Here is a 288358-nt window from a genome sequence, read left to right as displayed (position 1 = left end):
TCTTTATCAAATGGTCTCAACATGAGCTCAAACAATTAGAAACCTCTCTCCTGTTTAGCAATGCATTTTTGTTTGACTATTTCAGTGGTACTGGAAGGAGATGTGCGTGTTTATACCTTTCAGCTGTTACACCAACCCCACCATAATACATTTCTTTGTCAAACAATTTGAACTGATATTAGGAAGGAAATTTGGGGGTATCAGCCCTTTTTACCAGGACCAGTCCTTAAAATCAAAAGCAAAAAGTCTCGTATTCCTTTGTCTTGCTTGTCTCTCAGTCTGACAAATTATCTGTTGTTGTTTTTCCCAAGGGCTATCAGAAATTCTTTTTAGTTTGCATACAAGGACCCTTCTCAAAAAGCAGTGATGCTAGTTTCCTGGCCACCAGATCTGACATTTGCCAATAGACATCGGTTTTCCACACTATATTTTAAAGAAATTATTATATCATTACCCATGATTTATTTCACTCAAAGGGGCCTCCCAGGTATTGTTAAGTGAAACTTGCCTGAGCCAACTTTTAAAAGTCATAACACCCTTCTAGTATTTACTCAGGGACATTTCATCTATTCTTTCCCTGAAACAAGATCACATTGCTTTCCTTTCGTGCTTAATAGCCCAACACAAATCACTAACCAGTGTTAAGGCTAACAAGCCCAGCAAAGGCCATGCATTCAACAGCCAGACTCAGCCAAGGTACATCTGCCACAGCAAAAAGAAAAAAAGGGCGGGGGGGGGGGGGGGGGGTGGTTCAGAATTGAAAACATCTGCTGGTCCCAACCAGATCATACTTTGAAATGAATGATGCAAACCACTTCATCAACTATAGGCACTAGAGATGATATTTATAGGTACATTATCACTTCTGTATGGCTTAATTAAATGTCTTGATTCCACTGAACAGGTGCCTAGACCCGGGATACCAATGATGTATCATATCCCTAGATACTTAAGCACTGCTAACATTCAAACAAAAGGTAAAACATTCTTTTTCAATGATGCCGAAAAGGAAACAGCTGGTAACTGGTTAGTGGGTAAGAAAAGAAAATAGAAGATTATTACGTATTGATGGATTGCTTACAAACACATGAGGGCTTTCTCCTTTTTTCAGTTTTACAATACACAGATCTGCTGCTTTGGGTGTAATTGATGATACTTTGGACAAGTTAACAGCCTGCTTGTGTTGTCGGCTTTTGCTTTGATGCACCTCTCAACTGACTCATTGATTTCTGGACTCAAGTGCAGGCAGCAACACGCTAGGAAAATACCAAGGTTGGTAGCGTTAGATAAATTAGTCGATGACTCTCTATTGCGGCCACCAGGACTCTGAACAAAACTGCATCAGTACAAGTTTGGGTTTCTGATTTCAGTTTGTTTCTTCAACCAGTCTCCCAGCAGAAGCACATAAATATTCGAGGCGTGACAGCTCTTTGTACAGACCCTACAACTGCAGGACGCTCGGTATCCATTGCTCCAGACGCCAAACGACAGGACGCCCCGACCCCACACATGTGCGCACACACCCGCCTGTCTCCAAACTCCTAAATACCCTGGGCTTTCTGCTGTCTTGAAGCTTGTCCACAGTACCCACTGGAAGTATTCCATTCTCCCAGAGTTCTCCTCTCTTGTCCATGCCCCTTCAGCTCAAAAAATACCTAAATACCAGTAAGATGCCTCAGGGAAAACAGTTCAATATAACCTTTGTTGAATTAAGGATTAATAAGTGTTCTCATCCTGGCCATTGGTAAAGGTAAGAGCAATTTAATGATCCAATTAAAGTAATTAACAGTAAAGTCTCGGTGACTAATAGACTTAATCTTTTTAGGGGTAATTGTACTCAAAGAAGGAAAAATATCCCCACCCGTTGTCTCTCCCCGCACCGTCCCTCATACACAGGAGTCGTGAACTCAAGACTCCATTTACAAGAGATTGAGGACCCCGCACAGGTACACTGGAAACCTCTGAGGACTCTCTGACAAAGAAAAATAAAAAACCATAGCAATCTTGTCCCTCCTGTGTCATGAGAAAACCGAAGGCAGACCGGTGACATTATTTTCCCATTCTTAAAGAACAAGGCAAAGTCAAAACTAAGGGAGAAGAAATGTCAGGTTGTTCTTAAAAATCCTGGGTCTTTCTCACTTTCCTTGAGACAAGCTAACCAGAATCCCAGGACAACACACCTTTTCTTGCAAATGTCCTGAGGTTCGATTTTATTAGGTGGCTGAAGAAAAATATCATTTTATTCAAGTTTTATTAAACGCAGTCCCTCCTCCCATAAAAATTATAATAAAGTTCAAAGCCCAAGGATATAGCAAATAATATTGCCCATGGGAACCAGAACATAAAGTTTCGAAGGGGGAAAAAAAAAAGGTTTGACTTTGATTTTATAAAAAGCAATGGTCAGGGCTTTCCCCTTGTGAAACTGCATTGCTGTCTTCAGTACTACTTGACAAATAGAGAAAACATTAGGGCTTTCAAGATGATTTGAATTATCTTTTTTCTTTTCCTCCTTGGAGGGTCTCGGTACGATCGTTAAGATGCACGATTTCGTTGCAAATAAAGAAAGCCAGTATGTTCTCCAAGTGACTTCCCATCTGTCCCTTAGCATAGGCGTTTTGCCTGGATGTCACTAACAGTCAGTGAGTGCAAAGAGAGACTGTAGTCAAATGAAACCACGACCAGAAGTATGGACCCCCGTATTGTTTCTCTTGTAGGTGTCATTCATTCTGGTGTCCTTTATCCTGCACTCTTGGGTAAGCAGCCATCTAAAGAGTAAAGCCCTAGGGCACAAGAACAGAAGGCAGATTATGCTACTCTCCCTGAGAAACTTGCTCCAGAAAGAAGTATCACAGCTCCCTCTTGGAGCTGGTCCATGATACAAACCCATTCATACTTAATGGAAGCCCTAGGACTCGACCCTTTGAGGAAAAAAAAAAAATCCAACTTAAAGTTTAGTGCTATCCTTGAAAACGCTTTTGTAAAATTACTTCATTTAATCATTTATCCCTCTAAATTTGGCAATTTTGTCTTATAACTGGGAGACTTCTCTCAATCATCCATTGCACATGGAAATTACGGTTCACCGGCTAATTAAAATGTGACCTACCAGAGCTTTAGCATAGACAGTGAGTAAATGTCTATGTTAACACATTAGAATTGGCTCCTTGTTATTGTTTTCCATGAATAGATGTGTACACCTGTGTGTGGAAGAGAAAATTTTCATTTCTCTTTGTTTTTTATCATATTGTAAAAAGCCACAAAAAAGAAGACATGGAATCAATTTCTCATTTTCCTATGTATACCCTAAGCCATCAAGTCCTATGTTTTAAGATGATTTAAAATATAATATGTCTATTTCCTGCACATGGGTGGCTCAGCTGGTTAAGCATCCAACTCTTGATTTCGGCTCAGGTCATGGTCTCACAGTCGTGGATCGAGCCCCACGTCCGGCTCTGCACTGACAGCACACAGCCTGCTTGGGATTTTCTGTCTCCTTCTCTCTCTGCCTGTCCCCTGCTTATGCTCACTTTCTCTCTCTCTCTCAATCTCTCTCTCTCTCTCAAAACAAATAAACATTTTTAAATAAATAAATAAGACGTTTTAAAATATATCTCACGTCAAGTTAGAAATACCAAAAAGTATCAATAATTATATGATAAGCACGAAAGTATCCACCACCCAGCCTGAGAAATAAGGCAGTGTCAGCAGAGCTGAAGCCCCAAGGATCCTCTTGCGAAGCACAGACACAGATAGTGAGTGAACATCTACGCAACACATTAGAATTGTCTCCTTGTTATTATTTTCCATGAATACATGTGCCCAGAAGTTAACCACCATCCTAAATTTGGTATTTATTATTCCAATGTATTTCTTTCACTTTTCATATCCATGTTATTCAGGTGTTTCTCTGAACTACATGCATGTGCGAAACTAGAGTGTATCATGCTGAGTCCGAGAAAGACAAGCATCATTGTGATTTCACTCATATGTGGAATTTAAGAAACAAAACAGACGAGCATAGGAGAAGGGAAGGAAAAAACAAGGTAAAAAGAGAGAGGGAGGCAACCCGTAGAGGTTCTTAAATACAGAGAACAAAGTGAGGGGTGCCTGAAGGGAGGCAGGTGGGGATGGGCTAGATGGGTGATGGGTTCTAAGGAGGGCACTTGTGGGGATGAGCACTGGCTGTTATACCGAAGTGATGAATCACTGGGTTCTACTCCCGAAACCAATACTACACTGTATGTTAACTTGAATTTAAATGAACCAATTAAAGAAACAGAACAAAATCCAAACTACATGTATGTGGCCTGTCTTTACCTTCATGCGGCAGTGTGCCATATGTTTTTCTCCTCCTTGTCTTCGGATGCTCCATGCTATATGGTAAGCTCTATCCTGGTATCTTCTTGCCATGGAATAATACATAATAGCGAAAGACAAAGAAGTATAAATGATTCGTACATTTGTTATTCCTCTGCAGGCTCATCCTCACTGCCTTATTTTAGCCTCTCTGCACTTCGTGCTTGGATCATTATCGCAGTCTTCCCCTGGCCTTCCTGCTTCTGATAACTCCCAACACCAAAAAATGTTCATTATCCCACCAGACATGCACCTTGAAGCATCCAGATGCTACTCTTCAGGGGATCCCTGTTCTCTACCACATCGGGTCCAAGCTCCCTTGTCTAACTTTTAAAACGGCCATATCCTTCAGACCACTGTGGGCAGTTCTCACACACACAGATGGTTTCCTGCCTCACCTGTCTGCAACCCTTTTTCCCAGAAGGCTCTGGCCACAGGTACAAGCTCAGCCCATAGAAGGTCTGGCCAGAAGTGCCAGGGAGCTGTTACTACTCCAGGGCAATAGGAGGGAGAGAAGCTAGTGGATAAACACCTGTCTTTCTTACCCAACAAGGAAGTGATTCAGAGATATGTCCTGCATATGGCAGAACGGTGCCCCAGTGGTCCACAGTGACCCATTCACTAACCTACCCTTTATTGGCTCTCCTCCCTTCCAACCTCACCCAACCACTCTCCACAGTGCCTGCTGGGTTCACCTCCCACATAAGTTACTGGCACTGGAGCCCTTGCCATAGAGTCTGCGTTTTAGACAAGTGCTATAAGAATTGGCTCTAGATGGTGACCTGTAGGATGAGATTCTGGAATGGGATCATTTGCCAGTCAATGGCGAGAAGATCTTATTGCTGATGGTAAGTGGGTAGTGATCATGTTGGCCAGCTGCTGCCTCACAATTATTAAAATGTTCATCTGTGTGGATTGGAGTCAGGCCATAGGGAAAGCACTGGCTTACGCGTTTTCTCTAATACTGGAAAGATGTGAGAGCAGTAATAATTATAAAGAGTTGGGTAGCTTCTGTTAAACGTTCTGGAAGCCTCAAAAAAATACAATTACATGCTGGGACAGCCAGCCATCAATGCAGGGCAAGCTGTTGGAGCCAGAGAGCCTATGGGCTTTGGAGAGGCCTACATACCCTGCAGCCAACAAGCAAACTGTGCTGAAAATCAGGTCCGAGCTTTGATCTTAATAGTGGCAGAGTTACAAAGGAGCCTGAACTCACAGTTCAAATGTCTCCTATGTAAAACCTAGAGCCCAAAAAAGATAGCAGAAAGATCCTGAGACATGGGACAGGGAATTTTGGGTGGTTGATACCTTTAGAAACGTTGAATTTCCTAAGTCCTATGAACCGTCAGTCTCTTTCCCTGGCTAGTAAAGAACAGCATCCTGTGTCCCAAAAACTGTCATCTAAGAAAGATGTCATGCAAGATGATGTTTGGCCACTCAAGATGCTTCCCAGGCCCCTAATTGTTTCTAGACCAATAACTAGGGTCACTTCTCAGCATAGCCCAAGCAGGAGAAGTAATGGGAGGAAATGGATTATCACCAAAATAGTTGAAGAATATGGCTTCTCTTGCAGTAACCAGAAATAACTGTCTGGAAATAGATGTTGATGACCTAGGACTCAGGGGGTGGAAGTATATAGCCAAACTACAAGCGTGGCTAGGAAAGAATTTACCACTAAAGGGACACTCTCCCACATCTTAAGATTTAACATCTTGATGGATACTTGGAACATGTCCTAATACATTGCTGGAATGTCCCTTTGAAGCTTAAAAAAGATGAATGCCTATAGTAAATCAGGTGGATATGCCAACCTGTCTTGGCAAAGTACCAAGAAAGAGCTCCAAAGGCCTGGTTTTAGCATCAGCTTAAACCTGACACCCTGAGTATTGGGGCATTATCCTTCAAAATGTGGTATATACACTAATATTATTATATAATATATATTAGTAAATGGTGTTATGTCCCTGGTAGCTGGAAGACTGTCGTGGAACCAAAGCTTTTGCTTACAATATTAGGAAATTAAAACTGAGAAATGTATAAAATATTTCTTGATTCGTCAAAACTAAACCCATCCTGCGGCTCCTGGGTGGTTCAATCGGTTAAGCGTCCGACTCTTGATTTTGGCTCAGGTCATGAAATCGTGGTTCACAAGTTTGAGCTCGGGCTCTGTGCTGCTTGCATTCTCTCTCCCCTGCTCGCTCTCTCTCTCTCTCTCTCTCAAAATAAATAAGTAAACTTAAAAAAAAATTAAACCCATTCTATGTTAGCGTAAACAATGTATTTTATCAATAATAACTGTATTCCCCCAAAGAAATTTTAGTGAAAAGAGTGGAAGTACTTTACATTTTATAAATTCTTTTGGTGTCTTGCATTATTAAAGACCTCTGGGTTCTCATACCTACTTCTGCTTTTACATCTCTGTTATGACATGTTGTTTTGGTTGAAGTAGTTTTAAAAACAGAGCCTCACACAGATGTGTAGTTGGAAAAGGAGTATTTTTTAAGGTTTTTTTTTTTAATTTATTTTTGAGAGAGAGAGACAAACAGAGCATGAGCGAGGGAGCGGCAGAGAGAGAGAGGGAGACACAGAATCCGAAAGAGGCTCCAGGCTCTGAGCTGTCAGCACAGACCTCCACCTGGGGCTCGAACTCATAAACCTCGAAATCATGACCTGAGCTGAAGTCAGTAGCTTAACCAACTGAGCCCCCCAGGTACCCTGAAATAGGAGTATTTTAGTGGCCTTTTCACATCATTGTGCAAATACGTCTTCAACACTACACCAAAGCTCAGTAAGTAGCAGTTTCTTAAAATTAGTTGCAATGTGATTATCTGAAACTATATCAACAAACTCTTTGTACTTCGCTTCATTAAAATTCATCAGTCTACCTTTCACTATGAATGGACGTTTCACCCAATGTATAATTTGTCACCACCAAGCATTGGTCATTTGGAAAACATTAGTTCACTAAATACTGCAGATCTCCCAAATATTCACATATTTTCATTATGCAACATCAAAAATCACATTTGTTAATATCACTTCCAACCTCATCAGGAAAGTCTTTATTTATTGAAAAACAATTAGGATCATAGTAACACATACTTGTCTTCCAAAGATTCAAAGTTTTGCATGAGGCTCAAGTTTTTACCAGCCAGAAAGTACTGTCAGTTGGTTACCTTATCATTGACAGGCTGGCTTCATTTATCATCAAAAAAGTACCCGTCTAATCTTTGACAAAGCAGGAAAGAACATCCAATGGAAAAAAGACAGTCTCTTTAACAAATGGTGCTGGGAGAACTGGACAGCCACACGCAGAAGATTGAAACTAGACCTCTTTCTCACACCATTCACAAAAATAAACTCAAAATGGATGAAGGACCTGAATGTGAGACAGGAAACCATCAAAACCCTAGAGGAGAAAGCAGGAGAAAACCTCTCCCACCTCAGCTGCAGAAATTTCTTACCTGACACATTCCCAAAGGCAAGGGAATTAAAAGCAAAAATGAACTATTGGGACCTCATGAAGATAAAAAGCTTCTGCACTGTAAAGGAAACAACCAACAAAACTAAAAGGCAAGCGACAGAATGGGAAAAGATATTTGCAAATGACATATCAGACAAAGGGCTAGTATCCAAAATCTATATAAAGAACTCACCAAACTCCACATGTGAAAAACAAATAATCCAGTGAAGAAATGGGCAGAAAATATGAATAGACACTTCTCTAAAGAAGACATCCAGTTGGCCAACAGGCACATGAAAAGATGCTCGACGTCACTCCTCATCAGGGAAATACAAATTGAAACCACACTGAGATATCACCTCACACCCGTCAGAGTGGCCAAAATGAACAAATCAGGAGACCATAGATGCTGGTGAGGATGTGGAGAAACGGGAACCCTCTTGCACTGTTGGTGGGAATGCAAACTGGTGCAGCCACTCTGGGAAACAGTGTGGAGGTTCCTCAAAAAATTAAAAATAGATCTACCCTATGACCCAGCAATAGCACTGCTAGGAATTTACCCAGGGGATACAGGACTGCTGATGCATAGGGGCACTTGTACCTCAATGTTTATAGCGGCACTCTCAACAATAGCCAAATTATGGAAAGAGCCTCAATGTCCATCAACTGATGAATGGATAAAGAAATTGTGGTTTATATACACAATGGAACACTATGTGGCAATGAGAAAGAATGAAATATGGCCCTTTGTAGCAATGGAGATGGAACTGGAGAGGGTCATGCTAAGTGAAATAAGTCATACAGAGAAAGACAGATACCATATGTTTTCACTCTTACGTGGATCCTGAGAAACTTAGCAGAAGACCATGGAGGAGGGGAAGTAAACAAAAAAAAAAAGTTACAGAGAGGAAAGGAGGCAAACCATAAGAGACTCTTAAAAACTGAGAATAAACTGAAGGTTGATGGGGGGGTGGGAAGGAGGGGAAAGTGGGTGACAGGCATTGAGGAGGGCACTGTTGGGATGAGCGCTGGGTGTTGTATGGAAACCAATGTGACAATAAATTTCATATTAAAAAAAATAGCCAAGATATGGAACCAAAAAAAAAAAAAAAAGTACCCGTCCAAAACCCAAACATAAATACCTATAGTTTGTCTGCACCTCATGAAAAAAGCAACTAGTTCAGTTTGCAACTCAGTCATGGAAGGGTTTCTCCTCAAGATGGTCATCAGGCTTCGGTGGGCAGCAGAATGCTTTGTGGGAACTTTTCACTTCATCACATAGTACATCAAAAAGACATGTTCTGGCTGCCTTGGTTTATGCCCAGGCACCAGTAGTTTTCCACCCCTGCTTTTGTCCCATCAGCACAAATGTCAACACAGTAAAAAAAAGACAAACAATGTCTTAGGATTATTATGAAAATAGCTTTGACCTCATGAGCCCCTGAAAGGGTCTTAGGGGACCTCTAAGGGTTCACAGACCACAGTTTGAAAACTGCTTCTCTATTAAAATGAAACAAGTAAAAAGAAGGAGAAAAGATTCCATGGCAGTGATTCCAGAGTGGAAAGATGTAAGAGAAGGGTTTTCAGAACCGTAATCACAAAACACTAGACTGGGGTCACATTTGGGTCCACTGCTGGCCACAATTATCAGCTGAGTAACCTTGGGATGTAAGCTCTCTCCTCTTCAGTGGAGACAACCATACCTTCTCTACGGGTGGCAAAAATATACCATATGACAGGGGCACCTGGGTGGCTCAGTTGGTTAGGCGTCCAACTCTTGATATCGGCTCAGGTCATAATCTCATGGTTGTGAGATCGAGACCTGCATCAGGTTCTGCACTTAACATGCAGCCTGCCTGGGAGTCTCCCTCGTGCGCTCTCTCTCTGGCCCACCCCCACTTGCGCACTCTCTCTCTCTCTCTCTCTCTCTCTGAAAATAAATAAATATATACTAATGTGTGTGTGTGCGTGTGTTTGTGTGTGTGTGAGACAGCCCTGTTGATAGCAGGAGAAAGAGATTTACAGTATACTTCAAAATGTCAAAGGGTATCAGGCGACAAAATTGAGATTCCAAGAACTCAGTTCATGGCTGTTTCCTTCCATCCAAGAAAAGGAGAATGATTTCAAATTCTCACACAGCCCTATACTTAGAAGTACTCAAATGCCTTTTAAGGTTGTCCGAGTTTGGCCATTACTATCAGAGAAGACTGGCTAAAAGTGGTGTCACAGGAAAAAAAAGGGAAAAAAAAAAAAGCTCAATTTATTTTGGCCACATGCCGCACAATAACCACATTGTTGGTGCCATTGCCAATCACAGCAAGCCGCTTTCTGCCCCATAACACAGTCCCTGATTTTAACTTTTTCACAGACCCTTCTAATTTATCAGTAATATAATTACTTTGTTTCAGGATCCAGTAAAAGATCTCTAAAAAGGATTCTTAGATTTCTTTTAGGCCAAATAAAGAATACAAATGTCGGAATTTAAATACATGTTAAATGGAAATAGTGAAAACAAACAAATATTTTTCATTTTCCTATCACTTTTTTAAATGTTTATTTACTTTTGAGAGAGAGAGCAAGCAGGGGAGGGACAGAGAGAGATGAAGACATAGAATGAGCCTAGGTGGCTCAGTCAGTTGGACGGCCCACTTTGGCTCAGGTCATCTCGAGGTTCGTGAGTTTGAGCCCCACATCAGGCTCTGTGCTGACAGCTCAGAGCCTGGAGCCTGTTTCAGATCCTGTGTCTCCATCTCTCTCTGTCCCTCCCCTGGTCATGTTCTGTCTCTCTCTCTCTCTCAAAAATAAATATTGATAATAATAATAAAGAAAAAAGTAAAAGAAAAAACACTTAAGGCGTATTTTGCCAAACACTCTCAGCACATACAAGTTTTTTCAGGAATACTGTTCTTCAATGGAACATAGTCTTATGAACAATGTTCCAGAAAATCCATGTACTGTAAATTGAATACTTGATGCCTATTCAAGCTTCTCACCTTCCCTTAGAGCCTGCTGAGAAGACACCAGTAGGGCTCTTTCTCTGGGCTTTGAACTTGGACTGGGAAGTTCAAGCTGGAAAACCAACAAGACAACTCAGGAAAACCTAGAAGCTGCACTGCTCAGAACATCAGCACCATCCTGAGGTTTGCAACATTCTCCCTGAGCACAGCCACCTCCCGCCAAGTCCAAGGTCTCAATTGGAGGCCTCATAAATTGAAAACAGAGAAATGGTTCCCTCTTCTCTCTAATCCTCAAAGCCTGTCCCCTGGGAAGTCTCTGGGGCTGAAGAGAGAAGCCCCACTGGATATACGTGAATTTAGTGTTTCTTAGGAACCAAGATTACATGTTTCAGTAGTGTCCAGGCAAGCTGATGCCCTGCTGGGAAAGAAAATCGAAATAATTTTTTCTCCATGATCCATGACAGTCTCTCTCCTCTGAACATCCCATTCTTTATAGAAAAGGAGACAGAAGTAAGAAGAGGACGGAGAATGAAATGAAGACGGAAGTGAGAACGACTAGGAAAACAGATGGGGGAGAAAGGGGAGAGATGTGAAGTGCTATCAAAGACAAGGAAGGTGTAGGAAGCATGGAGGGCTGCCTGCCAGTGTTCATGTCTCTCCTTTCCCTGGTTGTCCAGGGATCTATTCTCATCCCCATCTCCTCTGTGATTCGAAAGAGGGTCAGCTGTCCCAGCTGAGGAGTCAGTCATAGTGGTACCGTTTCCCTTGTCGATAACAAAATTTCAAGGTGAGCCTGTGACCCATTTCCGCTCGGGGAGGCACCAGAAGAGGTCTCTGCCACGGAGCTCCTGCAAAATGTGTCTCGACAGGAGATGGCCCCTTTTCTGCCTCTGGCTATCATCACATCTGGAGCTGATGCTCGCAGCTGCCACCGCCATTCTCCAACCACAAGGGAAACTCACTTTAGAAAGCAGCCCCCCCCCCCCCCCCACTGGCAGGGACAGGAATGGAGAGATGGAAGGACACTGGGTTCTAAAATTAGTCATCTTTTCCTGTGGCGATAAACAACTCCAATGTGTTAGCGGCTTAAAAGCAACACATATTTATCTCCCTTTGTCATATGAGGGCTGTGGGACTTCTGGTCACCCCCAAGTGTCTTCTTGTTCCAGACCCAGGCTAAGGAGTAGCTGCTATTGAGACCTGCTGTTCTGGCACGAAGCGGGAACCTGCAAAGGAAACGGTAGTCAGGCTACTTCTTGACGGTTTCTGCGTGGGTGTGCCACGCCTGTTCTCTCACCACTGGCCAGAGCACGTTATGGGCTGAGCCCAAAGTCAGGAAGAAGCGGTGTGGTCACAGGGGGGTGGGGGGGGGAAGGGGGTGTGGAGCATCTTCTACCCACAGGAGTGGAGGGCGAGTCACGTGAACATGGGCAGGGACGTTTAATCCTGTTACAGGGAATGGATATTTGGGAACAAAAACCCAAATCAGCCAAAATCCTTGGTGACATTATTGAGTCACTAATGAAAAGGCTCCCGGGACCCTATTTTCTGGATTCCCACTACTGTGAGATAATATACTCCACTATGGCTTGAGTCTGAATTTTCTAGAACTTCTCCATTTTAGGAAAGGGCATCTTGACCGGTATAGAGACAATTCCCAATGATTTTCTCCAATTCACAAGGCCATCCCTGTAGGCACTGACTGTCCTTCCTAAACAGATTAACACTCTTCTCTCCAACTGTGAAAAGTAGGACACAGCTTCCTATAATATCAGAATAGCTCTGAGCCTAGATGGTCAAGGACAAATACTACCAAGAGTTTCAAAGAGTATGACAAAGGTTTGCCTGAGTTTCTATAGGTTTTGTTCTCATTTTTGTTATATACATGTATGCAAAACAACGAGTCTGAAAAAGAAAGGAACTCAAACCGATACTATTTTTCTTTACCAGTACAATCAGATAGATCGTACAAGAAGAAAAAGAAAATGTTGTGTCTTCACATCCTAAACTTATTCTTTTATTTCAGTTCCAATGTGCTCCAATATGGTCGGTCTGCCAGACCAAAAAAATTAATAATTAAAAAAAAATATATATATATATAGTACTATACATATTTGTACATATATATACACATCAAAGATGATAAGCTTTAGGGTCTATTTCATTGATAAAATATAACCTATAATAGGGAGTTTAGGAACAGACGCAGACCCAAATGAGTCCCATAAGCCTCTGCTACAACCTAGGATGACCTTGTAAGAACTTTTACTGAACTCAGTGAAAGAAAAAAAATTAATGAAAACTTTCAAACTGTACAAGAGAACAGAATTGAGGGAGTCACAACAATCATCTTTTGTTTTGTTTTATTATTTTTTTTCCTTTCCTTTCCTTTTCCTCTGTAACCACAGAGGTGACTAGACAATCCACCACCCTCCTGAAGCAATATCCAAACAGAAAATTTTCCAATACATATCCTAAAATCACAGAGCATGTAACTCCACATTAGCTCCAGGAAAGCAGCATCTTTGCTTAGGATATGGAAATTTGGAAGCTCATTGCTATAATCTGTGGTTATGATTTTCAGCTCCCCCAGTGATGCCGGGAATCAAACCACAGACTCCTAGCGCTAGGAGCCTTTATTGTAATCCAATAAAACCTTAACAACCAGTCTTCTTTTTTATGATAAATTAAGGGCCTCATTTGCTTTGAAGCAGCCCCTCTGCCCTAGAGTTTACCTCCTTGTGGAAACAGTCCTAGAGAAACACTGAATTCAGATGGGGTGAAGATGGGGAGGGAAAAAGCCCATAGTCCCCTACCTTGGTTTCATGGATTCAGAAACTTCAAAACAAACAGAAAGTTCTCTGTTTCAAAACAACCAATCTTTGAGGATGAGCCTCTGCTTGAGAGCTCTGACAACATTTTACAAACCAGGACCTCTGAACTTTGCACCTTGGTCACAGAATGTCACCTTGAACTCAGAAATGTGACACCTGGGGCTGAGGCCATGTGTGGTATCACCCACTTTATGCTTGCTAATTTGAAATTTTACTCATAATCTCAAATTCTGCCCAAACTGCCAGTATGTGTGTGTATGTATGTGTGTGTGTGTGTGTGTGTGTGTGTGTGTGTGTGTGTATATATATATATATATATATATATTTTTTTTTTTTTTTTTTTTTTTTTTTTTTTTTTGCTATGCCACCTTTGTGAACTCGTTTGTTAGGGAACAACTTCCAAATTCAAAACAAACTTAAAGCAAAGGCCATATTTATCTCTCGGCCATAATTCCTTGCTAAGATCCCAAGGCTGCATGATATCAAACTGCCTCAATGCCTACATGTGTGTTTTTCAAGGATTGCAGAGGCTGGCCCAGTAGGGAAAATTTCAAACCTAACAGTGGCCCTAAAATTAAACATCCATTTCCAGAGTGTTCATTGTAATATGCCTAATGATATGGAAATGAAGGCCAAAGGACATGGAAGGAAGAGCCAGAAAAATGGGGCATCCTGGCTAGCACGGAACTCAATCTTCTATGTTTAAATATCAGGAAAGGCCAGTGAGAAAGCCAGCTGTTGGGATACATTGAAAATAAAGACTACAGCCCCCAAATGGAGATGCTTATGCTAAGTCCCATATCACCAAACAGAGACTCCATTGCTGTTTTGGTTCACCCAGATGGGATCTTAAACCAGCCCATCAGGAAACACCCAATCACCAGTAGTTAGGTCATCTGTCTGGGCGACCCCTGCCATCACCCTAAAGGAAAGTAATTTTGCAACAACATTTTTCTTTGCCTAGTATAATTTCCTTGTTCCCGCTCCCTTCTGCCTATAAAAGTCTCATTCTGTACAACACCTCAGAGCTTCTATCTGCTAGATCGGATGCTGTCTAATTTGAATTAATTTTTCCACAGATTAACTCTTAAAAATTTTTCATATGCCTCAGTTTATCTTCTAACAGAACCAATCCAATCCATACTGCCCTTATTTGTAGGCAGAAATTATATGTGTGTATATATATATTTAAAAACCCAGAAACTCTTGTATGTGTGTGTAGATTTTCCATGCCTAATTTATTCTCAGTTTCATCGTGATTTTCAAGAAATGGGAAAAGGAGAAATGAGGGGAAAAAATGGATTTACCCAAGCTGTAAAATTTTAGATACAAAATGCTTAAAAAATTACTGGTTTAAAGGAGGTTTATATTGGTTTGTATTTTTTTCTTTCCCAGTATTCCCCCCACACACCCTGCCCCCAAATCCCAAAGATAATAATGACATTGTGCATTCCGAGGGGATAGCATTTGAAGGTAGTTGATGACTTCAGCCAAAGATTTCCCCCTCTCCAAAGGAAATAATGGGTTTTGTAATTCCAGATGTTCGTTTTACACGCTTCAGCAGTCATATGATTTCTCAGTGAGTAGTAAGTTGGCCATTAATACTGATTCTTTGGCAAATTGGAGGTGTTAATGTATTAACCCAGAGCACCATATTTTCACTTTTAAGATGTATTTACAATTAACAGCTTTTCATGCTCTCCCTGGAGTTCTAATTTAATTAGCAGTTGACACATCAAGAGCTCATTTCATTTAAATAGGAATTCCATTTGGAAATAGCAAATTTTCTTGGTTTTATCAACCCATCAATATTTGCTCAACTGAGACACCATCTGATTCCAGTATAATCTGTCCTAGCCATTTTTTTGAACGCTTGTTAATGTTGTTGATATGGATAATAAATTATGGTCATCTCATCTTGTCGCCCTTCCCACATCTGATCCTGGTCCTGCCTTCTCTTTCAGAAATGTAATTTATCAGTGCCATACATTCATGTAGCTTAACAAGCCAATAATGCTATAGAATTTATTTTAAAAATTAACAGTCTTCATCTCCTACACACCCTACTCCCCTTCCCCAGAAGTGACTACCCTCCATTCTCTTAGAGGATTCTTTTGGCATTTCCATTCCAATCTCTAAGTAACAAATACTACCGTTTCTTCATTGTTCAGGTTTAGAATAGCACCTGTAGACTTCCTGTCATGGAACTTGAAGATCTAACTCTCATAGCACCCCCGCTAAACCTTCTCTCCACACACTCTTACCCTCTCTGCAGTCTCCAAGTGTAATTATAGCAAATGTGTTAGAGTAATTCTTACTACTGTCATTGTTACAATGCAAATATTATTAGAAACTGAGCCATGCCATATAGTTTGGACACATCCTCTTTCCTGTGCAACTTTTGCTTATCATGGAGCTGATACTTATTTCGTTTGACTTGTTTTTGTTTTTATTGCTGGTGCCTATTTCTCTTTCTATCCATCACCATTTCATACCCAAGTTCTCAATCATAAGTAATTCTTACCCCATAACATTTGGGGTGTTCTATCATGTTGAGCTGCTTAGAGATGCTCCCCCCAGGATCCTTTGTTTTCCGGTTGCAACTGAGACTAGTTGCCCTCTTAGGCTCAATGCTTTGTTCTCACCTTTGGATCTTCCTTCATCATATTCCTGGGGATTCCTTTGACCCCCCCCCCCCCGTTTTGCATGTGACCTGTCCTCTTCTATATTGTTTTACTCTTTCGTTTTGTTGGAGTACATTCTCCAGTAGCTCCAGTGGATACATATTATTTATTGCACTGAGTTTCAGCCTTGATTTACCTATCTTACTTTAAACTTTAAGAGCAGGAATTTTATTCTGACACATTAAGTAGCTTCTTTAATGTTGAAAGAAAGAAAGAAAGAAAGAAAGAAAGAAAGAAAGAAAGAAAGAAAGATGTTCTAGGTCAATCCACGGCAGTAGATTTAGGAATGGCTGAAAGAGTAAATCCAATCTATTGTAGCCAGTCCACACAACTCCAATGTGAAAAGCAAGTTCTAAATAGGAATCTGTGGGGTGCCTGGATGGCTTAGTCAGTTAAGTTTCCAACTCCTTTTTTTTTAAATGTTTATTTATTTTTGAGAGAGAGAGACATAGCATGAGTGAGGGAGGGGCAGAGAAAGAGAGGGAGACACAGAATCCAAAACAGGCTCCAGGCTCTAAGCTGTCAGCAGAGAACCCGATGGGCTCGAACTTGGGAACAGCGAGATCATGACCTAGCTAAAGTCAGACGCTCAACCAATTGAGCCACCCAGGCACCCCAAGCTTCCAACTCTTGATTTAGACTCAGGTCATGATCTCACGGTTCGGTTCATGAGTTTGAACCTGCACTGACAGCGCAGATCATGTTTGGAATTCTCTCTCCCCCTCTCTCTGCCCCTCCCCTGCTCATGTGCACATGCTCTCTCTCTGTCTCTCTCTCTCTCTCTCAAAAATAAATAAATAAACCTTAATAAATAAATAGGAGTCTTTGATATTGATGGAATAATGTTCACAAGCAACAACAAAAACCCAGACCCATTGTGTTTTACTTTCCATCATAGCTAATTAATTGTCTTACTGAAGATGCAGAAACAGCCAGAAGAGCAGATTTTGTTTTGGAAAGTTGTGCCTGAACATCCATTCTTAATCATAAAACCATGAAACATGATCCAGAAAATAAATGGAAAGAAAAGAACCCACAACTGTTGTTCTCACTGAGTAGCTTCTTTGACGAGACCAGTTATGAATGCAACCACAGGTATCAAAAAATGTGATTATAAATCACTCATTATTAAACAAACGCAATGACGCTTCAAGTCAAGCCATATCTCTTGTATGGATACAGTGTCTTATATAAAAGAAGTCTTAGGATCGATGTTAAACTTGACCACTAACACTAGAGTTAAAACAAGCGTCTTATGGGGGCACCTGGATGGCTCAGTTGGCTGAGCATCCGACTCTTGATTTTGGTTCAGGTCATGATCCCAGTGTGTAGTAGGATTGAGCCCCATGTCTGGCTCCATGGTCACTGTACTTAGGATTCTCTCTCTCCCTCTGCCCCTCTCCCCCGATTTCTCTCTCTCTCTCTCAAAATATGTATATATATTTTCTATGCTTATATATCATTTCTGATTATGAAAAATCATATTGGTATAATTTTTCCTATACATCAGTGCAGATGTTCATTCGATCTAATTTATAAAGTTATGCAAACCCAAAATAAATACTCTCAGATTTTTCTTTAGAACCAGACTTTATAAGCTGATTATTAAGGTTATTGAGAAACGCAAATATGCAAGAATAATAAAGAATGCCATGAAAAAGGAAAGTGATGAGGTAGTGAGGGCAGAAAGTTAGCCCCACCAATATTAAAACATATCACGAAGGCTCTAGAATTGAAACAGTATAGTTATGGTACATAAATTGTCAGAGAACAATGGAACATATTAAAAAATCCAAAAATGGACCCAATCACAGATGCAGAATTAATACACAATAAAAGCAGCATATCACATCACTGGGTAAAAGACAGACTTTTTAATAAGTTATATTGGTCTAACTAGTTAGCATATGGAAAAAATAAAGTGGATTCCTCCCTCACATCATACTCTAGAATCAATTCCAGATGAATAAGATACTTACATGTAAAAATTTAGATCTGTAATCCGAGGACTGAATTCCTCTACAACCTGAAAGTGAGGGATTCCTAACTATGACTCAAGTTTAAAAGCAGTAAAGAATTAGATACATAAACATGATAACATAAAAATTTAGATAAAACTTTTGCGTGACAAAAGATTACCAAAGTAAACAAAAAGAAAAATGACCAATTAGAAAAACAGCCTCATTTTTATCATAAAGTTTAAAAATCTCTAACATGTGAAGAATTTCTAGATACAGAGAAGTAAACCGCTAACTGCCCAATAGAAAAACGGGTAAGACTAATGAAAAGAAAGTTCACAGAAAGAGAAATGCAAAGATCTCTTAACCATCATGAGAGAAACACAAACCCAAGCTAAATGGAGCCATCTTTTCTCATGTTTTTTTTTTCAAAAGCTAAAAGTTTGAGAACACACTCTAGGGACAAGTTACGAGGATAAACACGGTCTCTATGTTGCTCGAGAGGATGGAAAATGAGGGGGAGGTGGCAATTTGGCAACATATAACAAAATTTTATATACATGTATCATGTCACCCATGGATCCCACCTCTTGGATTCTATCACAAAGCTACATTTAAACAGTCCAAACGGTATATGCACCAAGCTGTATACTCCAATACTTTGTAGCAGTGGGAGCATCAAAACACAAGTAACAGTCCATAGGTCCATTAGAAGTCTGGCTGACTAACCTATTAGACATCCACACAATGGAGAACTATTCATTTCCAAAAAGGGAGGAGGAATCTCTCTCTATTATACTATGGCATGACCCTGAGAATATATGTTATAATACATACACTATGAAATAAAAAAAAGTGAGATGAAGATTCACTATTGTGGTATTTTTATGGTACCACCATTCATCAAAGAGAGGTAGAATAGAAATATATGTAAGTATCTGCTTATATTTTAAAACAAAGTAAAATAATAAGCTTCAATATTTTTTAAAACCTATACATAGTGACAGAGAAGGAAGAGGAAGGAATTAGGGGGATGGACCGAGGAGAGAAGTTAGCCTTGCCTGAGACCACTTCATCCTGGATATTTGAAACTATGTAGATGTTTTATATAATCATAAAACCTCACTATTGTTTGTTTTTAATTCAGTGTCAAAAATTAAAATTAAGTGAATGGTCCTAAATATGTATTTATAATTGGTGACACAGCCATATAGAGTGGAACTAAATAATCCTTTGCAATTTTCAAACACAATAATATGTCTGCACATTCCTGAACGGTGCAGAAAAAAACAGATACTCAAATATGCTAAGAACAAAGAAAACTACCTCCCAAAAGTCATATACTCTTTTCTATAATCATATGGTCAGCAGTTTTGGTATTGTTACTCTCAGACTGTTGGGAGTACATTAAGGCATAAAGAGTTGAGTATTTACGTGATACTCTAATTCTGTAATTCCTACTGTTATTGAGACTTGGAATTCCTGGAATAGGAGAAAGAAGATAGAGATGTGATATCAAAGTAGGTTAAGTAAGAACCTTAAGTGGTCCTGCATTTGAATGAAAACTATCAAGAAAATACAGCATTTTTTTACCTTTATAAACTTGTCAATAGACTTGTCAGTATCATCCCAGTAGCAGTGATGACCCTTACAGACTAGACTGTGGTGTCCAAATGTTTTTTTCCACTAGTAAGAACCAGCGTTTCTCAAAGAAACAGCTGTTTACAGATGAAATAAGAAACGGAGAGACGAGGCTGGGGTCCTACCATCCGACACAGACCCTACCAAAGACTAGAAAAGTCTTAGAAAAGAAGTGAGGAGCCAATCGGAATACGCTCCCATTGGTTAACGTGGGATAATTTGGACATTACTGGACTAAAGGAGTATGTTTCACGTATATATGCATGTATGTTTATATGTAGGCATGCATAGTCTATGATACCAAAATGACCTCCCCCAAAAGAATCACACAAAAGGATCGCTGTTGGAGGATGCTTACCAGCTCATTATTTTTAAAAACTAGTAGATACAGAGGGGAAAGCATGTGTCTTGATTTTCTTATACAAACTGTACCATTTGGGAGAAAAGTCATAAATAAGGAGGCGTTTCTCGTTATTGAAGTTACTAGCTAATACATGAAAAAAGTTGTTAAAATGACACCATAACAGTTTGAGAAAGCTTAATTAATGGATCTAGGTTGCTAAAGAAAGCTTCTGCAGACATCACAAAAAGAGAGAAGACAGGCCTCCTTATGGAAGAAACTCAACCATCTGCAAACCTTCTTTGCCCTGCCCACAATTACCTGTCAGATTTATCTTCTCAAGCCTCCAAGTATACCTGCCAGTTTCTTTTTTTTTAATTTTTAATGTTTATTTTTGAGAGAGAGATAAAGTGTGAGTGGGGGAGGGGCACAGAGAGAGGAAGACAGACTCAGGAGCAGGCTCCAGGCTCTGAGTTGTCAGCACAGAGCCCGATGTGGGGCTCGAACCCACGAACTGTGAGATCATGACCTGAGCCGCAGTTGGATGCTAAACCAACTGAGCCACCCAGGTGCCCCGATACCTGCCAGTTTCTAGGACACTCAGAGGGCAGAGCCACATGGGATGTAGTGAGCAAAATCCAGACTCTGGACAAATAACCCAGTTTATTCAGTGAATAGATTGCAACAGGTGAGAGACAGCAAGTGAAAATGAGAAAGAGAGATGATCTATAAAAGTTATATGTAATATGTGAAATTATTTGGATCGCCATTCAAATAAATAATATTTTTTAAAAATTAAAAATATGCACAAACAAGGGTACCTGCATGGCCCAGTCAGTTGAGCATCCGACTCTTGATTTTGGCTCAGGTCATGATCCCAGGATTGTGGGATTGAGCCCCACGTCAGGCTCTGTGCTGACAGCGTGGAGCCTGCTTGGGATTCTCTCTCTCTCTCTGTCTCTCTCTCTCTCTCTCTCTCTCTCTCTCCCTGTGCCCCTCTCCCTTGCTCTCTCTCTCTCTCTCTCTCTAAAAGAAAAAAGGAAAAAAATTGTTCCTGTGTTAAAATTCTGTGATTCTAAAAACACATCTTCTAAAAAACATGCACATAAACACACACATAACTTTTATGAGACACTTGGAAAGTTGAACACATTTTTATGAATATTTTATAATACGAAGGTATTTATGATAGTAAGAAACTGTTGTATTATTTGCAAGCACCCTAATGGCATTGTGATTTTATTTCCTTAAGAGTTCTTACCGTTTACAGATGCATATGGAAATATTATGGATAAAATGACATCTAGGATTACTTTCAAAACAGCATGAGCGAGGGGAATCTGTGGGAATATAGATAAAACAAGTGTGGCCATCATCGTTTACTGTTGAAGCTGGGAAATGAATCCTGGGCAGATCCCTACACTGGTCTGTTCCTTTTACATATGTTTAGAATGACCCATAATTAGAAATGGGGAGGGAGGAGGTTTGCATATAAAACAATTGGACAGCATCCAACACATAGGAAGCATTCAATTAGTTGTGAGTAATTAGCTGCTAAAATTATCTTGTTACTTTATAGCTTAGACTTCACAAGGTTAGTTTTCTCAGAGATGTTTATTTTCTTTTTAAGTAATATATACATATACGTGGATATATATCATTACTATTATTTTTTTAAGGTTGTTTATTTATTTTGAGAGATAAAGTGCACACACGAGCAAGGGTGGGGCAGAGAGAGAGGGAGAGAAAGAGAATCCCAAGCAGGCTCCACGCTGTCAGCACAGAGCCCAATGCAGGGCTCAGTCCCACAAACTGTGAGATCATGACCTGAGCTGAAATCAAGAGTCAGAGGCTTGCCCACTGAAAAAAAGGCTTCCCTTTGTGAAAATACATTTTAGAATTTATGTACCGAAACATTCCATATTTTTAGAAATACTACAATGAAAAGTGACTGACCAATTTCATTATTTCTTTAGAGTAAACTAACTCTATATTTCTTTTAATGCTTATTTATTTTGAGAGAGAGAGCAAGAGCATGAGCGGGGTCAGGGAAGAGAGAGAAAAAGAAAGAGAATCCCAAGCAGGCCCCGTGTTGTCAGAGCAGAGCTCAACACGGGGCACCATCTCATTAACCTTGAGATCATGACATGACCCCAGATCAAGAGTCAGATGGTCAACCTACTGAGCCACCCCAGGCACCCCTAACTCCATATATTTAAAATTCACAAGTCGGGGCGCCTGGGTGGCTCAGTCGGTTAAGCATCTGACTTCAACTCAGGTCATGATCTCACAGCTTGTGAATTCAAGCCCCGAGTGAGGCTTTGTACTGACAGCTCAGACTCTGAAGCCTACTTCAGATTCTGTGTCTGTGTCTCTCTCTCTCTCTCTCTCTGTCCCTCCCCAGCTCGGGCTCTGTCTGTCTGTCTCTCTCTCAAAAATAAATAAACATTTAAAAAAACATTTTTTTTTTAGTCACACCATAAGAAATAGAAATGCTATCATTTGTTGTTCAATGATGTAACCACTTCTTGATCTAGCTTTCGTTTGTCCAAATTCAGCCAAAAATAAACAAGGTCAGACCCATGCAGAGGCGTAATGTCTCGTTTCCCTTTTACGTTCCCAACGCGCCCCTTCCGATGCTTGTTTTCCCACTGTCCAGGGTGATAATCTGTCTCTCGATCACCTAACAGCCTCCTCCTACCTTCAGACCAGACACTATCAAAACCGACAAAATTTACGTGTCTTTTACTTCGGGATTCGCTATACCTTGATTCACACTAAACACACCAAAAATCGTGCTTTCGTCTGGTATTTACCTTAAAAAATTTTTTTCTACTCTTGCAGCAGAATAAATCAAAGTGCTTCTCTCCTTTTAAGAAGGGGCGATTGGCGATCAGGAAAGATCTACTGAAGCCTGGCACCCTCTGCCGCAGGTAGCACAAAGCTCATCTCGAAGTCAACATACAGAACGATGGTAAGTGTGGAAAGGTACCAGCGGAGCTGACGTTCTAGGCGAGAAAGACAGACATACGCAAACACTCACCTGCGGAATGACAGTGCGTGACTTCATCTTGAACAAGCCCAATGCCTTACTCGTCAGGAACGCATCTTCCTGCGGCAGTGTTCACACACTATCAGCACCGTCACCTCTCCAGGTTCCTACTGCAGAGATGTCCCCACATTCAGTATTTGAAGACCATTTTAGTCAAAGACAGTGAGATCGGTACGTGCCACAGAAACACTCTTGGAATTAAACGTAAACGCTTGGAATTAAACGTAAACCTCGGAAACCATCCAGTCACAGCTAAGGACTTGGCCCTATATTAATCCGAACCTGCAATTTCTATTTTCAGACTTCTTGGGTTTCTTTTCTGCCAAAAAGCTAAAATGAAGGAGTAATATAATGGGGGGGGGGGCAGGGTGAAGAGTAGGGAGACATTTTCTCGAACAATGCTCAAATGAAAATTGTGAATCAAGTTTCGAAAACTTTTGTATGTCCTAAAGAAACTGAGAGGTGACATCCCGTTTCAGACTGCTTCTAATCTTCAATCCCTTTATCCCAAATATTCAAATTTCATTAAAAAGAACAATTCCAAAATCCCAGATTCTCCAATTAATGTGTGCTTTAAATTATTAGATAATAGGAACCTTGAATATAGACTCTTTTCTCATTAAATTTTCTCAGCTTTTGTACTCCCTTTCACAGTGTGTAATTTGAATTTATAATTTCTATGGAAAAGTTAATATTCTACTGAGATAAAAACTCATCTAATTTTTGCAGGCAAGGACATTAAGGCAAGCACTTACATTCCGTCGAAAAGAAATAAAGCTCTTACAATAGTCATTAGAGGAACACAGTGAAAAACCAGCTGCATGAAACTAAATCCCACCTACTCTAGAAAGATTAAGGACAACCGGAGTTTGGTATAGGAATCACAAGGGAACAAGGTCAGGCCAAATTTATGACAGCGATCATTTTTAAGGGAATTCTTGAAATCTTCTGGTTGTATTAGAACAGTATTGCTTGTCTGGTCTTCTTTGTCCAGGATGGAAATCCACTGACCCCGTGGTCTAGGGATCTTTATACTGACACGACACTCTTCCCTGTACCTGTCTCCACCCCACACCAATATGCAGTGTTTCTAGGCTTCCAACCCAGCCAGATTCTGTATCATCCCAGCCTCTCAGTTATTCAAGAGAAGTGAGAAACTCTGAATTCCTATTGTCTCACTGCCCCACACAGCAGCCTAGCTTCCTTCTCTCTCCCAGAAAACGATCATGCGTGGGCAGTTTGAGGACAGAGGTCTCCTGCATCTGGAGGAATGTCACTCACATTTCCTTGGTGGCAGCTCCCCACCATTCAGGGTTCCTAGGTCAGTCAATAGTGGGCATGATGCCACATGACTTTTTCAAACTGTCTCTAGAAGCTGTGCCTGCTAATTCCCTGCTGAGGTTTCTACTGGCAGGGGCTTACTCCAAAGCCCCTGCCCTGTTCAACGCCCTGCGAAAATTCCACGGTATTCTATCGCCCTTCGACCTGCACTTACTGTTCCTTGAGGTAAAAGTACATTTCCATGACCCTCCTGTTGAACTCTCATACTTCTTCATGAGGTCCTCACAGAGAGCTGCAACATGAGGGTCGTCACCAGGAGTGACGTCGTCAATATGGCGGCACAGGTGGTTGCCAACTCAGTCCCACTCACAAGAAGACGGACGTGCAACTGTCCACAGATGTGACACCGCTGTGAAAATCCCAGAGCCAGAGCGTGAGGCTGAAGCACTGCCCCCGGACCACAGAGACAGAGAGGACCATGTTATAAGCGTAAGAGGAGTATGCTTATACTCCATACCTCTCCCTTAGGCTAGCCAAGCATTGCCCTGGCAAGGATTCCCCGGAGCCTGCCATTTCTCCAGTGGGAAAAAGAGAAAGGAAGGTGGATACCCAGCTCCCCCAGGATTTCAGGATGCCACCCAGGAGGCTCCCTCAGGTCCAACCTCATGGGGATCACTGGGGGAATCTGCAGAGCCCGACCACTAAGGATCAGATAAAGACAGAGAAGGGGGCACGGGGCTCACGGCAACCAGTGCTCAGATCCTGGCAGATTGTCCTCCTGCTTGCAGCAGCACCTGAGAAGTTTTTTAATTACTACTAACTTGAGTGGGAAGTGTTCATACCACCCCAAGCCATTTATAGAGTCAACAATCCCTACTGAAATACCGAAGGCATTTTTCACATAAACAGAAAAAAACGATCCTAAAATTCGTATGGAACCACAAAAGACCCCAAGTAGCCAAAGCAATCCTGTGAGAGAAGAACAAAGCTGGAGGCATCCCACTTCCTGATTTCAAGCTATACTATATAAAAACAAAAAAACATCAAAACAGTATGGTATTGGCATCAAAACAGACACGTAGACCAATGGAACAAACAGACAGCCCAGAAATAAATCCCTGCATGTGTGGTCAATTAATGTGGGATGAAGGAGCCAAGAATATACATCGGCAAATGAATAAACTCTTCAATAAATGATGTTGGGAAGGGGCGCCTGGGTGGCTCGGTCAATTAAGCATCCGACTTTGGCTCAGGTCATGATCTCACGGTTCGTGGGTTCGAGCCCCGCATCGGGCTCTGTGCTGATGGCTCAAAGCCTGGAGTCTGCTTCCGATTCTGTATCTCCCTCTCTCTCTGCCCCTCCCCCACTCGTGCTCTGTCTCTCTCCACATCTCAAAAATGAATAAACATTAAAGAAAATGTTTTAAATAAATAAATTTAAAAAATGATGTTGGGAAAACTGGACAGCCACATGCAAAAGAGTGAAACGAGATCCCTAGCTTACACCATACATAAAATCAACTCAAAATAGATTAAAGACTTAACCTTAAGACTTCTAGAAAAAAAAAATGGGAGGTAAGCTCCTAACATTGGTCTTGGCATTGATTTTTTGGATTTGACAACATAAGCCGAGGAAACAAAAACAAAAATTTACAAACGGGACGATATCAAACTGAAAATTTCTCCACACAAAAGAAACAATCAACAAGAGACAGGCAACCTCGGGAATGTGAGAAGATATTTGCAAAGCATATATGTGATAAGGGGTTAGTGTCTAAAATATAGAAGGAACGCATACAACTCAGTAGCAAAAACTAAAAATAAGAAAAGATACAATTTAAAAATGGACAAACAACCTGAATAGACATTTTTTTCCAAAGAAGATCTACAAATGGCCAACAGGCGTGTGAAAAATTGCTCATCATCACTAACGATCAGGGATAGAAAAATCAAAACCACAATGAGATATCACTCCAAACCTATTGGCATTATCTATTATCAAATTACTAACAAGAGGTAAAAAGTGTTGGTGAGGATGTTGAGAAAAGAAATCCTCGTGCACAGCTGGTGGAAACGTAAGTTGGTGCAGCCAGTTTGGAAAACAGAATGGAGGTTTCTCAAAAAATTAAAAATAGGGCCACCAGATGATCAGGCAATTTCACTTCTGGGTATTTATCTGCAGGAAGTGAAAACAGTACTTGAAAAGGTATCTGCTGTTCACCGCAGCATTATTTACAATAGCCACAGCATGGAAACCACCTTAGTGACTGTCAGTGGGTGAACGGATAAAGAAATCATGCCACATGCACACATACGCACACACACCCGCACACGCACACGTATGCATGCTGGAATAGTATTCAGCCACGAAAAAGAGGGAGATCCGGCCATTTGCAACAACATGGATGAAGCTTGAGGGCATTATGCTACGTAAAACAGGCCAGATAGAAAGTCAAATACTGTATGCTCTCACTTATATGTGCAGTCTAAAAAAACTGAACTCAGAGAAACAGAAGAGATTGGTGGCTGCCAGGGGTGGGAGGGGAGGGAAATGGGTGACAGTCATCAAAGGGCACGAACTTGCAGTTAGAGAGGAAGACGTCCTGGGGATGCAATGTATGCCCTGTGACCATAGTTAGCAACACTGTGTTGCATACTGAAAGGTGCTAGAAGAGTAGATCTTAGAAGATTTCATGATAAGTAAAAAATGATGATTATGTGAGGTGAGGGCCGCATCAACTAACCTCGCTGTGGTAATCATTTCACAATCTAAACATTCATCAGACCATCACAGTACACACCTTAAACTTACACAATATTATATTCAAGTTACATATCAATAAATCTGGGGTGGGGAGCCTGGGTGGCTCACCAGTTGAGTCTCTGCCTTCGGCTCAGGTCATGATCTCGAGGTTCATGGGTTCGAGCCCCATGTCAGGCTCTGTGCTGACGGCTCAGAGCCTGGAGCCTGCTTCTGATTCTGTGTCTTCCTCTCTCTGCCCCTCCCCCACTCATGCTTTGTCTCCCTCTTCCTCTCAAAAATAAACGTTAAAAAACGTTTTTAATAAATCTGGACAAATAAACATTTATCCCTTCCGCCTCTCAGGATGAACGCCGCATTCTAGCCCCTTGCTATTTGAAGTGTGCTCAGAGGACCAGCCACACTGACATCAGTTGGGGTGGGGCGGGGGAGAGTAATTAGAAATGCAGAATCCCATTCTCAACCCCAGCCCAGCCAAATCAGAATATCTGCATTTTATCAAGATCCTCAGGTGACTTGTATGCACACAAAGTTTAAGAAACACTGGTCAAGGTGCTTCAGCAAGTGAATTTTTGTTTCTACGTACCCTACTCGCTCACCTGTGAGACAAAGGAGTATATGTCTCTCTTTGGAAATAGCCCTTGCTTTTATCTAGTAAATTGCCCAAGAGAAATGCACAATAAAGGATTTTTAACATCCCTGAGTTACACGTAAATGAAGTATCCCTTGGCATTAATAAACAGCTTTCCAAGCAAACATGGAAAGCAATGGCATTTGATGTCAGCTGATTTAACTTGCAAGTCACATCATATTTACGCAAATAATGACAAATAGCCTTCCTGTCTTTTCCATCACAACTAACTTCGTGTCATAACATGATTTCTGTCCCAATCTCCTGAAAAATCTCATAACGGCCCTTTTGTAAAACCGTTCCTAGCAAGAGAAAGAAAAATCCAAAATTGACTTTCAGGTGCACCTGGGTGGCTCAGTCGGTTAACCATCTGACTTCAGCTCAGGTCATGATCTCACGGTTCATGGGTTCGAGCCCCATGTCGGGCTCTGTCCCGACATCTCAGAGCCTGGAGCCTGCTTCGGATTCTGTGACTCCCCTCTCTCTCTGCCCCTCTCTCGCCCGCATTGTCTCTCTCTCTCTGACTCTCTCTCTCTCTCTCAAAAATAATACATAAATAAATAAATACATAAATATTAAAACAAAAATGACTTTTAAAATCTGCTTTGGGAACCATTTGTAGCTTTGCAATAGTTGTTCAATAAAAGCCAGAAAAATCTGTAAAGTTGATCCTACCCCAGTATCTCCCACTACAATCATCTATGATAAGAATAAACCAGCCTATAAACACCCCACCTTCTCCTCAACCAGGCATCTTTAGGGAATGGGCCTGAAAAGCTGTAAGTGTAATAAGGACCGTGTGTGATTCTTAGCAACAAGGAATCTTGAGAAACTTGGCAAGCTATTCTGACACTTTAGAGAGTGTCAGGATGCACTTTGGTTAAAAAGGGCAGGTTTTTGGATCCTAGCCTAAGATCCTGATTCAGGGAATTGGTGGAGGAGCAAAGGACCTCATATTAAACAAATCGTCCAGGTGATGCTAGTAAAATGTTCCAGGATGCACCCCGTGAGGGCACTGCACGGGGACACTACACGACTGCAGATCTGGCCCCATCCCGGGCCCTGGGACCAAAGCTGTTTCCAGGCCATTGTACCAGATCACATTTCCGATGGTTACGGTTCAGACCTTTACAGCCCAATTTAACACAAAATGTGTTCTTGCCTCAATGACGTTGCCAACTAGTTCCCTGTAATTTTCCTATCAACAATTGAACTCCCTACCAGTACTTTAATTCCTCGGCGGTTAAGGTTCCTGTCCTCAAAGCCCAAATTACCCTTGATAGGTAATGGAAAAATTCTTCATGCTCTGTCTAATGCCAGCTTCTGGAGCAGATCTTTTCTGTCTACCTGCCCCCTGTCCCAGGGATCCCTGTCAATTTCAGGGGTCTTTTCTTTGTCTAACGGATCCGCAGTTTTCATAATTAATTTTTAGCCATGAAACCCTTCCTTTCAGGACAAATCTTAGAACTCCAACAAAATGCTAATAAAACAAAGCTTCTGTGACAGATGGTGGGGAGAAAGGGAAGTGAAGGCAGAACCCAACTAGCCAGCGTTCCCACTGTCCAACACACACACACACACACACACACACACACACGCGCGTGTGTGCATTCACTCATACAACACATTCATTCATTTGAATACACAAAGCCATTCACTCACCCTCCTGTGTACACCTCTGATTATTCACATTTGCACATTCACATGCAGACCCCCCTTCATACACATGTACCCACAGGCACACATCCCATTCACCACATTTTATATACACACACAGACAGGCAAGACTCTTGACCGTGAGGCAGCTCTACAAAACCAAGTGGCTCGTTGTAAGACACTCTGAAAATCTCTACCCTTGGTCATGGGTTCCATTTTTTTGGCGACAGCATTGGGGACTGCCTTCCTAGGCTTCAATCTCTAGCCTTAACTCTACCTTCAAGAGTCCCAGATTGCCTCTTCATAAAAAAGAATTATTACAAGTAGCTCCCCTTTAAACATCTCCAACACTAACTTCATCTACGGGTTTGGTTAAAATTCCTGTCCAGACATTTTTTCATCAGTCTATTCGTGCACTTATCAAGCTTGCGTTTCTATGTTCCCTGAAAAAATTAATTAACAAATGAACATTAGAAGTCATTAGATGCCACCAAAATACCCAAGTATTTCATGTTTTAGTACTATGGTCAATGATACTGTTTTTAAATTTATAATTTTTCAATGCTAGTATATTGAAATATAATTGATTTTTGCATATTGGCTTCAGGTTCTGCAAACTTGCTAAGCTTATTACTTTCAGTAACTTATTGGAGAGTCACTGGAGATTTCTAAATACTCAATCATGTTATCTTCAAATATTAACACCTTTTTCTCATTTCTTCCTTTCATTTCATTCTTTCCTTTCATTTTTCTTCATTTCTTCCACCAAAACACCTAAGTATTTCATGGTTTAGTACTATGGTCAATGATACTGTTTTGTTTTGTTTTTTTTGAAATTTATTGTCAAATTGGTTTCCATACAACACCCCGCGCTCATCTCAAAAGGTGCCCTCCTCAATACCCATCACCCACCCTCCCCTCCCTAATGATACTGTTTTTAAATTTATAATTTTTCAATGCTAGTATATTGGAATATAATTGATTTTTGCAGACAGCTTCGTGTTCTGCAAACTTGCTAAGCTTATTACTTTCAGTAACTTGTTGGAGAGTCACTGGAGTTTTCTAAATAGGCAATCATGTGATCTTCAAATGTTAACACATTTTTTTCCTTCCTTCCTTCCTTCCTTCCTTCCTTCCTTCCTTCCTTCCTTTGAAACAAATGAATAAAATACATGCCTTTTATTTCTTGGGCTTGCATAATCACACTGGCCACAATCTCTAGTAGAACGTGTAGTAGGAGCAGTGATGGTAGACCTCCTGACCTTGTCCCCAGTCTTAGTGGGAAAGCTGTCGCTCTTCATTCAGTATGATGTGGACTGGAGGTCTTTTTGTAGATGCTCATTATTAGGTTAAAGAAGCCCCCATTTTTTCCCTAATTTATGGGAGTTTTTGTCATTGAATCATTGCCGAATGTTACCAAAAAAGATCATTTTTTTTCTTCTTTAGTCTGTTGATATGGTAAATTTCACTGGTCAACTTTTGAAGAGAGTTTAAATCTTAGTTTGGTTCTCAAAGCCTTTGCTACGTGGCCTTGGGTCTATGTCACAAACGTGCTGCTCAGAAGTAAGCCTTGGACTTCAGCGCATTCAGACCACAAACTGGGGGGCCCTCTGCTCCAAGTGTCTTCTCTCTGGGGTGCCCCCACAATCTCACACACTCACAGGCCTCTTTTCCAGGTTGCTGTGGCCAGAAACACAGGGCTTCCCTCTGAGTTGTAGCTGCACTAGGAGTATCATGCTTCTGTGTGACTGAGGCTTGACCTCAAAGCAAGACAAAAGGGAAGAAGAAAGAACATGAAGACTCTCCACATGATTAAGATTACAGGGGCACCTTTCTTTTAGTCCCTTTGAGTAGATATAGACAGGATCGCTCCTGGAATTTCCACCTCCCCCGCCACTGCAGGGCAGTTTGGGGCCATAACAGGAAAGAATAAAAACTAGAAAACACAATTCCTATGGATCAGCTCTCCGGTGTTTCACTTGATTCCACAACCTCTTTGTTTTTGCTTACTTTGAAGTGACTTCAAGTACTTGGTTGTTATTTTAACCCAAATATTTTCAAATGTAACCGGCAGGGGAGACAGGTTTACATTATTCCATTTTGGACAGAACCAGAAGCCAGAAGAATCTATATACAAAACTTAGTAAACATAGTCATGCATGAAGTACCAGGTAATTATCTGCCTTAATCAACGCATTTCTAGAGCTAAATAATGATGACCCTGGACCACAATATTTTTAAATACTTTTAACGTGATGGGTATTAGATATAAGTTTCAGAAGACAATACAAGAACTTACTAGAAGATATTTCCAGCACGATTTTGGTAATGCTCAAACATCTCAAACAATTTTTCATAAGGTTTCTGGGGTGGGGGACAACATAAAATGGACTATGCCTTGAGTCCTCTCTTATATCCGAATTTCACAATTTGTGTGTGTTTTGAAGGAAACCAAATCCATCTACATCTAATCCGTTAAACTTCTGTCAACCCAATTTTGCTTTTTAGAGCCATTTGATATTTCAGACCTTGGCGGAGGGTTTTTTTCCCCCCTGTAAAAACAGGAAGTGGTCATCTGCCAAATGTAAACTAACTTGAAAATCTTAAAAGGGTCATGTCAAGTTCATAACTTCAAATGCAAAAGTTCATGGGTACATTCTCAACTTGGCAACACTTGTTTATTTGCTTTCTTCAGTCCTAAAGATCACCTGGCATGAAATGTGTTCACAGAAACGAGAATTCTTCCATTTTGAAGATATTCCTACATATCATTTTTCATAAAAGAAAGGGATCAGGGACTAGGCACTGAGTATAAAGCATAGGAAATTCTGTTAAATGTAAAAAGTGGAATAATTTGAGCAAAATAAATCATATAATATTGGATTATAACACAACATTTAAAATAAATAACCATGAGTCCATACCGATATAAATTAAGTTGTTGAATAGGTAACTAACAAGTAAATAGGGGATAATAGACCAATCTCCCATGCAGAAGAATTACAAATATTTTATGTGAATATTTTCCCCTCAAGGAGATGGAGTATAACCCTCCACCCCATAAATATGAAATATACATAGGGACTTCTTCTTTCCAAAAAGAATAGGATAAAAAGTAGGGGGGGTGAGGAAGGAAGAGTAAGTTTACAATGGAAAAACATGACAAACACCGCCTCAGCCAGGTGACCAAGTTGAGCAGAAATAATGATAATTCAGTGCCTGGGTGGCTCAGTTGGTTAAGCATCTGAATTCAGCTCAGGTCATGATCTCACGATTTCATGAGTTCAAGCCCCACATCAGTCTCCATACTGACAATGCAGAGCTTGCTTAAGATTCTCCCTCTCTCTCTCTCTCTCTCTCTCTGCCTTCCCCCACTCATGCTGTCTCTGTCTCTCTCAAAAAGATAACTCTTTAAAAAAAAGAGTGATAGAAATAGTGATAAGTCATGTTGAGAGCATATACCCTCGATATGATGTGATGAGAATGACCCTTTACCTCTGTGGTCCTCCTCTCCAAAACAATGCAATATAGTAGATGCTACAATACGCCTCCCTCGCAATATTCCTCAAAACTGTCAATGACATCAAAAACAAGGAAAGCCTAAAAACTGTCACAGTCGAAAGGAGCCCAAGGAGACAGGCCAACTAAATGTAATGCGATGTCCTGGGGGGATTCTAAAAAGGACTATACATTAAAATGAGAGAAATCTGAAAAACGTATGGGTTTTAGTGAGTAATAATGTATGAGTACTGGCTCACTAGTTGTGGTAAATGTACCATACTAATGTAAGCTGTTACTAATAGGGGAAACTGGATATGGGGGATGTGGGAACCCTCTGGACTATCTTCATAATTTTTTTCTTTAATTTTTAAAAATTTATTTATTTTGAGAGAGAGAGCACGCATGTGTAAGTGTGTGAGCAGGGGAGGGGCAGAGAGAGAGGGAGAGAGAATCCCAAGGAGGCTCCACACAGTCAGCACAGAGCCCGACGCGGGGCTTGAACTCACGAACCATGACATTGTGACCTGAACTGAAATCAAGAGTTGGATGCTTCACTGACTGAACTACCCAGGTTCCCCCAAACCCTATTCTAAAATAAAAAGTTACTTCAAAAAAAAAAAACATTCAAGGCTGAGTCCTCTTCTCTAACCACCTACTCCTCATCCAAAGTAAGAAATGTGTCAACCCATTTTGAACAGTTAAAAAGCAAACTGAAAACAACACTTCCAAAACATCCCTTTTAATCAGTATAAAATTGGCATATGGAAGGCTGATTGATTGTGATACAAACATGTGTTTTGTTTATTCTGTATTTCTCCCTACAAGAAAATAGTCCAACTTTAGTGTTCCCTCGTCTGGATAGAATTTGTGTCGCAGGGGAAAAATGCGAAGATGTCTGAAGATGACATCACTTCCTGGCTTACGTTTTCAAAATTCTGAGTCTGGGTATATTATAGTAGGCAATCCTCACACAGGGGGAGAGAAGTGAAAGGGTCTTTGGAGAAGATGGGGTATAGGAGTAGAAAGAGGTAAAAGCATGGTTCCCCAAATTCAGGTAGAAGCCAGAGACCTTCTCAATGCCCATTTCACAAAGTATATGAAATCATATTGTACAAAAATATTAACAGTAAGTTCAATGCAACATTTAACAGATAACAGAAGAAAAAAAAAAAAAAAGACTGGCATCTGACACTCTAAGATCAACAAAAGATAACTAATGCTCCCAGAAACTTATCAAGGGGATTTAAACACAGGATTATGATCTGAGCAGATCTATGTCAGCTATCTAAGAAAGAAAAAAAAAAAAAGAATACAGAGACCTCAGCATCCTATGAATATTAGGGACTCTAAACCTGTTTCCTCTTAGCTTCCTGGAAAATTGCCAGGCCTCAGCAGACAAAATGAATGGCCGGACCCAAAACACTAGAGACCCAGCTCTTGGCAAAGATGTGGATGCCCAATCTAACAAGAAGCTGCCATATCCCCCTGCCTATCCTCCACTCCCACAAGGGCCCATGTCCAGGTTAGCCCCCCAAATAATCTGTACTGCCTAAAGCCAGTACAGATCATTCAACCTCCAAGGAACCCCACTTTTACTTGAGATTCAATTTCCTGCTAAACCAGCCGAGCTAGAAACTGGACAAACTTCTTCAAAATTTGAAAATCACATGTACTTCAGGAACTGAGCATAATGAAGCTGTTACCTAAAGAATATCAACGCCCACTCTCTGAGGGGAGGAAGAAAAAGTTGCTCATAAATATCGTACCAGGCAGAAGAAAGAGAAAGGGTCCTTGAAAGATGCTCTCAGCACATACAAATAATAATAAATGTTCCTAATAAAAATAACATTTATTGAATCATTAAATGGGTGTTGGTTATATCCCAGAAGTATGCCAGTATCTTGCATACATGATCTCAATTTTTTCTACTGGACAGAAGGAGGGAGGTATGATTGGTCTGTCCGTTGTGGGAAATGAGTCTCCAAGAGGAAAAGGAGTTTGCCCAGGATGACGACTGGCAGAACTAGACCCAACCCACAGCTACAGAGATGGGGCACATTCTAAGCCTGCCCTCTCTTGAATATCAAGCTTCAGAGTTCCCTTCAACTTTCCCCATGTCTGCCATTTCATCCTGGGATTGTCTTTCCTTACAAGATTTGCCAACCTGGGCAAGCTTATCTTTGTATCGGTTTTATCTCTCTTGGATGAAAGCGAAACTTAGGCCACAAGAAATTCGCTTTCATTTTAAAAATCAGAATTAGGGGCGCCTGGGTGGTTCAGTTGGTTAAATGTCCAATTCTTGATTTTGGCTCAGGTCATGATCTAGTGGTTTGTGGGATCGAGCCTAGCATCGGACTCTGTGCTGATAGCATGGAGCCTGCTTGGGATTCTCTCTCTCCTACTCTCTCTGCCCCTCTCCCCTGCTCATTCTAAATCAATCAGTCAATCAGTCAATCAATCAACAAACATTTTTTTTTTAAAAATCAGAATCAGTTCATGGAAAAATTAAATCGCTACACAAACTATTCCACACACCACAAGTGTTCACCCATAAGTGACCACTGAGCCACCCAGAAGATACGCCTTTGTGCATCTTCAGGCTACATCTCTTTCCTTGGCTATAGAACATTTGGTTTGGGCTTCAGAACCCATGAATACCAAGCTGCTATTACAGACATCAGACATTTTGGGTCAGACCAAATAGCACAGAAACTTTCGTGTGCCACAGATACCTATACACCCAAGCCAGGGGAGAAACAACCACTGTCCGCATTTATCCCCTAAACAGCCCCTAAGGAGAGGACACACAACATCAACACCTTCTTCTACCGAAATGCAGGCTCTACCAATACACAAGCACCCCATAAACTGAAAAGTTTTTTAATGTAAAATATCTCTTTTAAAAATGATCATATAAATGAAGCTTCTTAGAGATGACGACCTTACATAAGTGACATTATTAGAACCACTGCAGATGTTTAGTGAAAGTGTTTTTTTTTTCTACTTCTTCCTGTTGATTTTTCTTTTTATCCTTCGCTGCCAAGAAAGTTTACTCCATTTTTTTTCATTATTTTCCTTGTGTAAAGTGGAACTTTTTCATCCAAATTTCACTGCTCAGGCCCATATGTCTCTTCTTTCTTCTTTTTTCTATTTTTTTTTAAGATACCACATAACAAAAATGTTTCTCTTATATTAATTTTGTTACTCGGGCAAAGTAAACCATCACTCCTCGGTATGTCATATAAAAGCCAGAAGAGTAGTGACTCACTCATGCAGAGATTTTATTTAAAACATTTGCTCTGTGGTCAGAGTAGATTAAAGACAGATCAGGTTGCCCTCGCTGTGCTGGGTTAGTGAGAGTGAGAGATGTTGCCACTTGGTAGATAAACCACATACAGCTCCTATGACAATAACTTCCCTTGGTCCCTGTCTCCCCTCCCATGAGATTCGAACACCTGCATTCTGCAGATCCAGGTTTTCTGACCTAGAGAATGGGAAGGGTACTTTGGAGGGTCAGACATTTTCATTTGGTGACCAGAACTAAGATGGCTGGCAGAAGAAAGCTTGGGTGTCCCTAAGAGATCCATGCGACATGCAGAAAGGAAAGGAGCAAACTGGTAGAGATGAAAAGGGAAAATAAAAAGGAAGAGAGAAACCAAGGGAGAGCATTATGACAAGTTTCCATTGTTCTTTTCTCGTGCCAGAGAGAGTCTGGAATTTTAAATGATTGCAAATTGAGCGGCTCATGGGTAATCGATTTGGTCTCCACCAGTAGGGGTCAGAAACCCCATGACATGCAAATAATATTTATACAATTGAAACAAGGAACAGATGAAGTCCATGGAAGAGAATGAATCTCTGCTTTTTGATTTTTATAGAAAAGCACAAATTCCAACATCTGAGACAGACTCACTGAAAAAAATGGCACATGGAGGAAGCTTACGTGTAGATGAATACCCGTAACTGTCAGTGCTTGCCAGTCTATGTGATGTTTAGTGAACATCTACTTCCTAAATTAACTCATAAAGATCAAATAGTTAACTGACTTCCTGTGTGTTCGAGGATCTGTTTTTGAATTTACACTCGCGCCAGAAGCACCTCTCTTCTTCCAACCTTCCGCTCTTTTTAACTCTTCCTTCAAAAAAACCTCAAAGCAAATCACTGATTTATTGAAGGCAGAAACTGTCAATGAGATCACAGAATCCGCAGGTCCCAAGAAGTCCCAGTGGTCATTGAGTCGGACCTCTGACTCAGGGCAGGAATCTTTTCCCTAATACCTGTTCACATATTTATGTTCACCAAAAAAAGCATGCGTGTGTGTTTCCATTGATAAGGGAACCACTGTTTCCTGGAGCACTCAGTTCCACTGTTCATGTATCCAGGCATTAAATACATAGTTTTCAAACAAGGGTTTGGAATAAAGTAATGAACAGGAAAATCCCAAGATAGTAATAACAGCAATTCGAGGCATTTAGTTAGAATAATATAAGAATGACTTCTTGGTTCCTAAAGATTGGATGATCAAGGATGACCTCTCCTAGGAGAAAACATTGGGGTTCAGAGGGAAGCGTGTTCTAAGCAGAAGGACCAGATCAAATGAGGGTCTAAGGGGGTAATCGGCATGGCCTAGCAAAAGAAGAAGGGAAATAAATAATGTACCAGGAAATTAGGGGGGCCAGATCAAGGGTGCTGGAAGACATAATTGGAACAGTGGACAGAGTCCATTCAATGTTGGACTTTGCAGGCCATGACAAGGATTGTGGGTTCTATTCTAAGCGCAATGTGAAGCTGGTGTTTAAATTTGTAAATTAAGCAATTTTAAACACGGGACTTTAAAACATTGCCCATGTATAGGGGCACCTGGTGGTTCAGTCCATTAAAGAGCCAACTCTTAATTCGGCTCAGGTTGTGATCTCGTGGGTTCATGATTTTGAGCCCTGTGTCACTGTGAGTGCAGGACCTGCTTGGGATTCTCTCCCCCACCCCATGTCCCTCCTTGCTCACACTCTATCTCTCTCATTCATAGATAAACAAATAAATAAACAAACAAACAAACAAATAAATAAATAAATTTTATTTTAAAAAGTTTTTCTGATGTTTTTATTTATTTTTGAGAGACAGAGAGAGACAGAGTGTGAGCAGGGGAGGGGCAGAGAGAGAGACACAGAATCTGAAGCAGACTCCAGGCTCTGAGCTGTCAGCACAAAAAAAAAAAAAAAAAAAAAAAAAAAAGCCTGGGGTGCCCGGGTGGCTCAGTCAGCTGAGCGTCTGACTTTGGCTCAGGTCATGATCTCACGGTTCGTGAGTTCGAGTCCCGCGTCGGGCTCTATGCTGACAGCTCAGAGCCTGGAGCCTGCTTCAGATTCTGTGTCTCCCTCTCTCTCTGCCCCTCCCCTGCTCACGTTCTGTCTCTCCCTCTCTCTCAAAAATAAATAAACATTAATTTTTTTTTTAAAAAAGCCTTAAAAAATAAAAAAAAAAAACACTGTGCTCATGTACAGAGAATGGAATCCACAGCAGCAAAAGCAGAAGCAAGGCAACCAACTGCAAGACTATTGTGGTCAATCAGAAAGATTTTGCTAGCTCAGATTGTGCTGGTAATCCTGGAGGTAGTAAAAAGCATATCGATTGGAGTATATTGCGGGGTTGGGGTAAATACAGCTAGCTAGATTGTGTGGCTCAGGGTTGGGGGGAGTAAGAGAAAGAAGAATCACGTACAACCTCAAGATACTTGATGTGAACAACTGAGCAGGTGGTAGTACAATTTACTGATATGTGAGGGGGAAAAACAACAACAACAACAACAACTGAGGGCTGACCAGGTTTGCAGGCAGCATAGGTAACCCAAGAAGTGTGCTTGGACCACACATTCAGGTCAAAATTCCGGAGTCCTCAGAAGAAGTCAGATTTTTGAGGCAACTGCATTTTGTAAGACAACTGAATTATCAGTCGGCTACTCCTAATATCAAAATAGAATGTTCTCCCCTGTAACTACTGCCTCTTGGTCTTTATTCTGTCTTGAGGTTGGGGTTCAAGGAGAGCTAACTGCTTGCATGATAACCTTCCAAATACTTGAAAGAACAAACAGCGCTATCCCCTACACGTCTGGTCTATGCCAAGTACTTGCGTATGATTTCTTATTTGGACATTACAGGATGTATCAGGACACGTATTCATGCCTCAACTTTAAAGAAAAGGAAACCGGAGCACAGAGAGTACCTCACTCAAGGTCACAGAGTTACAAAGTAGAAGAACTGAGCATCGATTCAGGTCTGTGTCATTCCAAAGCTCATTATTACACTCTACCTCCCAGCCCCAGATAAATAAACACTAGTGCCCTCAAGTGTTCCTCACTTCCAGAACATTTTACCATTCTGAAAGTCCTCTGGTAGCTTCCGACTTCAGCAAGATGTCTCATTAAATTTTGGTCCTTCCAATGAACACATTTGATCTGACCGAGGAGGAGTCAGATCCCTTCTTTGAATGATGCTGGACATTGCATTAGAGCGAACCACATCACACTGTTGGCCCACGTAAAATCTGTGGTCAACTACTGTCTAGCCAGGGCGCCCACATCCTATACTTGTGCTGTAATTTTTTTTTTGCCTAAATTAAAAATGTCGAGATAGTTGAAACCTGAGTCTTTTAACGAGCATATTAGTTTATTCCTTCCACTTTTGTTGCACATACATGTAGGTCTGAGAAGTGAGCCTTTTGTCTGTGTCCCGTTTGCTGATTGAAGTGACATCTAAACTACAGAATCAAAAGTTTTAATATCATACAAATAATAGCTAAGATTTCTTGCTTTGGAAATTACTCCCAGTCTCGGTTTCCCCATCCGGAAGATGGAAATCACAATAGTAAAAAGGAGTAAAGGACACATTGCCTGCGAAAGTCTTAGCTGTGAGGTCATAATTATCTATTGCTCAAAATCTTGGAAGAGCATCTTATTTTAAGATGATGTTCACCCTTTGATATTAAGCCACTCTCTGATCTAACCACGGGACATTGTGTTGAGAAAGTATACAGAAACCAACATTAAGATACTAAAATCAGTTTTTCCATTAAAAAAAAAAAAAAACAAGAAGCAAAAGGACTTCAATGTATCATGGAGAGTTGCGAGTGCCACATACTTGCCTACTGGTAGTCTGGAGTAAGTCACCACTAACGCACCTCCAGTCTACCCTCAGCAAGAAAAAGAGTTATCTTAGGAGCCCACGGGGAGATGATCCTGAGGAAGAAGAGCAACCACAGAAAGGCTCTAAAACTCCCTGACTCCACCCATCCCCACAGCTCCTACTTCTTATTGGCGCCCTGGACACAGCCTATCCTTCTGTCTTAGCTAGAATTCCCCAGAAGCAGATCATGAGATGAAGACTCAAGTGCAAGCTGTTTCTTTGGGAGATGGTAGGAAACAGCAGGAAAATGGAGACGTGAGCCAGAGAAAGAAAAGAAAGAAAGGGTTATTAAATTAGTTACCACTGAGTGTGAACAGCCTGGTCCCTGTTGGGGAACTCTGGGGTCCAGTGTTGCATTTGTGCCTCAGAGCCACGTCACCTCAGTTAGTTCGTTGTATCACTAACTCCCACCAGTCTCTGGATGAGCGTTGCCGGGGCAGGAGATTATATCCCAAGCAACTTCCAGAACGCACCAGAGAAAGCTGCTAGACCCTTGGAAGGAAACTGTAATACAATACACGGTGAGGCCTAGAGGGATATAGATGAACCATAACCTATTGAAGGTTTCTCAAGGTCCCCAAGCTCTTTAATAATGTAGATGACCAGATGCATGTTTCCCTGACAGGATGCATGGCCAACAAGAAGCAGCTAACACGAAAAAGGTAAACTCTGAACCACACAACAGCAAAAAACAAACAAAAGAAACAGAACAAGCATAGGATTTGAACAGACTTTCCTCTGAAGAAGATAAGCACACGAAAAGATGCTCAACATCTGGGGCGCCTGGGTGGCTCCATCGGTTAAGTGGACCAACTTTTGGACATGAGCTCGTGGTGAGTGAGGGCGACCCCACATCAGGCTCCACGTCTGCAGACAGTGAAGAGCCTGCTTGGGATTCTGTCTTCCTCTTTCTCTCTCGCAAAAATAAATACACTCAAAAAAAAAAAAAAAGATGCTCAACATCTTAAGTTATTTGGAACATGCAAATCAAAGGTGAGCTACCAAGATGCCACTTCATGCCCAGTAGGATGGTTATCACCCCCCCCAAAAAAATGGTGGGAGACAATAACAAGTGTTGGTGAGGATGTGGAAAAATTGGTAGCCCTCATGCATTGCTGGTTGGGATGTAAAAAGTCAACCACTGCTGTAAACAGAAGTTTCTCAAAAAGTGAACACAGAGTTACCATATGATCCAGCACTTTTCACTCATAGGTACAGGTAGACCCAAAAGAGCTGAAACCAGGGATTCCCACATACTTGTCTACCGATGGTAGAAACAACCCAAGTGTCAGCAAATGATGAGATTTCACAAATGTGGTGTATATATTCAATGAAACATTACTTTGCTCCAAAAAAAGAAGGAAGTTCTGACACCCGCTACAGCATGGATAAATCTTGAAAACATTATGCTAAGAGAAATATACCAGACACAAAAGGACAAATATTGTATTCGTGCCTCTTACATGAGGTACCTAGAATAGGAAAATTCATAGAGGCAAAAAAACAGAACACAAGTTACCAGAGCGTGGGGGAGGAGGGAATGGGGAGTTATTGTTTAAAGGGTACAGAGTTTCTATCTGGGATGACAAAAATATCCTGGACACGGACAGTAGTGATGGTTACCAGATATTGTGAATGCACTTAAACCAACTGAATTTATACTTAGGAATGATTAAAATGGTAAATTTTGTCATATACATCTTACCATAATAAAAATGGTTAAAACAAGCCATTTTTTTTAATTAAAAGTTAAAGAATAATTTTAGGGGCACCTGGGTGGCTTAGTCAGTTAAGCATCCGACTTTGGCTCAGCTCATGATCTGGCAGTTCGTGAGTTTGAGCCCCACGTCAGGCTCTGTACCCACAGCTCGGAGCCTGGAGCCTGCTTCGGATTCTGTGTCTCCCTCTCTCTCTCTGCCCCTCCCCTGCTCATGCTCTGTCCCTCTCTGTCTCTCAATAATAAATAAATGTTTTAAAAAACTTTTATAAAGAATAATTTTTAATTGTTTTAACACTATTCATTTATTTATTTATTTATTTATTTATTGAGCGCGCGCGCGCGCGCACACACACACACACACACACACACACACACACACACACACACACACGAGCAAGTGGGGGAGGGGCAGAGAGAAAGGGAGACAGTATCCCAAGCAGGCTCAGTGCTATCAGAGCCTGACACGGGGCTCAAAATCCCAAACTATGAGATCATGACCCAGGCTGAAATCAAGAGTCAGATGCTCAACCGAGCCACCCAGGCACCCCAAAGAATAAACCAACAAACACAGCCCATTACACCTAGGTGCCCACACGAAAGGCCATGTTATCTGAACACCAGAAGCTTCAATGAATAAAAGCATGAGTTTGCAAAACATAGCATTTCAAATGCATGAACATGTAAATTTTAATAAACCAACAACTCCTATATCTATAAGCCAGATTTCTCCTTCATTGTTATTATGAACCTGATAATAATACAGCCATATTCTCTCAACGTTCTGTCACTATTACATCACTGGATTATTCTTGCTCAAAATCAGCATGGACTCAAGTCCAGAGTAGCTACTGACCTTTATTTCTTGCTAAACTATTTTTAACATGAATCTTCCCAAATTTTATCTACTATTCAACTTTCTATTTGGCCTCATCCCTCTCTCTTATCCTTTTTTTTAATGTTTATTTATTTTTGAGAGAGTGAGTGAGGGGAGCAGGGGGGACAGAGGATTCGAAGCAGGCTCCTTGCTGAGAGTGCAGAGCCCAATGCAGGGCTCAAACTCACAAACCGTGAGATTCACAAACTGTGAGATCATGAACCAGGAGATCATGACCTAAGCCAAAGTCAGACACTTAACTGACTGAGCCACCCAGGCACCCCTCTTACCCTTTAATAAAACTGTGTAAGTAGATCTTGTCCATTTTTTCTTTAGTTGAATATATCTTGCAATGAGCATAGGCTTTTTCCACAAAGATGTTTCAATGGCAAAGTGTGTCCTTTACTCTTTGTTCCCAGTAGCATAAGCTTCTACTTGCCAACCCTTCTTTCTTTTTTCTTTTTTTTAGTGTTAATTTATTTATTTTGGAAGAGACACAGAACAAGAGAGAGACAACGAGAATGTGAGTGGGAGAGGAGCAGAGAGAAAGAGAATCCCATGGGGCTCGATCTCACAAACCAAACTGTGAGATCATGACCTGAGCCAAAATGAAGAATCGGATGCTTAACCGACCGAGCCACCAAAGCACCCCTACATGCTAACTCTTCTGACGTGGGCCTGAGTGCTCCTGCCAAGAGGCACAGACACTTTCATTGATTGCAAACAGAAATAAACCTATATTTGAAAGCCATCCTGTATTTGGAAAACACTAGCTATGGGATAGCTATTCATATTAACAAATGCTTTTATGCTTACAAAAAGATGTTATCTAGGAAACAAAGTGGATCTATAAATGCTTATTTGAAAAGATACAGCGAGTGACAAAGATGAGAAAGCCCCCATGCCTTGATCTGCCTGCCTTCTTATAAATACAGCACCTCTGTTATAGAGACAATACAGATTTATGCTAAAAATTCAAGCGGTATATAGAGGTGTATGGTGAAAAGTAATCTTCCCTTCCATCTCTCAGACTCTCATTTTCAGTCCCCAGAGATAATCACAAATTGTAGTTCCTGTGTATATCATTTCAGACATTTCATACACATAGAGAAAGATATGCGTTAGTCATATTTTTCATGCACCATAAATGCTGATTTGAAAAGGTTCTGAGTGTGGGAAAAAATTATATGAGTACGTATACTATAATCCCATTTGTATAAAACATGATGTACATCTGCAAATGCATATTTTATATTGATATGTAAAATGCCTGAAAGGAGATATATAAAATTCACATGTTGGAATCCCAAGGTGATGGTGTTAAAGAGGTGGGGCCTTTGGGAGGTGGTTAGATCATGAGGCGGAGCCCCTATGAATGGGATTGGCATCCTGATAAAAGAGACCCCAGAGAGCTTCCCTGCCCCTTCCACCCTGTGAGGACACAGCACGAAGTCTGTGACTGGGAAGAGGGCTCTCACCAGCCCCGTCCATGCTGGCATCTCAGACGCCCAGCCTCCAGAACTGTCAGCAATCAGTTTCTGTTGTTTATAAGCCACTTGGCCTGTGGTATATTGTGAGAGCAGCTCTAACGAACTAAAATACGGGGTTAGGAGTCAAACACACAGGCCAGAAGGGGTTTTCCAGGGAGCAGGGCAAAAGAAGAAAGCGTAATAACCAGAATGCACCAGAACAAGTATCATGGGCCACAAGATGCACTAACTTCAAATTAGTTCGCCCCATATTTTCTCTTTGTTCATCCCAGCAAGGCAGCTTGAGCCATTTGGGTCCCTCTTACCAGCAGGTATTTCCTGCCTGGCTCTTCCTTTTCTGGAATCCTTGATGAGATTATGCTAGAAATCCTTCATCTGGTGGGAACAGAGACAGAAGGCTGTGTGATTAAGCCCAGAGAAGGGAAATTCACCCAAACTGAACAAAAGTCTAGTTTTCTTAGTCCACTAAGTGGATGGACTTGGCCACAGCTAGTCACACGGCAGGACCTCGGGGGGACTGAGTGTGAATGTGTTAGGAATATTAGACGCAAGGCAGCATCTCCCAGCCTTGGCAAGGATGCCAGTGCCCCCAAAGTGGCACAGAAGTAGCAGAGGACAAGCTCTGAGGGGACCAAAAAGGCTGAGGTATATTGGGGGTTAACCAGTATTGACTGATGGTGGAAAAAAACTGTCCGCTTCGCTTCCCCAGGTCAACTGGATGCTGTGACCTTAGGATCTTCGTGCAACCCCAGTGAATTGAGTGATGGGGGTAGGAGAAGGAAGAAGAGAGCAGGAAAGACAGAGGGGGCATCTCCATAATCACCGAGATATAATTTTCCTTAGGCAAGGAGAAGGAAGAGGTCCAGAGTCATAGTTAACTTAGTTTAAGGAAAATATTTCAATATGAAATATCATGTACACTTGGATTTTTTTTTCATACTGGACTAATGCAAAGTGATTAAGTACTAAAGACTAGAGAAAAGAAAAGGTACAAATATAGTAAAACCTTCGGTTGTGAGCATAATGCGTTCTAGAAGCACGCCTGTAATCCAAAGCACTTGTATATCAACGTGAAGTTCAAGAACCACTGGCTCAGTTGTGATCATGTGACGTTCGGCATCACATACTACTCATACTGCAAGACGTGGCTCGTCTATCAAGTTAAACTTTATTAGAAATGTTCGCTCGTCCTGTGGGACACTCGCAGAACAAGTTACTCACAATCCAAGGTTTTACTATATATGAAAAGCTTGAAAAAGAGAGAATTTTAAAATATATGAAACACTTCTGTTCATATTATCATTGGGTAGTGATGATATTACTTTCCAGAGTGCCAGTCCTTTTAATATGTATGTTACTACAACATACATATTGCTTTAGCTTGTCATTCATTGGTATTAAAATAAATTTAATTCATTTGAATTAAAATATTCCCTTCTTTAAATTATAACTTAGTAAACAAACCTTAATCTTATCTAAGGTTTTATCTAAATTGCTGTAAGTAATTTTATCTCGATAATTTTATCTCTAATTATCAATTTTACCACCCAACTTGAATTAACCTTAGAAATTCCCTGTTCTCAAATCTTGCCCAGTACAAGTTTCCCCTCCTCAAACCCCGTTAAACAAATGATCAGTTTTCAAACACTAATTGTGCAAGCCAAGACACATTTTTTTCATGGATATAGCGATTCTCATTAACAAGTGCCCTGTTCATTGCACGAGCTGTATAAAAAGGTCAACAATATAGACCCCATGTAGGAAATTTAGAATTAAATTAGAAATGCATGATTAGCAGGAATGACTTAAGAAGAAAAACAGAATGAATGATGGCAGAAAGAGAAAAGAAGCAGCTAAGAGACCCAGGATTCTTCGAATCCAGTTTGGAAGTAAAGAATGATAAGGCAAATAGCCATCTGAATCTTTTGGGGCTAGGAAGGATTTTTGTAAGAAGCATTTGGAGATGAGGTGCAAAGCTCTGTTACACACTCGTGCATGGTGATCCTAACTCAACATATACCCTCTTTCCTTGGAAGTGGCTTCAGCCATGCTGGGTGCCTAAATCTGAACTTCCTGCCTAAATGTCAGAAATCTAGGATCAAACCTGTGTGATGGTCAATGTCACATGTCAGTGTGACTAGGCTAGGGGACCCAGGTGCTTAGTCAACCACAAACCTAGATGTCGCTGGGAAGGTGTGTTTTAGATGGACTTGACCTGTAAATCAGAGGAGTCTGAGTAAAGCCATTTACCCTCCATAAGGTTGATGATGGGCCTCATCCAATCAGTTAGAGATCTTAAGGGAAAAGATTGAGATTCTAGAAGGGGAAGGAATTCTGCCTCCAGACTTCCTTTGGACTAAAGACTATTGTATCAACTGTTCCCTGGGTCTCCAGCTTGGTAACCTACAGATTTTGAACTTGCCAGCCCCCAATCTCTTAAGATAAAAATCTCTTCGTACCTATCTATTGATTGACACTATTAACTCTTTTCCTCTGGAGAATCCTGACTAATACAAACTGCTTCAGAGTTGAGCAGTACTATAGCATTGAATAGCATTTTCTTCCTTATCACTTATCAAAGACAGCCACCCCGGGATAACTTGAATTCCCTTTGTCTTAGACTGCCTCTTGCCAATGGTGGCTATGTCCAATCTGTGTAGTTTTAAGTATCTGAACACTGCCTAATTGATGCTAGACACAGAGGCAATTTCCCAAAGCTCAAATGTGCAGATGAATGTCATTAGACACTGAAGGCTCACAGTATACTATGGAAAGGCCCCTCCCAAGTAAAGATTTCCGAGTTTAGGACCAAGGTAGCAGAGACGGGCTAACATCTTCCAAAACCCTTTTTGTACTGAGTGATGGGAGGTAGCTACAGTTATAAAATATTACATTAAGAAAGGCTTGTCTCTTTCTTGCATTAATCTTGTCCATCTATTTCATTTTTAGAGACAGTGTTGCATTCAGCCAACTATCATGCAATCAATTAAATCCCCAAAGATTATATGAGCAGGATTGCACTTTGACTGCTTCATTTCAATTACCCAGGGCCCTAAATGTCCGTGACTAATGAGAAAGGGGATCTTGTTACCAAAGTTCCTATCTCAAGGAAATGAAAATGATTACTGGCTTGCATGCCTGTGGGTATTGCCCTCTAGTAAAGCCAAGAATTTCAACTCCAAGTGGTCAAGTTATTCTGTATGCTTCAAAGTTATGGTTTCTACATGGGATAAAAAAAAAAAATAGAGGACAATCCATCCAAGATTACAATTGCTAATCCCTAAATAAACAGTTCAAATAGATGCTATGGTGCCGACTCAAAACAGTGAATGCATCGAAGGGTATCTTGGGCTTTAGGTTGGAATATGGAAGAAGGATATGGCTGATCTCAACGAATGAATGTAATCAATGCAATCAACAAAACACAGAGACGTGACCATAAATAGACCATGGATGATCAGGAATGAAATATGCCAGTTTGATTTAAATAGGAAGACATGGAAGAAAAGAATAAAAGGTAAAAATGTAGGGTCTCAAATGCCCAACTTAGGGTCACAGGTTTTATTTTGTGGGAGTAGTAGAACAATTAAAGTTTGTGATCAGTTCATTGCCGTGTGTATGGTCAACTGGGAGTTTTGTTGCCAGTTCTTACTTCCTCCTTATAATAAAGTTATGTGTCCACATCCCTTTCCACATAACTGTGTGGTGCCTCCTAGCAGAGAAGGCAATATATTCCTGTCTGCCACTTTTACTTTGGGCTTGGCCATGTGAGTTGACTTGACCAATGAAATATTAACTACTCTGACACCTACAGAGATGTGAAATGTACCCGCCAGCATGGGTTTGTTTGCATGTCTTTCCATAGCCATGAGAAGAACATATACAAGGTAGCAGCTGATCCCAAATAATGAGCTATGTGGACAGGACCTGAATTCAACACCTGTGTAAAGTCAAGTATAAGCAATCCTAGCTGAGCCCAGCAAAAGCACCCCTGCCTCACAGACCTGTGAGTACAAAACACACGTCTGTCATTGTAAGCCCCAGTGGCTTAGGGCTATTTGTTACACAGCATTACAAGAGCAGCTACTGTCTAATAAAAGTGAAAAATGCAATTCTGTAAAAGTCAGTACATAATGAGGACAATGAATAAACTGAAAACAAGAAGACAACTTAGAGAATTATTACAGACCCTCCAGAGATATTTTTGCTCCTCTGACAGAATAATCTATGATGTTAAGGATGCAGCTGTTCCAAATGCCTGGCTTCTAGGGTGACAGGAAGCAGAGCAAATCCCCGATCTAATCCATACTGTGCACATGGTACGAGCAAGAAATAAATCTTTACTCTTACAAGAAACTAAGATTTAGGTCCTGCTTGTTTTCTCGGCACAACTGAGACAATCCCAATACAGGAAAGAAGTTCCAGGATTAATTCAGCAGCTTCCCAATGTCATGGACTTTTGTTCTTTCCCTCTTCCCATTTTTCCCCTGTCTGCAGACAGGGAGATCTCCTTTTAAATTTTTTTTTAATGTTTATTCACTTTTGGGAGAGAGAAAGAGAATGAGCAGAAGAGGGGCAGACAGAGGAGGGGAGACACAGAAAGGGAAGCAGGCTCCAGGCTCTGAGCTGCCAGCACAGAGCCCGACACGGAGCTCGAGCTCACAAACCGTGAGATCATGACCTGAACCGAAGTCAGTCACTTAACCAACTGAGCTGCCCAGGCGCCCCTACAGTATCTCCTTTTAAAGTTTCAAGGTGCCTAGAGCAGGTCAACGCCAGGATCGAGTCATATTCCCACGTCTGGGCTGTAAGAGAAGGCAGAAAAGCAAGAATATTGGTTTTCTCAATACCTGTGGTGGGAGACTGGTCCTGCCAGCCATGAAGAAGGTAGGGGGAAGGGCTCTGTCCTCCAACCACAGGAGGAGATACCACCTGCATTTCGGATCTCATCCTATTCTTTACAGGGCACTCACTCTCTGTCAGCTTCTTTTCATAGTCTATGGCTGTTATCTCCTCCCATTGTACCCATGACGAGCTTTGGACTCAGGGAAGCTGACCGAGGATCGCAAAGCAAAAGCCACATGCCTAAGTCAACCGAGAGTAGGTTACAGAACACAGGTCTGAACCCACTCAGGCCCGCCTGTCTGCATCTGACCGCCTTTATCCAAACACCCTTCATGTCAAGGTTTCTGCCTCCCCCCCTCCATTTTCTTCAGTACTTCCAGACAGCCACTGATTGTGCTGCGTGATGTCTCTGTACTACAAAAGAGGCGTAGGACACAGACACAACAACAAAGTCCCTCCCTGGGGGTCTGAACTAGCCAAAAAAAAAAAGGCAGATGATGATTTTTTTTTTTTGAGTGCCAAAGTCGGTTCCAGTGAAGCGAGCGCCTGCTGTCCCATGACTTCTAACAGTAAGTGATGCTCAGATTCTGTTGGGCTCCTGAGTAAGCATGCCAGGTCTGTTTGTAATTTTGCAGCTCGCAGCAGGCTCGTCAGAGGCTTTCCATTCATTTTCCCTGACGCTCGCTTCTCTGGCCTTTTGAAGGCTTTGCTGCTCTGAGAGCCAAGAGTCCCGGCCCCAGATTCCCAGAGGCTGGCTGCCCTCTCCGCTGCACAGCCCATCTCCCCGTCTCTCCCTTCGCTTTCTCCAGAGAAAGGGAGATCTCGCGAGGACTCGCGAGGCCGCAAGCAGAAACACACGGGGAGGTTGGGCAGTAAACCTCCTCGGTTGCTCATCCCCCCGAACATTATTTTCCCCTTAATCACCAGCATCCTGGGCTCCCGCTCTCGGGACAGCGGTCTGTCTCGATCTCTCTGGGAGAGGCAACAGGGCAGCTGTGGTAGAACATGATGCCGTGTTCATGGCATTGCACTCTCTCCTCAGATTCCCACGTGGATGTGCTCCCTCCTGGGTGGCCTGCCCTGCAGAGTGAAGTCGTCCCTCTTCCCAGAAAGGCGAGCTGCGCTTCCCAGCCTGTGGCCTCTTGAGGAGGTGAAACGCGTCCCCTTTGCGGCAGAAATCCTCTTCTACTTTCCCACTCTGGAGGCTGGTTCTCAGAGAGGAGAGACCAGGATTCTTCCCCGCCCTGGGAATGCTGTTGCCGTTACTGTCAGGTCAACGGACGGCTCACCCCTATGCCTTCTTCCCTCTCAGCCGGCCGAGTTCTGAAAAGAGAGAGTCAGAGATCTCCAACAGAAGGAGGCAGCAAGGGCTTCATGCCTGTGCGGTGGCCGGAATTCTAAGACTGAGCTTCGGTGACCCTCACTCTTGTATAAAACCCCTCCGCTGCTGTGGACAGAACTCAGGAACATGATGAGATACCATAGTTATGTCAGGTTATATGGCCAGAAGGAGATTCTCCTGGTGGGCCTAGACTGATGGCTGTGGAAAGGGCAGAACTTTTTCTCTTGCGGATGGCGGAAGAGAAGTCAGAGAAGTTCGAAGCTCAAGGAGGATTCTGTGAGAAATCCTCCTACTAACCTTGAGGGGGTAAGCTGCGATGTTTGTTGTAAAGGGACCAGGAGAAAGCCCATGCCACAGAGCTGCAAGAGACCTCTAGGAGCTGAGAAAGGCCCCAGGCTGACAGCCAGCAAGGAAATGGGGACCCCCGTGCGAGAGCGGCAAGGGGGTGGATTCTGCCAACCTGAATGAGTCTGGCAGTGGATTCTCCCCCAGTCTCCAGATAAGAGCCCAAGCCAGCCTTGCATTCGATCTTGTGAGATTCTGAGCACAGAACCCAGTCAGGCCCACCCAACCTTCCAACCTACAGAACTGTAAGCTGATAGATGGGTGTCATTTCATACCGTAAGGCTGTAGTCGAAGAAAACTAATACTGCCTGTTCTACCCATTTCGTACAAATTGTGCCTTTCCGTGAGCACCAGATTGCAATTTCGTGAGTCTGAGCTCTAGAATGTGTAGCTTTTGTTCATCGTGTTATCTCTAGTATCCGTTATGCGTCACAGGTACGAAGTAAATATTTGTTGACTGAATAAGGCTATGCTTAAGAACAGTCTTTCGAGGAAGATTGCCTAACAGCATCATGATCTTGAGTGAGTCTTTTAAGCTCTCCCAGGCTTAGTAGATACCTCATTTATAAAAAGGGGTTAAGAATGATATCTGCCCTATCTTGTTCGACTACTACTGCTACTTTCTCCTTTTAGAAATCCTCTGGTTCATTTGACACCTACTACATTTGGATCACCCCCCCCCCCCACCTCCCAAGCCATTTCTTCTCCGTCTCTTTTTGGGCATCTTCCTCCTCCATCTATTCCGTAAATACTTGAGTTCTTTAGGGGTTGGCTCAAATGCCTTATAGCATCTCCTTCTTTTCCTTCTTATAAGATTACTGCATAAATTTCCATGGCTCCAAACACCATACACTATCACTTTTATCAAGATTTCATCCGTGGGGGTGCCTGGGTGGCTCAGTCGGTCAAGCAACCGACTCTCGATTTTGGGAGGTGTCACTGAAAATTCCCCTTCTGTCATTCACATTGAATCCAACATGGAAGTTTGTCAATCGTACTCCCGAAGAATGTTCCTCATCTGTTCCCTTCTCTCCACCTCCACTGCTGTTATCATCCGAATCACCATATTGTGCTTGAACTACAACAACAGCATGTAAACTGTGTCCCACCTTCACTCTTGTTTCTCTAAAATCCACTCGCCATGTTGGGTCCATGTGATCTTTACAAAAGCAAATCTGAACGTGTCACTGCGCAAATTAAAATTTCTAAAGCTCTACTGCCTTTAAGATAAATCGTTACTAAAATTCATAATTAAGACATATTATAGAATATGTTTATTGCATTAACAATCATCAGTGATTTTTCTTTACTTTCCACATAAAAATAGTTACAGAAACCACACAACCCATGCCCTTGTGTTTGGAAGTGACTCTATAAACATAGCTGAAAAAGGAGCTTCACTTTTCTACCTAGAAATCCTGTAGCTCTGGCCAGTGACCAGATGAAAGATTGAGAGAGAGACAGAGAGAGAGAGAAGGAGAAAATGAGAGGGGAAAAGGGAGAGAGAGAAATGTCTGACATCTTAAAAGTCTGTCATCTTAATAGTTCCCTATGAGGCCAGCAGAACTTCCCACAGTTGGGTTTCATGAATTTCTCTTGGTTCCTTACAATTAATTTCCTTTTGGCTAACATGGGCTTGTTTTTCTTGTAACCAAATAGCCCCTAAACAGAAATAAAAGTAGCCTTTTGCCTTTCCTTGTCTACACAATCCGCTACTTGCATACAAATTTTCATTTGCAAAATCATCATATTTGAAAGGCACTAGATTGCCCAAGTCAAGGGATTCATTTACTGAATTCTTCACAAGCAAGCAGTCCCTTGCCAAGGGAAACAAAAATTTCCCAGATCAATGATATATATTTTTAACTTTTTATTTGGAAATAACTCCAAATGCACAGATCAATTGTAAAACTAAAAATAATAATACAAAATGCCCTTACGTCGGTTACTCAGATTCATCTTTTTAACATGTTACCCCCATTGGCTTTACCTTTGGTTCTATTTACGGGTGTATCTTGCTATCTAGCTATAGCTCATTTTTTCCTGGACCATTTGATGGTAAATTAAATAGATCATGGCCTTGACCCATAAATAATTCAACGTGTATTCTCTAAGAATGAGAATATTCTGATACATAACCATAGTACAGTTGTCAACTTAGTCAAATTTAATATCAGCAAATGTTTTCATCTAATCTACCACTTGTATTCCACTCTTGGGATTTGACTTACCAGTGTTACATACAGCATTGCCTCCTTCGCCCCCCTCCACTACAGGACCCAGTCTAGGGTCAGGCATTGCATTTACTTATGTCTCTAACTTCTAATCTGAAACATTTCTATAGCCATATGTCTATCTTGCACGATACTGACATTTTGGAAAAATACAGTCCCTCTTTTGTTTAACAGAAAGTTCCTCTTTTGGAATTTGTCTGATACTTCCTCATGATTTGACTATGGCTCTGCCTTCTCAGATGAATGCTGCATAGGTCATATGATGTCCTTCTGGAAATGTCACCCCTGGACTTATACACAATGTCCATCCGTTCTCCATGAGTGATGGTTACTTTGAGCACCAGTCAAGGTACGAAGTGTGAGCTTATTCCTCACTGAATAATTACTGGGTTTTTGATCTCCGCAACAAAGAGATAAGTAATCTGTGGAGAGACACTTCAAGTCCATACAAATATTCTGTTCCTCATCAACATTTTTTCCTACATTTAGATCCACTATAGTGCACGATGGATGCAAAATGAGGTTGCCAAGCCCAATGCCCCACTCTCCCCCCATTTACCAGTTGGCCCTTGTCACTCAACTATTAGCAAGGGCCCTCCCTTTTATTTATGTATGTATGTATTTATTTATTTATGGTATGAACTCATAATTTCCTATCTTTTCAATGCTTTATGACTCATTATTGTACTTGATTATTTGATGTTCACATTGTCCTAGATTGGGCCAGTGGTAGCCCTGCAAGCTGAATCTTGTGTTCTTAGGACAGGGCCCTATATATACAGGGCTTTCCTATTCTATGTTTCGGGATCATCTTGTACCTAGCCTGCCCCAGACTTAGGATCAGCCATTTCTCCCGATTATATTTTAAGTGTGAACTATCGTAAACTGAATTTTCTTAAAACGAGGCACATTTACGTCTGCCCATTCTTTGTTATCAGAAACTTTCAGGCATATGTAAGAGCAAACTAAAGATGTTCCAATGGAAAATTCTCATGGTTCATTTCTCCTCATTTCCTTGGTTGTGAAGATAGACTGCAATATGGGTTGAATTCTAATTATTGGAAATCGATGTATTATTATCCTAATCTTCTAGAGCCAATGCTTGGCCGACTTCCTCAGATTTTATTGTGAGTTACAATGCTGGTGATCAACTAATCCAATAAATTGCTCAGTTCTTCCAGTTCACTAAGACCAAATATGATTGCTCTTTAAAAAATGTTGGAATCCGTCTCTTCATCTACAAGTATAATGATTTTGACTAATTTTACACAAAAATATTGCCATGTGTGGGCTCCATAAATCTGTCTTATTTTGTTACTTGCTACTCTCCCCAGCTGCTTTGAATTTAGCAGAAAATTGCCAAATCAAAAACTAAGCTGTCATGTGTGCTAATACCCTCTTCGTGGGCATTTTGAGTTTTTGTCATTGTATATCTTACGCGTAGAAATAGATTGTTTTCGAATGTAGTAAACACATCTGATCCTATGCTTGAGAAACAATTACTGCTACTTTTAAAAACAGAACTGAGAATTCCGGGGCAAGAGATGGTAAAACTTGAGCTTTCTCTTACGAGAGTCTAAGTGACAAGTGCTAGCATCCCATCTAATTACATTTGTTACAGTACTCATCTTTAGGAACGAAATGTTAATGAGACTCAAAACACTGAAATGACAAAGAATGGATTCTTTTTCTGGCCTTTATATTCACGCTGGATGGAACTCTCCAGTTCTTTGAATGATAGGCAGTTAGGTTGTCGTGGTAGTATCTGTGGTATTGTCACATACCTTCAACAGGATGTAATATAACTAAGAAACGTGGAATGGAATGCCAATAGCTAAACGTTTAAGTTGGTCAAAAGTTAAAAATAATTAAAATTAAAATTAAAATCAGTTGGTCAAGGTTGGCTCACAGGCACCTATGACATAGTCCAGACTACTGCTTATTTTAGTCAATTTCAAGATTTGGAAGAAATGAAATAGTTTGTTCTTTAAGTTTACTTATTCATTTTTGAGAAAGAGAGAGCGAGCTGGAGCTGGGGAGGGGCAGAGAGAGAGGGAGCACAGAATCTGAAGCAGGCTCCAGGCTCCGAGCACAGAGCCCGACACGGGGCTCGAACCCACGAATCATGAAATCATGACCTGAGCCGAAGCTGGACACTCAACCGACTGAGCCACCCAGGCGACCTGGGGGAGAGTTTGTTTTTTTTAATAACAGCTTTTTTGTAATATAATTCACATACCGTAAAGGTCACCTCTTCAGGGTGTATAATTCAGTGTTTTTTGTATATTCACAAAGGTGCGCATTGATCACCACTAATTGCAGGACATTTTCCTCACCCCAGGAAGAAACCCCGGAGTCACTAACAGTCACTCATCTTTCCTCCCTCCCCTCCACCCCAGCCACTACGAATCTACCTTCTCTCTGTGTCTATGTGCCTATTCTGGACAATTCATATAAATGCAATTATAGAATATGTGATGTCTTGTGTCTGGATCCTTTCACTCAGCACAATGTTTTCAAGGTTCCCTGATGTCATAGCATGTATCAACGTTTCGTTTTTTTAATGGCCAAATAATATTCTAGTGTTAATCTACATTATAAACACCTATTTATCTATATCTATACATTGTTGATAGATACTCGTTTTCACATTCAGGCTACAATGAATATTCATGTTCAAGTTTTTGCGCAGATAAATGTCCAAATGTTTTCAATTCTGTCAGGTATGTGGCTAGGTGTGGAATTGCCAAATCCTACGCTAACTCCATGTCTAACTTTTAAAGGAACTGCCAAACCGTTTATTTACCAAAGCAGCTGTACCAGCTTACATTCCCACCACCAAGGTGTAAGAACCCAATTTCTCTCTGTACTCACCAATACTTTTTATTGTCTGTTTTTTTTTTCTTTATAGGTATCCTAGTAAATGTGAAATGGTATCTCGCTGTGGTTCTGATTTACGTTTCCTTAATGACTAATGATGTTGAGGATCTTTTCATGTGTTTATTGACCTTCCCTATATCTTATTTATTATCCATTCAAATCCTTTGCCTGCTAAATTGAGTTATTTGTCTTTTTTTTTAATTGAGTTGTTTTAAGAGTTTTTAATGTATTTTTATGCAAGTCCTTTATCAGATATATGAGTTGCAAATATTTTCTCTCCATCTGCGGACTGTCTTTTCACTGATGTCCTTTGCAGCACAAAAGCTTTTAATTTTGATGAAGTCAAATTAATCTTATTACTTCTGCCTTGGGTGTCCTAAGAAACCATGATCTAATCCAAGGTCACAAAGATTTATTCCTCTGTTTTCTTCTAAGAGTAGTATAGTTGTAGCTCTCTTGTATTTAGGTTTTGATGCATTTTGAGTTCATTTTTGCAGTATGAGATAGGGATCTAACTTCATTCTATTACATTCAGTTGTCTCAGCCCCATTTATTCAAGAGACTATTCTTTTATCATTAAATCATCAAAGCACCTTTGTGATAAGCTAGAGTCTTGACTGCATTTGTCTCCCACAAAGCTGTAAAAGACCTTTAAAATTCCCTTTAGGGGTGCCTGTGTGGCACAGTCAGTCAAGTGTCCAGCTCTTGACTTTGGCTCAGGTCATGATCTCACAGTTTATGAGTTCAACCTCCGTGTTGGGCTCTGCATTGACAACCTGCTTGAGATTCTGTCTCTCTCTCTCTCTCTCTCTGTCTCTCTCTCTCTCTGCCCCTCCCTCTGCTTGCACGCACTGTATAAATAAATACACATTTAAAAAAAATAAGATTCCCTTTAGATCCACAGTAACAAGGCCCCGGGTTTCAGAGAATAACAACCATGTACTTTTCCATTAACAAAAATGGATCTTCTTTATTGAATGTCTTCAACAGACCATCAGTGTATATAAGACCTTATCTCAGTCATTGCTACTCTTTGACCACTGAAGACCATGAAAAAAACTTGTCCAATCATAGAATGTATATTTCCACACTTACCCAAGGTTCCAGAAACACAAGAAATACCTTTATTATTGAACCATTTGATATGATTTGCAAAAAGCAGAGAGCCATCATGGAAAAACACGATAAAAAAATTTCAAATCTGTAATCAAATGTCCACAAATGTGGACAACACACTGAGAAGTCCTACCTTCTACCTTAACCAATACTTCACCTGAAAGGGTCAGGTAGGATTGCAGCTAACTTCCTTCCAGAAAGCCCACTGCAGAAGGTGGTTCCAAAAGGTAAATCTGAGTCTGAATAAATCATTCCATTTCTTTATCGATCCAAGTGATTTCCTAACCTATTCCTCATCTATCCCGTGTTAAGCCTACACGAGCAATGTCCCTTCCAATTCTTTCTTTGAAAGAGAGCATCATATCTCTAGCAAATCACTTTTGTAGCACGAAAACAGCCAGCAGCGGGTCCTGCCTCCTGGTATTCGTTCTCTTGTGTAATCTCCCCACGCCCCCATTGTGGGTGGGCTGATCTCAGTGCTTTCATGCCAACTGACAAAAGTGATGGGACGTCGCTTCTAAAATTAGGTTATAAAAGACTGTGACTGCCATTTTGCTGGCATTCTCTCACTCTTTCTCACTTGCTCATTTTGATAAATCCATGCTATGAGATTTTTGGAAAGGCCAAGTGGTAAGGAACGGAGACCCTTAGTCCTACAGCCTGCCAAAAACTGAATTCTGCCAACAGCATGGCGACCGACCTTGGAAGCAGATACTGCCCCACTTAAGCCTTAAGGTGACTGCAGCCTGGACAGATACTTTGATTGAAGCCTTGTGAAAATCCGGGAGCTACAGGACCCAGCTAAACCATTCTCAGATTCCACATAAACTGTGAGATAAAATAGCTCCTTGTTTTTAAGCCGGTAATCTTTGGGTGATTTGTTACATAGCAGTAGATAACTAAAACCCAGAATAGTTTGGTTTTCTGTCGTCTTATATTGTGCTATAGTTTCTCAAAAAACTGAAAGTGATGTCAAAGAAATAGTGCTTATATCCTGGGTTTTCAAATCCATTCTCGTAGCTGTTATCTTTCCAATTATATGGAAAGAGAGTGCTCCTGTATTCAGCTGATACAGTATTCAATTGATGCAGTACCCATTTCTAGACCATTCCAGCCCCACCCACTACTCCACAGTCTCACTACATCATCTCAAAGTTCATTATCTTAATAATTGTATCTTTTTACTCACCAACTCCTTCAACGTCCACCAACACCAAGCTTTTTAAAAACCACAGCAAAGCCCTCTTCAATAAAGGAATCTCCTACTTCAATGCCCACCCCATTCCAGCATCCTGCTTTGTATCTTTATATCTGCTGTTACTGGTGATAGGAAATCGGGCAAGTTCAGGTGAACCCTCAAGGCTTCCACCTCTTCGTTTCTTAAATGGGAATCATCGTACGTAGAATGGTCAGAAAATTGGTGAAATTAGGTGAAGATGCTGGCGGTGCTTATCATTCAGTGATACCAGTTTTCATTTCCTGATAGCCTTTCCTTATCCATTTATTCAACAGTTTCTTATTGAATATTTATATGGTCCTGGTTTTGAACCACATCCTGGTGATACAAAGATGAATGAGTCTTCAAGGTACTCGCAGTCTGCCAGGGGAGATAGTATTTATCACACACTTACTGTAATTATTGGTCAGTCCATGATAAATGCTCATACTCTGGGAACACAGAAAGGGGGGGACTTCATTATCCTGACAACTCATCTTCGGTAATTCATGCCTCTTACTTACATCTGCCTCCTTCTTTCCTCTTTGCTACCGTCTGCAAAATTCTAAGACATCCTCCAGCCCTCACCCTCCAACTTCTGGTCAGAGGTTTTCTTTCCACTCTTCTCTGACCATCACCCCCTAATATAAGCAGCTATTATATTGACGATCATACTAATATCTTGGTCTCACAATTCCCAGGAACTTTTCAAATCATCCTGATTTTAGGGCTTCTGACTTTCAGAACTTGGAGGCAATAAATTTGTATTGTTCTCTGTCACTAATCGGGCAGCAAATTGGTTACAACAGTCATAGGAAACTCACAGAGTACTCCCTCAAGAACTGTCCACACCACTATCTTCCAGGCTGATAACTAAGATTGAATCTCAACATAACACTTCTGGAGGCATGCTGGGTCTTATAAAGGTAGAGACAGACCATGAACTTAAAAACGTACGGACCTAAGAACTGGTAGAAGCTGGTGGGGGGGGGGGGGGGAGGGGCTCTCCCATGATGTGATTTTGAGGGTGCTTGATCAGGGGTCTGGAGTGTGAGACTGGATAAGCAAGGTGTCACTGAGTTAGGGATCTTTTATCTAATGGTAGTTAACATCTCAGCAAGAATCCAGGAAATTGGACAAACTTGTTACTGCCATGGCTCTCAGAAGCCTGAAAAAAACCAAAACCAAAACCAAAAACAAACCACCGATGGTCCACTCTTAGCAATGCAGAAACGCCTGGTTGTCCCTGGCAGGTGGTAAAGGAATAAATAAAGAAGCAAAGGAGCAGTGTGGACATGCTGGAATGGACAAATTCTGTGATTCCAGAAGACCCACCGGAGGAACACATTCCATGGGTGGCCCGGAGAACAGCGACATCTTTCACCAAGGCCATCAGGAATGCACTGATGAGAAGACACCAGCCTCACTAAAAAGTTCAGAGGTGGCTCCCCCTGCAGGCCAGTGGTGTCAGGAAAAGAGGTGGTCACAGAGTCAGGCTCTACAGCACCCATGGGGAGGGGGAGGCTGTGTAGACAACTGTGTCAGTCACATTCCGCAGCAAGACTGAGGGTCCTCTACTTCACTATTCTTAAGCAATTCATCACTTCAGTAAAATCTCTGTAACACGTTCCACAGCCACTGGGAGGCTCAGAAACGTTTGTGAAACAAAATGCTGGAACCACAAATAAAATTTTAAATGGTCTCTTTAAATAGAAAATAACATATCTGGAAAGATTTCATGTAACTACATACTTTAATCAGCCTTTTCTTTGCTAGGCATTATGTGTTTAAGTAGCAAACGACAGACAGATACTTTAATTAATCTTTGGCAGTCAAACATTTTGCTCTGTAGCCAGGGTGTAATCAATACGTGCAAATTTCTTGGCAGTTACAGAGCACGTGATCATAACACACTGGGGTGATATTTCATATCTCCTCAAGAGGATGACTCCCTACAACATTCTCCTCCCCACAAGAGGTGCACATGATGGACGCTTCATCTTGTCCAGGGGCATCAGGGCATGATGGAAAAGAATGGGTTTTGGAGTCCACGCTACATGATCGGAATGTCAACTCTGCTGCATCCCGGTTTTCCTGCCCTGGACACATTTAACTTCTCTCCCCTCAGATCACTCGTCTATAAATAGGAAATAAACATAGGTGTCTCATCGGCAATATATGAGATGATATCAACTGACAGTGGTCAACAAGTGCTGGCTCTGTTCCAACCCCCATCCTTCCTCCTAGGATTTTCTTCCCTTGTCCATTTCCACACCCTCAGTGCTCCAGGCTTACAGTGAGGGACCGTGAGGACATAGCCCGGCATTGATCTAAAAGACCCACAGCCACCCCACCCCACCCACTCCCATCTTTCTTAACTCATTTCCATTCACTTTGGTCAAAAAAACCTGCAGAACAAGACAAAACAAAACAACACCACCAAAAACAAGACAAACCAAAGCCACAAACAAACCAAAAACCTGACCTCTCTACTCTCTTCCCTAAAGTTTCATTTTTAATATTTTTTATTTGTTTATTTTGGAGAAAGAGAGAGTGGGGGAGGGGCAGAGGGGGAGAGAGAGAGAATCCCAAGCAGGCTCCATGCTCAACAGGGTCCCATGACCCTGGGATCACGACCTGAATCGAAATCAAGAGTCAGATGCTCAACCGACTGAGCCACCCAGGCGCCCCCTAGAGTTTTATTTTTTAAGTGACAGAGGAACATTCTGTGGTACCTCTGAAAAGGGAACCAAGATCACCTTTGGGGGCAGAAAAGGAAAAATCCTCAGAGATCACCTATCAAACTCATAAATTTGTATTTCTGAAATTTTTACACTATTCAAAGGGTAGCTGATATGGCTTTATTCCTACTTTGCCAATGGTACTTCCACTGGCATCTGCCTTGGCCTCCTGTTTTCAATCTGTAATTTGATTTCTTCGCATCCTTGCCACTCCCTACTCACAGCAGTAAATAACAGAGAAAAAAAATCCATTTACAAGAGTTTACTTCTGCCTTGTCCAGGCAATAACAAGCAACCTCAGGAGCAAGTAGGGGCAGCAGAATGGAATTCTGGTCCAGAAGATGCCCCTACAAGTCCAGTCGTCCACACAAGTCTGCGGCAAGCCCACTCACATAACCCTCCACCCAGAGAACTCTCTAGAAGCTCTGCATCTAGTCTCTGTTGGTAACATCTGCCTTAAGTTGTGAAAAACAATTATATAGGAGTAGGAGAACAGAGTTATTGGGGAAGTTGGTAGGTAGTTCAAGGCATCTTCTTGGTCAAGGAATAGCTTGTGAGGATCTACAATAGGTAGTGTTCCCTGCCCAGGCACCTCTAGATATTGCCCATATCTGCAGACTTTTTTTTTTTTTTCAAAGAGAGAGTGTTCCAGTGGCATCTAGTATCAGAGGCCAGGGATTCTACTAAACATCCTACAATGCACAGGACAACCTCCATTAAAAAAAAAAAAAAAAAATCTGGTCCCAGATGTCAATACTACTCTGGTCACTCCATAATTTAGAATTTAGCCATGAATACATTTATCTGAAAAAGAAACAAACAAAAACAAAAAACAAACAAACAAAAACTATAATGTGGTTTCGAAAAAGGAATGACATGACTTTTATCCTAGAATAAAACTTCTGACATTGGAATGAGGAGAAAAAAGCCCTTGAAACACAATGAAAGAACTTGCTTTAATATCAGATGCATTTTAAACAAGTCACTAAAACTAAGTCAAAAGATAGCATAACAGTTCCCTGAATGTGCCTACCATGCCCTTGTGACTATGGCCTCATGGGCTCATGGACACCACTCTAGGAACACAGAACTAGATTTATTTAATCCTTAACTTCCTTTGAGCCCTGGCAACAGATGATGAGCTGTAGGGGCCAAGTCCTGCTCACAGAAAGGCCGTGGGTGTTGTGCACAGTTATCCCAGAGCACAGATTGGCTTTGTGGTCTCTTGTGTGGCATTTGGCTAGCTTAACTAGATTAGAGATGGAAACACAGCTAGATTTCAAGGCAGGTGGATGATAGACAATGTGCTGTAACATCTTTCGAATGTGTAGTTATGTACTTATAGGTAACCTCTTAGGGGACATGGGTTAATGTATCATCGTTTGCCGTCCATAGCTTCCGATGCACTTCTGCATATAGTTGGTCCTCAGTACCATCGGTTTAGTATTTGATAAACCATCTCAGACCAAGGTGATAGATCCTCGTATCTCTGGAACATGGAAACAGACACCGAAAAGCAACTTATCTAAGGAGCACTTAACTGTCTGCTAAGTGCTAATCTGACGCCAGAAATACACTGATGAACAAAACGAATGACTTGTCTGCCACTTTCGAGCCTATTTTCTCCTCTCTGAGTTTATGGCGGCCGTTTCTTTCTGGATGGGGCTGACATCCATTTCCATTACAGGAATAAAGTTTAACATCTTAACTCCTTTCTTCTTCCACAAAGCTCTCCATCACTACCATACCTCCCAGGTCAGAACAAGAGTTTATAAATGTGTGCCTGGTTAGGCGGGGGAGGGGAAACTGTGGAAGAGGGATTAAAAGGAATGGTGTTCTTTTTCAGGAGAAGAAATTCTGTCCAACAGTCTCCTTTCATGAAGGGGGGGGAGAGGGTTGGCGAGGGTAGAGGGGGAGGCACCGAACAGAAGTAGAAATACTAACCTGGACCTTCTGTTGGAAGAAAGATTCCAGCAGCTCTGAGGCAATGAAAAAATAAAAAAATAAAAATAAATAAAATTTTAAAAAAAGCTATGACCCCCTCTGCCAGCCTGTAAGTCTGTTTCCACTTGGGGATTAATTAGCATCAACATTTTACCAGCCAATATGTCAAAAAAAATATCAACAGCATGCTCTGCTTTTTCTTGTGCAACAAACCCTTCATGATTACAGACCTATGTACAGTATGCCCTGTATCTTTCAGTACAGTTGGAAATATTAACTAAAGGCATATTCTTGATGACTTTTGCATTTCAGTGTCATTGTATTATTTTCAATAAATGGTATTTATTAAGGGTATATCTAAACGTGATTTGCTATTTCCGTAAAACACTTTCCACACGCATTCGCAAAGCAGACGATTTTATCAGATTTGTTACATCCCCCGTGCCGAGGCTCGGTGACTCTTCAGGAGATGACTGGGTCAGCAGATGTGACCAGAAATTCATAAAAGTTCTACTTTTATTAAACCTGCCTCGCTGACACAGCCCACCTCTGTTCTGGTCCCTTCCGCAGGACTTCGGAGGCTGGTTCGAATGTCCCGTGTTCTCAGCTATGATTTTGGTCTTTCCACCAAAAGCAGTTTTATTTCCTGACAGGCACCACTGTTTATGGAAGCCAATGATATTGGGGAAAATATTCCAAACGCACAGGTTATGTGGTTGGAGGGAGGAAAACAGGCATTAATGGAAAAGGGACCGAAAGCAAGTTCTCTTCCGATTGCTATTTTGGAACTTCTGGTTTTCCTGTGGAACTCCTGGTCAGTGGTGATTGCAAAATGAAAAAGAGCAACCCGAGTATCAGACATGCAAATCACCAGGAGTCTATGCAGAAGATACATACATGCAGACTTTGAAGTCGGAGGGAATGGGTAATGTTCAGGAGTGGGTAAGGTTGCACAGTCTGAGAGCAATGCAGCGGGCTTTCTGTACTTCTCTGTCTCACGTCGGGCTCCCTGTATCTCCAACCAGACTCCTCAGAAAGGTTCCACAGCTGTGCCCTTAGGACACCGGGCATGTTCTGACATGTACAAGGTTAGCTTAAGCACTCTGTAGCAGCCAGCGCCACCTAGCTTCCACATTTCCTCAAGTCGACGATTTTCCAGACGGTTAAAAAGTCTTGCCGAGGGGCTGGGTATCAGTCTCACAGCCTTCTGAATGATGGAAGTCAGGACGGGAGAGGAGCTGCCAAATTGCTCTGAATAGTTCTCAGGTGGGAAGACATGTTCTCCAAATCTGTGGAACTTTATGTGGGATTTACACAGTTTCTCAGTGCCTTGACTGGTCAGAGCCTGCCTTTCATCTGACAAATCGCCACGTGCCAAGCCATCAGGTAACATGCACGGAGACCTGACTTCTGGATTTTAACCACTAAGTCCTGAATTAGGGAGGATTTCTAACAAGAGAGTCTTTGCGAGGCTCACACCCAGGGACTACTGCCTTATAACCAGAGAACAAAAATTGATTGCTAGCAATGAAAAAAGTTAGGAAGTCCGGGAAAAACGGCAGGAGGTGATTTGCTGTATCTCAGCCTTCTCAACCTTTATGATGTCAACCTTACCTTTTTACATACTTTTTTTTTTTTAAGTTCATTCATTCATTCATTCATTTTTAGTAATCTCTACACCCAGCACGGGGCTCAAACTCAAGACCCTGAGATTAAGACTGATTAAGACTGCTCTTCTGACTGAGCCAGCCAGCCACCCCCTGATTCTCACCTTTTTAAAAAGAAGACAAAGATCTCACCCAGGACATTATACTCTTCTGCTTTCATGATAGCTAATTATAATTATCATGTGAGAAACACAGGACACAGAATCAAAGCCCACGCTGGATCTCTACTGTTGAGATCAATTGTGTGGGAGCATGATTTGATACCCGTGAGAGTTCACGGGTGTTTTATTTTTTTTCTTATGTTTTAAAGTTTATTTATTTTTGAGACAGAGAGAGAGAGAGAGAGCGAGCACATGCAAGCAGGGGAGGGGCAGAGGGAGAAGGAGAGAGAGAATCCTAAGTAGGCTGTCAGTGCAGAGACCGAAGCAGGGTTCAAACTCATGGTCATGACCTGAGCTGAAACCAAGAGCAGAACGTTTAACCAGCTGAGCCACCCAGGTGCCCCATGGGTGTTTTAAATATGTAATGAATATGTAATGAATCAACACAGAGAGAAAAAGAGCAAGCAGAAGAATATCCCACTTGGATTTCTTGGAAGGCATTTCTTCTTGTTTTGTTTTGGAGGTCAGGATAATATGATCACCAGCCATTAATTCAATGAGGGAATTTTCCAGATAGTATCAATGATGATGATGAAGATTATGAAGCTAATGATGAGGAAGAAGAAATGGCAAAGTGTTCGATACTCACAGGGAGACTTTCACAGAACAGATTCCCCGCCTCTTCTTGTAGACTTAGACTTTTTTAAGGTAACATCAAAAATTACTACAGTTCCCAGTGGTAGCAATGAAGGAAGGCAGAAGGGTCTCGTTCTGCCTAGAAGCCTAAAAGCTCCTTCCGTTCCAACAAGAAAGCAGCTTAAACCTGTCCAAATTCTTGTATGTTACCTCGGCAGGTAAAATTCTATCGTTCTATGGACTGGGTGATTACTCCCCCCAATAGGCTTTCATTAAGAACAGAAATCTCATTTCAAAGAAAAGATAACTGGGGTCTAGCAACTATCTCAAGTTCCAAGACAGTCATGCTTTACTAACTATTCTTAACAAAAGAAGCAAAGCGAAAAGTCCAATATAAAGCCTCCATTACTGTTTCTTTGAATTGAGTTTGTAGTCTTTGGAATCCCCAAAGTAAGCCACACAAAGATCTCAGATGTTGGTGCACTTTTTGATTTTCCTCACATGAGGAAGGGCGATGGGTTTCACACCAGCATTTGCTGATGGTGAAATACAACGAAAACATTTATTTCAAATAATGCAGACCACATTCTAACTGCCATGTAATGTAACCACGCCCTATTTCTTAATATTTAAATTCAGCATAGTTAGTCACAGGACCAGTTATGCTATGATGTGAACCTTTTGAGTCCTGCCTGAGAAAGTCTGCTAAGGTACTTACTGCTCAGGAGAGAGACCCAACCAAAGTCACATTTAGAATTAAACATCTTAGAAGGTCAAACTTCTTGAAGGTTACAAACGATTGGGCTTTTCAAACGAACATCTATTCTTGCGTATAAATCATTAGCAAAGGGAAATTTTGGCTTTTCATCTGTAGCGGGTTGAATGGTGACCTTTCGCCCAAGAGATATGTCCACCCAGTGAGGGTGTCCTTATTTGGAAAAAGGGTTTTTGCCAATGTAATTAAGCTAAGGATCTTGAGATGCCATCATCCGGGATTAGGGCAGGTCCGAAATGCCATGACGATGGCTTTACAAGAGGAGAGAAGACACGGGCACAGAGAATAAAGCCATGAGAAGACATATCAGTTATGCTGCAACAAGCCACGGACCAACCACCTGGAGCCAGCAAGGAAGGACCGGGACAAGCAAGGAAGGACTCTCTCCAGAGGCGTCAGAGAGAGCGTGGCCCTGCCAACACCTCCATTTCAGATTTCTGGCCTCCAGAACTGGGACAGAATCCAGTTCTTTTGTTTCAGCTCCTGGATTTGTGGCAATTTGTTACAGCAGCCTGGAAAACTAGCACGCTCTCTAATGCCACACAAAAAAGAATCAGTTAAGAGGAACAAATGTTTAAAGAGCAAACCCTTCTCCTTCTCTACTGCTCACTTCCTTCTATCCGTCCTCTACCTTCACCAGCATGGACGCTGCAGTGAGAAAATTTAGAGGTTTTGGAATATTTAAGTATGAGAAGTATAAGAATCAAAGAAATTACAGAAAGTGCTATTAATTTGCTTATTTTGAGAGAGATGGAGAAAGAGCGAGAAAGCAGGAGAGGGGTAGAGAGAGAGAGGGAGACAGAGCATCCCAAGCAGGTTTCACACTCAGTGCAGAGCCCAACGCGGGGCTCCAATTCCACGACGCTGGGATCATGACCTGAAACCAAGAGTCAGATGCTTAACTGACTGAGCCACCCAGGCACCCCCAGCATGCCCTTTCTACCTAAGAAATCCCACTAGGCTTCCAGATGCAAGACAAGTGTCGCCACCTTTTCCACTCCCTACCTCAACCCCCCTACATACACACAAGATCACTCTCTATTATGGCCTTCTACAGCATTTCTTACTTGCCTCTATTACAACACAGATTACGATGCTTTGCGGTTTGCGGTTTATAGAGCTATCTCCCCCACCAGACCGTGATGTTTGTAAGCACAATGATAATGACCTATTTATTCCCAACCTCACTACGTATGGTCTCCAATCCTTCAGTGGCCTAGCCTGGACTTCCTTACAGCATTATGGTTGGGTTCCAAGTTCTAAGATACAGAAGCTGCCAGTTTTCCAAAGGCCTAGACTCTGAAGTCCCAGAATATTCTATTAGTCAAAGCAAGTCATAAAGCATCCTCAACTCAAGAAGTAAGGAAATGGACCCCACCTCTTGATCTAAGGAATACAAGCATCCACAGAGATGGGAAGAATTGTTGGTGGCCATAAGTGGAGACTACTTACTCTACCTGAGTTCTAATCCTGCCTGTTTCTTACTAGTATTATGACCTTGGCCACAGACACAGAACCTCTGTGATTCAACATCCAGGTCTTTAATACTAGGATAACACTGTTTACTTATAAAACTGTTAGAAAGAGTAAAAGAGATGTTGCAATTCACTTAGTGTGGTTCTTTGCACATAGTAACCTTCTGACTAATGATATCTACTTTCCTCTTCCGATAAAAGGGGGACACATGAGAAAACAGGAAGTTACTATGTGGCTCAAAGGAGGAAATGCAAAGGGAGACCTTCTTGGAAAAAAAAAAAAAGAAAGAAAGGCAAAAGGATGATAAATACAATCTTTATCAACTTCAATTCTGCCAAGGGTTAATCTTATTACGTAACACCCAGCAACCATAATTGAAATAACCAAAACTCTAAAAGAAATATTGTGGGTGTTGAACAGCTTAGTGTACTCCCATCTAGGAAACCTCATAGTTCAGCTTCAGGGTATATACTATAGCTTTGCAGGGTTTATGAAAATGTATAGCTTTATAAAATAATTTTTTATTTCTAATTATTAAAGCAATATACACATGGAGAACTTTTTCAGTACTATAAGTAGTAGAAAGAAAATAATCATCTATAATGCTATCGCAAAAGATGACTGGTGTAAATAGCTCAACATACTTCCTTGCAGTTCTTCTGTTACTAAAACACGCAAGTAGGTCTTGTGTCATGGGTATAAAATCTGTGCAGTAACACAGGGCCCCACGCTAAGAGAAATCCTGTTTTTGGTTTAATTCTCTGCTGTCACCGTCTTAAAATTCTTAATTTTTGTACAAGAGGCCTTGAAATTTCTTTTTGCTCAGAGCCCTACAATTACGTAGTCACCCCTGCTTACATGTGTATATGTGTATGTGTACCTGTGTATACATAGATGGATGTAGCTACGTATATATATACACGTATGTGAATACTTCTGGCATATTTACAATTACATTTATATCAGATTTTAATGTAACACATTGTTATAAGTATGTTCTCCCACATTATTAAGCCTATTTTGTAAACATTATCTTAATGGGTGCATATATTTCACCCATGGACCTCTCATATTGCAATTAACTGTCCATTCCTATTAAGTTTTCAGGTTATTTTCATGTCTACTTATTCAACTTATTTTGCAGCATATATCTTTGTCCATACATTTTTCCTAAATCTTGTGTGTATTCCCATATGAGGGATCCTGAAAAATGGAGATACTGGATCAGAGTAGAAATACTTTAGATGTTAAAATACATTTTCAAACTGATTTATTCTTAGCAAAACCATTCAGATGGATAGTCCAAAGGGCAGTGAGAGTGCCTTAGGTATATTTCATAAAAGACCAGTAATGAAGACAATCCATTTATACAGGAAGACGCACAGTGCTTAAGAGACTGGGGTTTGAATTCATTTTTAATATTATCCCTGCGGTTGATTGGCGATAGCTATGTGATTTTGCACCACCTCTGTATGCCCTCAATTTCCTTACGTAAGTCACTGAGACTAGTCATAGCCACTGTACGGAGATGCAGTGAAGGTAAGTGTACATCATTCAGCAAGTGGGAGTCCAATACCTCCTCTGGGTCAGGAGTTCTGTCAGGCCCGTGGGATGCAGCAGTGAACAGAGCAGACCAGTCCTTGCCTCCTGGAGTTCACAGTTGGGCAGGGAAGGTAACCATGAAGCAGGAAATGGTATAAAGTGTAATGGGCATTATGAGAAGGAAAGGAGAGGAGAGGAGAGGAGAGGAGAGGAGAGGAGAGGAGAGGAGAGGAGAGGAAAAGGAAAAGGAAAAGGAAAAGGAAAAGGAAAAGGAAAAGGAAAAGGAAAAGGAAAAGGAAAAGGAAAAGGAAAAGGAAAAGGAAAAGGAAAAGGAAAAGGAAAAGGAAAAGGAAAGGAAGCAAGAAAGAAAGCTTTTTAAGGGTATATAGTAGTGTCCAGGATTGGTATGGCTTTAAGATCTGAAAAATGAAGGCGTAGGGGACCCAAGGGAAAGCTGAACAAGAAGGAATGTTGAAGACAGAGGAGAACATATGGGGCAAAGGTCCAGAAATATCTGTCAAGTTCAAACAAACCAAAAGAAGTCACATATGGCTGGGGTGACCAGAAGTCCAAGGTTACCTAGACAGCCCATGTTTATATCAACTGTTTTGACATAATAATTAATAGTGTTCCCACATCATCTCAAAAATGTCCTGGTTTAGAAGATAAATAATGCCATCAAGCTACAGCAAAAAAAAAAAAAAAAAAAAAAAAGAACAGGAGCAGGGAGAGTGGTAAGAAATTAGGTAAGGGTAGACTCTGGAGGATCTATATCATGTAAAGAAGTTTCATCTTTATCTTAAGGACTTAAGAGGCATTAAAGGATTTCATCAAGACAATTACATCATCTGATTTGCATCAGAATGAGAGATTTTTGCTGAGCTGAAGATTGGCACTCACAGAATTTAGGGACACTTTACAATGTCTAAAAATGACAAGGAATGGCTACCTGGATTTGCGGAGAAATTCTCAGAAATCAGCAATGAAAAACAAATAAGAAATTCGATAGGCAAAGATTTGAACAAGCATTCCCTGGAATAAGAAACCCAAACAGGTAACAAGTACATATGGAGAGACACTTGCCCTCAAAAGTTCATTATCAGGAGGATGCAAATAAGAACAACGAGATGCCACCTTACACTCATCAGGTAAACATAGAAAGTACAATGACACTGTTGCTGGAGATTCCTCATTCACACATGCAACAAATATTTGCTAAGAGCCCATCAAATGCCAAGCACTATGATAGACACTGGGAACACAGCAAGGAAAACAAACAAACACACAAAAAAACCCAAACAGGCAAAACCTCTGTCACAGAGGGCAAGCAATAAACCAAACAAATAAGGGTATGTGATGGCATGTTCGCTGGCAATAAGTCACCATCAGATGAAAAAGGAATGAGAATGTTGGGAGAGAGGGGTCGTGATTTTAAATATGGTGCTCAGAGAAGCCTCAGGAAGGGGGATGGCACCTGACTAAGGACGTAAAAAGAGTAAAGGAGAAACCTCTCCAGGTACCTGGAGGCAAATATCGCAGGTCGAGGAAACAACAAAAGCAACGATCCTGCTAAGGAGGTAGTGGGGTGCACTCAAGAAAAAATAAATCTGTGGAAGTTGGCTGGGGATGGCATAATGTAACGGAATAGTCTGGCTGCCTTTGCCTAAGAAGTTTATGGGATCAGGTACAGAAGAAAGATGGGGAACAGTGTAATTATATAAATATATCATTTTTAAAAAGATGGGAGAAAGATAAATTATGTAATTTATAACTATAATATAAGTAACACAAAAGGAATCTTCCTAACAACTCAGGTCTGTAGAGTTGATGTCAAGCAACAACACAAAGGGTAAAACCAGAGCCAAGGTTATCTAGGGTACTGGGAAATGAAGTGTGGAAACTACTAAGCCAAGAGAGAGCACACAGAGAGAAATTAGTCACACTCAAAGGACTAGAGGTCACACTGAGACCAAAGGACAGGTGTAACAGAGTTCCCGTAGGAGTCATCCAGAGGGTAAGTGATGAGAGCCAGAGACGAACTCCGACTCTCTAAGCTGGGACAACACTGGGTGACATGGCCCAAGATATAAGCCTTGCAAGTAGTGACAGAGAGTCATTGTAATGAGGAGTCATCAGAATTAACCAGCAGTGGGGTGCGTGGGTGGCTCAGTCAGTTAAGCATCCGACTCGACTTCAGCTCAGGTCATGATCTCATGGTTCGTGAGTTTGAACCCCGTGTCGGGCTCTGTGCTGACAGCGCGGAGCCTGCTTGGGATTCTCTGTCTCCCTCTCTGCCCCTCCCCTGCTGGCACATGTGTGCTCTCTCTCTCTCAAAATAAATAAATGAACTTAAAAAAAAGAATTAACCAGCAGCAATGGACTGGTTAGCCACAAGCAGCTGACATTAAACTTGGCCAGGATAATAGCACATTTATTCCAGATACTTAACACTGTGCAGAATATATGTAAGAACTCAGCAATCAGGAATGTTGTTATTATTATCATCACTGTTATAAATCATCACAGTATTCTTAAGGACTAAAAGAAATACAGACAGCTCTATGTAGAAGGGTCTTAAGGTCTTAGAAAGCAACTAGATATTATCTTACAAAAGTGATACCATCTGACTGCTGTTTCCAAATGCTAGTTTATGTTCAAATCTATAGTGTTTGAAAGAATAGAGAAAACAAGATGTCAGACACATCACTGATTATATATGTTTTTCATCTTCACTGATTTAAATTTATTTTTTAATGTTTATTTTTGAGAGAGAGAGACAGAGAGAGAGCAAAAGGAGGGAGGGGCAGAGAGAGAAGGAGACAGAGGATCCAAAGTAAGCCTCGCGATGGCAACAGAAAGCCTGATGTGGGGCTCGAACTCACAAATTGTGAAATCATGCCCTGAGCTGAAGTCGGACACTTAACCGACTGAGCCACCCAGGCGCCCCCATCTTCACTGATTTATACAGCAGATGCTTCTTTATCCTTAACTATGTATTTGTTGCTGATGTTTTTTAATGAGACGATTTCAGAAAAGAAAATATGACCAAAAGGAGAGAGAGAGAGAGAGAGACAATGCATATGGAAAAGGGGGGAGAGAAGAATGATGAAGGACACCTCAGATGGAAGACAGCTACCCAGCCCGTGTAAGACCATCACATAGATGCCCGGGGCCACCTAGACACCTAATATAAATTAAAAGGGATTCGCTTTCCATTCTTCCCCATTTAAACCACTTCTACCTTATTTCACACAAAGCAAACTAGTCAGATAAACTGAAAAACCACCAAAAAGGCCTTTATTCAGCGCAACTTTCTATCACAACATAATATATAACACACACGACACCTAACACAACATAACACCATTGGGCACATGTATTGCCAAATATCTGAAATTTTCTTAAATGCTTAAACTTTTGGTAGAGGCATTCAGAACTCCAGTTTTTCTCCTTGAATTGGATCCTATTCTTCTGAAAGTTCTTGGGGATGAAAAGCATAAATAGCCTCTAAACTTCCTTAAATCACAGCATATCTTTCTCTTTGCTGAACCAGTGGATCCCATGGCCTACCCCTGGAGGAGACAGGAGAGGTGGAACCAAAATGTTTATTTTTTTAAGTCTATTTATTTATTTTGAGAGAGAGGGAGTGCAAGCGGGGAAGGGGTGGGGGGGGGATGGGGGGAACAGAACCCCAAGAAGGCTCTGCTTGTCAGGGCACAGCCCAACACAGGGCTCAAAAACTCACGAACCATGAGATCATGACTTGAGCTGACATTAAGAGTCAGACACTTGACCGACTGAGCCACCCAGGGGCCCCGGGAACCAAAATATTTAAAATGCATTCTCTGGATCCACCTTAAGGAGTGTTTAATACAAGCTAAAAAAGGTATAGTCCAGGAGCAGGGGGGAGGGAAATTCAGCCACGGATATAGTGCAGGCCAGGGAGAGCATCCACAAGTGACAAAGGATTTGGTGCGGCCGCCAAAACAAGGAGGCTGGGAGGCTGGGAGGCTGGGTGTGATCCAGTTACTAACTCTCCACCTTGGGAAACGACAGGGTCTTATGAGTAAGCCCTGCCCAAGGTAATGAAAGTTTAGACATATATTTACACAATACTCATTGAAGTTGAGTGTTTTTTCATCTTGTTTTCTAGTCTCCTGGCTAAACAGGAAGTTTTCTGCAGGATGCTCCGATATCCTCTGTTCAGAGTAACAACTTAGCACTTTGCTTTCCTTTTCTCCCACGACACACTTAATGTTTTCCGCTCTGGGTCCTGGATTCAGTCACAGATTTCCTGCAGGAAGCTGAGGCTCCTTAACTCTTTGCAAGGATCAGTCATACCCCCCTTGTGTAAAAATAATCACCAAGACTTTTTTGTAGATAGATTCCACTCACTGACGTGCCCCAGGGAAGGTCAGAGCTGGTGAGTTAACCTTGCAAAATATGACTGGCCATCTATGTCGATCCCCACAGCATTCCCTGAATATCAGGTCCTTAAAATAATTCCTGATCTTAGTGAAAAGGATAAATGATTCACTGGGGTTAGCTATGAAAGGAAGCTCTTCCTCCAGGCCTTATCTTGGCACCTGGAAATAATTAGAAGGGCTAAACGCTGTTGTCATCTAAAGAGGATGATGAAAATAAAATTAGTATTAGCTCCAATATGCAGCTAGCCATATTGCATTAATAGCCATCGTGATTACACCAACAGCTGTGAATCTCCTTTTGAACCAATCTCTTATTCATCTGGTCATGTTTAATTTCAGTTCTGCCTGTCTGGTTCAGTACTGCATGGTGACTGAGAGTGTGGCCTTGGAGTTGGGCCCTGGGTCTGGCTCCCAGCTCCAACACTTATTTGGGTAAAGTGGAGGAAACCTGTCTGTCCGGGGGGGGGGGGGGGGGGGGGGGAACCAGAGCACTTCTCTTTTTCTTCATCTTTAAAATGGGAATCATAATCGCATTTGGTTGAACCATAAAATTACTCATTTGTTTTAGGTGAAAGCCTACCCAAAAATTTTTTTGGAAAGGGTTAAGTAGTTAACACATGTAAAACGCCCAGCACACGGCGAAGGCCTGTTAAATCTAATAAAGCAATCCTATTTTTATTATTGTCATTGAGCATCATTAGTCGTTTCAGTCTATCATTGCTGGGTATTTATAACATGGAGACCACTTAATAACATGGTAGAGCCTGAGATTGTAGGGCACGGTGTTTGTTCACTGCCATATCTGACCGCAGAACAATGCCGGGCGTGTGCTCGATAAATATTTGCTGTATGAATGAGTACATTAATAACATAAAGATAACTGTAATGAGATAGGGCTTACCACTAGCTTGAAAAATCTGGAGCTATTTTCTCCAATGTCTTGCCAGTGAAATGAGTTATTTGCTGAAAAGGCAGCTTTTTCTAATTGGCCCAGGCAGGTGGGCGCATTTTCAAGATGGCAGGACAGATCTGCTTCTAAAAGCCTTAATCCCTAGAGATTTCACATCTCCTCAGAAATGTCAGTAGCCATCCAAGTGAAGCAGCAGCTGAAGCTATGGAGAGGGCGGGGAAGGCCTCTGCTTTAAATCACAGGAACCAGCAAGAACGGCCACCACGGTACTTCTTATAAAACCAACGATAGCTCTGCCTATTCAGGGGCAAGAATGGTTCACCTTATTTTGACACTTTCCTTCTCAACTTGTCTTCTTCCTGGTTTCTTTCCCTAAACAAAGAGAGGACAGGCAAGTCCTAAGATAGAGACGATATTTTTCTTGATAATTATAGAAAAAAGATCTCAGGCCTGACCCTTAAACAATCACATAAAAGCACTGACGCAAGGCCATCAGAACAGTGGCACCTGCTAGAAGAAATTGGCTTTGGTGGGAAATTTCACTGGGAATTTGAATCTACGACTGGAGAGAGACTGATACTTTTTTGATTATTTTAGAGAGAGAATGCGCAAGAGCCAGGGAGAAGGACAAACGGAGAGAGAGAGAATCTGAAGCAGGCTCCATGCTCAGTCCAGAGCCCAATTCGGGGCTCAATCCCACAATTCTGGGATTATGACCTGAGCTGAAATCAAAATTCAGACACTCAACCGACCGAGCCACCCAGTCACCCTGAGACTGATCATTTTACTAAACAAAATTAACGGAGTGATCGCGAATTTTCATTTGCTGATCACAGGGTTTTCATAGAAGGGTGTGAACGTCATGCAACGCCTACTGAAAAGTAAGGATAGTACAGACAGGCAAAGAACATAAGGCACAAGAGACACACTGCCTGGGTTCCAGTCCTGGATCCACCACTTACTGGCTGCGAGGCATTGGGAGAGTCACGTCCCCTCTCTGTGCAGAATTTGCTCCATTTATTAAGTGAGGTAATACACAGGGAGCACTCTGCCCAAGGCCTGGAATGGGGAACTCTTCAAAAACGTCATCGTTTGCCGTTAATATGGTGTTTAGTGAGACAGCATCTGCTTCAAAGGAGATGCTGTCGGAAAGATAAGGTCATGAAAACCCTTTCTTCTTTTTGCTTTGTTCCAATTTACATCATTTCCCTTAAAAGAGTGTCAGTCCTGAAGTATTTACGTTTTTATTCAGCTAAAGACAAGTTCAACAGTGTAGAAATGAGACAGTGGTCATACCCACTCACGCACGCGCGCACGTAAAAATAAAAGGGCAACAATAAGACGTGTTTACGATGTCCACTGGAAATCTTGAAACTTTGTTTCATCTCTAGATCATCTTCCTGTTTCAATAAAGATTCTCATGAGAGCCTTGAAAAACTAGAGTCCGGCAGACTTGGGTGTGAGCTGTCTGTTCACTTGTGTCGGGAGGATGTTGTTTATGTTTTAGATCCTGTTTTCTTCCTGGTCAAAGTGCCGTAGGCTACCAGGTGCTACTTCTGCTGTTATTGCCCCCTCCTTGGGGCTCGGGCTGCTGGAGGCAGCTTCCTGCAGCCCCCCATGTGAGTCTGGCTGCTAAAGGCAGGCGAGAGCCTGTCAAAGGTTATCTCCCACCCAGGTCGTGGCTTCAAAGGGTCATCACGATCCTGTACAGGCATTTATATGATGTGCCACAGACCACATGGGGGAGGCAGAGCTGTTGCTGGAGGGGAGTTGAGAAGGAAAAAATAAGGCCAAGAACACAAAGATGGGCGGGGCGGGGAGGTGGGCAGTGGAGATGCTGAAGGAAAAAAGAACCCCAACAGCCACACGCCGGAGGCAACAGGTAAAGTACAACCGCTTACCCTCCCGGGAAAGGCAATGAATGCATGTCACACTACCCATGACTTCTAGATTGCTTTGCACAATCTGATGCTCATGCTGCTCCCAGAAACAACTTCGATTTTGCTATCCAGAGAGAATGACTCTTTGGATCCTCCTTCAAAGAAAGAAGCATTGTTCCCTCCTCAGATAACTGGTCTCCAGAACTGAGACACCATGGACCAATTTTACTCCTAAAGGCAATACATGAGCTGATCAGAAAGCAAGGATGCTCCATTAGGCCCTTAAACTTACAGTTTTGGCTCTGCTGTGCCTTAGAACCAAAGGCAAGACCGACCTTTGCTCAATTCTGCCTGCCAGACTGGGGAGGGTAGCAGGTAGAGAGAGGCTTACAGAGATACAAAAAATGATCCCACGAAAGCAGGCAGACAGTTCAATGACTGCCAGCAAACAAGCCAGCATGCCTGTAGAAGCCACTTACTTAAGGAAATGAATTACTCAGGTTGTATCCTCTGAGTTATCCAGTTATTGACGGGAAAAGCAAAGACTTGACTTAGGAAGAAGGAAAATATCACTCGCTACACTTCCTCTGAGTCTCAGCTATTTCCCTTGACTACCCGTGGCTTCTTTCCAGACACAGGCTCAAGCAACAGTCCTGTAATTCCAAAACAAGCCCATTCAACCCACCCAAAGGCAAATCACCAATGGTAACCATAACAGCAAACTCCAGAGCGTGATCAGTAATTTTTCCACTTGCTGGTAAATTAGGGACGAAAATGGGGCAGAAGAGAGGTGCTGGTAGGTGAGGGGTTGTGATTTCTTAGAACAATCATTGGGATTCATTTTTACAGATTTCAGGAAAACAGAGATTTGAAAATACACAAAACTGCTTTTCCTTTCAATCTTTTTTTCTCGATTCGGGTAAAAATCTTTCCTAAGCCCTAGGGATAATCACTTTCCAGTAGTGGGATAAAACTAAGCAGTTTCTAGACCACACGGGAATTCGGAACTCTTCCCACTGAATTAGAAACGAGAAGTGTCTAGGGGAAGCCATGTGTCCTACAAGGAGATTTTAGAGTCTCAAAAATAAGCGAGAAAACTTAATTTTAAAAAATAAGTCTCACTACTTTTAAAATAGTAATCAAAAAAGAAAAAAATTATCACCATTTCCACTCAAGCTGGCTATAGCACTTGAAGGATACTGAAGTGTTACTCCAAAATATGTTTCCTCCAAGCCTATGACAATGTCGAACATGCCACATTTAGGGATTTGTCCAGTTGACTTAGGACCTGAGCTTACTGAGTGCCTGATATTTCTAGGCACTACAGAGTCGCTGCATAGACACAGTGCCTGACCGATAGTAGTTCAAATTGTTCCGTAATGAACAATTGTTTAAAGAAAAAGAGTCCTTGGGGCGCCTGGGTGGCTCAGTCGGTTAAGCGTCCGACTTCAGCTCAGGTCACGATCTCGCGGTCTGTGAGTTCGAGCCCCGTGTCAGGCTCTGGGCTGACGGCTCGGAGCCTGGAGCCTGCTTCCAATTCTGTGTCTCCCTCTCTCTCTGCCCCTCCCCCGTTCATGCTCTGTCTCTCTCTGTCTCAAAAATAAATAAACGTTAAAAAAAATTTTTTTGGGGGGCGCCTGGGTGGCGCAGTCGGTTAAGCGTCCGACTTCAGCCAGGTCACGATCTCGCGGTCCGTGAGTTCAAGCCCCGCGTCGGGCTCTGGGCTGATGGCTCAGAGCCTGGAGCCTGTTTCCGATTCTGTGTCTCCCTCTCTCTCTGCCCTTTGCCCGTTCATGCTCTGTCTCTCTCTGTCCCAAAAATAAATAAACATTGAAAAAAAAAATTTTTTTTTAAATAAATAAATAAAATAAAATAAAAAAATTTTTTAAAAAGAAAAAAAAGAGTCCTAAAACACTTTCAGCACCAAAACAAACAATAATAGTAACAGATTATAAACCACAAAATAAAATAAAAAATCCACAAATCCATACTGATAAATAAATAAATAAATAGGAAGAAAGAAAGAAAGAAGAAAGAAAGAAAGAAAGAAAGAAAGAAAGAAAGAAAGAAAAGTTTTTTTCTATTAACAGAATTCACACTGATACATATAGAGGAATAAAGGAATTTTAAAATTCACCACTTTAAAATGGTTATTTGGTAACCACCATAGTAATCATTGTCACAGATATGGATTACCAATGGATGTTAAAACTACTGTGTAAAGGTTTGATAAGAGAAAAAAGAATACTTACATAGATTCAATGTACCCTCCCATTACATACTTATTGAATATAAAGGGCGACATTAATTCTAAAAGTGGAGACAATCTAACAGATAGCACCTTAACCAAAAGGATCAAAATTAACATCACCAATAATGGGAAAAATAAACACCAAGTGTCTCCTGTTAGGCTGCACTGAGAAAGATAGAACATGACACCTGGAGTACTCATGGCAAAAATGTGTAACACGAATCTACTAATAATGCAACTTCAGATAAACCCAAATTGAAGCGTGGTCTACCAAATAAAAGGCTTCATATTTATCAAAAATGTAGAGGTTGTGAACAATAAAAAAAGACAAAAGAAATGTTTTAGAGTGAAGGAGAATCAAGAAACGTAACAACTAAATACAAGACATCATCATGGATAGGATACCAAGCTAGAAAAAAAATTGTACTTTTTCTTTTACAGTAAAAAACATTGTGGGCAAATGATAAAATTTAATCAGATCTATCAACCACATTAGGGGCCCAAAATTTTTTTCCCTAGAAGGTCAGATAGTAAATACCTTCAGCTCTGCAGACCACATTGGCTCTGACACAACTATTCAATTCTACTGTATTGGGAAGAAAGCAGCCATAGACAAATGATAAGCAAATGGATGTGGCTGTGTCCCAATAAAGCTTTATTTACAAACATAGACAGCGGGCCACATTTGCCAACTGCTGGACTATATAATAGCATTAGATCAATGTTAATTTCATAATTATCAAAATTTTAATAATTTTGATGATTATTCTGTAGTTCTACAAGAGAATCTTTGTTTTAGGGAACGTACACTGAATTACATTGAAGTAAAACACATCACACTTGCTTGTGACTTACTCCCAAAAAGATAAGAGAAAGAAAGGGAAGAAGAGTCGTAAATGTGGCAAAATATTAATATTTGGGGAAGCTGATAAAGGATACATGGGAACTCCTTGTACTATTTTAGCAAATTCTAACTCTGAAATAATTTCCAAATTAACAATTACAAGGAAAAATGGGAACAAACATCCAGGAGACAGGGTAACTGCTTGGGACATACCTCCATCACTGGCACCATAACCCCATCATGGCTCTGCCACCAGCCACACAGAAGCTGCTCAGTTAATGTCTGATAACAAATTAATTAGTATTGAGTAATTAATAAATTAATACTAATTAATTAATTAAAATTCAGTAATTAATAAATTAATACTAATTAATTAATTAATTAGAATTCACTGGAGGAATGACACATAGGACAACTAGATTTTAAAAAGTTGAGAAACAGGAGGGGTGCCTGTGTGGCTCAGTCAGTTGAGCATCCGACTTTGGCTCAGGTCATGATCTCACACTTCATGAGTTTGAGCCCCGAGCTGGGCTCTGTGCCGACAGCTCAGAGCCTGGAGCCTGCTTCGGATTCTGTGTCTCCTTCTCTCTCTGCCCCGCCCCCCCCCCCTCAAAACTGAATACACATTTTGAAAATTATTAAAAAAGAAGTTGAGAAAAGAAATGAAGGAGGAAGGGCAGCCTATGTGGGAAAATGCCATGTACACACAGAGAGAGGGGTAGAGTGTGACAGAGAGTACAGAACAAGACAAAAATAACAGCTGGGACAGATCATTGGGACAAAATTTCTCCGGGACTGACTTCCACAGACCCACCTGAACTAAACTGATACTCACTTTCTTACCAGCCATGATTTTAAATGAGGCCCCTCGGGCACAATATTCATAAATGTTCCTCCTACCCTGTATCGCGAGCAAGATGCGTTAACTCGGAAGGGAAACTGCTTCTACGCTTCCTTTCTTCTCAGCTCTCACATTGTTAGGGTTGTCTGGGCATTTCGGAATCCACAGGAATACTCTGCATAACACACAGAGCTGCCAAACATTGCAACCAAAGCTTTTCCAGATATATGTCTAAATTAGTGGGATAAGAATTATAAGGTTGTGGAAATAAAATCTGTACATCTAGGATCGTTTCCAAGGCGATATTTGGAACCACGCTAAAAATCTGGATAATCATTCCAATATTAAATACATGTGAAAAATATCTAATAGGTTCACTTACGGTATGATGAAGTCATGAGGAAATACGATACCCAAAACATGGATGGCTGACCTCAGCAAAGGATCATTTCTTGCTCACAAGTGCCATGCCGAATTTTCTCTGAGAAGTCCCGGCCACCGCTCCTTCCATGTTGGGTGCAACCATTTTGGCTCCCAGGGCCCCTAGAGCATGGGAGGAGAGAACTGAATGGTCACAGAAACTTTTCTGGCCAGGCATGAAAGGAACAGAGATCACCTCTGCTCACATCCCATTCCCTAAAACCGGTCAATGGCTCCAACTTAAATACACATGGGGCTCGGAATTGGAAGCAGGGCAGCACTGATATTCTGTGAGCACAAAACTCCTCTGCCACCAATTCCCTTGTGGCTTTTGTTGCATAAAAACCCATCACCTTCTGTCAAGATTGCCATTTAATAGGCAATGGAACACATCAAGTTTACTCCATGACAGAGTGACTGAACCACAGTTTGAGAAGTGACTTCCCTGTTCCTGCCCTAAAGCAAACCCTACAAATGTCACGTGCACTTTGGTGTTAAACGTCTAGCCTTTCAGAAGGCACGAGTAGAATTTCTCTGTGACTGAACTGGCTGCAGAAGTGATTCTGTCGTTTTCGGTGTGACAGGTGGTAGAAAGGCACTGGGGACTTGGGTGGCTTCTTATTTCTATTGTAACTGAGTTTGGAAAACTACTCAGCAGCAAGTAAGCAGATCACCACTGTCACCATCATAATAATGCAAGAAAAAAACATCTCAGGGAGAAAGAAATTAATAAATTTCTGACATTCCAAGGTGTGAAAGGAAGCAACGTGACGTCTGAAAGCCGGAAAAAACAGTTTCTTGGCCCATGTTTCTCACACACACCAAGGTCACCTCGAGAGTTACCAACAGTCAAAAATGGATGAAATTAACAGTCTATTTGAAATGATACCTTCTACCTGAAAACCACAAACAAGCAAGTTGAGACCTGAACGTTTTCTCTCCCGTGTGAAAGTCCTCAGAAAGACTTCATTATACGAAGATGGTTACTCACCAGAGCAAACGCTAGAATTAGAGAATAATTCCCAAACGTATTGCCCACCATATGTCATGGAAACCATAAGAGGCAAAGCCTGAGAATGTTTACTCCAAGATGCAAAAATGATGGAAAGTCATTACTCAAAAAAACTAGATTAATGGAGAAGAAAATCCTTACCACAACTAACGTCACAGGGAAGCAAAGGAAGTAAAACAAGGTTTGCCTTGAAACTCCAACGCTCCTGTGGCATAAAAACTACATCTCTGAGGAAGATTGTAGTTTTAAGATGTTAAACAGTTACCAATAAAAGTCCTTCTTATGACTTAAAGAGTCAAAAAAAAATGGACTTCCTTGCATTAGCAAAGAATATGCCACCATTGGGCTTTTTTTTTTTTTAATTAAACTTCATCTTCACAGGCAGGTCCTCTCTCTCTCTCTCTCTCTCTCTCTCTCTCTCTGTCTCTGTCTCACACACACACAAGCACACACCCTCATTGGAATAATATCTTACGTCACTGCTGAGTTATCAACTGAAATAATTTTAATATATACTTAGTGTGGTGAATGGGAAAGGTGGTGATATGAATCAACCAAAATGGAGAGATACTGAGGGAAAAAAAAGAAGAAAACAGAAAACGGTGGAAAGTTCCAACACACCTACTTGTTGTATCCTGCTTCTGCCATTCCTTAATGCTGTGATCAGAAATAAATTACATTACTGGGGCGCCTACGTGGCTCAGTTGGTTGAACACCCGACTTCGGCCCAGGTCATGATCTCGCAGTTCATGAGTTCGAGCCCTGCGTCGGGCTCTGTGCTGATAGCTCAGAGCCTGAAGCCTCCTTCGGATTCTGTGTCCCTCTCTCACTCTGCCCCTCCCTCACTCATGCACGCGTGCTCTCTCTCTCTCTCTCTATCTCAAGGATAAATAAAACATCAAAAAAAATTTTTTTGTTTAATTACATTACTTCACCAAGCCTCTGGCTGATCTTCTACAACACCGGAAAGAGAGCGTGGAGTCTGCAAGATACACGGACGGACTAAATGACAGGACACCTGTAAAACGATACAGGGCCAGCCACAGATTTTCTCACTCTTCTTCCATCGAGGCTGTATCGTCAATATCACTGCGAAAACCTTCTAACCACCCACATGTGTGTTAAACAACCAACCGAAATGGAGTAACGACAAGCATATGTAGAACTGAATTCTCACTAGCTGATAAAGACGTAAAGACAGACAGAGAAACAAGATGACAAGAAGATGGCGTTGGCACCTAGCAAGATAGACTGATCTGTAGCTGCTCAACAGGATATTCGGTACTGCTCCAACCCACCCTTTCCCCTCACTTTACCTTCAGCTCATAAAGTAGAAACCAGCTGAACAGTATTTGCTTGTGTGTGGTTTCAAATGACCCTTAGAAACTATCACAAATGTAGTCACTTAACGGACTCCTGACGTTGGCGAGTGATTCAACTCTTCTGAGTCTTACTTTCTTCATAGATAGAGTGGTGATGGTTATTGTAAACATGGACCATAGTGCAGTACCTAGCAGAATTTCCTTTGATTCTACCTGTTTCCTCACCTCATACATCCAATCCAAGAGTGAGTCTGAGGCCAGTACCTTCAACACATGCCAAAGCCCTCCATTTCTTCCCACCCACCCTCACTTTGGCTTTTTAGGCCTGGCCTTACAATCTGATAGTCACATAGTACATTAGTCAGGGTTCTCCAGAGAAACAGAACCAATAGGATGTGTGTGGGAATATACACAAATGGAGAGAGAGAGAAAGATTTATTTTAAGGAACTGGCTCATATGATGAGGAGCCTGCCAAGACCAAAGTCTGAGGGGTCCAGCAGGATGAAGACCCAAGAAAAAGCTGATGTTGTAGCTCCGGCCCACAGACAGTCTGGAGGCAGAATTTCCTCTTCCTGGGAGTACATTGCCTTTTCTTCTGTCTTCAAGCCTTCAATCGATTAGATCAGGTCCACCCCCATAATGGGAGCTAGCATGCTTTACTGTCAGTTGGCTTAAAGTCTACTGATGCTCAAATAATATCTGATTGTTATTTTTATTAATAATTAATTTTCATCCTTTATCATGACGATGATTTACAGTCTAGTCTTTTACAACCAAATCCACACTCTCTCTTTTCTCTGGATTCCCTTTTAATAAGAGATACTAAATTTATCCTTAATCCCACTGTCATGATGACTTTGTGAAATCTCAATCTATTATAGGAGGAGCAGAAGAAGGATTATTAAGGAATTAGAAACAAGACTTATCTTGCAAAGCGTAATATTCCACATATTATCTTATCTCATTGTGGATATAAAGAACAGAGCCCTAAAATAGAGTATGCCTACACACACAGAATGAGTTAGAAATGACTCAATAACCCTGTGTCATTCAGGCTGAAATAACCATGTCAGTTGTAGATATTCTGGTAAGTAAAGCAAAGATGGGTTCCTGTTTCTTGGATTACCTCGTTAATTGGCTTTATTCCTTCCATCGTTTGTGCACGCAGACACTGAAGAGCGCTCTGAAATTTATATTTGGCAGAGAAAATGAGCCTCCTTGGAAATTCACTTTCTTTAGAAAGATATAAAAGTTCTAACTTCACTGTTCACTGGGGAAATGGGAGACATGAAGGTAGATACTGGGAAGTGAAATGAAGTAAAGCCCTGAATGGACTACCATTTTCATAGTCTATTCTGTTTATATCATATTCGGTTAAAGCTCTGAACCTGCTAATAAATACTACTTTGTGGCAGAGGAATGATAGTCTTTTTTTTTTTTAATGATCAAGTCTTTTCATTAGCACAAAGGTAACCCTAGAAGGGAGAAACTGGTAGAAAATTCTCAGAGACGTTTCTTCTAGCAAGAGTTCTGGGGGACTTCTTCCCAAGAACCTCCTCAGCATCTCAGTGTCCTTCTTTTTCTCTGTTTAGCCTGAAACCTTCACAGAAGCACACACATTCACCCATTTCTGTTTTTAACCTATGAGGACAGTTTCATCTTGTCATAAAATTATTCTTTCCAAAATGTATAATTTGATGAAGACACAGGGACAATATTACCTATTTCTTTTTCAGAAAAAGATGTTAAGCCAGAAAACAGACTGGCCATTCCTTAGCACCCATAACACATCTTGAGAGCCACTTCCTTGTGGGGCATTTATTAATTGGAAGCAAGGCCAGCGAAAGAGAACTTCTCCACCTGGCCATTCTCTTCTTTAGAGAAGCCAGAACAACTCAGTATCCAGTTCATTTTGGAGATGAAAACGAGAAAGGAAATACAACCTTTCCATACTTTTGACGAGCCCACTGCTGAGCCCCAAACCCCTAAGCCCACTTTATCTCCTTGAACGGTGCTGTGAAATAGGTATTATTATTTACAAACTCGGGCAAGTACTTTAACCTTCTCCAAGTCTCAGCCATATGAGACAGAGGAGAAGATTAATATTGTTCTGTCTAGCTCCAAAACCTGCACAGGAGCAAGCTTTACATCCAGTGACAAAAAAAAAAAAAAAAAGCCATCCAGTAGAAAACACACACACAAAAACAGAAACCATACTGAAAAGACAGGTGCAGCTACTTAAAAAAAAAAAATGTTTTTCGTGTGTGTGGAAACAGATAAACAAAAGACATCCTAAGACTCAAGACAAACTAGGAAGATACTGGTATATCTAAGAGAAAAAATTAATATCTAATGGAAAAATGATTCTTATGACTCAATTAGGAAAACCTAACAATCTCATGGGGAAAAGTGGAAAATGATAAAAATTAATCCATTAAAGACAAGATATAAATAACTAATAAACACATGTAAGGTTACTCAAGCTACCCAATAACAAAGATGGTCAGAGTGACAAAGATTAGAATGAACAAAAACTCTATTGGCAGGAGTTTGAGGAAATGGAAATTCTCATATACTGCTCGAGATATTCGAAGTGGGTCCAGTCTTCTGGGGGATGGTATGTTAATGTAAAGCAAAACTTTTCTTTTTTTTTTAACATTTTTTAAGTTTATGTATTTACTTTGAGAGAGAGAGAAAGCATATGCACAAGCAGGGGAGGGGCAGAGAGAGAAGGGAGAGAGACTCCATGCAGAGCCCAACACGGGGCTCCATCCCACGAACCATGAGATCATGACCTGAACCAAAATCAAGAGTCAGACGCTTTCCTGACTGAGCCACCCAGGCGCCCCGACGTAGAGCAAAACTTTAAATGTGTATGATTTTTGAGTCAGTAATTTCACATGTAGAATTTAATCTGAAGAAAAATGATTTTAAAAATTCACTTAAATAAAAGTATTAAAAAAATAAGTTGCAGTAGTATTGATAAGAGTCCCCAAAAAGTTCATCAAAAAGCAACTGGTTGATTGGATGTAAATAAAAAAAAAAAAAAAAAGCTGCATCTTAAACTCACCAAGTTGTGCACATTAAATATGTATAGCTTTCTGTATGTCAATCATTCATCAATAAAGTGGTTTAGAAAAGAAAATAGAGCAGGGCACCTGGTTGGCTCAGTCAGTTAAGCGTCCGACTTCGGCTCAGGTCATGATCTCACTGTTTGTGAGTTTGAGCCCCGCGTCGGGCTCTGTGCTGACAGCTCAGAGCCTGGAACCTGTTTTGGACTCTGTGTCTCCCTCTCTCTGTGCCCCACCCCCACCGATGCTCTGTCTCTCTCTGTCTCAAAAATAAATAAACACACAAAAAAAATTTTTAAATAGAAAAAAAAAGCAATTGGTTGAATTGCAATAGCCCTGAAATGGATGTCAGCACTGAAAAGAATGTGCTGTGCTCATCCATTTTTCAATTTCATCTTTGTATCTTTGCATTCTCTTTGAATTGTCTATATACATATATATATACTCACTCTTTGAATTGTCTCCCTCTCTCCCTCCCTCTCTCTCTCTCTCTCTCTCTCTCTATATATATATATATACTCACTTCAAACTCAGGGTTAACAAACTATAATTTTCAAGCCCTTTAATACACCTGGCGCTTTACAATTTACAAAGCGCTTTCCCATATTTTATTCCACAGTAAAAACTAGGTCTCCTATCCAATGAAACTATAGTTTCACATGGTTTCATGCCAAAGGCACTCGTTTCTCTTCAGCTGCGAATTTCTTTTAATTACTTCAAAAACAGGAAGTAGACAGCCTGCTCAAATTCACCCAGATGTTTGAGCTCAGCAGCCGTGATCCAAAGGAGAGAAAAATGTGCTCTTCTCTCTTCTTTTATTTCACTCCCCTTGAGCATCTTCAAGACCCTCCGAATGGACACCTGCCTCTTCCGGGCAACGGCTCGGCTTGTGCCCCGGGAGATGAGAGGTACCCGTGACGAGCGGTCCTGTTTGCAGGACCCAGGCAGCTGAACTTGTCCGTGTCTTCCCCGGGCTCTGCGGGGTTGGCCTTTCATGTGAGCAGGAAGGAAATGGCTGACAACTTTCTCGTCTTTATGGAAGGCGGACTTTATTTCCAGCTCTCAGGTCAAAAGGTGGCGGAAAGAAAACAAAACCACCAAGAGATAAAGGCTAAAAATAATGTCCCGTAGGGTGAATCAACACAGTTTGGGACCCTGAAGACAGCAACAAGGCAAGGATGTGCGTAGGGCTAAATCTGCGTCATCCTTAACAGGTGGTCGTGACCAGAATCGAAATGCCTGGACAGGAGAGGAAGAGGCTCTACAAACAGGTGTGCAGGGGGGGAGGCGTGGGGTGGGAAGAGGAAAAAGCCATCTAAACAGGCCTGGGCTTGGAGCCCAGACACTTTCCCAGCAGTCTACCTCTGGGAGAGCCCAAGGGTTGGGCATGGGCTGGGAAGGAGCTAAATTTGATTTGGGGTTTTGTGGTTTGTGTGATGCACTTTGAGTTTAAAATAGAAATCGATGTGTTTATGCAGTTGGGCTTTCTTTCTCCTTGATTTTAATTGTCACTTTAGAAGAAGTAAATCTATGATTCACAGACTAATGCCAAAAAAAAAAAGGAGTTCTCATTTGGCAATTTCCTATTTTATAGGAAGCAACGGGAGAACGGGTTTAAGAAATCACACTAAAGACATCCGTAATGGACTTTTGATGCTGATGAGTATAAAGATGATTTAGTTTATTTATACGCACTTGCGCTAACAACATTCCAGTTTGGACATACAACCATCTGGAAGATCAATATGCTAATTATTATTAACCATATTTTACAGGTTAGCACAATGAGGTCAGATAAGTTAAAGGATTATATGAGTTTTTGTAGATTGAGTTAAAATAATCACACGCACACAGGGGCGCCTGTGTTAAGCATCCGACTTCGGTTCAGGTCATGATCTCACGGTTCGTGAATTGCAGCCCCGCATCGGGCTCCGTGCTGACAGCTCGGAGCCTGGAGCCTGCTTCGGATCCTGTGTCTCCCTCTCTCTCTGCCCCTCTCCCGTTTGTGCTCTGTCTCTCTCTGTCTCACAAAAATGAATAAATGTTTCAAAAAAAATTTAAACAACAATCACATGCACACACACACACAGAGGCCAGTCAGAATCACTGTATCTGTAACTGTACCATTGTGCACAACTCCACGTGAGGAGGTCGGTATTAGACCTAAGGAGCACAATGCCAAAAATAATACTCAATACAGGAAGTATGAGAAAGAATCTAGCCCACCTGATTTTAGTAACAGCTAATCCCACAGAGATCTGAGCAGCATTACCTACTAGTCCTTTCCAACTATCTGCTGGGTATCTCTACAAGGATGTCCCACAGACGCTAGACATCATGCCTACCTGTGCAAGATGGGACTGGTCATCTCTCTTTCTCCCCCTTCCCCCTTTCTCCTCCTTCCTTCCCTTTCTCTGTTAACATCACCCTTTTCCCGGACTCTTGGAAACAAATAAGTTTCCAACTTCTCTACCTCCCTTGCCGTCTACTTTCAACCAACCGTCTTGCTTCATCTGTTGAAATGACTCTCACCTGTGCCTCTTTTATATCCTGTATGAGTCTAGTATTCTTCCCATCCCAACAAATGCAATAATTGCTTCCCTCTTCCCACTATTTCCAGGTCTATTCCAGCTCCCGTCTGTCTTGCTCACAATCCCAGCCACTTTCCTTAGATGTGACTCCACCACCACCCTGCTCAACATCCTTTACTCACCATAAAATGAAATAAAAACTCATAAGCCATAACAAATAACACTGAAAGACCATTTTCCTCTGAATACACTCTCTTAGTGTCTGTCATGTAAATTCCTACATCTCCCTTCTCTGTCTACAGAAATAACAAGCATCCTTCAATGGCCAGTTCAGATGTGCCCTACTGAATGAAACCTCCAATTTTCTGGGCCATTGGGCATCTCATTCTTCCCCTCTGTCCCCACTAGATTTGGCACCTCTGATGCACCATCTATCACACTTGGTCTTTTAATAACAGTGCTCTGTATGTTTCCTAATAAGTTGTAAACTCCTTCAATGGATGTCAAATCCTATTCATCTTTTTTTTTTTTTTGAGAGAGAGCAAGAGCAGGCAGGCGGGGGAGGGGGGGGCAGAAAGAGAGAAAGAGAGAGAGAGATATCCTAAGCAGGCTCCACACTGCCAGCACGGGGCCCGATGCGGAGCTCGAACCCATGAACCACAAGATCATGACCTGAACCAAAGTCGGATGCTTAACCGACTGAGCCACTCAGGCGCCCCCTATTCATCTGTATATCCTGGAGAGGGCTGGACATAATCCTGTGCTCATACAGAATACTTAGTAAGTATCAGTTGTAATGGATTTGGATTATCTGAAGCTTGCGTCATAACTTGTGCGTTATTAAAGTATGCATTAATGCCACCTCACCGTTCATAATTTCCAAGGTAACAACAATGAAAGTGGCAGCATTTAGTATATGCTAAGGATAGTGGACACACGTTCTAGCTCACAATGACCCTGTGAGATTTGTCCTATTCACATTTCATGTATGGGAAACTGAGGATTAATGACCTCTTCAAAGCCACATAGATGGGAAGCCAAGAAGAGAGACTTGGAACTATCTTACTCCAGAGTGTGGTCCTAACAAGCTATAACCATAACAGATATTACTGGTGGGTTTTCACATCTACCCTGGACAGTACAACCAGTTTTCCCTGAAGAGGGAATAATTTTTCACCAAGACATTGATATCCTCTTTCGCAGCCTCCCCTTGAGAACAGCTGGATTACACCAGGACAAGTATAAACCATGGCTCGGGCTCAGGCTGTGGGCTGAAACAAAAACAGAATCTACAGCACAAACCCAGAACGGGGATCACCAGAGAGAAGCCAAGGCAGGGGCAGACTGGGGAGTTGGCAGGAATGAAATCTAATGGGCACTGAAGCCGAGAACTTGACTTAGAACCGACAGGAACAGGCACAAAGTCTGGAGAGACCAGCTGTAGGCTCAGAAACAAAACAAAAGCCCAGCCAGCGAGGGGTCCCGGACACCAACAAGAAGAATGGGCAAGGAGTCAAGTTCAAGCAAGCCCAAGGCCAGAGCGCCAGTATGTGCCAGCCTTTGCTTTCCCTCTTGATGTGGTAGATGTTTCTGAGAAGGCAGGATGCGATTCTGAATGTTATCGGACTTGGGACTTTTAGGTAGAGATAAGTGGAAGATCCTGCCTGGAGATGAGAGTGGTGGGAGGGGAGGGGGTTCAGAAACTTCTGATCATTATTCCCACATTCCCAAAAGTACATGGCACAATGCAAAGTGCAGAGTAAATACTCCCTTAACAGTTGCCAATTACCCAATAGATCACAGCGAATTTGTTTGTTGTTCTCTTATGAGCAAAAACAAACCAAGGCTATTCATGTTCCTCTTCTCAAACTAGCACAACAAATCCAAAAGGACTCAAAAGAAACCAACTCCTTTGCACAGAGGTGCAGAGCTGAGCCCCAGGGGAGGAAGAGTACTCCGCTGCCTAAGCCTGGAAGTGCCATCGCTCTTTGAGAGACGAAGCGTAGAGCCTTGCCTATTTTAGGAGCAACACAAGAATTCTCCAAGATGTTATGATTTCAAGTAGCAGTAGAGAAGCTAGCACGAGTACAATCAAAACTAGATGACTTCCAGAAAGCTCTACTCCGCTCCATAAAAATACTCCAAAAACACATTTGCTCGCCCAGATAAGTAAATTCATCATATGTCATCATCAAATTTCCCAGAAAAGTCCAAGTTCTCTGTTATGAGTGTCAAAATTCAAAGCCAATTGTTCACTCCTATCAGGGCCGTTTCTGAAACCTGAAATTCCCCAACGAGTTAGACCTGACAAGATACAATCTGCCCTCAGAGATTTCAGGGCAGTGAGGTTTATCATCAGCGATTTCCCCCTGTACCCTTTTCTCTCCAATACCCTGAAATGAGCTCACTCTATTTCGAAGGGTAGCCAGTAACCCAAGGCATCAGGGAAAAGCCTATTTTTCATTATTTTTGAAACACCTCATATTTATTTTAGGGTATTTTACGACAGAGAAGGCTTAGATCCTTAAATGAAATATCTCCCAGCATGGATCACTCTAGAATAATATGACCTATAATACTTTCCACCTGGAGTAAATATTTCCTTCCTGCCAAACAAGAATAAAACATTAAAACCCATGGACAAAATTAATGTTTCTTAACTACAACTTTGTAGTTAGCAGGTTTTCTATTTATCACTGATGTTGTGATCACATTATTCTCCATAATAGAATTTGTTTAGAGCTTGTTCTTTTCATGATTTCAGGAGTAAAACCAACCTCTTTTGTGGCCGCTCAAATGATACACACATGTTTTAACCAGATATTAGCCAAGCATCAGCCACTGAACGAGAGGGCAACACAGTATTTGAATTCCAAAAACAATACCCACACCTTTGGTTATAAAGACCAGGCACTAAGCTTTGCCATAAACTAGTGCCATAATGATAAGTTTGCATAGCTGTGTCTCTTAATCTGTTAAAATTTATAAAGAAATAAATGGTGGGTATAAGAGAAGGTTCTCAGTAAAGTCTAAAATACAGGCTAAAAATTATTTGGGGGATGCCTGGGTACCTCAATCAATTAACCACCGACTCTTGATTTCAGCTCAAGTAACGAATGATCTCATGGTTCCTGAGATCTAGCCCCACGTCAGGCTCTGAGCTCACCGTGCTAAGCCTGCTTAGGATTCTTTCTCTCCCTCTCTCTCTCTGCCCCCCTCTCTCTCTCTCTGTCGCTCTCAAAATAAATAAATAAAGATTTTTTTTAATGATTTTTTCCCTTGCCCTCACGGAAAGGAGGGGGGAAAGAGGAAAATGTTACTAGACTCTAACTGTCCCATTGGAATAAATACAAATGTCCCCTGATTGGACCCACACATACCCCCTCAACACTGCAGCACACCCACTTCCTGTCAAGCTAAGCCAAAGGAGTACCATGGGTCTACTTAGGCAACTGTGCACCCCAAAAATGTATTTGCCAGTCCTAACTCTGCTGGCCAGCCAACCAATCTTAGACACTCCTAGAATACCATTTCTTCCCTCTCTGCCGGGGCAGAAAAGAAAACTGACGACAAACACCTGACATCCGCAACATGGCGCTTACCAGACAGCACCGTCAGAAACACCTAAATATCCCATTCGTAGAATGACTGCACATACGGAGCATGGGATGGGAAGCTGACGTCTGAAGCCAAGCGTGGTTCGGCGCACCTGGGTGGCTCAGTCAGTTAAGCATCCAGCTCTTGATTTTGGCTCAGGTCACGATCTCGCCGTTCAAGGGTTCAAGCCCCGCATCAGGAACCATGCAGACAGCGCAGAGCCTTCCTGGGATTCTCTCTCTCCCTCTCTCTCTCTCTCTCTCTCTCTCTCTCTCTCTGCCCCTCCCTCATGGGCTCTCACTCTCTCAAAATAAATAAACTTTTAAAAAAATTTTAAAAATACAGCAAAAAGAGGTTCTATGTATACAGACATGCAAAGAGTTTCAAGAGAAACACCTGACATGCTTCAAACAAGTTTTATTTCATGTATCAGGAGGGTTCTGTTTATAGAAAGCCCAGATCACAAAAGAGCACAGAGAAGAGCCTCTAGAAGGATGAGAAAATCAGGCTGGACTGCTGGGATAGAGGGTAGCCACCAATAACGGCTTTAGGTTTATCTGTAAGTTTTCACTGGGAGGAAGCACTGATGTACTTTTTACCGAGATGCCCTCTGCTCCCCTTCCTTCTGCCAACAAGGTGTTTCTGCCTAGATCCAATAGCCATGCTTAATTGCAAACAGGGTAGCTTCTGGGGATGACACCACCAAACACTCCTGTGGACCATGTGGGACATACCACACGTGTCCATCTTCTTGGGCGATTTCTCTTAGCACTTAGGTCTGGCTTTGTTGTTGTTGTTGTTTTAATTTTTTTAATGTTTTTATTTATTTTTGAGACAGAGAGAGACAGAGCATGAGCAGGGGAGGGGTAGAGAGAGAGGGAGACACAGACTCCAACAGGCTCCAGGCTCCGAGCTGTCGGCACAGAGCCTGACGCGGGGCTCGAACTCACGGACTGTGAAATCGTGACCCGAGCTGAAGTCGGATGCCCAACCGACTGAGCCACAGGCACCCCTGTTGTTGTTAAGTTTACTTATTTATTCTGAAAGAAAGAGGGAGAGAGCATAAGTTGGGAAAGAATGGAGAGAGAGAGAGGATCCCAGGCAGGCTTCCCAAGCACGGTCTGGGCTCTCAGCTCTTCTCAGCCCCAAAGCGGGGCCCAAACTCACGAACCGTGAGATCATGACCTGAGCCGAAATCAAGAGTCAGCCACTCAACCAACTGAGCCACCCAGGCACCCCAGGTCTGGCTTTTTAAAAGCCATCTTAACCTGCAAAGCCCAATGGCTGTTGGTTTTACCGTTTTAACCAACTTTGGTGAGAATCGTCCATTTCAATCATTTTGTTACTCCTCTTACTATTTTGTTGCTCAAAGACCCTCTGGGACCCCTCTGCTCTTTGAAGCTTCCTCTGCTGGTCCTCTGCACAACATCTTCCTCCCTCTCTCTCCCTCTCTTTGAATTAACAGATCTTTTTTTTTTTTTTTTTTTTTTTTGTCGATCTCCCAGGCACGTAGTATGCTGCTGCGCATAAACCCGTATTAAAAACAACAACAAACATCTACGCCTTTCCCTTTCCTCTAGTTGACCAGGCTCCTCCATAGTAGAGTGACAACATCAATAATTGATAATGATGCTCCACGTAAACTAATAATGCAGACCACGCTAATAAAACACTGTAAGTCTAGAACCCTGCTAATGACCACACAGTGGTCACAAAATTAATGTTCTGCCTGAGCTCTTCATCCAAAAACATCCCACAGCGCTTTACGGTTTTCAGATATCAAGAAGCCTTTGCCCTCTTCACAACCCATATGCTGGCTGCTCCCAGATTGCACAAGTGGCCAAGATAGGAAGTGTGTGCCTCAAACTGGAAAATTACAAATATGCGAACCGGCTTTTGAAATTCCCCTTTGCACTGGACTGGAGCCAGGACACCAAGTCTTACACTTCCATCCATGCATGAATGATGTTTGGGGATTTTTCTAATCCAAGACCCACAGGACTTTTTCCTGATGCCTTCCGGGGGACAGAGCACTGAGTGAAAGCATATCTTGCCGCTGTTTGACTTCTATATCTTTTTTAATTTATTTAACTGCGCCATAATGGCTCACCCCACGTGCTATTGTATTGCATCCCGTTAAGAAATCGGATGAAAGATTTGAGGCCGTCACTGTTTTCTAAGTAAGGATGTACATTAGAAGCCTGAAACAGTAAGGATCGACAGGTCTGAAATTGCACATTATTCAAGGACAGGTAGGAGCATTAAGTACCCCCCAAATCTGACAGTTCACCCTACATGAGCTTATCAATATGAAAACAGCTGGTCAATTCTAACGGGCTCTGCAAATATAAGACATCATTTTCAAGGCTATCATAAAAGGTCTAACAAGGACTTTGACCTAAGCATATTGTATAGCACTGAATGGAGTTTTGGCAGGGCACATGGTATTTTTTTAATTATTACTCATTGTTACTAATACAAATAATTTATGTAACAGCTGTTCACGGGGCAAACACTAATGTTTGAAATGGACTTACCAGGAAGAATTTCCAATTTTCTCAGCCTGTTCCTCTTCCCCTCCCCTTGGGCATCCCCCCCGCCCCCGACCATTTCCACCGCGAAGCCACACAGGATGACTCATGCTAGATCACGTGTCTGTCCCACTTTGTGTGTGTGCAAAGCAGCATGTGTAGACATCACGCTCTTCTTTAAGGGATTTGCACCAAAAAGACGGTAAGGAAGGAGCAAAGCTGAATGTCAGAGTTGACTTCCAATCAGGATATCCCACCTGGAAGCAAGCCAGCTTCCGCTCCTTTGAATTAAGCAAGAAAGACATGACCTTTCTTACGAGTCAACGTACAAGCCCTTCGGCACGGCCGCCGTGGGCTTCTGCCCTGAACATGACGAACTCATTCGGTAACAAGTGAATTCCTGAAAAAGACCTGCATTTGGCAATAAAGTCTTAATATTCAAGGTGGCAGAATTAAACTGCTTAGTCACTCTCCTTTAAAATTTCACTTTAAAACGCAAATAAAAATTCGCTTTTAAATATTTCTTTAATGATCACTCTCGGGAACGGTGAGAACCTGGACAGGGTCACACGCTACGAATGAGAGAATGTATTGGTAACACTTTTCTAAAAAGCAGCTTGGCCTGATTTGACAATACATGTTAAACACTCGCATGCTATTTAAGATGTTCTTAACCTTTAACATAGAAATCCTGTTTCCAGGAATTTATCCTAAGTAAGGATTTGTAATGCCACAGAGATCAGGCTATATAGAAACAACTTTTATAAAATACTTAATAGAAAGGAAAAATTGAAAAACAGCTTACAGACCCAAGAATAATGGCCAGTGATATTAATTAGAACATATTCATACACTCACATGCTCTGATCTTCTTAAACAATGGGACCATTTAGGCATGCCCGGGTGGCTCAGTCAGTTGAGCGACCGACTTTGACTCAGGTCATGATCTTGCAGTTCATGGGTTCAAGCCCCACATCGGGTTCTATGCTTACAGCTCGGCGGAGCCTGGAGCCTGCTTCAGATTCTGTGTCTCTCTCCCTCTCTGCCCCTCCCCCCACTCATGCTCTGTCTCACTCTCTCCGTCTCTCTCTCTCAAAAATAAACAAACAAGCAAAAAGAACAGGAATGTTTAAGAAGAATAAAAGCAAAAAAAAACCCATTTTTATAAGTTTATATATTTTGTAAATTTCATGTATCATGTGAGTTTACATAATGTGTGGATTGGATGTGGACAGGAAAGAAAGAAATCAGTGTGTGCACATATACCCACAGACTCACACACAAAGTCTATACCCCAAAAGGTTAAAAATAGAGATTATCTCTGAATGCGGGGGTCGTAGGTGCTTTTTATTTTCTTCTTCTTGCTTATCGACATTTGATACATGAAAATCTCATTTTTGCAATGATTTTTTAAAATTATGTTAAAAATTCGCAACCCAGGGAAACAGGGAAGTTTTTGTTGGGGTTTGGTTTGACTGTTGATGCCACTGATTTTGTTTCCCTTTGTTTCTGGTTCTTGTTTATTATTTGTTTGTTTCCTTGTGGTTTTACAGGTCAGGCTTTTTTTTTTCTTTTTAAATGTTTATTTATTTTTGAGACAGAGAGAGACAGAGCATGAGCCGGGGAGGGTCAGAGAGAGAGGGAGACACAGAATCCAAAGCAGGTTCCAGGCTCTGAGCTGTCAGCACAGAGCCCGATGCGGGGCTCGAACTCACGATCATGAGATCATGACCTGAGCTGAAGTCAGATGCTAAACCGACTGAGCCACCCAGGTGCCCCCGGGTCAGGCTTTTAAGATACGTGTAACTTCATAGAGAAAAGGGACTTAACCTGAACAGATTTCCAAATTACCCTGATTTACATATCTTCCCACTGACCTGATAAAGCTGCATTGGGGGAGGGATACGACCTCAGGTTGAAAGGTCAGAATAGCACAGATGAGGTCTACACTCTGGGCAAGGATGAAGGGTGTTGAATGGACCACTGTGAAGGCAAGGAAAGTTTCGGCCTGATGGTGGGCCCCACACGTCCCTCAGTTTCCATAACTGAACTTCCTTACGCCATTGGTATGAGATCATTATTCTGCCATTCCCACAGGGTCCTGGGGGTGATTCTGTGAACACACACACACACAACCTTTTCATTTTCCAAAACAGCACAAAACATCACGCCAACAACGAGCACATAGTCTCCAGCTACCATCACTTTATGCTACCAGATACCCATCTTTCTACTCAAAAAACTCATTCTCGCAACGGGAAGGATGAACTGTTCCAACTGGTCGTTTTCTTCCTTTACATCATTTTTTCCTTTTAGGCTATGTCCAAAATAGGAAGGTAAATACATGTTTTAAATCACCGGTGGCAGTGTCTTAAATTATGTCGTTTCTTAAAGAAGGAGGAGGAGGGGGAGGAGGGGGAAGGAGGGGGAGGAGGAAGGGAAGGAAACAGAAGAGGAAAGGAAAGGAAAAACAAAGACAAGAAAAAGAACAGCAACAGTTATCTTTCTGGTTCCTTTTTCACAAAGTGCCACCTGTGGAAGTAACTTCTTGCCGTGGGACACGTGGCTAACACACGCCTGGCAGTTCTGGGGGGAGCTGAACAGGCACATCTCTGGTTAAATAAGTGCTGTCCGATTTTGATTTATTCGTTTGGCAAGAACGTGCTCCCGTGTCAAAGGCAGAGCTAAAAATCCCCTTTGCACAGAGGTAGGGAGTGTATCACTGCATATTTAAAATTAAAGGCCCAACGTAAGAAGGGAGGCTGTTATTTACAGCTTACCAAGAATGAGTGGAAGAACATTTATTCAAAGTATAACGTACAGGGGCACCTGGGTGGCTCAGTCGGCTGAGCACCTGACTCTTGGTTTCGGCTCAGGTCATGATCTCACTGTCATGAGTTCGAGCCTCGGGTTGGGCCCTACGCTGACAGCATGGAGCCTTTTTGGGAGTCTCTCGCGTGCTCTCTCTCTGCTCCTTCCCCATTTGCACCCATGTGCTCTCTCTCTCTCTCTCAATATAAATAAATAAACATGCAAAAAAAGTGTAACTTTATATTTTCCCGTATGTTTTCCATATACATATTTTGTAGACTTCCGTTCCGTGTGCTTAAATAATCACAAGTGATGTAAAATCTACTATATAGGATGTTTCACAGACGTTTCATTTGCAGGTCTATGAAACCAAAAGAAACACCGTGGGGTTCTTGTTCAGAGTGTACCTCTGGCTCAAGGGTAGGCTGACAAATGGAGAAAGACCTTAGGCAAACCAGAGGCATTGGACCCCCAACCCGCCTCCCTGCCAGACCACCACACTCCTCCAGGCTTTGCAGAGACAGACAAACGCACAGAAAGCCAGTATGTTTCTCAAGGCCCATCCTCAATAAGAACAGAGTCCGCTGAGAATTCTCCCCAAACCACAGCAAGTCAAGGTCAGGGGCATGGAAGGGTAAAATAAATTAACTTATATTTAGAACGTAAATGAATATGACTTTTAAATACAACCGTTAAAGTCCACAGATTAAAAACTCAGAAGATGTTTTAAGGGCCTTTTCGACTGAGCCCTAAACTTTTTGAGATGGATGCTGGCAGCCACGTGCCATTGGGCACGGTGCACCTTGATCACACCCCCTTTTGCGTTTGTAAGGCCGGTCCCTGGAAACCTCGAGAGCTTCCGGGGAGGCGGGGAGGCGGGGGGGGGGTGGAATCTGAAACTGGCCCCCAGCACGGAGGGGCAGAGAGGCAGGCCACCCCAGACGGGCAGGTGGCCGGTTTAAGAAGCAAGGGAACTTATGGGGCAACCGGGTGGCTCAGAAGGGTTGAGCGTCTGACTTCGGCTCAGGTCAGGATGTCACCGCCCGGGGGTCCGAGACCCCTCGGGCTCTGTGCTGACAGCTCAGAGCCCAGAGCCCGCTTTGGATTCTGTCTCCCTCTCTCTCTCTGCCCCTCCCCCGCTCACGCTCTGTCTCTCTCTTTCTCAAAAATAAATAAATATTTTTTAAAAAGCAGCAGCAGCAAGGGAACTTACTCCTAAGCCTTGTAAGGCTTGTCCTGGGTGCCGCCAGAATCTTCAGCATTTACACAGAGGCCTTCAAGGGGTCCCCACTCACACACACATTGCTCGCCGGCTGCGTCCTTGAGAATGGCTCCCACGTGGCGCGGGGTCGGCACGGGCACGTACGTGGTGCATTTCAAGGAGGGGGAGGGGTGAAGAGCCTGCCCCGGGGCCAGCTCCCGGGTCACCCCGAGGTCACGTCCTCTGCAACACACGCCTGTATGATTGCCTGAAGTTAGGGTGTTGAGACCAGCTTTTGTTCCCCGGGGGGCGCACCAGAGTTGTTGTCAAATACTTTTTGAAAATAACTAGGTACAGAAGGAAATGTCCCGTCGCGTCTCCGTAATGGTCTCGGGGGTAAGAGCGCAGTTAGGTTGGTGGCCTTCTTGTTTCCAGTTTTGTGCTGTTCATCCTTCTCATGGAGAATCCTCTGGTTGAAAACTACAAAGAATTTCTGGATTTTCAAGCTGCTTTACCGGAGGACGTTTTGATTTGTTTTGTTTGTATGTTTGTATTTTTCATTTAAAATGTTCACTCAGTGTGGTTCTCAAATGTATGATAAGTCACACACAACGTGCCTGTAAGCCTGTGGGGGCGGCCTCGTCAATTAAAAACTGTAAGCGTGGGAGGGCGCCTGGGTGGCTCGCTGGGTTAAGCCTCGGACCCTTGGTTTGGGCTCAGGTCATGATCTCACGGTTCGTGGGTTCAAGCCCGGTGTTGGGCTCTGTGCTGCCAGTGTGGAGCCTGCTCGGGATTCTCTCTTTCTCCCTCTCAATCTGCCCCTCCCCTGCACAGTCTCTGTCTCTCTCTCTCTCTCAAAGTAAATAAATAAACTTTACATGTTGTTTTTTTTTTTAAAGGGGATCTTGCCTCCTATAATGAGAAGAGAGGACTACATTACACCATATTGAGGGAGACCAGGTGGAACGTATTCTGTGAAATTACGTTATTTTTCCTTACAAAGACTTAAAGACTCAGGAACATCTGGTCCCAGACAACCTCATATCTTTTTACTATAGACAACGTCACTCATCCCGACAAACACTTGTTCCTGTAGACAGGGATCGCACTGGATGAAGTGGGAGACACACAAATGCATGTGATTGTGCACTTAAGCTGTGTTGCCCTAGACTCAACCCTGGTGAAGCCTGTTCCGGGTTTGAGACATGTGAACAGCATGTCCTTCCTTTGTGGTTGCAAAACAACCTCTCTCCTCTCCACCCCTTCTGTTAGCCTGTTGAATGCATGGGTTAAAACGGTACGATTCTGTCCTGCTTGGGATTCTCTCTTTCTCCCTCCCTCTCTGCCCCTCCCCTGTGCAGTCTCTGTCTCGCTAAATAAATAAATAAATAAATAAACAAACAAACCCACTGAGTCATTTCAAGAACTGCCAGGTAACTTCAGGTAACGTAGGAGTTCCCAAAAGCAGCAGGGAGAATAAGGTGGTCTCCCTACCCGAGCGCAGCAGAAAGTACACGGGGCTTGGAATCAGGACCTGGGTTGAAATCCCAGCTCTCCCACTCAATCCATGATGTTAACCAAGGGATTAACATCGTCAAATCTCAACTTTCTCAACAATAACAATGGGAGAACAGAAAACCCAGCTCTCGCAGTACTCACGCGAAGGGACATGGCGTATCATCAGTACTCATCAAGAAGGAATTACTGAGCCTTGCCATGCGCCACTGATCCTTACAATAATTTTAAAACTACAGACTTGATCGAATTCTTACCATAGGCCAGGCTCCCAGTTAAGTGGGTGACGTACATTCTCTTACTGGATCTTTGACAGGACTTCTCTCCCCCTCTCCTTGTGTTACAGGTAAAAGTTACACCTGGAGATTACAACACCTGACCCAGGTTAACAGCTGCAGAGTCAGGAATTCGGCCAACAGTATCCGGGTTTTCCTGGTATCCTAAAATCCACTGCATTTTGTAAGTCTTTCTACCGAGCAGAGCCTAATAATTAGTAAGTGATTCATAAGTCCTTACCACTTCTTCTGAAGAGAGTCTGTTTCCCTACTTAAAAAAATTAAATCCTATGGACACTCTACCCTATTGTTATTCTCTCCTGAAATACAGGAAAATCTTAATAGGGGAAGATTAAGATCTGCTGGAAAGTACAGTGAACAAGTGCCAGGCTTTAGCTCTCTGTGTGTGCAAATCGTAAGAAATACTTAGAAAGCTGATGTCTCCTGTATTCAGTTAGGAATATATCCCAGGAAGCTTAGTGCCCCCCCCCCCCTAGTCTCACTATATTTGTCCTAGAAATGCCAGTGCTTGTAGATGGCTCAAATCCCAGGTACTTCAATTATTTCTTTTTCATTGGCCTTCTTCATACCAGTGGGGCAGATATAAAATTGTGGCTTCAGCGTTTAAGGGGAATCCGGCGTATTTTGCTGCCCCCATGTGGCCATCTTAAAATTCCCCTCTTGAAGAGCCCCATACCCTGGGTTAAAATTTTCCAAGTAAAATTCCTCCCTTCAGAGGACTAAGTGTGCATTCTTTGTACCATTGTCATCGATGTAAAAAAAAAAAAAAATGTATATGAACTAACGCACTGATTTTAGCTAAGCTACGACAGATACGGTGACGATGGACTTCTCAATGGCGTTCGAAAGGAATCTCCTGATGGAAACGTCCAGTATGTCAAACAAATTATTTCTTTTTTCCAGAGTTTAGTATTGGAGCCAGGTCATTCACCATATTATCAACATAAATAGAACGTTATATTGAAAGGGACGGGAGGAGGAATTATAAAGTTAATCATGTTGTTTATCTGCTTTTTACAAAAATGTTAAACAAGTTTAGTGTTTAAAAAATTTTTATTTATTTTTGAAGGAGAGAGAGACGGAGCACAAGCAGGGGAGGGGTGGAGAAATGGAGGGAGACACAGAATCGGAAGCAGGCTCCAGGCTCTCAGCTGTCAGCATAGAGCCCGATGCCGGGCTTGAACTCAAGAGCCGTGAGATCATGACCTGAGCCGAAGTCAGATGCCTAACCGACTGAGCCTCCCAGGCGCCCCAACAATTTTAGTATTTTAAATTGAGAGAGCAGCGATGAGTCGATTTGAGATAGTTTGCTCACCGGTGCTGTGGAACTGGTCCAGAACACAACCATACTGAGAGGTTGTTGGGAAAGGAAAGAGTAGAAAAGTGAAACTTGACAAAATAAGTGAACTGAACAAAATATACCTGGAAATTTTAAGAGAAATTTTTTTTTTATTGACTAGCTTAAAATCTGGTTAGTTCATTTGAATATTTACCAGCCTCTTCTCTAAAACTTTAATGCTTACTGATATTCACACCATGCCTGGAATATACCCTAACAAAAATAAGGTGTGTTTTCCCCCAGAAACACCAAACACTTTAAAAAACAAACATTTTAAGACCTACAGTTGTGTGCTATGGAATATCAATGGTCAAACATTGAAAATGATTTTTTGGCTCTTTGGTTCATCTCTTTTTTGTCGAAATTTATTCTCCACCACTCCCACTTACATTTTCACTTACACTGAAAGTGAGTAAACTCTTTAATTTGGGGGATAAATTGCCTTTGAATCAGAACGAATATTTTAAGGTATATATTGAATATAAGCCCCATATATAGTGCATAAAGAAAGCTTGTTTCACTTTATGGAAAAGTTAACACACATATTTGGGTGTTGATTAAAGTCATTTTGTTATCTGGTCTGGATGTGAGGTTAAGCACATTACTAAAATTCATAATAAATATTGTACTCTATGAAAATGGCATTTCTTTTGGTGTTTTTGGTTTTCTTTTGGGGGGGGTGCTTTTACTGCTATGGATCCTCTATGAAAAGGGTACTTACATACATGCACAATTTTGCAGTTCATCTTGTGAAGTCCACAGCCCCTCTGAAGCCATCCATGGGTCCCAAATCCCCCCTGATGGCTTGATCTGGCCATATCCAGAGCTGTCCGTTCAGCACCAAGGAGGCCCCTGATGTTGGAAAAAACACAAGCCCACCCAGCCTGAGGAAGAGAGTAGATTTCAGTTACTGTTAAGTAGTGTTAGGCATGTACAAAGCTGAGTATCTGGAAGGTGATTCACTGGATGGTATATTTGAATTTCATTCAGCAGTTTTTGGTGTGAAGGCAGTGATACTACCCTATTCACCGGCCCTTGAAAACATGTGTGTAGATTTTATTATTTAGATATTATTGCTGGTGATATTGCTGGTGTTCCAATACAAACTCAATTTTTTTTTATTTTTTAATGTTTCCTTATTTTTGAGAGACAGAGAGGCAGAGCATAGGCGGGGGGAGGAACAGAGAGAGAGGGAGACACAGAATGTGAAGCAGGCTCCAGGCTCTAAGCTGTCAGCACAGAGCCCGATGCAGGGCTCGAACCCACGAACCATGAGATCATGACCTGAGCCAAAGTTGGACGCTTAACCGACTGAGCCACCCAGGCACCCCAGACTCCCTTTTTTAAGACTGTACTACGCCCTCAGGAGATTATTGAAGTCAAGATACCTTACCAAAGGTAGTTTTACAATTTGAAACGGATGCCGTTCCCTGAGGACAATACACTGAGATGGCTGTCCCATCTCCTAGAAGCTTGATAATTCCTTCCCTCAAAAGATCTAATTCTTTGGGGGAGTGGGGGTAGAAATTTGCTGCTGAATTTGCTGAATTACTGCCAAAGGTTAGGGTTATCAACAACCAGATTATGAAGAAAAAAAAAGGAAAAATAAAAGGCTGACCACTGACTGTTGAAATGCATTGGAAAGAATTGAATCAAAGCTTTTGCGCATTCATTGTTGGCAAATCAGTTACTTCTAAGCCTGCTAGAAGCCATCCCATGAAACATTCTTTCCCATTCAAATTCCTGCTCACACCCAAAGGACGACGCAGGGCTTCCCTGTGTTGACTCCTCTAAGGAAAGTGGAAATTGGGATTACTGGTCCGTGTGTACTATACGTCTTAAAATATTTCCGTCTGCTTCCAGAGTTTCCATAAGGGCATGCCAGAAAGTGTTTTACAGATTAACAAGAGGGGGAAAGGAGAGTTTCAGTGAACCTTTTCCCAACCACATCTTCCCACCTCTCTCCTTGCCTGCCACCCCCCCACACACCTGGTCACTGTGTGGTATGCCTTTGGCTCCGACCGAGCTCCCTAACACATGCAAAAGATATTAACTTTACATTTTCCGTAACTTGACCCTGACCACAGAGACATTCATTCACTAAATGTCAAACTATATAGGACATGGAGGACTTTTCCCTCGTTCATCAGGATGGGATTGTGTGTTTAAGGAGGCTGAGCCCCACCCCCACCCAGATTTTCTAATCTGATGTTTAAACAAGTTGCCATTTCACGGCCATCACTGCAACAGTTTAAAGGAGCTAGAAGGTTATTTTTCGAGTGGCATTTCTGAATGGAGGTAGAATTGGTTTTTGCCATGGCTCTTAAAGAATTCATTTCTTCTTCTTTCTTGAATTGGGGAATCAAAGCAGTTCGCATGCTCTAACTACAGCCACTGGTTACAAGAAGCGGGCCTGGTTTTTCACATTCCACCCAAATGGCATGGACAGGGTTGCCTGCTAACAAACCCCAAGTTCCAAAGCACAAAGCCACCTTGCAAGGCGGTGGTCCCCATCTAAGACATTTCTCATGAGGTTCCTGAAAGCGAAGAACAGATTATCTGAGGTCTCTTCCTCCCAAGCACCTTGTGTGCACCATGCACGTGTGGGTGTGGAATCACCCAACCCTTCCAGCTGGGAAATAGACACGTCTGCCATTGTTTCAAGCCCAAGATCGCGGGTTCTGGTTCCTGGCCCCTCATTCCCCTCCTTTGCTTCATTGGATCCACCAATCCATTTCGCCGCAAGGCTCAGTCCCAGCCTGCCAACCGTGAGAGCGTAACGACCACGTGAGCAGCTTCTGTTGCCCCTGGCACACCTCTGCAGATCTTCACACTGGGGAGCTGGGTTGCCGCCCTGCCGCCATGACAGCTGAGTTACTAGGCGACCTCTCCCTGCCCATCAGCCCCACCGTCTCCTTCACTGTAATCCCTAAATGAGATGCAGAGCACATAGACGAGTTCAATTCACCTGGGCTGCCTGTTACGGCTCTCCATCTCTGAGAGAGGGACTCAACAGTCTTTCTGTTCCCCTCCCCTCAGCCCCCACCAGGACCCAGCTCTCTATTGTGCCCACACTGTAGAAAACAAAGCACCACCTTAAAGCCCGCCCAGCTGCTCAAGTCCTGATGGTCTTCCCCCAGACCCACTGGGAAAACACCTGCCCTCATTCCACCCTTTGCAGCTGGACTAGCTGGGCCAGGCCTGGGCCTTCCGGAATACCACGTGCAGCTCTTTGCTCTGCCTTCCCTGGACCACACAGGGTACCAAAGGTCCTGGGGTCCACAACTCCTCAAATTGGCCCACTTACAACATTTATTTCCTTGGCAGATGAGAAAACAGAAAAATTGTTCTCAGGGTCAAGGAAGTTAGAAAATGTTTTCTTGGGTTTTTTTTTTAATGTTTTCTTTAACATTTATTTATTGTTGTGAGAGAGAGAGATTGAGAGAGAGAGAAACAGACAGAATCTGAAGCAGGCTCCAGGCTCTGAGCTGTCAGCACAGAGCCCAGTACGGGACTCGAACTCACGAACCGTGAGATCATGACCTGAGCCGAAGTCAGATGCTCAACCGATTGAGCCACCCAGGCATTTTCTTTGTTTTAATGCAAATCTAAAAGATATTCAATAGGGCCCAGCCCCTTCTGTAAAGACCTGAAAGGTCTAGCACAAATTTAGGTGAGTTACTGAACTTCTGAATCTCTGTTTGGGGTTCAAAACCTCAGGAGCTTCTCAGGTGAAATCTGAAACTGGCCGGGAAGACAGAGGCTGGCTACTTCAGATGGGCAGGTGGCAGGTTCAAGAAGCAAAAAGACTTACTTCCAAGGCTTAAATCGGTTGCCTCCAGAAGAGCAGATCTCCAAACCTGTTGCCAGAATCCTAGAGGTTTATATGCAGACTTTTTAGGAGGTTCTGACGCACATATCATCTTTCTCTCAGGCTGTGTCCTTGAAAATGTCTCCCACTGCGGGCACAGGATCAGCGAGACAGAACGCACATTCCAAGGACAGGAAGGGTTGAAGAGACTCCAATGCCAGGGGCCGGCTCCTGGGTCAACCAGGTATCCTGTCCTCTTGGTGCTCCTCTCACTGCCACTTCTCCAACTGTAAAATGGGAGCACCCAGAGTGCACACCTCTTGACATTTCATAAAGATCGAATGACAGGTCACGGCATTACCATTCTCATTTCAGAGGTGTATCCCCTTAAAGCAAAGTGTCAAGCTCTCTTATCAATAATTTTAATACATAAATATCACACAGGACTGCCATATATTGAGCACTTACTGCACACAATCCCCACCTGGCCTGGTACTGTGTCAACCGAAATGCATGCATGTGGGAAGCGAATCATCGTTCACCATGGTTCTGTGAGTTGAGGCCACCATATGCAAAGTGAGGGCTGTATGCCAGGCATCGTGGTAGATTCTTCATTTCTTTTGCTTACAATGTCCGCTCCACCCTGCCATACCATTCGTATCGTTTTCACTTTTTGAGGTAGGAAACTGGGCCTTAGAATGAGCCGAGATTCAAACCCAGATCTGAATAGCCTCAAAGACCACATGCTTTCCACTGACATATGCGTGGTACTTTCTCTAAGAATTAAATAGTATAACAAAGTATATATGTTTTTAGGGTCTCAAACCACACAGATTACTTTCTTAAGTATTTGATAAATTGCAAAGACATTTTTGCTTAAAATTATTTTTATGTTTTCAGTATTTATATCCCAGCAGTCTATAACATTTTATTATCTGTTGCCTAATCTTCGTAAAAAAAAAAAAAAAGAAAGAGGAAGGAAGGAAGGAAGGATGGAAGGAAGGAAGGAAGGAAGGAAGGAAGGAAGGAAGGAAGGAAGAAAGAAAGAAAGAAATCTACAAGTACTGAGCTGCTCTTTTTTGATGTATCTTATTTCAATCTTAATAAACACCCTGAAATTTTCCTTCAATATACATTGGATTTGCCATTTCAAAAGTGGTTATGTCACTGTTTTAACCTCATAAAGCAGGGTTTGCAGAAGTAAAACGTGTTGCTTTGATCACTGTATGAGTATGTAAGCAAAGCTTTTAATCTGATACACAAACTGAAAAATACGGGCATTTGTTTGTGACATGGAGATTTGGCTCTGATGTATAGTCCTGAGCATTCGGTCAACAACAGCCGACCGAATCTTATTGTGATGGATTGGGGTGAGTAGTCTAGAACACCTTCATACTTGAAGTTGTCTGCTCATGTTTCCTTTACATACACTTTTGTTGAATCTTATTGGTGGAAAAAGGGTTTGAGCAGAGGACCGTATTAAGAAAACTTCATCAACTGATAGTGATGTAGCAGACATTGCGTAAGTGCTCTACTGTGACATTCCACGGAATCCTCAGTGACTCTCTAAAGTAGGTACTGTTATTATCTCCATTTGAAGAAGGAATCAGTTGAGGGACAGAGAGTGGAAGGCATATGTCCGGGGTCACACAGCTAGTAAGTGGCCGAGCCAGGGCTTTAAACAGCCTGTGTGGCCCTGGGCTGGTGCCATCTTCCTTGTTTCCATACCCACTCAAGCCCCATCTCTGGCTCACTTCCGCTATTTAAAAATATTTCCTCACCCATTTTCTTAGCACTCTCAAATCATAGTTCAACGCGCGTTATCCCGTCAAAAGGATGCCATGAATCATAGGTATTTTTGCACACAAACAATTTTCAGATAAGCTAAAGTAAAAGTCACTGGCTCCTTAATTTCTCAAGAAATTGCTTACATAAATGAACAGAATTCGTGTTCTTTGTTCTTGGCAGGCATTACCACTTGCCCTAGGTTTGTGGCTTGAAACACACCCAATCTATTCTTCCTTATGAGCTATAGTTTAGGGAATTGGAGGCTTTGGCATATCAGCATTTATGTTTATCTCCAGCCGTGACTCATTTGGTTCCAGTGAACGAGTCCCAAAAGCCAACCAGCTCACGGAGTGCACAGCCCATCCAAAGATCACTATCTGACTAGTGAGACCAATTTAGCCACTTTATGGTGGAAGCTGTGAATTGTTCAGAAGTCTTCTAAAGCACACAATGTCACTGGCTTGACTTTCCTGGCTGACAAATTGGAGAAGCCAAGAGACATGGCATGCTCTCGATAAACAGTTCTGCAGCTGTTGAAAAGGTCAAGTGGTTTAGCAAGTTCTTGTCTAAGAACAGCTCTTTGCCTCTCGGTCCGTGGGGTCACTCCGGATCAGGGGAAAGCTGATTGCTCTTAGCTGAGTTGAGCATTCTTAGGCAAGTAGCATTAAGCTCTGAGTCTGCCTCTTGCCCTTTCTCGAGGGACAGAGAGCCACCATTTGCCAAGGAAGTTTCTGACTGGACCAGCAGACCAGCAGTGCAAGGAAACCAAAGATGAGGTGCATCATGGCCCAGATAAGACCAGGAAGTTGGGGAATTTGGAAACAGTGGAAGCGCTAGGCCGTTCTCTAAGCTTTACAGTTGCTACCCACTAAAGCTCCTTCTCTAGAAAGGCTACACAATGTTTGGCATCCCCAAAGCAGCATTCCATTTACAATCTATAAAACACTTCTATCTCTAACTGATGTAAAGGTGTTCAAGCATGAGGGTCATTTTTTCCCTTCATGAGACTAGTTTTCAGTAATTCTGCATTGGACCCATCATCAGAATACCTATACATTTACATATACCTGAACACATATAATCCTCCATCCACTGTAGACTTTCCATTTCTAAAGCTGATGATCACTTCCAGAGGCATCTTGTTTGTCTGGAGTCCATGTTTCAACATGGTGTCCATGTCGAAAGAATTACAACATTTGCGGCCTGACCACGGAAACTCCAAAATCAGGTGAGATGGATAGACGGCTATCTCTCCAACTGTAATGTGAAGGTGAGTCCCCTGGAGCAGGGCTGTCCTCCAGGCTCTTCTCCGCATTGCTAGCTAGCTCCTGGGCGGTGGCACCGATGCCATAGCATTGAGGAGCAGGGACATAGAAGGCGAACTCGAGGGTAGAGCAGAGCTTCTCCAAACCAGTGTAGCTCCATCACCCCTGAAAAGGGCTTTCAGAGCTAATGCCTATTGAGTGATGGATGCTGAATGGCAGCTCTAGCTTCATTCAGACTTACTTACATGGTCATAAATGGTTAGGGTGCCCACTAGACTAACCAGAAATTCTGCTAGTGTCCATTATAGCCATTGCATAATCATTGCACCAAGACTACAAGGGGAAAAGAAAGCAATCTTTTGCTTCTTAAAGGCAGACACCAGGGCACCTGGGTGGCCCAGTCGGTTGGGCGTCCAACTCTTGATTTCAGCTCAGCTCATGATCCCAGGGTCATGGGATTGAGCCCGATGTTGGGCTCTGTGCTGAGTGTGGAGCCTGCTTAAGATTCTGTCTTTCCCTCTCTCCCCGGCCCTCTCCTCTGATCACATGCTGTCTCTCTAAAATAAAAAAATAATTTTAAAAACAGATTTTTAAAAAGTATGCTCTGTACTTTTCCTCCAAGTGCTTCCTCCTGATAATTTTCTTTCCTCTGTGGCTATTCCTGAAAGACACTCCTTATGCTCCAATTTACTTAAGAAATATATCACCAAAGCGCCATTGTGTGGACTGGTCCCCACACTGAAAATTCCTAATTTGGGTCATTGCCAGAGAGTCTGATCTCTTATGACTGAAGCTGGGGAAGAGTGGGTGCCACGGTAACAAAATGAGACAGCCGTGTTGAGACAAGTAAGTGAAACCATTGCTGATGTTCAACCCTGGTGGAAATGTTTAAGGCCCTTTAGCTTTTTAAAACTTCTCCAAGACAATAAGACTCATGCATAAATATGTAAGAATAAGAACATGTATCAAAGCAATCAAAAAGTAAATAATCATAATTTCCACCTATGGGGACGCAGCTAAATATATATGTGTGTATATACATACATACATATATATATATATGTATGTATGTATATACACACATGTTCACATATATGTATATATACAATACATACATATATATGTATTGGAATATTAGGCAGCCATCAAAAATGGTGATACCATCTACATTAATTGACATAAGATGCCTGTGGTATAATCTGGAAAGCAAGACAGATGATAATAGCATAATCCCATTAAGATGGTGTATGTGTGTGTGTGTGTGTGTGTGTGTGTGAGAGAGAGAGAGAGAGAGAGAGAGAGAGAGAGAGAGAGTATAGGACAATATACTTTAAAGAACTTATTAACAATAAGAGCACTTGGGTGGCCCAGTTGGTTAGGTTAAGTGCCTGGCTCTTGATTTAGGCTCAGGTCATGATCTCACGAATCTTGGGGTCGAACTCCAAGTCAGGCTCTATGCTGATGGTGTGGAGCCTGCTTGGGATTCTCTCTCTCTCCCTCTTTCTCTGCCCCTCCCCCTCTCGTGCATGTGCTCTCTCTCTCTCTCTCAAAATAAATAAATAAACTTAAAAAAAATAAGGAAGATATGAACTATTCACTCGGAATTGGGGATAATGTTTATTTTCCTGCATGTATTCTCTAAGTTTTCTCCTAATGCATTATTTTTAAAATAAAAATCAAAGCCATTTCCACCTGAGGAGAAAACAGCTACTCAGCAAGTATTCATGAGCCCTGACATCTGGGGTGGCAGGGACATACTAACAGTTTCATGGGTCATCAAGTATCAATGTTCTTTTTTTTTTTTTAATTTTTTTTTTTTAACGTTCATTTATTTTTGAGACAGAGAGAGACACAGCATGAACGGGGGAGGGGCAGACAGAGGGAAACACAGAATCGGAAGCAGGCTCCAGGCTCTGAGCCATCAGCCCAGAGCCCGACGCGGGGCTCGAACTCATGGACCGCGAGATTGTGACCTGAGCCGAAGTCGGACGCTTAACCGACTGAGCCACCCAGGCGCCCCAAGTATCAATGTTCTTGACACTTGTCTTATTTTCATTCCGACTATGGCTTCAGACTTTCAGGCAGGGATGGCTACTTCAGCCTCTACGGGACAACGTCATTGACCAAAGTGCTTGCCTTGACAAAACTGTGGATAATAAATGAATGGAAAACTAATTCCATCATGAACGTTAGTACATTTCTTGTACTGCCTCTGGACCTCCAATTTAGGAAACAAGGAATGAGATCCATTTTTAAAGGTCACGAGTATATTCTAACTGTATGGGACTGGCCAAGCATGTAGCTAGTCTTCAAAATGCCCCACCATGAAACACAGTCCCAGTATTCTGCCTGGGGCTTTTGGAGGACTAATTTGGGGGAAATCTAATTTGGATGACTAATTTGAGGGGCTGTGAAGAGCCCACGGTAGACACATAGACAGGCTGCCTGAAGGAGAGATGCCTGATCAAGCCCAGTCCAGCCACCCCTGCCCGGCACCAGACAAGTGTGTGAGGACACCCCCAGTGGCTCTTGCTTCAGCTGCCCAACTACAAATGCATGACAGATGACAAGCAAGAACCACCCAGCTGAGCCCAGCCAACCCACAGGCCTGGGAGAAGTAGTAATAAGCTGTTATCTTCATCTACTAAGTTTCAGGGTTTGTTATGTCACAGCAGATCGTCAAATGACCAAGGCAAAACCAAAGAAGCTTTTGTTACTAACCCAATCATTTTCTCCACTTTCCAGTTTAATTCAGTTTCCTACAAAATCTTGAGTAAACAGGAGCTCAGTTGGATGGGGGCAACTTAGTGTTGGTCAACATGAGAAGCATGCAGAAAAAGCAGGCATTATACCCATCGAAAGGAACAAAACTTTAAGATCTGATATTTCAATGTATGCAAATAAGGAATGACTACAGAGGACCGTATAAAATACTTTCATACATGATGCCTGAGAATACGGTGTTTGATGCCTTCCTCCTCCACGCACCCCCACCCCTTATTAAGATAAAATTCCCAATGTCAAGGAAGCCCTATCATTGAAGAAAGATGAACGATTCAATCTGAATACAGTAGACAGGCAGGACTTCCAGATCAGTATAATAGAGTCTCAGCATTGGAAAATACTTAAGCAACATACGCAGAAGTAGGGTGAGTCCTCCACTTCAGACTCTCAACTCTGAGATGATATCTGTCCAAGGTGAAATACTAGGGGATTTAAAAGGAGTCTACTGACTCAGCAACACAACGTGTTTGGGCAATAAGCAAGACAGAGGTGCACCTCTGGGTATAACTGGTGATCCACTCGAAATGGTAACATTAAGATCTAGCCATTCCTGTCTAAATTGGATTAATGTGGATGCTCATCAAATAGTTTTAGGCACTCAGCTTATAGGAGAAGCCTGAGAACGCTGCAGACCCAACCATATATACCCGAAATGACATTTTCTTTCTATCCCAGGACGTCCGCATCACAGCATGCCTGATGATGTAAAGCAAATTTCCTAGTATTATGCACGCTACAAGGAGGACTAGGAAAAATTCAAATGATTAGTTGGCCTAAGACTTCAGGGTCAGAAATCTGTAGAGACATAAAGTCAGGGCCTTGCTTCTTTTCATTTAAGCCATTTGGACCCATCCTTCCCACAGCCATCAAATTGTAATAATGTAATATTTGGCCTTCACTTCTAACCTAGGAATACTGACTATAAGAAGATTGAGTCTGAAGTTCGCTACCATGGAAATGGCTTTGTAATGAAGCTTCAGGACTACGACGCTGTTGTCTTGGTATGCTTTGCTCCGTTATGTTTTGGAAGTAGGGCGATAGGAATGGGAGAAGAAAGACAGAATGAATCATTCAAGCCAGTTTTTTTCTTTTTTCCACCTGCAGGGCTTCTATACGTAAAAGTGGCATATCCCTGGAACAAAGAATTTCCATGCACAACTCAATTAATATACAGACTCGCTGCACCTTTTAAAATGTCTTTTATTGGTTGTACATTTTCTTATGAGATCAGCACACCATTTCTTTCAAGGACACCTTGCTCCTGAATACGTATGCTATTTGTCCTAGCTATGAAAGTCATAGCAAGCACTTTGGCAAAAAAGAGGTGGATGGGTGTCTGTTGCCATTATTACTGTCTTCTCTCTCTTCAAATTGTTGTTCGAGTCAGTTCATAGATCGGCACAACATTGAACACAACACACACAGTGTGAAGTTTTACATACACACGCACAAGCATCCGGAGACCAGTTAGAGTCTACGGCTTGTTCCTTCCTCCTCAGCAGCAGTATGAAACTGAAGAATATCCTGAGATAGGAAATCAAAGTGTAAGCTCCTCACCAACAGAGGAGTCCAAGTTTGACTTAATGTCCCAATTTCATTTTCCTTTTGAGGTCACCATACGAACCATGTAACAACCACTTAGTTCAACATCTCAGCCATTTCCTTGGTCAAAAACAGATTCAGTGAACTATTCTGTATCACACCAGAACTTTACTCTTCCTTTACTGTGCTCTTGGATCAGGAAAGAGATGGGAAATAATAGTTATTCTTTTTATAAGATACCATGATTGGAAATCTCACCATAGAGTGACCTATAAAAGGCAAAATTACCTCCACCTTTGGCAATTATTAGAATTCCTTGTAGAGTGACTGACAGAGGCCAGTCATCCAGGCTGTTACGTATGAACCACCAATGGTATTTGCATGAAAAGATGGATTTCCCAAGAATAAGGATCCAAGAACAGGTGGCTTCTCCAAATGTTAAAACAAACACGCTGTCTTTAAAGCCACCTTCAGTATATTTCTGGTAACTCTGTCCAATCTTAACCTACATCAATACCAATGCTTTCATCTACCCCAAGTCCTGCACGGTAGCTATTTCCTTGGCTTCAGGAATTCTGAGATAACATCACCATTTACGATAAGCAGTAGTTCAAAAGAAAACAACAACAATAATGCACACGATCTGGAGAACAGGAAAACAAGGCTAAAGTAAAAATGCATGGTGGCCACCAAAGCCAATATGGCAAAGTCAACAAAAGGCATGCTTCCCCATAAAACAGGTATTTTTAAATACAATCCTAGAGCCTGACTGAAATTATCAATTGATATTCATAATTTTTCTTTCCTGGACAACGGTGAGAAATGCTTTCGCCTTGAGAGAGCAGCCCTGTACATTTCCTTATAGGAAAACAGATGAAGTACACCCTCCCCAACTCCTTTCCCTCTGCAGCTCACAAGCAAAACGTTCCCAAGGCCAGAGCATCAATTTCCCAATCACCTCAAAGGCATGGAAACATTCTACCACATCCTTCAGAGGCCTTTACTTTATGAACTTCTAATGAATTCCATACTCTCCAGTCCAGTCTGCCTCATTCATAAAGAGAAGATATTGCCATCCATAAAGAGGAGATGATTTCCACCAGGGAAAGCTAGCAGCATGTTCTACAGAGCAGGAAAGATGAGGGAGTCAGTCAATGACGGAATCCACAAAATGGTAGTCATTCTGCTATTTCACACTTTCCAGAGACACAGTGTTGGAGATGGGGTTTTGAAGGATAGGGGTGCACAACCTCTCCAATCTCCTTGCATCATATTTCAGGTATTAGGAAGAGTTTGCAGGGCCTAACGAACATATGGAATTACTTCCTTCTTAGCATCAAGGGATTGTAGAGACCAGACATGTTTCCACTTGCCCAACAGCTGTCTTTACAATCAACACGGCTTACAAACAAATGTGGGGTACAACACAGGAAAACAATCCATCACATATACAAATAAAAAAGGTCTATCATAAAATTCACACCATGTAAGGGAAAAAAGTGTGTGTGTGTGTGTGTGTGTGTGTGTGTGTGTGTGTGTGTTTCCTTACAAAGACCAGATTAATAACTGGAAGCAGCATTTTCAGCAATGAAACTGATGCACAAAGGAATCTGGGGAAACCCACCTACTTTACTAAAATTCTTATAAAGTTCAATTCCATACAGAAGTTACATCCTGCACTCCATCAGGCTTTTCACAAAATATATAGAAAAATGTTCGTGTGTTTAAACAAAGACTTTGAACTACATCCTTAACACCTTTTTCAGCTTTAAGTGACTTAATGTGATGATTCTGTACAGCAGAAAATATGTTGCAATGGCGGACGTTAATTACGTCATGAAGGCATTTTCTTTTTCCTTTAAAAATACCCGTTATTTTACTAAAACATCATTTTGGCCCCTATAGAAAATCACTCCACTCAAAAAATAAATTTGAAACTAAAGAATAAACCAAACACGGGGAAAATATGACAGATAAATTGTCTGAATTTTCTTAATTGAACCTCCTCCGGTGGCTTTTTATGCAGAGATTGGCCAAGGGCTCCACAAATTGTTGCCAAATGTAGCTTTATGACACATACAGAGTTCTAAAATGGGTGCTGGAACCCCCCAGCTGTTCAATTGGGTTTAGCGGCTAAAGCACCGTTATCAGAATTCACCACAGACTCTGTGTGTGTGGAAGCCACCTGATATGTTTCAATGGATGCCTAAGGATCCCCTTGTGTTCAGTTCAGGACAGATAACACCACCTGTTTTCAGCTTCCAAAGGCTGTACCAGTTTCCCCTGACCGATCTTCACCTGGAACACACAGCGAGGGTAACCGTTGGCTTGACTCTCAGATGGGACGCTGCTCTGTGCCAAAATCATACAAAGAACTTTAATTTTTTCTAAATGTCAATAACCAAAATGACAACTCCTGTTCCTGAAAACATAGAAATGTAGATATTCCACTGCCCATCAAGAGCCCCCTCTTGCCCCTCCTTGCCACTGAGATCAGATTATTTGCAACCGCTTCTGAAAAATAAGCAATTCAAGAGTCTATATGCGTGGCCATCCCATATCGATGTTTGCATTTTCTTTCAAATGATTCATGCTCAGAAATTTAAAGAAATGTCCCTCTCTTTTTGCCCTTCTACCTCCAAGCCCTGTTGGCATACGGAATACAGCAGAAGCCAGGGCTGCACAGACAGCATTGGCTACAAAATTTCCCGGGTTCTGTGGCTGCTTCTGGTCTCCAAGTAGTGACTTCATCCATAGTCCCCAAGCCTTTAATAGCCACAGAGACTTAAGGGGAATGATAGTTAAGTGAAGGGGGAATGATACCAGTAGCCAAATATTCTCATTGGAGGTTGATGGGGCTTTCAGATGGCCATCACACTCTTCTCTCTTCCCCTTCCCTTCCTGACCAGAGACCCCCACGGGCACCACTCTACACAGTCTGGAAACCACTTGGTGCCCTCGACACCTCCCTCCACGAGTACTGAACACAAGCAAGGAAGACAATTTGAGATGGGCAGAAAATAAAACTACTTTCCCACACCAGTCCCTTCTTCTGAAAACTCAAACTAGCTTTGAGCGTTATGTTTTAAAACTATAAATTCTCCTCTTCTGATGAAGACCTGTGGTGTCTTTCTAAGAATATTCACCATCCTCTGTCTCATGGAAAAAGTATGTTCATCAGATAGCCTTTGGTGTCCACCCTCCTTAAAACCATCAGCCACCAGAACTAAAGATGAAGGGGCTCAGCTTTGTGTTTGCATTTCTTTACTCAGAGTCTAGCTCATGGGTGGGTTGCATGCTTTCAAAATAATACCACTCATCATTTATCTTTTTTTCTGGGTGTCATCAGGTTAAATGAGCGACTCTGTAGCGTCAAGAACACTAGGGAAACAAGAGAACATTTTCTGAGATCCAAGCCAATGCCACTCTCTGAATCTTCTTCTAGTTCAGTATTTTTAAGGAACAAAAATTAATGTTTGCCTTTTTGACAGGTTTTTCCCATAGGAGATCACGTCCATAGGAATACTGAAAATAAGTTAAGCGATATACCTGTCTGCCATTTTCTTTTTTCAGCGTGCTCCTCCTCGGGGACCCTGGTTAAGCACTGCTCTCTGCATGTATCTTTTCTCCCCGCCCCCAAACATAATTTCACATCACTGTTCAGCCTTAAAGCCCAAAGTCTGAGGACAGTCTCCTAAGGCAGGGACCTGACTTGCTTTGTTGAACTAGCTTGCAGACTCCAATACGAATGAACGTTAGTAGTGACCAAATGATGCTACCTGCTCATTTCTGGCCACAACAGAATATTCCTTAAGAGGAACAGATACCCAACCCAGCAATCCTTTTTTACAGGGTGAATGGAAAGTTCGCTGTAAGGTCTTACGTTCAGAAGGAGGGTTTTGCTACAAGTCCTCTCAGACATCGCTTACATTCAAGATTCGGGAACAACAGAATCCAGGTAGGCAAACCAAAGCAAAACTGTTGGTTCTGAGTTCTGCCACATGAAAATGGTTGGATCGGTTCCTTTCCACAGAAGCATTCAGTCAGCCCAGGTCCTGTGTGCGTGGGCGGTGGAAAAACAAGCAAATGCGATCAAGGAAACCAGGAAAGACAAGGCGGCCCGGTCGAAGCCACAAACTCTGGGGACTATTTAGGAAGTTCCGTTTCCTACATTAAGCCACAAGTGCATGCCTCAACTTTCCCGGGCTTTCCCTGAAATCAGTCTCCAGGTCCTAAGAGCATTAACCTCATTCCTCGAAAGAGACCCTGAGTCCCAGAAAGACGTGGACCCTGGGAAACCCTGTATGTGTCAGGAGGAACAGCCCCCAGAGGAATCTTTCCATGCTGACAACTCTTGAGACAGAAACACAATGCACATCTCCAAAAATCTCACTCTAAACTCCCAAGAATAGAGGGCTCAGAGTCCTAGTTCAAATGACAATACAAATGATGTCAAGATGCTGACAGTCCCTGGGAACTGGATTGGATATTTTTTAATTCTATTAACACATGTTTGTGTCAGAGGTGGTATTTTTTTCTTAAAAAAAAAAAAATCCCTACCACAAAGTCCTTGACTTTCCTTTGTGTTTCTACTTAGGGCCCAGTCCCCTTCACGTCAGATAGGAAAAGAGCTTTTGGAGAAATTTTGCTTGAAAAGGGAGTTTGAGGCAGGAGCTAAAAAGATAAACCCCAACTTAGGCGCTGATTCCAAATGACTCCATTAGAAAACTTGAGGTGGGGAAATTATATTTGCATAGCTGTCAACAGTGACTCTCTAAACCCCAGCAAAACGACACAGCTTCTTTGCAGATACCAGGAACAGGTGGTGAGTGATATGTCTGGTGGCAAGGTGCTTTCCCCAGAAGGATGGTTTCATTTTGAAGGCTCTGGAATTCAGGTTTTGTTTCCCAGGGCGAAGAGAAAACTTTCTGTCAGGTAAATTGCCAGATCAAATACTTAAATATGCTCTTTAAGAGTTTCCAAGCAGCCTTCTACGTATAATTTATGTTTGCCTGATGATGCAGCAGGAAGAAAACTGTTTCTGAATAACCAAGCAACTGCAGCTTTAGGTCAGCTGTGTTGGACTATTCTGGAAGAGGAAAGTGGAGTTGGGCACATTTCATTGTGTAGCGTTCCTACAGCAAAGAAGGGACAAGGGTTGACCAAAGACAAAGGAAAGGACAGTTGTGCTGGTCCCATGGGGAAGGCAAAGCTTTCACTAGAGACTAGGGGGCCCAGGAACTCAACAAGGGACCCAAGATAATCACATCAGAAAGGAGGCATTTTGCATAAGCCCCTTAGAATAGAAATTCAGTGAGGATTAAAGAAAGGAGTAAGATAAAGCAGCCTTGTCTTTCCAAGTCCAAGGACAGTACCCAAGGGGTGGGCCCAAGTCTCCTGTCACAGTGAGAGCCTAGAGCTCTGTGTCTACCTGAGAACATGAATTTTGACCCCATACTTATCTTTCTTCCTTTCTCAAATGATGGCCAAATAGAACAGGGGGATAACCTGGAAGATTTTAAGACGTCTATCTGCCTTCTACTTCTGACGTAACTATGGCCTCCCAAATTTTCAAATCTTAATGCAGTTCAGGAAAAAGGAAAACCCAAGGATTAGTGTCTGGCTTCATGATCCTCCCTGCACAAGCATCACGTCCCAGAGAGAAATAAAATGCAAAGCTAAGAGACAAGAATGCCGTTGATGTCTGAGAGAAGAATGCTTTTTATTGCCAAGTTGAAGTACGTTATGCCGGCTATTGTATGGAAACGGAAAAAGCAGGTGCTCAATTTCATCTGAGGAAAACTGTCCCATTGGCCTCCAGGGCAAGGAATACTTACCTAAGAAAATTAAGAGGCAATTTCCATGGGACTGAACAGTCTCCACTCTTCCCAAATTCGTTTCTATGTCCATCTTCCTGATCTGCCTCAACAGCTGAGCTGAATACTAACTAAATGGAAAAGCTCTATACACATATTCAATCAATTGGAGTTTTGCATTCGATGCTCTAGGACTGGTATTGGCAAACCATAACCTGTGGGCCAAATCCAGCCCATTGCCTGGTTCTGTAAATAAAGTTTAGTTGGGACACAGAACCACGCTCATTCATTTGTGTGTTATTTATGGATGCTTCCATACTGCAACCCCAGACCTGAGTAGTTGTAACAGACTAATGCAACCCAAAGCCAAAAATATTTCCTATCTGGCCCTTTACAGAAAAACTTTGCCAGTCTTGGTCTAGAACGTCACAGTCCACATTCTGCAGAGCAGAGGTTATTGATCCTGCGGGGTCTATAAACTGCACTCCACTCCCCTCCCCTCAACAAAACATGTTTGCAAAACTACGTGTTCCATGTACCATGTGCGTTTTCCTAGGGAAAAGGTCCTAGCTTTCAACAGATTCCTAAAGAAATCCAGAGTACCCCAATTAAAGCCAAAGAAAACCAAAGAGCATCTTTAGCTGCCAGCATATTAACAGTGCTAAAACACACACACATGCGTGCACACACACACACACCCCTAGACAAGAGGAACACAGACCTTCTACAATAAAATCTCTCTTTTTTTCTATTCTAATAGGGTTGGTTTGATAGCTTCCACCTCCCAGATTTTACTCTGGCATTTTTCCACCTGAATATGTAAATTTTCAGGGGTCCAATTAACAACTGCATCTTCTATTTGCTCATTCAATAAAAAATGGAAGGTTGCTTTTAAGCCAGCAAATCTCCCTCTAAGTCATAGAGAGGCATTAAGAAGACAAAATCCCCAGCACGATAGAGATTTAATTCATTTTACTTGATCTGACCAACTCCAATGAATTTTATGAATCTATGAATCTTCCCTTCAAGGCCACAGGCAGTCACATCACCAAAACAAGCATTTTTGGGGGGGGGGGGGGGAATCAGGAACTGGGCGTCCATTGCACTTTTAAGCCAAAGATTAAGCATTTTGTTAGACGATTTTGGGAGAAACAGAGTAGTTTCTCTGAGCAGAGCTAATGAAGCCTCTTGGTCAAGAAAAGCATTTTTAGTGTTAAAAACTATGAAAACATTAGCCCTTCTCTGTCACTTTTGTGACTACCTTCCAAAGACACTAAATCAAATGCACTTGGAGAAGCCAGGGGTCGCGTTAGTCTCAGGGCTGGCTTCCTCAAATGCTGAGGCTAATGAGTATTTCATGTCCTAGACTTGGACGTCTGACATTTCAGGACTAACAAAGAGCACAGGAGGGTAGGACCACAATTAAAAAGCTAATCAACCAAAGGTAACCATAAACAATAATAATGCTGATGCACAATGAGTGGAGTAATATAGAGGGTCGAGTGACCTGTGTGTATGTACAGGAGACCTTCCAACTTATATCAACTTAAATATGGTTTACACATCTCTCTCTTTATTTTAAAATTAGTTTAGAACTTATAACATGGTTCACACACACACACACACACACACACACACACACACACATACACACACAGTCTAGAATTCAGACGCGTAAGTCTAGCAAGCCATTCTACTTGAGCACATAAGATATCTAATCACCATGTTGTACATCATTTCTATGGGGACAACGTATTCCAAGTTCCAAGTCAGTATTCCAGGAACACGCCCTCTCTGATGTGGCGTGTGAAATATGCCAATTCCCAGGCCCCGCCCTGGACCAATGAAATCCCAAACTTGGCACAGGCAGTGTTCACCAGCTCCCAGTTGATTCCAGTGTGCATCAGGTTGAGAACCATTGACAAACTTCTTCTCTGTCTCAGTACGATTGTTTTGCAAGTTTGGGCCCTGGGTTCACAAACTGGAGAGGCGAATGCATGAGAACACACTCGGTTAAGAATATTTCTAAGTAGAAACCGCACTGAACAACAGGTATGAGTTGTCTGACTCAGACCAGAACGAGGTTTTGCCTTACATAACTCCGCCAAAAGCTGTGACGGAGGGACCTCTGAGTTTTCTACTACTTGCTTTTTTCATTAAACAGATGAAGAAAAGAAGGAATACAGTTGTGATGTTTTTTTCTCTTGGTCTCAACAAGGGAAACCGCCCAATTTAGTAAGGTAGGTGAGAAAGAGAATGGCCATAATCACTGGGATAATACACTTTTCCCGGCTGGAAGAAGATGAGGAACAGAGGTAGCTTTAAAGAAGATGAAACTACATTTGACCAAACAGGTATCTCTTGGAACTAGGGATACAAAGAAGTGTACGGGAGGGCCATACTCACTCTGGGCAACTGCTCTGAGCCAGACAAAAGACAAGAACAAGGGGAAAATGCAGACACAGAAAAACTAACGACTGCATTTCAAAATCTAAAAGGGAAAGAAGAGAAGATTTTCAGGAGGAATAATCTCCATATCTGTGAACTTGAGGCAAAGAAAGAAAGAGAGGGAGTTCTCTTCTTCCTTTCTCATCAAAATTCTCCATCGTTGTCCTTCAAGAATAGCCTCGTGTAAACCCAACGTCCAAAAGCCACGTTTGCTGGTTATTATCGGTTTACAGCTTCCCTGCATCAATTCACTCACTTTTCATCAAGGAACCTAGAGAACCTAGGGCCATATTTAGTCTTAAGAAAGAGCTTTCACTGCTTTGTCCACCTGCCGGGAACCCATAATGGCACTAGCCTCCTACGGAGGCTCCTACCCCGTGCTGCTCTGTGCTACTGAAGTGAAATGTGGCCTCAACCACTGGCAATCGGGCCGTCTATTCCTAGGAACTAATTCAACCTGCCCCATTATCTCCTATCCTGTCAAAGAACTTTTATTTTCTTGTATTGCAGCCCTCCCGTCAATAGTAAGGCTTCTTTATTGAACAAGGGGGAAGAAGAGAAGAAAGCAAAAAGCGCATCTTAACACAAAGGCAAACCTTGGGGCTTACGCATTGTAAGGAGGGACAGAAGCACACGAAGGCACCAATTCTCAGTGTGGTTTGACATGACATCTCCTCTCAGAACTGACATATATCCTCCTCGCTAAGTAGAGATGTCCACAGAAGCCACTTGGCGGAGCTTGGGACTTATCAAATATACACAGGCACACATGTAGAAGGGTAGATAGGTGATAAAAAACTGCATCAGGAATCACATTCCATTAATACCACAAAGGCCAAGAGAACCCAACTCGTGACTCTGAGATGCGACAAAAGTGATTTTATGTTTCCCAAAGTTGGGGAAAGGGTATGACTGGGATACCTCACCACTTCACCTGAAATATGTGGTTACTACCCAGGAGTTGAGCAGAAATCTAAGGACGTGGCAAGCAGCCACAACAGCTGAACAGGTGTTTTACAAAGAAGAGCTCCTCACTGTTATTGTTATAATACTCTTAAAGATGCATATTAAATAGTTTCCTCTGGACCACAGACACGACTGAACTTAAAAATAAAAGCCCTATAAATATTGCCAACCCAACCTTGCCTCTTGTATCTCCCTCCTTGCATAAAATGGAATCTTTTCAACCAAGCACTTAAACATAAATATTAAAATAATAAGTGGGACAGACTACAGATCTACTTACAATTTCATCACTACGGTAGCACCTTTTGACCAGGGCCAATGCATTCGTTTTATGAAGAACAAGAGAAGTCTGAGAAGCTTAAGGACTCATATGACACATCATTAAATATTTAATCACCTTTTTAAGTCCTAAGCCTTTGCCATATTTCATCCATCTCGACAGTTCACTCTATACTATAGATTCCAAGGCCCCCTTTGGAGGGGAAAAAAAGGAAAAGAAAAGAACAGAAAATGGGGGAAAACAACCTTCTGAGAGGCAGGATTAAATTATCTCAAGGATAAGTTTCTATTGGTGCTTTAGTGAACCTGCTTCACCCTGTAAACCCACCAATCCACAGGAGGGCCAACCAATTGAGTCCACGGTATTTAGTCTCCAAGAATCAATTTTACAAAAGATGCCACGTCTGTTGCTTTGGATTCGTGTAGGGTGAAAAATGGATGTTGCTGCAAGAGAAAAGAGGAACACATGGTATTAATATTCAGCACTGACAATACATGAGATTAGCAACTTAACAGATGTGTTTGGTAAACAGATTAAAGTACCCCTATTAGGATTAAACTGGACTCTTCCAACCTCTTCCCAAGTCAAGTATACGCCTAGTGATGAGGACATTCTAAAGATAACTTTTATGAAAAGCCTCCCATTTTGATATGTTTCTGCTCCAGAGTATTTATCAAGTATATGCCTAGTGATGAGGACATTTTAAAGATAACTTTTATTGTAAGCCTCCCATTTTGATATGTTTCTGCTACAGAGTATTTATTACTTGGAAAATATATGTAATTAGGCTATATAAACCCCACCTATGGTAAAAGACAAGGATTGGCAAAGACAGCCCGGACTCTGATTTACAAATAACCCTGTCCCCTACAAAGTAATTTTAGACTGACACAGTGGTAAAATAATGAGAAATTTCATAGATTTATGCACACTGATTTCTCAAGAATTGGATAGCAGAAGGAGAAACCAATTTTTGTAGCATAGTAAATGGGCAAAGCATTGCTTTCCCTTAACCCTAGAGAGCTGGTTTGAACTGAAACAGTTAACAAAGCCACTCCCTAAGCCACATCGACAGCCACGAGTTGTACTTATGTCTCTCTTAATGAAGAGTTGATCCATCTGGAAAATAATGCAAACTGCCAAACTCTAGGTATGTGCAGAGAAATTCAACTTGGAGATTAAAGATTGAAAAGAAAAAAAAGAAAAAAAAAGTCTCTATTCATGCAGCTCAGATTAAGCAAACTTCACAAAAATGCCATAGCAGGGGCGCCTGGGTGGCTCAGTCGGTTAAGCGTCTGACTTCGGCTCAGGTCATGATCTCACGGTCCGTGGGTTCGAGCCCCACGTCGGGCTCTGTGCTGACAGCTCAGAGCCTGGAGCCTGTTTCGGATTCTGTGTCTCCCTCTTTCTCTGACCCTCCCCTGTTCATGCTCTCTCTCTCTGTCTCAAAAAATAAATAAATGTTAAAAAAAATTTTTAAAAAAAGCCATAGTGAGCGCAGGCATAGTGGGTCCAAGAGGCCACACAGTGGAACAATTCTGAAGAAAATGAAGCCATTTTCTCTGCACCAGCATGACCCTCCCCCAAAGGCACAATTTTGTTACAGTAAGTTCCCAGGTGTCACACTGGAACCTCACACCTCTAATATAAAGGAGATACATCAACTCACGAACCATAGTTCTAACAGTGGGAAACAGAATCCAACAAACAATCCAAAAAGGATGATTCCTTTGGGTAGAACCTAGTGCCAGTGTCATCTTCCACCTGTCAGGTACACCTTCCCTTCCGTCATGGCCACCTCTCTCATTGTCTGGTGGTATTATTTTCAGTGCCTAGTTGAGCCGCTAAATAGGAGTGTTTCTGCACGCAGACATGTAGACGACTTGCTTCGTTTCTCCCTGACTTTGGGGATGTTAGTTTATCACCTTCATGTTGCCCCAGCGGTAGGTTTTCTCACTGTATGTGTTTTAAACCTGACGGCACAGGGCTAGATGAGCCAGCTGTGTGGGGAACTGAATGCCCACCCATTGAAGGTTTAGGAAGCCATGCAAATGGGAAGAGAACAAAGGAATGAAACCCAAAAGAAGGTAGGTGGTCGCTGGTCAGTATCGTGACTCAAAACATGGAAAAGAGGCTTTCTGCTTTTGCGCATCTAGAAGATACAGGTTGGGTGTTGGCTCAGAGCCTTACCCCCACCATATTAACCAAAGTTCTAGATGCCGGGTCCTGCGTCCTGAGCTCCTTACCCAAATACATAGCACAGTTACTTCCGATTACTAACCACTTATGCAGCACACTTACCAAGGGCTTTACCATCATGCTTATTAGCTTTCCCACATCCTCTGACATTTCGAGATCTCTTAGTGTACTTAAAAGTTTTTACTGTCAAAACAGGACATGTCAAACCTCAGATTGTGTCCATGACTACTGCCGATGCCTGCCAGCCCTATCTTGCCTCTGGTTCTGCTCTGGCGGTTAGCTCAGTGAGGGTAGCCTTAGTCTGTGAATGAATCGAATGACCTAAACCGACGTCTTTAAGAAAAAGAGTCCTCAGGCATCTTTTAGCATTCCCGGGCTGGGAAAATGCTGTGAGAGTCAGAGGACAGGGGGAGGGGAGGACAGGCCGGCATGTCAAAATGGAAAGTGTGACTTGCCTTCTTGTGTGGGTTTTGAGGCTGTAAAAGGTTGGGAGAGAAGCCAGTCCCTTCTATAAGCAATAGACTAGGAATAGCAAGGCCAGCAACTCGGAGATGAGCAAATGAGGCATCATGGATTCCTCTCCCCAGGCTGCGTTTTTCTAACAAGGAGCCAGCTACAGCAAGGGAGGACATTGCCAATGGTTGTGCCTGGAGAAAACATGGAGATCCGAGAACATACTGCCAGGAGCACCGGGGTGAGCCGCAGTCACCAATGGTCACCATATCTTCTACACAACACCTCGTCCCTCATGACTATCATTTCCTATGGGTTCAATCATCCTTGCTCAGCACTTTGATTCAATCTAGAACTTCCCAGGATATTCAAAGAACGTAATCACCTCCCTGGGCAATCATCTGCATCACCTGATTATCATTTCTGGTGGTTATCATCTGGGATTGGGGGGTCAACAATCAATGTTCCAGGGGCCAAATGTAGCCCACTGCCTATTCGTGAAGTAAAGGTGTATGGGAACACGGCCACACCATCTGTTTACATATTGGATAGAGCTGCTCTCACACTAAAACAACGGAGTTGAATAGCAGCCCACAAAGCCGGAAACATTTCCTATCTAACCCTTTACAGAGCAAGCTGGCTGGTCCCCACTCTAGAGGAACAAACCCTACTGAGTCATGTCCCTCAGTGGGAGTTTGAGAGAACAAGGAGATGATGGTGAAGCACGTACACCCTCCATCCCAGTTAGGGGAAAAACATGTGAGATTTCTATAAGGGGTACATGTCTGGGTTGGTGCCTTAATTATACTGTCCTTCACCTGCAAAAAGGATTTTTTTCCCCTTTCTTCACCAACTCCTACAATGTAAACAATAGTCTCTCAGCATGTGTTTTCCCAATGCTAAAGTCAAAGAGTTCGGACTCAGATTTTCCACTTAAAAACCTCAATTCCACAGGAAAGCAGGGAGCAGTTATAGCCTTAAAAGGCAAATCCATTTCCAGTCACAAAGGCAAATGCCATAAAAAGAACTGGGGGTGGGGGGGGGAGCACATGACCTTATAACATTAATACGTAGACCATAAAAGACCACAGCATTAGAACATAATGGAAAGGTGGAATTCAACATCACTCGCTCATGTATACGAAGCTAGAACTCAGCATTTTTTTTCCCAAATGTGTTTCACTGAAACCTCTGATAAGAGGCCCCTCGGAAGGGAAAAAAATGTTCTGCATTTTAAACAGGCAGAAATATATAGAAAGTGCTCTTCTCCTTCTGAAAATAGGGACAAACAAGACAACTTTAAAATAGGAGTACAGGCTTCATAAGACACCCCAGAAATCACCCCATGTCCATTGCACTTTATGTGAAATTAATTTTAAAATGCTCTGGAGGTTGCATAAGTATATCCAAAAAGGGTAGCCAGGACTGAAAAGGCCCCCGACTGGCTATTAAAAATATAGCCAGAGAGGAAATGTCCAGCCCAAACAGGTGGTATGCTAAGTTTTCTCAAGCAATTACGCATCCTCTTTCCTCCCTCCACTGTGGGTCACAGTTGAATACAGCCAACAGAATGCTAAGTCCCAGGGGATGCCTTTTTTATAGGGGACAATTGCTGCCCCGAGGAGACCACCTTTTCTATTCTGGAACTCTCCCCAGGGTTCTTTTATGGTCCCTCAATCGGAGAATGGTTCAGACTGAAATCAAATTTTAACCAACAGAGCTGAAAATCCATGTGATTGGCTGTAACCATCACCTATTGTGTGGATTGGCTTTCTGTAAGTCTTTCTGGCTTGACATCTCCAAGCTATACTTTCTCTTTCCTTTTTTCCAACTTTACTGGAATAGAATTGGCTTATAGCATCGTGTGAGTTTAAGTACACAATGTGGCAATTTGGTACATATTTATATATTATGAAATAATCACCACGATAATACTATCCATCACCTCACACAGTTAGCATTCTTTTTTTGTGTGATGAGAACCTTTAAGATCTAGTCTCCTAGCAACTTTCAAGTATGCAACACAGTATCATTAACTATGCTATTAACTATTAACGGTGCTATGCACATTCCATCCATGTTGCCACAAACAGCAGAATTTTTTTTAAGGCTGAATAATATTCCATTGCATGTGTATGTGTGTGTAACAAGTGTTCTTTTCTTTTTTTAATGTTTATTTGAGAGAGAGAGAGAGAGAGAGAGAGATTGAGAGAGAGCGAGCATGCAGGCGCATACACAAGTGGGTGAGGGGCAGAGACAGGAAGACACAGAATCTGAAGCAGGTGCCAGGCTCCGAGCTGTCAGCACAGAGCCCGTGGCGGGCTGGAACCCACCAACCACGAGATCATGACCTGAGCTGAAGTCGGATGCCCAACCGACTGAGCCACCTAGGCGCCCCTCGTGTGTTCTTTATCCATTCATGCACTGATGGGCATTTACATTGTTTCTATGCCTTTTGCTACTGTAAATAATGCTGCAGTGAACATGCGGATCCAGATGCTTCCTCAAGATAGTGATTCCGTTGCCTGAGACATTACACCCAGAAGTGAGATGTCTCGATCATACGATATTTCTATTTCTCTTTTTTTGAGGAACGCCCACACTGCTCTCCATACTGGCTGTATTAATCTGCATTCCCAGCAGCAGTATACCAGGGTTCTCTTTTCTCTACCACCTCACCAACACTTGTTGTTTCTTATCTTTTTGGTAACAGTCATTCTAACAGGTGTAGTTTGGATTGGCATTTCCCCGGTGACCAGTGATGACGAGCATCTCTTCGTGTACTTGTTGGCAAAAACCTCGTGGGACTACTTCAAACCAAAACCTTCTGCGCAGCAAAAGAAACAGCCAATGGAAGGAAATGGCAACCCACACAATGGGAGAAAATATTTGCAAACCACATACCTGATAAGTGGATAATATTCAAAATATATCTTAAAAACTCATACCACTCAATCGCAAAAAAAAAAAAAAAAAAAAAAAATCTGATTTTTTTTTTTAAATGGGCAAAGGACCTGAGAAGACATTTTTCCAAAGAAGATATACAAATGGCAGGTGGGCCTGGGTGGCTCAGTCGGCGAAGCGTCCGACTTCGGCTCAGGTCACGATCTTACGGTTTGTGAGTCCGAGCCCCGCGTCGGGCTCTGTGCTGACAGCTCAGCGCCTGGAGCCTCCTCCAGATTCTGTGTCTCCCTCTCTCTCTGCACCCTCACCCCCCGCTTGCACTCTGTGTGTGTGTCTCCCTCTCAGAAATAAAATAAAAATTAAAAAGAAAAAGAAATGATGTCAATGTTTGCTCTTATTTCTACCAAACAAAACTTCCTTCCCCCGCTAAAATTAAAACCTTGATACTTGAAATAAATCTAGGGAATGGTTAATGCAAATTAGCAAATAGTCAGAATTTAATCATTCCCCCCCCAAGTGTGTTTGAACATACAATGAGATAAACGTTCCCAAGTTTAGGTGTTCACCATCTATGCTAAAGAACCATGTGTAATTAGCTCAAACTTGGGAGTTACCACAATTTCAGAGAATCTATTTTTAGACAAAAATTCTGAGATCCTATTCTCACCCCCCTTCTTTTCATAGTTTGTGCAAATGGTAAGCTGTGAATGCAGAGGTAGGACAATGGAAACTAAGAAGGCTTGGTGAAAACCAGAAGGAGAAAACAGTCTATCCCCCCTAAACACTCACCCAAAAGAATTCATCCCAAATATGTTATCAAAACCTGATGAGTTGTCCAGCACTTTTTCCCCTCATTACAGAAATCCTTTAAATCATGCTTCCCTTCATTTATAAGTGGTGGCTCTTGGTATCATAAGAACTTGAAAATATAAATTTTTATAGGCATCTAGTGTATATGATAACCAGTTTACCAACGTGGAAAAAATTACAAAGCAAGGCGACCCGCCCCAGGTCATGCTAAAGAAGGGTTTAGGAAGCACAAAGGACTCGACTCTTGTTTTCTTGAATTCACTTCCATGTCAATGAACCAGCTCCTCCAACAAGGTTGTTTGATTATAATTTGGGTCTTAGTCACTCTACCTTTGCTAGCTGTTGGTCAGGACAGGTTTACGCTGGGAACCATACGTACCATAAGTTCTGGATACGTTGGCCGTTCTTTGGAATTCTTCTTCAAGCTTAAAGAAAAAAATGAATCACATTAAAACCTAGGAACCATCTGTATTTTCACTAGCCTAGGACGTCAGAACCTGCAGAAGACTAAACGTAGCCAGCTTTAAAATGTATTGAACCCATAAATCTCCTGTCTTGACTTCCCCCTTTTGTTACACCTTTAAAATTAGGTTTTAAATCACTCTCGGTGTACCTTAACAGGAAGAAGAGGTGTGCGTGTGCGTGTGTGTGTGTGTGTGTGTGTGTGTGTGTGCTGCATCCTTTGGTACTTTCAAAAAGTATCCTTTTGATACTTTACCAACAACGTACAAACTAGCTCTCCTGATCTACAGCCATTATATTCCAAATTACAAATCTACTTTCCTTCAAAAGAGCTTTCACTCACCCCTCCCCCCGGGAAAGAAATTGGCAGGTGTTTCTTACATTACATCTGTTATCTCTTCACTCTCTTCAATGCCTGGTTCTCCTGGCTTCCGGTTCCCTTGAATGTATCATTTGCTTTTATATATTCCTAACCGAACCCACCTAAGATAGAAGCAATACCTCCATGAAATGTCTAAAGTAAGGCTACTTGTCTACAACCTCCTAGCTAATGAAAGAGAAAACACCCTCAGTCAGTGCCTAAGCAGTTTTTCTTCTTAGAAATTCTCTGTGGCCGTGCACGATTGTCCAGTGGCTCCCATTCTGTATATACAACTGCACATGTACACAAATGTCTTAATAACGTGTGATACCGGAGGCAACAGTAACAACAACAGTAACTTCTTACTGCAGTGAGACCAACCCTTCCCCTCTATCCTCAACCCACCCCTGTATCCACCCATGGCCTTAAAATAGAAAAAAAGAAAATAAGCAGTTTATTTTGGAATTGGAATCCCAGGTTACAGAATGAAGAAAAGGAGGATCCTGGAGACTGTGGTTTGCAAGGCAACCTACAGACTCCTCTGCCCACGGGGGCACAAAATCATACATGAATGGAAAGGAAACTTAGCCTGGCATCGAAGTAACCAAAATGTGACTGATCAGTAGGTAGCTGGGATTTGTGCTAATGGATCATTTTGAGCAGATGGGAGCTTATATGTGTGACATGAGCTCTGCTCCTCCCCAAAGGCTAATAACAACGGCGGGGGGGGGGGTGTCTCGGGGGGGGGGGAGGCGGGGGTGGAGGGACAGAGCCATAAGAGAGCGAAGTCACTGAGACGCTTTGAGAAACTGTGGTGTAAAACAAAACGAAATGGGAAAAAAAGAGAGAGAGAGAGGGAGAAAGCTTTTGAACCAAAACAACTTAAAACAGCCTACCAGTTTATTCCAGGCAATGCTGTGAGTAGAAGCCAGGGAACCTGAGACAGGGTACAGTAGATGTGAGCAGAGAAGTTTCAACCTGGGACTGAGGGCAGATCTAGGACCTAGTGACCTCAGTAACCAGACAACCTATGGGAGAAAGTTTCGTCTCAACTGAGGATAAAAATAAGAGTGGATTAGAAAGAGGAATTATCAACTGTCAAAATCAGGTCGATATGAGAAGGTGTGCCTGAGTGAAATGAATGAGACCTTGGACCCTTGGACTCACTTATGACTTTGTATCTATATCCTTCTGGATCTCTATAGATATGTATGTATCCTTCTGTATCTCTATAGATACTTACGTATCTATATCCTGAGGTTCTATAGTGCTTTACTGCCGGTTCTCAAATGCAGGTGATTTTGACCTCTAGGGGATACTTGGCAACCTCTAGAGGCGTTTTATGGTTGATACAACTGGCATCTAATAGGTAGATATTAGATGTGGCCCAGGATATTGTTAAACATCCTATAATGCACAGCACGGTTGCCCACAACAAAGACTGATCCAGTCCAAAAAGTCATTAGGGCTGAGGTTGCAAACCCTTGGGCTACGTGTCCTAGGATATTCCTCCTCACTGCTGCTGCCTTCTCTCTCCTGCTCAGAAATGAAATTCACTTACAAGCAGCCCCAGCTGTCTCGTCTGTCCTTTGCACACATTCTCAACACTACCACGTCTCTATCCCCGAACCCCAGAAGCAGAAGTTGTCTCTAAGTTCAAGAGCTCGTTCACCTAGATGGAAACACAGGAGGAGGAGTGTGATCCCAGGAGCGTGGCTGATTTGCACACAGACCATAGTGAAAAAACAAAAGGGCTAATGCACAGAAGCCTTGGGTTTTCGGCTACCGTTCAAAGCCAATCAAAAACCAGAAAGTCTTCCCCCAAATCTGAACAATCTAACTTCCGAAAAGCAACAATGAAAAGCTCAGACACAGCATTAAATCCACGCTCGCTAGTCACCAGCTTGATTTCAGGTGTCTCTACTTAGACAGGAATATTAGTCAGCCATCAGGCCAGGACTCTGCATGGACTCTGTTAACATCCTCCTTGAGGACCATCAGCCACCTTCACATCACCAGCTTCCACCGGTCAGCAAGTGAACCAAGGGAATGACAGGAAAGGAAGCTTCTTGCTCAAATGTTAGAACAATGGCCACTTCTACCAACCAGAGATCTTTGTGATGTTGCTGATTTTTGAAGTTCTATTTAGCAGAAAATGAAATAAGACTATCTTCTCATCAGGTAGAGAGATGTAAATGCTTCCTTTTTTTTTTTAAGGAGAAATCTTTTTTTTTTTTTTTTGAGAGAGAGAGAGAGAGAGAGAGAGAGAACATGAGCGGGGGATGGGGGGGGGGGTGGACAGAGGGATCTAAAGCAGGCTCTGCACTGACAGCAGCGAACCCAATGGGGGGCTTGAACTCATGAACCTAGAGATCGTGACCTGAGCCAAAGTGGGATGCTCAGCCAACTGAGCCACCCAGGCGTCCCCAAGGAGAGATCATTTTAAGTAAGCATGGTTTATCTTTTTTACTTCTGGAACAGGTTAAGAAAAGTTCTCTAGATTTTTTTTTCTTTCTTTTAGTCTGTTTAAAGAAAATGTGGGGAACGTACCCCAAGCTGATGCATCATAAATGTTTAGGATTCCTAAAGCCTCAGGGATTGCTGGCCAATAGGCTATTTCTTGACCTCTGATTAGAAGGCTCACAATTTCCTGCAATAGCACTGCTGTGGAGCATTCATGGAAAATACTTACGTAGCAATCCAGGGCTGTTTACTGAATTAATGTACCTGATGAAACACATTCTCTCCGTCTTTTAAACTGAGAGCACTTCAAAACATGGGCTAAGAATAGGAAAATACTCAGGATCAGGCTGGGGGCAGGGAGCAAATTGTCCACGTTTGATAGGAAGTGCTTGAAATCCAGTATAGAATAAGCTCCACCAATTTCTTTTTGGATTGGAGTCAGACTTTTGAATTTTCAAGTGGCTGGTCATGGTCAAGCGTGCAATTAGCTAACTGCTCTAATTCGTCTTCCAAAGGCCACAACACACGCTCCTGAGCGTAGCTGACACTAAAAAACACCTCCATGCTGTTTTGAGAAAGCTAGCTTGAAGTCTGTGCTGACCAGAGGATTTCTGCCTATTTGAATGCCCTCTGACGGTTTCCAAGAAGGCCTGTGTGGTACGCCCACAGAATAAAAAACACGCTGCGCCTCTCAAGCCCATACATTTGTCAGAAGCGAAATAAATGTCCGGTGCCTCTATTTACTCTTCTTCCTGAACAAGTCGGGAACTATATTTGATCGTCTCTGTTTGATGCTAGTCCCTCTGAGTCAGACAGTTTCAATGTCTGGGTGGGTCTCCTCCAACATGCCATCAGGCTGGTCAGCCGTGCACTGAGCCCCTTAAATAGGCCTGAAGGAGAGACAAAAAGAAGGCCGAGCTGTTTTGGCACCCAGTAGTTGGTTTCCAGAGACTTCCTTCAGTCACCAAACCTGTGCATCGATAGGAAGTGGCTATAGAGAAAAGCGTAAGCCTGCTACGGCTCCCTTTTTCCTTTCGGGATATTCATTTGTTAAGCCTCTGTGGGACTAGGATGTAAAGCTTTTCTATTGGACTTCTGTGTTATGAATCCCCAAGCAAGGCCTTTATGGTCAGCATCACCTACTCCGGGAAAGCTTTAAAAACCCTATGACAAGAGAGCCATGTGTAGGGAAAAAAAGAGGAGGAAATGTCATTCAGTAGTCCTATTTCAGAAGAAGGACAGAAGGGAACAGCATGTAAGACACCACTGGTTTTTCCTTTAAGTCCATAAAGAACAAATGCTTTAAATTTCTCTCCTCTCCTACCCTTCTGCCCCCACCCTCCCACTCCCCGGAGTGCCTGAGGCTACTGCACAAGAAACACATCGGCTGGGGCTCTGGGCTCTAAGTGTAACTTTGGGTGGGACAGTGACAGCCTGGTGGCACTTTCAGCTACACACCACAGACCAGGATCACTGTCAACTCACAAGCCGTGATCAGAGGAGAGGGGCCGCCAACATGATCCCCTGGAAGAAGGCTGTGCCGTGCAGAGCAGCACTGGGATGTCATCAAGTGCTCAGTTAGGATTAATCCCAGGAAAGATCACAAATACTCTGACAGATGACCTAAACCAGGAACGATGCAACCTTGCAACCTTTCTCTTCCAGTGTGGCATTTAGCCCAAAGACAGAGGTAGGAGATAAAATCCCAGGTGTACCTATCTCGAAATTCGTGATCAATTTTTTACTTCCCAAATCTTACGCCCCTTTCCCCACTCACCACAAAAATTGGGGCTTTCTGAGAAGTCGTGAAGGATCATTGCCTGACTATGCCATTAAAATACAAAAACACACATGGAGGTCTCTCCAAAAAGGGTCCTTTCATGAAAAGGTATCTCAACACACAGCTGTGTAGATAGGGAAGTAGAGAAACTTCTATAAAAGGGACTTACATTCAGGCTGTATCCTTTTCTTCATCAAGAAATAGAAAGGGGGTGCTCGTAAATCACCTCTACATTCTTTCTACTCAGCCCCAGATCAAATTTAAAACTGTCAGTGAGAAAATAAGTGAAATACCTAGTTTGCTGCTGGGGGCAGGTGTGTATCTGTAAGCTAATACGTAGAAAAGGAAATGGCTTCCAGCAAGATCTAAGCCATTCATAAAAGCTTTTTGAAAAAAAATCAGCACCGTCTCTTGAAGCATTAGACAACTTTTCCAACTTGGTTGATCTCAAAATAATGTTCACACTGAAGGGGTACCAAAGAAAATATACTGGTAGTTTATGGAAGGCAAAAAACTATTGACCTGGATTCTGAAACAGAAGGGTCTATACTCTTAAAGAAAATCCAAGTGAGGATCATTAAGAATGCTCATAAAATTCAGAATTAATTCTCTTCTTCTTTCCAATTCTCCTACCAACAAAACGACTCGCTATTTTACACAACTGATATTCTTAAATATCAGGTTCTATAGGGACAACAACACTGAAGGTTTGAGGAACTTCTTCTTTGAAGACTTCAAAGTTCAAGTGATTCAAGTTTTGTTTCTATTGCATATATACATATACATATATAGTGTATTATGTATTATGTATATATGTATATAAATAGTATATATATATATGCATATTATATATACATATACATATTAGTAACCCTCTTAAGCAAGCCAGACTGGCTGACATGAATATGAGTAAAAGGACACAGAATTAACAGCATTAACAGAGCTAATGGTTCCAGGAAAGCTAGAAAATGTCTATGGCTCAAAGTTTTTAAATTAATGAACTATGGTAGCTGAGACTAAAATTGACAGAAAATGAGAGGGGAACAGAGGCCTCAGAGGTCAGCCGGAAGATACTGGCAGTGATTTTAGGAGTATAGGGTAGGCACAGGGTGGTCACCCTACAAAGCACAATAATAAAGTATCTGGATTGTCCCCGTATGTGTGTGCGCCTGTTAAAATTAGAAAGCATTATTTCAAGGTTCTCATTTTTTACATGTCCATTAAAAAAAAAAAAGCTTTACTGCTTTGAATCTTCAGGGGGAAATTCTACATCAGAGGAAAAAAATACTCTAGTGAAAGAAAAAACAATTGAATCATTTTTTTAAAATAAATTATAGAAGAAAAACAGTTCCTGAAAAGGAAGCAGTTGATAATCAGGTCCACAGACCATAGGTCAAAATTAGGGGCCCTCACTCCAGCTGTATAGTGGAAAGATTTGAACATTTGAAAACTATTGAGATCTGGGACCCTCCCCCGACCAATGAAGTCAGAACGCCTGCGCGTATGCCTAAGTGACAGTACATTGGAAAGTTCTCTCGCGTCTTATAAATGAACAGCCAGCATTAACAACTACTGCATTAAACTGGTGATTCTCAAAAGGCAGCTCAGCTTTCTTAAACTTTTCACATCAGCCTTGTTCTTACCAAGTTTTCCAAAGCACCCAGAATCCTGGGGAAAGGGGGACAGGCAGCCGAAAGGTTATAGGGAGGATAGTTTGAGAAGCCTTCCCTAGATAAGATGCTTTTCCTTTACCGCTCCTCTTGAGAACTACTGGTCTGAACTATCCAACGCAACTCACCCCCTTTTCCTAGGTGATCTTTCAACGTTTGGGGATAAGGAAAAAGAAAAACAGCAACAACAACGACAACAAAAACAAATGTTTGAATCCAGAAGGCAGGACCATGGGCCCATCTCAACCTGGCCAGTATGCCACCATATCCAGCACATTTGCTCAAGGAAAGCTCAGAGGAGGATACACCTCAGTAGCCCAGGGGAAGTACCAGTAAGAGGCATCTAACAACACCCCGTGCGACTGCTCCAGCCCCTCTCTAGCCATTCAGCCAAACCTCAAACAAAAATGAGCAACGGTGGGCCGGCCTCATACGTCATCGGGGCCAAAGACCAGGGGTGACACGGGGACCGGGGCTAACCAGAAGTCCAAGAGGCCTTAGTTTCACAAACAACAGACGGTTGCTTTGTCTCAGCGTGTTTCCCAAGAAAAGCTGCATTCAGAACGCTTCTTCCAAAGAGCGTGGAGGCCAAGAAATGATAACATTGAGGAGCTGTGCTGTGAAACAGCCTCCAGAGGCCCAGCTCCTTCCTCCGAGGGAGCGGCCAGGGTCACTCCTCTCCCAGGGTCACAGCTGGGCTTGTCACTGTCTGCTTCTGCAGATAGGATGCCCATATCAACGAGCTCCATTTTGTGCTTTCCTTCTGTTCTTTTCCTCCTCTTCCAGGAGCACTTGCAATGGTCCTTAGGATGAGGTTATACCAGGCAGTCTGGTCACCAGGCAGAGAGGAGAGAACCATGCCCTCTCCCACTTTCCTCAATCCCACTGACAATTTCCAGGAAAATAAAATTTACATTGTTAGCACGACTCCTTCCATCTTCCCTCTCCAACTTGGATTGGATTCCCTCCTCAGACTCCCCAGTACTGTCCATTGTACCCTCACAGGCAAGGATATCCCCCGTTAACAAGTACCGTGTAGAAGGCAGCCTAGAAGACACGAGAACTACTCTACAAGACGTATAGGTAACTAAGTCACACTCTCCAACTCTCTACTGCCTGCTCATCCAAAGTAATTCTTTGCATCTAATCTACTCCCCAGCTCTAATCCTCCAATGGTCTGACCACTGTTCTCTTAACACTCTAATCAACCTCAGATAGCTTATAGCTCTCATAAAGGAGTTTCTCACTTTTGTGACATGAAGCATGCTATGTTTTCTGCTTGGAATACCTTTCCCTTCCCTACTTCCCTCACCCCTTGGAAAATCCCTCACGTCGTCTTCAGCTCAGGATCTATCTGCTCCCGAAACCCCATCCTAATGCCTTTCCTCTGAGTTCCCCGAATACCCTATGCAGATCTCCACCCCTGGACGTGCCATATTGAACCACAAGTACTGACTGATGAGACTCCACTACTTGGCTCTGACTTCAAAGAGGGCGGGGACTGGGTCAAAGGCATCTTTGTTTCTCCAGCATCAAGGGCACACTCCATAAATGCTTTGGGAATGAAATGCATGCAGAATGGATTAAAACCAATGGAGGAAGTCCATGAGAAGTCCTCTTTGTCCTTAACACCGGCGTTTGGCAGATGGGGCTCTCTTACCACTGTGAGGTAAAGTCAACAAACTCTTCGGTGAACTTGTCTCCCGGGAGCTGTGGTGAGGGCTCCTCTACCACCTGCTTGAGCTGTTGGAAAGGAGTTCCCCAAGAGTCATAGGGAAACCGAAGGATCGCCAACTCAATCTAGAGGGGAGAGAAAGACAAGGGGACAACAGCTTACACAGAGCTACTTTAGAGAATCCGTGGTGTCCTGATCCAGAACAGTCAGCGGGAAATCCAAAGGTGAAGTTCAAGTAAAACTGGGGGAGAACTAAACTAACAACATGTTCTCCATTTGTCCCCAATTGCTAGCACTAGGGATTGTCAAACGTCATGTTACTAGAGGCAGCCAATGAAGCCTATTTATCACTGGGTCCTCCGCAAAAGCCACTGTGACACTTAATAAAATTGCAAGCCAGCCGTATTAAACTTTGGGATGTAAAGCAACCAGGTTTTCCAATGTTTGGTCTGAAATGGAATTCTCGCCCTGAGACCTTGGCGGAGTGTACATCTGCTGCCATCTGCAGGCCCCTTGCTGGAACGGAGAAGAAACAAAACAAAACAAAACAAAACCCTAGGACCAAATGACGGATCTTTTTTTGGATTTGAGTAAGGCCACTTTGCCATGACACGACTATCACGTGTCTTCTGGGCAGGGATGTGAAATAACTCACAGGATTTAATCAGCTGCTGTGCCTGGAAAGGAGCCAGGCCCACAGTGGATAATTCCAGACCTTGGTGATACACTGAAAATTTATGACCACCAATGTCACAAACAAAGCACTAATTGTATAACTTTAGGACTGCGCCTAAGGAGATTATCCTGTGTGTTACTATGCCCTTTGGCTATATATGACCCCGCTGGCCAAGACTTCTATCATAATCCTATTCTGGAAAGCACAGCCTATGTCCTGGGTGACTCAGCTCTGTCAGGCTCCACATACATTAGCACTCATTGAGAAGCTTGAGCCTCGATTAAAATAATTTAATTTTCAATATATTTTTTAATGTTTATTTATCGATTTTGGGGAGAGAGAGAGAGTGCAAGGAGGGGAGGAGCAGAAAGCAAGAAAGAGAGAGAAGCCAAAGCCGGCTCCGCACTGTCAGCACAGAGCCCGACGCAGGGCTCGAACTCACGAACCGCGAGATCGTGACCTGAGCCAAAACCAAGACTCGGGTGCTTAACCGACTGAGCGTCCCAGGTGCCCCAAATAATTTAATTTTAACGTTTATTTATTTTTGAGACAGAGAGAGACAGAGCACGAATAGGGGAGGGTCAGAGAGAGAGGGAGACACAGAATCCAAAGCAGGCTCCAGGCTCCAAGCTGTCAGCACACAGCCCGACGCGGGGCTCGAACTCACGGACCGCGAGATCATGACCTGAGCCGAAGTGGACGCTTCACCGACTGAGCCACCCAGGCGCCCCTAATTTTAAACTAGAAGGAAAACTACGAGCAGTTGTAGTCAGGATACATTGTACAGATGGGGATAATAAGACCGCTCATGTGACTCTATCGGTTACTCAAGGGCATACGACCAGTTAGAGGTGGAATAAAGACTGGGTTTGCTCAATCCCAGGGCGGTTATTTCTACGACACCACACCACAGACAACCATCACTTAGAACCTCCTGCTATCTCAGGCCGAAAGCAGAGGTTTCTGGACCCACACTTAGGGCATTTGCCTTCCGGTCTCAGAACCCACCCCATTTCAGCTTCATGCCCAGAACCTCACAGACCAGTGCGATCATTACCATTGTGATGCCCAGACTCCAAATGTCAGACTTCACACTATATCCCTTCTGATTGAGCTCTGGGTTTATTCTTTCGGGCTGGAAAGGAGATGGGAAAAGACAAATGAGATGACATTCTTAGCTCCACAAAGTCTCTAGGGGTGGGGGTGTCACCAGCTGCCAAGTGAGTTGTTTTAAACTTGTTAACCTGCCTCCCAGGCCAAGAAGATTCACTACTGCAAAAAAAATACTGACGCCTCTGTGGGATTTTCCGCCTTCTACAGGAGTCTGTTCCCGGAGGCGATAATGGAGCAAAGTCCCCCTCAATTCAAAACTAATTTCAATTTCTCCTTAAGAAGAAATAGGAGATACACATTATGAAGCTACTCTGCCAGTCTAGAATTTTCCTCATTAAAAACACCAACATTCCAGAACTCCATACTAAGAATGCGCAAGCGTCCCTGAGAGACTCCCTGAGATTAGCTCAGCACTGATGGGAAGGTTTTCAATCCCAAGGGCAAATCTATTTCCAAATAGAACACAGAAGCCCCTTCATGTTAAAGGGGGTCCCGAGGTCTCTGCCAATGGCAACGAATCTTCACAGCCATGAGGTTCTCTCAGGACTAACCTCCTTGCCTGGTTGGGGTAACTTAAATTCTGTTCACTCTTCTGTCCCCAACAGACAAGATAATAACCCCCTGCCACACAGTGTGAAAAATCTGCGTGGGCGGTATGGATTACTTACACGTTTTTCTTTTTCCAAGTGATATACCTCTTTTACCTGCTTTTTATTAAAAAATAATAGTACGTATGAAGCAAATAACTGAGGATTACAGACAGAAAATATTTGAGAAAAAAATAAGACGGAGACTATTTCTTGCACCGTAAGCACATTTCCTTTTTCCTAGCGTGGTCTGCTTGTGTCTGCGTTCCCAGATTGCAGGCCCCCTCCCCCCCGCCTCCCCACCAGCTGGCATACTTACGGCCATGTACGGTTTGCATCCGGCATCAATGGTTTTAGCGACTGAGTCTACAAGGTAGCCACTGATTCCAAAATCGCACATCTTTACTTGGCCCAGAGTGTTGATCAGCACGTTGGAAGGCTTGACGTCTAAAAGCAAGCACCAGGAGCCCATGATCCCAGCCTGCTTTGAAGATCCATGTGTCTTCCACCAGGGGGCCTGAAATCTCCATTCCCCCTCACCTTCCCCTCCCTCTGAGGCCCAACACAAAAGTCAACAGCCATCCCTGACTCACACTTCATAGACCTTCCTGCTTTCAACTTTTCTATTTCATGTTTTGTCCCTCTCGTAGGATTGCAAACCCATCAATGGAAAGGGCTGTTGCCTCTATCTATTGCCCCCATACAGGTAGTAAAAACTTAAAAAACTATTAGTGAATCAAATGCCCAGTTCCTTGGGCATAGTCTCTATTATGCAAAATGAGTAAGTTCCAGAAATCGGCTGTACTACATTGACCCTGTAACGAACAGTACTGTATTGCACACTTAAACTTTGCCATGAGCGTAGGTCTCATGTTAAATGTTCTTGTGACAACAAAATCATTTTTTTAAAGCCTGGCTCATCATGACCTATTGCACATTAAGAGTAGGAGTAAGGGGCGCCTGGGTGGCTCAGTCGGTTGAGCGGCCGACTTCAGCTCAGGTCATGATCTCACGGTCCGTGAGTTCGAGCCCCGCATCGGGCTCTGTGCTGACAGCTCAGAGCCTGGAGCCTGCTTTGGATTCTGTGTCTCCCTCTCTCTCTGCCCCTCCCCTGCTCATGGTCTGTCTCTCTCTGTCTCAAAAATAAATAAAAACATTAAAAAAAAAAAAAGAGTAGGAGTAAACAGACCACAGAATGAAAAGGCAGACCGCGATAAAATGATATATCAAATCTGATCAAAGCAACCAATTTTGATGGAAGCCTCTGCAAGGGGCTTGTCAGAGGTCACATAGTGTAAACTCATCAGAAATCCAGAAATTTCAGACCACAAAACATACCCCCAAATAGATTACCGTTATCTCTGGATAATGGACTTAGAAATTACGGTCAACTTTTTTCCTTTGTGATGCTTTTCAAAAAGGACACGTAACCAACAGAGTTATTCTAAAAACATTAAAAATTATCCTTTATAATGTTTTCCCTTACACTGAACAGTGGACATGCACATTTTATTATTTTTTATACTTCACTTATATATTTTTAATTCAAACGAAATACTTCCTAATTTTGAAATAAATCCTTAAAAATTAAGTTTCCTGTTTGTGGGTAATCCACATTCTTCTGTCCATCTGGATTCTTGCCCACTTGCTCCTCCTCCTCCCCTTCCTTCCTATTTTTCCAATTTCTAAAAGTAACAATTAGTGATAGTAATAACAGCAATAACGGGCACTCTCTGTAAGGCATTTTGCATCACTTTCAGACTCAGAGAGTATAAGAATTACCAAACCCCACTACCCTACTAGCTATCCATACTTTCCATTAATTTTTCCTCAGATTTGGTTGAGTGCATCTTCAAAGTAGCTTTCTTTGACTATAGTCACCCGGTGCTAATCATTTCCTTGCTTTATATTCTACCTAGACTGCTTCCATATTTGGCACTCCCATATTTGCAATGTGGTTTATTTTCTCCACGCATTTGTTGTATATTTGTCTTATTTCCCTATCAAGAATCCCTTTATGGAATTTTAATAAGAATATGTTTTGTTCTCAGATACCTCTTGGGGTATCTATTATAGTGCTGCATAAATGGTAGAAAAAGGAGTATAAGTGATAAATGGATACATGAAAGATGAACGATTGATACACAGGTGGATGGATGGATGGGTGGATGGATGGATGGATGAAAGATGGCAGGCCAATCAATCAGAAGGAAAAAAGAGGAGGTAGAGGAAGAAGAGACAAATCTACTGATGTTTTCACTTTATCCTGCCTCCTGTTGTCTGAAAAAGCTGTGCTTTATACCAGAACTCTTCCAACTTTAAGGTATGCAAAAGTTACCTGGGGATCTTGTTAAAAATGGAGATTCAGGTGGTCTTGGGACCCATGATTCTGCTTTTCTAACAAGCTCCCAGGTGCCAGCCAATACGAGATGCATTTTTATCCTTTTCTCCAAAATTCTCAGTAGGGTAATCCCAGAGCTGTGTCTGGTAGCAGGTGTTTTATATTCAATTTAGGTGTAATAAAAAGCCCATGTCTTCGCATGTCCTCAGACAAGATAAAAAGCGGCTACTTATCTGATTTGCTATTCATCTGGGAAGGAAAACCCCTCAGTTCTATTGCCTAACTCAATTCCACTTCCGTCCATTGGGGGAAGAAAAATCTGGGTGAAAGAAATAGATTTTATAAAAGGAACAGCTAAAGCAACACCATGGATGCTTACCTCGATGAATGACAGAGAGCTTACTGTGTAAATGTTCTAACGCCTTTACAATCTGCAAGAGAAACACAAGATCGGTTTTTCTCCATCACTGGAAAGAAACTGAATGTTAAGTATACCCAGGTTTATTATCCCTGGCTTAACGTCATAAGGTGAGGTATTTTCTCAAATAGTGGTGGCCCTATCCAGGAAAACACAGAGGAAGCTACACTAATTGGACTCCACCCACCAGAGAGGACCGGATCTCACAGCATCTCCCTCCTCTAACTGGTGTTTCATTTGGTCTCCAACATTTTTTCTCTCCACCCTCATGAGCCATTAAGAGAGCAACCTTTTTTTTCCATTTCATTTTCTTCTGCTTCCTTCTATGCCCTATTAGCCCTAAGAAAATATTTAAAAATCTACAAGTGAAAATCAAAATAAACTAATATCAGGATATAGCCACCAGGAACGTGGTCACAGCAGATGAATGCGTTGCTTAGAGACATTTTAACTGAGAGTTTTCCAAACCAGGTCAGTGGTAGAATCTTCTACATGGTGCCCAGAAAGAAAAGCATTCATTTACTCATCCACAGATGTACTCGTGCATCCAACAGACATGAATCGGGGGGGAAGTTCTAGTCCAGCTAGCGTTTCTTCATACTAGGGAATCAGGGACACCTAAGGTCTAGACTTCTCACATTCTCCTTGTAAGTAGGGTTCATGATGTACTCACAGAAACTGCTATTTTCCCTAAGATGTCCTCTGGAATTGTTTGGCCTTTGTCAATCACTTGTTTGTAGAACTTATCTAGCGACGTATCCATGAGTTCCATGCAAATCCAAACATCACCCTGGAGACCGATTGGTTCAGAGACGGTTAGTAAGGAGAGAAAAGGAAAAAAGAGGAAACAGTTAACACCTGTCAGGAAGAACTCTTTTTTTTTTTTTTTTTAACTTGGGTTTTTGGAGGAAATGGACGATTTCCCTTCCAGACCTCAAAGGAACTTACAAGGAAGCAAGTTTGTTTCCAAAGAGTCAACTAGCAGATTGCCAAGCAGGAATTACATACCATCACCCACTCCTTGATAGAGACTGGAACCTAAATACCAAGAGCCACACCAGTTATGGAATGAAAAACTTAAGAGAATAAAAGGCACACGACAGGGAATATGGCCAATGATATTATAATAGTGTTGTATGGTGACAAATGGTAGCTGCACTTATGGTAAGCACAGCATAATGCACAGAGAGGTTGAATCACTCTGCCGTACGCCCGAAACTAATGTGACACAGCGTGTCAACTCAGATTTTTTAAAAACCTTTTAAATAAACAAATACATCAGTACTAATAGCCACAAACGGTAGATTCCCAGAAATATAAGCCTTTATTGTTACTGCCCTGTAGGAACTTAGGTCTCCATGCCTGCTCCATGTCTGATCTCCCACACGGAGCGCTGGCAAGAATCGAAAAGCTGGTCAGAAGAGTGAGTTGAAGCATCACAATCTGTGCCACGGTAAAATGAAAGCAAAGGTAAAGCCAAGAGATACGCTTAAGCCTTGAGGGTACATAGACAGGCTAAGTAAAGCTTATCCACTGGTCAAAAGACTAGAACATATCAGATTTTACGAAATCTATCTAAATTAGCCTATAGACAATTGATATAGACCACTCTGCCAAAATAAACCAAAACAGAAAGGAGAAAGGGAGCCTCAGCATCTTCAAAAGGGCTAAACACATTTAAAAATACTACAATTTCAAGCCAACTTTGTGGTGGGGCATTGTCATCATTGCACAAATATAAAACTGTCTATAGAAGACATGCCAGGGGCGCCTTGTGGCTCAGTCGGTTACGCTCAGACTCTTGATTTCGGCTCAGGTCCTGATCTCATGGTTCATGAGATCGAGCCCATGTGGGGCTCTCGCAGAAGAAGTCTGCTTGGGGTTCTCTCTCCCTCTCTCTCTCTCTGTCTGTCTGCCCCTCCTACACTCCTGTGCACGTGCTCTCTCTCCCTCTAACTAAATAAATAAACCTAAAAAAAAAAAAAAAAGAAGATGTGTCAAACAAGAAAGAGGACCATGACCATACATCACATTGATGTAATTAGAGAAACTTCCTTTCAAGTTACTGTTCTCTTCAGATTTTGAATTGACGGATCACCTACCTCCCGGAAGAGTGCACCATAAAAGGTGACTGTGAAAGGACAGTCCACTGTCCTCATGGAAATATCCAAATCCATCAGTAGCCTTTTCTGCTCCTGGCTATTTACTGTGGCCCGGATCCGCTGAATGGAAATGCATGGAAAAATTTATGGTTACTGCTCTGAGGATGAGTCAGTTAATAAGGCAGGGACCTTAAGGAGTCCCATCCTGAAAATACTACAAAATTCACAGCACAAGTTCTAGCAATGACCTCTCAAGTATTTGTCCTAGTGATGAGTTATTTGTAACAAATGAGAAATATGGAAGACTTTCACTGGATTTCCTGAAAAATCCCAAGCCCTCTGATAACATATTTTGGAAAACGTGCAAACGTTGGGGAGTGTATTTCCAAGTCACAAGAACAGTCTGCTTCATTATGTTATGTATGTTCAGTTCAGAGACCACAGTATCCATTACTTTGTGGCTGATTTGGGATCCCACAAAAAAACCCCAAAGGCCCTCTTTGGGAACAAGTAAGAATATTTGGATTAAGTAGCAACTGTAAAAGAAGTGACAGAGCTATCGGAAATGGACAGAATCAAACAGAAATGGAGAAAATGTTCATTCCTATCCCAGCGCTTCTGAGAGAAGAGAAATCTGTCACATCAGTAAATGTAGCCTTAAAGAAGCATGATTTTGCTATGAAATGAGCAAAAATATATAATGTCACTAGGCTTCTGGGGCACCTGGGTGGCTCAGTCGGTTGAGCATCCGACTTTGGCTTGGGTCACCATCTCGCGCCTCGTGAGTTCGAGCCCTGCATCAAGCTCTGTGCTGACAGCTCAGAGCCTGGAGCCTGCTTCGGATTCTGTGTCTCCCTCTCTCTGTCCCTCCCCCATTCATGCTCTGTCTCTGTCTCTCAAAAATAAATATACATTAAAAAAAATTTCTTTAAAGATGTAGTGTCACTAGGCTTTCATATTTTTTGCCTAATTAGCAAAAGGTCTGCAGAAGAACAAATTGAAAAATCTACAAGGTAAGGGAAAGGTATCTCCATTTTCCAAAAACAAAGGGATCCAAGTCATCTGACCATCCGCTTTCCTAACAATAGTCCAAATCCATGAACTCATGGAGAGAGGGTAGTTCTCCAAAGCCCCTCAAGAAATATGCAGTGATTCTAAGTTTCTTTTTACAGCTCAAAAATGATGCAAATTCACTCAAGATACATTTTACTCTCCTGTTTTCCACAAATGGAGACAATGCTGGTTTTCTGATTTTCAGGGATCATTCTTCAAAAACAACAGAATATAGAATAAAAAAGACTTTTGAGACATAACAACGAAATGCAATTTGTGAACTTTTATTTGGATTTGGATTTCAATAACCACCAGGCAAAGAAAACCAAACAACTTTGAGATGATCAAGGTAATTTTAATTTGGAGCTGTTATTCCATGCCATTAAAGAAGTACTGTTCATTCTTTTAAGCGTGATGATGACATGGTGGTTACATAAAAAATTAAAAGGAGGGGGTCAGATTTATCAGTTAAAAAAACTGGGGCACCCGGGTGGCTCAGTCGGTTGAGTGTCCAACTTCACCTCAGTTCATGATCTCACAGTTCGTGAGTTCGAGCCCCGCTTCGGGATCTGTGCTGACAGCTCAGAACTTGGAGCCTGCTTCGGAATTCTGTGTCTCCCTCTCTCTCTGCCCCTCCCCTGCTCACACTCTGTCTCTCTCTCTCAAAAATAAATACACATAAAAAAATTAAAAAACAAAACAACAACAACAACAACAACAACAACAACAAAAACCAGCTGGTAGATGTAACTTATACCGAGGAAGCCTTTTCCACACATTTGGAGGTCTCTAGGGTTCCCTACAATTAACCTTCTTTGTTTTACTCCATTGAATATTGTTTTGCTTCTATGAAAAGAATTGATCTGCAACTGAGATGGACGAACATATACACCACAGACAGAAAACGTTTGGGGACCATCGACTCTACCTTCACCGCCATGATCTGCCCGCTGGGCACGTGTCGCATCTTCTCCACGACCCCGTACGCACCTCGCCCCAGTTCCATTATTGGTTCCAGATCATCTGCCTTCACCTCAAAGTTCTGCAAGAGAGAAAAGGAATACTGAAGTAGTAAACAAAGAAATAAAGGACATAGTCTCTTTCGTCCTCTCTCTGGCTTCTCCCAACATTCTATGGGTTATTTCTGGCCCACAGGCTTCTTGTCTAGAAGCTTATCCAGGCAGCCATTGAATGTAAGATGCACCATGGGAAGTTTAGACTCTCACGGTGTGCCACCTGCTGGTCACGGGCAATACAGAGATCCAGCTCCAACTCAGCTTCCAAATTGCTCAGTTTGTGGGTCTCCTGGTGGCTCAGTCAGTTGAGCGTCTGACTTCGGCTCGGGTCATGGTCTTGCGGTCTGTGAGTTCGAGCCCTGTGTCGGACTCTGTGCTGACAGCTCGGAGCCTGGAGCCTGCTGCGGATTCTGTTGTCTCCCTCTCTCTCTGCCCCTCCCCCCGCTCATGCTCTGTCTCTCTCTCTCTGTCAAAAATAAATAAACATCAAAAAAATTTTTTCTTCAACTTGCTCGGTTTGAGCTGTCTACACTGTGCTTCCTTAGCTCTGCCCCCTTCATCACATGTGTCACCCATTTGCTGACTGATGGCAATGAGATCTACACTTGGACTTTAAGGAATGTGTCCCAAAGCAAATCATCTACTCTTCCTCAAACACCTTCCATCAGGACCTCACCAGCCTGATTTCAATAAGGCATTCAAAATAGCAAGAGCACATATCACATCTGCTTAAACTCAAACTTTTTGACCCATCTCCTTATGGCATGTAATGGAAAATAAATTTTTCAATAGCCAGTCAGAAAGCACATATGGAAAACAGTCAAGATATTAACTGGCACACATGATTTTTCTTACCTGATTTCCAATAGAAATGCAAGCTTTGGAGTCTAAGTCTCGAGGTGGCCTAAGAAAGAAAATGGGTAAAGAAAAAACATGAAATATTTAGTCAAATATGCCCTTCTCAAATCATATACAACTGGAGAGATTTTTTTTTTTCTGCAGGATTAAAGTGGAAGTTCATCAGTAAAATTAGGCAGCACAAAAGTGTTAGTAGTGTGGGATTTGGAATAAAATAAAATTTGGGTTTAAATGACTTAATCTCTTTGAGTTTCTATTTCTTCTTTAACATGGCCGGCATATAGTAAATATCCGATAAATATGATCTAGGTGTAAATAGTTATACAAATAACCATACTATTCTAGTAAGTCCCAAACTTTTTCTTTCATCCAAAAACACCAATGTGCCCAATTACTCCACCACATTTTCCCACAATTGTTTTCTTTTAAGTTTATTTATTTATTTTGAGAGAGAGAGAGAGAAAGAGGGAACACGCACAAGAGCAGGGGAGGGGTAGAGAGAGAGGGGGACAGAGGATCCAAAGTGGGCTCTGTGCTGACAGCAGAGAGCTCAATGTGGCGCTCAGTCTCATGAACCATTAGATCGTGACCTGAGCCAAAGTCCGACACTTAACCAACTGAGGCACGCGGGCGCCCCTCCCACAATTGTTTTAAAAAAACAATAATTAGCCTATGGTTATGTTAACTCACCACAATAATTCCAAATCTATCTAGTCCCACATTTACAGATGGAAAAAACATCCAGAGAGGCTGATGTGACTTGTCCAAGGTCACAACTAACCCAGGTCTCCTGGTTTGTGATCAGAATACTTTCTGTTCTATCAGGCTGTCTAATCTGGTTGTGATATTTCTTCCATACATAGTGCACGTGCAACCCAGGGGTCATCTCAGAAGCCAGAGGTTGGCTGATTTTGTGTCTCCATAGAGAAAGCACACAGTCCCCTCATGGGTATGTATTTCTACTACGTCAATACTACCTGGATTGATATCAATCCGCTCAAGAGAAGGATGTTTGGCCTTGGCCTTGCCACTAATTAGGAGCCTCAAAAAGCATTTTCTTGAAATAAATGCACCCAAAGCATCACTAGAAAAAGACAAAAGGATCCCAGTGCTGGCAGAATCAAGGATGACCAAAGAGAACCAGGTCCTCCTAAGGGGACATTCCATGCCAGAACTCTGCCTCTACAAAAATGCAAGAAAAAATAGAAGACAGGGAAGATGAAAGGAAAGGAGAGAAGAATCCTCGTGTGTTATAATCCTACCCCATGTGCTGAAACTAAATTTAAAAAACAAGAAAAAGTAAGAATATAAACATAGGTATAAACATAAATTTAAAGTTTTAATGGCAAGCCCTCCCTCACCTCAAAATCCCTTTGAAATACATAGAATACCTAAAATAAAGTTTTTCTATACTAACTTAAAACCAGGGAGTAGGAGGAAGAGATTGAGAGGAAAACACACACATCCACACGCACACACACGTACACGCACACACCAGTGATGTTTTTACAGATCTTGTGTTTGTGAGCAGGGAAATTTTCTTCAGAAATACGTTCCAGAGGATTAAGTCTCTAGAAATCTGATTTCTCATTCTTAAAATTTCCAAAACTGTTTCTTTCACTGTCAATAGTTTGTACTAATTACAATGCAATTCTGAAATAAAGACAGATATTACTTGAAACATGACTAACATAAATAGTAAAAAAACCTTTTGCAATTGTTCAGGACCCTTCCTTTTAAAAAGTATGAAGCAACTGGGGCACCTGGGTGGCTCAGTGGTTAAGTGTCCGACTTCAGTTCAGGTCATGATCTCGCAGTTTGTGAGTTCGAGCCCTGAGTCAGGTTCTGAGCTGACAGCTCAGAGCCTGGAGCCTGCTTTGGATTCTGTGTCTCCCTTTCTCTCTGCCCCTCTCCCACTTGATTTCTCTCTCTCTCTCTCTCTCTCTCTCTCTCTCTCTCTCTCAAAAATAAACACTAAAAAAAAGGTATGAAGCAACAGAAATGTCACTGGTTATTTGGGGCTACCTCCATTTTCTTGCATGAGGGCATTGGGTAAGACCCCTTCCAGCTCTGGTGTCCCAGTATCCATGTAGAGTTTTGCAAATTACAGCCCGTGGCCCAGCTAATAATTTTTTTCAAGTTTAAAAAGTTGTGGAAAAACAATTTACGAAGAATATCCAACAGAGGCCACTGTGGCCCGAGTAGCCTGAAATATTTACTATCTGGACTTTCACAAAAAAAAAAAGTGTACAGACTCAAGTGTTATACTAACCTTGCATTAAACCTGTACCTAATAGGAGGAGGTCATGCCATTTTCCAGAATGAGAGAAAAATGGAACCCAGAAAAGCTCAGTGGTTTGCTAAAGCCATACAGCCTAACAGAGCTGAAAATAAAACTCATGTCACTTGAATCTGTCTTGACCTAAAGAATCAGGTGAAGTGCTTTACCTACATCTCATTTAATGCCTTAAACACACACACACACACACACACACACACTCCTATGAGTATCATTACTCCAATGGTCCAGATGAGAAACCATCTGGTTCAGAGTTTAACTAACTTGCTCCCAAGTGGTAAAGCCATGATTTCAATCCAAGTCTAATTGAATCCAAGGAACTTACTCTCAACACCCAGTTCCCCTCTAATGAAAATGATCAATCCACCCAAGCCGGAGGCCTTTGGACTCATCAAGTCTGCCAAAAGCATCAAACGATGCAGCCAAGACTGACACCTCGTATTAGATTAGTTGACACTGTGTTCTGTCCAGACTGGGCATATTATTAGTCTGCCTGGGGCACTGAGTCTCTGCAGGAGGTTAAACTGTGGGTGTATGTTCTCCGTTGCTTATTCAATATTTTAGACCTGTGGGGACAGAAACAAGCTTATTACAAAATTCCCTCCCTGGAAGGCCAAAGGTACTCCAACGGTCACCTAGCATTAGCTTTTATAGGAACAACAAGCTTCGGCATATTACAGTGATTATTTATTTGTAATTCTAAGTAATAAGTAATCAGTTTACTGGGTGTATGACAATTATTATTCGTCTATTGGGCCAGAGACTATGCTAGACCCTTTATTATTTTTTTAATGTTTATTTATTTATTTTGAAGGGGGGATACAGAGAGAATCCCAAACAGGATCTGCACCCACAGCACAGAGCCCAATGTGGGGCTCAATCCCATGAACCACAAGATCAGGACTGACCTGAGCTGAAATCAAGAGTCGGACACTTAATCGAATGAGCCACCCAGGCACCCATGTGCTAGACCCTTTATATAAAATATCTTCTTTAATTTACACAACTCTTAGAGGGACTATTATCTCTACCTTAATGGGAAGAGTTGACATCAAAACAGACTAAATAACTTCCCGTCATTCAAAGACATGGTGAAATTAGAACCCAGAGCCTCACTCTAACGTCTTCTCAACTGCGAGAGTAAAAGATCCTGCCTCTTGTTTCACTAGCCACAGACTATTTGGCCACACTCTCTACCAGTCCGACATGTGGCTAAGAGCATATACTTGAAAGTCAGAGAATCCTGACTTTGCACACCAGCTCTTCCACTTAATAATAACTATTAATAATTATTAAGTGGGGACACCTGGGTGGCTCAGTCTGTTAGGCATCTGACTCTTGATTTCGGCTCAGGTCATGGTCTCATGGGTTTGTGGGTTCAAGCCCCGCATCGGGCTCTGTACAGACAGCATGGAGCCTGCTTGGGATTTTCTCTCTCCCTCTCTCTGCCCCTCCTCCGCTCACTCTCTCTCTCTCTCTCTACCTCTCAAAATAAATAAAAACATTTTAAATAATTACTTAGTGGATTAGTAATAATAACAGCAACAACACTTGGAGCAGCCTTCTTTGAGAAATCCCAAGGGAAAAGGCTAGACACTTAATAGAGGTTATGATGCCTAAACCTCACAGCAATCACATCATTATTTATTCTCATCTTTCAGAAGAAGAAACTAAGGCTCTGTCGAGTTAGATAACTTGCCTAAGGTATTCATTCAACTAGTGAAATGTAGATCTCAAAGACGAACACGGACCAACTTACTCGAGCCTGAACTCTTACCCATGAAGTGATACTCAACTGTTTTGAGCAAGGCACCTGACCCCGTACAGGTCTGTTTTCTCAGTAAGAGTAACAGTAACGGCCTCCTGAGCTTCTTGGGAGGTTAACTGGAATAATACTCACTAGCATCGAATCAATTCAGAATTAGCCGCTGCCAGTCCAGTAAGGGGACAGCTCAGAGACCTGAGCCAAAGACACACTGGCATCACTTACTCAAAGAAAGAGCTCCAGCAGAGGGACCACACACATGGAACTAGGAAGAATGGAGCTCTGTCCCAGGATATTTATTTTTGTGAAGTACTGCAGAAGAAGGCAGGGTATAAACGGTAAGAGTCACCGAGCCAAGCTCAAAAACTTGCCAACAAAAACACAAAATGTGGAAGCTACTTCTTTAGGAGTACAAATTTAAGCATTAGTATTAAAATAATAACAATAACAATCATAATAATAATAATAGGCTCTCCATGAGCTTGAGTGGTATTGTCTACAATAATAAAATGATACTCTTGGCTTTACACAGTGAAAAAGAAAATCATATTCAAAGTTTATTCTACCACATGAGGGAAAGAACACAGAAATAGTGTAGCATTACGTAGGCTTTCATTCACTTGTTTATACCAAGGAAGGATTTATGATGGCTTTCAAAAATTCATAAAATGCAGAAAATGAATATCAGTTAGAAACGAATGAAGACTAAAAATGTGAAGGGAAGGAATGTAAGAGAATTGAGAGGGTGATATAAAAATGTATTACCAAAGAAGATACTAAAAATAAGGGCAGAAATCAGTAAAATTGAGAAGCCAAAAATAAAAAAAAAATTTTTTTAAGTTGGTTCTTAAAAAAACAAACAAACAATAGTATTGATACACCTCTATCAAGACTGAAACATTTAACAACAGAGGACACACAAATTACCAATCTTGGGAAAAAACAGGGGATATCACAATATATCCTGTAGCCATTCAAAGAATAATCCAGAAGTACTATGAACAACTTTTATAAACTCAACAACTTAGAAGAAATGAACCAATTCCTTGAAAACCACCAATGACCAAAACTTAGCCATGATGAAACAGGTCATCTGAATAGTCCTATAACTACTACAGAAACTGAATTTGTATTTTAAAAGCTCCAGAAAAAGAAATCTTTTGGCTAATTTTGTTTCATAGACTTTATGTGTCTACCAGAAAAAAAAGAAGAAGAAACTCTTACCAATTGATTTTATGAGGCCAATACTACCTTAATATCAAAACCAGAAAATAATAGCACACACCAAACACAAACCAAACCAAAACAAAAACAAAACAAAACAAACAAAACTCAAAACAACCCACCACAGACCAATATCTCTCATGAACTTAGACACAAAACTTCTCAACAAAATTTCAGCAGATTGAGTCCCACAGTGTGTAAAAAAAAATAATGTACCCATAACCAAGTGGAATTTATTTGGGGTATGCAAAACTAGTTCAATATTTAAATATCAATCACAATGTAATCCACATCAACAGTACAAAGAAGAAAAATCTATGATCGTGCCAAGTGATGCAGAAAAAAGCCCTTAACAAAATTCAAAACACATTAACAATAAAAACCTTCAGTACCCTACAACTAGAGAAGAACTTTTCAAACCTCAATCTACAAAACCTACCATCCTGCTTAATGGTTAAAGACTGATCGCTTTCTCTTTAAGAACAAAGCATGGTTGCCTGCTCTCATCAATCTTAAGTGACACAGCATGGGACATTCTTGCCACTGAAACAAAGCAAAATAGTAATAATAATAATCTTATTCAAAGTTTTAAAAATACAGCTTGCAAAGGAAGAAAGAAAACTGTCTCTATTTTCAGAAGGCATGATCGTCTCCATTGAAAGTTCTAAAGTATCTACAAAAATGCAAAATAACAATAATAATAATAATAATAATCTACGAAAACTCAAAGAACAATTAAGTGAATTCAATATGGTCACAGGATGGAATATCAACACAGAAAAATCTATTGCATTTCTATATACTGATTCCTAACAAGTGGAAACCAAAATTTTAAATGAAGTGTCATTTATAATTGCTCTCCACAAAATGAAATACTTGGGTATAAATGTTAACAAACCCTCATGCAGGAATGCCTGGGTGGCTCAGTAAGTTAAAGTTCCGACTCTTGATTTCAGCTCAGGTCATGATCTCACAGTTTGTGAGTTCGAGCCCCTCACTGGGCTCTGCACAGATGGAATGAAGCCTGCTTGGGACTCTCTCCCTCGCTTCTCTCTCTGCCCCTCCCCTGCTCATTCTCTCTCTCTAAAGAAATAAATAAATATTAAAAAAAAAAACCTGATGTAGAGAATAGGTATAATGAAACTATAAAATACTGATGAAAAGAAATCAAAGAAAATCTAGATACTTGCAAAATCTACCAGGCTCATGGATTAGGAGATTCAAGTTAGGAAAGATGTCCATTGTCTCTAAATTGATCTATATGTTAAACACAATTTCTACCAAAATCTCAGCAAATTTATTTGTAGACACAGACAAGCTGATCTAAAACTAATATGGAAAAAATAAAATAAAAAAATAAAACTAATATGGAAACAGAAAAGCACTAGAATAGCCAAAATTATTTTGAAAAACAAGAACAAAGTGTGAAGCAAAGTGTTCTTAAAATTGTCACCAAAAGCATGATCCCTAAGAAGAAAACTTGCTAGACTGGATTTCATCAAAATAAAAGAATGAAGAGACAAATTATAGATTGGGAGAAAACGCTTTTAAATCACATACCTGACAAACTCTTTATGTCTAGAATATAGAAAGAACTCTCAAAATTCAACGTTAAAAAAGCAAGCTAATTAAGGAATAAGAAAACATGTGCACAGACTCTTCACCACTAAAGATACATGGATGAAAAACAAACACCTAAAAATACTCAGCACCATTCACCATTAGAGAAACGAAAATCAGAACTGCAATGATGTATCACTATACATCTATCATAATGGCGAAAATGGAAAATAGTGTTAATGTTGGCAGGGACGCAGAGAAACTGGATTATTCATAAACTGCTAACAATGTAAAATGGTACAATCATCCAGAAAGTACTTTGGAAGTTGTTTCAGAGCTAAAAACAGACTTACCATATGACCCAGCAATTGTACTATTGGACACAGGTCCCATGGAAATGAAGACTTATTTTCAAGCAGGAACTTGTTTTTAGCATTGACAGCCCCAAACTGGAAACTACCCATATCTCCTTCAAAGGCTAAAGCGTTAAACATAGTGTGGCATATCCATACCATTGAAGGGGGTCAGCAATAACAAGGAACGAATTACTGATACATGCAACAACTTGAATGAACCTCAAGGAAACTATGCTGAATGGAAAAGCCAACCTCAAACAGGAGGAGATGCATGATGCCATTTATGTAACAACCATGGAACAACAAAATGGAAATGGGGAGCAGATTAGTGGTTGTCAGAGATTTGGGCTGCGGGTTAGAGGTGGGCATGGCTCTAAGGGAATGACGTCAAAGAATCTTACAGTGTTGATATAGTTGAGTATCTTGCTTATGGCTGTGGTTACATAAGTCTACAGATGTGATAAAACTGCATAGAGCTACACACACACACACACACACACACACACACACACACGAGTACGTGCAGTACTGGTGAAATCTCAGTGAGTTCTATGATTTGCACCAATGCCACTTTGTTTTGATATTGTGTTGTGTAAGATGTTGATGTTGGGGGGAGGGACACAAACTAGGGGAAGAGTCCATGGGACTTCCCTGTACATTTCTGTATAATATCCTGTGAATCTACAATAATTTCAAGATGAAAAGTTCTAAAAGCATATCATGTAGAGTCCAATACAGGTAGTACAGGGAAACAATATATTTGACTCTAAACTCTCTAGAAACCAATCAGAGGGGAAAAGTTATTAATTACACAGGTCTTAGGTCCAGAGGAAAAAACAAAAACAAAAAGACCAAAAGAACTAATCTCGATAGCAACGGAAGGAACCTTATCCTGTAGAGCCTCACGAAAGGAATCGTGCAACGTGAGCTTGACCCTTGAACTATGGTGTAGAACCCGGAAGACAAGCCCTCCACTCCGCTCTGCACTTAAGAGATTCTTCAATGGAATGCAATGGCAATGGCCTTGACAAAGTCTTACGGTAGACATGAGCATTTTTACCAGCACATTCCAACACCAGGAGGTGCGCTTACTGATAGGATGGGTCATGGTTAAGTCCAAAACCCTTTTGAAAGGGAGGCACCTTTGCAGAGATGAGCAAAGGCCTTGCAAACTCAAGCTTCAATTGGGATGGCCTTTCTTTATGCTTGCTCTGCCCCTCCAATACTCCTGTTATGACTTTTTTCCTTGCAATTTCCATTCCTCCCAAGCAGATGCTTTATAAGCTGGTCATACTTCCAGCGGGACAGGGGGGTACTCTCACTCCCCCACAGAGTGAAAAAGAAATTACGAGGGAGAGAACGGGAGAGGGTAGCCCGCTTCACCAGGACTCGAGCTCACTTAGGGATCTGGGCCAAAGCCTCTGCTAATTAAAAAAAAAAAAAAAATGCTCCTGTACCTCATTTTGCCCTCTATTTATACGGGATGGGATTTAGGTGTCAGGATGCTGAGTCCTTACCAAATGCCATCTTTCCATCTCAACTCATGTTTTACAGTAGTGGCTTTATACGGGGATTCGCTTGTTGGCCCAAGCCTATATGGAAAAGGCAGAAAGTCCACGTCCAGGAACCTTTCATAAGACTCCATCTGCCAAATGACTTTGTGACACTCAATTTTCTGCCAACCGGTAATGTGAGACATTGAGTTCAAAGTGACCCATTCGATATAGACTGACGGACCTATTCCAGGTCCATGGCTTTCCCCTTTAAAGGGCTCTTCTTTCTAACAATGCTTTCCATAGTCGAGGCATTGCGCACCAGTCCAGAAATGAACCCCTATTCCCAGGAAATCTGTAAAGTGGAGTGTTTGGATTAAGACGATGATCTTGCCAACTTACGTGGAACTGGTCTGAGGTTGTTCAAATGCTTCTTTTGGAATTTTAAGGCCAGGGTTTCGCTTCCTGCCTATGGGGGAAAGACATAAGGACAAGGTTAAGGTCTAAATGACAGCATGAGAGTGGGGACAGAGACTGCAGCAAAGGAAAAGGGCTAGCCTGGGAATGTGTTGCTCTCATCTCCCCATTCAGAACCCCACTTCCCACCCGGGAAGCCTGTGAGTGACAAGCACCCAAGCCCCAGGCGGAGCACAGCTTCCCAAATGCTCTGTGGTCGTGGATGAAGTTTTTCGCCACTTACGGGTGAAAATATCCTTATTAGAATGCTAACTCTCTTTACCCAGGAAGACCTGCCCTTTCCTCCCTGCTGAGAGGTGGTCATTCTGAGTTCTTCATTCTTTCTCGTACACAACGATGATGATGATGGTAGATGGTGTCGAATACAAATTTTTTTCCCCTTTAATGTCAGTCAAATGTAGTCACCCTCGTCTCAGCATCTTACAACTTTCTAATTTAATCTGTAAACATCTGATAGAGTCAACTCTGGAGGTAAAATAAACAATACTTTCCCACGCTTCTGACCTGCCCATTTCTCAACCACCTGCCATAAAAGCTGAAACGCCTAAAAGACGGAGAGAGTATTTATTTACATTTACCCTGTTCCAAAAAGGAAGAAGGATAATAGATGGGCTCATGCAAAGAGGTTATCGCCTCTTTGGGGGCCAGATGGGAATGTAACCCATGTGTTCATCCCTGGGCTGAAAGTACAGAGAATTTGGCTCAAATAATTGTTGCTGATGAATAAAAAAAAAAAAAAAACAAAAAGCAGACTGAGAAATGCCAGTTCAGGAGGCAGATCAGAGAAAACAGTCTCTTAAGGGCCCAGGATTTTCCTCACCTAAGGAGATTCTGTGCCTCCTTCCTTTCTCTGGTAGGAGAAACCAGAACAGAGCTGGATCAAATGCCCATGGTCCTCCTTTCCTTCTCCCCCCACCCCTGCTCTACATCGCAGGGGTGCACACTGTGGCAATGACACAAGCCCCATAGAGGGTCGGGTAGACGCGGGCGGACAGAGACTCTCAAGATGCAAAGAAACTTAAGACATCAAACAGTATAACCTCCTGGTAGGAAAATGACATCCAAAGGCTTCCATGATTGCTCAACATCACAGAGCCAGCAATGACCCAGTCGGAATCAGAATCTAGGTCTCCAAAACCCAGATTGGAGCTCATTCCCCTAGTCTACAATGGAAGGAGTTTAGAGATGATGAGAGGAGGGGGGCAGGGGAACATGGGATTATGAGCTTTTAAAAACTCGGTTTACATCTGGTACTTCACTCATTAAGTGACCGCCAGAATCACTATTCACCTGACTCTCGATATCCTCAACTGTAAAATGGGGAAATAATACCAATACCTACCTTCCTGGGCTGGATATGAGAACCATGAGGTGTCACATATGAAAGAGCACAGACATACCTTAAGTAGCTGTTAATTATAATCATTCAGAAAAAGAATGTGTATAATCTCACTGGGTGTTGTATGGAAACCAATCTGACAATAAATTTCATATTTAAAAAAAATGAGTCATTTAAGGGGCGCCTGGGTGGCTCAGTCAGTTAAGCATCTGACTCCTGATTTCGGCTCAGGTCACGATCTCACGGTTCGTGGGACCGAGCCCCGCATCAAGCTCTGCATTGACAGTGTGGAGCCTGCTTGGGATTCCCTCTCTTCCTCTCTGCCCCCACCCCCCGCTTGCACTCTTTCTCTCTCTCTCAAAATACACATTTAAAAAAATCACTTCAGAAATTCATGAGCACAATTGGTCAGATTATCACAGCCCAAGACAATGTGCAATTGAGTCTTCTTTTCCCCCTCTAGGCCTTCAAAGTCCAAAATGAAGATCAATTCTGCCAAGTTGCATAAAGGCAAGAAAAAATATGCTTGGCAGTGGTCAATGCAGAGAAAGCGTTTTGGGTCCACCTTCATTGTAACAGGTCTTCTCGACTCTCTCCTCCTTTGGGCTTACCTATGTGTTTTATAAGACTCAAGACTCACTATTCACCTCCTCCTCCCGGAGTTTGGAAGGCCGCTTAGCACATGTTACTACGTTAGTCAGTTAGGCAATGCCACGAACTGTGTCCATACATATGGGTAGACAATACACAGGGCTGTGCTGTATACCAAGAATGTTAAGTAGCTGGATCTGATGGTGAAAATCCAAACAGATGAAAGGCCTAATTCCAACAATTCCTATCCATGAGCCTCAGTCAAATAGATAAGGATTGCTATTTTAAATGGGATACTCCAGTGAGGAATGAACGGCAAATTCCATTTGTCCAGATAACTACATCTATACTCCAACACAGGCGACAGGTAATTCAGATCTCCCAGCGGCTACAACCCTGTAGCCCTCTCAGCGAAAACAAAATAAAACAAAAGTCAAATACATTTCACCTGTGAAAAAGGCATGGTTGCCATGTAAGCAAACCAAAAGCAAAAGTTACTCTGAAATTCCTACATCTCTCGCTTCTTCATTTCTTACTCAGCTCTTAAGATAGATGTTGAGAGAGAGAGAGAGAGAGAGAGAGAGCTATTTATGGGACAAACTGCCTTTGAAAAACAGAGCGATGAATCATTCCACCACAGCAATTAATTATTAGCCATTCATTATTATACTATAGCTCAACAAATCATCGAAACGTCTATACAAAGAAAGAGTAATATTACGAGAGAAAGAGAGCAACCTTTGGGCACAGAGACTAAAGGAATAAAGGACCACAACAAAAATAAAGTCTTCCAGGTGTGAGAAGAGAAGGCTCCCTCTTCTCTGGCAGCAGCCAGCGAAACAGTTGCAGGGGACACAAAAGCTGGTTGAATTACGCGGTTGGTATACATCCCGCCTTCATTTCTGATAGTGCATCAAATAAAACAAAAATCACAGACACATGCACCAACATTCCATAATTCACTTACTTGCCCATCACTGAAGGAGGAGCCCAGTAAGAGGCCAGAAGTGACTCTGATGAGGTTTGCAAGGCTGCAAGCAAGGCTAGCAGAAGAACAGCACACACGAGGCATTCTTTGCTTAGTGCTGAAGACCACGCTTCAGCAGAGGGAAGCAGAACTGAACAGACTCCACCCTCCCCAGTGCGGATTGCAGCAAACCTCTCTGAGTTTATTGTTCCCAGCAAACCGCCAACTTCACAGAGAAAGAAGGAAAGTGGGTCCATTTAGACACCAAGGCGTGATGTTAATCATTAGCTAGACTTGGAAGGATAAATCTATAAAGTAATTCTGGCCAGGACCGCATTCTCCAGCCTTTCTACAAATGCCTCTTTCATTTCTTAAAAGGAAGAAAAACAATACATGGTCAGTTTCCAGCTGTGTTTATTTCTAAGCAATCTGTTCCCCCCGCAAGGCTGCCAACACCTGACGCTAACGTTTAACATGTTAAAAAAAAAATTAGGCAAGGAGACCATATGAATTAATACAGCTAAGTGCCCAAGTATGTTAAGTGGCTGTCTCTTTTGATAGTCTAAAGCAAAAACAAAAACATAAACGTATCAGGAAATAGGCTCTGTGTGGTGTCACATGGTCAGAACCACCTTCTCAGAGAGAGAGAATTCTGTGTATTCCTGCAGACCTCAACAAACTCTGCCCTCTTACTGGTACAATCTGCAAAGGGTAAGCCTCGTTGGCTTGGCTGGGCATAGGCGGTGCTAGATTACATCAGCCTGTATCACACCCGTCGCTTGTTTTCTTTGAAAACACAGTCCCGCCACACACACACATTTGCAGAAATTCATCTTAAACCGAAGCCGGGGTCGTTACGATCCTGGCCCGGAGCAAAATGGCACTGGAGCCTAAAAGCCTTGCCAAGAGCTCACAAACATTTCCCAGGCCACAGAAATGTTCGCTAGCTTCGGCCATCCTGAAAATGATGGGGTGTACCAGACCTCTTGCTCGGTACCCACGCGGACAGGCTACGCACAAAGAGCTTCTCTCATGTGCTTTATTACATAAAACAGAAGACTGTGCTCCAGTGCCAACCCAAACAGCAAGAGAATCCCACAGGGTCAACAGAAGGTGGCATCGTAAGGATAGGCTGACGCCTAAATATGTGTCAGCTCGGCCGAGGGCTGGGGGTGCGATGGGGGGCATGATCATGACGGTTTACGGTTATTGACACAGCTTTACAAAAGGATGGCATGGCTTCCAGGGCCAGATTTATTTTAAAAATCTGTTTCCCAACGTCAATGGGGTTTCCAGCCAAGTCACTGGCAACCTGGAGGCCTTGGCTGCCCTCTCCTTCATACTTGCATCTAGGCTTAAGTCCCAAGGGTAGCTGGCACTGAGATCGGCAGAGAAGTGTCATTAAATGTTATTAAATGGTGATGATCAGATGCAAAGCAACTAATGGAGCAGCGGGAAGGGAGTGCAGGGAGAAAGCTGGCTTTACAACAGCAGTAGGATGCCGATGCTCCTGTTCCCCCAAACCCCCGGCTCGCACCCACCCCTGAGGCTCTAGCCGGCATGCCGAAGTTCTTCAGAATTACATAAAATTTAGAGAAAGAAAGCCCAAAAAGCTCGTGTTAAAACACACAGTCATTTTGATTTCAAGGAGGGAGGTGGATTTCCCGGGACCTTGCCTTTATCTTTGTACTGCCTCTGCCTAGAAGGCTCTGGCGCCCTTGTGGACGGGAACCCAAACTTCCACATCCAGCTCTCATATCACATGGCCCATAGAACCCCCTCCCAGACCTTCCTGAACACTGCTTAAGGGTCATGCATCCGGCTTTCACATTCCAGCATCTCACCTACAATGTGAACCTGACGCACTTTACCGAACCCCCGCCGTTTTAGTTTAAAATGTCCGTCCACTCTGTCTCTGTTGGTGGGAATGCAAACTGGTGAAGCCACTCTGGAAGACAGTATGAAGGTTCCTCAAAAAGTTGAGAGGGCTGCCTGAGTGGCTCAGTCAGTTAAGCATCCAACTCTTGGTTTTGGCTTAGGTCATGATCCCGTGGTTGGTGGGACGGAGTCCTGCATCAGGCTCTGCGCTGACAATGCGGAGCCTGCTTGGGAGTCTCTCTCTCTCTCCTTCTCTCTCTTCCCCTCCCCCACTCATGCACACACACACACACACACACACACTCTCTCTCTCTCTCTCTCAAAATAAATAAGTAAACTTTTTTTAAAAAGTTAAAAATGGAACTATGCTATGATCCAGTAATCGCACTACCTAAAGAATACAAAAACACTAATTCAAAAGGATACATGCACCACTGTGTTTATTGCAGCATTATCTACAAGAGTCAACCTATGGAAGCAGCCCAAATGTCCACTGACAGATGAGTGGATAAAGAAGATGTTTTATACACACACACGTACACACGCACACACACACACACATATATACAATGGAATATTATTTAGCCATAAAAAAGAATAAAATCTTGCCATTAACAATGACATGGATGGAGCTGGAGAGTATAGTGCTAAGTGAAATAAGTCAGTCAGAGTAAGACAAATACCATACGATATCACGCATATGTAGAATTTAAGAAACAAAACCAACAAAAGGAAAGAGAAAGAGAGAGAGAAATCAAGAAACAGACTCTTACCTCTAAAAAACAGACTGATGGTTACCAGAAGGGAGCTGGGCAGGGGGGACGGGAAGAAGATAAGGGAAACAGATGATGGGGACTAAAGACCACACTTATCATGATGAGCACTGAGTAATGTATAGAATTGTTGAATCACTATATTACACACCAGAAACTAATAGATTAAGCCATTTGAAAAACCGTCCACTCTGTCTCAAACAGATCTGCACGACTGTCTTCCACTTCTATTCCTCATACCATGTCTCACAATGTCACATTATTTTTGCATTTATGTATTTACTTCTGCATTTATTACTTATTTAGTATTTATCTTCCCAATAGAAGTTCCATTACGGCAGCAATGCCGTATGATGTCCAGTGCCTGCACACCATAAATACTTGCAGGCTGAATATTTGTTCTTTTCTCAACTGTTTTGAACATTAGGAGTGAATGAGCCCTTCAGAAAAAAAACAAAAATAACAGACTGGAGTGGAAATAGCACAAACTTCAACACCAATAGACCTCATTTTAAATCCCAGCTGTGCCACTTATTAACACGGTGAGCTTGAAAATATGTCTTAAACCCGGTTTCCACACCTGCAAATGTAAGATGAGAGGCTCAGGTCACGGAGGGACTCAGCTGGCACAAAATATGTGAGGATATCTAGCAGGGTCTAACATATAACAGGTGCTCAATACGTACTAGCTTCTGTCCTCCCTTCCATGTTTGTGCTAAAATTTTTAAAATATGAGCTAAATAGAATGTTCCCTCTATGGGGAACATGTTTCTTCACATGTCCTCTGTTCTTCCTATGTTATTTATATTAAAACTACATTTTTCAAGATGCCTGGGTGGCTCAGTCAGCAAGGCCTCCAACTTCGGTCAGGTCATGATCTCGCAGTTCGTGAGTTCGAGCCCCACGTCGGGCTCTGTGCTGACAGCTCAGAGTCTGGAGCCTGCTTCGAATTCTGCGTCTCCCTCTCTCTCTCTCTGCCCCTCTCCTGCTCTCGCTCTATCTCAAAAATAAATAAATAAACATTAAAATTTTTTTAATTAAAAAAACCTACATTTTTCAAACATCTCATTGATTTTGAACCATATTCTCTTGGTTCCCACTGACCATGGGAACTATTTCAGCTCTAGCATTCAGGATCTCCGGAAGCGAGGCCTCAGAATCCGTATCTTTTTTTTATAAAGGGCTTATTTTTTTAAAGCAGTTTTAAGCTCATAGGAAAATCGAAGGGAAGGGAAGGCACAGAGATTTCCCATATGCTCTCTGCCCCCATACGTGCATAGCCTCACCAACATCAACAACCCCCCCACCAGAGTGATGCGTTTGTTACATGTGATGAATTTACACTGATGCATCATTATCACTCCAAAGTCCACGGTTTACATTAGGGTTCACTCCTGGTATTGTACATTCTATGGGTTTGGACACATGTATACTGACAGGTATACTGATATATATATATGACATTTACAAATATGCATGGATATCACTACAGTATCATACAGAGTACTTTCACTGTCCTAAAAGCCCTCTGTGCTCTGCCTGTTTATTCCTTCCTCTCCCCAACCCCTGGCAACCACAGATCCTTTTACTGTCTCCATAGTTTTGCCTTTTGCAGGATGGCATACAGTTGGAATCATACTGACTGGCTTCTTTCACTTAGTGATATTCCTTGAAGGTTCTTCTGTGTCTTTTAATGGCTTGGTAGCTTCTTTCTTGTTAGCACTGAATAATATTCCATTGTCTGGATGTGCCCCAGTTCGTTAATCCATTCATCCACTGACAGGCATCTGTTGCTTCCAAGTTTTGCCAATTATGAATAATGATCCCATAATTATCATTTCATAATATTATGAAAAATAAACATCTGTGCGCAGGTTTTTGTGTGGACACAAGTTTTTAATTCCTTTGGGTAAATAACAAGGAGTGTGATTTCAGGATCATATGGTAAGACTACGTTAGTCTTGCAAGAAACTGCCAAACTGTTTTCCAAAGCGGCTGCGTTACATACTTTTCTTTTTTTTTTTTTAATCTCCCCAAGTGATTGAAGATTCCAGCCAGGGTTAAGAACCCCTTGTCAAGGGTATGTTTAAGTAAAGTGTTTCCTTTTTTTCACCTTTTCTCTCTTCATGAGGACAAGGTCCCTCTCCCCTCGGTTCCTGGTCCTTCCCCCATCACCAGTCAGTTCTTTCTGACCAGTAAGAAATTCCAGATGAAGCTCCTGACCAGGCTCTCTATATCTTCGAGCCAAAACTGTTAATAATTCACCAAAAGTAGACATTGCAAGGAACAAAAAGTTCATCAAGCTACAAACTCTGCTCTGAAAGAGTCAGGGGATAAGAAAACCCAGTTCCTGTACTATCAGAGTATTACATGACAACTGTCACACCATGAATACAGAGGAGGTTCAAAGCCGATGAGGGAAATGAGAAACAAATGGTCTCATGGGGGAAGTGATATTTTAGGTGGTCCTTTGATCACTGGTAGGCTTTAAGGGTACATGAGGATTTATTATACAATAGGTCTTCTTTTAACATATTTAAATGTTTTCATTATAAAAAGTTTTTTAAAAAAATAATGGGTAGGATATTGACAACCAGAACCCAGAAATGCAACAGTGAGGCTCTAAGCAGAGTGAGCATGAGCTCCTAGTGGTGGAGAGAAGGCACCGTGGTATATTCAGCCAAAGACTGAAAGCCCAAAACTAATAATCTTTAAATTTCATATTTAAGAAGGGAAGTCAGCTATGTTTTTCAGTTGAGGAGGTCACGTTAGGTCATCCACATTTCAAAAAAAATAATATAACAAGGTGAATCTTACATCTGCAGACTATTTTGAAACTGTGGGACACACACAGACACAAACAGACACACACACACACACACACACACACACACACACACACACCCATATACACACACCTGGGTGTTTTAAGCTTCCAGGTCTCGGCTTATATTTTCCCTGGCATGTTGTCATCACCTGTCTCTACTAGTCAACTTGAACACTCAACTCAGGCATATTCTCCTTCTGGGAGACTTCCATAAAAAAAAAAAAAATTAGAATAAATGCTCCTCCTCTGTGTGGTCACAGCAGTCTGGATGTCTCCTTTCCTATACTGATTGACTGAATCCATCTGTTCACCCATGCCTTGCACTCGAATGCCAACTCTTCAAAGCCATCCACCATGTCCTACCCAGGCACGGGCAAGCAATAGACCCAAGAAGTCAGAGGCAGAGACCACAGCCATCTGACTGATAAATAAGCTACTTAAACTTTATGGAGGGGGCACCTGGGTGGTTCAGTCGGTTAAGCATCTGACCGGCTCAGGTCATGATCTCACGGTTCGTAGGTTTGAACACCACGTCAGGCTCTATGATGACAGCTCAGAGCCTAGAGCCTACTTCAGATTCTGGGTCTCCTTCTCTCTCTCTGCCCCTCCCCCCCCCACACTCTCTCTCTCTCTCTCTCCTTCAAAAATAAATAAACATTAAAAAAAATTAATAAACTTCATGGAGGCAAAACCCATAGGCTCTGGTAATTTACTGGATTAGAGGTGTGGAAGATCAGAAGATAAGCAGTAACAGCAGTAACACTAGTAGTAGTAATTTGGCTTTTTTACACCTAAATGAAATTAAGTGAAAGAAGAAGGTCAAGGCCAGTTGGGATGGGTGGTGGAGAAGGAAGACAATGAGTCCCAATTCTGACAAGTAAAGTCTAAGATGCTGGGGTGGGGGTGGGGGGACTGTGACAAATTTCAAGCAGACAAATGGAGCTTAAGGTGGGGGGTGGGGGGGCGGGGAATATGCACACCTGGGAGTGACCAACAAAGGTAGAGAGTCGAAAACAAAACAAAACAAAACAAAACAGAGAGTTGGATGAGAGGCTGAGAAACAAAAAGAACAAGAGAATGGAAGGCAGACAAGGCGAGACCATTTTGACAGAATGAGATGTGAATGAAGCATCAGTGAAACACACAGAGAATTGATGGATGTACCAAAGAGGAATAAGCCAATGTGTTCAGAGCAGCACCATCAACTCATTCGGAAATGGCCGTATTTTCAAAGAATGAAAGCACTCAGAAGACTCTTCTTACAACCTCAGGTGATCGAAGCTCTTTTTTTTTTTTTTTCAGACTGGGTTGAACTGAAGCATGTTCTCGTGTTAACGGTTTGATGCTGACTATGTGTTCTTGAAGGAATGTAAAAGCAAATCACAGCCAATGCCCTTCACTTGTGGTCTGGGCCCCGAGTGAAGGTAGGAGGCAGGCAGTGGTTAGGTGGGGAATCCCCAATGTCTGTGCTCATCTTCCTCATTTATGGGCTGCTTCATTCATGAGTCTCTACTGAAAGGAAATGTAGTCATACGAATGTTCAAGTACCACTTTGAAATAAAAATGTGGCAAGGGGTTGCCGAGAAATTTAGTGACATGTTTCACCTTTTCAAAATGGTGCACTAAATTTTAGTTTAGGTTTAAAATTAGCACTCATATTTTAGAGATAAATACTGAAATGTCTCCAAATGAAATAATATGGTTGTAGAGTTTGCTTCAAAATAATATGGTGGAGTAGGGGTGGGGAGGGGAGCTATAGATGAAATAAGATTAGCCATGAGTTGGGAATTGTCAAAGCTAAGTGACAGATACATGGTAATTCATTGTCCTGGGTGCCTGTGAATACGTGAAATTTTCCAAAACATAAAGATTTTATTAAATAGCTACTGAACAACAGAAAATTCTCTTTTAATACTTAAAATAGAGGGATAGTGAATAAGAGGGTTGAATTTTTTTTTTCCTTGGGAGAAATAGATTATTTTCCCCCCTCTGGTCCAAGGTCATACTTTTAATAGCAATGTGATCACCTCCCTTCTAGCCAAGGAAAACTACAGAGGAGTAACTTTGATTCCACCAGCTGCATGAAGGCTGAGATGCAAAGAAATAACACAGGTAAGTCCTTCGTCTATAATCCTTCTTAGAGTGTTAACCAGTGCAGTCTATCCTGCCTCTTTCCTGATTTCACCCCACTTCTCCTCTTGAACTACATTCTACCATGATATCATTTACCCATGAAAGAAGGTACACCTTAAAAAGAAGCATGTGATATTCATCTCTGTAAGGATATATTTCATGACCTTATGTGATGCCCTCTTTATAAAGACGCTTAGAAAAAAATGTGTGTCATCAATAATTAGAAGAGTTGGCTTCTTCTGTGTAATTGATCAATCTCTCCCTATGGATGACATGAATGTTTTCCTTTGTGTTTCCATCCTTGGGTTGATGGCTAAAAACCCGGGACACCTGGGTGGCTCAGTCGATTAAGTGCCTGACTTCAGCTCAGTTCATGATCTCATGGCTTGTGAGTTCGAGCCCCACGTCAGGTTCTGTGCTGACAGCTCGAAGCCTGGAGCCTGCTTGGGATTCTGTGTCTCCTTCTCTCTCTCTGCCTCACCCCTGTTCACACTCATGTTCTCTCTCTTTCTCAAAAATAAATAAATATTTTTAAAAAAAAAACTTTTTTAAAGCTTAGGGCCAAACTGGGACTCATATTCATATTTGTGCCCAAGTAAGTATTTTCTTTTTTTTTTTTTTAATTTTTTTTTGGAATGTTTATTTATTTTTGAGAGAGAGAGACAGACAGAGCATGAGCAGGGGAGGGACAGAGACAGAGGGAGACACAGAATCCGAAGCAGGCTCCAGGCTCCAAGCTCCGAGCTGTCAGCACAGAGCCTGACACGGGGCTTGAACCCACCAGCCGTAAGATCATGACATGAGCCGAAATCAGATGCTCAACCAGCTGAGCCACCCAGGCGCCCCCCAAGTAAGTATTTTCTGTTTGTGTCTTATCTACCCCTTTAATAACATTTTATAACGGAGCATCTTAGATACACATGAAAGTAAACAAAACAATTGTAATCAACTCGCATGAACCCATTCCCCAGCTTCAACAAATATCAACTCATGGCCAATTTTGTTTCACCTATACCCACCCACCTTCCCAGACAACAAATCATTTTGTACATAAATATGTTACCCCATATCTCCAAAAGAAATTGACTATTAAAAAAAAACATAACCACAAAGAATGTCATCGCATGTGAATAAATAATTTCTTAATATCTACTCACTGTTCAAAATTCTAATGGTCTCATAAATATCTCAAATAGTGTTAAATTATGGTGTGTTTGAATCAATATCCAAATTAGGTCCATATTTTATGACTGCTTGATAAAATTTCTTCTCTCTTCGTCTATAAGCTCCCTCTCCACTTCTTATTATCTACCCCTCCCTCTACATGAAATTGTTTTGTTGAAAAGATCTGACCATTTGTTCTATAAGGCTTCCCACTGGGTTCTGCTGATCTTATCCCTTATTGATTCCCACACTCCTCTGAAAGTTAGAGCTCAATCAGATTCAAACATGACTTTTTTGCTTGGCAAGACTCCCTCACAGGTGACCTCATTTACTTTTTATTTATGCTAAATTGCTGAATTATATGCATCCTAGTAAACTATCTTCAACTCTTAATGGAAAAAGGAAGAAATAAATAAATAATCCCTCAACAACACTTGGTATTCAACAAACTTTTTAATCTTTGTCAGTTTGATAAGTAAACAAGAGTACCTCATTGTTTTTAATCACATTTTTTAAATATTTAGCACAGTTAACAAATATATTAACAAATATTTTTGTATGTCTACTGATATCTGTATTTGTCTATGAACTACCCATTCAAACTATTTGCTCACTTTTATATTAGTATTATTATTATTATTTTATTTATAAGAGAAGACATTGCCCCTTTGGAAGTTTGTATTGCAACACACACACACACACACACACACACACACACACACACACAATGTTTGGGCTTTTCTCCCCTTTCGATTATACAAAATTAAAAATTTTTGCATTCCTTTCTGTCCTCTGCATTTTTTAAAAACTTTTTAATGTTTATTTATTTTTGAGAGAGAGAGGCAGAGCGTGAGCAGGGGAGGGGAGAGAGAGGGAGACACAGAATCCGAAGCAGGCTCCAGGCTCTGAGCTGTAAGCACAGAGCCCGACTTGGGGCTCAAACCCACTGACCGTGAGATCATGACCTGAGCCGAAGTCAGACACTCAACTGACTGAGCCACCCAGGCGCCCCAGTGGCCTCTGCCTTTTTATAAGGCAAGAACATTGTTTCCTCTTCTCCAAAACCGCCTGTTAGATAGTTGTCCCAGTGCCACCTGTTGATCTGTCCCTTTGTTCCTCCATTAATCTTATGTACCTTTTTAACATGTATACCTCTTCTATAACTTCATTGGCTTCCATGTCAAAAAATAATTAAATGTAATGGTCACTGCAGACATATTCACTTGATCCTGACTTGAAGAAAACTTCTAGCCTTCCACCTTAAAAAAAGTATGCTTGGTTTAATTCATTCGTAGAAGTATATAACTGTTCACATTTTAGTGAGGGGAGTAGGCTACCAAAGGTTCCCAAGATGTGCCCGTATCCTAATCCTTGGCACCTGTGAATACTACCCTAGTAACACTTTTGCAGATGTGATTAAATTAAGGATTTTGAGATGAGGAGATTATCCTGGATTACCCAGGTGGGCCCTACAGGCCATCAGAAGTGTCGTTACAACGAGAGGAAAGGGGAGGTTCAACCTGCCCAGAGAAGATGGAGGCAGAGACTGGAGTAAGGAAGCCACAGTCCCAGGCATGCCGGCAGCTCCCAGAAGCTACACAAAGCAAGGAAAGGATTCTCTCCCATTCTCTCCCAGAGCCTCTGGACGGAGCCTGGCCTGCCCACGCCTTGATTTCAGACTTTGGCCTTCAGAAGTAAGACAGAATAAATTTCTATTGTTTTAAGCAACCAAGTTTGCAGTAATTTGTTACAGCAGCTGCAAGAAACTAATACAGCGAATTATTAGAAATGGACACTGAAGTTTATCAAATTCTCTTTCAAAACTTACCCAGTGTGTCTCCTACCACACCCAAGCTGCCCCACTCGCTACCAAATAGATTTCTTACTTTTCTGTCTTTTTCCCCTTCTTTTACCCTTCATTCTCATTCCCTTTATTTCCTTATTAACTGCTTCTGCTGCAGGACTTCCAGAGCATCCTGTGATCCTACAATCCTGGTGGTCATAGAAACACCCAGAAAGCCTTGACAATAAAAGGGGACAAAACAAGCGACACTGAGAAGCTAACTGCGAACTAGAAGGAGTGGGTATGGGTAGACGGAGCCATCCCACTCCTCGGTGGATGCCCTTCACTGGAACAAAGAAGGAATGAATGCTGAACTGGAAGGCTTCCAGTTCTAACTGGATGCCATCTCAGAGGAAAACTTCTAAGAAATGCAGCCCTTTCTCCAGGCCTGTGGCTCATTCTGGAATCCCTTATGCCCCCTGCCAACAAGAAACAAGAATGTAAAGAAACCGTGGCCAAAACAACATCAAAAAACTATGTCAGGATTCTTCACCGTGCAACTCTAACCTCCAGCCTGGAAAAAAAAAAAATCAGTATAATCCTTTGCACTAAGGTTGCTTCTGCAATGTCTAAGTCACCTTTGTTTTCCAGGGAGGATGGTTGCTCTGAGAGTCCTGTTTTGCAAACCATAGTCAACGTACTCTCCTGGCTTAGTGCATTTTCCCCTGGGCACACTCCTGGGTAGAGGTTCACGGCGGTCCGTTAAAAAACAGAGACCAAGAAATAGCTTTGAGAACACCACGAAATTTAAATGTGATTTTCCAAGAGGAGAATGCTAACATACAAAAGCAATCAACTTAATTCCAAAGCAGAGTTCTTGATGTGAATCTACTCGTATTTCAATACTATGTCAGATCCTGTGGGACCCTTCAGGGAAAATTCCACAGTGCCATAGAAAGACTTCAGGCCCTCAGTTTCTAACTCTGGATAAGCCATTGTCACCGTAATTAACAATTATTGCTTCAGGCAGCGCTATAACTCAAGGTGTCAAAAAAAGTGGAGTTCTCTAGTCTTGGGTAATAAGTCTAGAAATTGTTCCAGGCAGTCAGTCACCGTGAAACATGTAAATCAGTTAATGTCCAAGACTCGGGACCCAAAAAAGTATATAACTTCCTTACCGCACCAAGAGACTGTTCCACCTACCCACGTGATCAGAAATGGGAGTGAAACGTGTAAACTTAAATAGACTCTGGGAGGTCTCTTACACACTGTTCTCTATACAACTTCCCCGAGCCAGCTTTAATGGCTCGTGAGAAGGTATTAATCTAAGCCTCATCCTTAAAATGGGAATATCTGTATCTCACCTTGGTGGAATGACACAGGCTAAGCAAAACATATGCAGGGCCAGTGGATACAAGTGTGTTGGATAATTGAACGCTGAAAATTGCCATGTCAGGCTACTCTACCATTTTTGGCAGGTGCGTTCTTTTTTTTTTTTAATTTTTTTTAATGTTTGTTTATTTTGAGAGAGAGAGAGAGAGAGAGGGATGGAGGGAGGGAGAAGCAGAGAGAGAGGATCCCACGCAGGCTCCGTACTGTCAGAGCAGAGCCCGACGCTTGGGCTCAAACTCACCAACCGTGAGATCATGACCTGAGCCGAGATCAAGAGTTGGACGCTTAACCGACTGACCTGCCCTGGGGCTCCTAGGTGCTTTCTTATTAACAAGTAACTGCTCATTAGAATAATAATAGCAACTAATATTTATTGAGAATTTATTACATACAGGCATGGTGCTCAGCTTCACACATAAGCTCTTAATTTAATGATGAGTACAACGCATGGGATGAGTATTACTTATTCCATTTCAAGGCCCTTGTCCAGACACGTGGAGCTTTACAGATGTGAGCAGTCGCTTTCCTATTAAATATAATGATATGCAGTCCTTCAATTGCAATTACTTTTCGTCTCAAGTCTATTTCCATTAGCTCGTAGAGGGATTATTGCCGACCCGTGTCCGGGCTCTCCCCAAAATCTGGGATCCGAAAGTAAAAGTTCTGGGTTAAATCCCCTGTGCAGACTTTCTACCCCGATGCCCAGACTTCTTGAGATAACACACGTAGGTTACAAAGCTGTTTACCAGGAACCACTGTGACCTGACCTAAGGCCTACCAGGAGATCAAGGCTCAGTCGAAAAGCTCTATTGTCATGAACTTTGTCCAAGATATTTTATTTAACCTTTCTGGACTGTAGTTCCCCTGATGCTGAAATGGAAAATATTCCATCGATAAAACTAGCTAATCTTCTCATTAAATGGAGCTCTGGTATTTGGAGGAACACGATACCAGTTTCATAGACAATGTCATAAAGTTGTCTACCGTGTGATAGTTCTGTGGTATGTTCGTAGACCAGCACTCCTTCCCTAAGGGGGTTCCGATAAAATTGATAAGCCTGTCTCCTACCTGACATAAATTGCTTTAGCGGGAGGCTAATGGCCAAGTGGCTATTTAAAAGCTGTCACTATGGCTTCTGTTTGCAAAACACTGTGTCAGTGCAACTTGGGCTGTGCAGGGATGCCCCTCTCTCAATACAAAACAAAAAACAAACAAACAAAAAAAAAACAAAAATGGTGGGTGGGGGGCTTTCAGTCCATTAATGGACTCCTTGATTGGCTCATCCTGATGGTCATCTCAGCCTGATGTTTCTCCCATTTTACCAGAAGATTCACCAGTTCTGGGCTGGACTAAACACTCAAGGTCACCGAAACCCTTAAATCTGATCATATTCCAAACACCTCAACACTCAACATAAAATAAATGCACAAAACTAAATATATTCCAACCAATACCTTGGGGGAATTGTCTATGATGGAAGAACTCCTGGCTCTGAGTAATGGTGGTACTTTTTCTCCAGGAAACTGCCCCCTTCTGCAGTGCTTAACAAATAAACCAACCAACAATCAACACTCTCACTGCATCTGGCCACATAACCAGAATGAGAGTCCACTAGGGGTTGTCGGGCCTCTGGAACAATGCCTGGGGAAACCATTTGGAAAATCTGCTTTCCATCTTGCTGAAACCCCATTTCTCTCTCACATCCGTAACTGTCCTAGGTAGGATATGCTCTAGACTTAATTTTAGCACAGGACTCCCAACTCTGTAACTCAATCTCTTTGTCAAAAGGACACATAAATGAGGAAAGTACACAGACTTTGCAAAAAAAAAAAAAAAAAAAGGTAACTGTGGGCGGGGAGACAACACATAGTATATTGAGGAAGAAATAAGAATCTAAGAAATAAGAAATAAGAAAGTTTGGGAGTTTGGGTTCTTTTGTGCATTTGTTACCACTTTCTAAATACGATGGGAAATTTGAGCAGCTGTCTAGCTGAGAAAAGAAGCCAATGGGGAAAGAGACAAAGAGGCCAGAGAAGTACACAGAAATGATGGGGCAAAATTCCCAAAGGGCAGCGTGGGATCAATAGCACAGTGGAGAAGGCTGGACTCAGAGAAAGGAGTGGAGGGTCTCTCTTTACCATAAGAAGGAAGAAGGGCATAAATAGTGACAACAAAGAGAAAATTCAAGGGGCGCCTGGGTGGCTCAGTTGGTTAAGTGTCCGACTTTGGCTCAGGTCAGGATCTCATGTTTGTGGGTTCAAGTCCTGCAACAGGCTCTCTGCTGTCAGCACAGAGCCCATTTTGGATCCTCTGTGCCCCTCCCCCCAACCCCTTCCTCTCTCTCAAAAATAAATAAACATTTAAAAAAAAAGAAAATTCAGTGTGAAGGGAAGTTGAGAGAGGCACTCCGTATTGACGTATAACAGGGTGTTCTGCCAAGATTTCCCATGGGGTCCTAGGAAACACAGAGCCAAGAAACATTAGAAACAGCCAGAATAGGTCGGCAAAGAAGTTCCTGTAGTTTCGAGTGAAACTGTACCACATACCCTTGCAGTATATAAGCTCCCGAGGAAGTAGCTAATGAAAAACATAAGGGAACATTCCAAAAGACCACTCAACTATGTAAAGCTAAAGTAGGTGTGATCTATAACTTCCTTATTTCCTCCAAGAACCTCCTCCATTCCAAAGTGGCTCATCATAAAACCTGGAAACAAACGAGTCAGAAGTGGTGCTCAGCTCAAGAACTATCCATGAGTCTCAAAGCTCACACGTGGGGAGTATGTTGTATATTTCATCCTTCTAGAAAATTCAGCAAGTCTGTTATTAAAGAGCTTGAATTCTTTTAAAATTTTTCAATGTGTTTTTATTATTTTTGAGAGAGGGAGAGAGACAGAATGTGAGTGGGGGAGAGGCAGAGAAAGAGGGAGACAAAGAATCCGAAGTAGGTTCCAGGTTCTGAGCTGTCAGCACAGAGCCCGACGCGGGGCTCGAACCCACGAACCAGGAGATCATGACCTGAGCCGAAGTCAGTCACTTAACCGACTGAGCCCCCCAGGTGCCCCTATCTATTTAAATTGTACAATTCGAGGGGCGCCTGGGAGGCTCAGATGGTTAAGCATCCGACTTCGGCTCAGGTCATGATCTCCCGGTTCCTGGGTTCGAGCCCCACGCCAGGCTGGAGCCTGCTTCGGATTCTGGGTCTCCCTCTCTCTCTGCCCCTCCCCCACTTGCGCTCTCTCTCTCTTTCAAAAATAAATAAACAATAAACAAACAAACAAAGAAATAAATAAATTTGTACAATTCGATGGTTTTCAGCATACTCACAGACTTGTGCAGCTATCACCACAATCAATTCCCTAATATCTCTCACCCACAAAAGACACATCATACCTGTTAACCATCACGGCTTATTTTCCTCCAAGGCTATCCCTCCCTCTGGTCCTAGGCGATCACTAGTCTAAATTCTGTCCCCGGAGACCTCCCTATCCTTGACGCTTCGGATAAATGGAATCCTACCCTCTGTCGCCTCCCCCTTGTATGCCAAAGACTGTGTTCTCTGAAGCTAAACGCTTTACTGCGTCTCCCAATGGGCTCAGTCTCCACAAGCCGTTGGGCCCAAAGCTTTGCTCTCTGCAAAGCTTGAAAGTAGGACGGTCCCAGGGGGTAAGGCTGCGCAACGAGTCGCGTTCTCCCTGTGTGCCAAGTTGCAAACAGGTTGAGGCTGGTGGGAAGAACGGAATGTCCCATGACAAAGAGGAGGGGCACAGAGAGAGTCACAGGCAGCAGGAGGAGCTGCCCGTGCTGGGGAACGAAAGTGAAAGAGCATGAAGGAACAGACAGAAATGCAAAATGCTAGGAAGTGAGACTAAGTCCTTCGGCATGCTTAGCTTTCAAGACTAGAAGCCCCGTGAAGGGCTGGACTGGGTCTTGCAAACGATTTGATTCCTACATGTTATACGCAAATAAGAGAACATTCAGTGTGGGGATATCAGGTTCACGCTCCCGATCCTCCTGTATCGGGGAGGGCGGGGGGAGAGCAGGCAGCCAAGGATGTGTACAAAGCGATGTTATGGAAGGTAAAGCACATGTCCCGGGCTTGGCTCCCCAAATATTATCATGGTCAGTCAAACCCTGTTACATAAAGCTCCAAGAAACTGTTCAACTTCTCCGACGGTACTGAAATTCTGTAATATTTAAGACTGCCTGGAAAAAGTAAGCCGTTAACTGGGGCTAAGCCTTTTTCTTTTTTTTTTTTTTTACATATCAAATAAGTAGCTCTGGCTATGGGATTAGCTCTCTTTCCACAGACAACGCAACCTGTTCGAAATATTTTGGCAGAGGCTGGAATCACTGGAAACACCAGGCTTCCCGCTGAGTATTTACGTGACCACATGCTTTTTCAGTGAACTAAACACTTTTACAAGCACAAGTTGAAACACAGCTTGCTCTGACCTTGGGAGAAAAGTGGAGACACGAACACTCAACAGGTAGCTCAGCTCAAAACCCTTCCCGGAGTCTTTATACTCAGAGCCTAAGAAAACTCCCCTCTGTGGTAGCTGGGTAGCTGGCCGACGGATGCCTCCCAGCTGGCACGGGCACAACAGGGGCCAATGTCTTACCCAAGGGGCCACGTAAGCTAATGATGTCACCAAGAAGGGAACTGAAGAGATTAACACATGCCGCTTCCGTTCATTCATCCTCCCCTCAAATATTTACTCAGTCCCTACTACGCATCGGCACCAAGCTATGCCCTGAAAGTAAGACAGTAATCAGAGCTAGCCCCCTGCCCCCGCCCACCCCACTCTCCAGTATGTCTTTTCTGGAATGATGAAGTTACACTGGGATACTCCCAGTGGCTCCAGGAAGGACAGAACTATGGTCACTTCCTACATGGCCTAAATGAGCCGGGCGGTGGGGACAGGAGAAAACCAGGCAGCCCCTGTGGTTAATTCCCAATGTTTGAGGAAGTCTGTCTCTGCCTCCTTCCTAACTGCCAGCCAAGTATAATTCAAATTACTCAAGCTGGCATTCAAGAGCCTTCCCTAGTTGTGCTGTCTACTCCTGCTACCTCTAAGAAGTAACTAAGACCCAGCCTAACAGAAGTCATTGCTCTTTCCTTGAACACACCCAACCTTGGTCTTGACCCTTCCTCTGGCCATGCTGCCCTGCTCCCTGTGTCGTGCATACACACAGTCCTCTGCCCACGAAGAGCTCTTCTGCCCACGTTTTGGTCCAATGACTTCTTCTTACCTACTCATCCCTCACCTCCCATCTCCTTCCCTTCCCCTCCACCCATAAGACTAAAAAGCTATCCGTGGATCTTCTGCTCTGCACAGGCAGGAGGTAGGTCACCAACATTTACCCCAGGCCCAAAGCGAGGAATTTAACCGATATCACCCTCTGCTAACCCTCCCGCGTGCCTAATGATTTGTTGTCCTCAATGCACAGCTGAGAAACTGAACTTTAGAATGGTTAGGTAAATACTCCAGGGCATCACCGCTAGATAAGAGTGGAGCAGATTGTGTTCTGCTCCAATCCTGAACTGCCCTCACTCGCCCGTTTGGAGTGCAGTGCGTGCAGAGGACAACTCGAGCCCTGCCCCCCTTCCCTGATCTGGCTTTCCAAGTCAGCCCAGGTTCTGGCCACTTCCACACTGATGCGACCTGGCAGTGCCTCATCTTTTATTTTTTAAGATGTTTTCTTTTTTTTCATATTTATTTATTTATTTGGGGGGGGGGGGCACGCAGAGGGAAGAAGAGAGAGAGAGGGAGATTATTCCAAGCAGGCTCTGCGCTATCAGCACAGAGCCTGACGCGGGGCTTGATCCCACAAACTGTGAGATCATGACCCGAGCTGAAATCAAGAGCTGGAGGCCTAACCGACTGAGCCACCCAGGCGCCCCAACGGTGCCTCATCGTTAGTTGCACCAGATGCCCTCTTCCCGTCTCTGGATTCCTACTCTCAGAGTTCTCTGGCTGACGGAATCTGCTGGGCTTGGTGACGTGCAGAAGCTGAGGTCAAAGCCTGTGGGGCCACCTGCAATCAGTGAACAATGATGGACAGGAACTGAGGAATAAGCCCTTTAGTCCCATGGGCACGGGGTTCTGAGATACATTTCTCAAGGCTCTTAGAAGATCCAATGGTATTAAACATCAGTTGCCCCAGCAGTGACTGCTGCACGGGCTTTTCCCTCCCTCCCTGTCCCGTCTACCTTGTCCGTCCTATTGACTGAGATACAGGGACAAACACGTCTCTTGCACACAGGCGTCTATTTCGGGCTCTGCGTTCAGAGGTGGCAGGTAGCAGAACTATGAGCCAAAGCAGGGGAGAACTCAGCCGCAGTGCGGGCTGTCAATCTGCCCTGCCCCTCGGGCCACACGAATCAGAGATCCCACGGTGCTTGAAGTGACTGGGAAGGACGCATGTCTCAGCTGTGGATGTCAGCTAGCTTCCTCTTCTCAGTCACTCCGGTGCCGGCATAATGCACCCATGAATGGCCTGGCCCTGGTGGCAGGGATGGAGGCTACGCATGGGCCCAGCAGCGTGGGCTTCCTCCGACCAACGACGTAGCCATTGCTCCTGCGAAATGTCCAGCCAATCAATAGCAGAGACAGACGCTAATCCCTATAGTATACCTTCAAGGATGGCAGCCGGCCCTTTGGTGGAGGGTTGATTTTAACCTACCACTTCTACCCTGGAGGTGAGGAGGAGAGAGTAATTCATGGTTACTGGAACTCATGCCCACCGACTCCAAATACGGGTTTGCCTTCTCCGCGGGCACAGTATCCAAGGACCTAAGAAAGCCTAACCTACCAGCACGGTATGCCACATCACATTGTTGCAGACCAAGGGACTGATTTATGTCAAAGGAGGCATGACAATGGGTGTATGACCGAGGAATCCACTCGTTGGATCACAAACCTCATTGTTCCAAAGCAGCCAGCTTAACTGAATTGTGAAATGGCCTTTTACTCAGGAACCAGCAGAGTTAGGGCAGTAGCATACCAACAGCCTGCTCTTCCAGTGTCACCTAGATCCGTGCCCCACCCCTCGAATTTCCGGAAGGAAACTCGTTTGCCTTCAGAGTGGGCAATGGCGTTGAGATCTGAGGACGAGGAGTGTTCACTGCTACTTGAATATCATCTCTTCTTGGCCATTTCGCCAATCAGAGATGGGAAATATATAAACGTGGGTACATACATACACCCATGCGTTAAAAATACGCGTATGTGGGGCGCCCGGGTGGCTCAGTCGGTGAGCGTCAGACGGTGTCTGACGTCAGCTCTCTGCTGTCAGCACAGAGCCCGCCTCAGATCCTCGGTCTCCCTCTCTCTGTGCCCTTCTCCCACAGTCTCTGCCTCTCTCAAAACTAAATTAACATTAAAAAATTAAAAATACGCATATGTGTACATCTGTACGTGAACATACGTACGTACATCCACGCGCAGAGCTTAGAAGTCATGAATTCGTACAAAGGTGGCCAGTTCCAATCCATCCGCCCAGGGTTCCTTTTGCTTTCTCTCACTTGCTCAGTCCTATAACACATCTAAAAGAGTGTCAAGGCAGCTGCCTCCATGCCATTGTATGTTTTTCATTTTAAGAGTAAAATTATAATTTTGACACAAAGCTCCCCAGCAGAATTTCACTCCTGCTTTATTTGCCAGCAAAGTATCACACCCGTGTCAGAACCAATCTCTGGCAAAGGACGTGGGACCACCATGATCGGCTTCGACCAATCGTCCTCGCCACACCTCCACTCCTGGGGCTGGGGTCAGGGTCTCCCCTCAAGTGCATGGTCACGTGGAGGAGGGTGAGATACCTCAAGAATATAGGGTTTCTAGTAGGCAGAAGGAAGGGGCCATGGAGTATGGATATTAGGGAGGCAACCAGCTGTATCCGCTATATTAACCTACAATCCATAGAGCAGACGAGGTGACTTAAATCCTCTGAAATAATATGCAAACATCTTTGTGTGCGCACATGCGTAGTTTTCAAGGGAGAGGATCCTCGGTCTTCATCATTTCTCAGAGGGCTCAGGCGCCCAAGAAAAGACTAGAACCATTTGATTTTAAGCTGGCAGGGGCACCTGGGTGGCTCAGTTGGTGAAGCATTGGACTTTGACTCAGGTCATGATCTCGCCGTCTGTGAGTTTGAGCCCCATGTCGGGCTCTGCGCTGAGAGCGTGGAGTCTGGAATCTGCTTCAGATTCTGTGTCTCCCTCTCTCTCTGTTCCTCCCCTGTTCATGCTCTCTCTCTCTCTCTCTCTCTCTCTCTCTCTCTCTCAAAAATAAATAAACATTAAAAAAAATTTTTTTATACTGGCACAGTCTTCTTCTTCCATTTACGGGGCACAAGAGGTTTCCAGGAACTTAGACCCTAATTCAGAAAATGCAAGGGTTTCCCCAACCTCATTTGCTACATTCCTGCCCCTAAGGCAGAATCAGAAAATTGCACGGCCTTTGTCAAAATACAAATGTTTGTCTCAATTTGAGTCCTCCTAGAGTTCGTTCCTAGAGACGGACTTTTCAGGCTTCTAGGGCAATTAAGGGGCACTAAATCTCCTCCACATTAGACATGCTGGCTTTAAACTTCCAGTCTTCTAAAGAGAAAAGGGGACCACGCGGGAGTCTCCAAAGGAACAAAGGGAGCAGAAGTGCAAACCACCATAAAAGAAGAGAGTCTGTGGTTTAGGAGCCAAAGAGCAAACGTCAAGGCAGCTTGTCAGTGTCAGTGTGTTCTCAGGATTTTATCCCATTGGCCCCAAATGCAGCGTTCAGTGTCCTAGACCAAATCTGGGGCAGCTGTGGTAATAGAAAGAGCTCCCCAGCTCAGAGCTTTAATCCTCTAGGGTTCCTTCGACAGTTGTATTTATCTGTCCCAAAGAGCTGAATACAAAGAGTGGCAGCCACTGCAGAATCGGGGGGGGGGAGGGGGGGTGCATTAAAAAGCATATGCCCTTGGGTGTGGCTCTTAAACTGTTGCCAGGCAGGCAACTGCTGTGCAGACAGAGATGCAATCTCAGATTCTAGATCCAACGTAGCCATCTTGGTGACAGGGTGACCCCATAAAATGACCATCCCACATGGACACTCTGGAGGACGAAGGAGGACACTGTTAATGACTAAAGCAAGGCATGCAGGGTGAAGGAGGGCAGTCCCAGCACACCCCACTCAGCCGACGCTTCCTACCACTCTCCTCCGCTGTCCTCTCTGCGTTCCTGCAGCCCCCGCGTGTCCCGTACATTGTGTTCGGCATCACGGAAAAGAAAAAAGGAAATTCAAAGAAAATAGCATATTATGGGGGCACCTGGGTGGCTCATTCGGTTAGGCGTCTGACCCTTGATTTCGGCTCAGGTCACGATCTCGCTGTTCGTGGGTTCAAGCCCCGAGTCCGGCTCTGCGCTGACAGGCCCGGAGCCTGCTTGGGATTCTCTCTCTCCCTCTCTCTCTGCCCCTCCCCTGCTCGTGCACTCTCTCTGTCCCTCTGTCAAAATGAATGAAGTTAAAAAAAAAAATAGCGTATTACGGCGTACCATAATACACCGCACCATGTTGTCCTTGCGCACAAGGCGTCGAGCTCTCTTCATTCTAACGTTACTCCGTCTTGAACACGACCGTCCTGGTAGGCTTAAAACCAAACTTAACGGACACTCACTCTGCGCTAAGGCATTATAGGACCATTTGTAGGCTTTGGTTTTTGAATCTTATATCCAAGTGACTCACTGGACTATTTTGGTCTTGGGAACGAAGCCGCATTCAAAAAACCTTGCTGCAATCCCACATACCAGGGTAGACAGAGGCCCTCCTGACAGAGGGTACAACATCCGCCTGAGGTCGGGGCATCAAACAGATCTGACCAGGTACTCACTGCAAATCTCTTGAGCCCTGATCATATTTTTACACTTTATTTTTTTTCTCAATAAGTTTATTTATTTTGAGAGAGAGCGAGCAAGTGCGTGTGCAAGTGGGGAAGGGGCAGAGAGAGAGAGAGAGAGAGAGAGAGACAGAGACAGAGAATCCCAACCAGGCTCCGCACCACCAGGGCAGAGCCCGATACGGGGCTCAGACTCACAACCCATGAGATCATGACCCGAGCCAAAGTCTGACACTCAACCAACTGAGCCAACCCAGGTGCCCCCATATCTTTACGCTTTAAATCGCCTCCACATACTCTCCTGGAGCAATAATCATTTACAATCACTACTTCATTTTCTAGTTCCCTTGGCTAAAAAATATTTCAAGTCTGGGACTCCTGGTTTCTTCCTGTCATCATTGGGCCAAAATAAAAAAGTAAAAATAAATTTAAAAAGCTAGCTCACCCCTGACGCTTAAAAAATAATAAATTACTCATTAAAACAAACACCAAGGATTTTTCCGAGTTTTCAAAGGTAGAAAATATTTATTTGAAAAGTTAGAAAATGAGGGAAAGTATAAAGAAGAAAATTGAAATTGCCCAGATTCCACCACCGAGGCTAAACCGTTGTTACGATTTCGGTGCACTACTTTGGGGTCATTTTTGCACACAGATAGATCTACGAGTTCATAAGCTTCCATATATACGGCATTTTCTCACAAACTTAAGACCATACCGTGTGTGTGATCTTTAACATTGTTCCCATCTCTCGGCATTTCATTGTGAATATTTTCTGCAGACATTGATCGTATTCTTTTTAAATCTCGTTTCGGTTGCAAAATACTCCATTCAAAGCCCTACAAACACTGGCTGCAAAGAGGAATATTTATTTGTAATTGCGAAGTGACCAACTGCATAGCTGGCATGCCTTTGTAGCACATGTGAAACGTGTTCGGCTCTTTAAAAAGAACAAGTTGACGAGTGATATGCTAGGTTACCCAGTTTCACAGAACTTGAAATCAATCCACTTAGAGCACCACCAGCCTCCGAGACAGATACAGAGCTTAAAATCACGGTGGCATCAGACTACCTTTCTCTAAAGGCTGTTCAAAGAACAGAAGGGCATGTTCTAGAAAGGAAGACTTGCCAGAGACCCAGCTTCTAAAGAAACCTATCATTTTTAAATCATACAAAATAATCTATCTACACATTTTTATGCTTTCGACAGGCTTTGCAACGTGCCAAATAATAGTGATACAAAGGTTACTAAGCCATCATCTTCCTCTGGGGGACTTCAGAGCCTCCAGGGTGATGCAGAATTAAAGCTGGGACTTGGAATGCATGTGGCTGCTGGGATTTGGCTGCGGAGACTGGGCAAACCAGTCATAACACGTCGATGAGAAGCATAACGACGGGTCAGGTACAGATTAGATTACATTGATTATTCTATCCTGCTTCGATATTGGTTGATACACGTTCCATCAGTTTACCTGCTATGATGCTGGTAAGTTCCACGAACATTTCGAGCTGTTTATACATGCAGGCACCGTGCTAGGTGCTACAGATACAGAGATGAAAGAGACATGCCTCTCCTCAACGAAGTCTGATTTTAGTAGAGGTTACAGATCTATCACACATAATTATATTAGGAGTATAGCAGTGTCACCAGGGAGCTCTGAGAGAAACTGAACAGCTAACCAACCTGGGTGAGGGGGTGGCTCAAGGCTGGCTCCTGGAGCATTGGAGGTGGGAATAGCAGGGGGTAAGGTAAAGTTAGGGGAGGCAAGGCATTCCTGTGAAGGAAGTAAGCAAACACGAAGTCAAAAGCAGACAGGTGTGGTGTGTCCAGAGGGTTCTAAGGAGCTGGGGAGGCTACAGTGTAAAATCCTACGCAGAGTGCCAGGCAATGGAATTAGAGAGAGGCAGGGAGAGCCACTAAAGGGTTTGAAGCAACCAACTGGTGTGGTCACAGTTCTGTTTCAGCTGATGACCCTGCTTCATACGTCACTGAAGGACCGGAAGGTAAGAGATGGGACTTCACTTGTCTCGTCACCGTGTCACAAAGCTTCCTCTTCTACTTTCTCTATACAAAGGTTGGCAAGTCCCTCCCATCAAAGGCCAGATCCACCACTGGGCTCTGGAACCACCCTAAGAAGGATTCCAGTCCTTTAGATATTCCCTCCCTGATGATATTCCCCAGTATCCCCAGCATGCGACTCTTGCCCAGTTTATTTGTATCAGTCAACAGCCATGTTCTTCTATCTGCCCTAAAAAATGCTTCACTCCATTCCACATCCCCTCCAGCTATAATTCCAGTTCTCTGAAGAGTTGTCTACATACGCGTTGTTTCTACTTTCTGACTCCTCCTTCCATCGCTCAACCCACCATGATCTGGCTCTCTTCTGCCATCACACCCCTGAGAAAGTGCTGTCAAGGTCACCCACCACCTCGGTGGACACTTGTCTCATTTTACCCAACCTCTGTAGTAGGCAGAACAATGCCACTCTCCAAAGATGTCCACGCCCTAATCTCCAGAACTTGTGAATATGTCACCTTACACAGCAAAGGAACTTGGCAGGTTGTGTTTAAGGCTAAAGGCACTGAGACAGGGAGATTACTTGAATTGGTTAGGTGGGCCCAATATAATCCCAGATGTCCTAAAAAAGGTAGAAGAGGGAGACAGAAAGGTCAAAATCGTCTTCATCTCAATAGATGACTCCCTCCAGCCAGTTGTTCAAACCAGCCATCTTTAATCTCCGCCCATTCTTTTGTCCCCATGTCTAATCCAATGGGCGATCCTATTGATTTTACTTCCCGAAGTGATTCCAAATCTGTCCACATTTCTCTATCTCTCTTGTTAACACCTTGGTCTATACCATCACCATGTCTTGCCTGAACTTCCTGTAACAAGCTCCTACCTTGTCATTCATCCTCCTTTGACACACGTCCCACAAAGGAAGAGGAGAGGTGAAATGTAAACTGGATAAAGCCGCAACTGTGCTTAGAATTCCTCAATAGTTTCCCATTGAACTCGGGGTAAAATGCACTCCTACTGGAGCCTTCAAGGCCCTGAGTGATGTGAGCCCCACCCATTTCTCTGCTTTTATCTCAAATCACTCTCCTTTGATGGTTCTGTGCATTAATCATTCTCTTCTAGTTTTCTGTTCTCTGAACCCACCAAGCTCTTGCACATCCCAGTGTCTTTGCACAAACTGTCCTTTCTGACTAGAACATTTATTTCCCCACTAGGATTATTTCCATTCCAGGTCTTTCCATCGTTTTTTATCTCAGTTTAAACGTCATCATCAAGGAGAGCCTTGCTTGTCTATATCATGCAAAGTATGTACACCTGTTACATCCTCCATCTAAAATCCTTGTTGGTTTCCTTTGTGATATAATACAGTTTACAAACACGTTAGCTGTCTGTCTAGGTACGTGGCTTTGTTGGTCTTCAGTGCTAGAAAACAAACTCGGTGAGAGCAGAAACAGTGATTAGCTCACTGTTTTATCCCCAGCCCTGAAAAGAGAGAGAATGATTGATCTGTAAATGGTTACTGAATTTCTTAACTTCTTTAGTCAGCCGGGGGGCAGATGGAGAGGGGATCAAGATGGAGGGCAAGAGTGTTGCTTGAGAGGTTACTACAGGGATCCAAGTGAGAGGAGAGAGGAGCCCGGGCTTGATCAGTGACCGTAAAGATGAAGCGGAAAACCGAATTACATGAAAAAGGTCTTCCTAAGAGAAATGGCAGGTGCCAACTCGGAACAAGAACACAGGAGAAGCAAATTTGAGCAGACAGGAAGGGATGGGCTTGGGCTGGAGTACAGTGAGGTTAAGAGACCATTCCAGTAAAGAAAGTCAGCCAACAAGGGTCTATGTATTTCTAAAGCTTCAAGGGAAGGTTTGGACAGGCAACCAAGATTTGAGAATTATTATTGTACACAGAAATGTACATATTACCATTTTTTTATAGTATAGTATCTTCAGGGTCTCGTCAAAAAGTCCAAGCCTAAAACCACTGTTTAAGAGTCAGCCCAGCAGCAGTGAAAATGGAAAGGGATTCAGTCCAGAGCCTCCCTCTAGAAGAATCAACCAATACACAATGAAAGGAAATTCACCACAATGGCATTTCAGAGCTCCGTACAACCCCCTTTCCTCCCACCTCTTCCCCCTTGATCATCTTAAACCTTCCTGGCTACACATGGCCCATTTCCTAACACACATCAGCCCAAAAGCACCAAGTGGCCGTGATGCCTGCAGAGCAGACCAGTCGGATATTTTTAAGCATTAGACACAACACCAGCTCAGGATTTCTCCCTGAGAAGTATTAAAACACAGATCCCAACATTTTCTAGTCTCTTCCTGTATATGTTCATCATATATGGTAACTCTTCTTTACTTAACCCCATATTCTTTGCCTTAGTCCAGATCCCTTTATCCCTGCCGGGTATGCAAGTATGAGCAAATAGCTGGGCTGAGTAATGCCCAGCTTCAAGCAATGCACCGACCAGAAGAATAGAATGGGGTCCAGTAAGATGACCAGTTCAGGAAATAAGTGGGCAGGCTGTCACTTACAGATTTATAGAACGTACTAACACCATTTTATTTAAGACTTGGTGTTTGAAGTGGTCGGTTCAGTTAGTCCAACTGGGGTCCCAACAAGGACTAGATGAATCTCGAATTCCTGCCCGGACATTGCTCAATTTCATATACACAGACTGCAACTCAAACCGCTCCAGCTGGCTCCCGTCATTTAAAACAGCGGTCTATCATTCACTTATTTATTCACTCAGTTGACAAATAGTATCAAGGAGCTATTATGAATCACACTCTGTGGAGGTCCATAAAAATAGAAAAACCATTTCTCTCCTCAATGAGCATATAATCTAGTAGAGAAGAGAAAAGAAACCAAATAAAAGCAAAATAAGTCATAAGTGTTTAAAATAGGGAAACTATTATATTAAATGTTACACATGTAATAACTCATTTATCTTCACAGAAAATTCTACAATCAACCATTATCATTTCCACTTTACAGATGAGAAAACAGACCTAAAGGGGAATAGTTCACGTGCCCTGGAGTTGGGAATTGGAGCCAAAAGTCTAAGTTCAGAGTCCATTTTCTTGACGTATAGTAAGTAAAGTGAGTACATACCTTACTATTTAAACAGGGACACTTTTGTGAGTGAAAGGTGGTAAGAAAAATAATAAAAATTAGACGATATATTAAATGTCCACCGATTGATCCGTAGATTGGTTTCATTATAGTGGTGAGCCTATACAATCCAAACCTACTGAAAGCTGTTTTCAAGATGAAATTCTTTCTACATACACACACATACACACACACACACACACACACACACACACACACACACGTGCATGAAAGCAAAATGCACATTATGAAATGACATAAGCAGAATTCTTTTCCTTGGCACAGGTTTCCACCCTTCAGGTCAGTCTCTGAGCCATGAAGCCTCGAACCCTGTGTCTCACGGAACAGCTTGGGCCACAATAGTATCAGGTGCTTCTCCCACCCACCTAAGACTGGAAGGAGCTAGCAGCTCTGACCCTGCACGCTCTCCACAACAAGCAAGGAAAAGAGAGAGAAGTCCTGGCTGGTCATCTTTTGGATATGCCCGGGAACTGACATAAAATCCTGCTTGCTGCCTTGGCACCTGCCACACTAACAGAGACCAGAGTAGAAGCCAGAACAAAATAGGGATAGTCTATAAAACCTATCCTGGCTTGTTTTAATGCAACTATTAGATAATGATACTTTGTTTAAACTAATTAATTAATTAATTAATTAATATACTGGGATAAATGTTAATCCAGATGGAATGCGGGACAAAGGAATATTCCAAGGCTGCCCTGGGCAAATCAGGATGCATGGTCTCTAACTACTGAGCTATACTAGCCCATCAACCACCATAACAGGAAGCAGATGTCAGAAGGAGCTGCCACGAGGAAGCTTCGAACATGTGTGGGAGAGATCACCTCTCGTATGGGTAATTAAGAAAACTTTCTTTTTTGCCTTTCATTATAAGAAATTTTAAACGTATACAAAAGAGAACAATATAATGAATCCCTATGCACCCATCATCCTTCTTAAACAATTAGCAATTCTTGGCCAGTCTTGCTTCATCTATACCCCCACCCTACTTCTTTAAAGGGAATCCCAGACAGCTTATAACTGCATCTGTATGTTGTTCCGCATATATTCCTGAATATATATATATATATGTATGTATATATATGTGTGTGTATATATATGTATGTATATGTGTGTATATATATGTATGTATATATGTATATATACACATGTATATATATGTATGTATGTATATATGTGTATATATATACACACACACATATATAAACATACATATATACACACACATATATACACACACATATATACATACATACATATGTATATATATATGGCTTTGAGAAAACCCTAGCCACGAGATATCATCTGAGCTAATTTTTTTTAAGTTTCTTTTTTTAAATTTTAATGTTTACCTATATTTTAGAGAGAGAGAGAGAGAGAGAGAGAGTGTGCGTGTGTGTGTGTGTGTGTGTGTGTGTGCGGAGGAGGGGCAGAGAGAGAGGGAGACGCAGAATCCACAGCAGGCTCCAGGCTCTGAGCTGTCAGCACAGAGCCCAAATGGGGCTCAAACCCACAAACCGTTAGATCATGACCTGAGTCAAAGTAGGACACTTAACCGACTGAGCCACCAGGTGCCCCAGTTTATTTATTTATTTTAAGACAGAGTGTGAGCAGGGGAGGGGCAGAGAGAGAGGGACAGTGTCAGGCAGGCTCCATGTTACCAGCGCAGAGCCTGACAAGGGGCTCCAAACCCCTCGAAACTGTGAGATCATGACCTGAGCCGAAATCAAGAGTCAAACGCTCAGCTGAGCCACCCAGGCACCCCCTGAGCTAATTCTTATAACCAGGACTTCTTAAAGGCAAATACAAAGAAAAGAAGAGACTCAGAGCCAGGGGAAGGAAAGCAGGAAGCACAAGCAAAAGACGGGGGGAGGTGTGCAGGACACGAGGACAGTGTAAGGGGAAGCCCAGCCTGCATGAAGAACAACCATTCCGGACAGGCCCAGACATCAGGCCAGGACTCAGTCATGCAGGGCCATGTAAGCAGGGCAAAAATATTCATGGCATACAGACATAAAGAAGACGAAGCTGTAGTTCAGAGTGGTTAAGGACTTTAACCAAGGCCATACAAAGAACATGAAGCAGACAGAGGACTCAGCCCTAATGGACCTTAGAGTGCTGGTCTAGAATTCACTCGAAGAAACCACCTTTGTCCTGACCCTCAGGGGGAAAAGTAGATGGCTCAATACAAATCCAGCAGCACTCAATAGCACACTGTGTTCTGTCATTTTACGGAAGAACTGCATGTTCTGGAACCCATAGAGACGGGCCAAGCCTCCCTTCACCACTGGAATGTACTCACCACCCGCCCCCCCCACCCCCAGCAGCCAACCTGAGTCCATGCCGCGATGGAGGAGATGCTAACCTGCTCCCTGCCCCCTGAGGCAGAGGCCCCCACCATCTCTCTCCACCTCTCTTGTCAGTGCTCCCCTTGCTATGCTCCAAGCCTGCCTGTAAGGGACTCTGTGATGTGCCCAGGAGCGCACACGAGAGAGAGAGAGAGAGAGAGAGAGAGAGAGAGAGAGCGCGCAGGAAGGCCTGAGACAGGGAAGTTCCAGCCTTATGTTTGCACGTCACAATCCCAAATGGGTGTGATTCATCCCAAATGCGAACTGAAAACCTGACTAATGTCACCTTCCTTTCCAAACTGCCTCCTTTCAAAATCTCTCCACATAAATTCCGACTGAAACTGACATGGTGTTTCCTGCAAAAGAAAAGCAAGCGACTGCCAACCATGGAGGGAAAGTTATGAAAAATGGTAGGTACACAGCTGCTTTGTTTCCTTTTTTTTTTTTTTTTGTCATGTGTGATCACCGATTAAAATGCAATCTTGCTGGCCTGGGCTCCTTCCTGACTACTACTAAGCTGGTGAGCCTGGCGGCCGTTTCTCTCCCCCTCACTATCTGAGTGAGACCCGGGACAAGGCCGCAGAGGCCTCGGATGACCTCCGCTGGGCAGAGGGGACTTCAGGATGCTGCCTCCAGCCCCTGGGAGGGCTTTGGAGAGAGCCCCAGAGGGTAGGGGAGCCCCGCAGCCTTCCCAGCAGTCTGCTTTCCCAAACCGGCTCTCCTCAGAACAAAAACGACCCTGTCAGGCGCCATCAACAGTCAGGAAAACATGCCTCCAGACAAAGCGACACTATTCAGCCATCCCAGAACTGTCCCTTCCACCCCGCGGGTTCACTGACCCAACAGCTCACGCAGAGTCGGCTGTAAAAATTGGAGGAAAGAGCGGTCTGCGGAGGGAGGAAGAAATGAAAGGCAAGGAAGGCATGTCCCGCATTCTCTCTGTGTCCTTGTGACCACGTGCTGCCGGCCAGGGTGGCAGTGCAGTTAAGGGGTCCAAAGCCATGTCACTTAGGGGACCAGTGGGGACAGGGGAGGGCGTCACACCCCCCAGAGGAGAAGATGAAGGATATCAAGATGAAGGAAATCAAGAAAGCTCCCTCCCAATCCTTTCTAGAGCTGTTGGGCTGGAAGGGGAGCAGATTTGTTCTGAGTTACTCCAGGAGGCAAAGGGACAGGAACACACAAATGGTATCACCATAAAAAGGACTCTTCTGGGCGCCTGGGGGGCTCAGTTGGTGAAGCATCCGACTCTTGATTTCAGCCTAGGTCGTGATCTCGTGGTTCGTGAGCTGGAGCCCCGCGTCTGACTCTGCACTGACAGCATAGAGTCTGCTTGGGATTCTCTCTCTCCCTCTCTCTCTGCCCCTCCCTCAATTACTGTCTGTCTCTCACTCTCTCTTTCTCTCTCTCTCTCTCTCTCTCTCTCTCTCTCTCTCTCATTCTCTCTCTCCCTTCTCCCTCAAAATAAATAAATAAACTTAAAAAAAGGGGCACCTGGGAGGCTCCGTCAGTTAAGCGTCCGACTTCGGCTCAGGTCATGATCTCACGGTTCGTGGGTTCGAGCCCCCGCGTCAGGCTCTGTGCTGACCGCTCGGAGCCCGGAGCCCGCTTCGGATTCTGCGTCTCCCTCTCTCTCTGCCCCTCCCCCACTTGGGCTCTGCCCCTCTCTGTCTCTCAAAAAAAAAATAAAAAAAAAAAACAAAAACAGAAAAGGACTTTTCTGACAACTAGTTGGGAAGGGTGCTGTGCGTTTAAAACCATACCACAAAGGTCTTCCACCTCCTTCTCTAAGCAGCTCTTCCTCTTCCGTCCCCATCAAAGGCTCACCTGACCTGAGATTCTGTCTTTGGCCCATGCTCTCCCTGTGCCTCTCACCTGTGTCATATTGTCAAGGCTTCTAAGACCCCAGGGACTTCTCCACACGGAACCCCAGGCTCTCGCGTCTTGGCCAGACCTTACACGCATCCAGCCAGTGAGGTCCCATGTTTCAGGATTGCGCTTCCCCAACCCATGGTCCTCTTAGCTGTCACAGATGCCCGCTGCCCATGCTAAAATCCAGATTCGTTCCCCACCTGCTCCCCCACCAGGAGCCTGGTGACCTCCCGGTCCCACTTATGGGGCCGCAGCGCCTAAAGAGCCCTGCATCCGCCCTCCCAAAACTGTAACAGCTCCAGCTGAAGGGAACCCGTTCGCCCCTCAAGATTCAGCTCCAGGAAGGTCCCTCCTATCATGAGTCTCCGCCTGCTCCCCACTTACCCTGTCTTTCTCGCTCCCTCTCCAGCAACTGCACCCTCACCTTCCCCGTACGTTGAACAAACTGTTTTGTTTGACTGCCCCACGCTAAACCGTTAGCATCTTGAAGGCAAGGGGCCACGTTTGTTTCATTGTTCTGTCTCCAGAGCCTAAAATATTGCCTGGAATGTGTTTGCTGAATATGTAAAAAAGAGAAGGAAAGAAGAAAGGGAAAGAGGGAGGGAGAAAGGAAAGGAGAGAGAACAGGAGTGAGAAAGGTTTTGGGGTGTGTGTGTGTGTGTGTGTGTGTGTGCTTTTTTTTTAGGATACCCAACGTGGTGCATTCTTACTCTCCTTCCTTTTGAGTACTTCCCTTCTATTGAACGTTTAGAGATTTGCTTCCTACGTTCTCAAAGAGAAGATAACAGTTTCTTTAGCTACTCTGATTATGGGTGTGTTCTACAAAACAAGGGAAGATTGTAGTCCAAAGCAACTACAGACTGGTAAGCCACATAAGAATAATATTAGCGATTATTTATCTGAAGAAGTTTGGTAATTTAATGAGGTAGGAATGAAAATCACTAGCTTAATGCTAAAAAAAAAAAAAAAAACACCTTTCTCTTTGCAGTAACCTTGAATTTGTAAAACATGTTTTTAAGGATGAAAACCTTCAGGGACTGACTACTTTCCCACCCCGAGGGTTGGCAAGTCAAGGGAGGGTAAGGTCCAACTTCTCCCCGGCTTAGAAGCTGACGCTCCCGCTCAACCTTGCACACCAGCAAAGCAGGTTAAAACCGGAAGCCGTGCGTTTTCGCAAGGTTGCCGACCTCTAAGAGATTTTCTGCAGAGCACTCAAAAAGCTCAGTGAGCATGAAAAGAAAGACGTCCCTGGTGACTTTTGCGAGAAGAGTTTTGGTGCCCAGGCGGGGAAGAGAGGCCAGACCGCAACGGTAAGAGTTGAGCGGGCACAGGGACAATGTGGAGAAAACCAAGCACTGGCACCACACCCTGAGCCGAAGGGAGTGATGTACGCAGAGAAGCGGGGCAACTGCTAGGAAAGGAAGCTCGGAGACACCGTGCATTTCTCGGTGCAAGGTGAAGAGCTGGTCCAACGGCGGGATGCAAGCCGGGAAATCTGGGCGCACGGAGAGAACAGCACCCTCCACGGCAACAGGGAAACTGGAAAGGGCCCACGGGCCCTCAACGGAGTTAACACTAACTAAGTCCAAAGTTTTGGGGTAAATCAGAGACAACGAAACAGTTGAGCAATTCCCTGGGATGTGGTTCTCAGACTTCAGGGTGGTATAAATCTCCTGGGGTATTTGTGTCAGAGGCAGTGGCCCTACCCGCCTGGGGTTCTGACTCAACAGGTCCAGAATGGATCCTATGAAGGTGCATTTGAGGAGCTAAAGGAAGGAGGGAAGGAGTTCTAATCTTTTCAGAAGAAGCCCATGCATTGAAGGGCGAATGTGTTACAGACAGTAATGGGACCATAATGTTGAGACCAGCCCAGGGCAGTACCTGTCAAGCTTTAATGTCCCTATCAATCTTCTGGGGACGTGGTAGCATGCAGATTCTGACGCGGCAGGTCTGGGGTGAGCCCGAAGATCCTGCCATTTCTAGTGAGCTCCCTGAGGATGCCAGGTTGCTGGTACACAGGTCCAGGGACCAAACTTGAAACAGCAAGACCCCAGTGAAGGATATACTTTAAAAAAAAAAGAGAGTCCCCTATGAAAAGGAGCACGAATCGGGCTCCCTCATTCATTTGAGCATTCACACAGAGCACACACTGTGAGCCAAACATTGAGAATTTCCAGATAAATATCACTCTACACAAATGATAAACACATCAATAGGCATTTGATGGGACAGGGAAAACACTGCAACCATGCTTAGCAGTGGGAGTTCTTCCTTCAGTGTTTGTTGTTGGTGCACAAAGGTAATGAGAGACCGATCAGGGAGTCATAACCTCATGCTCTAAATGCCCAAGCAGTATCCTTCAACAGAAGAAACCGCCATTACAGGGAGGTACCAAGGTCTCTCACCAGGAAGAGAGAGCACTAGAACCGGGTCCAAAAGAACAGGTGCATGGAGAAAGGAAAAGGAGGATGTTGTAAAAGAAGGATGGGGGCAGTGTGTGCAGGAGTGTGGATTGTGAAAGGGCTCCGTGTGTGTGTGTGGCCCATAAAGCAGGTCGAGCAGGGCTTCCAAGCTAAGAAGCTAGTTTTTATCATGGTGGCCAAAAGGAAGTTGAAGGGGCCACGTTAAAGCAGGAGAATGGGGCACCCGGGTGGTTCGGTCAGTTTAGCGTCCAACTCTTAGCTGAGGCTCAGGTCATGATCTCACGGCTTCGTGGGTTTGAGCCCCACGTCAGGCTCTGCGCCCGCAGCACGGAGCAAGCTTGGGATTCTCTCTCTGCCCCTCCCCAACTTGTGCTGTCTCTGTCTCTCTCAAAATAAATACATAAACTTAAAAAAAAAAAAAACAGGAGAATGATGATAGATGTTTTGTAGGAAGATATTTAGCTGCAGTGTAGGAGAGGTGTTTGGAGAGAATGGTGATAAAATACATAGGGGCAGGTGGTACAAGAGAACCCAAAACAAAGCAGTGAGCCAAGATGAAGAGACAAGGCCAGGCAGGGGAGCCATTTATGATAGAAATGGCAGGATTTAGGAGCACCTGGGTGGCTCAGTCATTTAAGCATCCAGCTTTGGCTCAGGTCATGATCTTGAGGCTCCTGAGTCTGAGCCCCATGTCGGGCGCTGTGCTGACAGTTCAGAGCCTGAAGCCTACTTCGGATTCTGTGTCTCCCTCTCTCTCTGCCCCTCCCCCGCTCGTGCTCGCTCTATCTCTCTCTCTCCTTCAAAAATAACTAAGCATTAAAACAAAAAAGGAAAAGAAAAAGAAATGGCAGGACTTAGTGGTAAGGAACCATGGGGAAAAGTAGTTCAGGGAAGATACCACCCGAGACTTCACAATCTCATTGAGAAAACCATCGGTCCAACCAAGCATATTTCTATAAACACTGACAGCAACTCCTCACTCTCAAATTACTACCTCCAACTTGGGAAAGTCATAGATGTGTAAGTACTCAGCTGATCAAACTCATTTTATGCATTTAAAGATCGGATTATTATAATGGAGAGAATGAATTCGAGCCAATTTCGAGAATCGAGGATTTTAAAGTTTTAAGACATAAAGTTGCCTTACTGTAAAATAAAACTCAAGATAAATCCTGGGCCATCCCTAACCGAGCTCCTTCTCTGTAAAAGAACATTAGAGACATCTCAAAACCGAGGAACTATTGTTCTCCATAAAGAGAGCTAATGTACAGGCTTCCCCCAAGCCAAGCCTAGGCAGGTTCCAAGAAGGTCCACTAAAGAGGGTGACCCATTCATTCCGGTTTGCCCTGGACATTCTGGATTTTAAAACTGGAAGTCCAGGATCCCAGGAACCCACTCAGTCCCAGGTAAATCTGTAGGCTGGTCATCCTACAACTAACAACGATCTCAATAATAGTTTTTCTGGCTCATGTTAACAGGTAGAAGGTAAAGAAGAACAAAGGAACCAGGGGTAGGAATTTTTAGGTATATTGTATAAATATAACTTTCATAGTATTCCTGTCATACCCATTCTACAGATAAGTAAACTGAGAATCAGGAAGCTAAGTGACCCATGACGCTGACAGCTAGTGAAAAGGGAAAGCCTTTAAGAATCACATAATTCATCTCACCCGGAGTATGCCACATTGTAATCCTTAGTAAATGCTTGGTGAGCACAAAGGTTTAACAGGGAATTTGAGGCAAGGCAAGAGTGGGAACCCCATTCCGCAAACTCCAACCCATAGCTTGCTGCATCCCAAGATCCAAGAGTCTACCATCACAGTAAGATAAGGATTCTATCTCTTTACGTACATTTCACTTGGGGCACCAAACGTTCGTCTATGCAGTTAATTACTACTCTTCTCAAAATAGAATTTGTTATCATTAACAGCAACTTCAAACACTAAAATCTTCCCCATTTCAACTTCATCATTTTTTTTGATGATACTACCCCTTAACTGCTTTTCTAGAAATCTAAAATCTTAAGTGTGAAATATGCCCATCCAAATATAGTAAGAATAACATTACTGCGATTGAGATGCTTTGGGTTCTCTGAATGGTAAGTACACATTTCTACACTCTTGTACTTATGTAACATTCAGTAGAGACATCAAAGCCTCCTTCAACATACATGAGTTTTCCCACATTTCCCAGCCTCCCTTACAGTTAGTTCCGGGCAATGGGATGTGTCTAGGAATGAAAGGTGCCACTCTGGTCTAGGAGTTAGTGATAAGCCCATGTTAGAATCTTTGGCTCACCCATCTGCCATAGACACCTTCAAAACCCATGTGTTCTGGATGGTACTGTGTAAGGATGTGTAGTCTAAGCTTCATCCAACTTGACGTGACATAAAATGAATGAAAGCAACACTTTGTGTTAAGTCACTGAGATCTGTGAGTTACTGTGTCATTCCTGGACAGCTTATCCTAGCTACCTTCCATCTTTTCACTCTCTCTCTCTCTCTCTCTCTCTCTCTCTCTCTCTCTCTCATTTCTCAATTAGGGAATTTCTTGTATGGGTGTTAAGAAAAAAACATCTAAAACTTAAAATAAGGCAGAAGGTCATCAGCATGGCTTTCAATGACATATTAGAACAATGGCTCTCAAAAGTATGTTCTCCAAATCACCAGTATCGAATCCGAATCAGAAGCATCATCTGAGACCCTTGTTAGACATGCCAGGATTTCTGCATCACAGACTATCGCAGAATGAGAAATGGAGGCTGGGGCCAGCAATGGTCTCAATAGCCCCTCTAGGTGATTCTAATGCATGCTTCCATGTGGGAACCACTGTTCCAGAGCACTAGTTGTTTGACCGGCTATTTTCATTTGTACCTGTTTTATAGACACAGATGATTTCTGTCTAGTACCAAAAATAATTCCAATGATTTGTCAATAGCCCTGAAGCATACTAACCAGGTTTGTATGTAAAGTAGCACCCCTAGACCCACATTCTTGCTTCAGTGTCTATAAATCCTCAGCCTCTTGATTGCTTCCCTGAACCAGCTTTGCTATCCTCATTAACAAATCATAAAAAGATTAATGCTCACTATATATTTGTATAAGACACAGTTAATTTTTAACAATTTAAAAATAGGGGCAGCTGGGTGGTTCAGTCAGTTAAGCGTCTGACTCTTGATTTCAGCTCAGGTCATGATCGCACAGTTTGTGGGATCGAGCCCTGCATTAGGCTCTGCATGGACAGCACAGAGCCTGCTGGGGATTCTCTCTCTCTCTCTCTCTCTCTCTCTCTCTGTCCCTCCCCCGCTCACAAACACGTGCATGCACACTCTGTGTCTCTCTCTCTCTTTCAAAATAAGTAAATAAACTTTAAAAGAAATTTTAAGATTAAACTTCGACAGTGGCAACTTGGATAATCAACATGAAGACTTCTAGAACTCCATGGATGTGTAAAGCTCGAGAAGGGCAAAAGAAAAACAGGTAAAAATTACATTTCACAGATTCTACTTGACCCCTGAAAAAGCCTACCTAATAACTACAAAATCTGTTGAACAATCAATTAGCTACCTATACTTTTGGAGGCTACATTTTTACCTGGACATATTCCACAAAAAATTGAAATAAGTCAGAGTCATGTAAATATGAGAAGACTACCCAAGAATATGAGGACTCAAAGAGATCATTAATAAGAGAAAGGGAGAATATTTTCCATCTCAGCATTATTGACATGGAGGCTTGGTAATCTTCTACAGTAAACGGTTGTCCTGTGCTTTGGATAGCGTTTGGTAGCATACCTGACTTCTACCCGCTAGACCCTTGTAGCAACCCCCCCCCCCCGACAACCAAAAAAAAACGTCCTTAGACATTGTCTGATGTCCTCTGGGAAGCAACAGCATTCTCAGTCGAGACTCACTGGGTGAGAGCTGAATCCAAAGGGCAGAAGCAAGTCCTTTTGACATCGCAACGATAAAACCTACCGAATTTTTCTATTGCGGCAATTCCGGTATACCTTTGCACATCTATCATTGTCCGATTTATTCACTCTAGCTTTTAGAAACTATTGACAAGATTCTAAACTGTGTGAGGAAAGGAAAAGGTATGTGAAAAGAAAAATATGTAATCTAAAGATGTTTAAAAGGGGGGAGGGGCGAATGGAGTTTAAAATGAGATAGAAGGCAAAACACCAGCCACTGCTGTTGTTATCATGGGACAACCTGATCGATCCTCTTTCTTGGAAGAATACGGATAAAGCGGTGGGGCTGTGGAAGGAATAATAACACTCAACCAACATTCGCTCCCCTTATATTTCCCAGCCTTCTTTCCGGGTGGGTTGGCCCATGGGATCAGTTCAATATGTCACTTTGAGGATGCGGTTACAGGAAGCTCAAGAGCCAATTCTCCAGTCTCCCTCCTTCCCTTGCCTTGGAGATGAGAGGCCATGTGTTCCGGATGGTCCGACTACTCGATGGCGGAGCCTCCATTAGGCTGGGTCTCTGCACCGCCAAGTGGAGTAAGGTTCCCCCTCAATTCACTAGAGACATGTAGTATGAGCAAAGAATCACATTTTTCCTGTGTTAAGCCACTGAGATCGGGGAATTGTTACCTAGTATAACCCGACTACCACAGTGAGAATAACCCCACGCCTATTCAAATTCTACTGAAGTCCTGAGAAGCCACATCCCAGTTTTGCTTCACCAAGTTGCCCGTTGCCAAATTACTTCGAAATGTATATAAATGGACGAGAGAGAGAATTTAGAGGTCATGCTTCCTCACACTAGAGGAAACCTGAACCAATTGAAAACCACAAAATAATGTTGTAGTACAATTTAATCAGGGTTCCCAGCATATACACAAGAGGAGCTGAGACAGTAGAACTCCCCAGCAATGATACAGGAACACTAAAATAACTAGCCCTACTTGTTGAGGGCCTGTGATGTGCCCAGGACCCCACTAGTTGCTTTATTCAGCTCCATCTCACTTAATAATCATTGTGATAATTTTAGAAATTAGATATTTCATCAGGAGATGAAACACAATTGATTGGCTTATGCCAGGAGCCACGGCCTGGCCAACGTTCCCTAGACCTAAAGAGTCTTTGCATTTGCACAGGGTTCAGAACAACAAAAGAACATGGAACAGAGACCCCGTGTGGCCCACAGAGCCTCAAATACTCACAATCAGACTCTTGACAGAAAAAGTTGGCAGACCCCCAGTCTATGCTAAGCACGGCAACCCCTTTTGCCAGGATGGGTTTGAGGGTGACCGAGCAACAGCTTCTGACTTCAGGTTTGAAATCTAAGAGGAAGTCTACTGGGAGCTACTGGAAAGCTTTTCCTTCCTGGTTGAAATAATAACAAGACCCAGGGGAGAAATGCCCCCTTCTCTTCCTGCCTTTTGATGTTGTCATGTTACATCATGGCAGTTAGGGCTACTGTGGCCATCCTGTACCAGAAAGGAAAAGTCAAAGGATTCAGGAATTAAGGGGATACCTTCCAAAGCCAGAGAGCTCTGAGTCGCCCAACCCTGAATGGTATATTTCCATCCAATATCTTCATGGGGGGGCAATAAACCCCAATTGTTGCCACCACTTCTGTTGGGTATTTGGTGACTTGCAGCAGACAGAATCCTATTCTCTTTCCATCACCTCTCAATAAATGAAGCCAACTCTCACGTCTCTAGCATAATGGAAACTGAGAAGCTGCAGTAGTCATTAGACACTTTGCTCCGAGCTGGAAAACTCCTTGGAACATGGTAGGCTGTTCCCCCCTCCCCCCCACCGCCAAATACCATGATTCTCTAACTCTTGCTTAGGAAAAGAAAGCACTGAATCTTTGAAATCCAGCCTTGAATATGAAATGCTTGAGCAACTCCAGGGTCACAAGGTTAGAATCTTCCATTTGTAAAATGTAAAAGGAAAACGAAAATACGACTGTTGTAAAAAAAAAAAAATGCTGTTGAATCCCTCAAAAATGTCACAAAATACGATTATCCCCATATCTATATTTTCAAATTAATTTTGACAAATGTTTATTTTATTTTATTTTTAAAATTTTTTTTTAACCTTTATTTATTTTTGAGACAGAGAGAGACAGAGCATGAACGGGGGAGGGCCAGAGAGAGAGGGAGACACAGAATCTGAAACAGGCTCCAGGCTCTGAGCTGTCAGCACAGAGCCCGACGCGGGGCTCGAACTCATGGGCTGCGAGACCATGACCTGAGCCGAAGTCGGACGCTTAACCGACTGAGCCACCCAGGCACTCCAATTTTGACAAATGTTTATAAAAGTTCTTCGAATTTACCTCTTGAATTGCCCTATGTCTCCCTACATTAAACAAAAATCACCTCTCATTTCAGCCACCAGGGTGTTTTTTAGAAATACCGTCAAATATGTATGCACCCATTACGATGTGAGAAAGTTATTCCCTCCGGACACAGTCAGAACATATGTCCTGAAAATTTCCTCTGGTAAGACTGGCTTTGGCGGACGGATAATGACTTAATCACTGGAACTTGGAAGCTTTCACCATGTTCAAAAGCTGTCACTACACGTTGATGGAGAAAGTGCTTCTGGCTAGAAATACAGACACCAGCCAAGTCACAACAGCTTCCTGAAACTTTTTTATTGCCAGTATCAAACCATTACAAAGAGTTTCTACTGTGTCACTAGTAAGTTTGTCCGAAAACGACCCTTAGAATCCGAAGAATCCAATTCTCATAGTTAAAACCTAGAGGCCATGTACACGGTTAGCCCTATACAGGTTAAATGGCCCTCTGCATCTGAAGCAAGTGGGGAGGACAACTTTTTTTCCCTCTAAATCCAAGGCAGTGGTTCTTAACCTTGGCTGCACATTGGAGTCCCCAGGGAGCGTTAAAATATAATGATGCCTGGCCCTCTCCCTAAAGTTCTGATGAATTGTTCCAAGTGCAGCCTGGGCACGGCGATGTCTAAAAATTCCCCAGGTGATTCTAATATACAGTCAAGGTCGAGAACTGCTGACCGAAGGTCAATGGTAAATAGAAAAAAATGTAATTAAAGAGCTACACCCAAGAGAAAAAAATAACTAAACCGCATTTACGAAGAGTTAAGAGACGAGAGGAGAGTGGCTTCCTCCCACTGTTTAACACTTCCAAAAAAAAAAAAAAAACCCCAGAAAATCAATTATTATAAATCAAATTATTATATAATCGATTCTTAGAAATTCCGGGTTTTTAAAATTTTTTTTTAATTTTTTTTGGTTTTTAATTTATTTTTGAGAGAGAGAGAAAGGAGGCGTGCGTGTGCATGAGGGCAAGGGGCGGGGGGGAGGGGGGGGTGCGGGACAGAGGATCCAAAGCAGGCTCCACACTGACATCAGTGAGCGCAAAGCAGGCCTGAACTTAGAACTGAACCGTGAGATCGTGACCTGAGCCGAAGTCAGACACTCAGTGGACTGAGCCACCCAGGCACACCATAAGGTATGTTTTTATGCTAAATTATTAAATATAAAAATTATACATAAACACACACACACACGTGTGTGTGTGTGTGTGTGTGTGTGTGTGTGTGTGTGTGTGTATAATCATTTAAAGAAAGGAGAGGGACGGCCAAGAGTAAGAGACCAAAATTAAGGAAGGAAATTAAGGGTGCCTGGATAGTTCAGTTGGTCAAGCATCTGACTTTAGCTCAGGTCATGATCTCATGGTTCATGGGTTCAAACCCTGTGTCGGGCTCCGTGCTCACAGCTCGGAGCCTGGAGCCTGCTTCGGATTCTGTGTCTCCCTCTCTCTCTGCCCCTCCCCTGCTCACGTTCTGTCTCTCTCTCTCCCAAAAATAAACATTAAAAAAACTTTTAAAGGAAAGAAAATACAAGTGCTTGGCCCCTTAGTCATACATGTTAGTTGTACCTAGTATTCCTCCATATCCACACCTTCCTTAAACAGAAATCTTTTTTTTTTTTTAAGTGCTCCTCAAGACGGTAGTCCAGAGTCCGCAAATTGCTGGCCATTGGCCAAATTTGGCCTGCCACCTGTTTCAGGACATAACATTTTAGTGGATACAGCACACTCACTGATTTCCATATTGTCTGCCTGCTTCCACCCTACAGCAGAGGTGCAAGAGACCATCTGGTCCATAAAACCCAATATCTGCCCCTTTACAGAAAAAGTTTTCAACCGCTGCTCTAGCCTAGAACCAGGCATACATATATCTGTGCTTCTCCCGCTAATGCCGGTGCCAGAGCTCTGCCCTTGCGCTCCTGCCTGTGCCGCGGCTCTGGCTGCTCCACCCCATCGAAGGGCCCCTGCAGCGCGTCCCAGAGTCCCCCTGTTCCATCCCACCAGCTTGGAGCCCTGTCTTCAGCTCTCACTAGGACGTCTCAGAGCACCAGGCTGACGGCCGCTCTGTGCACTAACCAGCCTTCAGCCAAGAAACAAAACAAAGCAAAACCAAAAGCAAAACAAAACAAAAAACACCAAAGCTCTCCCCAGCTTGCTCATGTTAAGAGGCAAACAAATATATTTTACATAGCGCTTCTCCACAACCTCCCTAATCAACTTCTGGTTTTTGCCTAATTCAGTCGAATGTTCTTGTTTTGCTTTACTGCTCGGCTAGAACCTAAGCAATGCGTTTTCATAGTACCCCCATAGTTCTGCCATCTCTTTGCAAACCTTTTACTATGGTAGCAAACACCAGAGGTGATTCTTATTATTTGCTTGCTTGTACCTCTGTATTTTTCAATACAGAATGAAGCTCTAATTTACTTGCATCTTTGGGAAAGAAGGGAGATAGGAAAGACGTGAGAATCTATTGCTACCTAGAATTACAATTTCCATCAGAGACAAGCAGGGCTTTAGTGCATTTGCTTGTAAAATCAAGGTTCTTCTCTCCGTAAAGTACTGTCAGTAAAATACCGTCTTCACTTGAGCAACCGGGTACTGAGTTGTGGACTCAACACCCAGACACCCAGGGAAGGGGCAGAAAAACAAGACCTCTCCCACGTCCTTTCTGTTACTCCAAATATCATTCCTTTCTTCTTAAGATCAGATCAACCTCGATACTGCTGACATGTGGGAGCTGGTAATTCCTTGTTTGGGAGGCTACCCTGTGCATTGTAGGATGTTGCAGAATCTCTGACCTCTACCCACTAGAGGCCAGTGGCATACTCACAGACACACAATACCTCCCCTTTATGACAACCAAAAATGTTTCCGGGCACGGTCGAAGGTACCCTGGGGGGTAGCCCCAGGGTCTCAGTTGAGAACCACAACATGAGGGGAACTGGCCCCATAGACCCCACCTTCCCACTCTTCATCCCATCTCTATCGCTGCTTCCTTAGTTTATGCCTTCATCGTCTTTAACCTGGACTGCTACCATACTCTCCCAGTTACTCTTCTTGCCACCCACCTCCCCCAGAGCTCATACCTGTACCCTCCAGACTGCCACCGAATCAACTCCAAGCACGAGGCACGCCCTCCCCTACCCGCTGGACGTTCTCCGCCGAGTGCTGTAAGATGCACAGAGCCGCCGCACCACGGTTATGTTCCCCTCCACAGGGACAGCCTCTATCCTGACACCCCCCCACCCCCGTGCCTCTGGGTGGGTTCACTCCGATGGGCCAGTCCAGCTCCAAAGCATCCCTGTGGGATGGGCCTTATAGCTGCTTCATTATTCAACCATTCCTTCTGCCCAGTCCCGTTTCTTCTGCTTGCCTTCAAATGCGAGTGGCAAGGACACTCCCCAGTAAACCTCCTGTGCGCCATGCTCCCTCTCTGGGTCTGCTTCCTGAGGGACAGGACCAAAGACACAGAGTGATCATCTGAAATTACAGGTCTGACCGCATTGCCTCCCTGCCAGCCATCCTGCCCTCCCTCCCCATCACCTACACTGAGGGACCCTAAAGAATAACTCTCCGAGTGGCAGACAAGGGCATCTCAATCGGTAGAGCCTGGCAAGGGAGCTCTCTGCAGGGGAAGCCTTGATACGTGGTATATGCTGACTTCTATGATGTAAATGTCTCCACCACTATCGACTGCAAGGGACCACCAGTTTAACAACCAGCCTGCAAAATAACGGGCCATTTAATAAATGGCTCTCATGAACCAGACACGAGGCAGCTTCAGTAGGCCGCTGATACCCCCGGACCGTTCACTGTTGTTGATTCTCACTGTTCTCCTTCACTCAGACTTCATTTCGGCTATGACAAAGGCTTGCGGTTCTCAGACCACCAGGATGCTTTGAGGTTCTGTGCCCTTACTCATGGGGTTTTCTCTGTCTAGAATATGCTTCCTTTCTACGTGACTCAGGCAAACGTACTCGATGCTCTGGATTCGGCTCACATAAAATCTCTTCCATAAACATTTTCAAAGTTCACCCTTCCCCATCCCATTTCACTCAGAAGGTTAAATAGAACTTTCTTGCTTTTGTGTCCACGAGGACCAAAGAGATTTCCTATCATAGCATTCGTACGATATTTGTGTGGTGTGTGTGTGTGTGTGTGTGTGTGTATCTGTGTGTGTGTGTGTGTGTGTGTGTGTGTGTGTGTTTACAAAACTAAACCGTCTAGACTGTAACTCTTCTGAGGGTACGGTCTTACTTATTTATATTTTTCTGGCACATAAGACACTCACAAAATGTGTTTTTGGATAGACTAAAAACTGGCCTCACTTCCTAGCTCCACTTTCCCATCGAATAGAGATCGTAAAAGAAAGACATCCCAAGGAAAAAATACTCTATTACCCCCAACTGCCTCAGACTAGGAGTCCCACTGGTGCTCACTGTGCTTGGGATTGAAGTCAAGCTTTACACACTCACGCGATGCCTACTGCTTGAGAAATACTGGATCCTTAAAATAAGGATAGAAACGATAAACAACCACTCAGAGGAGTTTGAGGAATAATAACCAGCTTTGCTGTTAAGCCAAAAACATTTTTGGTTTTGTACGCCTCCCTCCAAAAAAAAAATAAAAACTCCATAAAAACGAAGAATAGTGGGGCGCCTGGGTGGCTCAGTCGGTTGAGCGTCTGACTTCAGCTGAGGTCACGATCTCACGGTCCGTGAGTTCGAGCCCCGCGTCGGGCTCTGGGCTGATGGCTCAGAGCCTGGAGCCTGCTGCGGATTCTGTGTGTGTCTCTCTCTCTGACCCTCCCCCGTTCATGCTGTGTCTCTCTCTGTCTCAAAAATAAATAAACGTTAAAAAAAAAAAATTAAAAAAAAAACAAAATCGAAGAATAGTAATGCGACCTCTTACATAGCACCTGCTTGCTGGATATAACAGCTCTGTTTTAAAGGCTTTACATATGCTATTATATATGCATAGTTTATGTACTATATATTATATATGAAGTTATATATATATATATGTTAGGGTATATGTCATTATATAACATTATTATATATGAAATTATATTATATTCATATTACATATGAAGTTTTATATACATATATGTGTTAGGGTATATGTTATTATATAAAGGTAGCTTGTTATATATAACAAATGCGAGCGAGTATGCTATATATTATAATAATATGTAACACATATATAATAATACAAGATACACAAATATAATACTGTGGTATATGTGTAACATAACATTATTATATATAGTATTGTTATATATGTTATACATTACAATATATAAAATACATTATATATTGTGAAGTTTAATATTATGTTAGATTATGTATGATACATATTGTGTAACATAGAATCCTCACATCATCCCTACATCCTCTGTACAAGTATTGTCCCCATTTTACAGATGAAGAAACAAAGATGTTAAGTAATCTGCCTAGGCTACCCAGCTAATAAGGGGCAGAGCCAGGATTTGAATTCAGGCGGCCAGGCTCCAAAATCCATGTTCCTGACCATATGAAGAGAAGGAGAGAAACAGGCTCCTTTGCAACGTCCCTCCACCGTCATCAAAGGATTGGCAACGAATGTCCCCGTCAAAGCCTGTACGCTGGGAGTTCCGGCCCCTGCCCATCACCTGCAGCAGCGACACCCGGCCAGCCCCGCCACAGAGACCAACGCCTCGGTTGCCTAGGGACGCTTCCTCTCAGCAGCTTCCCCATGTGGAAATGCCACAAACCCCAATGACAGAAGGAACCAGAGGCGAGGAAGGACAGGAAGCGCCAGCAATGAAAACAAACCCTCTGAGCAAGGCTGAAAAGAGCCAAGAGGAGACCAAGCGCCAAGAGGACATCCGGCCTGTGAACAATCTGCTCACTGACCAGAAGGAAGGAGTTTTCTCGTTACCTGGGGACAGCTAAAGAAGTAAACTGCAGGGGCCAGGAGCAAAGATGTGGCTGAAGACAGAACAGAAGAAAAATACAACAATGAATGAACAGAGCCTTGACCAGAGATGGCTGCCGTTGGGAGCGTGGCCAGGACCATGACGCTGGTGGCTGCGAGGCCCCGGGGGCAGCCATGGGGGGGCCCGGGAGTCACCCACCACGGCTGGGAACAGAAAAGCCCTGCACCTTAGCAACTTCTCGTGGGCTCCGTGCACTGCAGAGCAGCACACGGTCGTGCTTATCAGCCTACATTGTTGTTGTTTTTTTAATTTTTTTAATGTTTACTAACTTTTGAGAGACAGAGAGAGACAGATCACGAGTGGGAAGGAGCAGCAAGATAGGGAGACTAGAATCCCAAGCAGGCTCCAGGCTCTGAGCTGTCAGCACAGAGCCCGATGTGGGGATCGAACTCATGAACCGCGAGATCATGACCTGAGCTGAAGTCGGAGGCTTAACTGCGGAGCCACCCAGGTGCCCCTATATTGTTCTTAACACGTGCTTATTCGTTTTTGAGAAAGAGAACGTGAGCAGGGGAGGGGCAGAGAGAGAGGGAGACAGAAGATCTGAAGCGGGCTCTGCCCTGACAGCAGGGAGCCCCGATTCGGGGCTCGATCTCACGAACCGCGAGATCAGGACCTGAGCCCAAGTCGGGCACTCTGCTGACTGAGCCACCCAGGTGCCCCTCAGACTGCATTTAAATGAAAAGAATAAAAGACAGTGCCTTTGGGGACAGAGTCTCATGGAAAACAGGGTTAAGACTTCAGTGCTCAGAGGACTAAAGTTAAAAAGAAAAAAAAATGCTCTAGAACACTTCCCTACAGAGCTAGATAGGTGGGTCTTTGCTAGATTTTACAGTGGGGTCAGGAGCCCTGGGATAGAAATCGGACACAGCAGGGCACCTGGGAGGCTCAGTCGGTTAAGTGTCTGATTTTTGGTTTCAGCTCGGGTTATGTTCTCGAGATTCGTGGGACAGAGCCCCACATCGGGCTCTGTGCTGACAGTGCCTGGGATTCTCTCTTCCTCTCTCTCTGTCCCTTCACCACCCTCCGCAAAAAATAAACAAATAAACTTACAAAAAGACATCAGAAACGGCAGGACAAATCAGAGGTGCAGGCAACAATATTTCGGTGAGTTTGTCACGGCTTACTGATGGAACAGGCATTTAAAGACGCCTCCCAGTTTCGGCCCTAGGCTCACAGAGTTACCTCTCTTCATCCCTACATCCCTACGCTAAGAGACCTTCCGCTGTGTTCCACACGCCGTCTCTCAATTTCGGGTTGAAAGAGCCCTGCCTGCCAACTGACCTCAAACAGTCTGGCTGGTCTGCCTTTCCCTGGACTCGGCCAGCCTCTTGCACCCCTCCTGGCCTGGGCCTGTGCTAGGGATACGGGACCCTGGCCTCCTGCTCTCTCCTGCTACGCCTTTACTCACCGATGCCCCTGCTCGGCTAAGGCTCACCCCTCCGAACGCCTCTCCAGTCCCTCCTTCCTTCATGTCCTCCCCCTCCAACCCCTACCTGTTTACTAAACTTCCTTCTGGGCCATTTTCAAATTCCATCTCCCAAGCCTACCTTCGCTTCGGACCCCTCCGCACGTAGGACAGGAAGATGACAATACAACGTGTGGTTATATAAATCTGCTACAGGTACCCAATCTGCCGAAGGTATCCAATTCAACGGACGACGTCAGGGAATGGCCGAGTCAGTGAAGGGTGTTTTCAACTGGGTTTTCAAGCACCCGTTCCCCCCATAAGCTCAAAACAAAGCCACCGTGAAAGGGCAGAGGAGACACTAAGGTGGGAAGTACTGAAACGCTGCCTGAAAGGCAGTGGATGAGAGAAGACCAGCGAGCTGAGTGGCTCTCGAGGGGATCTAAGCCTGCTATTCACTGGCTCCAGGGCCTCAGAGAAAATCACTCAACCTCCCCCGAGCTTTAGTTTCCTCACCCGCCAAAGAGAAAGAACAACCACCTAAAAGGTTAGCAGTGAAGGAGGGATACGCCAACACGCAGGAGGGGGTCTGGCACCTAGTAACTCCCTTCAGACGCTGGTGGAGAAACTGAGGTACAGAGAGAGTAACTTGGCCCAGCCAATCCGGCCACTGCTAACTTAGCCCCTGTCACACGATCCTTCACCCAGCAATTCAATCTCCAAGCACTTAGTACAGTTGAGGCTCCCCGTGCGTCACTGAAAAAACTTGTTGACTAATGTAAATCCAAGCTGTATCCCTGTACTGTGTTTTCACTCCCTAGGAGAATGCTGGAGCTTTGCCGCCGAACAGTCAACTGTCCATTTCCGGCTCGATTATATAAACTTGATATTCTTAGACAAAGCGATGGATCCACCCTCCCCTCCCCCAGGTTCCGTTAATCACCAGAAGAGAATAAAGCAACGAACACTTAGCGAACGCTAAAGGAGACAGCAGTTGTTAAGACAACACGTTACATACCAAAATACCTTTGTTGCAGGGGAAAAAAATAAACAACCTTTCTTCTCTTGCTGAAACCCTGAACTCCTTACGTACGTAGGCACCTCTCTGATTTCTTATGCAACGGGACACATGTCGTGTGGTGGACCGAACACATGTGAACCAAAGCTCAGATGGATGCATTTGAAACTGATGTTGACAGCATAAATCTCCCAAAATAGGGAAGAGAGACCTTCCTGAGGTTTGCATTTTCGAGTTTTCGAGCCCGAGCACAGACGTGCACCGTGTCCCTCATCCGAAACGCCACCCATGAGAAACAAGGCTTCCGCATATGTCCTACCAACCCGATCGTTAAGACATAAAAGCAAGAGTTCTTTTCCTACTCTTCATGGACCTCAGGCATTTACAGACAATTCACTTGTTACCCAGAGAAAAGGGGATTCTCATAAGGAAATGCCTGTAGTACGGGGAAAATACTAAAGAGAAATGGGAAGATCAGGTTCCAGCCTCTCCCACCAGGTAGTAATACAGCCCCCCAAAACAAGCTACTTCATTGAAACATGCAACAGTTTTCCCTGTGAAAGAAGAGTCCTTGGTCTACTGCATCAAGCATTTAGAAAGGATTAAAATAAATTTTGATCCATGATTTGATCTATGATTTCTGAAAATTGTGCACAAATCAAGGCAGTGCCATTCACATTCAAAACGTCACTTTTGTTACGTGAACTAGAATTAGCTCATTGGCAGACCTCGCTAGGGCTGAGCCAGCCCTTTTTTGCTTTTGAGGTCAGTAAGTAATCTAAGACTGGAGAGTTTTCTCTCCGCTGCTAACTTCCCCCGAGTCGAGTTTCCTTCCTCTGTCACAGGGGGTGGGTAAAATCTTTTCCTGATGTCAGTGCACTTTGGATTTCCCATAAAGCTCCAGCTAAAGAAAGTTGGGGGCCTGCATTCAATGGCCAGCTTAGAGATCGCGGCAGGCATCTGTCACGCATTTGGCATCTGAGCCCCCTGCCTACGTTTGCAGGCCTCCACCTCACGAGGCAAAGCCAGCCACCCATTATAGAAGCTAGAAGTGCAGGTTACTCATTTTCCCAGCATCCTCTGCCCTAGAGCATAAGCCCAGGGCAATCACTGCAGACTTGGAATCAGTCCCTTGTGATGTCATCAGGCAGGGACAACACGTGATCCATTCCGGCACTTGACGATGGTAGTGGCCCCTCCATCCAGTTTGGGGAAGCTTTGTTGGCAACAGTTCTGATGACAACCACACCCCATGTCCAGCAGCAGTGGTGAAAGCTGCGTATCTGTACCCCCCCCCGGTTGGGAGCAGCAGTGTCTACACCAGCCCCCTCCTTTGGTGCATTTTGGGGCTTTCTTCCAGCTCTGTTGCTTCCGATTCTAGTGCTCTGAACCTCTGGCAGCTTTTAGAAGCCACCCCAAAATCCTTGCAATGCATTCTTCTCCCGCCAAGATCAGCAAGAATCAATTTCTGACAACAAAATCTTACTAATTCAGAAATCATCGTCAAGGCCAAGAAATCAAGACCAGCAGAGCACTGGGCTTCATCCAGAAATTTCCAGATGATGTGCCACTAAACCTCATGACCCTATCAACCTTTCCATTCACAATGTACATCACACAGCAAGCACAGGGTTAGAAAAGAAAAGGCGGGGGTTGGGGGAGGGGCGGCGACCTGGGTGGCTCAGTCGGTTGGGCATCCGACTTTGGCCCAGGTCATGATCCTGTGCTTCGTGGGTTCAAGCCCCGCATCGGGCTCTGCGCTGACAGCTCAGAGCCTGGAGCCTGCTTCCGATTCTGTGTCTCCCCCTCGTCTCAGTCCCTCCCCCATTTTCGCACTCTCTCTCTCTCTCTCTCTCTCTCTCTCTTAAAAATAAAGAAACATGAAAAAAAATTTTTTAATGTTTTAGGATGAACTCTACTAATTTTATTTTTTTAATGTTTTTTATTTATTTTTGAGAGAGAGAGGGAGCATACGTGGGTGTGCAAATGGGGGAGGGGCGGGGGGGTAGGGACAGAGGATCCAAAGCAGGCTCTGCACTGACAGCAGTGAGCCCGACACGGGGCTCGAACTCACAAACGTGAGATCGTGACCTTAGCCGAAGTCGGACACTCAACCAACTGAGCCACCCAGGCCCCTACTCAGACATTTTACCCAGAAGTAGAATGAGGGTAAGAATAAGAGCATGGACCTTTTAGTCAAAAAAAAAAAAAAAAAAAAATCTGAACTTTTGTTACTTCCCTCCATTACTGCCTCTTCTCCAATGCCCTAAGGACAACACGTCCCAGACACGCCCAGGCAGTACCACAAACTTACATACCACACAGGACATGCATGTTCAACTTCCTTTGTTTTTCCTACGCTCTTCGTTCTGACTAAAATGTGTTCTCCTGGCTAGCGAACTCCTGTTCATCCTTCGAAACCCAACTCAAAAGTCTCTCCCATTGTGAAGCTTGCCTAACACCCCCTAAATTAATCGCTACTTCTTCTGTGCTGTTGAAATCTCTACTGTGGCCATTACCCTGCCCTTTTTTTAAGAGTAGCAGTCTACCCGCCACCCTGCACTCCAACTGTGAGTTCGTGGAACAAGGGAAGTCCTTAACCAGGGCCAGAATTAGGTTAAGGCAAGCAAGGTTCCTAAACAAGCACGCACTCTCAAGTGCATAAAACCAGTCTCTACCATCTGTCCTTCTTTAATTCAGAGCCTATTATAGAATAAGCACTCAGACTCTTGTTGACTGAATGGTGAATAACACAGGAAAGTGTATATGATTCAGAGAAGATTTATATAATACAGGGAAGGCAGTATCTGACATTGCCACAAACAGGTTGGATAACCAGAGCTACTCAACCTGGCCAAGTGGGGAGTAGAACATGGCACCGTTCGTTGCCACAGTTCATGGCTCTGCAACTCTACATTCAAAGGAAGTTCAAAAAGGAAGAGATCCAGACAGAAGGATTCAGTCACGGGAGACTCTTCCGCCGGAGCTGAGGCCTGACCAACGCATGGGATTTGAAGCGAAGGAGGGGAGAATGATCAAACTGATAGGCACCAAGTGTGGGTAAGATAAGCTGAAGAAAAACAAAAATGAGGGCTAACCAGAGAGGAGGCACGTCAGGGAGTGAAAAACAAGCTGGACATAAATCGGACAGCTGGATGGAGACAAAGCACGAAACGCCCTAGAAAACCGAGCAGGGCAAATCTGGAGCTTGGGACTGAGTGATAGGGTGGAAAATACTGTTTTATAGTAACAGTGAGAAGACCAAAAGCTACAGCTCTCGGTCTGTTAGGTGCTAAACCCACTCACGTACAACATGATAGTGAGCTCATTTGATTCTCAAGTCAAGCCTCTGTGGTTGTATTATCCCATTTTACAGATGCGGACAGACTTAGTGAAGTTTAGCCAAGTGTTCAAGGTCATGCCATCTGCAAATGGCAGAACCAGATTTAATTCACGCTTTCTTGCCTTAAACACACCCAAGGGGAGGGGAATCCCACATGGGTGGGGATTCAGATAGGCTTGGCAGATAGAGTCAGAACAGCTGGCCGAAGGGAATGTTGTTCTCGGGATGCAAGCTTGATACAAAAAAGAACATTAGAAAGAGGGGTGTCGAAATGAAGAGGGTACACATTGAGGAATGGGGTGCAGAGTGGCAGGGGCGAGGTGGGGGGGGAGATAACTCTAGGTACACAGAGGGCAAAGAGAACGTCAGTCAAGAGTAGCAATGACCCTAGGATCAGAAAGAGGAGACCTGGGGTTCACACTCCAGCATCACAACTTACAAACTGATGCGTCCTGGGGAAACCATGTGAACTCCCCAAATTTCAGCTCTCGCATCTCTAAACTGAAAACAACGTATCTGACTTTCTATCATCTCTGAGCCTTCTTCACAGCCCCATTGAGTGCCTGAGTACCACAGGCACCTAACAAATGGTAATCTTGTGACTACTCAAGACAGATGAACCAAGGACAGGATAGATACAGACAGAGATGTGAGGTCAGGGCATAGATAGATGGCCCGCAGCAGGGCAGATGCTCGGTCATTTTTAACAAAGAGGCAAACTCATCTGTTGAGAGAAAGGAAGGTAGAGAGAGCTGGCGACCTCACAGGAAAGCAGACATAAACAACTTTCTCTGCAATTCTCAGAACATTCAAGCTGAAAGGGACCTGAAGAATAATTTAATCGAATTCTTCCCCTGCCTCCATTTTACAAATGAGGGAAAAAGCAAATTTGTTCCATAAAGGGCCAGAGAGGAGATATTTTAGGCTCTGTGGGCCATAGTTTCTATCCCAATAAATCAACTCTGTCATTGTAGCATAAAAGCAGATATAGTATGTAAACAAATGAGTGTGGCTATGTTCCAATAAAACTTTATTTATAGATAGAAATTTGAACTCCACATAATTTTCACGTGGCATGAAATATTCTTTTCATTTTTTTTTTTAGCCATTTAAAAATGCATAAACCATTTTAGCTTTTTGGGCTGTACAAAAACACACGATGGGCCACAGTTTGCCAAGCCCTGCCATATGTTGGTTATGAGCTCATGCTAAAGATAGTCAGACGTGAGTTTGGGTTTTGCCCCCACAATTTACTAGAAGTGAAACTTCAGCTATGGTATTTAGTCTTCCTACTCCTCATCATTTACAGACTCCTTACTTATCAAATGTAGATAAAAATTATACCTATTCCACACAATTTTTGTGAGGATTAAATGAGATAATGCATGTCAAAGAGCTTAGCAAAGAGCCTTACTCGAAAGCAAACCAAAACACCAAACAGAAAACACCACATCCAAGAAAATGCAGGTGACACAGTTCACTCACAACAAGCCCAGGATCTGAACCTTGTGCCCATCTACTCTGTTCAATACCTTTTCCAGCTCCACGGCCATGGGTAGCCTTGACCTTACAAGAAGTCAGATATTCATGAATCTGTAATTCACTTACTCAAAAGTCCCCTGTCCCCAACCCTGAAATTTCACCATTAGAAATGCATTACTTTAGGGGCGCCTGGGGAGCTCAGTCGGTTGAGTGTCCAGCTTCAGCTCAGGTCATGAACTCACGGCTCGTGGGTTCAAGCCCCACGTTGGGCTCTGTGCTTACAGCTCAGGGCCTGGAACCTGCTTCATATTCTGTCTCTGTCTCTCTCTCTGCCCCTGCCCTGCTTGTGCACTCTCTCTCAAATACAAATAAACATTAAAAACTTTTTAAAAAAGAAAAGAAACGCATTACTTTAGGGCTGCCTGGGTGGCTCAGCTGGTTAAGCGCCCGACTTCAGCTCAGGTCACGATCTCACAGTTGGTGAGTTCGAGCCCCGCATCGGGCTCTGTGCTGGCAGCTCAGAGCCTGGACCCTGCTTCAGATTCTGTGTCTCCCTCTCTCTCTCTCTGCCCCTCCCCCACTCACCCTCTGGCCCTCTCTTTCAAAAATAAATAAACATTAAAAAAAGCTTTTTAATGTATTACTTTAGTTTAAGCTGTTTTCCACTTGAACAGTGCAAATTCCCCTGGATGATTTTTTAATTTAAGTTCTATTCGTTATACTTAGATGTAACTTATTACCTACTTCTTATACAGTTCTCTAGACATTAGTGTTTGATGGGAAATACAGAAAGGATAAAAATGCATCCATACCATGGAAAGCTATACAGACACAGAACGTCATGAAGTACCATTACATGCTAAAACATGGATGAATCTTGAAAACACGATGCTGAGTAAAAGAAGCCAGATACAAAAGGCTTTACGTTGTATGATTCCATTCATAGGAAATATCTGGAACAGGCAAATCCATAGAAACAGAAAGTAGCTTTGTGGTTGCCAGGGGCTGGGGAGGAGGGGGGGGTGACTGCTTTCCATCTGTGGAGATAAAAATGTTCTGGAACTAGATAGTGGTGATGGTTGCACAACCTTGTGACTACCAAAAAAACCCACAGAATTGTATCCTTTAAACTTATTTAGGGGTGCCTAGGTGGCTCAGTTGGTTAAGCGTCCAACTTTGGCTCAGGTCATGACCTCACAGTTCATGAGTTCGAGCCCCGCATCCGGCTCTGTGCTGACAGCTCAGAGCCTGGAGCCTGCTTCTTATTCTGTGTCTCCCTCTCTCTCTCTCTGCCCCTCCCCCACTCACACACACTCTCTCTCTCTCTCTCAAAAATAAATTAAAAAAAATTTAATACTTATTTAAATGGTGACTTTTATGCTGTGTATTTTACCACAATAATAAAAAAAAAAAAAAAAAAAAAAAACACGCCCAGATAAAAGACACAGGAGGATTCGACCGGTGTGGAAAGAAGTTCTCATTTGAGAAATGAATCCACCAAAGGCCACCTTAGTTCACTCTACATGTTTTCAGGCCAACCCTGCACACTGCTAATAAACAATGTATTCAGACAGTGCTGACTGAGCACCTACTATGCACCAGGCACCGAGCCTGGCTCTGAGAATAAACCGGCCAACAGGGCAGAAAAGTGTTTCTTCAACTTCTGGCCCAATCTACAGTCACCCAGAGCAAAAGCCCTCATCAAGTCATTTTTATAAAAAACAGACACACAAAATATTTATTGTAGGGTCATTACGACAAAAACCAAAAATACATGATAGCATTTCTTCACTAATTCTCATGTGAAAAACTGTCTACTGACAAACGTTTCCAACGGTAAGGAAGAGGAAGCAAGGGGGTAGGGTTGTAGTGGCAGAGCCCCAGGGAAAAGGGAAGGGATTTAGACGGGATCTGTTAATTTGCAAACTTGTTATCTTTCCAGAACAAAACCTCCTCAGAGGACAGAGAAGTGTGACAGCTGTATACTTCTTTTAAAGTGTTGTTTGTAGTCGAACAGCCAAACACTGCCGGAAGCACACCTGTTTTATTCTTTCATATCAATCCCAAATGACTGGAATGTATTTTTGGTTTCTTGTTTAACTTTTAGGAACACTGGATCCAAGCCAACCTATAAAGCTGATTCTCTCCTTTTTTTTTTCTTTTTTTTTTTAAGACTTCATAAACTTTCTCGGTCACCCAGACGTTTACAACCATCACTCAAAGAACAAAGTTGTTCCGTGAGCTCCAGGCTTTGCCTTTTATTCTTGGCAGAATGAAAATGGATAAATGCATTTTTGAAAATGTACAGGAGTCCAGTTATACATAAATTTGGATTACTATTAGAGTAGGGGCTAGGTAGTTCATTTCTTCCAAGCTTCTACCAAAATCCACAAAAGCATGGATGGTTTTCTTGAGCCCAATGGCAGTGGGCAGAAGGTAAAATGTTTGAAATACTTCATCCGCTTACAGTCACTAATTTCATTTATGCTTCTGTATTTGCACTGTATCTCTAAATTCTCCTCATGTTTCAGCCTTAATGCATTCTCCCAATCAAATCAGGTATTTCTTTAAAACAAGAGAACGTAGGGACCATTCACTTTCAAGAAGCGGAAACTGAGGCCCGAGGAGGTTGGACGAGGTAGATGAGATCACAAATCTAATGAAAGATAGAGATAACCAGCTGATTTTTTTTTCCTCTGATCTGTTGCGAAGTTTGTTGCAAAGAACCGTACGAGGCTGTGGATACAGACTTTGGAAATTCTAAGCTAAAAAAAAGTTGAACAACAACACAAAAATAATGGTAGCTGCTTGTGACCCTTGGAGAGACCACCTCCGGCTTGGTCTTGCCTTTCATCGTCACCTGGGTGCTGCCTCCCGCACTTCCGTAAACCTCTGGAATCAGGGAGCATTCTACTCCACAGATCAAGACTGACTCCCAAGCATCTCTAGCTCTAGAGCACACAGGCTGGGGTTGCTGCTCAGTGAGACCCCCAGGACGACAGGCCCTCCAATGTGAGTAGCATTCACTTGACTTCACGGACGAAGCAAAGGAAGGGGGAGGCAGGCTCCCAGGGCCTTGGCACGAAAGTCGTTAGTTAGCTAAAAAAAACACCAAAAAAAGCCAGGTGGGAGACATGCCCAGATGAATAAAAACTCTATCATCAGACCTTAAGGCGTGCCCGGTGGGACAGACACAAGTGTAAGTCGACGAAATGCCAACAAAATGTCATGATGAGTTGAGTCATCAAATGGTAAAGAAAACCACTAATACTAATCAACCTGGGCAAACTCTCATCCCTATAAGGGTTAATATCTTCTTTTTTCCTAACTGATAAAGAAAAGTTTGGCGCACACTTGCCAAGGGAAAGCTTTTCAATGCTAATTTGGCTCTCCCCTTCACACCAAGCTCAGAATATTAACAAGACCTGTTGCTAAGGGATGTAGATGCATAGTTGAGTCTAAAACGCAAAATTATATTAATCTAGCTGTTGGAAGAAACCCTCTCCCAGTACTACTCTGTACTCTGTATCTGAGTCAGGCAATGAACGCCTTCGGACCTGCAAGGCCTTCCCTCCCTCAGCCCCTGCCTTTTTCTCTGACATCATCTCTCACTGCTCTGGCAGATGACCCCCTACATCCCAATCACCCAGAGCCTGAGGATTTCTGGACACTTGTAGCTCCTTACACTGCCCCGCAGACCAGGGCTGAAGGCGCTTGGACGCCCCACCCCAATCTCCGACTCTCCCAGTCATTTGCAGGATTGAAGCAGATAGGGGCGTCTGGGTGGCTCAGTCGGTAAAGCGTCCGACTTCAGCTCAGGTCATGATCTCACGGTTTGTGGGTTCGAGCCCCGCGTCGGGCTCTGCGCTGACAGCTCAGAGCCTGGAGCCTGCTTCCCATGCTGTGACTCCCTCTCTCTCTGCCCCTCCCAGGCTCATGCTCTGTCTCTCTCTGTCAATAATAAATAAACGTTAAAAATTAAAAAAAAAAAAAAAACATTAAAAAAAAAGGATCGAAGCAGACAAATCGCCCTTCCTTTGAGCTATCATTAAATCACAGCCGTCGGCACACCCATCTGCTCCCCATTAGAATGCGAGCTTCTTGCGAGTAGGAATCATCTCTCCGCACACTTCCTGGTGCCTAGCCGTGAACCACACAGTGAAGCATCTAATAAACGTTCAGAGAATGAATAAATGGACGGACGGCTGCATGCATGATTGAACAAGACCCATTCAATCATCTGATGCCCCGCTGAACAAACAGAGGTTCTGATTTCTACTGTGCCCAGCGCCCTTGTTTATTTTTATCTTTAAGCCTCGGGGGTTAGCTTCTGTCTTTATAGGAAGAGTGTAAGGGCTCCCCAGAGAGCCAAAGGTTGGCTCTGTGTCAGGATGCAGCTGGGAGGCTAAGAGCTATCCGGGTGTGGGCGTCGCAGATCTGTCTCCAGATCTAGTTTGCCATCACCTCGGCCTTTCCAATCACTTATTTAATCTTTCTCAGTCATACTTGCTTCATCTATAAAATGAGGTGTGCAACCTACACGAGGTCTAAGGTCTTTGCTAGATGTAACCTCCCATGCCTGGAAACTCGCGACATCTTGCCAGGAATCCATTGCCCAAACTCTCCGTACCACATACTTGGGCCATTGTCACGTCATCAGAATATTAATCCTGTGTTTCTCACTTAGCCATCAGAGACAGCACCAGCGTGTCTTTTCTGTGCTGTTGTTTCAGTTCAAGGGCAGGGACTCAGTCTGTCCAGCAGATGGTATTATTGTATTGCTCCTTTCGCTGCCTCTTATAAAGGCAAACCCATCACAGAACAAAGGACGGCCCAGAGGGTCTGAGTCTCTGCCACTCACAAGAGAAGATGAGAGAATCTGAGGTGACGCATCCCCTTCCTCATTAACCAAGTCCCTTATTATTAAGAGTCTGCACACTTACAGGGCGCCTGGGTGGCTCAGTCGGTTAAGCGTCCGACTTCAGCTCAGGTCATGATCTCGCGGTTCGTGAGTTGGAGCCCCGCGTCGGGCTCTGTGCTGATGGCTCAGAGTCTGGAGCCTGCTTCTGATTCTGTGACTCCCTGTCTCTCTGCCCGTCCCTACTCACGCTCTGTCCTGTCTCTCGAAAAATAAATAAACGTTAAAAAAAAATTTTTTTAAGAGTATGCACATTTATAATGCCTTTTTTATTAAAAGGAAGACTGAAACACCACAGGTCACAATACTGTCAAAGCTCCACTCAAGTTAAAGCCTAGGTGGCCATGTTCATTGTTTTCATTTTCTCTTGCAGTTCCTTCCTGAGTGCTTAATTAGGTCAGCCCATTTTTCTCTGTCTTACTTATGCCTACAGATAACCTGTTCTTACGGCAGCTCTGAGTAGCAGCGGGCCTCACGCTTACCCGCGACGTCCGCGGAGAGGGACACCTGAACTCAGAGCCAGCAAACCCAACAACTACCCTTCATGACAGTCATCATTTTCTCTTGCAAGATAGAGAATTCAAACTCGGCCCAGAGACTGTCACTAATGAAAGAACGGTAGGTAAACTATAAAGTTGCACAGATGAGTCTGCAGGGGAAAACAGTATAGACTCTCCAAGAAAAAACAGAAAGAGGGCGCCTTCAAAGAGACAGCAAGCAGAGAATCAGAAAATGTATTTCGTAGTTCCTACCAGGCTCGGCAGTATCTCCTACAGGTGGATTCAATGAAACCCTCCCTAAGAAAGACATTTTGACTTGGGGCATGTAGGTGGCTCAGTCGGTGGAACGTCCAACATCAGCTCAGGTCATGATCTCACGGCTCGTGGGTTCGAGCCCCGCATCGGGCTCTGTGCTGATGGCTCAGAGCCTGGAGCCTGCTTCCGATTCTGGGTCTCCCTCTCTCTCTGCCCCTCCCCCACTCACGCTCTCTCTCTATCTCCAAAATAAATAAACATTAAAAAAAAATTTTTTTTGAAAGACATCTTGACTTGAGGTAAAATCAAACACAAAGACACAAACACCTACCCGTATTTGTAATCATCCCATCTATGGGTCTATATCCACTCTCCCTGGGTCATAAGCATCTTCCCATTAACATTATTGCTCTGTCTTTATAACCAATTACATGTCAGGTAGGTATCTGTAACTGAAGTGATGCCTTTATTATTACTTTGCCATGGCAGTTACATAGTGAAAAACATGAACTTTGGAATTCAAAGGAACCAGATTCAAACCCCAGCTGTGCAAGCACAAACCCTCTGATCTTGGGCAAGTTGTTAATCCCGCGTTCCGAGCCGCTTTGTAAAACGGGGATCCTTTTACCCACCTCTCAGGTTTTGAAGAAAAATTAGAGCTGATCCGCAAAGTGCTCATCACAGAGCCTCGCACACAGTAGGCATGCCAGCATGACTAGTTCTTACCGGATATGGATTCTCGAAACAGAAATGCAGGATCCAAGGGAACAAGAATCGGACCAGTTTCTCGACCCTGCCCCACCGCTTCGGCAAACACGGGGTCTCTCCACCCCTCCTGACATAGTTTTAGGACAGAAGAACACACAAGCTCTCCTCCAACACCGAACACGTCTTCCTCCCAGCTTCGCCTTGGAATGGGAGACCGCGCTCACCCCCTAACCTGAGACAGAAAACCAGTAGCTGGCTTCTGTCTACAGACCCAGGGGCCTGACAGTCCAGCTGATTCACCAGTTCCTGTTTTCGTCTCACTCTGTTGGTCCCACTTAGAGCTGCGCACAGGTACTCGACGTGGAGATAAGTCTGGGCTCGTTTCAGACAAGCCCCAACCTAGTTTCTACTGCTCTTTTTCTGCGTCTCCTTCTACCCCCTACCTCCACAGGCTTCGTGTGAGTGCATCACACAACAGCCAGGGGAATCAAGACGGCTTCCAAAACTGCAAGAAACAGGTGAAGTACATCGCTTATTTCCGATATGCAGGGTGAACACGGGAGGAAACACACACACACACACACACACACACACACACACACACATTCCTGCCTGAATTCTGCACCCTGGTTTCTTGGACGCGTTCCCTCTCCGATCCCTGTTTTCCAGCTGATCTCCCTGCTTATTATTTCTTTCTTCCTTTTTCACGTTGACTCACCGGATACTTGACTTTCTGCCTCACTTCTGCTGCCCACCTGTCCTTCTGCCACTTGGATCGTCTGTCTCAGGACCATCCACCTGGCTGGGAGGGATGCCTTCTCTTTCCGTGGCTCTCTTCTGGGGTGCCCCCCCCCATACCTGAAGCAAGCCACCATCAACACCCTGGCAGAGCAATGTGACAGATAATGGACATCTGTTCTTTTTTTCTCTCTTCATTTTTTTTTTTACTATTTATTTTTGAGAGAGAGAGAGAGAGAGAAGAGAGAGGGAGACACAGAATCGGAAGCAGGCTCCAGGCTCTGAGCTATCAGCACACAGCCCGAAGTGGCGCTTGAACTCACAGACTGCGAGATCATGACCTGATCTGAAGTTGGATGCTTAGCCAACTGAGCCACCCAGATGCCCCAATGGACATCTGTTCTAAGCCAGGAAAGTTCCTTCCCACTGACCTTACCCCCCGACCGCTTCACACAACCACCCCTGACAATTTCATCTCATATTGTCCCCTCCCACCCAAGCTGATCCTGGTATTTTTATCCATGATTTTATGTGAAACATACTCTGACCACAGCAAGAAAATAAAGCTATTAACGCCAGTAAGTGTACAGAGAGTTGAAAACACCTTTTGTTAACAATCAATATTTAAGAGCTCGGTAACACCCAGTAGTACTTTTTTTGTTTTGTTTTGTTTAAAGTCTTACAAGCCTTTTCTAAAAATAAGCTTTGCCTGGCTACAGATCCTTGGTTCTTACTCACTCTCATTCCCTCTTAAGCTTTATTCCATGCAGACTAGAACCATTTGTTACAAAGGGAAGGGTGCCCTCTTCTCTCTAACCTCCAAACACCATCTCTGTATCTCTCTGTCCATGAAAGCTGCCTGTGACAGCCACTAAAAGTGTTTAGTAGAATTCCCTCTAGACAGGAGTTACGTTTTGGAAATCAATACGGCAACAGCATGTGCGTGTGCCTGTGTGTGCGTGTGCGTGAGCACGCATGTTTTCCAATTTAACACCCCCCGATTTAGAAGCATCCAGTCTGTCATTAACAATAGAAAACCAGAAGAAAGAGCAGGTAGTCTGCTCACGGACCAGATGGCAAGCCTCTTGTTTCACTCGCTTATTCTCCTGAGAAGAACCACACTGAAAGTTCCATTGTACCAATTTAAGGTCTTCTCTCTACCAACTGCTTCCTTCGTCTTTTCAGGTTAAGTTATACTCTTTACCTTCCTTGGTGTCCTCATTGCGGCTTGAACCAAAACTTACGTGCAGATCACAGGGAGTGGCACGTGGGTGCCGACATGTTTATCTTCCCACGTTATGGCCTGAACTGTGTGTCCCCCCCACCCAAATTACTATGTTGTAGTCTTAACCCCTGGTTCCTCAGAACATAACCTTACTTGAAAATAGGGTCATTGTATGTATCATGAGTTAAGATGAGGTCACATGAGATTAAGGTGGGTCCCTCATCCAATATGACCAGTGTCCTATCTAGGGACACCTGGATGGCTCAGTCAGGTAAGCGTCTGGCTCTTGGTTTTGGCTCGGGTCATGATCTCACAGTTCGTGGGTTCGAGCCCAGCATTGGGCTCTGTGCTGATGGTGCAGAGCCTGCTTGGGATGCTCTCTCTGTCCCTCTCTCTCTGCCCCTCCCTTGCTCTCTCTGTCTCTCTCTCTCAAACATAAAGAAATAAAAACTTTAAAAAAGGTGGGGGGTGGGGTGCTTAGACACAGGCACGCACACAGGGAGAACACCACGTGGGCACAAAGGCGTAGATCTGGGTGATGCATCTACAAGCCTACAAGGAATGTCACAGAGCGTCAGCTAACCACCAGAAGCTAGGAGAAGAGCTCAGCCCCCAGAAGGAGCAATCCTGCCACCACCTTGACCTCAGGCTTCTGGCCTCCAGAGCTCTGAGACAATAAATTCCTATTGCGTAAGCCACCCGATTGGTGTTTATTGTTCTGGTAGCCCTAGAAAATGAATACATCCCACCAGGCTGTGTGCTTCTTGAAGGGAGAGATGGAGTTCTATTCATCTTTGTATGCATACAGCACAGTGTAAGGTGCAGACAACTTAATTGTTCAATGGTTGTCAAATTCAACCCAAAAATATATGGTCCTCTGCACCCCAGCCCTCTCAACCATCCCCGACCCCCTATTCAGCCAGCACTGACTCTCTTGTCCTTAGATCACATCAAAAAAAATTGAAATTGGGGAAGGGGAAAAGTTATTCTAACACTAATGTAAGAGGGAAATGTTATTCTAACACTAATGGATCAAGAGCTCTCAATCTCATTTTTCAATCCATTCCAGAATTAAATTTGCAATTTTTTCTTCCACTTTACCTATAACAATGGAAGCTCCTTCAGGAACAAAGCCCCAAGCATGAAGACTTGGCAAGCCATCGAATGAGATTATATAGCTGGCAGGTCCTATCACCTGGCTGGGTCACACGTGCTCTTTAACCACACAGCAAAGTGAGGCAAAAAGTGCCCCGTGTCCTTCCTGATCCTGGCTGGGAGTGAGTCAGCCTGCCCACCTTACCCACTCTACTGACCCTGACTTGAATGAGGTCACGGAGGAGAAAGAAAGTGACTAAGCACGAGTTACACTAAGAAGCAGCCTACTATGGGCTCCAGAGCTATAGGTCACTATGTTTTTTAAGCCAATATAATGAAAGACAAGTGAATTTAACCTATCCATTATTTCAGTCTCTTTATATTTTAAATGGAATTTTTCTGAAATCAAAAATCACACACACACACAATTTATGGACTCCCTTGCCAGTATCCAATATCATGCGAGAGAGAGTAAATTCAGAAACACATTCAACAGTTTCCTCCTCCTTAACTGACTGCTGATGATTCTAGAAAAAGGAAAAGCACTAAGAAATGGAAAAGGCAGGTTGGCAGGTTATAAAAAATGAAAATTACAGCTGTGGCCAAGCTCTGGAAAATATTCCCTGACTTAGCTAGATGTTGATTATTGCACCAACAGCTTGCTTATATAATTACAGTGTGCCTATAAACCCAGGTGATATGATATACTTGTTTAACTATTAACCTCTGGATTTCCTGGAGTTTCCACAATCTAAAGGGAAAAAAACTGAAAGTATGAGATATGATATACTCCATTTATTAACTTATTGTGATCGTAAGTAATAATGACAGCATATCGCTTGGTAAGAAAAAGGAAGTTCTTAGAAAACACAAGTGAGGTCTTTCAAGTTTCAGAGATTTTGCTAGGGCATCTTTTCTTTATTCCAAGGAACTGTTTTGCCTAGAGAACCTTCTACTGGTGCTCCTGGATCCTTCAAATCAAGATTCCTTTCTCCATCCCACCTTTGGATCTAGGGCACAATCTCCTCATCAACTCTGAAATTCATGTCGACACTTGCACGCTCATTGTAAATATTTCCCCGCTCTCCCTCTCGTCCCTAGGACCTCCCGACTCACACTCTCTCTTCTGAGCATATCTAGGATTCTAGCTTCTGTTCTACACATTTCTATGTGTGCCTTACGTCCTACTAGACTAGAAGCTTCTTAGAGCTAGAGAGAAAGGAAGAGGGGAGCAAATCTATGTTCATAGTGAGATTGCTATAGCAAAATGCCTCAAACCCAGCAGTGTACTCAATAAATATTTGTTGAATAACTGAATCCACGCACCAGCCAAAACACATGACGTACATTACCTTGTTTAATTTTCATAACAATCCTGAGAATGAGTGTCAGCCTCTCCATTTAGCTGGTAAAGAAGCTGAAGTTGGACAGGAAGAAGATTTTTCAAGGCTCATAGCTAGGAAGCAGAGCAGAGGGGGATGCATTTCTGTCTAGTCCCACCTGGCACAATGTCTTAAAGGGTACCATCGATCCAAAATTTACTGGTTGGATTGACCTGGGCAAGCCCCTTATCCGAGTTCTCTCTTTAGGTATGCTCAGAGTCTCCAGGCTTATGTTTTTCAAATAGCAACAGAGTTTGGGGAGCATGCAGGAGTAAATAAAGCGGGAGAATATGCTTGGAGAGATTTCAAATAGCACAGAGAGGCCGTTTCTGCACACTCGCTCCAAAATAATTCCCATACTCTTGACCATTCTGTCCCCACTGGTTGGTTCTTCAGATACTCGCCTTACCCTTATCTCTAACTCATTCCCCCCCATGTGGGACTGGTGCAGGGAGAATCGAGGAAGGGAATAAATAACTTGTCACTCAACATCCAGACCATCTATTCCCATGGCTTCCGCATGGGATCTTGGGAAACCGCTGAAACATAGGCATGACTGTCCTGCTTTGGAAGGAGAGGAAGCAGAGGGAGAATTCAGTGGTTTAAGGGAAATTCACTCCCCACTCCCCCGGCTGCCTCCTCTACCACAAAAAGAGAGAATTCTAATTTCTTCCACACCATCCAGTACAAGAGGAAAGCAGTGGAAATGTAGTTCACTCACAGTTTCAAGGAAACAACACTTGTTACATTTACACAGAAATAACCAGGAATACGGGAAATCACTAAGCCACCAAGGGGTGACAGCATGCCTCTACCTAGCTGGAGCACCAAGGTTCTTACTGCTATTTAAAAAAAGTTAACTTAGATGTGCAGGGAAACACCTAAAGTTTGGATCTGCTTGGTTACAGCCTGTAAGACAGCTAATGGCATCAATATTCATTACTGATGTTTAACATTAACGTCCTGTCTCTACAGACCAGTATCTATCAGTAGACCAGTTGCAACCAGCTTCCTTCTACCAGTGGGTACTTTGTACTTGGAATTCAACCTCAACACTCAGAATGAGTCAGACTTGGTACCGACCATGATCAACAGAGGCTTAAAGGGACGTGTTACAAGGAACCTCGATATAGACAGACACAGGTCAGCCCCTCCTAATTACCATACCTAGCCCTGGTGTATACAGATTCCCATGGAATCCACTCATGTTTTCTTGAGTGGGCAAAATTCCCCAAACAAAATGTTTCCACCACCGTGTCTTCTGGGTAATGGGTTCACAAATTTATTATGGGGTGACAACTCAAGTGGACTGGCCAGGAGCTCGGGTTCTAGTATCAGACAGACCGTGATGAAAGCTACCTCTCCGCCACTGACACACTTGCCATCTAAGGCAAGTTCCTTGTCCTCTCCGGCCTCAGTTTGGTCAGGCACAAAATGGGGCGTCACCTCAGCAGGCCCTAGTCAGGGGAGAATGACGTCCTTCACATCCATGATAGATGTAGGATGCTAGTATGCTAGGAATTCTAGTGCTCCCCTGTATGTGACTTAGACTTCCCTCCTTCTGGATATGGTAGACAAATCTGGGCTCATCCTACTGAAGCTACTCTGGGTCCATCCCCATGTCTCCCCATTGAATCTGGAGACATGAAGTTCCCTTCATTCTCCCAGGGCCTACCAGGATCTTCCTTCTTACCCACAAAATACCCACCATTTAAGCGACTTTGTAAGCAAAAGGGTGCTCACTCCCCAAACAAACCTGTCCACCCACGGGTTGGGGGAGTTACTATGATAAAACAGCTCCAACCTTTGCAGGACATGATAAGCAGAAAGCTCTCTGGGTAAGATGGAGGCGATCTGACTATGGAGGGAGTCAGGTTTCCATCTTCTCTCCACACTGAAGAAATGGTGGACCTTCTGGGCTGGGTCATGATAATAATCAAGAAAACCAGGCAGTGGTGATAGAGGAATTATTTTTACCTTATTTGCTTTTTAAACAAAATGTGAGATCAGGAAGAGGAGAAGGAAGGGACCAGGGGAAGAACAAATGAACAGCTTCTCAATGGGAGGGAATATAAAGAAAAGAAATCTAAAGCAAACAGGAAGAGCAGAGCTGAGGGGAAAGGACCCCAGGTTGGGCTGCCGGAGACTGGCAGCTCAGTTTGGCGGAAATGAGCAATGGCCTACAAATCTCATAACCAGGAGAAGCACCACTCAGACATTTCCTGTGGGCTGGGCCCCAGAGACTGCTGGCGCAGGAGTTGCCCAGGTTAACAACTTCCAATGAAATGCCAAAGAGGAATGTAATATGGAAGCCTCATCACGAAAAGATTCCATTACTTGATTGAATAAAGTCATACAGGGCAAGGTCAGCGAACGTTTTTTTTGAAAAGGGCCAAATAGTAACTATTTTTGGCTATGTGGGACATACCATCCCCATCATTACTATTCAACGCTGCCACTGTTGGGGGGAGAGAAGTCACGGACAACATATAAATGCATGAGCATAGCTGTGTCTTAATAAAACTTTATTTGTAAACACTGACTGTGAATTTTATATAATTTCCACGTGTCATGTAATGTTACTCTTTGAGGTTGTTTTTCCCAATTATTTAAAAATGTGCAGGGGCACCTGGGTGGCTCAGTTGGTTCAGTATCCAGCTTCAACTTAGGTCATGATCTCATAGTCTGTGGGTTCGAGCCCCATGTCGGGCTCCATGCTGTGTGGAACCTGCTTGGGATTTTATCTCTCCCATTCTCTCTGCCCTCCCTCCCCCCCTCTCCTTACACTCTCTCCTCTCTCACTCTCTCTCTCTCTCTCTCAAAATGAATAAATAAACTTAAAAAAATTTTTTTAACATGCAAACCATTTTAGCTCACAGGCTATACTTAAACATAGGTGGGGCTAAAGTCTGCAACTACCCTGATCATGAGCATGGGCCCTGTGGTCAGACAGGCTTGGCTTTGCATCCTGTCTCTGCCATGTACTGGTTATCCAGCCAGCAGCAAGTTGGTTAGCTCACCTGAGCCTCAGTTTCCCCATTTGTGAATTAACAATAATAGTATCTATCCCCAGAGGATTTACATGAAGTTCAGAAGCATAACACACAAAAAGCAACTCACATTGTAACCTGAAGATCGTTTCAGGGCAGAAAGAGGAGTTATACGGGCTGCATATCAAACTGTATAGACCAGCTCAGGACAGGCAGACTCTATGAGGACACAGGGCGGAAAACAAATCCCAGGGGCGGCAGCGACAGCGGCGGTGGGCTAGGAGGAGGTGGGGAATTGTCACATTGGGGGATTGTCCGTGCAGAGTTCCCTGTTTTCTCATAGGGCAGCCAGCTGTTAAAAACTTTCAGATGATCTCTGACAACCCTTCAGAGGCTCAAGTGCTGAGGTAATTTACAAACAGCTCCTGAAACCAGCACAGAATGGAGGAATTCACTCTATCCCACTGGAGTCTTTAGACGACGCATCTTAGTTCGGCATATTTTTAAAAGAAAAAGTTAGCCAAGGATCAGGCAACCTCTAAAGCTGTCCAGAGGACATAGGTAGGAGAAATGACACTTCCTGGCCATCTAAGTTGCTAAGTATGCTATTCTTGCATTCATACAGCAAAGCTGTAATGGAAATATGAATGCAAACAAGGAAGCACAGGGAGAAAATTGCATTATACTTTAATTCCAAACCTGTTATGAAATGTGGGGGGAAATTATAAAGATCCCCACTGACGAAGAATACTTTAACTGTCAGACATTTATGGAGCGCTTCCTATTATAAGCACAATGCAGAACAAGTTGGAAATGCAACAGAGGTACAAGAAGAGATGTTTGCTCCCCAGTAGGGGCTTTCAGAGATTGTCCATAAAAGGCAAATAACAATTACAGTGGTTAAAACTTGCAGCTGTATGGTGTAAGCCCTGGGAATTAAAATGAGAGTTTTTGCAAAATATCCCCTGGCAGAGACTTGGTAAGAAGCCCCACCACCATGATACAAATGGATCACCATTTCTTGGGTTTGGAAAAAGAACCCCTGCTGTTTGAGCTGTAAAGCTGCCCTGCTCTTTGCCAGCCTGCTCCCCACAAAAACAAGCAAAACCAAAAAAAAAAAAAGTGAAAAATGCTAAAGATTCTGAAGAAACAAATGCTTGATAAATGTGGATTACTAGTGTTTGGGTGTTGTTTAGTGAAAAGGACTTTCGGACATTGAATCCGGAGACATGAAGTTCCACCTCTCGCTCTGTCTACAAGCAAATCACTTTCTTGCAAAGCCTCAGCTTGCTCATTTGTAAAATGAGATGATTGGACCATAAAACTCCGTTCGTAGCTCGTAGCTCTAATTTCGATCACTGAATATCAGCGTGCATAACGGCTTTACTAAAGAAGGCTGTGATAAGATGATGTTGTGATTGACACATAATTTGGGAGGTCATCAAGGTTGACCCCAGCCTTAATTCTTCTAAGAAATCTCATAAACCAAAGTCAACCACCTTTTATGATGCACATGATTGCATATGAAGCTCAAAAAAAAAAATAAATAAAATAATAATAATAATAATAATAATAATTAGGCAATTTATCTGCAACAGTGCTTAGAACACAGCCAGGTGCTGTGTAAGAATTATTTCCAAAACTAAAGAAAAGCTACTTTGGCCTGTAGAGATTAACTGGAAATGCAGAAATGTCCAGAAGCAAGTTATTTCCCAGACTGGAATTTTAATCAGATCATTACATTTTTCTTAAAATTTTCATACAGGTCTGGATAGCTATAGAAAGTATAACAAAATGAATTTGTGAAATATGTGATGTTTACTTAAATTCAAGTTAAAATTAAAATTAGAACTCACCAAGATATTAAACTATTTTTTTTCTTTTTCTTTTTTTTAATATAATTCACTGTGAAATTGTCTGACGTACAGTGCTCTTGGTTTTGGGGGTAGATTCCTGTGGTTCATCGCTTACATACAACACCTAGTGCTCATACCAACATAATTGAGACACATAGGATCCAACTCTCAACCCGTGATTACCTAAGCTTTGCAATTTTGGAATGTTCTGGACTAACTCTAGAAATAATTTGATCCCCAAATTAAAAGTTGAAGATACATTTATGAGAAAAAAAAATTCAAACACATAAAACACAAATGTCAAAAAAGGGGAACATCCAACTCCTTTTTTTTTTTTTACTAAAAAACGCAACTGACCATAAAGTGTTAACTAACACCTTTTATCAAATTGACAAATATTTTTTTTTCAAATTGTGATACCTGTAGGATGAAGGAAAGTAGCCATAGCCTTTCTGGAGAGCAGTGGATTTGGCATGATGTACCATGATGTTTAAACCAGAGAATGCACACTCCCAACCTCTGGTGGGGATAAGAATTCGTGTTAGCTCTCTGGAGGGCAATTTGGCAGTATGTCCATGCCCTCTGACCTAGCATTTCCATTTCTAGGAATTCATTTTAAAGACATAATTGGGCAAATGCACAAAGATGCATGTTCATGGTATTCCTTGCATTTTGTTTATAGCTGCATAAAAGAAAGAAAAAAATGGAACTCTGTGAAAGCCCAAACTGGAGAGTAATTAAATAGCTACATTCTTACAAATTAAAATAAGCAATTATTTAAAAGAATGGGATAACTGTGTGGAAATGTAGAAAGATAGCCAAGATAGAAGGAGGAGTATAAAGCAAGTTGCTGATTATCATATGGAGCGTGTAACAGCGTGTGTAAAATAGCACCTATGCGTGTGCATATAAGTATGTACGGATGGATGTACAAATGCAAAGAGATGCTTACTGGAAAGTTAACGGTAATTAGCTCTGGACGGGGTGACTCCGAGTGGTCTTTATTTTCTTATTATGAAATTCTCTTTGGCTTGAAATTTCTTTCAATGAGCATATATCATTTTTATAATAATTAGCTATTTTTAAAAGGTGGAATAGAAAACGACAATGGGGAAAAATCCACTATCTAGAACCTGGAATTCAGTCTGAGAACATAATATACAGAATAACGTACCCACTGGGGCGACCATCATGGCGACCTCATAGTATTGAAAATTAATAAACAAGAAGGTTCTGTTGAAATAAATAAAATAGAACTGAATATTATGAATGCAGAAAAATATTCATTCACTTGGAAATAGTCGTCAGTGTAAGGTAAGTGAAACAAAAGGCAACTAAGTAGACATTAGCTTCATATACATTGTAGCTTTGTTCAGACACCTACACACAGAGCAGGAAAAAAAAGTTCAAAGGGATATATGCCAAAATGTATACTGAGGTCACCTGTGATTATTTTCTTTTTCTTTATTTTCAAATGTTTATATAATGAACAAATATTATTTGTGTACTTTTTTCTGTTGGTTTAAAAGTGTTCCTTATAGATTCTTTCAGATATTAAAAAAAAACAACGGAAGGTAGTTCCAATATTACAAATCTCAGCCCTTTTCTTCCATCATTTATTTTCCACCAAGAGACCCCCTCAAAGGCCCTACAGCCAATATGCAGCGTCCTGTGAAGTGCTGAATGCCACACCAATACAAAACAAGCTTAGGAAACTCAAGGTAGCTATTCTGATTTTGTGTCCTGAGATGGACGAGGTTATAAAACATACTGGCTCAGATTACAGGCTAAGCATGACAAGTCTGTCTGGTACAACCTAACAAAGGAATTTACACAGAATGAGAAATTTACACATTTCATTTCCCAGGGTGGGATGAATTACAGAAGAAACGAACCCATAGGAGTGCCTGCCCCTCTCCTACATGCTTCTGAGATTGTGCCTTACGTGCATTTCTCACGACATGATTTACCTATTACTGTCTTAAACTAAGGTAAACTAACATTTTTAAAAGGTGAAAAGAGGGAGAAGTGAGAAAGAGGGTATTTCCAACACAGTCAAACTTTTTGTAGATTTTCAGGTGAACTGGGAGATGCCAGACCGCCCGACCTCCCTCTCTCCCTTCCTCCCTCAAATCATCATGGCTTAATAACAATAGTGTCTCTCTCCCGGGTAATGCAGAGGACACATTTTTCCTGTAGCCTGTCTTCCTGTAAAGTGCAGGAATCCCTGCCCTCTCTGGGTGCCCTTCCTGTTCACTTACATTTCAGATTTCCTCAAAAGGCATTCTACCACTTTAATATTTGAAAAAATGTCAGCTCAACCCCAGACAGCTAATATAAACAAGCTGAAAAGCATACCACCTAAAGTTACAACTGTGGAAAACAAAATTTCTTTTTAAGAAATTCTTTCTCGGAATCTGACTGCCGGTAAGGCTGGAAAGAAGCAGCCCAGTTATTCCAGCTCCCAGGGACTCTATAATTCCTTTGCCTCTGCTGTGCCTTAAATTAGAGGTCTGTGAAACCGAATTATAGTGATCTAGAAAGTTCGTAAGGGTCCTTTGAGTTGAACGTGTTGTTAAATTCTTCAATACTCTGAGGTTGTGTCCACCTTTCACTTTTGCCTCCCATTCCCTTTGGTTATAGTATTACAAAGCAGTTTGGTATTGCGAAAAATGTCTTGGCCATTCGAGAATACCATGGCTGAATTAGGCCAATTCCACACTTAAAAGTCCAGGCCAAGGCTCCTATACCACTTCTGAAATGATCGTCCACCTCTATCGGTCTTTTTCTTTTTGGACGGGAACCTCACGTTCACACCAGATGCACCTTCCAAAGAGGGCCCAATGCCGGAAACCATGTGGCTAACTAGGAGCCAACCTGAAGAACCACCCGTATCCGATCTACAATGGGCGCTCTCAGAATGGAAGCATGCCATGCTAATACCTTTCAGTTTCCCAACTCAGAAACTTGCTCTGCTGGGACAGAGATATCTTAGGAGTGGGCCAAAAAGAAAAAAGAAAAGAAAGAAAGGGAAGAGTAACCTGATTTACTTTGGACCCTAAGGTCCAAAGATAAGATCACCATAATACCACCTTCTTCATGAAATCTTCCTATCTCCCATAGAGATCACTGCCATCTCTAAACTCCAACTGGGCCATTGCTTTTCACTATCTATGCAATTACCTTGTAGTATCATGATTTACATACGTGCTTTCTAAATGGTAAGTTCCTTGAAGGAAACAAGTACATTTTAAATATTTTTATATGCCTCCAAATCCTGTGCAATACATATATATATATTTATATATTACATACACATACGTGAATACATACACACACACACACACATTTATACATACATTAACTGAACTGAATGAATGAGTATATATCACATACAAAGTAACTAGATGCCAGCTCCTTAGTGCATCAAAGCATGGCATGCCCATTCTAAGCTGTTATTTCTCTGCTCAGGAGATTGTAGGTTTTCCTTCTATTAAGGAACCTCTGTCCTTCATAATGCCAAATCCTAGGTTCTTCAGCACTCTGAGCTTTCCAGATTCACACCCTCCCCTAATGGTCAAGGAAAACACAGCCCTACTTCGAACTCTTATGAACATAGATCACTTCCTTTTCGGTCTGAGATGTAGGATTCCCATCAGGTAGAATTAAAAGGCGGTTCAACAACTCCAAAAACATGGCAGAAAGCTCACAAGACACTTTAATTTCACCAGGTCTTCCCCATGCATGTGGTGTCGGTGGTAGCCTCACTCACCTGTACCTAACTCACCTCCTCCTCCCATACATTCTCTTATGGCATATGCTTTCTCTACGGTGAAGAAAGATTTGCTCTGAAACAAGTGACTTAGGGTCCTAGTGGCACCTGCCAGCACCCTCTCGGCTCTCTGATGCCATGTCAGGAATTTTTTTAATCCCCTCCCCAATATAACATTAAGCCTGCAAAATACAACTGCATTAAAAAAAAATTAAGAAAAAGAAAAAAAATTAAAAACAACCATAACCCTGAATTTCTGACCTTTTATAGCTGACTAAATAGATGCAGTTACACACTCAAAAGATTTCATTGATTTTCAGTGAAACGGCGCAGTCCCCCCACGTTGGTGTAATGCTTAAAAGTACAGTTTTTCTCCCCATATTTTCCCCTGAGATGCAAAGCATCTCTCAAATGGGGAGACATAAAACATGTATGTCCTCACTGCTGCTTCTAAATACTGCGAGCCAATAAGCAATTGGTGCACGGTGCAAAATCTCAGAAGAGAAAGACCTTCTTGTCTGGGTTTTTTGTTTTTTTTTTTTTTGGTAACATGCTATCATTCACACTTCACCTTTACTTCCTTTAAAAATCAAAAGTTGCTTAATGTTCAAAGCGGTATCAATGGAAATTTAGGTAAAAGCTGGCACCGCAACGGTTTATTCCCAAAGGAATATAAGATTACATTAATTTCCTACTAGCTTAACTCAACTTTTACCTTTCATCTTCACCTACAGACTTTTTAAAAGTTTGTATTCCTGTTGCACATAAAATTACTTACAATGTGCGTGCATACTAAAGAATTTTACAATTATATAAAGCACTGCACATTTAGACGCTACCAACCTGCTCTATCTCTCCTGACTGTGCAAAAGGCAAAAAGAGCTCAGTAATCCTAGCAGAAGAATGCAAATAACGTCAATGCACAGCTGAACTGCAAGCCCTGCCTTACAGGAACTCTCTGTGTCTGCAAAAAAAAGACACATACTAAACAGGAAATGCAACTGAGCTGTGGAAAACCTCAAACTTAAAAATGCAATCGCCAGGCGAAAATTGCATCCATGCATTCATAAATGCATGCACAACCCTTTGCATTTTTGCAAGTAATGCAAATAGGCTCTTACCTTTCGACTGAGACATTTTCCCCTTTCCTTTGATGGGGGAGGGGAGCACAAAAGACTTTGCCTTGCTTCTCTTCTGTAGCTAGTTTTGCAACAAAGATGCAAGCTGCAGGCGTGCAATCTTCATGCAAGTGGAGTTTCTCTTGACCGATGCAGCAGATGGACTTTCAGGGAATCAAGATGGAAATGCACACCTTGCAAAACAGACTGGAAAGTGATTTTTCCCCCAGTTGCAACGTTAGGGAAGGCTGTGCTGCAGCTACATGATGGGCCAGGGCTGGCAGCTAAAAGCTCCAAACTTGGAACTGAGTATCTTAGTGCGCAGACGTCCTTCCTGCGAAGGGCGCGGGGGCCGCTGGGTAATGTAGTTCCGAGCAGAGTCCACGGGGCTCTGATTTAAGGAAACGTGGTCGCTTGGGTCGCCGAGCGAGATGACTGGGTGCGCCCAGATAAACAAGTCAGACACGCAGTCGGTAGTAAGGGATGGGCCCAAAACGGCAGGGCCAAGGCGAGGGAGCATTTTTGTTACCGAAAAGCCCCTGAAGCAATAATTGAAGAACATTAGGTTAGCTGAAAAGCATTTGGCTCCCTGAGAAGGTCGGCTTGGGTGTTTTGTGTTTGCAGGGCAGCACCTGTTGTAATGTCCCTGCCTGTAGACGTTTTACCCCCACACCTCCATTTTTTAAACATTTTTCTCTCATGGAGAATTGGTTGGTGATTTGGCCGGCTAGAGGTAAGATTACTTTTGCAACTGCAGAGAAGATATAAAAGTTGTATTAAGTAAGAAATGATCCAGGTCGGTTACTTTCAAGGAACCTGAAAATCAGTGGGGGGTGGGCGGGAATGGGAGGGGACAGTTCTCATTTCTTGAAGGGTTAAAGAGGAAGTTCTGCCTTTTATGTGTCACAACTGACTTTATCAAAGTTAAAATGTTTAGATGCTTTTTCTCACCTGGTGGGGGAGGAAAGTCCCCGGTCTACCGGAGAAAGTGGGTGGTAGTCTAAAATTAACCAAACCAGATATCCTGAATTTATTCAACAAAATTAACAAGTATCTGTTGAGCTCCTGGGATGGGCCAGGCACCTTTCTGGGGCCTTGGGTCATCCCTTTGTCCTGTATTGCTCATGGCTAGGGGGTGTGGTAGAGCCACCCCTCTCCCAAGGAAGCCAGAGATGCACAGAATGATTCCATGCAAAGAAGGGAACTGAGGGGAGGGCACATGGGCTGAAATGAGCCCAGGCATCTACTTCCCGGAGTAGACCAGACTCAGAAGTGTGCTTTCAACACGGAGAGGGAGAAGTTGAGGAGTTAAGGCTGCTGAGGTGTGAACCACAGGCAATAAAGAGAGGAGGACAGCCTATTCAGGAGACACTAAGGATACTACATTGCCTCGTACCATAAAACCTTGGTTTGCCAACATAATTCGTTTTAGAAACGTGCTCGTAATCCAAAGCGCTTGTATATCAAAGCGAATTTCAAGAACCATTGGCTCAGTTGTGATCACGTGACATCCAGCCTCGCTTACTACCGCTATCGCAAGACACTGCTTGTTTTCAGTTACAATTTATTAGAAATGTTTGCTCATCTGGCAAACACTTCGCAAAACAAGTTGCTCTCAATCCGGACGTTGACTGGATACAAAAATGGAGGTGGACAGAATTTACAGGTGAGGACCGTCCTGGACGGTAAAGGCAGGCCTAGAGGTTTGGACTTTATCTGACAGATACTTGGGAGGCTGTGAAAGGGTTTTAAACAGGGGCGTAACTGAATGAAAGCATTGTTTTAAGAAGGTAAATTTGCGCTCCGCAATCGCTGTTGGGTTGAAACTGGGAGAGTCTAGAGATAGGCCGGATCAGTAGTGGGAAATAAACAAGGGTACTTTGAGAGAGGATTCAGCTAGATTTGATGAGTGCTAATGAAAACTATTGCAGCTGTGTTCGGAATTCTAGGAAGCCAGGGCCTTCTGAGTAATGGATGAATCAGAGAGAAGGCCACCATGTTTAAGCTACAAGCCAGCAAATCAACTCTTAAAATACGCAATAGGTGATGCAACGAACATTAGTTTCCCTAAGTTGATTTCCTGTCCTGACATTATTGAGAATTCGTCCAGGTCACTTCATGTTCCTATTAGCTCCTGTCCCTAAGACAAAGGGATCTCTGTCCCATGAGCAACAGCAGATTCAGGGACTTACTAGCTCACTATCATTCATTGTCCTTCTAGGCGAATCCTTACTGTCCCTTCCTCTCTTTCTTGCACACATAATTTGGGCACCGCGTGGCACTGGCATTTTTGCCTCCTAAGTCTCCTGTAACCAAGAGGCATGTGAGTGTGCAGATCTATTTCGATGCATCCAGTTCACCTTTGCAATCATGAATGGAGTACCTGCCACGTGCCAAGCCCTGGGACAGCTACTGGACAGAGAGCAGCCCATAAACTGGCTGAGCCACACGTTTAAAAATGCCAAAACGGGGGCGGCCGGCTGGCTCAGTTGGTAGATCACGTGGCTCTTGATCTCGGGGTGGTGAGTTCAAGCCCTACATTGGACTTCACTTCGGAAATAAATAACTGACTTTACTTAGAAATAAATAAATAAAAACTAATTAATTTTTTAAAATAGCAAAATGTATCATCTTTTTTTTCCTTTCTGGGGAAACATACATTTTGAATTTCCGTGGGGAACTCAGCCTGTCTTTGAAGGCTTCGATTCCAGAAGGAAAAGTTCTTCTTGCCTGGGTGGTCCAAGCTTTCCTCTGCCCATAGTCCTGGGTGGCGGAACACGTGGTACGTCTTACGGTCGTGGGCCTTTCCTCTTTTCGCCGGTCTGTGGCAGTGCTCCTAGGAAGGGAATCCCTCTCATGGCAGCATGAGGAAGTGAAAGCAAAATCTGGCACGTTGTTCGTTTATTAGACAGTGCATTAGCTGTTTATCTCGAGGTGGTCTCTACTTGCGATGTTTCTAAAATAGCAAATGTGTTGCCTTCTCCCCCGACTTCTAGTTACCATCACGACAACGGCAAACTCCTTGACGTCGTATAATTGGCTCCTTGAGACCTGTCCCCTGCTTACCTTCTGGCTTCATTTCTCCCCCCCCCCCCCCCCCCCCCCGTTGTTGATGCTATAGTCAGAAGCCAGGTTCGTCTGTCCTTTCTTTAGAGACACTGATCCCTCTGCCTGGAAAGCCTTTTTTTCCATTCGCGACCTAGCTTGAAAAATCAGCTTAGCTGGCATTTCCTTTGGGTCCCTTCTGTGACCCGTCACCGGATGACCGCCCTCAGTGTGAAGGAGGTGCATTCGCTGATTCTGTAGCTCCAAGTACGCACCTCTTTCCTGATCCTCATCACAGGGCTGACAGGTGTTCATGTACATCTTGTCTCCTCCAAGAGCCTGAACTCCCGATGATCAGTGACTTATCTCTGCATTCCCAGTGCCGTGTATCTAGCATATAATAGGCACTCAAAGGCATACTCAAATAATGAATGCAATAAATTGGGGAAGGACTTGTCATCATGGACAGCCTGGAATAACCAGATTCCAAGGATAATAACACCTGCGGGGGGTACTGGAACACCTGGGAAAAGCCAAATGCTGTCAGGCCAGAGGTGTGATTCTTGGAAGGATGCCCCTAGGCTAAAAACTGGCTCTGAAAGAATTATTCTAGAAGAATATGCAGGGTGGAGAAAGTGGTGGGGGTAGGGTGTCTCAACCGGAGGTGATTTTGCCCCCACCCCCACCATCTCCCCACCGCCCAGAGACATTGGGCAATGCCTGGAGGGACATTTTTGGTTGTTACAGCCAGGGGTTGAGGGTGGCATCTAGTGGGTAGAGATCAGGGATGCTGGTAGTCCTACTACAAAGCACAGGAAGCCTCTCGCAACCAAGAATTATCCAGTCCAAACGTCAGTTAGGGCTGAGTTTGAGAAATGCTGTTTTATAGTTAACACCTCGAGAAGTTACTGACGTTCTATTTTTAAGCTAATTTAAAGTTAATGAGATTTGGGGCGCCTGGGGGGCTCAGTTGGTTGAGCGTCTGACTTCCGATCTGGTCATGATCTCACGGTTCGTGGGTTCGAGCCCCGCATCAGGCTCTGTGCTGACCGCTTGTTCAGAGCCTGGAGCCTGCTTCAGATTCTGTGTCTCCTACTCTCTCTGCCCCTCTCCCGCTCACATTTTGTCTCACTCTGTTTCTCAAAAATAAATAAATGTAAAAAAAAAAATTAATAAAGTTAATGAGATTTGGTAAGAGTAACTTCTGATGTGAGGAAAACACTAGAATCTAAGAGATGTGGGTTCTAGTCCTGGATGTAGAAAAAGGTAGCTGTGCTTCCTAAGGCAAGTCACTTTACCTTTCTGGACCTCTTCTTGTTCCAGTAACATACAGAGAGTCCGACTAAATTCTAGTTCTAATATCGCGTGACTGTAAACCCAGTTCAGTGTCTGATTAAGACCACCAAAGATTTAAAAGAAGAGAAGTGTGGCCACACATTCTATTTTTTTTTTTTTTTACATTGGAATTAAGTGTTCGTGATCCTCTGTGCCCGCAAGCCAACCAATGACTGTCATGACAATATCCCTTAAGAGATGAGATAAGAAATATTCAAATTACAGTTTGAGATATTGCCTTACAGGTAGCAATTCTCATGTGTATGTGACATTTATTAATGTTTTTCAACAGTGTCTACTAGATGTCAAACATGGGAAAGAAGGTGTCACAGTTAAACTCTGACTATCTACTTTCCTCGATTCTAGAAAATTACAGGATAAATAGGTACATTAAAGATAATGACGCATACTGGGGAGAACCATGTGGCAGATTAGTTTAAGGAACCGGGTGGTGTTCTGCACAAGCAACGGTACAATAGCTTGAAGAACAAATTTTCTTTTTACTGCATTAATGTGTCGCAATGAATTATGATTATGGTAGAAATTTTAGAAATCCTTGGGGCGCTCGGGTGGCGCAGTCGGTTAAGCGTCCGACTTCAGCCAGGTCACGATCTCGCGGTCCGTGAGTTCGAGCCAGATTCAGCTGACTTCCGGTGCCCTCCCCAATATGGCGCGGCCGTTCCTGTTCAGCCTTATATTCTGAGATTCTTTTGTCTAAGCAATCCGGCCAAAACAGGATTATTCTTATTCTGGGCCCCACCTAAAGTCTTCACTTTTCTAAAGTCTACCCTTCATTCAGGGTCCAAGGCCACCTCCTCTAGGAAGTTGTCCTTGATCACATCCCTCTGACTTAAAAAGAACATCCTCCCCTTTACATTCTGATAGCACCTGTTAGCTCCTGTGGGCCATAAATCCAATACCATCTTGCAGTAATATTACTTAAGTACAAACCTTATCTCTTCTGCTAAATCTTTGGTTCCCTGAGCGTTCCTAACCTTCTCCCTTGGACAGACCTTACTTGTCTGTATTTGGCCCTTATTCTAAGCTTGGGTGGGGGCAGTTTCATCTTCATCATGTTGCCCCAGATCAAATATATGTCATGCACATAATAAGTGCTCAGTTAATACGTGTTTATCTGAAGCGTGGATGGATTTATCACATCCTGAATGCATTCACCTAAAATGGATTGATTCGCTTATCTTAGCATTCTTTGTTAAGAGTTAAATGCCAGCATAGGGATTCACTAGGAAGAACAACTTTTATTTAATTATGATGTATATCTAAAAAATGCTTGACTACTACTTCAAGACTCCTATTAAGATTCTAGATTTTCACATTATTATCAACAACCTTTAAAATAACAGTGTGTGACATATCTAATGGAAATGCCAACAGACTATCCAGAGTCCTCATGAATGCATTCTCACTGAATAAAAAATGTACACGGGCCCCTGGGGACTCAGTCGGTGGGGCATCCAACTCTTGATATTGGCTCAGGTCATGATCTCAGAGTCGAAGGATCGATCCTCGTCTTGGGATGTGCACTGAGCATGGAGCCTGCTTGAGATTCTCCCTCTCCCTCTCCCTCTGCCTCTCTCTCTCAAAAAAAAAAAAAAAAAAAAAAAAGCATACCATGACTGTTCAGTATTTCTTAACAATCAAGGAGAATTCTAGAGCTCCAGTGTGATGCCGTTTCAGCCTCACCCCAAAACCGTATTCAGTCTTAGCCAGAAATAGTAGCGTAAACGGACAAAGGATGTTGGTTCTAGGAAAATAAGAATAAAAACAATTCCAGCCTAGTATTAACCCTAAAAGCATGCTCAACACTCCAGGGAGTGTGTTAAAGCACTGGCCAATAGTGAACCACTTTGAATCATTAGATTATGTAATACAGGGTGCAAAAAATATTTCACATCCTGTTAAGAGAGAAAACCGGAAGCATGTCTAATCCAACATATGCATATACTTTTTCTGTTCTTTCCATCATAATCAAATCAGTCGATCTCATTATCTTTACACACACACACACACACACACACACGCATAATATCTCTGGTCCTGCCCCATTTGGCTTTGGAAAACCTGAACAAGTCCGAGCTCTACAGAAACCAAATAAATGGTTACGCTCTATATGTGAGGTTCAAGTTACGCGTAAATTTGGAACTCCTTTGTTGCAACGCTCCTAGTCAATTTCATATTTAATCAGTTATTGACTTGCATTGTATAGTGATTCAAAAAGAACTGCACCTTGGCCCCCCCAGATACCCAGATATTTCACTTTGCAACTTCTTCCAGAGAGAATTCCTCCAGAACTTCATGGTTGTACTGCACCATCATTTCCAACCTTAAAGGAGTGAAGAATCTTGTCATAGCTACCATTTCACTTGTCAAAGGTAATACATTACAAAGGATCCAAGGTGACTGATGCATGCCCTAGTGACATGAAAGGCGCATATGGAACGTTTATTATATTATAGAGAGCTGGGAGAATTTCTTTACAATGGAGGTTGTCAAATTATGGCTTCCTGCTCCAAATTGATCATGCCTGCTATTTTTGTAAATAAAACTTTATTGGAACACAGCTATGCCCATTCAGGTATGTATTGCCTGTGGCTGCTTTTGAACTACAACGGAGTTGAAATAGAGACTATCTGGCCTATTAGACCTACGATACTTCTTCATTCTGGTTCTTAAGAAGTTGGCAGACCCTGCTTTACAAATTGGTCTTGACTGCGTGTTCCTATAAACCCTTGGTACTAGGTGAAGCATTTCCAAAGGTATTCAATTGTTTAGTCACTGTGTACTTGAAGTGTTCCTAATACAAAAATCTTAACTCCACAATTACACTGGGAAGTCCTTGGGAATACCCTTGAATACCCTGGAGGTCCTTGTATGACATAGCAAGCCTGTTCTAAATATTTCTTGATAGGTTGATTAAATTGAACATTTACTATAAGAATCATGAATCTTGTACCATATGAAAAAAATCAGCTCTCAGTTTTCCTTGAGTATCTCTGCTTGTCCGTCTATTTTCCTTTTCCTACATATCTCTCGGGATGTTCCAATCCCAGATGCTGAAATACTAGGCTTATGTACTAAAGGAGGATTAAGAACAATCAAGATATAAAATACAGGCAACGCCAGCTATAAAACATGACATCTCACAAATGTATTTATCCCAGGGACCTGAAAGAGAAAAGAAAAAGGAAAAAAGAAAAGAAAAGAAAAAAGAGAAGGGAAGGGAAGGAAAGAAAAGCACCCTGGTTTATTATATCCATTTTAAAAAGTAATAGACCTTCATTAAGGCTTACAGTTATGGCAAACACAGTGGGTTAAGGAAATGGAAAAAGTAGGGGCGCCTGGGTGGCTCAGTCAGTTAAGCCTCCAACTCGTGGTGTCTGCTCAGGCCATGATCTCATGGTTCATGGCATCAAGCCCCACTGTTAGTGCAGAGCCTGCCTGGGATTCTCTCTCTCCCTCCCTCTCTCTGCCCCTCCCCTGCTTGTGTGTTCTCTCTCTCTCTCTCTCTCTCTCTCTCTCTCTCTCTCTCTCAAAATAAATAAATAAACATTTTTTTTAAAAAAAAAAGCAAAGAAAATGGAAAAAATGCGATCTCTGTTCTGAGAAGCTTAAAATCCTGCGGGTAATGTTCGTAACATTTTTATAATATTTCAAGGTTCACAAGCTCTTTCCACATCCACCATATATCATTTTATCCTCACAGTGATGATGAAGCAGGTCATCCCGGCATCCCAGTTTATCATCGTCAAATCACGTTGTTGCTTTACTGGGACAAGATGGAAAAACATGGGATTTAAAACAGCCTGGGTGCAGGTGTACAACCTTGTCTTCTGATCCCTAGTCCCTTACTTTAGCTACCCAGTCTCATCTTAAGCTAGGTAACTTTTAGTAAATGCCCTAGAAGTTGTACCTTTTTCAGGTTAACAGTCATCTGGTACCATTTTGCCTCGTTTTATGTTAGTTGTTCACAGGACAAGCTCAACTCAGGACTCAAAGTCCACAATAAAGCTGTGTATCTCCTTTACAGTCCGTACGTTAGTCAATGCACTGTGACAATTCAGTAAGTCTTCTACTATTTGAGGATGAGTTTGAAATACTGAGGTAGGACAAAGTGTTGTGCCCTTCGAGACTCCTTGATATGTTTACATTGATGTTAATAGATGCTTCTGGGCTCTAGTCACTTACCTGAATAATTCAGGTCATACTTATCTGCTGCACTTTGTACAAAACTATAAAACATTCGGGGAAATATTTTAGAGGAGCGATATATGCAAATTACCGAAAAAGTTCAAAAGTCCACAGACTATTGAGAAGCTCTCTGAACTAGACAGTGATGTAGAAATAATTGTAGATGGACAACATGCGTTTTCTTGAATTGTTCCTTTTGGATTAGTGTCCAAAGGAAATGCTTTGTTATTAACAGCACATATGAGATAAGTTGAAAATACTGCTAATTTTCCTTATTTCCTCTCCTTTGAGATGGTAGACTAATCATTTTGTGTGTGAGCCAAATTCGTAAAAACAGTGGGTTCTATATATTTCTCAAATTAGTATATCTTATAACCAAATAGTGTTTTGTAAGTACTTTGTGATCGTATAGTATTAGAAAGTAGTTATTTGAGAATATAATGAGCGCCTCATGGTATTTTATAGCTTGTGCGTCCTACCATAAAGAGGGTTAAGGTTAACCTCTTTATGATGGAGTAAATAACATGAGCCACATGCTCCATGCCTTTTCATGATTCTGAATCCTACAATATAAGGAGTGAAACAGCCAAGATGTACTAGATTGTACCTACCGCCCCTGGAACTGTTTGGAGGTCGATTTTAGAGCTCCTTTCCAGCGGCCTTACTTGACTGACATTGAGGCGGGAAATAAAGAGAACCTAAAAACCTGCCCGTTTGTGAAAGGCACGCAGAGATTTCCATTTCACAGGGCCGTATTCATCCTGTTGTTTCTGGATTGTTTTAATCCAAATAAATATCAAAATACATGTATCAAACAGTGTGGGGCATGCTGCCATCTGGCACTGAGTAAATTTTGGAATGCTGGTGGATATCTCAAAGAAAATGGTAGAAAATGTTGGGTATGATTTTCTTAATCTTACTTCCATGCGATTCATGATTTAGGAAGCTCGTTCTACAGGTTTTTAATAGACATTTGGATGATTTTTTTTAATATACCCAGCTAGTGCCTTATGAAAAAATATAATGCTTGGCTCTTAACTTTTAATGACTCATTAATTTTGTGTAAAATAGAGCTTCTCACAGCAGGTGTCTGAAATACACTAGGTAGAAAAAATTTTAAGGATTTACGTATATCGTAATGTGAGTTCTTAGCCCTTGTTAATGAGCTGGCAAACCAAAATGCATCTGGGTTTGAAGTTTGGGAAACTGCATTCACAATAAATGCTCCTGACATTATAGGTAGATTCCAGACAAGAAGCACAATGTATTTATGACATCTCGCTGTCTTCTAAGCTAGGATAAAAAATTATTATAATTTGCAGGATGTGAACAAAAAGACACCTCAAATGTGAGGTGCTCCATTTATTCTTGTAACTGGAGGGGTTAAGTCGATTCCGATTTTAATCTCGTGAGCCAAAGGCACTGTTGCAGTTTGTAGACTGAGAACCCCCACTGTCACAAGTATAAGTGACCCGATTTACAGGATGTTGACTTGGGAGCAACACCAAGGTGAGACTACGGTCATCACCAGCTATTTGCTGTTATATTTAAAATGAAATACCAGAGAAATAAAGGTTTCCAAAATATAGTTAAAATACATTATACCTATTTGGATGCTACCAACATACTAATGCACCTCGCAAGTCAGAGACATAAAGCCTGTGTTCTAGAAAGATGTTTCATGATTTCGACCTCAGGTCTCTATATAACCAATAGTCATGGACTATTTTTCAACGGTAAGGGTGACTCTGAAATATGGAATTTATTGGCTCATGGTGCTCTTCAAGAGTCCTTGTACATCGTATGGTCCACGTGTTCTGTCTCAAACCCACTTTGGGTAACGAATGAACAGATGTGACATGACAAAGTGATTCTAAGGATTCCTGCTGGGGTTTTTTTTCTCAGCCATTCACATTTAATTCAGGAAGGAAATTTGAATTAGTAAATTAATACCTATCCTACCTGTTTTTAAAAAGCTTATGTTGGGGCACCTGGGTGGCTCAGTTGGTTAAGCGTCTGACTTCGGCTCAGGTCATGATCTCACGGTTCATGAGTTCGAGCCCCGCATTGGGTTCCGTGCTGACAGCTCAGAGCCTGGAGCCTGCTTCGGATTCTGTGTCTCCCTCTCTCTCTGCCCCTCCCCCTCTCACGCTCTGTCTCTGTCTCTCAAAAATAAATAAATGTAAAAATAAAAACAAGTTTAGGTTAATTGAAGAGTCCAACATGATGAATATTTCTTAAAGTCAAGTGTTCTATTAAAAGCAGGCTAGGTTGGAAAAGGCAGACCAATTCAAAATGATATTATATGGAAATATTTTGTGAGAATTAGTGGAAATGGTCACACCTAAATAAAAAGAAAAAGAAAAGGGAGTCAGATAATTTGTAGTGTATTTAATCTACTTATAACTTATACCTCAAACACTAAGTTGATACGTAAAGCAAAGTAATCAATTTGAAACTAATGAAATAATTTCCGGCCTATTTCATAGACCATGATCATCCCTGCCTCATCTGCACAGGAGTAGATAAGTGTCTGTTATCTCCGCGACACTTATAATCACCATTCTTTTTATTCAACCCAACAGTTGATGGTTGGAGACTGAAGACACTTGAGCTGATGAGGTACCATTCATTGTGATGGAGGCTGTAAATACTGTGAAGCATTAGGTGCAATAAAAATTCAAGTAAATGCGAATTTTGCGCCCCCCCCCCCCCCGTTTATGTCTAGAGGACTCTGGTAGAGATAGTAAGGTGTCAAATCTCAAGAACATAGCATTGGAAGACGCTGTTTTCCTATATAATATCCCATGGAAGCAGATACACTAACACAGCCCTAGCAGTTGCTTCCATGACCAAGGCAGTCTCTGTTGTCTCTAGTGGTTCGTAGGTATAATTTGATTACACTAGACCTATATAGGTTGGCCATAATTGTGAGAGGATTATAGCACAGACCCTGGAGCCAGACTGCCTGGCTGGGTTGGACTCCAGGCTCTTCGAATTACAGTTGACTCTTGAATAACACAGGTCTGAACTGCACAGGTCCACTTGTTTGTGGATTTTTTTTTTCAATAAATACAGTACAGTACTGTAAATGTATTTTCCTTATGATTTTCTTAGCAACATTTTCTTTTCTCTCACCTACTTTATTGTAAGAATACAGTATATAATAAACATAACATGCAGAATATGTGTGAATTGACTCTTTATGTTATCGGTAAGGCTTCCAGTGAGCAGTAGGTTATTACTACTTACATTTTGGAGGAGTCAAAGGTTATTCATGGATTTCCCTGCCACTAATATAACATTGCGTGTCAACTACACTCAAATTAGAAAGAACTTATACAACTCAACACCGAAAAAACAATCCAATTAAAAATGGACAGAAGAGGGGCGCCTGGGTGGCTCAGTCAGTAAGCGTCCGACTTCAGCTCAGGTCATGGTCGTGCTATTCGTGAATTCAAGCCCTGGGTCGGGCTCTGTGCCGACAGCTCAGAGCCTGGAGCCTGCTTTGGATTCTGTGTCTTCCTCACTCTCTCTGTCCCTCCTCTTTTCTCTCTCTCTCTCTCTGTCTCAAAAATAAGTAAACATTTTTAAAAAATTTAAATGGGCAGAAGAAATAAACATTTTCCAAAGAAGACATACAGATGGCTGATAGACACCTGAAAAGATGCTCAACATCGCTCATCATCAGGGAACTACAAATCAAAACTACGATGAGATATCATGTCACAACTGTCAGAATGGCTAAAATAAAAAACACAACAAACAGGTGTTGGTGAAGAGGTGGAGAAAAAGGAACCCTCGTGCACTGTTGAAGGGAATGCAAACTGGTGCAGCCACTGTGGAAAACAGTTATGGAGCTTCTTCAAAAATTTAAAAATAGAACTACCCTGCAATCTAGTAATCGCATGTCTGGCTATTTACCCCAAGAATACCAAAACACTAATTCAAAAGGGTATGTTCACCCCTATGTTTATTGCAGTATTATTTATAGTAGCCAAATAGCAAAATAATGGAAGCAGCCCAAGGGTCCATCCATAGATGAATGGATAAAGAAGATGTGGTGTACACACACACTGGAATACACCATGGAATATTATTCAGCCATAAAAAAGAATGGAATCTTCCCATTTACAATGATATGGATGGAGCTAGAGAGTATAATGCTAAGTGAAATAAGTCAGATAAAGACAAATACCACATGATTTCACTCATACGTAGAACTTAAGAAACAAGACAAATAAAGGAAGAAGAAAGAGAGGCAAACCAAGAAATAGACTCTTAACTGTAGAGAACAAACTGGTGGTTACCAGAGGGGAGGTGGGTGGGCAAATAGGTGAAACAGGTGATAGGGATTAAGGAATCCACTTATCGTGATGAGCACTGGGAGATGTATGAAGTTGTTGAGTCACTATATTATACACCTGAAGCCAATTTAACACTGTAGGTTAACTTCACCGAATTAAAATACAAACCCTAATAATTTTTTTTAATTAAAAAAAATATCATTCATCAGTGAGGGGGGTGGTTGGTACCCCTAACCCCCGTATTGTTCAAGGGTCTGGACTAGTTCTGTGAGTTGGGCTAAATATCACTTCTCCATGCCTCAGTTTACTACCCCACGTAGTACCTACCTCATGGGGTCGTTGTGAAGATTAAATGAACTCATCTACTTTAGCCTCTAAGAAGAGTGTCTGGTCCATGATATGGGCTAACGGCTATTAGGTATTGAGGCTTTCGGTTATCCTTGTTGCTATTAAATTTCTCAGCACTGGCTCCTTCTTTGAGAATGAAGATACTGTATATGAAGTGGAAGAGAATTGGGACGTAAGAACATGTGTCTTACCAAGTGATAAGAGAAATAAGGAAGCTTTGAAATTAGAGAAATATTACTGCCAACATAAATGAAAAGAAACGCTTAGTGTAATGGAAGGGAAAGGAAGAAGAAATATTTTTTTATTGCAGCAAATCAAAACACTGTTGGATGCTGGTTAAGAGGAAATGGAGGCCATATGGAGAAAATAATTCCATTCCACAGGGGTGGAGTGGATTTTAAGGACAACTGAAGAGCCCAGGCATGAATTATGTAGGCCTTTGGCCATATAATGTCATTGATGAACAAAGCAAACAGCAGAGGGCATAGTATAGTTAATGAGAGGTGGAAAGAATCCTAAGGCTACAATGACCAGTTCTTATCATATGGTTTTCCTCATTAGAGAAATACACTGATAACATCATTTTGGTTCTTTCCGATCATTTGCATGCCGTAGGACGTTAATATTCTAAGTCCTTTTATTTAATCTCTATATTCTGATATTCATTGTCTTTGCATGAACTTTTTTCTTGTAACCTTTACTGGTGGTGCTGCCTTTTTGCTAATCAAGTTGTTAATTAACTAAATTAGCTCAGTTTTAAAATTTATATTAGAAATATTTTAAAAATCAAAATATTTTCCCTGGGCCTCGTTGCCTAATAATTAAATAAAGAAGGGGTTGGAGCATGCATTGGAGGTATTTTATTTTATTTATTTATTTATTTTTTTTTTAATTTATTTTTGAGACAGAGACAGAGCATGAGCACGGGAGGGGCAGAGAGAGAGGGAGACACAGCATCCAAAGCAGGCTCCAGGCTCTGAGCTGTCAGCACAGAGCCTGACGTGGGGCTCGAACTCATGGACCGTGAGATCATGACCTGAGCTGAAGTCGGACGCTTAACGGGCTGAGCCACCCAGGCGCCCCTATTATTATTATTATTGTTATTATTATTTTAAAATGGAACAATTCTGGGACACCTGGGTGGCCTAGTCAGTTAAGCATCTGACTCTTGACTTTGACTCAAGTCATGATCTCGCAGTGCTGAGATCAAGCCCCACGTGGGGCTCTGCACTGGGCACGGAGCCTGCTTTGGATTCTCTCTCTCCCTCTCCCTCTGCCCCTCCCCTGCTCGCTCTGTCTCTCTCTCAACAAAATAATAATAATAATAATAATAATAATTTTAAAAAGAAGTAAGTCTTATGAAATATTTATTATTAAAGAAATGCATTTTAAATTTAATTTATTAAAGAAATTAATTCATTAATTGCTATGTTTGAAATAATTTGTTTAATACTTATCAAAAGGATCTGCATCAACTGTTTGGAACCAGGCAGGGATAAAGGAAAAGAACCAGAAAACAAAACTTTACAAATTTTTTTTATCTGAAAGACTTACTTTCCATCATGAGTTTAAAAACATACATAAAAAAAATATTCTTCCTTTAGCAATGTTAAGAGAAGTCCAGACACGAAAAGTCATCCAGTAAGAATCTGCAGGGCCTCAAAAGGATAAATAGGGTTATATTAAGTTTTAATAAGTGTTCAGAAAAATTAAAAAGCCAGCCTACAGGTAGTATGTTCTATTGCTTCCTTTCCACAATTTTAGTGCCACAATTTTATTTTGGATTCTGCAGCTAAGTTTTTGGCCTGACTAAAGATGTATGCATTTAACCTTTTAACTTTAATTTATCTGGATGAATTACGTTAGGAATTTATGATCAATGCTGGTTTGGGGTTCTTATTGTGAAGAAAATAAGGCATTATTTTAGATTTCATGTTCACAGTGACCGAGATGCCTTCAAAGAAAAAAAAACAACAAAGTTTCTGTAACAAGAGCCTAAGCGAATATCTATCCATGTACCTTCCCAAAAGATGAACTGAGCCTTGTGTCTTAAAAACAGCATTTTAAAAATAAGTCATAAGGGGGATGAAGAGCTGAACTGTGGTAGATGATATTCCAGTTATCTCCTCAATCAATTTTGTAGAATGCTTTGGAAGCAGAATAACAAGGAATATGAAATCATTTTTCAAGATGCTATATATGTGCACACTCTTTAGTTCTATTTCTGTATTCATTGGCACAGGCAATTTATGCAATGTACTTGTGATACTCCAAGAACAAAGACCAATTTCCCTGAAGGTTATGAGCACCTCTTGAATTTTACAAATGCAAAAAATATACATATATATATTTTCATGTTGTTACATTTAGATAACGAAGTCTGCTAGATTTACAGAGTCTCCATGTTGAGTCTCAGAAATTATGCCCACGGTGGATATTTTTTATTCCGAGATTCAGAAGGTAAATGCAGGCAGCTCTTAACAAGCATCGACAAGTAGTTAAGTGTCAGTGAGTGTTGTGAACGATGGAGGGCCGAAAGGCCTTAGACGTCAGCTTCTGAACACGAGTACCTTTTATTGTTGGGAAAACAGATATCCGATTGATCTGCTGCTGATCCTCCATCTAGGTTTCAGGATCCGACCGGACCTCTGTGTGACTGAAATGAACCACCTGTTACCTTCAAATACAAGTGAGGAAAAGGTCGAGTGAAGACAATAGATTCATCCCTTTGGCAACAGGTAGCCATTTTGCTGGTTTTCCTTTACTTTGGGGAGATGTGCAGGGCTGGGAGTAGAAATGCCTCCCATCCGGACCCTCCTCCCGTGATGCCCCCCCATGACCATGGCAGGCATTTGTGCACACGATATGCCACCGGAGGGGATCCCAGGGTTCGGAAGTAGCCCTGTATCTTTGCTCATCTGATTGCTCCTTGAGCGTTGACTATCATGGTTTCGATTGTTTTCTAATTGCACGAACGGTGCTTTGCCAGAGAACTATTTCCCTCACGGCGGAGGTAGGGATAGCGTCCGTGCTCAAACCCTTCGTAGCTACCTGACGAATAATCCACAGTGGAAATCCATGGACTGCAAGAGGCCCAGGCACTTTGCAGCTTTTCTCCCCGTTCATGAAACCTAATCTGAATGAACAGGGCACAAAGATCGGCTGATTACTCTGTCCCCGCACTCCCCCTGAAATTTCCCCATCTTTGGGGGCACAGTCCTGCTTAAACTTGTTTCTTCACATTCCACAAACCGGGCAGAGTTCTGAATGTGTATACACTCTACCCTTACCCAGTTTCAAGTTATGTAATAGCTGTAAATGCCCTCTTGTGCCTGGGGATAGCACAAAACTAAGCCTTAATAGAATGTCTACCGAAAGAAAAACCTTTGGGCACCCTCTTAGTATTTAGACACAGACAGAAAAGCATGTTCTGCCCATTTTGCTAAAGCCCGGGTCCCCATTCTAAGATCACAGAAGAAAATCAAGACAGCAAAGGGTCTGAGTTCACAAACCCTGGTCTCTTAGACCTGAATGTGGAAAATTAGGGCCAGTTTGAAAGTTTTAATTTGCTTTATTAGCTTAAGAGTTGGACTGTTGGGGCACCGGGGTTGCTCAGTAGGTTGAGCGTCGGACTCTTGGTTTCAGCTCAGGTCATGATCTCACGGTTCATGACTTTGAGCCCCACATCAGGCTCCACCCTGACAGTGCAGAGGTTGCTTGGGATTCTCTCTCTCTTTCTCCCTCTGCCCCTCGTGCTCTCTGTCTCTCTCAAAATAAAAAAAATAAACTTTAAAAATAATTTTAAAAAAGAGTTGGGATGTTCACTCTCAGGTTTTAGCTGCTCAGAAACCAACATGCTTGTTCAGATATATCCACGTGCAGGAGTCACACGACCCCTCCTCATTCAATGACTAAACTATAAGAACCTAAATTGGGACTACAAGAATGCTTTTAGGTTGGCTAGTAGGAGGCTTAGTTATAATTTCAGAAATGGTCCACACAGATGAAAAGGGGGAAAGGATGGCTACAGAGATCTGGCAGTCAACCCCTTGAGTTCTGTTACTCATTTTAATAGTGTTTTCATTCATTCATTCATTCATTCATTCATTCATTCATTCTGCCTTGGAGAAAAGATGGACTGGGGAGAAGAATGAGTTCAGATATCTCACTTGATAATCTTGCTCTTTCTGAGAGGTTCACCTGTCTGTTGTGAATAGGAAGAACTTTGCTTATAAAATCACATACAGCTAGGCGTCTTTAGACGGGTGGCGATCGTGGCCATCATCTTCTTAAAATTGCATTCGAACTTCCTTTTCTCATATATGCTTTGGAAATCCAAGAAGCCATCAGCACCAGTGATGTAGCTGAACCAAGCCTTTGGTCAAAGAAAGGATAGCCGAGGAGTGGGTGGGTGAGGGTCCCAGTAAAACCCTGGTCATAAGGCTAATTAGGCCTGTAGACGCTTTTAATTGTGTAATTCTAAATATTCCTCTGTGCTCAGAGGTATATGCTGTTTTGGGTAAATGGCTGGATAGAAATGATGAACGAATGAAGAAGCATCTTCATAACATATCTCTTTGATTACATTGATCTTTATCTCTCTTTATGTCAGCAAACCTGGCCTTCTTGTTCTCTTCCCTATCTCTAGGGCACGATTTGTCAGCCTTGGCACTGTTAACATTTTGGACCAGATCATTCTTTCTCGAGAGGCGCTGTCCTTTGCATCCCTGGCCTCTACCCACTGGGCCGAAGTAGCAACCCCCCTCGTTCTCACAACCAAAAAGGTCTTCAGACACGGCCCAAATGTTGCCTTGGGGGCAAAACCACCCGTGACTGAGAGCCACGACTCCAAGGTAAACAGATTCTCCAAGACAGTCCCGGTCCACCCATTTTCCCAACTGTAGGGCAACCCTTTCACTCTCAAAAGGGTCATAATTTGACAGGGAGTTAAATGGTCCCCCAACACATCTCAGTAAATTGCAACCCCGTGTTTCCAGTTGCCCACGCCAAAACTGAGGGCGCTCTTAGCCCCTCTCATTCCCTGATTCCTCCGGTCAACCCCCAGCAGGCCCAGTTAAATAAAACCACCTTCAGGCGTGCCTGGGGGGGTCCGTCGCTTAAGAGTCTGACTCTCGATTTGGGCTCAGGTCACGATCTCACGGTTCACGGGGTCGAGCCCACATCAGGCTCTGCACTAACAGCGTGGAACCTGCTTGGGATTCTTCTCACCTGCCCTATCTGCCCCTCCCCTGCACGCACTCTCTCTCTCTCTCTCTCTCTCTCTCAAAATAAATACACTAAAAAAAAAAAAAAAAAACACTTTCAAACTGCGCCACGTCTAGCCCCTCTTTCCACATCCCCGATGCCACACCAGTCCTCACCTCTCCCCTTCACGTGTGCCCCATTTCGGGCTGTTCTCAGCACAGCTGCCAAAGCTGTCATGTCTGATTAGAAGTCGGCTCGTGTCACTCCTGTGTTCAAAGTCCTTCAGTGGCTTCCCAATCCGCTCAGAGTAGAAGCCGAAGTCCGGCTGTACTGGCCTCTGCTAGTCCTTAGACACCTGGCAGGCCCGTCTCAGGGCTTTCCTCTGTCAGTTCCTTCTGCCCAATCACCTCCTGCTCCCCCCACTCTAGACGTCCCTGCCTGCCCCTCAGCTGCTCCCTTGTTTGGCAAGTTTGTATTCTAATATCGGCGTCATGGCAAAGCCTTCTCTGATCACCCTACTTAAAATCACCCCTTCCATTCATCTCCCGTGCTTGATTTTTTTCCACAGCCCTTATCGTTATCTGACATACTAAATTTTCACCCGTTTATTTACTCGCTTCCTAATCTGTCATGTGACCCTCAGAATGAGTAGGCAGACTCCATGCGGACAGAGATTTTTCTCTGTTGTATTTACTGTGCCACGCTCAGTGTCTTTAGCAGTTTTCCTGGGAAACACCTAGTAGGCAGTCATTAAATGCTGAATGAATCTGGTGCCCCTGGGTGGCTCAGTCGGCTGAGCGTCCGACTTTGGCTCAGGTCATGATCTCCCGGTTCGTGGGTTCGAGCCCCGCGTCGGGCTCTGTGCTGACATCTGGGAGCCTGGAGCCTGCTTCGGATTCTGTGCCTCCCTCCCCCTCTGCCCCGACCCCACTGGCGCTCTGTCTCTGTCTCTCAAAAAAAAAAAATGAACACACGTTAAAAAAAAAAAATGTAAATACTGAACGAGTGCAATAGGGAATTTATTGAATGCTTACTTTCTTCTAGGCATCGGGCTAAATACTGAGCCTACAAAGTGAGTGCAATACTGTCCCTGCCTTCAAGAAGCTTACAATCTAGTAGAGGACACAGGCATGTAAATACATAAGCACAGTTGAGAGAGATGCTTGCGATAAAGGGAGACATGCAGGGAGCTGGAATAGAGGAATTGAAGGGGTTGGTGGAGCACAAGGGGACCACAGCGTGTTGAGGAGGAAATGCAGGGTGTGAAGAAAGAATACTTAAGATGCTCCTTCTTGCCACCCTGTCACAGTCCATTATCTGCCTGGCTGCTGCATTGCAAATATAGCGTGAATGACAAAATAAAGCCACTGCGTGTGCCCGTGGTTCCTCACCCTGGACACCTACACTTGGAGTGTGGAATTCTAACTCTTTCGCCTGGTATGTGAGACTCGGCCTAAGCTGGCTTCCCGCCCAGATTTATCTATTGACACTCTTCTCCAGACCGCCTTTCTCACTGACTCGACTGGTCGGAATGGAATGTGTTCTCAACACGCTGCGGCTTTTCCTTGCTCCTGGGATGCCCTCCCCATTGCAGGGTCTCCCTGTCAGGATTCAGCCAAAATGGAACAACCTCTCTGAAGTCTTCCTCAATGTCACCTTCCGTCTGGGTGAATGAGCACACAAAAGGCCAAAGGCACCTGTGTCAGGCAGCTGGGAGGAGCTCATTTCTAAACAGCTTGAACCTAGGGGCGCCTGGGTGGCTCAGTCGGTTGAGCGTCCGACTTCGGCTCAGGTCACGATCTCCCGGTTCGTGGGTTCGAGCCCCACATCGGGCTCTGTGCCGACAGCTGGGAGCCTGGAGCCTGCTTTCAGATTCTTCATCTCCCTCTCTCTCTCTGCCCCTCCCCCGCTCACACTCTGTCTCTCTCTGCCTCTCAAAAAAAATAAATAAATGTTTAAAAAAAAATGTAAACACAATGAACCTATTAAGAAAGTCAGAAACACGGTGCAAAAAAACAAATGCCATCAATCAAGACTGTGTTATGAACTTTGAGTAACTGCGATTTGAGATGCACATTCCTGGAACAAGCAATGACAAACCGGTCATAGGTCCGTGTAAACAAGGAGACAGCACAGGCCCAGGGCCCGGACCATGAGAGAAGAGGAAGATTAGCACATTTTCAAAGCATTTCCCTCATCTGCCGGAAGTTTAATCTGGGAAAGGTTGGAATTAAATTCTGGACCATACTGTTTGTCACTCCATATAACTGTATTTAAACGTATATTAAAGTTAAATGCATAGTAAACTCTATAAGCCTATTTTATGTTTTGAGTTTTATGATTTATAAGTACTAATTCCTGTTACCGTGATAAAGTCATGAGTTAAAAGTGCTAATTCAAATATTTTTTCAAGTTTATTTATTTATTTTAAAAGAGAGAGATGGAGCATGAGCAGGGGAGGGGCAGAGAGAGAGAGAGAGAGAGAGAGGAGAGAGACAGTCCCAAGCGAGCTTCGTGCTGTCAGTGCTCAATCTCACAAACCGCGAGATCATGACCTGACCCGAAATCAAGAGTCAGACACTTCACCGACTGAGCCACCGGGGTCCCCTCAGGTTTTTTTTAAAAGCAAATGCTACAACCAAGTGGACTGGAGTGTGGTTACAGTCGAGAATCAACCAGAGTCAGACCAGTTACGTTAGCAGCATGCTTCATAGCATAATATCTCTGTAAGACCCGTTCCTCTTTGAATATTTATTCAACAATTGAATAGTTCAATATTCAGTTCAACATCCCATTGAATAATTCAATTACTGAAGGCCTAAGTGTCAGACATTTTTTTTTTTTTGATCTTCTAACATTCTCAAGGGCCTACGAATTAAGTGTATTTTCTCCACTATGCATAATGAAGCTGAAGCTTAAAGAGATTTAAGGCTTTCACCAGCCGGCAAGACAAGAACTCAAGATTCAAACCCACTTTGTTCTAAAGTCAAAGCTCATTCTTAGCTACTATACGCATCTGCCTCTGTGCTACACCAATGGATGATTTAATTTCGGGCATTTGTGTCTGAACTGACAATAATCTTTTGTATCAAATGTATAGAGATTTTGATGGTAGCCTATGTATCATGAGTCTCGGTTAGTCACAGAAATTATTTACTCAGTTTATAGTTGTTACATCCTAAACTCATTGAGATTAACGAAATGGCTGATAATAATGTTCGAGGCCTAATTATTAGCTTGAGCAGGTACACTTCACGCTTGGTACCTAATCACATACTGGGCCTTTGTGAAAACAGAGCAGTTAGACTAATATCAGCAACTCCTGAAGGAAGATTAAAGTAGCTGACAAGATCTTGAAAATTCCCTTGGATATTATGGATTTCATTTTAAGTGAAAAATGCAAAGCAATTACATTTCTTGTAACAGAATTCCTTATTTTATGTAATTTATGCTGAGTATTTTTATTTAAAAGTTAGCAAACTTGATTTCTTACAAACATGTAAAAAATATTAGCGCATATGGAAAAGATGGAGAGGATATTTTTTGGTCTTAGGAGAGTAGGGGAAGTGAATGATGTTTCTCCTTTAAAAGTTTTTCAATATTGTTGTTTTAGTGGTTTCTCATTTTTAAAAGAAACAACTAAGTAAAACTTACTATTTAACGCATAGAAGAATGTTGTGGACTGGATTCTATTTTACCATGTATGTGATGTTACCCAAGTCACTTAATTCTATACAGTTAGAATATATTTACTATAAAAACAACTAGATTACAAATTATCCCCATCCCTTCTACTTGCCCTATAATCCCTTGGGGGCAAATCACCTGTTGTAGGTTGAATTGTATTCCCCGAAAGATACATTCAAGTCCTAACCCCGGTGTATTTGACCTTATTTGGAAATGCGAGCTTTGCCGATGCAGTCAAATTAAGACTAGGTAATACTGAATTAATATGGGCCTTAATCCAATGACTGACATCCTTCCAAAGCAAGGGACATTTGGGCGCACAGGAGACAAACAGGGAGAAGGCCAGGTGATGGCAGAAGTAGAAATGGGAATGATGTATCTACAAACCAAGGAACACCAAGGACTGTGGGTAAACCAGAAGTAAGGAAGAAGCATGGAAGCCTCCAGAGGAGCGCAGACCTGCCAACACCTTGATCTCAGACTTCTGGCTGCCAGAACTGTGAGAATAAATTTCCCTTGTCTGTTATTTCGTGTTACAACAGTCCTACCTTGGGTGATAGGTCCCCCAAACCTGCAAGGTCCACATGGATTATCTACATCAATCATGGGATGAAGCGAAGGAAGCAGTGTGGCATCTGACAACCCTGGTAATAGGAGGACCCCCAAATCATCCACAGGTTCTTGCTGACAACAGCCACCCAAACCATAAAGGATTGTACTGGATTCAGTTCATGAGTGGATGTGGAGACTGGGGTGGGATAAGGTCTAACCATGTCTAATGATACTTGAGGAATCCAACCTCCATAAGCTCAGAAAGCCAGCACATCAACGAGCCCTTCCAGGAAAGTTCTGCTTTGGACATGATGGAGTTACAGCCTCCCTGGGCTTTCTTCAGATAAATGCTGAACAAAACACCAAAGTCAACAAGCCGCAGCAAGCAGATCTTGGAAGGCTTAAATTCAGATGGAGGGCTCCCCCTCGTTCCGGTCGGGCAGGAAGGGGTCTCGGGGCAAGCAGAGCTTCCTCAGAGTTAGGAGAGACCCCACAGATGATCGAGGACCCCAAAGTGGCCGTGAGAACTTGCCAAGTTTCGGGTTCACCCTGGGATCACACATGTGCAAAACGGACTGGAGTCCCTCTGAACCGAGAGCCGAGACAGCACCCAACCCAGGTGTTGACAATTTGCAGTTTTAGTAGAACCATTAATTGCCTACTGAAACATAAATATCAACGACCTGGAGGAAAATGACAGAATCCACAATGTCCAGGGCCCGATGGAAAATTACTCTACATACACAGAGCCAGAAAAGATGTGATCCGTTTTAAAGGGAGAAGGCTATCAACTGATGCCAACCCCAAGAGGACCAAGGTGTCAGAATCCTCAGGCCAGAATTAAAAGCCACTATTATAACTATGCCGAATGAGGCAACAGGGATCATTCTCACAGGGAATCAAAATATAGGAAATTGACAGAAATGTAAACGAAAAACAAACGGATGTTGAAACAAAAATGCAATATAAAAATATATTCCTATAATATAAATTCAAATATCAAATTTGTTGGATAGCTTCAGTAGAAGAATGGAGATGACAGGGAAAATGATCAGTGAACCCGAAAGAGATAGATGATAGATGGATGGATAGATAGATAGATAGATAGATGATAGATAGATCTCTTTCTGATAGAGGTACTAAAGTGAGCTCCAGACAAGAAATAAGAGTGGAAGGACTTTAACATAATGATTGGTGGTAAGCATTAAGCATATACTTAATTTGAAGTATTAAGAATCAATAACAATTATCAGGGATTATGTGTTGTACAAATATAGTACAATTATTTTTAATGATGAAGAATCGGGACTTTATGTAAAAAGTAGACTAAGCTTGCTGATCTTCTTAGTGGTCTCAGGACTAAACAAACCTAAAATCAGATGTGGGGCAGCTGAGGAGAAAAAAGAAAAGGTAAATGAGAGTGTTGAGTATTCAATATTGCTTATAGGTAGGAAACCATAATACATTATGACCAAGTGCAGGTTATCTCAGAAACGCAAGAGTGGCTCAGTATTAGAAAATCCAAAATCAGGGGCGCCTGGGTGGCGCAGTCGGTTAAGCGTCTGACTTCAGCCAGGTCACGATCTCGTGGTCCGTGAGTTCGAGCCCCGCGTCAGGCTCTGGGCTGATGGCTCGGAGCCTGGAGCCTGTTTCCGATTCTGTGTCTCCCTCTCTCTCTGCCCCTCCCCCGTTCATGCTCTGTCTCTGTCTGTCCCAAAAATAAATAAACGTTGGGAAAAAAAAAAAAAGAAAATCCAAAATTTATCCCTGTATAAGGCTAGAGAGGAAAATGATATAATCATCTCTGCAGATGTAAAGAAGACATTTGACCAATTTAATACCCGTTCTTTCTAAAATACTCAAGTATTGATATATGGATACTTCCTGAATATGAACTATACACACACACACACACACACACACACACACACACACAATATCAGCATTTTCCTTACTTAGTGGGGAATTAGAGGCTTTTCCTGAAAAATTCAGAAACAATATAATGATGCTTGCAATCTCCATTCCTATTTCATATTGTGTTGGAAGTATTAGTCAATACAATTAGATACAGAGATAGCGCTCAAGACACATAGATTAAAATGCAAAAAGCAAAAAGTAGGGGTGCCTGGCTGGCTCGGTCTATAGAGCGTGTGACTCTTGATCTGGGGGTTGTGAGTTCAGGCCTCACGTTGGGTGTGGAGATTACATAAAAAATAAAACTAAAGAGCAAGAACTATAAAGACCTGTGCTGTCCAGTATGGTAGCCAACAGTGACATGTGATTATTTACATTTAAAATAAGTATTGTTGGGGGATCTGGGTGGCTCAGTCGGTTGAGCATCGAACTGAGCTCAGTTCATGATCTCACGATTTGTGAGTTCAAGCTCCTGCATCTGGCTCCCTGCTGTCAGTGCAGAGCCCACTTCGGATCCTCTGGCCCCCTCTGCCCCTCCCCCACTCACACCCTTTCTCAAAAATAAAACATGTTTTTAAAAAGTAAGTATTGTTAGGGGCGTCTGGGTGGCTCAGTCGGTTAAGCGGCCGACTTCGGCTCAGGTCACGATCTCGCAGTCCGTGAGTTCGAGCCCCGCGTCGGGCTCTGTGCTGACAGCTCAGAGCCCGGAGCCTGTTTCAGATTCTGTGTCTCCCTCTCTCTGACCCTCCCCTGTTCATGCTCTGTCTCTCCCTGTCTCAAAAATAAAATAAAACATTAAAAAAAAATTTTTTTTTAAAGTAAGTACTGTCAGTTTTTTGTTTACTTTTCCGGTTTGTACTACACAGTTTAATAATAAAAATGGGGTTTTCTTAATGGAAAAAATAAAGTAATTATAAGTAAAAGAAAGTTAGAATTCAGTTCCTCAGTCACACTAGCCACAGTCCAGGTGCTTAATAACCATACGTTGATGGTAGCTTCTATTTTGGACGAGGTAGATATTAAACATTTCCATCATTACAAAACTTCTATTGGATAGTTCTATTATAGACCATATATATATATATATATATATGTATATACATATATATGTATATATATGTATATATATAACTTGAAAACCCAAAGTAAGCAATGGAAAAAATAGTACAAACAATTAAAAAATTAGGCAAGTATTGAGTTTTAAAATTAACACAACAAATCCATTGCTTGCATACAGACTATTTTTATAATAGCAATAAATATAAATATTCATGTTCTTGGATAGGAATACTTCAGAAAAATGTTAGTTTTTCCCTTCATTAATCTACACATGTAATGCCATCCCAACAGAAATACTCTGCGGCTTTTTTCTGTAACTAGACACGCGGGTTATGAAAGGCTTGGGGAGAATTAGACAAGCAAGAGGAATAAGAAGAGCCATGTGGCGAGGCGGCTGTTGGTTTGCAAACTGACCCCATACAGGGAGGCCCAGGAGAGACAGGAGGCAGAGGCAGGCGGCTCCAGATCGGTAGGTGGTGGTTGTAAGAAGGGGACTTACGAGACTTGTCTTGGACGCCGCCGGGCAAGTAGATTTCCGAACCCTCCAGGAGACTCTTAAACATTCACACAGAGACCTTAAAGGAGTTCCGTCATGTAGAGTGTCCAGAAGGTCTCAACAACACATTGTTCTCTCAAGGCTGCCTCCTTGAAAATGCCTCTGGCTGTCCGCATGGCGGGCAAAACACACCTGGTACATTTCAAGTACAGGGGAGGGGGCGGGGAACCTCTGATCACCCCCGGGGTCCAGGACGCGAGTCAACCCGTGGTCATAACCTCCTGGTGACCTCCTCCAATAGTAGTATTGCCAGGTATTAAAATATACTCCAAAGCAGTGATTCGCAACTTTTCTCCGCACTCCAGGGAACACACAACAGTGTTTGGAGACATTTTGATTATCACAGCTAGGGACTGGGATGGGAGTAGGGGTTTATTGCTGGTATCTAGTGAGTAGAAGCCAAGGATTATGCTCATCATTTTACAATGCACAGAGTACCCCCCTCCAAAAAAGAATGATTTAGTCCAAAATGTCAATACTGCAGAGGTTGAGAATCTTGGCTCCAAAACTTCTTTATTTAAGTCATATTGGTATTGTTGCATGAATAGACAGGCCACTGGGGAAAAAAAGTAGACCATTCAGAATTAGATCTAGTTGCGTGTTTAATTTAGTATACAATAAAGACACACTGGAAATTAGTGGAGAAGAGGTTGATTTTTTTTTTAAATTTTCTTTTCATGTTAATTTATTTTTGAGAGAGAGAGAGACAGAGCATGAGAGGGGGAGGAGCAGAGAGAGGGGGAGACAGACTCTGAAGCAAGTTCCAGGCTCCTAGCTGTCAGCACAGAGCCCCACGTGGGGCTCCAATCCATGAACTGTGAGATCATGACCTGAGCTGAAGTTGGACACTTAACCAACTGAGCCACCCAGGTGTCCCAAGATTGGTTTTTAAATAAGGAGGACTGTGATGTCTGGATAGCCATATGGAAAAAAGCTAAAGTTGGACCCAATCCTTGATAGTACTTCAGGATATATTAAAAATAGATCAGATATGGGGTGCCTGGGTGGCTCAGTGGGTTAAGCTTCTGATTCTCAATATTGGCTTAAGTCATGATCTCTCAGTCATGAGATCGAGCCCATGCCAGGCTCAGTAGGCACAGAGCTCAGAGACTGCTTCAGATTCTCTCTCTCCCTCTCTCTCTGCCCCTCCCCAGTCGTTCTCTCTCTCTCTCTCTCTTAAAATAAATAAATAAAACTTTAAAAAAATTTTTAAATATATCAGAGAGTTAGATTTATTTATTTAAGTCATCTCTACACCCAATGTAGGAGATCAAGAGTCACATGCTCCATCATCTAAGCCAGCCAGATGCCCCTAGATCAAATATTTAAATGCAAAAAAGTGAAACATAATATACACACAGAAGCCCTCATTCATCTTAATATGTACATCTTTGTAAATTCTTTTTTTTAAGTTTATTTATTTTGAGAGAGAAAGAGAGAGGGAAAGAGAGAGGGAGAGGGCAGAGGAGATACAGAGAGAGAGAGGGAGAGAGAATTCCAAGCAGACTCCACACCGTCAGCACAGACGGGTGGCCCGGACACAGGGCCCGGACTCACAAACCTGGAGATCATGACCTGAGCCGAAAACAAGAGTCAGACACTTAACCGACTGAGCCACCCAGGTGCTCCGATAAATTCTTATAAATAAGATAATGACTATATACATCAAGAAATAGAACACTACTGTCACTACAGAAGGCCATCTCCTATGGTATTTTCCTGATTACAGTGTCTTTCCTCTTTCCAGAATTAATCACTATTCTGATATTCTGAGCTTTATGGAAATCAGTTCCTTGATTTTCCTGATATCTCTACGAGTCTAAATAGAACAGCTACGTTTTACCCTTCATTATATTTTATGTAAGTGGAAGCATACCATATCTCTTCTTGTGTATCTTGCTTTTGTGTTTTTCTCTCAAGATGTTTATGTAATACATCCACATTGGCATATCTGATTATAGTTCCTGTTGATGGTTTTATAATATTCTTTTTATGGATCTACCTCCATTTATCCATTCTGTTGTTGATAGGTGGTTGAGTTGTTTCCACATTTTGGCCCTTATGAATGATACTGCTATAAACATTCTTGTGTGTGTGTGTGTGTGTGTGTGTGTGTGTGTGTGTGTGCGTGCACATGTTCAGGTGCACATGTCCCTGTATTGTTTCAGAATATATAGGAGTATCTTGGGGGGATGTATATTACATTCTTGAAAAGAATGTACATTCTATGGTTATTACAAGCAATTCTCTACAGATGTCTGTTCAAGTTTTGTTAATCATGTTTTTCAAATCTTTTATATCTATTTGTCCTTTTTGTTTATTGCATCAGTTACTCAAGGTTTTTTTTTCTCACAGTACAATTCATGGATATTTTTCTTTCTTTTGTGGTTCTTTCTTCTTTATGTACCTTCAGACTGTGTTACTAGGTGTACATAAAATGTAGGATGGCTTCCTCCCTTTTAAATTTAATGTTTTCATTAAAAATTTTTTTTAATTTAATGTTTTATCCTTATGAAGTGGTCCACTTTATCCCTAGTTTCTGTTTTCATCTGTAAGCTTACTTTCTTTCATATCCACTAGAGTTTTTTTGAGGTGTATTTTTTTTTATTTTATTTACGTAATCTCTACACTCAACATGGGGCTCGAACTCACAACCCTGAGATCAAGAGTTGCATGCCCTTCTGACCCAGCCAGGCACCCCTCTTTCATATCTGTTTGGCTACCCGAGCTTCCTGTGGTTAGCACACACCAAAGCATGTGAGTGTATTGGCCTTACTTATCCCTCTTGGAATTTACCAAACCAACCGAAGCATGTGAGTGTACTGGCCTTACTTATCCTTCTTGGAATTTACCAAACCACTGATCTGTGAATTGGCAACCTAACCAGTTCTGGATAGTTCTCAGCCTTTATCTCTTCAAATATTGCCTCCGTTTCTTCCCTCTGCTCTTTCTAGAACTAATCAAACATATGTCAGACTTCTACACATCTCTTAAGCTCTCTTCTGTCTTGTTCACATTTTTCCCACTCTACTGAAATTCTGGGTAATTTCTTCAATCTTTTCATTATCTAATTCTTCTTTGTTTTTTCTGCTTCTTGACACATCTACTGAACTTCTGATTTCAACTACTACATTTTTCATCTTGAGAACATTCCATTTGGTTCTTTTTCAAAACTGCAACATTACTCTTAGTTTTCTGCTGTCTGCCAATATCTCCAAACACATTTATGTCTTTAAAGGCACCGAGGATATTGTTTTCTAATCTGCATCTGGTTATTTGCAGGACTGTTTCTGCTGTTTCTTGTTTCTGCTGCTTCTCTTTCATGTTGCCTTATTTCCTTGTGCCTTGGTGATCACCAGTGGAGCACTGATGATTGTCTTTGAAATACTTTGTAGGGGTTCTACGGTGCCTATGAGGATAGTGGCCTCCTCCTAAAGGCATTTGCCATTCATATGCCTGTACATTAGTGCATTACCAACGGGGGAGCACTTCATCCAAGTTCAAGGCTTGGGATTCCTGGTCCATCCCAGCTATGCACATCCGGGGTGCAGGTCTGCATGAGGCTGGTCTGTGGCAAGAGTGGTAATTTTATTCCCAGGCCACGCCGACACAAACCTTTATGCCAAGGCAACCCTGAAGTTGGGGCCCTGGGGAGGTCAGATGCAGTTTATCTTTACCTTAAGAATGTAGCCTTTTGGGAGTCCCAACTAATATTGGGAGGGAGGGTTCTTTTTTAGACATTCTTCTTTAGATGTGCTTTGGCCCTTGGCTTCTGCCTTTATTCCACTGAAGGCAAGGAACAGAAAAGTCCAAGTATGAAGGATTAGCAAGTATCTTCTTTAGATCAAAAATGTTTTTGATGGGATCACCTGGGTGGCTCAGTCAGTTAAGCATCTGACTCTTTACTTTGGGTCAGGTCGTGCTCTCACAGTTCATGGGTTTGAGCCCTGAGTCAGGGTCTGCACGAGCCTGCTTGGGATTCCTTCTCTCTCTGTCCCTCCCCTGCTCACAGGCTCTCCCTCTCTCTCTCTCTCAAAATAAATACATAAACAACAACAAAAAATTTTTTAAATAAATGTCTTTAAAAAATGTCTTTGATGCTCTAATGTAAAGCTTGGTTTCACTTTCTTTAAATAAAAAATACATAAAAATCCAAAGAAAAAATATAACCAATTTTATTTCCACCACCTATAATTAACTACTATTTATATCCTCTCATATTTATTTTGCTATACTACTTTTTAAAAGTTATTTATGCTCTTTTAAAGTAATTTAGGCAAAAAAGAAATATAGGGACACCTAGCTGGCTCAGTTGGGAGAGCATATGCCACTTGATCTTGAGGTCATGAGTTTGGGCCCCCTATTGGATGTGGAGATGACTTAAATAAAAATAAGACAAGAAAGACAGAAAGAAAGACAGGAAGAAAGAAATAAAAAGAAAAAAGAGAAAGAAAGGAAAACTGAGCATTTTAAAAGCTTGTGTTGTCAACATTAAACAACATTCTAGACACCACTGATACACGTAAAGCCTTTTGTGCACCGAGACAGATAAAATATTGATCATGAATAGATAAAAAGATAAAAATACTTTGTAAAAATGACAACTATAAGTGTGATTGCCATTAAAATATTACATTTTTTGGGGGTGCCTGGGGTGCGGTTAAACATTGGACTTGATTTCCGCTCAGGTCATGATCTCAGGGTCCTGAAATCGAGCCCTGCGTTGGGCTCTGTGCTGACAGTGAGGAGCCTGCTTGGGATTCTCTCTCTCTCCCTCTCTGTCTCTCTGCCCTTCCGCTGCCCATGAGCACGCTCTCAGAATACACAAGCATTTTTTAAATTACATGTTGTTGAATTTAGTGTAAGAAAAATAAAAGGAAGTGAAATTGGAATTGTTGAACTTCACATGTCTCTACCACAGGAAAACTCATTTCCTAAAATAGGTCTCTAGGGTTAATTTTAAAAAAGTACAGGGGTGAACATTAAAAACAGTAAGATATTTAAGTCATTATGCTTTTTAAAAACGTTACATCCTTCAGATTTGGGAAGTATTTACAGACTGTCTGCTGTGAGCCTTAGGGGATGTTCTCCCTCCCATCTTCGGAGTCGAGAGTTCCATCACGGTTACATCATCCGGGTTACCGCGTTCACGTTCGGTTCACTGTATTTCTCCTGGTTGTTTTGCTCTCTGATCAAACGGATTCAAAGTCAACACTGTGCTTTCACTTCTTGCCTCTTTGTTCCTGAATTCTTTGAGATGTCCGAATTAGGTTATCAAGACTTCAGAAAGACTCCTGGTGCGATGGCTTTAAGCGAGTCATTTCATGTTTGAAAATAAGACCTTATAAATAGAATGGCATCCTAATTGAAAGAGGAGATCCCTGCCAACACCTTCCCTGAAAGCATTGTAGATTACTAGGTCTCAAACTTGAATATGTGTAGAAATTACCTGGGGGCTTGTTAAAAATGCAGATTCAGGGAGCCTGGCATAGGGTCTGACAGAGATTGGGCATTTCTAACAAGTGTCCAAGGTATCACCAGTGCTACTGACCTGTGGTTCCCACTCTTTATAGCACTCTTGTGGACTTTGCTGCATTATCTGTGGACCCTGAATGTGGCTGCAGAGAAGTTTAATGCCAGTTTTATTTCTCCTCTGTTGAAGATGATTTGCCTTCTCTCCCTGGATGTCTAAAGAATTCTTCTATCCTTGAGATTCAGCCATCACATGGGATTTGAGCTTTCTCTATCAGACTTCCCTGGCGGGGTGGGGAGGGGGGGGTGAGGGGGGAACGTTCTTTTTAATTTGGAAGTGCAGCCTTTTTCTTTATTTATGAGCTATTCTTCCTGAATTATATTTTTGTGTACCTCTGTACCATGTGATGGGCCCCTATTTCATGGAGAGAAATTTATGAGTGAATTATCTTGGTCTGCGTTCTGGATCTTGTGGCTTCATTTATTGCTTTCTTTTCTGTATTATTTTTTATCTGCATTTACTCTGATTATCCGAAGCTTCTCAGTGCCAGTATTCAATTCTCACCAGTGTCTATTGATTATTCTTTCTTTTTTTGTTGTTTGGTTCTGTAATTACATGGTTCTGAACCTTGTGATCATTTTTCTGAGGTCAGTATTACCCCTTCTGATTCTGTTCTTGAGCTAAGATAGCTCTGTGCCTCTTGAATGCTGTATTCCCTCTTCCCTCTATAGGATATTTGCAGTTACCAAGCTACTGCTTTTGCTAAGACTTAAGTGCCTCTGTCTCACCTGATGTAATGTGGTGACTTCTTGATTCTCTTTCCACAGTGCATTGCACCTGCTTGTTCAACCTCAATTCTCATTTCCCTCAATTCTGAGTGTAGACCATCAGAGAAAGTGAGGCTCATTGTTCATTTCTTTATCTCCCTCTCCCCCAACAAATGTGAGATACTGTGATTTATGAGATATATATGTATTTTGTCAGTTAGATGACCAAAATATGTTTCTCATATACATTTGGTCTTCATCCACATTTCTTGTCTCACAGCTCACAAAACCCTTAGAACTTCCTGAGCAGTAAAAGCAAAGGGAGCATCCTTTGTTTTAATATTTGGTCTCTTGACCTCAGCTGCTGCAAATGCTTCAAAGCCATCAAGGTGCCATGGGTGTTTCCTTATTCATAACCAGCCCCTTTCCACCAATATTGGGTTTATGTTAACGTGGTGATTTTTGGAAAGCACCTAAGAATTGACAGCTGGTTGCCAAGGGAACCCACCAAGAATAGAGGGTGGAACTGAAAGTTTTGGGTAGGAGAGAGGTGCTGGAGAAATCAATCACCAATGACTAGTGAGTTACTCAATCATGCCTATGTAATGAAGCCTCCATTAAAAACCCCCAGGAGGAGGGGGTTCAGGGAGCTTCCAGGTTGGGGAACCAGAACACTTCCATGTACCAACATATCGGGGCCCAAACTCCAGGAGGACAGAAACTCCTTTGTTTGGGACCTCATCCTATGTGTCTCTTCATCAGGCTATTGATGTGTATCCTTTAACGTCCTTCATAATATCCTTTGTAAACTGGTCATCTAGTGTATAAATAGGTTTCCTGAGTTCTGTGAGTCGCTCTAGCAAATTACTTGAACCCCAGGAGGAGGTCGGGGGAACCTCTGATTTAGAGCCAGTTGGTCAGAAGCACAGGTAACATTCTGGGCTTGTAATTGGTCTGTCTCATGGGCCTGAGCCCTTACCTGTGGAATCTGATGCCATCTCCAGGTAGAGAGTGTCAGAAGTGACTTGAGTTGTAGGGCACCCAGCGAGTCCCCAAGCCTGGCTTGGTGGTATGGGGTCCCCTTCACGCATTGGAGTTGGGTGCAGAACCCAAAATAAACCATGTTCCTAATCTTCAGAGTCCAAAGAGAAAAAAGTGAATAATTGGTTGTCTCCAATTTTTCGATGTGGTCTTTTTGGCTGTGGGGGGTGGGAGGGGAGGCATGGGAGCCAGTTGAGAGCCAAGTACTTCTCAGTTTTTCTCTATGGATTCTTTTATTTCTTGTCGATCCTCTCATCGTTTGATTGCCGTTGTTGATTTTTGCCTCTGGTGATTCTTTTAAAATTTAAGTCAGGTCAGGAGTGCCTGGGTGGCTCAATCGGTCAAGTGTCCAACTCTTGATTTAGGCTCAGGGCATGATCTCACAGTTTATGAATTCAAGCCCCACATCAGACTCTGCACTGACAGCACAGAGTCTGCTTGGGATTCTCTCTCTCTCTCTCTCTCTCTCTCTCTCTCCCCCTCCTTGTGTCCTCCCCGACTCACACTCTCACTCTCACTCAATAAATAAATAAATAAACATTAAAAAAAATTTTAAGTCAGGTCATACCACTCCATTATGTAAAATTTTCCAGTAGCTCCCCATCTCTGAGAAGAAAGCCTGAGACCTTACACTGGTTCCCTGGGCCCATAGGGATATGCCTCCATCATCACTCCTGTTGGCTCCCTGACCTCATCCAACTCTCTCCTCCTTGCTCATTCTGCTGAGACTTGCTGGCCTCTTTGTCATTCCAGGTGTTTACCTGCCTCAGGAACTTCTACCTGGAACATTCTTTCCTCCTCCCATCCCTCCCCACCCCCCTGCCTCCATATCTTCAGGGCTTGCTCCTTCTAAGTCTTTGTTCAAATAGCCTCTCAAAGTGACCTTCTCTGGCCAGCCTAGAAAACTACAGCCCTTGGTCCTTCCCTTTACTATTCACACTTTTCTCCATAGCACCTATGACTCTAACGTACCATATCGTTTATTTCTTTACTTTTCCTACTGATTGTCTCTACCTCTGTGTTCCCTGCTCCTTGCCAAGGTAAGCTATGCCAGGGTAGAGATTTCTCTGGCTAGAAACGTACTTGTCACAGGGGCACCTGGGTGGCTTAATCGGTTGAGCGTCCGACTTTGGTTCAGGTCGTGTTCTCATGGTTCATGAGTTCAAGCCTTGAGTCAGGCTCTGTGCTGACAGCTCAGAGCCTGGAGCCTGCTTCGGATTCTGTGTCTCCATCTCTCTCTCTGACCCTTCCCTACTTGCGCACGCTCTCTCTCTCTCTCTCTCTAAAAAAATAAACGTTAAGGGGCACCTGGGTGGCTCAGTTGGTTGAATGTCCGACTTCGGCTCAGGTCATGATCTCATGGTCCATGAGTTGGAGCCCCACGTTGGGCTCTGTGCTGACAGCTCAGAGCCTGGAGCCTGATTTAGATTCTGTGTCTCACTCTCTCTCTGCCCATCCCCTGCTCACGCTCTCTCTCTCTCTCTCTCTCTCTTTTTTTTTTTCAATGTTTATTTATTTTTGGGACAGACAGAGACAGAGCATGAACGGGGGAGGGGCAGAGAGAGAGGGAGACACAGAATCGGAAACAGGCTCCAGGCTCCGAGCCATCAGCCCAGAGCCTGACACGGGGCTCGAACTCACGGACCGCGAGATCGTGACCTGGCTGAAGTCCGACGCTTAACCGACTGCGCCACCCAGGCGCCCCTCTCTCTCTCTTTCTTGTCACACTTAGGCAGTATTTAATAAATGTTGGTTGAATTTATGTATTTGTTCTGTCATGGTGCTGGTAGTATATTTTGCTCATCATGGTATTGAGGGAGAGAAACTCTTTGGGGATGTTTCTCCTGCCCCTTCAACCCCCTCTCACTTAATCTTCCCAACAATCTCCTTTACATTTCTTGATGAAAGCCATTCCTGTTCCCAGAAATCCTGTTCCAGTGTATAAGAAGCTTGTAATCAGGATGCCTTCTTATTGTTCATATTATACCTTTGACCGTAGCCCACTTCAGATTTCTTTGTTCCATGGGGTAACAGAGAAACACATACCTAAATAAAATATCCTTCACTTCTCAGCATCGCAACCTTCATTTTGATGGTAAAATGAGCTAAAATAGGGCAGTAGGAAGTTTATTTTGACTCCCTTCTTTTGATTCTTTTATTTGCTATTCCTTCTTGTATCTTCCCCCTTGGTGACAAAAGCCATATTCTGAATGAATCTTTGGCAAGTGGGTGACTTCGATTAAGGGCAGAAGAGTGAGCATTGACACACAGTTGGTTCCCTTCAAAGTCTGCATGTTTTCTCAGGTGCTTTTCTTGAGTCCCTGTATCCATACGCTCTTCTGGTAGTAACTTAATCTCTGCTAGTCCCTTCACAGGTTTTGTCAGTCCTTAACACGAATCAAAACATGATTTCAAGTGAGATTTATTTGAACATCTATAACCAAAACAGATGTAGTTTCTTGATACATTAAGTCCTTTGCTCAAGTAGCTGTAGCTTTAATAACCTTCAAACCATCTCAGCTAAAGGCTTTGTTATCTTGAATTCTTACCAGCTAGCTTTGAGGAGGACACTTGTTCACTTGAACCAAAGCTCGCTTGGTCAGTAGAGTAAACAGGAATCATCATCATCGTTAGATCTCAGGCACCGTGCCAAGTACTTAACATGCATCGTCTGACTTGATCCTCACAGTGATTTAATTATGTAGGTAAATTAAAGGGTACATTTTTAAGGCTAAAATAAAAAAGATAAATAAAGGCTAAAATCTAAATAAAAAACAAGTAAAGATTATCTTTACTTCATGACCCTAATACACATCCAATACGTTGTTTAACTTCTTAGTTAATGAGGAAACCAATACAACGTTATAACTGATTCAAAGGAGAATTCAAAAGAATTACACACACGTAGCAATGAGGAACGCTGAAATGAATTTACAAATAGATGTAAAACGTGTTCATATCCAAAGACGATGGTGGATTGCATTTCAGTGGATGCAATCCACACATCTTTAGACAAGAATCCTTTGAATTACTATCAGTGTTTTACATCTTACAAAGTTACAAAATAGCAGGGCTGCTGGGTGGCTCAGTCAGGTAAGCATCCGACTTCAGGTCATGATCTCAGGGCTTGGGAGTTCGAGCCCTGCCTCCGGCTCTGTGCCAACAGCTCAGAGCCTGGAGCCTGCTTCAGATTCTGTCTCTGTCTCTCTCTGCAGCCCCCCTCCCCCCACCTGCTCACATTCTGTCTGTCTCTCCCATATAAATAAACATTTTTAAAAAATTTTTTTAATAAAAAAAAAAAAAACAAAAAAAAAAACAGGGCCGCCTGGGTGGCTCAGTCGGTTAAGCAGCCAACTTCGGCTCAGGTCATGATCTCGCGGTCCGTGAGTTCGAGCCCCGCGTCAGGCTCTGTGCTGACAGCTCAGAGCCTGGAGCCTGTTTCAGATTCTGTGTCTCCCTCTCTCTGACCCTCCCCCGTTCAAGCTTTGTCTCTCTCTGTCTCAAAAATAAATAAACGTTAAAAAAAAATTAAAAAAAAACCAAAACAAAACCCAAAGCTAACCCAGAAGAGTGTTCTGAATGGGACACTGGGTACTCTTTGTCCGTTTCACAGTCTTTCATAGCTCCAGGGTTTTCCCGACAGTATTGTTCCAATCCTTTGAGATTTTCAAACTCAACACTAGGAATAAAAGATCAGCTTCAATCTGGGGAAAACAAAAAATCATCTTTAAATAAAGCAAATAATCACTGAATAATAGATCTGGATCTAACATTGAAAATCAAACTTCACATTTTATACGTGAAAGCATCTGTAGTTAAATGATTTGCCAAAGTCATAAAGCTGGTTATTGGCAGGCCAGGAGAAGAACACAGAAACCAGGACTCGCTCGTAGAGTATTACTAAAATAAAAACAAAAATTAAAAACCTTGTATGTTAAAAGTGCCTTTAAATATATTACACTTAATGAATTACCCTTCTATGATAGAAATAAACTGAAGCAAACATCAATTAGGAGAATTCCTGAGATGGTAGGATAAGATCAGAGTCCATGTTAGTATCAGAAACCTATTTTCTCCCATCAGAGCAAATGTGATGGACCCACATTGCCTAATTACACAAATGGTATATTCATTTAAAAATTGCAAATATGTTCTCTAACCGTAAGATTTCACTGAGCTGATTATTTCTTTGATTCAGTATATCTGCAAGGAGATATACTCTGGAAAGACATACTCATCAACTGACATTCTCTTTTTAATTAAGTCAAAGTATTCCCTTGCCTTAAGGATACATTATCAAAGAAATTACTTCAATTACAGACTTGAACACTAATTTAGTAAATTAAGGATGTGCCTGACATTTAGTCCAGCAGATTGCTAACCTGAGCACTACAATATTTAAATTGAAAATCAAGTCCTGTTCAGATTTGATTCATGTATATAAAAACAAATCAATTTACTAGAGTTTTTCTTAGCTACTTAGGCTCCTGACATGCAAATATAGGTATTGGCCCAACTTCACTAGACATACTTTAGCAAGTGGGAAATCCTGGAACCCACTGATCTGCTTATTCAGATTAGCACTGCCAATATAACAAAAAATAAACAGAGACTATAACTTCCTGTTTTGGGAAATAAGCAAAGGTTTCTTGGACAGACAGTCCACATAGCTCTGTTCTTCGGACTTGTCCAATCTACGTTTCTTACTCTATTTCAATTCACTTTGACTTTGACAAAGCATTTCTTCTTTGTTTACAGTGGCAACTCCTCAGTCAACATTAGTGCTGGAGAGAGATTAACGCTTAAATGATCTCAAGGCTGGGCCACAGCTGGTGAACAAGGAGGAATGTTACAATCTCCCTTTGGGATAGAAATTCGGACATAGGCTTTTTGAGGCACACCTTGCTTTTGAAAACATAAAAAACATAGGAAGGACCACTGTGACAGGTTTTCACTGTATTTGTAGATTTTCTTCTTTTACGTTTATTTATTTATTTTGAGAGAGAGCAAGCGAGCGAGCGAGCAGGGGAGGGGCAGAGAGACAAAGAATCCCAACCAAGCAGGCTCCATCCTGTCAATGCTTGGCCCAGCACGGGGCTCAAACCCACGAACCGCGAGATTATGACCTGAGCCAAAATCAAGAGTTGGACGCTTAACCGACTGAACCACCCAGGTGCCCCATGTACTTGTAGTTTTGATTGACCTTCCTTCCAGTACCTTATTGAATTTTAGATACTACAATTTGAATGTTACATTGAAATTTTGGGGTCTGTAGAAAAACTACTGCCTGGGAAGAAGAATTTCCTCTGCCCTGTGGTCCTTTGAGCTGGACATAGAATCAGACTGACGTGAGACAGACTAACAGAGAGAATCCAGTGTAATAGGCCTGCATGCAGGGAATCCACACAGGCTGGAAATTCCAAAGACAATGAGGCAACGTGAAGCTTCTATGAGCTCAGGAGAGGGGTAGCTCAGGAGAGGATACAAAGGAGAGGAAGGCCAATAGCAGGAAGGAGAAAGGAGATGTCTGAAAACTAGGGTTGCTCTATTTCGCTGGTAAGTTTCCTAGGTAAAGGGGAGTCTCCGTTAACAGCTCTCTTCCGGGTACAGGCTCTCCTTTCCAATGCAGATTTCGGCAGTTGAGGGGGAGGCAGAGAGCCTTTCCTGCACCTGCTGGGTTTTGATTACTTTTAATTTGAAAGTATGGCCAAGTGGCCCATCTTGGGGCAGCCTGCCCTTGGCCCCTACACTATCATTAAAACTAGAAACTGGGATTTGAGAATATAGAATACCAAGCTGAAACTGGGATTTAACCCTAAGAAGAGAAAAATTACTTTTAAGTCCTCCGTTAGGGATTCAGTAAACACAGAAGCTTCCACATGTATGGTTCGTACGGATCGTACAACCTTCTGAGGCCCCAAAGCTTTCCTACATCACTGTTGCAGTAATTGAAAAAGAGGTGCCTCCTGGCAGATCGACATTTGCCTTTTAATTGCTGTGTGAACTTGGACGAGCCACTGACCTGCCCTGTTTCTTAGTTTTCTCTTTTGTAAAATGGGGATAATAATGCTCACTGCCTCCTGGAAGTGTTACAAAGATTAAATATGTTAACAGGTGTAACATGTTCAGGACAGAGTCTAGAGCTCACAGGCATCCAGTATAAGTATTTGTAAATTAAATGCACAATGCAAACAAATAAACCCCACAATCCTAGACAGTGTTGGAATCCATCAATCCTGAGACATAGTAAGGGAGTTGGGAAAAGCTGTGTGACAGGTTATCAGTCATGCCCAGGTGACCTGAATCATGTTGTGACTATTCCTGAGGCTCTCCTTGTGAATTCACAAGCTGGACATCCATCTTTGTGAAACAGGCTTTCCAGATCATGGCATTGAGGTTTGGGGATTTGGGGGGATCTTTAAAAAAAAGAGGGGGTGGTTTCCAGCTTTATTAGTAAACAGACCAGAGATAACAGGTGTCGGCAAGGATGTGGAGCAAAGGAACCCTTGTTCACTGTTGGTGGGAACAGAAGTTGGCAAAGCCACTACGGAAAACAGTATGAAGGTTCCTCAGAAAAGTAAAAATAGAACTACACTATGATTCAGCCATCCCACTTCTGGGACATCCATGTGAAAGCATGGATGACCTTTACTCTTTTCTATTTACACTCTCCCTTGGTGATCCCATCCGGTCACGGCTATCAGAATTTGGTAAGTTCTGAATTTGTATCATGTGTGGATCTGGGTCCTGGATTCCAGACTCTTACTTAACACCTGCAATGTAAATATTGAATAATAAATAGTAGTAATGCGAGTGATGATATTAACAGCTTATTACAATTTATATTATTATTATGCAGTTTTATTTTATTCATAAATTTATGTACTTAAACTAGTTTTATTTTGTAAGATGCATGATTATATATCTAAGTATGTTTATTATATGATTTATATTATACATTTTGATTTATTTGTATCAATGGTATTTTATTTATTACTAACCATTTAGTATTCAACAGGTCCAATATTAAATTCTTTGTAGTGTCTCCCAAACCAGGAGATCCTATATGGTCTTCTTCATCTCATTAAAAACGTCTTAGTTCCACCACTTGATGAAGCCAACAACATTGAAGATGGCTTTGACTCATCTCTTTTTCTCGCTAACGTATATCCAGTTCCATGAACAAATCTATAGGCTCCACCTCCAACATTTTTCCAGAAATTGACTTTGTTACCACCTCTAAGCCACGTTGGGCCGGGCCATCACCATACTAATTTATTACTGTAACCAGTAATATTAGAATGTAAGTTATTGAACTTTTTTAATGTTTTATTTTATTTTGAGAGGAGAGAGAGAAAGAGAGGGAGAGAGAGAAAGTGTGCATGAGAGCAGGGGAGGGGCAGAAAGAGAGGGAGAGGGACAGAATCCGAAGCAGGCTCTGTACTGTCAGTGTAGAGCCCGATACTGGGCTTGATCCCATGAACCGTGAGATTGTGACCTGAGCTGAAATCAAGAGTTGAACACTTAACCAACTGAGCCACCCGGGAGCCTTTGATTTTTTTTTTTAAATCAGAGAACATTAGATAACTATTGTATAAGAGTTTTGATCGTCTGTGTTCACCCTGAATGTCAAACATTATGGTCCACAAGGGCATTAACAAACATCCGGGGATTTCTTCTATAGCATTTGATTTCTGAAATGTTTATATTGGTAGCATTTTACTTATACATATTTAACCTAGGCCAGACTCTGTGTACTTTGTCACTTGACAAATATTCCTATGCAGCTCTTTCTATTGTAACACATCAAACAAGCTTAACCTAATTATTTCTAACATCTCTCTTTTTATAAAGTAAAAGAACAAAACTTTGTGCTTTCCAAGAGCCCTCTAGGAAATCTCAAAGACGGCTTCAGTAAAAGAATTTAAAAAAAAAATGTTTTGGTATGTCATATACAGTTGTAGGAAGGCAATTAGAAATGTCATTAGAAGAAATGTGGGTACTTGACTAAGATAGGATAATGGGTGCCTGTGACACTATTTAACCGAAGTGACAATATAACATTTAAAAATAAGCATAGAAAAAAAAGATGGCCATCTATGAACCAGTAATCACATCCTCACCAAGCAGAATCTGCCAGCACCTTGATCTTGGACTTCATATCCAAGTCTCCAGAACTGTAAGAAATAAATTTCTGTTGTTTATTTAAAAAAAAAAAAAAAATATATATATATATATATATATATATATATATATATATATATTTAATAGGCACAGAAAATAGCATTGTTGTAAAGACCCTCTTAGTTCTTTAAAAAGTGAGAACCTTTGTTTTTCTTTTTCTTGAATAATCATGGATATGATAAATTCAACGTAAAGCAAAGAAAATTATTCTGGTATGACACAGACTCTTCGCTCTGTAGGCAGATTACACATAAGGGAAACAATGAATTTTAATATTATGGGTAAAGCCACTAATCAGTAAGCCCAGGGAGCAAGACCATCAGAATTGAGGAAATTTTGTTATAAATTTTAACATTTCATAGCTTTTAGTGAGACTCTGGTATTCTAAATCAAAGCAGGGGCGCCTGGGTGGCTCAGTCGGTTAAGCGCCAGACTTCGGCGCAGGTCATGACTTCATGGTTCATGGGTTCGAGCCCTGCATCTCAGGCTCTGTGCTGACAGCTGAGAGCCTGGAGCCTGCTTCAGATTCTGTGTCTCCTCTCTCTGTCCCTTCTTGGCTCGCTCTCTCTCTCTCTCTCTCTCAAAAATAAATAAACATTAAAAAGAAGTTTGAATAAATAAACATTAAAAAATAATTTTATAAATCAAAGCAAATAAATTCAATCTCAAAGTTTTGTGCTTCATTATGCTCTTTCGTGTTCTGGAACCAACTAAAATTTTCAGACGGTACTTCTCCCAGGGTCTCTGTGATGTAAAAATTATCCTAATGTAGTAATAACACTAGGATGATATTAATGTTAAGACACAATGTGCTCATCATTGCTATCTTCAAATTGATAAAATACCTATACCATTTTTCAATTTCTAATAATTAGCTGGTGATAATTATAGCTCACGTAGACAAAGTCCTTTGGGACACGCAGGAGGTCCTAAAAGTATAGTGTGGCCCAGAGACCAAAAAACCTAAAGTTTGTTGCTTTAGAACAAAACTACTCTTCTTGAAAAATGAAAGCACAGTTGTATATGTCTGTCACTATTACTCCTGGTGTAGTCTCCACCTCCTGGCTGTAACTTTGACTTTCTTAGTTTTTTTTTTTTTAGTGTTTATTTATTTTTGAGAGACAGAGACAGAGCATGAGCTGGGGAAGGGCAGAGAGAGAGGCAGACACAGAATCCGAAGCAGGCTCCAGGCTCTGAGCTGCCAGCACAGAGCCCGACGTGGGGCTCGAACCCACGAACCGTGAGATCATGACCTGAGCCGAAGTCAGATGCTTAACTGTGGAGCCACCCAGGTGCCCCTGTGACTTTTAATAAGAGCATCTGCCTTCTATTTCACAAAGAAAAGCAGGGAGGGACAACTGAGAACTGTGTCGTACGCAAGCCTTTTTTACCAGACTATCCATGGATGCACATAACGATCCAACTACGTTGTTATGGACTCGATAGCTGTGTCGCCTTCAATTCATATATCGAAATCCTGACCGCCAAAGTGGTGATTCTAGAAGGTGGGGCCCTTGGGAGGTGATTAGATCTTGAAGGCGGAGCCCTCATGAATGGGCTTAGTGCCTTTTTAAAAGAGATGGCAGGGAGTTTTATCACCCTGTCTGACACGTGAGAAACAGAGAAGATGGCCCTCTATGAACCAGGACGCAGGCTCTCACCAGACACTGAATCTGCTAGTGTCTTGATCTCAGACTTCCCAGACTCAAAACTTGTCAGAAATGTTTGTTGTTTAACCGCCCCCCCCCCCCCCCGCCCAGCCTATGGTATTTTTGTTACAGCAGCCTGAAGAGGCTAAGACACACATACATCTCTTACATGTTTTTAAAGTGGCAAAAGAAAAATAAGAAGAAGAAGAATATATAGATTAGTATGATCCCAAACTATAACCTCTCTGTAGAATGAAAAAATTAAAAACAAAAGTGTGTAACAGTTATCCATGAAGTAACTCAGTTTAATATCAGTTCAAGGCTGGCTGGGAAATGTGAGCTGGAAACGGATGATGGATAAGACACAAGAAACAAAGGTAGCTTTGGGGTTCCCTGATGACGGGAATGCCACCAGGAGAGATAAGGTTCACAACGTGGTAGGCACATTTCCCAGAAGGCAACGATTTCTGCTTGGGACGGGATGAGTTTGAGATGTCAAAACAGTCAGAGGGAGATGGCCACCAAGCATCTGGCCACGCACGACTAGTGTTTGGAAGACGTGTCAGGGCATTTCCAATAGTCTCCCTTTATCCAAGGAGGACGTGTTCCGATGGCCACCAAGCATCTGGCCATGCACGACTAGTATTTGGAAGACGTATCAGGGCATTTCCAATAGTCTCCCTTTATCCAAGGAGGACGTGTTCCGAGACCCCCAGCGGATGCCTGAAATGGTGCATAGGACCAAACCCTAGATATACTATATTGTTTCCTATACATACACACCGATGATAAAATTTAACTTATAAGTTAGACACAGTTAAGAGATTAACAATAATAACTAATAACAAAATAGAACAATTATAGCAATACACTGTAATAAAAGTTATGTGGATGTGGTCTCTCAAAATGTCTTTTTATACTGTACTCACTCTTGTGATGATTTAAGATGATAAAATGCCAACGTTGTGATGACATGAAATGGGGACAGTCACATGGGCATCGTGACATAGTTAGGCTCCTATTGACCCGACAGTATGCCAAAGTGAGGATTTGCTGCCTCTGGACCACGGTTGGTCACAGGTAACTGAGACCACAGAAATGGGTGCAGGGATGACCGTATTTGGGCTGGGTCTTACAGGGAACTGATGTGTGAGTTGTCTTTTTTTTTTTTTTAATGTTTATTCATTTTTGAGAAAGAGTGTGTGAGCAGGGGAAGAGCAGAGAGAGAGGGGGATAGAGGAGCCACAGCAGGCTCTGTGCTGACAGCCCCGAGCCCTATGGGGGGCTTGAACTGACAAACCGTGAGATCATGACCTGAACAGAAGTCAGATGCTCAACCGCCTGAGCCACCCAGGCACCTCGAGAGTTGTCATTATTGAGCTGATAGTTAAGGCCATGCAAACAGATGAAATCACCAAAGAGAACATTAAGAGAAACAATTTTTTTTTTCAGAATGTAATTGTTATTCTGTGCATAAGCATTACTTCATTCGTTTCTGAAATAGCGTTGCTTATAATTGTTTTTAAAAGTGCAAAAGCTGGGGCGCCTGGGTGGCGCAGTCGGTTAAGCGTCCGACTTCAGCCAGGTCTCGATCTCGCGGTCCGGGATTCGAGCCCTGCGTCAGGTTCTGGGCTGATGGCTTGGAGCCTGGAGCCTGTTTCCGATTCTGTGTCTCCCTCTCTCTCTGCCCCTCCCCCGTTCATGCTCTGTCTCTCTCTGTCCCAAAAATAAATAAACGCTGAAAAAAAAAAATTAAAAAAAAAAATAAATAAATAAATAAATAAAAGTGCAAAAGCTAGCGGGGCACCTGGGTGGCTCAGTCGGTTAAGCATCCGACTTTGGCTCAGGTCATGATCTCAGGGTTTGTCAGCTCGAGCCCCGAGTCAGGCTCTGTGCTGGCCGCTCAGAGCCTGGGCCCTGTTTTGGATTCTGTGTTTCCCCTCCCTCTCTGCCCCTCCCCCCACTCATGTTCTGTCCATCTCCTTCTAAAAATTAAATAAAAACATTCTTGGGCCTGGCTTGGATTTGTAGCACTGTTCTGGCTTATCTGGATGCCAATCTGGAAATCACATGAAATTCTGCTTTTGTAACTTACTTCGTGGTTTTATTCAGGTGATGATCTTCTGCCCATCTTGCTTGTATGTGTTTTCCTAGTCTCAAATGGTAACTAATACGATGAATATTTTTAAGTGTTCATTTAGGGCTATTTTCCGGTTACCTCTCCCCACTCCACACCCGTACCTCAATACCACACAAAGGATGGGTTTCTGGAAGTTGAATGACTGGATCAAAGGGTCTGAACATTGCTATGGACCTAAAATTCATAAATTGAAGCTCTTAACCCCAGTGTCACAGTATCTGGAGATGAGGCCTTTACAAGGTAATTAAAGTTAAATTAGGTCATAAGAAAGGGGTCTAGGGGCGCCTCTGTGGTTCAGTTGGTAAAGCATCTGACTGTTGGTTTCGGCTCATGTCATGATCTCACAGGCTCTTGAGTTCGAGTCCTGCTTTGGGCTCCACGCTGGTGGTGTGGAGCCTGTTTGGGATTCTCTCTCACTCTCTCTCTCTCTCTCCCCTTCTCTCTCCCTCTCTCTCTGCACCTCCCCCATTCATGCTCTCTCTCTCCCAAAATAAATAAACAAACATTTAAAAAAAAGAGTGGGGTCTAATCCCATAGGACTATGGCTTTATAAGAAAAGGAAGTGAGAGAAATTTCTCTCTCCTGCTCTCTCTCTGTCCCCCTCTACCATGTGAGCACACAGAGACATGACATTCCTCTACAAGCCAGAAGAGAGCTCTCCCCAGAACCAACCATGCTGATGCCTTTGCCCTTGGACTGCCAGCCTCCGGAAGTGTAAGAAATAAACTTCCTTTGTTTACATAACCCAGTCAATGGTACTTTGTTATGGCAGCCTGAGCTAATACAAACATTTTGTAAGTTATTGGTACATATTGATAAATTACTTTCCAGAAAGGTGTTACCAATATACACCTTATTACCTGGCACCCGCTCAGCAATACCTTCAAATTTTTTACAAAAACGTTATACTCTTAAGATAGATAGATAGATAGATAGATTAGATGATAGATAGATAGATAGATAGATAGATAGATATTCTTTAAGAATTTTTTAAAGCTCATTCTTTTCAAGTTTCATTTCATCCAAATAGATTCAGCTTCCATGGCATTGCCTCATGGATGTTTTGAAGTTCTCAGGGTTAGTAATATTTCACAGAGATAAAAATGTCCACTCAGGAATCCCAAAACAAAGCAAACAAACACGCATAAGAAAAAATTTAAAAATTTCCATCATTTGATCACTCCCCCTTTTTATATGTATGGAAAGGAAAAGCTAAGAACTAAGAACCCAAGACGGTTTCAAGGCCATGAATTAATAGAATTGACAAAGACTTATCATATAGGCTCTCTTCATTTTAAAGCCTATTTTGCAAAGCAATGCCATTTTTGTAAGAAAGGAATAATACAGAAAGATTGCTATAGAAACAGAAAATATACTCTCTTTCAGTTACTTTTTATCATGCTTTGAAATAAAGAGCTTACTAACAAAACACTCTCTTTTCCCCAGGATGGAACCCTGAACTGTTATGTTTCACCTACAATAGTTTTTTCTCCTTCCACTGGCAACAGAAATCAGCAGCTTAAGAGGTAGAATGGAATTAGGACCTAAATTCCACCTTCCCATCTACTTTTCAGACCCATGATACTGTGCTGTCCACAGAATGCAAATATTTACAGCACATATTAAATAGTCACAGAAATCTGCCAATGATCACCACTGACAATTATCCTGAGGATAAATTCACAATGCTATGCCTTTATGTCTGACTCTGACTCACTTTTCCATTCTTACTCCATTCTTAAGTCACCTGTTCCATTCAGTATTACTTTACAGCACATAGCGAGCGCACTGTTCTCCTAACTTTGTCCTGAGTTGGCACCCAGTGAGTGGAGATGAAAATATCTTTCACGTCAGTTTGTCTTGCCTCATAACATTCTCAAGCTGTTTTCCCCATTTTAGCCTTTCAAGGGCAATTCTGTCCTACTGGGTCGTCTCGAAGTTGAATGGATTTCCATGGAAGAGGGGCCTGCAGAGTTGATAATCGAACAAAGACCAGAGAAAATGAAATTCACCTGTACTGACCAAGTGGGCAAGGGAGGGCAATCCAATGTCAAATAAAGGGTGTTTCCAAAGTCAAGCTTAAGAGACTTTTGTTTTATGGAAACCCCAGCCAGAAATGCCGTCGACACAGAAAGGTTTCCTTATGGGCTTTGAGTTTGCATCTTAATGTTATTTTTGTAGCATCTATGTTGGTTTTCATATACCATAAATAGAAAAAACAAAACAAAACAAAACAAAACCAACAAACCACTGAGTTGAGGAATTGGAAAGATAATTTGAGCAGAGTGATGAGTAGGTAGGGTATGGAATAAAAAGGCCAGTTCTTCATATAGAAAAATGTTCTATTTCAGAAAAAAAAGCCTCTTCTGGTTCTAAAAAAAAAAAAGTCATTTAAGTGATTCTTGTTTTGTTCCATTTAGAAGTTCGGTATAGCAATTCCAATTTCTTAAATGCCTAATGCTCTTTAAACTGAACAGAAAAGATGCGATTAAGTGTGTATAACTTACTTGAAATGAAATTAGATTCAAATTTAATTTCTATATCATAGTCTGGAAAATGCCAGGTTTTTAATAATCTTCCAGAAAAAAATGATGTCTCCTTGTATTAGGATCTAATACAATTGGAAAATAATACTCAGGTAGCTTCGATGGAGACTTTAAGAAAAGGGTTGTGTCTAATTCAAAGAACATCTTGATTCCTATAGAAAATCAGGTGGTGTTTCCCTCTCTTTCTGTTGACATGTGAATGGATGTCATGACCTCTGATGGATGAGGTGGCCCAGGGGAGTTACATCAATTCCACATTATGACACGTCAGCCAAGATCTAGAGAATTACATGTCAGCCAAGATCTAGAGAATTAAGTGTATCACTTAATTCTCAGCAGAAAAGGGAGCCTGCTTTTGGAACATACTAGCATGCCATAAAATAGCAACTCACAGCTTTATCAAGACTGCCCCAAATGATATCTTAGACAAATTTCAGACATATTAGATAGTATTAAATCTTGATCTAAAGAAAAATGATAACCACATTATGTGATTACTCTGTGGCAGGCTGTATTTAAGCATGTCATTTGTCATGCCATTTAATTCTTTAAAAAAAAATTTTTTTAATGTTTATTTATTTTTTTGCGAGACAGAGACAGAGCGTGAGTGGGGTAGGGGCAGAGAGAGGGAGACACAGAATCTGAAACAGGCTCCAGACTCTGAGCTGTCTGCACAGAGCCTGACGCGGGGCTCAAACCCACAAATGGTGAGATCATGACCTGACCTGAAGTTGGACGCTTAACCGACTGAGCCACCCCGGCGCCCCTCACGTCATTTAATTCTTATACCAGCCCTATGAAATAGTTACTAATTATTTCCATTTAACAGATGAAGGAACTGAAGATGAGGGATGTTAATTTATTTCCCCCAAATCACACAGCCAGCATGTGTTGGAACTGTGATGTACATCGTGTGTGTGTGTGTGTGTGTGTGTGTATGTGTGTGTGTGTGTGTGTGTGAGAGAGTGTGAGATCTTCCTCTTGAAAGACACTTTACCCTTGCCTCTGGTCCCACACAAAGTCCTCCAGGCTACTCACAGTATTCTCCTGATAGAGGAGTTGGGATATAATATTTCTGTGATTACCATACTGTTAAATGGCATAGTGTTTTACAAACAAACTAGATAAAACTAAATTTTTAGCCTTCCCTATAAAGCAGCTCAAGGTATAAATTTGGTATATTGAAACCAGAACATTCTTAAGATTTCATCATGCTTGATTTTTTTTTAATGGGTAGGTGGTCTTGTTTCCCTAATGTAGCTTTGAATGTAAGGTCCAGGCTCCTTGCTGTCTTGGAACTGTTTTTGCAACTCTGGAGGTTTGCCGAAATGTTAAGTGATTCTTGTCTCTAGACATGCAAATGAATTTTGTCCGGAGGAATACCAACGATCATTGCCCTGTGGACATAGATCAATTTTGCATCCATGAGTAAATTGATTTCAGCATTCCTGATCGTGTGTGTGTTGCATGAATTTCCTGTTGAGCCAGTTGTAACATCTGACTGATCCCCCCACTATATAATGAATTCAATAAAATCTTTGACGTGTGTTCCTTTTGTATTTCACCATTAAACAAAATTTTTCCCGGGGCCCCTGGGTGGCTCAGTCTGTTGAGCGACTGCCTCTTGATTTCAGCTCAGGACATGATCTTGAGGTCGTGAGATCAAGCCCTGCCTCAGGCTGGACTGAGCATGGAGCCTACTTAAGAGTCTCTCCCTCTTTCTCTCCCTCTCTCTCTCTCTCTTTCTTCCTCTCTCTCTCTCTTTCTCTTTCTCTCTCTTTCTCTTTCTCTCTCTTTCTCTTTCTCTCTCTCTTTCTCTCTCTCTTTCTCTCTCTCTCTGCCCCTGCCCCACTCATTCTCTCTCTCTGTCTCTCTCTCAAAAAAAATTAAAAACAAATTTTTTAATTGTGGAAATTTGTTTTCTCTCATATATACTTATTTATATTCACATGATATGCACACATATATACAGATACATATATGTGTGTGTGTGTGTGTGTATATATATATATATATATATATATATATATATATGATCTTCAATTTGTCTCTTAACCTGCAAAGCCTAAAATACATTTCTTTAGCTTTTTCTAGAAAAGTCTGCCTACTTCGTTCGTTCTATAAATGAAGGTACTATTCTAGTCCCTGGGGATATATAACAGGGACCACAAAGAAGTGATTCTTGTCCCAGTGGAACTTATATTCTTACAAGGAAGAGTAAAAGTAGGCAAGTTAATAATTATACAGTTGCTTCTTGAACAGTACAAGGATTAGGGGCGCTGAACCCCTGTGCAGTCGAAAATTCACATGTAACTTTGGACTCCCCCCAAATTTAAATAATGGCCTACTGTTGACCTAAAGCCTTACCGATAACATGAAGAATCAAACACATGGTTTGTATGTTGTGTGTATTATACACTGTATTCTGTATATATGACATAAGCCAGAGAAATAAATAAATAATAAAACGAGCAAGAGAAAAAAATATTATTACGAAAGTCATGAGGAAGAGAAAATACATACACAGTACCATGCTATATTTATCGAAAAAATAATAGCATATAAGCGGACCCACACAGTTCAAACCAGTGTTGCTCAACTGTGTGTGGGTAGGAGACTATTCTTGTTCTTAGATAACACATACCACAATATTTAGGGGGAAAGGGTATAATGTGTGCTACTTATTCTCAAGTGGTTCAGACAATAAAAACAACACGTGTCCACAAAATGTTGAGGGGAAAGGGCGTTACGCAAGAATTCTGTGTTCAGCTAAATCATGATTCAGGCATCAAGGCAACAATATTATATTATAAACATCCAACTAGCTTAATTGTTCCCACCACAAAAAACAAATGATAATTATGTGAAGAGATATAGGTGCTATCTAACGTGACAATGGAACCCCTACGGCAATACTTTAATGTATCAAATCAACCAGCTGTATACCTTACACTGATGCAGTGTTATATGTCAGATGTATTTCAGTTTTTAAAAAATTTCTCAGATAATCTAGATGCTCACCTAGATTTAGGATCTACTGACATCATACTCTGTTTTACAGTTGTATACGCGGAGTTCTCCTTCATGGCAATTTAAGTTCTTTAAGGACAGGAACTATGCTTTTCAATTTTGCTTCCTCTTGTCGTAGAGTGCCTTGCACATATAACAGTAAGAACTCAGTGGCCATTTGTAGAATTCAATTGGATAGTGGCTGAAATTTCTTGCCAATTATAGGCATATCATTATACCTTCCTTTTTATGTAGTAACTCTATATAAACACACACACATATATGTATGTATATATATGTGTGTGTATATATATGTATATGTACATATATATATATATATACTTTGTGGTTTTTATGCAGTAGGTATTGTACGTATATGCTTATTTGAGTTAATAGTATACAAATTCACTTTTCTCTTGGGTAAAATCATGAAGTGTAAGAGCATCAGTTGAAGAAAAAACACTAAAAGAAAATATAATCGAGTTGGTGAAAGTTCTGGGAATTGGTGGTGATTTTTAAAGCTTAGAAAACCTGGATCAAGAAAGGCAATTGTGGGGGAGGGGGACACCTGACGGGCTCAGTTGGTTGGGCGTCCAACTTCAGCTCAGGTCATGATCTCGTGGTTCACAAGTTTGAGCCCTGTGTGGGGCTCTGTGCTGACAGCTTGGAGACTGGAGCCTGCTTTGAACTCTGTGTCTCCCTCTCTCTCTGCCCCTCCCTGGCTCATGCTCTGTCTCCCTCAAAAATAAATAAAAAACATTAAAAAATGTTTTACTAAAAAAAATTTTTCAAGGTAATCTAGATGCCCCATGTGGGCCTTGAATTCAAGACCTCAAAGTCAAGCACTGCACACTCTAGTGACTGAGCCAGCCAGTCAGAACCCTTCTTAACCCAGCATTCCACACACCCACTAACAAACTACATGGGAAAGCATGTGAATAAGAAATTGGCCATCCATTCTTGAAATAAAGGAAAAAGTAATCAAGTTTTTTTTTTAAGGTAACTTCTTAAGTTCTTTTAGTACTTTCTTGCCTTTCACTTGAGTGATTTTTTTCTTCCTCTTTTTTCTTCCTTCTTTGCTTATGAGTTTTATGTTTGTCTCTACGTTTTTAGTGGTATGTCAGCGGGAAATTACCTCAATGCCATGGTAGCCTCCAAGTCCACTACCAAGGGGCTAAGCAGAAAGGCTGACAGACCAAATTAAGATGCCAAAATCCCACTACGTGTTGAATTGGTTCAAAGCATCCAGCAAGAGGCAAGGGGAGACATGTAGGAGATTAATAGTGTAGTTTGGAAAGGGTGCAATTGAGAGGGAAGGACCAAATTACCTGAATCTTGTGTGATGAAATGTTCCCGTGTCCTACCTCCCACTTTTCCACATCAACTTTCCGCATTAAGCTTGTGGTATGAGGACCAGAGTTGAGAGTGAGTTGAGAGGACTCAGCAAATGAAGATATCTAGAGCCAATTCGTATTTTGTCTACCCCACTCAGGGACTAATATGCCCTGCTTGGGGTTCTCTCTCTCCCTCAGCCCCTCTCCCCTGCTTATGTTCTCTCTCTCTCTCTAAAATAAAAATACATATAAAGGGGCACCTGGGTGGCTCAGTTGGTTGAGCGTCTGACTTCAGCTCAGGTCATGATCTCGCAATTCATGAGTTCAAGTTCCACATCGGGCTTGCTGTTGTCGGCAAAGAGCCTGCTTCAGATCCTCTGTCCCTTTCTCTCTGCCCTCCCCCACTTACACTTTCTCAAAAATTAATAAAACATTAAAATAATTTTTTAAATATATGTATATATTCGTTAAGAGAACTAATAAATCATTAAAGTCTTATTTTTTCAAATATTTCTATTTTTAATCTTATCTTGTTCTTTCACTTATTTTTTATCTTATATTCTTTCTTTTATGTTTTTAACCATTTTATTTTTTGTAGCCATTTTAAGGTTGTTTTATTAACAGAAGTTATTTGGACACAGAATTATTTTCAATTTGGGGTATCTGCTGACTCTCCCTTGTGGTGGATTCTTCTCTTGTGCACCATGCACGCATACTGAGAGCTTATCTTCAGTGAAGATAGTTTATTCTGTGGGATTCTTTTGTGCCCTGAATTGTGCAAATATCCTACACATTTTCATATTTGCTTCTCCAGGAGGTTGGCACTTTATGTTTTTAAGCCTTTGCTTCTGTTTTCAAATGCTAATGTAAAACTCGATTTCCATAGACCAGGGACTTCCAATTTTCGTGGGGACTCTTGCCCTCCACCTCTACCCAATCTAGGCTACAGGGTAGATAGCTTCTTGGCAACTTCGGTTTCAAGAAGAGAAAACCTCTTTAAGGCCACAATTTATGCGGGAATTTTAGTTCCAGCTCCTCATTAAGTGGCTCTAGGACCTTACTTCTTGGTCCTGCATGAGTTCAAAACCTTAACTCCTGGCTCTTACTACTATGGCTTTGAATTTCTTTGTCATTTCTGGTATCTGAAGCTTTTACTCTCTCAATTTTGAATTCAGCTTTATAGTTTCAAATAGTTATATTCTATCCATTATTTCTTCTTTTTTCAATGTTTATTTACTTGAGAGAGAGAGAGAGATGGAGTGTGAGTGGGAGAGGGGCAGAGAGAGAGGGAGACACAGAATCCAAAGCAGGCTCCAGCCCCTTAGCTATCAGCAGAGTCTGAAGCAGGGCCCGAACTCATAAACCATAAGGTCATGACCTAAGCTGAAGTTGGACGCTTAACCAACTGAGCCACCCAGGAGCCCTTCTTTTTTTTTTTTTTTTTTTTTTTTTTTTTTTTTTTTGAGAGAGAGATAGAAAGAGAAAGGGCACAAGTGAGCAAGAGGCAGATAGAGAGGGATAGAATCCCGGGAGGGGCAGAGAGAGAGAGAGAGAGAGGAGTGATACCCATCAGAAGTGGGGCTCCAACTCACCCAAAGCAGGGCTCGTGCTCACCTGATGTGGGACTTGAACTCATGAACTGTGAGATCATGACCTGAGCCAACGTCAGATGCTTAATGATTGAGCCACCCAGACTCCCTATCCATTATTTCTATACATTTGGAGGAGGTGGGGGTCTCATGCCATGACTGTCATTTCTAGGTGGAAAAATGCTTTGGTTCCCCAGGCCTGACTAATGAATTTCATCCAAATTATCCAAGAGACTTTCCCTACGAATCATCATCTCATTTTTCATTCTTAGAGTTTTTGGCAGCAATCTTAGGGGGATTAGCATTCAGATCAACTCAATAAGCAATACTGTGCTAAATGCTTTAAGACATATAAAGATGACTCAGGTAGTCTCCACACTCAAAAGGCAAACACTATATAGTAGGGAGATTAAGAAATGTTCATAAATAATCATGAGGCAGAAAGTCTGCAAGTACTAGAGAGATGCATATAGCTTTAGAATAATGCATACTACATTTATTACCAAATAAACTACTGAGCTTGTTAAGAGAATGAAAAGAGAATCAGAAAGGCATTTTCTCGTGGTAGTAACAGAAAACAAAATCACAGAAGAGGTCATAATTGAAACGTGTCTTGAAGAAGGAGTGGGATTCCTAAAGGTAATAATGGGGGAGGAAGTATTTGAAGGGAGAGAGTGACTCTTCCAAATTGAGGGAAAATCATAAGCTTAGGTTAGGAGATGGGACAGTGGCGGGAATGTATAGGCAACAACAAGTAGTCCAGTTTGGCCGCTTAGGATGCTGGAATGCAGTATTATTAGAAAGCAAAAATAAAAAGAAGTGGAAATAAAGCATGGCTGGGGATGGGATGATACAAGATAAGCAGGTAGGTGCAGGTAATTAAATTTTAAATCTCTTACCGTCCCATTTATCCGAAAGGAAAAGAAGATGTCGGGTTTATTTT

The 288358-nt window shown here is 42.6% G+C and overlaps 1 protein-coding gene and 2 long non-coding RNA genes across 6 annotated transcripts; 2 read left to right on the top strand and 1 right to left on the bottom strand.

Annotated features, from left to right (window-relative positions):
- Nucleotides 1-117768: 117768 nt before the first annotated feature.
- On the bottom strand, nt 117769-233772 carry MAP2K6 (mitogen-activated protein kinase kinase 6). Of its 3 annotated transcripts, none has more exons than XM_015086889.3 (12): nt 233470-233772; nt 156778-156844; nt 147676-147724; nt 146733-146846; nt 144752-144871; nt 143323-143439; nt 142611-142662; nt 140210-140337; nt 139248-139325; nt 137500-137639; nt 129483-129528; nt 117769-123180 (listed from the first exon to the last, which is right to left on the bottom strand). In XM_015086889.3, the coding sequence occupies exons 1-12, from the start codon at nt 233483-233485 to the stop codon at nt 123103-123105; spliced, it is 1005 nt and encodes a 334-aa protein (XP_014942375.2). In that variant the 5' UTR covers nt 233486-233772; the 3' UTR covers nt 117769-123102. The 3 variants fall into 3 exon arrangements, with proteins under 3 accessions (XP_014942375.2, XP_026903848.1, XP_026903850.1); XM_027048047.2 differs by lacking the exon at nt 233470-233772 and adding an exon at nt 159750-160579; XM_027048049.2 differs by lacking the exon at nt 233470-233772 and adding an exon at nt 157673-159243.
- An 84-nt stretch (nt 233773-233856) lies between these two features.
- LOC106988442 (uncharacterized) lies at nt 233857-257676 on the top strand. 2 transcript variants are annotated; one of them, XR_001432354.3, is made up of 3 exons: nt 233857-234199; nt 249302-249448; nt 252960-257676. It is a non-coding gene; the product is annotated as an uncharacterized LOC106988442 (long non-coding RNA). The 2 variants fall into 2 exon arrangements; XR_008294436.1 differs by lacking the exon at nt 252960-257676 and having other exon boundaries at nt 249302-251979.
- A 14208-nt stretch (nt 257677-271884) lies between these two features.
- LOC113596075 (uncharacterized) lies at nt 271885-281014 on the top strand. The gene is made up of 4 exons (XR_003416771.2): nt 271885-272520; nt 279553-279651; nt 280384-280463; nt 280837-281014. It is a non-coding gene; the product is annotated as an uncharacterized LOC113596075 (long non-coding RNA).
- The last annotated feature ends 7344 nt before the right edge of the window (nt 281015-288358 follow it).

This window comes from Acinonyx jubatus, chromosome E1 (genome assembly GCF_027475565.1).
Source record: "Acinonyx jubatus isolate Ajub_Pintada_27869175 chromosome E1, VMU_Ajub_asm_v1.0, whole genome shotgun sequence".
NCBI lineage: Eukaryota > Metazoa > Chordata > Mammalia > Carnivora > Felidae > Acinonyx > Acinonyx jubatus.
The sequence above is the reverse complement of the archived record's forward strand: the minus strand, read 5'-3'. Positions and strand labels throughout refer to the sequence as shown.

What these genes read in the sequence shown, in the direction of transcription:
- MAP2K6 (XM_015086889.3), bottom strand. An exon ending in TAGGGAAAATAGCAGTTTCT is followed by an intron (nt 142,663 to 143,322) that starts GTGAGTACATCA and finishes TTTCTCTTGCAG; the next exon opens with ATTGTAAAGGCGTTAGAACA. An exon ending in GTTGACTTTACCTCACAGTG is followed by an intron (nt 129,529 to 137,499) that starts GTAAGAGAGCCC and finishes TTTTTCTTTAAG; the next exon opens with CTTGAAGAAGAATTCCAAAG.